This window comes from Scyliorhinus torazame, chromosome 15 (assembly GCF_047496885.1).
Source record: "Scyliorhinus torazame isolate Kashiwa2021f chromosome 15, sScyTor2.1, whole genome shotgun sequence".
NCBI lineage: Eukaryota > Metazoa > Chordata > Chondrichthyes > Carcharhiniformes > Scyliorhinidae > Scyliorhinus > Scyliorhinus torazame.
Window position 1 is genome coordinate 97,246,648 of NC_092721.1, and position 239,582 is coordinate 97,486,229.

Sequence of the window (239,582 nt, forward strand, 5' to 3'; positions counted from 1 at the left end):
TTGGACAATGTCACCATCTGCGGCCATGATCAGCAGGACCACGATGCCAACCTCCAGAGATTTCTCCAAACCGCCCGAATCCTTAACCTCACTTACAACAAGGAGAAATGCGTTTTCTGCACAACCAGACTACCCATCCTCGGCTACGTCGTGGACAACGGGGTTCTAGGACCCGACCCCGACCGTATGCGCCTGCAACTCTCCCTTCCCCGCTGCCCAAGGCCCTGAAAAGGTGCCTCGGGTTCTTTTCATATTACGCCCAGTGGGTCCCCAACTTTGCGGACAAAGCCCGCCCACTAATCAAGGCCACCATCTTCCCACTGGCGGCTAAGGCCCGCCAGGCATTCAGCTGCATCAAGGTGGATATCGCCAAAGCCGCTATGTGCGCGGTGGACGAGTCCGTCCCCTTCCAGGTGGAGAGCGACGCATCAGAGGTCGCCCTCGCCGCTACCCTCAATCAGATAAGCAGGCCAGTAGCGTTTTTTTCACAAACACTCACCACCTCCGAAATTCGACACTCCTCAGTCGAAAAGGAGGCCCAAGCCATCGTGGAAGCTGGGCGGCACTGGAGGCACTACCTCGCTGGTAGGAGGTTTACCCTCGTCACCGACCAATGATCAGTAGCCTTCATGTTCGATAATACACTACGGGGCAAGATCAAGAATGATAAGATCTTGAGATGGAGGATAGAAGTCTCCACCTAGAATTACGATATAGTATATCGTCCTGGGAAGCTCAACGAACCCCCACATGCCCTGTCCCACAGCACATGCGCCAGCGTGCAAGATGACCGACTACATGCTATCCACGATGACCTTCGCAACCCGGGGGTCACCCGGCTTCTCCACTACATCAGGGCCCGCAACCTGCCCTACTCCACTGAGGATGTCAGAGTCATGACCAGGGACTGCCAAATCTGCGCGGAGTGTAAGAGGCACTTCTATCGACCGGATAAGGCCCACCTGGTAAAGGCATCCCGGCCCTTTGAGCGCCTCAGTATCGATTTCAAAGGGCCCCTCCCCTCCAACAACCGCAACACATATTTCCTCAACATCATCGACGAGTTCTCCCGCTTCCCCTTTGCAATCCCTTGCCCCGACATGACCGCGGCCACCGTCATTAAAGCCCTACAGAGTGTCTTCAACCTGTTTTGTTTCCCCACGTACGTTCACAGTGACCGGGGCTCGTCATGCATGAGCGACGAACTGCGTCAGTACCTGCTCAGTAAGGGCATCGCCTCGAGCAGGACTACCAGTTATAACCCCAGGGGAAACGGGCAGGTGGAGAGGGAGAACGCGACGGTCTGGAAGACCATTCTCCTGGCCCTGTGGTCTAGGAATCTCCCAGTTCCCCACTGGCAGCAGGTCCTCCCTGACGCACTCCACTCTATTAGGTCCCTACTTTACACGGCCACAAACGAGACCCCCCATTTGTTTTCCCCAGGAAATCCACCTCAGGGCCTCGCTTCCGTCCTGGCTGAAGACACCGGGGCCCGTCCTGCTCCGCAAACACATCAGGACCCATAAGTCCGACCCCCTGGTTGAGAGGGTCCAGCTCCTACACTCCAACCCCCAGTACACATACATCGAACATCCCGACAGCCGACAGGATACGGTCTCCCTCCGGGACCTGGCACCCGCAGGTTCCACTACCACCGCCACCACATCTTACCCCGCCCAACCTACGCTGACCAGCGCCTCCACTCCTACATGGCACCCGCACCCCCTCCCGCCCGCCATTCCCCCTTCACCGACCCACAGGAATGAAGCCCCAGAAGACACAATCCCGAGTCCACGTCTGTGCCCGCACCGGCGACTTCACTACCGATGCAAGCACGGCTGAGTTTGACGCCCGGGCCAGCTGCGATACCAGAGCTTCGGCGATCATAGCGCACAATCCGTGCGCCAGACAGGCTGAACTTATGAACCCTTCACCCCCGCCGGACTTCATTTTTTTTAACAGGGGGTGAATGTATTGCTGTAACAATTCACCATGTACATATCTGTATTATGCTGTTGCCCATGTGGGCTCCACCTATGGACCATTGTAAGGTATTACCTATGATGTAGCATGTTGTGGCCTGTGTGGGCTCCGCCCCTGGCTCCACCCCTTGAGGGGAGGTAAAAGACCAGTCGCCCTGTAGGCGGCTCCCACGAACAGATCAGTTGCAGGCAGGCACTGTTCTAGTTGATTAAAGCCACAGTTTACTTCTACTCCTGGTTTCGTGTGAATTGATGGTCACATCAGGCTCTGTGGAAGGGTTTGCCCAGAATCTGAATGCGTGTAAAGTAAACAAACTAACAACATACATTGAAGTAAATAAATTTGATCTGATTGCCCTTGTGGAGATGTGGCTGCAGGATCACAAGGATTGTACCCTGAATATCGAGCAGTGTATGACACTCATGAAGAATAGGAAGCTAGGTAAAGGTGGAAGGGCAGCACTCTTAGTTAGGGATAGTATTGGTGTAATATTAGAAATGACCTTGTTAGGAGATCGGGATGTAGAATCAGTTTGGGTAGAGATGAGGAATAGTCAGGGGAAAAAAGTCAAATTTGAAGTGGTCTACAGGCCCCTAACAGTAACATCAATTAGGACAAAATATACAAGAAGAAATATTGATATTGTGATAAAGAGACAACAATAATCGTGGGTGATTTTAATTACATATGAATTGGAAAAATAAAGGTTGGCAGTCGCCTGGATGAAGAGCTCATGGAATGTTTTTGAGATAGTTTCTTAGAGCAGTACATCCTGGAACCAACCAGAGAGCAAGTTATATGAGACTTGGTATTGTGTAATGTGATTGTGTAATGTAAAATTAATTAAAGATCTCAGAGTAAGGCACCCCTAGATGGCAGCAGCCACAATTTGATTGAATTTCACATCCAATTTGAAAGAGGAAGAGTGGATCCTAAACTAATATTTAGACTAGTAGTGTTAAATAAAGGCGACTATGTGGACATGAACACTGAGTCAGCAGAAGTGAACTGGGATACCAGATTAGAGGACAGGTCAATAGTGAAGCAGTAGCAGGCATTTACGGGGATATTTCAGAATACTCAAATTAAGTATATTCCTACTATAAAGAAAATCTTTAAAGGGAGGATCTACCATTCAAAGTTAACTAAAGAAGTTAAGGAAAGTGGCAACCGAAGGGGAAAAAAACATAAAACTGCACAAGGATAAGTGGCGGCCAAATCATTGGACAGAATGGCAGAGAATAACTAAAAGGTTAATCATCAGAAAGAAAATAGAGTACGAGAGGAAGCTAGCAGGAAATATAAAAACGAAGAGCAAGAGTTTCTACAGGTATTTTTAAAAATATAGTGGTGAGTGTTGGTCGTCCAGAGAGTGACATTGAAGAGTTAACAGTAGATAATAAGGAAATAGCAAATAAAATGAACAGGTAAATTGCTACTGTCTTCTCTATACTAGATATATAAAAATATTCCAGTATTAGCTGTAAATCAAGAGGTAGAAGGAATCTTATCCTTTTTATGAGAGGAATTGAACATAAATTTAAGGATGTTATGCTTCAGTAATACAGAGCATTGGTGAGATCATGCCTGAATAGTGTGTGCAGATTTGGTCTTATTTCAGGAAGGATTTCATTCTTTTGAGGTGGTACAGAGGTTTACTGTATCGATACCTGGAATGAGCAGGTTGTTTTATGAGGAAAGATTGGGCAGACTGGACTTGTTTTCTCGAGTTTAGAAGAGTGAGCTGTGATTTGATTGAGGCATATAATATTCTGGCTGGTCTCAATAAGGTGGAAAAGATCCTCTTGTGGGTGAGTGCAGAATTAGGGGGACCTGTTTTAAAATTAAGGTTTGTCATTTTAGTAGAGATTAGAATGTTTTTTTCTCTCAGAGTGTAGTGTCACTCTAGAACATTGCCTCAGAAGACAGTGGTGGCCGGGTCATTATTTTTAAAACGGAGATACATATTCTTATTCAGCAAATGGGGAATGTGAAACACCAATGAATCAGCCATTTTATTGACGAATGGCTTAATTCTGTCTTATATATTCATATATCCAAAACAGAACAGTTGATGGCACCATTGACAACTTTTCTCACTATATTTTGCACTTCAGGTGAACAATGGTGTATTGACTCTATTGCTATTGGGTTTGAATCACGTCCGATATCATATGAACCGCAGAATTTGAGAATGTACTCCAAAACATGCAACACTGCCAGTGGCATTATCAGTGGTAGATGGAAGGTTGGGTGAGGAGACTTGGGCTGCTTGCCCTATACCCAATCCTGTTTTTACTTGGAGCTTCTGGTATCAGGTGTAAAACCTGCTCAGGAGAATAAGTAAATCAGCTTGAGTGTCCAAGCACTGCAGAACCTACAGCACCAGCAATGCTCACTCCCCTACTTCTGACAATGTTCAGCCCCCTCCCCTGGCTCCAATCTGCCGGTGTCGGGTCAGCACCGTCAGGGATTGCGGGAGATGAAGGAGGTGGGTGGACATTGTCTGAGCGAGAGGAGGGGGTGAGTATTGTCATTGAGGGACAGTTAAAAGGTATCAGGGTTAGCAGGTTAAAAAGTGTAAATCAATAAAGGCAGGCCCTAAAACGTAAAGTGCCTTCGGTCTGTGATAAGAAAAGGGGGCGTGACAGCACTGGAATTACACTCGCCAATTGGTCACACAACTCTTCGTCCCAGTATCTTCGCTGGAGCCGACACTTGGAAGGTACAAAAACTGGCCTAAAATGATAAATGAGCAAATTAATTAGCAGTCAGTATCGGATGCATCCTCCTCAATGCTGACTGGATGATCTGGGATTACTAACTGGCATTTCAAACATAGAAAATGTAATTTTCTGTGTAAAGTTTTCTGGGTAAAGCTTATGAACTCTGAAATGTTGTGTCAATACAAAATGTGCCTGAATTGCGGTGACCATTTCTGCTTCAATCACCAACTCTAAACAGTCTAAATCTTAGAATACAACTTTTTTTCCTGCTCTCGTTATAGATCACTGGCATTTAAACATGCAGCTTTCATCCACTCCGTTCTACTTACCCAGCAACTGGAAACAGCTTATTTCTAACAACAGGTAAAAACTGAAAATTCTAGTACTACCCGACAAGTTAGTCAGGCTGTACACGTGGAGAGAACAATCCGAATGACGCTTCAGGTGTGGATTCCTTTTCCTGACTTTTATATTTCATCCACTTGTCCATAAAAGTGCTGCTTTGTAGCCCTGAACACCAAAATTCCACTGCCCTACCACATCACCCAGCTTTCTCCCATTCGAATGGATAGTTTTCACTAAAACGTACCAACTCATTCAATTTGATCATCTGCTGCTTTTTTTTTTAAACACCCATTCCTCTATTATCAACATTCCCTCACAATTGATTCTGAATCAGAGAATTAGTTTATAGATCTTTTATTTTTGTACCGTCAAAATACTGGTCCCACTTGCTCTAGCCTTATATCAAAATTGTTGAGAAATGATCCCAGAACAGAACCCTTAATTCCTAATTTCTGGGTTGACAGTGGCTTGACCAGATGCTGTTGGAAATTCAGTGTTTAGTTAAGATTGATTCACAGCTAATCTCTGAAGTGGGGCACGTGAAACTGGACCTGGGCCCTCGGTAGGCCATATTCGGGGTGTCGGACCAGTCGGAGTTGGAAACGGGTGCGGAGGCGGATGTTGTAGCCTTCGCCTCATTGATCGCCCGAAGGCTGATCTTGTGAGGTGGAGATCAACCTCTTCACCCTGTGCCCTGGGGTGACCTGCTGGAATTCTTGACTCTTGGGAAGGTCAAATTTGAACTGAGGGGAAGGATGGTGGGGTTCTACAATTCATGGGCGTTATTCATTATGCACTTTCGAGAATTGGATTACATCGAACATTAGGAGGTTGCTGGGAGGGTTGCGGGGGGGGGGGGGGGGCACTGTATGTGTTAATGGTTACTATGGGTGATTCCGGATTCCTTTTTGTCATTTGTTTATGTTAACATGCGGGCTAATATTTGGGGGTTTGGTGGGAGGATGGGATCGTTGTTATTGATATGGGGATTGACATTGCATTCGTTACTGATTATTGTTTATTGTAGGGTGTACATTTGGGAGAAAATATGGAAAAGGAGGAGAATAAAAATATATTTTTTTAAAAGATTGATTCACAGCACAATAATAACATTTATTAGATTCACAAGTAGGCTTACACTAACACTCAATGTGCAGCTTGACTAACTTGTTGGGTATTCCCAGAATCTTCCGTTTTTACCTGTATTTAGAAATAGGCTGTTTCCAGTTTCTTTGGTGTTTAAATCAAATCAATAACAAATTAGAAAAAAACTCATCTATTTTACAAAACTCCTCTATATTTCACCTACATTTAAAATGGTAACATTTTTAGATTGTGCAGTAGTGTAACAGTTGTTATTTGTATTCTTTCCCCACTATTAGACTCATTCAATTAAATATTCTCAAACATTAATCAGAATCTGGAGTTTATCTCCACTAAATTAACATGGAATGTTCTGAAAACCATATTTTAGACACTAAATATAAATTCTACACTTTTAGAGAAGTAATTATCATTAATGAGTGTTTAAGCACAATGAAGTCTTAACATTAATTTTTCAGTTCCCCTTTTTAAACCAAATGTGGACTCATTTAAACCTAATATTATAAATTAAAGAAAAGCACATTGTTTGGTCACTATTTTAATTCACTGAAAATCAGCATTCTCTGTTTTTTGTAACCCACATGCCTGACCCCATCCTTCCTGCTGCTTCTCATTTCAACACGGCATCTTGCTGTCCTGCTCACATGTCTGTTCCTGCCTGCTGCAATGCTCCGGTGAAGCCCAATGCAAATTGGAGGAGCAACAATTCATCTTCCGACTGGGCATGTTACAGCCCTCAGGACACACATTGAGTTCAACAACTTTAGTCTGCAACTTTTCTCTACAATCTGGATCTTTTAAAAAAAAATCCAAAACATTTTTGTCCCAATGCAACCCCCTTTTCCCTCCCCCACTGGGGCATCTGTCACTTGTTCTTAAGTTTTTCTTTCAGAGCACTGACCTTCATTCTCCATTAAGAAGTCTTACAACACCAGATTAAAGTCCAACAGGTTTGTTTCAAACATTAGCTTTCAGAGCACTGCTCCTTCCTTAGGTGAATGAGCCTGAGGAAAGAGCAGTGCTCCAAAAGCTAGTGATTTGAAACAAACCTGTTGGACTTTAACCTGGTGTTGTAAGACTTCTTACTGTGCTCATCCCAGTCCAACACCGGCATCTCCACATCATTCTCCATTAACACATTCTATCTTACTTTATGCCACGATGAGCACCTTCTTGGCATTAATGTTTCCTCTGTCTTGTGACATACACATCTTTGTTGCAATCTCTCGTAGCTCCCACCAATCACTGACCTACTCCACTCCAGCTACTCCACCCTCTCTTACACAATAGCAGTGCTCCAAAGCTAGTGTTTGAAACAAACCTGTTGAACTTTGACCTGGTGTTGTAAGACTTCTTACTGTGCTCACCCCAGTCCATCACCGGCATCTCCACATCATGGCTCCCTCTCTTTAGCTCTGAAGGTGTCATATGAATTTGAAACATTACAACTCACTCTTCACAGTGGGCTAAATCGCTGGCTTTTAAAGCAGACCAAGGCAGGCCAGCAGCACGGTTCAATTCCCGTACCAGCCTCCCTGAACAGGCGCCGGAATGTGGCGACTAGGGGCTTTTCACAGTAACTTCATTTGAAGCCTACTAATGACAATAAGCGATTTTCATTTCATTTCATTTTCATATTTCATTTCATTTTCATTTCATTTCATTTCATTTTCCCTCTCAATAGACGCTGCTGAGGTTTTCCAGCATTTTCCCTCTTTGATTCTCTTAATTAGCTATTGTACAGTGCATACGAATTACTTTAACCAAGACACTTTCAATGTATTGTGATAAAAACACCGAAAATGTAAGAAAATGTACAAAAAACAAGTGATATGCTTAATGATTTACATACACTACATGAAAGAAGATAATATGGTTAATATTCCCTCTAAACTGTGTTAGTATGGCACATGGAAAAAGGTCTTGAGCAGTTTGTTGGATTTTACAGCCACTCATTGGCATGTTTTAAGACTGGGGGGGGGCTGGTAAAATGCAGCACGAGCTCGGCTTCACACGTTCTCACCCGTCCCATCCTTTTTTATGGGGGCGAAGGCCTACATTAAGCGTGTAGCCCAGTAGCTTTGACTGAGTCGGCTGGTATCAGGTAAGTAATGGAAACGTCTTTGGAGGTCCCCTGTGTGGTAGTACCAGGTATTGCAGTACCTAAGAGGTGGAGACCATTGGTCAGACCCAGGGGTCTACCATTGGCTGTTGTACATAGCTCCGCCCTGAGAGGCGGAGTATAAGAACCGGTGCCGTCCCAGCAGCCTTCACTTTCTGTATCGAAGCTGCTGGGGAAGAGTTCTAGCAGATTAAAGCCTTCAGTTATGGAATCACTTCGTCTTGAGAGTAATTGATTGCGCATCAATTTAATCTGCTACAACTTCAGTTGGAAGGATGGATCTCCGCATCAAACCGGAGTGCCTCCAGCTCAGTCCCCACGCGCATAACTCTGCTGCTATTTTTAAACACTGGCTGACGTGCTTTAAGGGCTACCTCGACACGGCCGTAGGCACCCCCATGGAAGGACAGAAGATGCATCTCCTGCGCTCGCGGGTCAGCCCTGGGAACTACCCCCTTATCGAGGAGGCGGAGAACTATGCCAGCGCTATCGAACTGCTGGAAGGACATCACATCCGCCCGGTAAACCAGGTCTACGCTCGTCACCTGCCTGCGACTAGGTGGCAAAGCCCCGAGGAAACATTGGAAGATTTCTACCGGGCGCTACTGGTGCTGGGCCGAAACTGTGGCTGCCCGCAAGTTTCGGGGAGCGAGCACACGGAACTTTTAATCAGGGATGCTTTCGTGGCAGGTATGACCTCCCCCAATATCCGCCGAAGGCTCCCAGAAAGGGACACTCTGGGACTTACAAAGGTACGGGCCCTGGCAGGGTCCATGGACGTTGCCTATAAAAACGCGCTGTCTTTTGCACGCGATCGCGCGGCGGCCCCCTGGGCTGCGTGGCACCCTGCAGCGGCAGCCCCTCAGACCTTCCCCCTGACCCCGCAAGCCTGCGCAGCGAGACGGCCCGCTAACGCCGCCGGACACCGCTGTTTCTTCTGCGGGCAGGCGAATCATCCCCGCCCGCGCTGCCCGGCCCGCACCAACACCTGCAAAGGGTGCGGCAAGAAGGGCCACTATGTCGGGGTCTACCAGGCCTGTGCCGTGGCAGCGGTCTACAGCGACTATGGACCGCCGCGGCAACCCTCCCTTCAGGCCCCGACCTGCCAGCGCTCACCGCCCCCCTACCCTACCGCCACGTGCGACCCACGGGCACGGCCATCTTGCCCCCCGGACCCCACGCTGGACGGGTGGGCGCCGCCATTTTGTCCATCGCCGACGCCATCTTCATCCTCGGACACCATGTGCGACCCATGGGTGACGCCATCTTGGATGGGGCCACAGGCCCCCAGCTCGGTCGACTACACGCTGCCCGATCAGAACTCGCAACTGCTTCATCTGGCCTCGGTAACACTGGACCAAAGTCGACCTCGGACACTCGCAACGGCTACAACGACGGTCCTCATCAACGGCCACGAGACGTCGTGCCTGATTGACTCTGGGAGCACGGAAAGCTTTGTTCACCCCGACACGGTAAGGCGCTGTTCACTTGTAACCCACCCTGTAAATCAAAGGATCTCCCAGGCCTCCGGGTCACACTCAGTGGAGATTCAGGGGTTCTGCCTAGCAAACCTCACTGTCCAACGTAGAAAATTCAACAATTTCCGCCTGTATGTCCTGCCGCACCTCTGCGCGGCTACCCTCCTGGGGCTGGATTTCCAATGCCATTTGCAAAGCCTGACTTTTAAATTTGGTGGCCCTAGACCTCCCCTTACTGTCTGCGGCCTCGCGACCCTTAAGGACGACCCGCCTTCCCTGTTTGCGAACCTCACCCCGGATTGCAAACCCGTCGCCACCAGGAACAGACGGTACAGTGCCCGGGACCGGACCTTCATCAGGTCTGAGGTCCAAAGGCTGCTGGGGGAAGGGGTCATCGAAGCGAGCAACAGTGCCTGGAGAGCTCAGGTAGTGGTGGTAAAGACCGGGAAGAAACATAGGATATTCATCGACTACAGCCAGACCATCAACAGGTTTACGCAGCTGGATGCGTACCCTCTTCCCCATATAGCCGACCTGGTAAACAGGATCGCACAATACAAGGTTTTCTCCACGGTGGACCTCAAGTCTGCCTACCACCAGCTACCCCTCCGCACTAGTGACCGCAAGTACACTGCCTTCGAAGCAGATGGGTGGCTCTATCAATTTTTAAGAGTTCCCTTTGGTGTCACTAATGGGGTCTCAGTCTTCCAGCGAGAGATGGACCGAATGGTTGACCGGTACAGCTTACGCGCAACGTTCCCGTATCTGGATAACGTCACCATCTGCGGCCATGACCAGCAGGACGGTAGCATTGTGGATAGCACAATTGCTTCACAGCTCCAGGGTCCCAGGTTCGATTCCGGCTTGGGTCACTGTCTGTGCGGAGTCTGCACGTCCTCCCCGTGTGTGCGTGGGTTTCCTCCGGGTGCTCCGGTTTCCTCCCACAGTCCAAAGATGTGCAGGTTAGGGGATTGGCCGTGATAAATTGCCCTTAGTGTCCAAAAATTGCCCTTAGTGTTGGGTGGGGTTGCTGGGTTGTGGGGATAGGGTGGGGGTGTTGACCTTGGGTGGGATGCTCTTTCCAGGAGCCGGTGCAGACTCGATGGGCCGAATGGCCTCCTTCTGCACTGTAAATTATATGATATGAGGACCACGACATCAACCTCCGCAAATTCCTCCAGACCGCGAAAATCCTTAATCTGACCTACAATAAGGATAAATGCGTGTTTAGCATCAACCGTCTAGCCATTCTAGGCTATGTAGTGCGAAGTGGAGTCATAGGCCCCGACCCTGAGCGCATGCTCCTCATGGAGCTCCCCCTCCCTCACTGCCCCAAGGTCCTGAAGCGCTGCCTAGGGTTCTTCAGCTATTATGCACAGTGGGTCCCCAATTACGCAGACAAAGCCCGACCCCTGATCCAGTCCACAACCTTCCCCCTGTCGACGGAGGCCCGCCAGGCCTTCAGCCGCATCAAAGCAGACATTGCAAGAGCCACGATGCGCGCCATCGATGAGTCCCTCCCCTTCCAGGTCGAGAGCGATGCGTCCGACGTGGCTCTGGCGGCCACCCTAAATCAAGCGGGCAGGCCGTGGCTTTCTTCTTCCGTACCCTCCATGCTTCTGAAATTCGCCACTCCTTGGTCGAAAAGGAGGCCCAGGCCATAGTAGAAGCTGTGCGACACTGGAGGCATTATCTGGCCGGCAGGAGATTCACTCTCCTCACGGACCAACGGTCGGTTGCCTTCATGTTAGATAATGCACAGCGGGGCAAGATTAAGAACGACAAGACCTTGCGGTGGAGGATAGAACTCTCCACCTTCAATTACAAGATCTTGTACCGTCCGGGGAAGCTAAACGAGCCTCCTGATGCCCTGTCCCACGGCACATGTGCCACCGTTCAAGTGGACCGCCTCCGATCCCTCCACGAGGACCTCTGCCACCCGGGGGTCACTCGCTTTTTCCATTTTATCAAGGCCCGCAACGTGCCCTACTCCATCGAGGAGGTCAGGACAGTCACCAGGGACAGACAAATCTGCGCGGAGTGCAAACCGCACTTCTACCGGCCAGAGAGGGCACACCTGATAAAGGCTTCCCGTCCCTTTGAACGCCTTAGCATGGACTTCAAAGGCCCCCTCCCCTCCACCGACCGCAACACGTACTTCCAGAACGTGATTGACGAATACTCCCGGTTCCCATTCGCCATCCCCTGCCCAGACATGACCACAACCACCGTCAACAAGGCCCTCCAGGGTATCTTTACACTGTTCGGTTTCCCCGCATATATACACAGTGATAGGGGGTCCTCCTTTATGAGCGACGAACTGCGTCAATTCCTGCTCAGCCTCGAGCAGGACGACAAGTTACAACCTCCGGGGAAACGGACAGGTAGAGAGGGAGAACGGAACGGTCTGGAAGACCGTCCTGCTGGCCCTACGGTCCAGGAATCTCCCAGTCTCCCGCTGGCAGGAAGTCCTCCCGGTGGCCCTCCACGCCATCCGGTCGCTGCTCTGTACAACCACAAACCAGACACCTCACGAACGTCTCCTTGTTTTCCCCAGGAAGTCCTCCTCCGGGACCTCGCTCCCAACCTGGCTAGCAACACCCGGACCCATCCTGCTTCAGAGACATGTGAGGGCGCACAAATCGGACCCGTTGGTCGAGAGGGTCCAGCTGCTGCACGCCAACCCCCAGTACGCCTACGTAGCGTTCCCTGACGGCCGGCAGGACACAGTCTCCCTTCGGGATCTGGCAACCACTGGAGCCCCATGCGCACCCGAACCATTGCCCCCACCCCCACAGCACCTAACTGGAGGGTCAGTACTCCCGCCGCACCTGCCTAGGCCCGACCACACACCGACGCCCCCTACAGGCGCTTTCCCCCCATCAACCTTTTGCCCCAACAGCGCCATGTAGGGGTGACGAAGCTGCCAGGGAGGACGACATCACGCTCCCGGAGTCGCAACCGCCGGGACCCCTATCAGAATCACCGCCGAGGCCCAGACGCTCCAGAAGGATGACCAGGCTACCCAATCGACTGATTGCTGCACTATGAACACTTTGTAATTACCCTCGACATCACGGCACCTCCATACCTGGTCATACCATGCGAAAGGCGACTATTAACGCTGGCCATCACCCCCGCCAGGCTCCTTTTTAACAGGGGGTGAGTGTGGTAGTACCAGGTATTACGGTACCTAAGAGGTGGATGACCATTGGTCAGACCCAGGAGTCTACCATTGGCTGTTGTACATAGCTCCGCCCTGAGAGGCGGAGTATAAGAACCGGTGCCGTCGCAGCAGCCGTCACTTTCTGTATCGAAGCTGCTGGGGAAGAGTTCTAGCAGATTAAAGCCTTCAGTTATGGAATCACTTCGTCTTGAGTGTAATTGATTGCGCATCACCCTGTATTAATTGCAGGCACCCCAGGGCATATTGCCCCATTAGCCCTCCTCCCCAACTCACGCACTGGAGCCTGCCAACCAGGCCCTGCCAATACCCCCAACTTACCTTCAGTCTACCTCCAGAGCCTCCTCTTCTTCTAGGACTGGCCTTTTCAGTTCCAGCAGTGGTCACCAATGGAAGCTCGTGCTGCTGGGACTGCACACCTAAAACATCTGCGCAGTCCAAAAATAAATTAGAAGACCTCAAAATGTGAATGAAATACCAATATTTAAAAATATGTAAATGATGTGGCTGGTGAATTACAAGAAGATGTTATGCATGAAGACTCTGAAGCTTTGAGTTGCAGAATTAGATACTAAATTTTAATACTGTGAAATATTAAAGAACTGTGTTAAAAGTCACATTGCTAAAAGAACCCAAAGTTCTTAGTAATTCTTACATTTAAGATAATAATCTTTATTATTGTCACAAGTAGGCTCACATCAGCACTGCAATGAATTACTGTGAAAATCCTGTGAAAAATTCCTAGTCACCACATTCTGGCGCCTGTTCGGGTACACGGAGGGAGAATTCAGAATGTCCAAATTACCTAACAGCACGTCTTTCGGGTTTGTGGGAGGAAACCGGAGCACCCGGAGGAAACCCACACAGACATGGGGAGAACGTGCAGACTCCGTACAGACAGTGACCCAAGCAGGAATCGAAACAGGAACCCTAGCGCTGTGAAGCAACAGTGCTCATTGTGCTACCGTGCCGCCCATGTATATGCTTTCATATTTATAAGTTCACTTGTATTTTACTTCACTGAATTCATTTAGTAGGTTATTTCATGGGATGCAAGTGTCACTGGCTAGGCCAGTACTTGTTGCCCATCCTGCTGGGGAGGTTTGGAGGGTTCTCAGGGTACAAACTTAATGTAAGGAAAAGCAAGGTTTTCCCAGTGAATGAGATGGAATGGCGGACAAATTTAGGGGGGATGCCATTCATGGCAGTGAGGGATAGGTTTAGGTATTTGAGGATTCAGGTAGCGAGGGAATGGACGGGGCTCCATAAGTGGAACTTAACAAAGCTGATGGAGGAAGCCAGGGAGGATCTTAAGAGGTGGGATACACTGCACGTAACGTTGGAGGGAAGGGTCCAAGTGGTGAAAATTAATATTCTGCCGAGATTCTTGTTTATTTTTCAGGTTCTCCTGATCTTTATACCAACGGCCGTTTTTCGGAAATTGGACGCGATCATTTTGGACTTTGTATGGGAGGGGAAGGTGCCGAGGGCCGAGAAACCCCTGCTACAGAGGAAGCAAGGGAAGTTGGTGTTGCTGAATCTGCTTCATTATTATTGGGCGGCAAATGTGGGTAAGGTGCGGTGATGGTGGGAAGCAGAAACGATAGAGTGGGTTCGGATGGAAGAGGAATCTTGTCAGGCGTCTAGTCTGAGGGCTGTGGTGACGGCAGCATTGCCAATGGCTCCGAGTAGGTATTCAGGGAGTCTGATGGTGCGGTCCTCGGTGAAGATATGGAATCAGTTTAGGAGGCATTTTAGGTGGAAGGTATGTCGGTGTTAATGTTGCTGTGCGAGAATCATGGGTTTGAGCCGCGGGGGCGGGGGGGGGGGGGGGGTGTGTATAGTGTACACAGGAGGTGGAGGGAAGTGGGGCTGGCCAAGGTGAGGGATCTGTATTTGGAGGAAGGGTTCGCCAGTCTGGAGGAGGTGTGGCTGCCATGGGGAAGTGATGATGTGGAGATGCCGGCGTTGGACTGGGGTGAGCACAGTACGAAGTCTTACAACACCAGGTTAAAGTCCAACAGGTTTGTTTCGATGTCACTAGCTTTCGGAGCGCTGCTCCTTCCTCAGGTGAATGAAGAGGTCTGTTCCAGAAACACATATATAGACAAATTCAAAGATGCCAAACAATGCTAGGAATGCGAGCATTAGCAGGTGATTAAATCTTTACAGATCCAGAGATGGGGTAACCCCAGGTTAAAGAGGTGTGAATTGTCTCAAGCCAGGACAGTTGGTAGGATTTCGCAGGCCAGATGGTGGGGGATGAATGTAATGTGACATGAATCCCAGGTCCCGGTTGAGGCCGCACTCATGTGTGCGGAACTTGGCTATAGGTTTCTGCTCGGCGATTCTGCGTTGTCACGGGTCCTGAAGGCCGCCTTGGAGAACGCTTACCCGGAGATCAGAGGCTGAATGCCCTTGACTGCTGAAGTGCCCTTGACTGGGAAGTGAGTTCAGGTATCTGCAGGTTAGGGACTTTGAAGGTCTGGGGGGGCGGGCGGGAGTTCTCTCGGTTGCCGGGATACACCCTGCTGGAGCGACTGCTGCTTCCGGGTGTGGAAGGGGAGGAAAGAATTGGGGATATGTAGAAGTGGCTGGGGGAGCAGGGAGGCGAGCGGGTGGTGAAGATCGAGGAGAAATGGGAAGGGAAGTTGGGAGGGGAGTTCAATTGGGGAGTATGGAGTGAGGCACTGCATAGGGCAAACGGGACCTCCTCCTGTGCAAGGATGATAGAGTTTAAGGTGGTGCACAGGGTGCATATGACTTGGGCTAGAATAAGTGGGCTCTTTCAGGGGGTAGCAGAAGTGTGTGACGGGTGTGGGTCAGCGAATCATGCGCGCATGTTTTAGGGTTTCAAAAAATTGGGAAGATTGTGGGCGGGAGTGTTTGTGGACTTAGCCATGATAGTGGAGGAGAAGATGGACCCGGACCCTTTGCTGGCAATATTTGGGGTTTCAGAAAAGCCGGAGCTCATGGAGATGAGGAAGGCTGATGGGGTGGGGGGGGGAGTGGGGGCTTGGAAGGTATTGTCAAAGAAGGTTTGGCCAGTTGATGCAGTGACTGTTGTACATGTTACACACTGCTGCTAATGTGTGCCGGTAGTGGAGGGAGTGAATATTCTAAGTTGGCACATGAGTTGCCAATCAAGTGGGCTGACATGTCTGGGATTGGGGTCAAGCTCCTTGAGGGCTTTTGGTGGGTGAATGAAAACATGAAATTGATAACAAACAATGACAGTTATTAGAATTGATGCTACTACTTTTTATAAACCGTTAACTTACTACTTGATTATTTTTTGGATACTTCTGGTGAATGTTCCATTTGGAGTTTGCACATTCTCCGTGTGTTTCCTCCGGTTTCCTCCCACAGTCCAAAGATGTGTAGGTTAGGTGGATTGGCCATGTAAACTTTTCCCAATGTATCCAAAGGTTAGGTGGGGTTACAGGGTAGGGCTGGGGATTGGGCCTAGGTAGGGTGCACTTTTGGAAGGTCGGTGCAGACTCAATGGGTTGAATGGCCTCCTTCTGCACAGTAGGGATTCTATGATTCATCAATAACTTCATAAACATTATCAGTGGTATCTCCATTTGGTATATGAACTGAACAGGGTTTTCCTATTGTTTCTGTATCTCTATTTAATCTCTAAAATCTCACTTGTGGACTGGAACATCTTGGGGCTGAAAAATTGACGACTGCAGGTTTTAATACAGATCTATCAAAAATAAAACATTCTAACCAGCATAGCTGTAGGGCGGATTATAGTATAAAACTGAAAAACAATGTGCAGATTGTGCTCAAATCTGAGCTCAGGCAGATCCATTCCTATTTCCTAAATGATTATTCATGTTAAGATGGTCTTACTATCACATCATTAACTCCTCATCCAACCTCTTAAAAGCATAAAACCAAATAAAATTACACTTCCACTAATGTCCCAGCAGACGCCTGCACTGTAAAGGATGCAACAGCAATCTGCTCTTTCACCTCTTGCCAGGCTTTGCGCTCATCTGCAGCATTTGCTATGTCAAACAACGCATCATAGATTCCTGGAAACGATTCTCCCGCATACTTATTATGAGCACTGGGAGCATAAATGACGTGCCTATGGGAGAAAAAGGAAATTAAAAATGTCAATGCCACATTTCCTTCAATGATATTAAACGTAATCATTCAAATACACGAGTCATGACTGGTTAATCCAGCCGCTTAGCAAAATTAATTTGTCAGGATAGACATTAACCTGATGAGAGGGCTTAATAAATTAGGCCCTTTTAAAATAAAATAACTGCTGTATCACGGAAATCCATTGTTGGAGTGGAAAGTTTCCAGGTTCACCACTCCCTCATGTAACAAAACCACGATGAAATTATTAGATTTTCCTCCTTTATGGAGTTTGGCGAGCTGTTGTGAGTGATTTGTTATGTTGTAGGTGTAACATAAGTGGCTTCCTTGTGGTGCACTTGACAAAGGAAGGTTCAGACGTGGAGATAACTTAAACACGTTTATTAAACTATTTACACTTCTATTACTCGGGTTTGACACTACTGTTAATCCTACTGTAGCTATCCAGACCGGCTAACCAGCTGCTGCAATCCACGTGGTGGGTGTAATATTGAATCAACCCTGTGTCTGTACTCACTGACTGTCTCCACTGGAAAGAGGCAGATCATGTGTGTGGTGTCCTTTATATATGGGTTGGTGTAATGCCCCCCTGTGGTTGTGTCACCTCCTTGTGTATCGTGAATGTCTATTGGTCGTGTCCTATCTACTTGATCTATTGGTTCAGTGTGTGTGTGTGTGTGATGTCACTGGTGCTCCATTTAGTGTCTAGCTAGCCTACATGCGTTTACATTGATGCACATCACCACATCCCCCTTTTTTTATATGTTACATATTTTCTGCACACTTTGAGAAAATTGAACAAAGAACAGGTAGACAAGGTAAGGTATATACAAGTCATGGGAACAGTGATTAAACAATAAGTCCAAATCATTTGTGTGAGTCCATAAACCATCAATCATCATGGTCAAATGTCTCTTTTGGTTATGAACGTCATCAACGTCCCTGTGCCACAGGAACCAAGAAGTGGTCAAATCACTTCGCTGTCTGATTTGGAGTCCCTTTCTTTTTTCGATGTTTGTGATGATGTTGTCGGATGGCATCTTGTGGCTGATAAGGTGTTGATGTTGAAGAGGTACCATCAACAGTATCATTCGAGGTCATGGATGTGCCATATGTGGAAGTTGGATAAGACTGTACATACTGGTTCTGGCCACGTGCTGTGCAGGAAGGTTTATCCTGCTTGTCGAACTGGAAACAGAATTGCTGCTCGCAGAAATACCTGGTGATGGTGTGAAACTAGAACCTTGCATCTGATAGGAATATGCCGTCTGGCCAGGCTGGGGTGCAGCAAATCCTGGGCTGTAACTAAGGCATCCAGTCTGTAGTGCAGATTGCGCTTGCGGTAGTCCTCCTTCGGTCTTGATTCCATTAGTGGGCAATCCGTACTGCTGGCCTGTTTGAGAATATGCTGCATAGACTGCTGGCTGCTGCATAGACTGCTGGCTGCTGCATGCCTAAATACTGGGTTTGTCCAGCATGAGCTGTCATTGGCTGCACTGCTGGTGTGGAAAAAATGTGTGGATATAGCTAGGTGAATATTGGTGTATTCCTCTTGGACTGTAGCCGCTGCTTGTTATTACTGACCCAGTGTAATTGTTAAGTGAACCATCTCCTGTCGTTGTGGCATCTGCTGTCACCCTGAGCGTGCCATCACTGAGGTTGCGCAACTCCCTGTCTGGAGTAAAGTCCGGCTTACGTGAATCAGAGTCGGCGTTTGGTTGCTCCCCATCTGGAGTCTGGTCTGTTTTAACTGAATCAGTGTTGGTTTGTTGATGCTCCCCGTCCGGAGTCTTAGCAGGTTCACTGGAGTCAGCTGAGATTTCTTGAAGCTGCACGTCTGGAGTCGGAACATGCAGGAATGCATTGACTTGTGGAGAGGTTCGAGCGAATGAGGGTAGAAGTATCATGGTGTCACCGGAGTCACCAGTGGTCTCACAGTGATTGTCGAGTGCCTCTGTACACACTAGCTGAGGTCTGTCACTTTGCACATCTTGCATGGGAAGTGGGATGCTGTCGTCACTCGTCTCACATGCCGTGGGTAGATCCTCAGTAGCTGCTTGTTGTTCAATTGGGTTGGGTAAATTGTCAGAGTCTTCATCTGATGGTGCAAACAATGTGGATGGACTGTCACTGTCTTGCTGTTGTCCTTCATTTAGGCTTGGATGGTCATCATCGCTTTGTTCTTCACTGTAGCATGATAGACCGTCATGGTCGTCCTGCTGTGCACTGGAGCGTGGTAGATTGTCATAGTCTTCTTGCTGTTTACTTGAGCATGGCAGACTTGCATCGTCTGCCGCTAGTTGGTCAGAGGAGGTTGCTAGACCCTCATGGTCTTGTTCCTGCAAGGACTGCGCTTTGGAGTCTTGTGTTGCTTCTATCGTGGAGGCTGTCCACAAGCTCACTGCGGAGGCTTGTGACACTGGAGTCACGTCTTGTTCGTGCAAGGACTGCGCTCTGGAGTCTTGCATTTCTTCTACCGTGGAGTCTGTCCATGAGCTCGCTGTGGAGTCATGTGACACTGGAGTCACTTCTTGTTCGTGCAAGGACTGCACTCTGGAGTCTTGCATGTCTTCTTTCGTAGAGTCGGGAACCCTGAGTGGTGCGTGGACCATGCCCTGTGTGGCAGCTCTCTGTGGGCTTGTACCGCTCTCTGTCTCTTGGTTTCAGGCTGCAGCATCATCCTGCACACACGGGTTGGGATGTCATATCTGCTGGGCTGAAGATCCTCCAGTCCAAAGAACGAATCCGCGTCTGCGTCGGGTTCAGTACGGGGGTCGCCAATGTGCAACACGTCTAGTTGCGGTTCGGATTTGATACTGGGGTAGCCTCCCAAGGTGAAAGGTTCATCCGAGTCATAATCTTCTAGGACCATATCATCACTGTTAGTGTCGGAGCTGGCATTGGGCTCGCGAGGTCCAGAGAAAATGTAAAGGTCAGTATCGAAGTATTCAAGGTCGGAATCATTGGTTTGGGCGTAGGTAACTGCTTGTTGCAGGGTTCTTCGGAGGTTAATTTCATTTCCTGGTTCAATTTGAGGCATTGTACTGTCATTCCAGGTGAAGGAAGGTTGTTTTACAGCTTTAAAAGATATTTTCTTTGATTTGGGACATTTCCCCTTTAAATGGGCGTGGTCCGGGACCTCTGACATCATGACGCAGGTGACATAGCGCGTAGGAAGCGATTGCGCAATAGCAGATCGTTGTTCCTTTACCGATGGTCGTTTTCTTGCGCAAACAGACATTCCCATTCTGCGTGCTTCTCGCGCAACTGCACAAGTGCAGTCCCTTTAGCAAGATGGCTGCCGATCAAAACTGCTCTCTGCTCCGGGATTTCAGCATCGTGGTGAGTACTGGCGCTTCTCTTACCTTTTATTGCTGGTTGGAGTGTGTTTTCCTCACAGTATTTGCTGAATTTGTCCAGGACTGCCTGGAAGTCGCTCCTGTTTTGCCCTTTGGAGAACTTGAATTTTTAAAAAGATTTCTTCTGCTCTGGCACCGCTGATGGTGAGGAGAAGCTCTGGTTTATCAGGATTGGCCATTCTTCTAGTTCAGCTGCCACCAGGAAGATTTCAAACATTTGCCGGAATGCCCGCCAGTTTTCACGGAGATCGCCGTAGCACTGGAGCTGCTGCGGAACACGGATCTCGAACATCTTGCCTGGGTATTATTGCTGGTTGTCACTGTACGCTGAGGTATGGCTATCTGGATTGAAACAGTTCAGTCCTGGTACCATGATTTGTTATGTTTTAGGTGTAACATAAGCGGCTTCCTTGTGGTGCACTTGACAAAGGAAGGTTCAGACGTGGAGATAACTTAAACACGTTTATTAAACTATTTACACTTCTATTACTCGGGTTCAACACTACTGCTAATCCTACTGTAGCTACCCAGACTGACTAACCAGTTGCTGCAATCCACGTGGTGGGTGTAATATTGAATCAACCCTGTGTCTGTACTCACTGACTGTCTCCACTGGAAAGAGGCAGATCATGTGTGTGGTGTCCTTTATATATGGGTTGGTGTAATGCCACCCTGTGGTCGTGTCACCTCCTTGTGTATCGTGAATGTCGATTGGTCGTGTCCTATCTACTTGATCTATTGGTTCAGTGTGTGTGTGTGATGTCACTGGTGCTCCATCTAGTGTCTAGCTAGCCTACATGTATTTACAGTGATACACATCACCACAGTGAGTGCATGACATCTCAATTTAGAAAGGTAGGTGGGAGCCTGAGGGTGGTGGTAACCAGTGCTGGTTGTCATTAGACTCCTAGCAAAATACAGACACAGTATTTTACTTCCGCAGCATTGTTTTCATCTTACTCTTCCCCACATATGAATCTTAGAGGCGGAAAACCATAGGCAGAACTTTTGGAAATTTTCATGCATGATATTTTCATAAACTTATTCAGGTTTCTTCATCTGATTATGTGGCAGTAATGCAGATCAGAATCGGGGTGGGGACTTTACGATTCAAAGGCAGCTTTGTTGATCTTGGCTTGTATGTTGGCCTGTGAACAGCAGTTGGTGGAGGGACTGTTACATGGCCTGTGATCACTGTTGTTCTGGGCCTGAAGGCAACACTTGTTGGCAAAATGCTGACCCTCATACTGCCTGTATTTCCCCAGTACCAATCATAGGCTCTCATTCTGATTGCCATTTGCTCCAACCATGATTGTTGTGGGGATGATTGTACTTCATGATACTCTCTTACGGAACCTGTTGGGAGATTTAAAATGAGATTCTGCCATTTCATTGAGCACAGAGCCTGTTGATTGCTGCAGTCGGGCTGAGGTTCAGCAGTGCTATCAGTTTATTGTATTCGCTCCATTGACAGCCGTTGCCTTTAGCTGTCAAGGCCTCATGCCTCTCCACCCCTCTTGCTGTCTTTAAAACAAACATTAAAACCCAAGTCTTTGACCAAGTTTGGATATCTCCTAAGGCTGCTTGGTATCCAATTTTGTTTGGCAATGCTTCTGCGAAGCACCTTGAGATGTTTTACTATATTTAAAGGTAGCAAGTAAATACAAGTTGTCATTGTTGTTCAGCATAGTTTAGTGCAGTTGTTGTTTCACTTGTAGGGGAGTGTAATTGGAATAAGTATCTTAAATATTGGGTTAGTTTCCTCCTGGTCAGTGACAGAGGTGTGAGGGATAGGGGGAAGCAGCATCTGTTCAGCTGCCATTTATTAATTTTTTTAAAGAGTGATGTTTGTTTGGAGTTTTTATGGCTCTTAATCAGGGGAAATGAATTTTATTTCAAATTGACCATTTGCTCACTGTAATTGAACAAAGCCATTTTACACTCGCATGGCTGAAGAAGCCATTTTGTACCCTGCGTTGACTACATGTATTAATCAAAGAACTATGTTAATAGTGATCTGTCATGAAACATGATTATAAAAGTAATGAATCTCGATTGAGTTATAATTAATGAGGTAGTTTTAACTAATTTATATTTGTATCCCTGTGTATAAGAAATAAGCTTTAGGCAAGTTGGTTTTGTGTTTCTGTATTGGAAAGGGTTAATGATTTCAGTTGGACTTAGATGCTTGTATGGTAATACGGCATGAAAGAAAACAGGGTTTAAAGAAAAACTAGGCTGTCGCTTAGCAACCAGGGGTCACCCTGGGACATAAAGAACTTTTGAGTTGGTTGTAAGTTAGAGCCAGAAATAGCTCACCACAAGGCAGGTAACCGTAGAAAGCAGATTTCCCAGAAGAACAAAGAGGGGTGTCATTCTATGATAGGCGATGTGAGCATGAGAGTGGCTGTGTTTTCATGAGCTCCAGCTCTGCTCGTCTTTTAACCTTTTAAAAAAATCTGTTTGCAATTTCTTTTGTGTCTTTTTTTGGCATACAAACAACGTCCCAAGATTTGTTGGTCAATATTTCAGCATTATTGAGCCGAGAGAAAATGCTTAAATCCTTTTCATTCATGGCGGCTGGAAGATATTGAGGTCGTCTCATTAGTGGCACAGGTATTTTTGGGGAGGATTTCCTCCCTCAGTTCTGATGGACAATGGCTGCTAGCGAATGTCTCAGCTCTGCGGAGCAGGACATCAAAGCCCAATTTCAAGTGTTGTGAGGCACTTGTATGGAGGATTTGGAGATGCACAAAGAGGTTCTTATAACTGAGAGGGCACTGTCTTTGGTGAATCGAGGGAGCACATTTAATCCTTAATCAAGGTGAGGGCCATCCAATCCCTGGCCCTATGTTGTCCTGTTCCTTATGTTGGTTGAGGAATTGGGTGTGGAGGAGCCCACCGGATCTTCCTCCGCAAGATAGAGCCTGGGTTGTTGGCCGTCTGGGTTCGGGTGAAACGGCACGTTGGATGCAACGAGGTTTTGTGCTTTGATCATCGGAATCTTTGGTTTCTGAAGAGTGTCATGAGAATGTCACTTTAAGAAATGGTTAGCTCGATTCCATAGAGGGACAAGGTAGGGATGCCCTCTGTCCCCATTACTGTTTGCACTGGCGATTGAGCCCCTGGCAATAGCATTGAGGGGTTCCAAGAAGTGGAGGGGAATACTTAGAGGAGGAGAAGAACACCGGGTATCTCTGTATGCGGATGATTTGTTGTTATATGTAGCGGACCCGGCGGAGGGGATGCCAGAGATAATGCGGACACTTCGGGAGTTTGGAGAATTCTCAGGATATAAACTGAACATGGGGAAAAGTGAGTTGTTTGTGGTGCATCCAGGGGAGCAGAGCAGAGAAATAGAGGACTTTCCGCTGAGGAAGGTAACAAGGGACTTTCGTTACTTGGGGATCCAGAGCGCCAAGAATTGGGGTACATTGCATAGGTTAAATTTAACGCGATTGGTGGAACAAATGGAGGAGGACTTCAAGAGATGGGACATGGTATCCTTGTCACTGGCAGGGAGGGTGCAGGCGGTTAAAATGGTAGTCCTCCCGAGGTTCCTCTTTGTTTCAGTGCCTCCCGGTGGTGATCACGAAGGCTTTTTTCAAAAGGATCGAAAAGAGTATCATGAGTTTTGTGTGGGCCGGGAAGACCCCGAGAGTGAGGAAGGGATTCTTACAGCGTAGTAGGGATAGGGGGGGGCTAGCATACCGAGCCTAAGTGAGTACTACCGGGCCGCCAATATCTCAATGGTGAGTAAGTGGATGGGAGAAGAGGAGGGAGCGGCGTGGAAGAGATTGGAGAGGGCGTCCTGTAGGGGGACTAGTCTACAAGCTATGGTGACGGCCCCATTGCCGTTCTCACCGAAGAAATACACCACAAGCCCGGTGGTGGTGGCGACTTTGAAAATTTGGGGACAGTGGAGACGGCATAGGGGAAAGACGGGAGCCTTGGTGGGGTCCCCGATAAGAAATAACCACAGGTTTGCCCCGGGGAGAATGGATGGGGGATTTGGAATATGGCAAAGAGCAGGAGTAACGCAACTGCAAGATCTGTTTGTAGATGGGAAGTTCGCAAGTCTGGGAGCGCTGACCGAGAAATATGGGTTGCCCCAAGGGAATGCATTCCGATATATGCAACTGAGGGCTTTTTGCGGGGGGGGGGGAAGGGGGGGGGGGAGGAACCAGAAGGAGTCTCAGGGTTATTAATATATATGTATAATGTGTATAGGTCGTTGCTATAAATAATTGTATATTGGACTGTTAAATCATATTTTTGGAGAGTGTTTATCTGAGACAAGGCAGTTGCCATTTAGTTTTAGTTTTCGTTTTTGTTATGTATTATTTATTCTTTGTTTATAAAACAGGTCATTGTTATTTATACTGTTATATTATTGTGTGAAGGATACACAATGTACTGTGATGGTTGACCAAAAATTTTCAATAAAATATTTTTTTTTTAAAAGAAATGGTTAGCTGTTCATGTTACTGCAGTGATGTCAGAGTGTTGGTGGAGCTGAGCTCTGGTTCTGCTTTTTAGTTTCATTTGAGAAAAGCTTGGGTGTGTCTGTCTTTTTGGTTTCGTTTTTCAGTGTGTTGCAGCTGAAGTCAGTAAAAGCAGCTGTACTGTTGATCTCTCTGCCATGAAGGACTATCTCTTAATCATTTGGTGAATTCAGAAGAATTATAAATGTTTTCAGTCTTGACTGTAAACTCTGATGTGCTTCTGTTTAAAGGTTTGTTAAGTCTTTTGGGTGTAAAAGGCCAGCATACAGGTTACTTAGTGTTGTATTCTTTGGGGGTTATCTTTGAATTAATGGTTGCTAAGATATTCACTGTTTGTTTTAAAAGGTTAACTTGAGTTCACAGAATAAACATTGTTTTGCTTTAAAAAATAACTTTTCCATTTCTGAAGTACCACACTTGTAGAGTGGGCCATGTGCTCCCCATTCCACAATCTATAATACGTTGTGGATCTGGTGAACGCCATGATACACTTTGGGGTTCTCTAAATCCTGGCCCATAACAAGAGTGCTTGCCGTCTTTGATCCTGCTTCATCTTTGATTTCTGCCTTCTACGTGCGCCAGTGGAGAAGTCTTTATCCTGATAACTGCCTCATATCTTCGTTATTATCCTGGACTTTACTCCCTGATAATTATGTTGTTGTCTGTTAATGTTGTCAACTTCTTTGTTTGCAGGGAAGTGAGTTATTTGAGTTCAATTTCCTACACCACTGGTTATCTTGATTTAATATTCATGATTCCTTGGGTGGAAGGTGAACCGAGCCGAGCGGGAGGAGAGATGGAAGGTTTGATTAGTCCTGTCCTCACTATGTTTGAGGAAGGTCCCCCCCCCCCCCCCCCCCCCCCCCCCCCGTGAGAGTTAATAATTTTTGGCTGCGCCTTTTTCTTTGTCAGAGTCAAGCAGACTCTGTATTATCCTGTTGAGCATTGGGGTTTGTTAGACTCCCCTTTATGGGCCGTTTCCCCTGAAATGGGTCTCCCTCTCTTACTGTTTTAACTGCTGTCGGGATTTTTGAGTGAGGATGGTCTGAATAAAGGTATTTGGTGGTAGGTGGTGTGTTGGTCCCTCCCAAGAGTGTTTTTTCCCCCTTCTCCTGTTAGGGTGTGGGTGTGTCTTGGATGGTTTGAGGAGGGAGGGGTGGTTGGCGTTGCATCCTGCAGCGGACTGAACCAGCTTAACTACGAGCTTCGGAGGGTGTCATGGGAGCCCTTGGAGCCAGTTCTCCGATCTTTCATTTTCCTTTGTGGTGGTACTGGGCTAGGCCAGGCTCAGCATTGTGGTCAGTATCTTGTTGCTTCTTGGACGGGGATACCACCCTTGCGGGTGTCATGGGGAGTCCAATGTGGGTAGGTCCACATCCAGAGAGGTGACGATTGAGAAAAAGTGTGAAGGTTGTGTCCAGTAATTATACTTATTCGTTTTCATCTTGGCATTTGAAAGAGGTCCACTTGGCAGTTGGTTGGTCGCTTCTCATATCGTTGTAAAAATATTTTAGGAAGTGGAGTGTGGGTCCAAGGGGTTAGTTGTGATGGTTCTTGCTCTTGCTGTTGGGGAGGGTTTAAACTAATGTGGCAGGGGGGTGGGAACCGATGCAGGAAGTCGGAGGGAAGTAAAACTGGGCCAGAAACAAAAGGCAGTAAGGGGGAAAGTGTAAGGCAGAGAAGCCACAGTCAAAAATCAAAAAGGGCCACAGTACAGGTTACAGTGACTGAGGAGAGCTCAGTGAATAGGCCCAGTAATACTAAAAGGAATAAAGCAGGAAGTAAAAACATAAATGAAAAGTGAAGCAGCAGGTCATTACATGAAGATATGGGTTCAACGATAAGTAAAATTAGGAGAAAAGTTAAACGGTAGAATAACTTGGGAGATGTTCAGATTCAAAACGGAGGTATAAAAGCCAACATAAGTGTACTTCACCTGAATGCTCGTAGTATTCGGAATAAGGTAAATGAGTTGATGGCGCAAATCATCGTGAATGACTGATTTAGTGGCCATTACTGAAATATGGTTAAAGGATGGTCACGACTGGGAGTTAAATATCCAAGGGTATCAAATTATTCAGGAGGACAGAGTGGATGGTAAGGGAGGTGGTGTAGCTCTGTTATTTAAGGATGACATCCGGGCAGTAGTGAGGGATGACATCGGTGCTATGGAGGATAAGGTTAAATCCACTTGGGTGGAAATCAGGAATAGTAAAGTGATAAAGTCACTGATAGTAGTCTATAGGCCATCAAATAGTAACATTATGGCGGGGCGGGCAATAAACAAAGAAATAACTGATGCATGTAGAAATGGTACGGCAGTCATCATGGGGGATTTTAATCTACATGTTGATTAGTTTAACCAGGTCAGTCAAGGCAGCCTTGAGGAGGAGTTTATAGAATATATCCACGATAGTTTCCTAGAACAGTATGTAATGGAACCTATGAGGGAACAAGCGATCCTGGATCTGGTCCTATATAATGAGACAGGATTGATTAATGATCTCATAGTTAGGGATCCTCTTGGAAGGAGCGATCACAATATGATGGAATTTAAAATACAGATGGAGGGTGAGAAGTTAAAATTAAACACCAGTGTTTTGTGCTTAACAAAGGAGATTACAATTGGATGAGAGAAGAGCTGGCTAAGGTAAACTGGGAGCAAAGACTTTATGGTGATACAGTTGAGGAACAGTGGAGAACCTTCCAAGTGATTTATCACAGAGCTCAGCAAACGTTTATACCAACAAAAAGGAAGGCCGGTAGAAAGAGGGAAAATCGACCATGGATATCTAAGGAAATAAGGGAAAGTATCAAATTGAAGGAAAAAGCATAGAAAATGGCAAAGATTAGCGGGAGACTAGAGGATTGGGAAATCTTTAGGGTGCAACAGAAAGCTACCAAAAAATCTATAAAGAAAAGTAAGATAGATCATGAGAGTAAACTTGCTCAGAATATAAAAACAGATAGTAAACGTTTCTACAAATATATAAAACAAAAAAAGAGTGTCTAAGGTAAATATTGGTCCTTTAGAGGATGAGAAGGGAGATTTAATAATGGGAGATGAGGAAATGGCTGAGTGTTTTTTGGGTCGGTCTTCACAGTGGAAGACACAAATAACATGCCAGTGACTGATGGAAATGAGGATATGACTCTTGGGGGTCGGTTTGCAGGATTGAAGGAGCTGGGAGCGAAGTATGGGCTGGAGCAGGGGGAAATATTTTGATACATGCAGGTTCGAGACTTTGCCAGAAAGGAGGTACAGAGCTTCCCAGTAGAGCAGGCTTCCACATTGCTGGAGGAGGTGCTGACGACAGGGGGACTGGAGAAAGGGGTAGTATCGGCGGTTTACGGGGCTATTTTGGAAGACGAGAAGGCACCGCTGGAAGGGATCAAGGCAAAGTGGGAGGAAGAGTTGGGTGAGGGTATGGAGGAGGGGTTCTGGTGTGAGGAGCTCTAGAAGGTGAACGCCTCCACCTCGTGGGCGAGGTTGTGGCTGATACAGCTGAAGGTGGTATATAGAGCACACCATACAAGGACGAGGATGAGCCGGCTCTTTGAGGAGGTAGAAGATGTGTGTGAACGTTGCGGGGGGGCCCCACAAAACACGTTCATATGTTTAGGCCCTGTCCAAAGCTAGAGGATTATTGGAAGGAGGTTTTTCGGGTAATCTCTAAAGTGATGCACGTGAAACTGGACCTGGGTCCTCGGGAGGCCATATTCGGGGTGTCGGACCAGCCAGGGCTGGAAATGGCGTGGAGGCAAATATTGAAGCCTTCGCCTCGCTGATCGCCCAAAGGCGGATTCTGTTAGGGTGGAGATCCACCCTGTGCCCTGGCGTGGCGAGGGGACCTGCTGGAATTCTTGACACTTGAGAAGGTCAAATTTGAACCGAGGGGAAGGATGGAGGGTTTCTACAATTCATGGGCGTTATTCATTATGCACTTTCGAGAATTGGATCACATCAAACATTAGGGGGCGGGGGGCTGGGAGGTTTGGGGGAGGGGGACTGTCTGTGTTAATGGTGACTATTGGTGATACCTGATTCCTTTATGTCATTTGTTTATGTTGACATGTGGGCTAATGTTTGGCGGTTTGATGGGAGGATGAGATCGTTGTTATTGATATGGGGATTGACATTGCATTCGTTACTGATTATTGTTTATTGTTGGGTGTAAATTTGGGAGACAATGTGAAAAAGGAAGAGAATAAAAATATTTTTTTTAAAAAGGAAATGAGGCCATGACAGGTGAGGACCTTGAGACGATTGTTATCACTAAGGAGGTAGTGATGGGCAAGCTAATGGGGCTAAAGATAGACAAGTCTCCTGACCCTGATGGAATGCATCCCAGAGTGCTAAAAGAGATGGCTACGGAAATTGCAAATGCACTAGTGACAATTTACCAAATTTCACTAGACTCTGGGATGGTCCCAATGAATTGGAAATTAGCAAACGTGACACCACTGTTTACAAAAGGAGGTAGGCAGAAAGTGAGTAATTATAGGCTTAACTTTAGGAAGATGCTGGAATCTATCATCAAGTAAGAAATAGCGAGGCATCTGGATGGAAATTGTCTCATTGGGCAGACGCAGCATGGATTCATAAAGGGTAGGTCGTGCCCAACTAATTTAGTGGAATTTTTTGAGGACATTACCAGTGCAATAGACAATGGGGAGCCAATGGATGTGGTATATCTGGATTTCCAGAAAGCTTTTGACAAGGTGCCACACAAAAGGTTGCTGCATAAGATAAAGATGCATGGCATTAAGGGGAAAATAGTAGCATAGCTAGAGGATTGGCTAATTAATAGAAAGCAAAGAGTGGGGATTAATGGGTGTTTCTCTGGTTGGCGATCATAGCTAGTGGTGTCCCTCAGGGATCAGTGTTGGGTCCACAATTGTTCACAATTTACATCGATGATTTGGAGTTGGGGACCAAGTGCAATGTGTCCAAGTTTGCAGACGACACTAAGATGAGTGGTAAAGCAAAAAGTGCAGAGGATACTGGAAGTCTGCAGAGGGATTTGGATAGTTTAAGTGAATGGGCTCGGATCTGGCAGATGGAATACAATGTTGACAAATGTGAAGTTATCCATTTTGGTAGGAATAACAGCAAAAGGGATTATTATTTAAATGTTAAAATATTAAACATACTGCTGTACAGAGGTACCTGGGTGTCCTAGTGCATGAGTCACAAAAAGTTAGTTTACAGGTGCAACAGGTGATTAAGAAGGCAAATGGAGTTTTGTCCTTTATTGCTAGAGGGATGGAGTGTAAGACTAGGGAGGTTTTCAAGATAAAGATAGACGGGGGGGAGGGGGGGGGTTGTGGTTGGCACTACCAGGGTGCTACTAGGCAGGATCCCATGCCCCTGACCACTCGGGGGTGACAATGGCCTCAAGAGCCCTCGAGCACGGCCATTACATTTGGTCATCAATTTCCGAGGCCACTGGTGATTGCGCCAGCTTCTCATTGTGCCAGCGAGTGGGTGATGATTTCCAGGATCTGATTTAAAACAGATCCTGTAGATTTACATGAAGCCTTAAATATGCTCATCCGGTTCACACACTCACTGGGTGTGAACCAGATTGCATCGCTGGCCTGAGGAGGGGAGAACCTCAAAATGGGTTCTGCCCGACACAAATTGCATTCTGGCCCTCTCGCGAGAGTCTTTGGCCATAATGTGTACCTACGTGAGCGGGGCGGAGATTCGTCCCTGTCGTGTGAAAGCTTGAATGCACGTGGCGATCCAAAGCAGAGGAATTGCAAATGGCAAGGTTGAAATCCTGGAGGTGGATTTTCAGCGATGGCATCTGAGAGAAAGCCTTGTGTGGGAGAATATTTCAAAGTGTGTTCTTCAAGAGGAGTTTGGAAACATGTGTGTGAAAACCAGAGTTCCTGTCAGACCCGTTGACTGATGGTGTGACAAGAATCTGGGGGGATTTAATGAGAAATCCACAAAAGTTGTTTTGGGAAGCAGCTGTCACCTGGCTTCAGAATGTGGTGTGTCTGGCCACATTTCATCAATTGGTTTCCGTGATCTGAGTACTTACTGAGAACATTAGAGTATAAAATAAGTTGTAACTTGTGTTATCAAGGTGGGGTGAAGGAGTATTGTATTATAGTCAATCTTTTCATGTTTAATAAATGTTTTATTCTTCTGTTAAAAGTTAATCGGCAGTCCTGTGTCCCTGTTCACCCGTGTCTCTAAACAAAAAATAAATGTTTGGATTTGTGGAGCCAGGTTCCAGTCAGGGTCCTGACTGTCCAGTGGTAACATCAGCTGGGACTGTAACAAAAAATCCGATGAATAAACCGAAAGAAATAACCCAGTTGTATTCCTGTTTTAGATTCTAAAGCTAGATGGTCTCAGGGGGGGAAGGTACAAGTGAAAGCCAACCAAATTTACCGAGCAACAGCAACGCTAAAGCCAATCATTAAACTAACAATGGCCTGACTCTGGCATGATACAATGATAATGATCATACATGGATTAACAAAGGGAGTTACGAAGAGGGTTTGTTGCTATCCAGATTTTGGAGACTCCCGAGTGCAAACCAGTGTTAATTTTCCCAGCCAGGATTGAAACCAGACCAGAGGCCTGAGAGGGTGCATCCTGTGACTTCCGCTTTCATGAAGTGTGCAACTGCCTGAAGCTTTAAAATAAGTTTGTTAGATATATCTTTTCAATAAATTTTTGAAAATTACCACACGAAGAGTCCTTGTTTTGCCGTTAAATCTCATTGAAACAAAAAGTAGATTTATTAAACTTACAATTGCTGGCAATTGAAATCAAAAGAGTAAATTGAGTTACATTTGTCATATTACTTATGAATTGACTATGGGCCCAATCGAACAACCTCGTCGCGCCCGACTCAGGACAGAACAAGGCCGTCAAATCTCGAGAAAGGCCTCTCGCAAGGTTTGCAACACTCGAGATGTCTCGCGAGATCTAACGACTTTAAAAGATGTTAAAAAAACTCTGCTCTTGGAAGCTTCTTTGTATCAAACCATCTTTTGTTTCACAGGCAGCCAGATGCTCCCATGGACTAGTGCAACTCACCCCCCTCTTCACCGCATTCGCCATCAGAGGACTGGGATGTCTCCATCAATTCCTCCTCTGACAGGGTTTCTCCTCTCGACAAGCTCAGGTTGTGTCACATACAGCAAACAATGATCTGAAGTGACACTCTTGCAGGTGCATATTGGAGAGTGCCACCTGATGTGTCCAGACATTTCAAATGCATTTTTAGCAGAGTGATGGCTCTGGTTAATCTTTGGCTATTATAATAGCCACGTTCAGGTTCAGTCTGTGGATTCCTTACATTATCATGGACGCATATTGCTGGGCGGATGAAGGCAAGAGGGGTGCCATGGACAGAATTTTACATTCCTCTCCCCTCCCCTGCCTAGGGGATGAGATGGCAAGTTGGAAAGGGGCATAATATTGGGCAATTCATCACCCGCCTTTAGGGGTATTTTATCTTCCAATGGAGAGGGGTCAGGCAGCCCACCTGGCTGTGGGTCAACTGAGGCCCTCTAGTGACCAATTTATGTCTACAAAAGGACCTCCTCCGAGGATTTTACCCACGGTGGTAGAGGCCAACACTTGGTCACCATGCTGCCAAGGTAAACCCATGCCCACAGACCCTCTGAAAGCTGTGAACCCCCACCTGGACTCTCCACACCAGACCTTGCATCCTGGTTCCAAAGCGAAGCACATTCCCCTCAGCCACACTGTAGTCCCAACAATGACTCCTGCTCCTGGTAGAGCTGCTGAGACATGGAGGCTGTTGGCCCTCTGACTGGACAGCAGCTCTCTGAGGCAGGACTTCCTCTTGGCGAGGGATGCCATCTCTAGCCAATTAAAGAATCATCATCCATTTAATGACTGCTGGATGAGCTGGCCAAGCAGAGATAAGTGCAGCACCGTCTTACTCTCTCCCTCCCCAGAGATAAGTGCACCCCTGATTTCTATATGAGGGGGTGGAACCACTGCCCCAACATACAATTCAGCTCCAGTTTTCTGGCAGTAGCCAAGAGGCTCTCCAGAATGATGCTGTGAAGTAACTAAGAGTGTGTCATTGATTCTAATCAATTCTCAGAGTGTAGCATAATGGACCTGGCAGTTATGACTTCATTCAGGTAGTTAAGGTGAGTGAATGCATCTGCACATCACATTTCACATCCACCACACCACCAGCCTCTCAAATTGCTCAATGCACCATACTCCTCCCATCACTCACTCAGCACCACACTCTGACCCTCAAGATTCACTCCTAACATCGTGACACACACCTTTAAACAATACTAGCCATGCACATAGTTCCAGCTATTCAAATTTGGCAAGTAACATCTAAATATCAAAATCAACGATTTCCGCCCCCCACTGTTGCATGAGTAGAGCAACCACAACAGGGGCGAGGATCTGAGGAGGACCAAGTTGTATGTGTTCCTCCAGAGTCTTGAAGGCAATGGTCCTTTGAAGAACGGGCAGAAGTACTATGGAGTAAGTGACTTTTACTGCATGGCAGTAAGCTGCTGTCTTACGCACCTTCTCCACTAATTCGCAAGATGGAATACTGAAAAGTTCCATGCAATGGAAACTGCTGATTTTGTCCCCTCTCCATACCCTTACCCCTGACCTTCCGCTTGTGCATTTGTGCTTTCAGATATCGAGTAATTGTCAGCTATTCAATCCCTCAAAGAGGCGGACAAGAGGTAAAATTGCCTTGGAGAAGAAGTGCTGTCACTCGACCTTTTTTTAAAATACATTTAGAGTACCCAATTATTGTTTTTCTAATTAAGGGGCAATTTAGCATGGCAAACCCACCTAACCTGAACATCTTTGGGTTGTGGGGGTGAAACCCATGCAGACACGCGGAGAATGTGCAAACTCCACATGGACAGTGACCCGGGGCCAAAATCGAACCCGGGTCCTCAGCGCCGTAGGCCCACTGTCACTCGACCTAATGCCCACAACCACCAGCTCAGATACCGGCAAAGCACAAATTTTAAAGGCTAGTTTGAAGCCAGAAAATATGCATGATGAGTCACTAGGCAAAAGTTAGGCTAGAGCCAGGGGGTTGGGGTCTAACTGCAACATGGCAAGGGCATCATGCCGAACTGGAACCCATCCTTCGATTGTGGAAGTGGAGTCCATAACCATGGCAGCTTGGCCAAACTGACCCAGAATGGAACAAATGTCTCAGCTGCCTTAGCTTGTGCTGCAGCACATCAACTGCATATTGACAAAATGGCACCCCTACCGCTTGTGGTACAGTCACACATATGACTTGGACCTCCTCAGAGTCATGTCTGTGCAGTCAATGGTGCTTTGTGCCATTGGGAGGCTTGGTAACCTGGCAAATCATATGCCCTTTTATCCTGGTCTCCCCTCTTCAGGGAAAAGATGACAAAGTCTTCTCTGAACGCCTCTGAGATACTTCTGAGCAACACGTTGCAATGTCACCAGCTGTAGCCTGGAAGGAACTTGCTGTGAAGAAATATTGATGATCTTCAATGATACTGAGAAAGCTGTCCTCGCTTTAGTTTCAGGCTCCAGATCTTCTTGAAGGAGCTGGCACAACTCTACCACCTCCTTAGTATGAAGAAGCCTCCCGAGGCATTGCCCCTGGTTCATCCCAGGTAGGCTTGGTGTTCCTGCAAGACGCACTCAAGGTTTATTCTTCCCCTTTCCCCTTAGAGAGGTCCTTCTCTCTGGCTCATCTTCTGCAGTCCTACTTATTTTATAAACAAGTGACACTGCAACTACTGCCCCTACACTTATCAAAGGCTTTGTTATTTCCTCAGCCTGTGGTCAGTAGAAACCTTCACATTCCTAGAGTCCTTATACCAACCTGGCCTGAGCACAAGTCAGTCAAAAGCACCCCAACTTGTTAAATGGCCCTTTAACTAGCCCAAAACAGGGCACTTTCTTCCTTACACTTGAGGTTCCGGAGTGAATAAAGAAGGCATTCTCTGAACATTTGTTGGCCAATTTTATTATTCCCTTGTTGTATCAGCTCATGTCATGTTCTCACTCTTTTAAGCTCTTTGGGCACACACGGGGGATGGATCTGTGAGCACCGCTTCAGTCGCATGATGTTGCATGGTCTGAATGGCAAGTGGCCGGAAGTGTCTCCAAATGAAGGCCCACTTGCACAGCACTACACAGTGGTGCTGTGTGATTGAATTTTGCGCGCTCTTTATCTCATCTTGGGAAGCAGAAAGTTTAGAATTCATAAATATACACAATTTAATGGTGGACGGGTTTCAAATTAATTACATAAAACATATAGCTGCAATTGTGCTTGGGTCTAGGTAGTTATTTCACATTCTTGTGCCCTTGTTTCACATATTTCAGTAATTCCCTCAGCAACACTGTAAGACTTACTGTGCGGAGAGTTTCCACTCACGTGAAACTGTAACAGAATCAAATAGCACATTTAAATTCTGCTGTAAACATTTGTTATTTTACTGCATAGCTAAATGATTGGCACATTGCTCGTCCATGACATTCCATTTAGTTCATTAACAACAGTTTGTAATTTTATTTAAAAGGAGGTGAATCGATAAAAGTTAAAATAACAAAGTAATTTCTCCCCGTGTCTGCGTGGGTTTCACCCCCACAACCCAAAGATGTGCAGGGTAGGTGGATTGGCCACGCTAAATTGCCCCTTAATTGGAAAAAAAAATAATTGGGTACTCTAAATTTTTTTTTTAAGTAATACAATCGTATAACCAAATTAAAAGAGGCGCAGGGAATATCTAGACAAAATAGGTTAAATTCAGCTTAGCAAATAAACCTATTTAGGAGCTAATTTACACAACAGAACATCATCTGATAAATGGAATTCAGGCAACGGTGGGATTACTACATTCTGACTATATCAACTCTTACCTATAGAAGGGTCGCCCAGGTAATCCCATCGGATGAATGAAGGATCGTTCCAGCAACATCAATTGGTCATTTACTATTCGTACAGCGAGAGCACTATAAAATACATTTACAAAAAGTGAGTGAAATTACAGATTTATAAGTTTCCAGATCGAGGATGGTTTCATTTGCCCAAAGGAAATTGCCAAAAAAGTTGCATTAGGAGATTATTCCCTTGGCCAAGCAAAGTGTTTCAACCAGATGGTAGCATAGCTGTAATGTCACTGGACTAATAATCCAGAGGCGCAGGCTAATGCCCTGGGGACATGGGCTCAAAGCCCACCATGACAGCTGGTGGAATTCAAATTCAATTAATTAAATCTGGAATTGAAAGTTTAGTAAAAATCTATCTGGTTCACTAATGCCCTTTAGAAAGAGAAATTGGTCATCCTTACCTGGTCTGGCCTACATGTGACTCCAGACTCACAGTAGTGTGGTTGACTTCAAATTGTCTTCTGAAGTGGCTAAGGGCCATTAGGTTCAAGGGCAATTAGGATTGGGCAACAAGTACTTGTCAGCGATGCGCACATCCCATGAAAGAATGAGATAGCACCTGTTGCTCGTTTTAGCCTTAGTTTACTTTATTCTTATTCTGTCACCTTTGCTCATGAGTCGCCAGGTATCATTCTGATACCGCCACGTGGTTCAAGACCGAGTAATGATTAATAATGCAACACACCGCTTAGTAAGAGTTAAATCAACGCTCATTTATTATATACAGCAATTAATACTTATACAATAATTCTACTTCTAGACTACTACCTACCACTAATGGCCAATACTTAACTTTGGAAATGGCCCACCAGGTCAGGGAAACGAATGGTCTTTCGAACTGGTTCTGAGCCTGCGGGATTCAAAGGATGGTACAATAGTCAGGAGCGCCTATCTGGTAGCGATCGCTGGAGTAACACTTAAGGTTTTCTTTGTCGAAGGGTCTCGAAGGTTGCGAGCAGGAAGAGAAGGGCCGAGTTGAACTGGGCCCCTATTCTTACAGTCCCCAGGGGCTTCCCGCCTCTCGGGGCGGACCTTGTTCCTGGTTCCATGTGATTGGACTTGGTCCCAATCACTTGGTTCGATATGCTCCAATACTGGAGCGATTCCTTGATCGGGGGGTGGTCGTTTACCTTTCTTTGTGTTAGCCCCTGCTGGCGCCGAAAGGTCTGGGTCGGCTTTCAATTGCTAATTTGTAGCAATTGTTCCCAGGGATGGCTGATTAATATGCAGATGGCTGGGTTGTTGTGATGTTGATGGCTGCAGGTATCGGTCTGGACTGACTTCCCCAGAGGCGAATACACTGTTTTACCTGCAGCTGTCCATTTGAGTCCTGTTGGCTGATTTTCCCATCAGCCTCTTCCGTTTGCCATTTTAAATCGGGGTTTGACCATTCTAATCGGGAGTCAGCCATTTTACATGGCTACATTCCCTCCTTGTGATCCTAACGCGAAGCGTGAAGGATCACATCACTTTGTTACTTTCCATTCCCTGACCGGGGGGGACACACCTCCTACATGGCCTCTGCTCTGACACTAGCTATGCACAAAAATTTTACCTAACAATTCTAAGGGTGCTATGTCAGACAGGGGCATGCATTACAAAATAACAAACTTGGAACCTCTAATTTATCCTTACTACACTACCCTCGCTAAACATTCCATTATTCTATCTTCCCTAATCATACAACAAAAAAATCACAACATTTCATATAATCTTTCCTGCCTTGGCAGTCAAGCTCAGGATCAGACATTTTTTTTTGTTCCTGAAAAGTTTTGTACATCTATTTATTTACAACAATAAACGCAAGTGAATGCACTTTATTATTTTATTATAGATCGCGGGGGTCGGGGGTCTGGTCGTAACCGAATATAGGGGATCTGATCCTATATACCGGGGTTCGAGCACGGTGCGCTCTCCTTCTCCATTTACGTGGGCGCATAGTCTGCACTACACAGCAGAGTATCGCCAACGCTAACAGTGCTTCGATCACGTAGGACAGGGAGTACCAGGTTATGAACCTGGCACACCAGGAAGATGCAGTGTCGCTGGTGACTGGGCTCTGGGTACTGCGGGGCAGTGAAACATTAACGGCAGGGAGGTTTGAAGTAATGGGGTTCGCGTTCCCGCGCAACCAAATGTCCACGAAAATCATGTTGAGCACGATGAAGAGGGTCCTCTTTCCTTTTCTTTCTGTGTGTTCTCTTGTATTTTCTCCGGTCCTGGAGCTTCTGGAGTTCTTTAAAAACAAGCATTGTATCTGTAACTATCTTGGGTTAATATCCGGTACGCGAGTGTGTCTGTCCTTTGGGGCCAATTATACCCTTATAATTGGTCACGATGTGTGACTCCCGTATTTTTTTTCAAAACCAAATTTTAGGACAAGGCACACTTCCCAATGACGGACCAGTGCTGATTTACCATCCAAATGTTCCAGGATGTAAATAGCAGATGGCAGCAACCTAAAGGTCGCCTAAACAAATAAAAACTTTTTGAAATGAAAAATGTCAAATGAGGTGCATATGGGCCACGACGGGTAAGATTTGGATGGAGTCCCCGGGTAGGACGGCTACCAATGCCGTATCTCCCCTACCTGAGCGTGTTTGACCAGCTGGGGGGTCCCCAGGCAGGGCGGGTCTCACGCCGTTTCTCCACTGCCTGAGCAACCGACAAGAACGGGCAAAAATGTAGTCGTTGTGGTGGGGCTGCCATAGCGATTCTATCCTTGAATCAGAAGAGCAGTTACGATCGGGCGTCTGATATCCGAAAAAGTATCAGCTGAAGTGTCTGTAGACAAGCTAGTTCCACTGAACAAGTGTGTGGTCTGTTGACCAGGTATCTGTAGATAAGTTGGTACCGCTGAACAAGCGGCTGGAAAAAAATTCTCCTGTCAGACGAACAACACGAAACAAACGTACGAACAACATAAAACATCCTGCAGGTTCCATCAGAATACGGGACATCGTAAATCACATTTGGGCTGGGGTGTAATTAGCATATGGAGGGAGTGCAGCGTGACCAAAGAAGAAATGAAGGAGGAGTGAAACAAAAATGAAGTGGCCTTGCTGAGGTAACGCTGCCATGAGAAGTGGTGGGTAAGCGCTCACAGTGTGCATGGGGCAGCTGGGACCTTGTAGCTGCTGTGGGTGGTGTTCTCTTTCATATCTGGGGGCTAGTCTAGCTGGTGGGGGTCTCCTGCAATCTCAGGCAAAGTGTCCTGGCTGCTCACAGTTGTAACATGACCCCTGGGGCACGTAAGGTGGAGCAGGCTCTCTGGTGCATTGTTCCCTTGGGTGTGGTTCCCTGGGTGGGGGGTCGGGGCTGTTGGTTTCTTTGCTGGTTCGGGGGGCATTTGTGGGCTTATCCCATTGCTGTTTCAGGGGGGCTTGACATTCTCGTGCGTAATGTCCTAATTGTCCGCAATTGTAACATTCCGGTGATTTCTGTGGGGGGCTGTTCCTTCCTTCGTTTACCCATGCGGGGTTCTGGTGCGTTTTAACTGGATGCATGTCTGCCTGCTCTTCCTCGGGTTCCCTAACTGCGGGTTTGTCTGCTTCTGCCTGCTGTTCTTCGGGATTTTTAACTGTGGGTTTGCTTTGTGCAAACTGCTCCCAGGCGCGGGACAATCTTTTAAAAATGCATTTCTCATTGTGGGCTTCCTCTGAGGGGTCATAATTTGTACAGGCTTTTTGTCCTGCCTCTGTGGCATGGGAGATAAGGGTGCGGGTCCATTTGGCCATACCGTCTTGGGACAAAAGGGCGCGTTCTAAATTACTGAAAACTGCTGTGAAATGAATCCACAGGCGTCTAGCAAACGCTGTGGGGTGTTCTGTCTTTTCCTGCCTGCACTTAATGAGGCCACCTACGGGGTCACCCCGGTTATGGCCGATCGCATCCAGGATCGCGGTATGCATTTCTGCAAGGGTGCCTCCTCCTACGTTCTGTGGGTCGGGAAGGGCTGCTGCTACCGACGGATCTAAACTTAAAACCATGAGCTTTACCTGCTCTCTCTCATCCAGGCCGTACATGTTCGCCTGATGTTTAACTGTGGCAAAGAAATGGTGGGGGTCTGCGGCGGGGAGGAACGGTGTGATCTTCTCGCACGCGTCCCGTAATTGGGTCACTGTTAAGGGGGTAGAATATAGATATTCTGCATCGTCCAGTGTGGATGTGCGGAGGGTGGTTACAGGGTTCATTGGAGCCTGAACTACCTGCTGTGTGAGGGGTTGGGGTGCTTTTCTCCGTTGGGGCTTTCCCTGCGCACATGTTCCCTGAACATATCTCTGCGCTGTTTCTTGCAACTCTTCCCAATCAGGGCCGTCTTCCTGGTCTAACTTTTCCCCAAAGGTTTCCTGAAATCCTTTCTGGACAGAAAGCAGTGATTGCAGGTCTGCAATCTGCTTCCGGCACTTTGCATGATCTATTGTGCTCTGTCTTTGTTCTGTGGTGGCAGCGTGGAGCGCTCTCAAGGCTGCCTTGAGATCACTACATTGTTTCTGTAGCATTTCCACCTGCTTTTCTGCTTCCTTCCTTACCAGGACTGCACGCTTCGTGTCCTGATAGGCCTTTTCGTATTGCGATTGGAAACTGTTTAAATGCGCCAGACAAGACTGGTGACCACGCTTGGCGTCAGCCACCTCTCCATCCTTTGCTGCCAATTTCCTCCTTAATTCTAAATTCTCTTTCTCAACTTCGCTTACATCGACTTTACTCATCCGATGTATGCCCTCTACTTCTTTGCGGAGCGCCTTGACGACCTCCTCTGTGCCTCGCAATTGTGCCAAACAGGACATGATTGCCATCGGCTTGCGAGCTTTCGCTAAGCTCTTTTTATGTATCTCACTCATGTTCTCCCACCAAGTATGCCCTATACTTCCGGGACCTGATTCGTCATTATCGCAGAAATCATTCCACCTGGGCCATCCTTTGCCCTTGAGATATTTCCGGATTTCCTCTTCCCAAATGGGACACTGTCCCACTTTAATGCTGCTGGTCGCTGCGACCGCAAATTCCTCAGGGTTCATGAGGCGCTGCATTGCCTGCATGGCCGTCTTTCCTATCCGCTTGCTTCGTTTAAATTTGGAACAGGGGGCTAAGGCGGTGTCGTAGATGCGGGTACGGCTTGCGCTAATTTCCGAAAATACAGACTTCCGACAGTTTTGACGCAACAAAAATCTATCAGTTTTACCTTATAGCCCTGTTAGTTGTTACGCATGCGTACACACACTTCTGAATTATGACTATTAATCAGAACTACTTGAACACATGTGGTTTTCTGTTTCCAATTGGATTCTAATTCAAAATTTCTTGGGTTCTCCCGGAGTGGTTTTCCACTTCTAGATCGGGTCCCGTCATGATGTCGCCAAAATGTTGCTCGTCTTAGCCTTAGTTTACTTTATTCTTATTCTGTCACCTTTGCTCATGAATCGCCAGGTATCTTTCTGATACCGCCACGTGGTTCAAGTCCGAGTAATGATTAATAATGCAACACACCGCTTAGTAAAAGTTAAATCAACGCTCATTTATTATATACAGCAATTAATACTTATACAATAATTCTACTTCTAGACTACTACCTATCACGAAAGGCCAATACTTAACTTTGGAAATGGCCCACCAGGTCAGGGAAACGAATGGTCTTTCGAATTGGTCCTGAGCCTGCGGGATTCAAAGGCTGGTACAAGTCGATAGCCAGGAGCGCCTATCTGGTAGCGATCGCTGGAGTAACACTTACGGTTTTCTTTGTCGAAGGGTCTCGAAGGTTGCGAGCAGGAAGAGAAGGGTCGAGTTGAACTTGGCCCCTATTCTTATAGTCCCCAGGGGCTTCCCGCCTCTCGGGGCGGACCTTGTACCTGGTTCCAAGTGATTGGACTTGGTCCCAATCACTTGGTTCGATATGCTCCAATACTGGAGCGATTCCTTGATCGGGGGGTGGTCAGTTACCATTCTTTGTGTTAGCCCCTTCTGGCACCGAAAGGCCTGGGTTGGCTTTCAATTGCTAATTTGTAGCAATTGTTCCCAGGGATGGCTGCTTAATATGCAGATGGCTGGGTTGTTGTGATGTTGATGGCTGCAGGTATCGGTCTGGACTGACTTCCCCAGAGGCGAATACACTTTTACCTGCAGCTGTCCGTTTGAGTCCTGTTGGCTGATTTTCCCGTGAGCCTCTTCCATTCGCCATTTTAAATCGGGGTTTGACCATTCTAATCTGGAGTCAGCCATTTTACATGGCTACACACCTCAAGAGTTCTCCTCTTGGATATTTGCAAGGAGTAACTGAAACCCAAACACTTCTATTACGGAACGTGTCTTTGTGACAGATCAAAAATAGAGATGCATGAAAGGAGGTATTTAGTTGCCTGTTGCAATGTCTCTTAAAGGCAAAAATACATCTTGAATTTTCTGGATGGAGAGGCTACTTTATCCTGCATGCAATACCTTTTTATTCTAAGGAAATGGCTCAGCGTCGACAGACATTAGGAGCTCAAATGACATATGCGTCAGGGAATGAATATTAAATAAGACCCTGCCGCAGGTGAATGTGTGTGTGTGTGGGGGGGGGGGGGGGGGGGAGGGAATTGATACCTGACACCATCCAAAGAAAATATCAACTGCCTGTTGATCCGACCATCAATGATTGCATGCAGTCCAAACTCTGCCAATAGCTAACTAATACTGACCATCCTTAGGAACACTTCAGTGATAACGTCACTGGGCAGATCTACTGTTCGTTTAGCATCTTTTTAGTGTTAAAACAGTTAAATAGGGACCAATGGGAGGAAATTACATTTCCCACTTAAGGATCTGGAATACAAAGGATTTTTCAAAAGAATCCATCATTGGTTATCATTGCTGCTTTCATTATTCTTTCAATTGGTGTCTTCATTATTCGTTCAATAGTCAAATATCATTGGCATTTACAGAGCCTGATTATATTCATATCATCAGGGAGGTGGTGGTGCAGTGGTTTTGGCACTGGACTAGAAATCCAGAAACCCAAGGTAATGTTCCAGGGACATGGGTTCGATAAAAAAATCTGGAATTAAAAGCCTAATAAGGGCCATGAAACTATTGCAGATTGTCATAAAAAAACATCTGGTTCACTAATATCCTTTTGGGAAAGAAATCTGCCTTCCTTACCTTGCCTGGCCTCCATGTCATTGTAGATCCACAGCAATGTGATTGGTACTTGAATGCCCTCTGAAATGGCCTAACAAGATACTCTGTCACTGCCATGTCTACAAAAAGGAAAGACCAGCTGGCATCGACCAAGGCACCAGAAATGACAACGGCAAACACAGCCCTGTCGATCCTACTAATATTTGGGTGCTTGTGCCAACATTAGGAGAGCTGTTGCACAGACTAGTCAAGCAGCAGCCTGACATAGTCATACTGACTGAATCATACCTTACAATGAAAGTCCTAGAAACCGCCATCAACATTCCTGGTTACGTCCTATCCCACAGGCAGGACAGGCCCATCCGAGGTGGAAGCACAGTGATATACAGTTGGGAGGGGGATACTCTGGGAGTCCTCAATATCGACTCCAGACCCCATGAGGTCTCATGGCATCAGGTCAAATATGGGCAAGAAACAACCTCATTCCACCCCCCCCCCCCCCCCCCCCCCAAGCTGATAAATCAGCATTCCTCCATACTGAACACCACTTGGAGGAAGCACCGAGGGTGGCATGGATGCAGAATGTATTCTGCACCCATGGGCTTCAATGTCCATCACCAAGAATGGTTCAGTAGCACCATGACTGACCAAGCTGGCTGAGTCCTAAAGGACATAGCTGCTAAACCTGATCTGCGGACATTGGTGACGGGAGCCAACAAGAGAAAATTACACTTGACCATCCTCACCAACCTACCTGCCATGGATCTGTCCAAGACAGAATCAGTCAGAGTAACCACTGCACAGCCTTTGTGGAGATGAAGCCTCATCTTCACATTGAAGATACCCTCCATCATGTGTGGCACTACCACATTGCTAAATAGGGCAGATTTCAAACAGATCTAGTGACTCAAGACTGGGCAACCAGGGAGTGCTCTGTGGACCATCAGCAATAGCAGAATTGTATTCACCCACTATCTGTAGCCTCATAGCTGGGTATATCCCCCATTCTACCATTGTTACCAAGACAGGGCGTCAACCTAGTTCAATGAAGAGGGCAGAGCAAGCCAGGAGCAGGACTACGTGTAAGTAAAATGAGGTGTCAACCTGATAAAGCTACAACACTGGACTACCTGTGTGCCAAACAGCAGAAGCAGCAAGTGATAGACAGAGCAAAGCAATCATATGGCCAATGGATCAGATCTAAGCTCTACAGTCCTGCCGTAGCCAGTCGTCAATGGTGGAGGATAATTAAACAGCTCGCTGAAGAAGGCAGCTCCATGAATGTCCCCATCCTCAATAATGGAGGAACACATTGCAGTTCATCATTGCAAAAGATTTTTTTTAAATAAATTTAGAGTACCCCATTCTTTTCTTTTCCAATTAAAGGGCAATTTAACGTGACCAATCTACCTAGCCTGCACATCTTTTGGTTGTGGAGGTGAGACCCACGCAGACACAGGGAGAATGTGCAAACTCCACACGGTCAGTGACCCAGAGCCGGGATTGAACCCAGGTCCCTGGCGCCGTGAGGCAGAGTGCTAACCACTGTGCCACTCTTCCATTGCAAAGGATAAAGCTGAATAATCTTCAGCAGAGGTGCTCAGTGGATGATCCATTCCCGCATCACAGATGCCTGTGTTTAGCCAATGGGATTCACTCCACATGATGTCAAGGAATAGTCGAATGCACTGCAAAGGCTATGCGCGATATTCCGACAATAGCACTGAAGGCGTGCTCCAGAACTTACTGTGCATCTAGCCAAGCTGTTCCAGTACAGCTATAACACTGGCATCTACCAAGCAATGTTGAAAATTGGCCAGGTATGTCCTGTCCACGCATAACAGAACAAATCCAACCCGACCTATCACCGCCCCATCAGTCTAGGCTCAATCATCAGTAAAGATTTGAAAGGGGTAATCAACAGTGTTGTCAAGCAGCATTTGCTTAGCAATAACCTGCTCACTGAACTCAGTTTGGATTCCGCCAGAGACACTCAGCCCCTGACTTCATTACAGCCTTGGTTCAAACATGGACAAAAGTGCTGAACTCCAGAGGTGAGATGAGAGTGACTGCCCTTGACATCAATGCAACATTTGATTGAGTATGGCATAAAGGAGCCACAGAAACACTGGCGTCAACGGGAATCAGGGGGAGATCTCTCCACTGGTTAGAGTCATACCTGGCACAAAGGAAGATGACTGTAGTTGATGGAGATCAGTCAGCTAAGGTACTGAGCATCACTGTAGGAGTTCCACAGTGTAGTGTCCTTGGTCCAACCATCTTCAGCTGCTTCATCAATGACCTTCCTTCCAATATAAGGTCCGAAGTGGGAATGTTTGCGCAACGTTCAACATGAGTTGCGCTTCCTCGAATACTGAAGAAATCAATGTCCAAATACAACAAAACATGTGCAATATCCAGACTTGGGCTGACAGAGTGGCAAGTGACATTTGCGCCACACAATTACCAGGCAATAACCATCTCCAGCAAGAGAGAATCTAACCATCACTCCTTGACATTCAATGGCATGCCCATCACGGAATCTCCCATTAACAACATCCTGGGGATTACCTTTGACCAGAAACTGATCTGGATGAACCATATAAATACAATGGCTACAATGGCAGGTGAGAAACTAGGAATCCTTCAGCGAGTAACTCATCTCCTGACTCCCCAAAGCCAGTCCACAATCCAAAAGGCACAAGTCAGGAGTGTGATGGAATACTTTCCCCTTGCCTGATTGAGTGCAGCTCCAACAGCACTCAAGAAGGTTGACATCATCCAGGACAAAGCAGCCTACTTAACTGGCTTCTCTTCCACAAACAGTAATCTCCTTCCACCACTGACACACAGTGGGGACAGGATATATCATCTACAAGATGCACTGCAGGAACTTACCAAGGCTCCTGATACAGCACCTTCCAAACCCATGACCACTAGAATCTAGAAGGACAAGGGTAGCAGATAGATGGGAACACCACCACCTGGAAGATCCCCTTCAAGCTTATCACCATCTTGACATGGAAATATATCACCGTTCCTTCAGTCACTGGTCAAAATTGTGGAACTCCCTCCCAAACAGCACCTACACCACGTGGACTGTGGTTCTAAAAGGCATCTCACCACCACCTTGTCAAGGGCAATTAGGGATGGACAATGAATGCTGGCCTAGCCAACCAAGCCCTATCCCATGAATGAATGTTTAAAGCCCAGATTTATTTGTTCCACCTGCATCGTATCTACGATTCAAATCATGCCAGTTGCCCAGTGGAGGTCTTGTAGTGCAATCGGAGTGTCCCTACCTCTGGTTCAGAGGCACCGGGTTCAAGTCCCAGCCCAAGATTTTCTGACCATGGAATGAGCACTCATGACCCAGTCCAGCCAGGAATGCTCCCATCACCTCCAAATTCCACAAAGGGGAAAAATAGTATGCATGAAGATATGCTAAAAAAATCAGTTGCCCATCATTGATTTATAGACATTCCAGCTGTTGTCCAGGTTACCACATGAGGAATCTAATCCAATTAGGCTTATTTACAATATGGGGCAGACATGTCTGCTTTATTAGCGAATAAAGGCATAAAGAAAGAGTGGGAGAGAAAAATACAACAGCAGGAAAGAGGGTGACGCTTGGTTTTCAATTTTACGGTCTTTCAGTAAATTTTATTACTCACTCTGTGATGTCAATCTTTTCCAGTTGTTTATGAAAATCAGTGGCAATGCGTGTAAAGTTATGTATAGCTGAAAACAGAGAGTCTGAAACACAAAAGCAGATTGTGGGAAAACCTTTAGACTTTTTAATGAAAGCGTTATATTATTTTTAACTTTTTCAGTACCGTTGCTCTCTTTATTTGGTTCTAAATATGGCGGTCAATATGGTTGCCTTCCTTAATTCTAATTAATTTGCTTTAGAGTCGGCAGGTATATTTTGATACCGCCACAAGGTTCAAACGCGAATACTGTTCAAAGAGCCTGTACACCAGTTAGTTAGTTCAAAGTCAATACTATTTATTTACACACACAGCAATATCTACTCATGCACGAAATACTACAGACTAAACTATCACTACTGCTAAAGCCTATACTTAGCTATGGGCGCCCACTCAGTCAGAGGAACAATGACCGTTGTTCGGATCTGAGGCTGCTGGGGTCGAAGGAGGGTACAGGAGAACAGCTAGGTCGTCCGTCTGGTAGCGAGGGTTGACCTTGGACTTACTTGCTACTGGTGCAGCTGGTGAACGGGTCTCTCCACTTTGAGAGCCGGGTCCAAGAGAGCGATTCTCTCTTGGGGCCTTCTTCTTCTATCCGAAGGGGGCTTCGCACGCTTTTGGGGGGGGCCTTTAACTTGGCCCCAATTAATTGGGCCGTATCTTGATCACTCGTATTGATCTTGACCAATAAAGGGGTGGGTGCTCTGATGGCTGGGCGTGTCCTAGGTGGCCGCTGGCCTGGCTTTCTTTGTGCTTTCGGTTTGGGGAGGTCTGGAGCCAGATCGGGTTACTTCAGTATCTCCCCTTGTTCCCAGAGATGGGCCCTCAATATGCTAATGGACCTACAGTTTCAGTCTCGTCTGGGAGCTGCGGTTCCAATACACGTACATGCTCTGTGCCTGCCTGCTTTCTTAGCATTGTCCATAGTTCCCTGCAATCTTTGCAAACATCCATTTTGTATTCTGGAAGTGGCCATCCCAGATGGCTCCAGTACCAATATTTAACAGGAACTTATGTAAATAGTTTCCCAGCATTAGGTGCTGTATGAGCTTACGGTCTCCATGTAACACTCCTTGTGCTGTGTTTCAATCCAACATAAGCACCCCAGATAGTACTCTCCCATTACTGAATGATACTGCGTGGACATTGTGAAATTTGTCAACTACTATGCTTCATAATATCATGAGTTAGTCTTTAGACTGCCTCTGCGAGGGTATGCAACAAACCTCCAGATAATTTACCACTGGTCCCAGGCATAATGCAGGAATAGAATCATAGATTCACTACAGTGCAGAAGGCGGCCATTTGGCCCATTGCGTCTGCACCGACCCTCTGAAGGAGAACTCTAACCAGGCTCCCGCCCTCTCCTTCCAACCCTGCAACCCCACTTAACCCGCACATCCCTGGACACTAAGGGGCAATTTAGCATGGTCAATCCACCTAACCTGCGCATCTTTGGATTGTGGGAGGAAACCGGAGCAACTGAAGGAAACCCCCACAGACACGGGAGAATGAGCAAATTCCACACAGCCAAGGTCAAAAATGAAACCAGGTCCCTAGCACCATGGGGCAACAGTGCCAACAACCGTGCAGTCCAAATAAATGCCATTTAAGCCATAAAATGACACTTAAATTCCTCTGAATTTTCAAGAGTATATATGAGTACCAAATTCACTTTATTCATTTATTCATTTAAACTTCACATGAACTAATTTCAGTGGCTCTCAGTATTGACATACAAATCACTTCTGAACTTTTCTTGTGAATATTATTTTCCACACTTCTTGCGAAGTGTGACCTTTTTACTGTGACCTGGTCTGACTAGAAAGCTGTTTCTGTCATGGTGTCCCGGACTTCATTCATTTCAACCATGTAATTGTTCATCTATATAGGACGAATGGAATTTAGTTCTGATTGCTGGAGATTCCCTGGAGAGTATATAATTTGAGACATTGTGCTTAGACTTAGGCAAGCAGGATATCTGATTGGGATAAAGATAATGAAATTAATGAGAGGAGCCAGATCTGTAACAGGCATTTTAGCTTTGAGTTTAAGAGTTTTAAGCTAAGCAGCAGCTTTTGCCAAGGTTGTCAAGTTAAGCAGTAGTCTGACACAGACAGTGCCAGGGTGGCAGTTCCAAGGTGCCCATGTTACAGTGGGAGGGCCAAGGGGTCACCCGGCAGTGTCCCTGAACTGGGAGTGCCCCCCTTGGTGCCGTTTCACCTGGTCCACATTTGTGTGGACCAGCACTGAACAGCGCCCAGCTGAGGACTCCCTGGGGAGGCCGGTAGATGCTGGATGAAATCTGCAAGAGCTGAGACACCAAACATGAGGCAAGGATAGGGCATGTGCAAACTTACTGGAAGGAGAGGTGCACAGAGGTTCCATTGCAGTGGTCTCAGATGAGGACTTCAATGGGGAACCAATAGAAGATGGATTATGCACAGCAAAAGGCATAGATGCCCTGTGTTCAATGTAAATAAGCTTAGAGGAGTCCAACAATAACTCAGCAAAGGCCTTTGTACTGAACTTGGAATTCATTATTTCTAGAATGGAAGTGGTGGCCAATTCTATTCACACACTTGTGGACCCAACCATAACAGTGTCTTGATAGGGATGTAACAGTTTCCAATGCTGTACACGTAGAAACCACACAACTTCGAAATGCTGCCTTGTAAACTCAGATTCCTGCTATTATGGCTGCTATTACAGTATGCAAAAGTGCTTGAGGGTGCCCCATCAGTTTAACAATCTGCTCTCCAACAGATTACCAGATGAGGCATTGCCCAGAGGATTGGCATCGGGTCCATGCAGCATATATCAGCAGTCCTTTCTCAGGGGCGACATAATGGCTAACACTGTTGCCTCACTGTGCCAGGGACCCAGGTGCAATTCTGGCCTTGGGTGACCGTGTGGATTTTGCACATTCTCCCCGTGTCTGCGTGGATTTCTTCTGGGTACTCCAGTTTCCTCCCACAGTCAAAGATGTGCAGGTTAGGTGGATTGGCCATGCTAAATTGTCGCTTAGTGTCTAGGGATGTTCAAAGTAGGCTATGGGTACAGGGCACAGTGGATTGGTGAATACTCTATGGGCTGAATGGCCTCCTTCTGCACTGTAGGGATTCTATGATTCTATGACTGCATTCTCCCTCCCACCACTGCCACTCCACCAATGTCCTTGCTGTTTTTAACCAGATCAGACTGGGTGTGGAAGGAAGGGAAATGAGTAAATAATTTAATTTCCTGTACTTCCCATTTCTTTCCTTTTATCTCTCTCCAAGAACATTGTTACGATTTGCCTTGTTCTCACCTTCCATCTTACCAAACTCCATATTGCTTAGGATTAGACCTCCATTTCTGCTACCTCCAGTCTGATGCCATTACCAAATGCACCTCCTCTTTTCAATAATAATAATCTTTCTTTGTGTCACAAGTAGGTTTAATTAACACTGCCATGAAGCTACTGTGAAAAGCCCCTAATCTCCACACGATGGCGCCTGTTTGGGTACACTGAGGGAGAAATCAGAATGTCCAATTCACCTAACTTGCACATCTTTCGGGTCTTGTGGGAAGAAACCGGAGCATCTGGAGGAAACCCGCGCAGACAAGCGGAGAACGTGGAGACTCCGCACAGACCCAAGCCGGGAATCGATCTCGGGTCCCTGGCACTGTGAAGCAACAGTGCTAACCACCGTGCTACCGTGCCGCCCTACCACTATTGGATGGCACCATTCTGTCCATGACATCTGTCCAACTTCTCAATCATCCCTGGTACCTCTATGGCATCTTCCCATGCAAACGCAGATTTGCAACACAAGCCCTTTTACTTCCTTCCCACCATCCAGGGCCCCAAGCATTCCTCCAGGGTGTAACAGAGATTTACTTGTACTTTTTAGATTTAGTTTGTTGTGTTTGCTGCTGACAGTACAGTTCTGTGTACACAGACTGGTTGACTGCTTTGCTGAATGCCAGCCGCCAAGTGTCAACCTGAGTTTCCTGTCACCTGATAAACAAAAGTTTGTGGAAAAACACCGCTTTACTGGATATATTTCATGCTGACTACAGCAACCCCACACGCTTCCATACATTTCAACACCCAGTCTCTGTGAGATACCAATGGAGCAAAGTTTCTGGAAGAGCTGAGAAATGTCCTGAATTTGATGATTTACTGTGTATGCATATTGCTGGAAATTACTGTCAGATTTACATTTTGTTCAAGGTGAGCACTGATAGCTACACTGTTAACATGACAACATGATCCAGACCGATCCTTAACTTCATCATAAAAGATCGTTGATCTCAAATGTTAACTTTGTCTCTCACAGATGCTACCTGATCTGCTCAATCTTTCTCGCATTTTCTGCTCTTAAGTTTATTTCTGATTTTTTTAAATGGGCTAAAGAGATATGGGGAACAGGTAAGGAGGTGGATTTGAGACCAGGAGAGATCATCCATGATCTGATTGAATGGCGGAGTAGGCTCGAAGGGCTGAATTGCCTCCTTCTGCTCCTAATTCCTATGTTACCTAGATTAAAATCCATTTGCCTTTTTGCAATCTATCTGCTTAGATAATTCAGATTTCAATTGTTTGCAAATGAATAATACAATAAATTATTACACTGTCCTTTCACCTCCAGATCTGAAGCTTTAATTTTGATAATCACACTGGGATGATAATCGCGCCTTCAAGTTTCATAGAATTTACAATGCAGAAGGAGGCCATTCGGCCCATCGAGTCTGCACCGGCTCTTGGAAAGAGCACCCTACTCAAGGTCAACACCGCCACCCTATCCCCATAACCCAGAAACCCCACCCAACACTAAGGGCAATTTTGGACACTAAGGGCAATTTATCATGGTCAATCCACCTAACCTGCACATCTTTGGACTGTGGGAGGAAACCAGAGCACCCGGAGGAAACCCATGCACACACGGGGAGGATGTGCAGACTCTGCACAGACAGTGACCCAAGCTGGAATCGAACCTGGGACCCTGGAGCTGTGAAGCAATTGTGCTATCCACAATGCTTCACAGTTGGTAGATTCTTAACAAGAACCAGCTCACATAACTCCCAGATTAGATCAATTATTAGTCTCAATTCTCATGCTGTTATGGTGGAGGAGTTCCCCTGCAGTTGCCTTTCAGACACAGCACATCCAACACCCAATGTATGCTATATTAATACTCAAAATAGTTTAAGCAGAAAAGGTCAAATGGATGAGAGAAATGTGGACGTATGTAGAACAGGAAAGTGCCCAGTCATATGCATGAGAATTCAATCACAACTGAAACATACTTACCAAAGGAAACCTGGTATTTGTTAAGCTGAAGTTGATGCTGCAAGGCCTGCTCGTAAATGACGTTTGCATAGTTGGTCAAAGCTTCAGCGTAATCTCTGCAGTCAAAAGGTATGATGATGGAGTCGACTATCTCATAAACCAATCCTCCTCGTACTTGAGCCACTGTAAGCATTTTCTTAAAAGATGGGTCATAAAACCATTCCACCATCTCAAATGTTTCGTAAGCACTGTGATATACTGGGTAACTGCTGAATTTGGCAGTGTTCTGGAACACACAAGGAATACATGAGACGGTTAACATTGTTAGACCATAAGACATAGGAGCAAAATTAGGCCATTCGGCCCATCGAGTCTGCTCCGCCATTCAATCGTGGCTAATACGTTTCTCATCCCTATTCCCCTGCCTTCTCCCATAACCCTTGATCCCCTTATTAATGAAGAACTATCTCTGTCTTAAAGACACTCAGTGATTTGGCCTCCACAGTCTTCTGCGGCAAGAGTTCCACAGATTCACCACCCTCTGGCTGAAGAAATTGCTCCTCATCTCAGTTTTAAAGGATCGTCCCTTCAGTCTGAGGCTTTGCCCTTGGGTTCTAGTTTTTCCTACTAGTGGAAACCTCTTCTCTATGCCTACTCTATCTAGGCCTCTCAGTATAGTGTAAATTTCAATAAGATCCCCCCCTCATCCTTCTAAACTCCAGACATAGGAACAGCTTCTTCCCCACAGCTACAAGACTCCTTAACGACTCCCCCTCGGACTGATCTGTTCCCTGTAAGAACACTATTCACAACACCCTATGTTGCTCTTGCTCATGTGTTTGTTTTGTTTGGCCCCTTGTTCCGCACTGTAACCAAACACTGTTTGTCGATGTACCATTTATCAATGTTCTCTGTTGATTATTCTCTGTCTACTATGTACATACTGTGTACGTTCCCTCGGCCGCAGAAAAATACTTTTCACTGTACTTCGGTACATGTGACAATAAATCAATCAAATCAATAAGTCCTCAACCGCTCCTCATATGGCAACCTTTTCATTTCAGGGATCATTCTTGTGAACCTCCTCTAGACCCTTTCCAAGGCCAACACAACCTTCCTGAGATACAGGGCCTAAGACTGCTCACAGTACTCCAAATGGGATCTGACCAAAGCCTTGTACAGCCTCAGAAGTACATCCCAGGTTGTGTATTCTAGCCCTCTTGACATGAATGCTAACATTGCATTTGCCTTTCTAACTGCCAACTGAACCTGCACGCTAGCCTTAAGACAATCTCGAACTAGGACTCCCAAGTCGCTTTGTGCTTCTGATTTCCTGAGCCTTTTCCCATTCAGAAAATAGTCTATGCCTCCGTTCTTTCCAACAAAATGCATCTCATACCTTTCCACATTGTATTCCACCTGCCACTTCTTAGTTCACTCTCCTAACTGTAGTGATCTGTACATCTGTACATACATCTGCACATACACCAGCACAGATGTAACAGCCACAGCATCACTAGAGGGCAGCATCAGAGACGGGTATAAAGGGTCGAGCCCATCCACCTCTTTCAGAAGCATAGGGCTAGGGAGCAGCAGCACACAGAGACAGCTCAGCATAGGCAGTTTATCTTAGCTTCACTGGTCATACCTCTTGACTGTATTATATCTAGTTAAGCTCTGGAAACAGAACAAACCTATTGAATAAAGTATCTGTGTTAACTGGAAGTCTACAATCTTTATTCAGACTTAGAGAATAACATAGGGTACCACGGGTGATTTCAGAAAGCTAGCGAGACACCAGCAAGAGAAGAAAAACTTAAACCGGATATTCGACTGTGGAAAACTTCGCATCAAATGGATCCTCGATGACTAACTGATTCGATGGAACTTGTTGGAACTCCATGGCAGCTGGAAACAACCGGTAATTTAAGTTATAACTGGAAAATGTTTGAACAGCTGTTCCAAATACTTATCACAGCTAATGATTTAAGCATGCCTCTAATGCAACAAAAATAGCACTACTACTCTCAACAGGAGGGCATGAAGCTAGAGAAATCTATAATTGCTTTAAGTACTTAGAAGGTGAAGACAACACCAAAATAGAAGTTGTACTCAAAACATTTGATGAACACTGTAACAGTCAGACTGCTGAGATGCTGGAAAGATTTAACAATTGTCATAAATGCCAGAGAAACGGAGGGCCCATCACTGATTTTATTACAAATCTCAAGTTAATACCACAAGGCTGTGATTATGCTGATTTCAGAGACACTATGATAATGCATCAATTCATTTCTGGACTATCTGATAAAAATTTGAGGGAAGAACTATCACAAAATAAGCATCTAACTCTAGAAACTGTTATACAAAAATGCCTTGCTTATGAACAAAAACAAAATCAATACTGTCAGTCTTTACAGACACAGAATCAGTGTCTACAAAAGAAAATCGGAAGAAACGGCGCCAAAACTTACCATGAGGCAGAGGCAGGATTGATGGAAGTTCTGAGCGGTAGCCATCTTGAGAAAGGAGCCGCACATGCGCAGTTGCGAAAAGAGTGCACAGTACAGGAAACTCGGAGTGCGCATGGGCAATCGAGTCCTACGCGTGATGTCACAAGCGTCATGACGTCAGTACCGTGAAGACCCCGACGATGAGTTCTTCGGATTGGGGAATCTTCAGCCCAGCATATATGACATCCCGACTCGTGGGTGCAGGATTATGCTGCGGCCTGACGCCAAGAAACAGAGAGTGGTCCACGCACCACGAAGGGTCTCAGCCTACACACAAGGTGATTTGTTCATTGAACATAAAGAGAACGATCACAACTCTGAAACAGAAAGCGATGATTTGTCCAACGAACAATACACACAATACTGCTCAGACATGGCTGAGTTATTTGGAGATCCTGATCACAGCATTAGCAACACGGTTGAAAAGCTCAATACGACTCTTCTCATGGTAGATGAATCCAATACCATGGTGCCATGGCAGATCGTTGGTACATTGGATGACAGCAATGCCCAAGGCGAAGACGACGCCACACAGAGAGCACAGAACGACTCCGTTGAGAGAGCACAGATCGACTCTACAGCGAGAACACTGCACAACTCCACAAAGAGAGCGATGACAGACTCCACAGAGAGCGCTGACAAACTCCACAGAGAGAGCGATGAAGGACTCCACAGAGAGAGCAATGAAGGACTCCACAAAGAGAGTGACGCAAGCCTCCACAGACAGCTCGGTGAAAGACTCAAAAATGGATGCAAGCAAACACTCCGTAGTGAACGCCGTCATGTACAAGACCCATGAAGATCTATCAAGCTTATTTGAGCCACCAGGAGAACACACTGAACGTCTACCCACTGTATGTGAGACAAGTGACGAAGAAAGCACAATTCCCATACAGGATGTGCAGGATCACAGCGAGACTGACGTATCTCAGCTCATCTGCACAGAAGCACTCAATAATCAGAGAACGGCCAACCAAGAGTCCAGAGAGCACGTCAATAGAAATCCTGAAGATTTTGACTCCAGAAGAGGAGCACCAAGAGTCCAAAGAGACCACGTCAATAGAAATCTTGAAGATTTTGACTCCAGAAAAGGAGCACCACAACCCACAACAAAATGAAATCGTGAAGATTTTGACTCCATAAAAGGAGCACAAAGAGATCACAGATGATTCAAATGAACCTGAAATGACTCCAAAAGAGGAGCACCAAGAAATCAATGATGATTCAAGTGAACCAGAAATGACTCTAGAAGAGGAGTACCAAGTAAGCAAAGAAGAGGAATCAAATTCACCACAAATGAATGATGTCACCAACATCAATGCAACATCAGATCATTCTCACAATTGTCAAGAAGAAATGCTCAATGTAGCAGATACCACAAAGAACACTGACACCAATAACTGTGACAATGACTCAAATCATCCACATGGCACACTCATTGAGCGCAACAAGAACAACAAAAAACGCTTGAAGCACAGCAGAAACGAGAACAAAAACAACATGCAGCGCAACAAGAACAACAAAAGCAACAAGAAGCATCCCAGAAACAACAAGCACGAAAAGAAAAAGAACAAGAATAAAAGCAAAAACAATGAAAACAGATTCAACAAGCGCGACAAAAAGAACAACAAGAACGACAAAAATAAGAACGCCAACGAAAACAACCAAGACAGAAAAGACAGAAACAACAACAATGAAACAACGACCTGTACAATATGGTACAACTCTGCACGTGAAGGACAATGCCACAGCACACTGCGAAACAATGACAGGACTACAAACATGCCATGGCATGATAAAGAATCTCACAAATTCACATCTGCTCCAGAACAAACAAGCAAAACAGCTTTCACAAACGATGACATACAGAATCAATACCACAAACACAGGAAAAAGTCGAGGTCAGACAACGGTGCGACACAGAATCGCTACCCGCAATCAAATGGAACAGGGGAAAAAGGTGTCCAAGTCATTAAACGACTCATCGGCAAGGCAGCCGAGTCACGTTCTAACATCAACCTAGCTCTGTTATCGTACCGAGCAGCCCCATTGAGCTCAGGGCTGTTGCCTGCGCAAATGCTCTTCAGCAGAGACGTCCGGACAACCCTACTGGCAAAGCAATTCCGAGACCCCGGCAGCGCACTGGTTCTCGACGACATGCTGGCACTATGCCTCAAACAAAAACTATACTACGATCAACATGCGATCCCACTCAAGCCACTGACAATAGGTGACACCATCAAAATCAGGGACCCAGAAGGCGGATGGTCTGAGTCAGCCACGGTGATCAGGCAGGAGGCATCGTGGTCCTACATTGTCAAATCGTCTGCGGGAGTACTTTTCCGCCGTAACCACCAGGATCTATTAGAGATTCGACCTACAACGCCAGTATTTCCCACACTGGACTTGACCGAGTCCATTTGTCCACAGGACGTTCCTCGCCACACAATGCCAGACAGTACTCTTGATGACATCAAGCCATCATCCCCACTACCACCGTTAAGACGCTCCAGCAGAAGCCGTATGGCACCCGACCGATAGATTTGTAACGACACTTCAACACACCCACACGACGAATATGAACATTTCTCACGATGGACTCACAACACTGTTAATTTTTTCTGTATTACTTTATTATTTTCGCAGTGTGCAGATTTGTTTATTCTCACCACTTGTTATGTACAGTTTTCTTGCGGCCAATCTATAAAACATTTCAAATCAAAAGGGGGGGGGGATGTAGTGATCTGTACATCTGTACATACACCAGGGACTGCAGCACAGATGTAACAGCCACATCATCACTAGAGGGCAGCATCAGAGATGGGTATAAAGGGTCGAGCCCAAGGCAGGATCCGCCTCTTTCAGAATCACAGGGCTAGGGAGCAGCAGCAGACAGACAGCTCAACATAGGCAGTTTACCTTAGCTTCACTGGTCATGCCTCTTGACTGTATTATATCTAGTTAAGCTCTGGAAACAGAACAAACCCTTTGTATAAAGTATTTATGTTAACTGGAAGTCTACAATCTTTATTCAGACCTAGAGAATAACATAGGTTTCACCCCCACAACCCAACACTGACCCCTGAGGCACGCCACTAGTCACTGGCTGCCATCCTGAAAAAGACCCCTTTATCTGCCTTCTGCCAGTCAGCCAATCCTCTATCCATACCAGGATCTTACCCTTAATACCATGGGTTCTTAACTTATAGAACAACCTCCCATACTGCACCTTGTCAAAGGCCTTCTTGAATCCAAATAGATCACATCCATTGGTTTTCCTTCGTCTAACCTCCTTGTTACCTCCTCAAAGAATTCTAACAAATTTGTCAGACATGACCTCCCCTTGACGAAGCCGTGCTGACTCAGTCCTATTTTATCATGCACTTCCAAGTATTCCTCAATCGCATCTTGAATAATGGACTCTAAAGTTTTGCCAATGACCAAGTCAGGCTAACCAGCTTATAATTTCCCATCTTCTGCCTCCCTCCCTTCTTAAACAGGGGTATTACATTAGCCATTTTTAAGTCCTCTGGGATACTCCCTGCCTCCAGTGATTCCTGAAGGATCATCACCAATGCCTCCAGTGTCCAGAGCTGTCTCCTTTTGAACCCTGGGGGTGTAGTCCATCTGGTCCAGGTGATTTATGCACCTTCAGACATTTCAGTTTCCCCATAGTCTTCTCCTTAGTGATAGACACTACATTCACCTCTGCCCTCTGATTCTACTAAAATTCTGGTATCCCACTGGTATCACTGACTGTAGTGAGAATCAGCTACAGATTAGAAGGAAACATCTCCTTTCAACTGATTTCTCTTTGTCAATTCACATTGTAAGATCCAAATGAAAAATAGAGCACCTTAATTTTTCAAATAAATACAGAAAACAGTCAACAGGTCAGGCTGCATAGAAACATAGGATATAGGAGGAAGCTACTCGGCCCTTGAAGCCTGATTCACCATTCATTATGATCATGGCTGATCATCCAACTTTAGCCTGTTCCCTGCCTTCCCGCTATATCCTTTGATTCCTTTCGCCCCAAGAGCTATATCTAATTTCTTCTTGAGAACATTAGCGAATTCCACAGACTAACCGCTCTCTGGATGAAGAAATTTACATGCTAATCTCTTATGTGGGACCTTGTCGTGAGCCTTCTGAAAAGTCTAAATAAATCACATCTACTGGCTCCCCTTCATCAACTCTACGAGTTACATACTCAAAACATTTCCGTAGATTTGTCAAACATGATTTTCCTTTTGCTAGTCCATGCTGACTCTTCGAATTCTGCCATTGTTTTCCAAGTCCTCTGCTTTAAATCTTTTACAATGGACTCTAGACGTTTTCCCATTATTGTCGTCAAGCTGACTGGTCTATAATTCTGTTTTCTCTCTACCTCCCTTTTTAAATAGTGGAGTTTTGTTAGCTATCCTCCAATCTATGGGAACTGTTCCAGAGTCGAGAGAATTTTTGAAGATGACCACCAATGCATCCACTATTTCTAGGATACTTCCTTCAGTACTCTGGGATGTAGATTACCAGGCTCGTGGGATTTATCAATCCCATCAATTTCCCCAACATCATTTTCCTACTACTATTGATCTCCTTCAGTTCCTCCCTCTCATTAAAGCCTGTGTTCCCAACATTTCTGGTATGTTATTTGTATTCTCCTTTGTGAAGACAAAACCAAAGTATATATTTAGATGGTCAGCCATTTCTTTGTTCTCCATTATAAATTCACCTGTTTCTGACTGTAAGGGACAACTATATTTCTCTTCACCAATCTTTTACTCTTCACGTACCTATAGAAAATTTTACATGGACTCTTGCACCCAACACAAGTACAAGGAGCTCATGGATTTCAACTAATCAGCTGTCAAACCTCCTCGAAAGCCGTACCCCCCAATCCCTCAACCCAACCCCAGCATAGCCCTGAATACATTTTTCTCCATCTTCCCTTCCATTAAGCCTTCCCCACGCTCATCTTGTCTGCAAGGCCAAACTTCTGCTCCCTCAACTTCATTCCCATCAACTTAATCGCACATGTCCCTTCCGGACTCTTGTCATCTGATATTGTTAATGGTTCTCCCTCCTGCAGCCTGAGGGGACAGTGAGAACAGCAGAGGGCTTGAGGGCTCAGTGAGGACAGCTGAGGGCCTGAGAAGACAGTGAGAACAGCAGAGGGCCTGAGACACAGTGAGGACAGCAGAGGGCCTGAGGGCACAGTGAGGACAGCAGAGGGCCTGAGGGGACAGTGAGGACAGCAGAGGGCCTGAGGGAACAGTGAGGACAGCAGAGGGCCTGAGGGCACAGTGGGGACAGCAGAGAGCCTGAGGGCACAGTGGGGACAGCAGAGAGCCTGAGGGCACAGTGAGGAGAGCAGAGGACCTGAGGGCACAGTGAGGACAGCATAGGACCTGAGGGCTCAGTGAGGACAGCTGAGGGCCTGAGAAGACAGTGAGGACAGCAGAGGGCCTGAGGACACAGTGAGGACAGCAGAGGGCCTGAGGGCACAGTGAGGACAGCAGAGGGCCTGAGGGGACAGTGAGGACAGCAGAGGGCCTGAGGGGACAGTGAGGACAGCAGAGGGCCTGAGGGCACAGTGGGGACAGCAGAGAGCCTGAGGGCACAGTGGGGACAGCAGAGAGCCTGAGGGCACAGTGAGGAGAGCAGAGGACCTGAGGGCACAGTGAGGACAGCATAGGACCTGAGGGCACAGTGAGGACAGCATAGGACCTGAGGGCACAGTGAGGACAGCATAGGACCTGAGGGCACAGTGGGGACAGCAGAGGGCCTGAGGGCACAGTGGGGACAGCAGAGAGCCTGAAGGCACAGTGAGGATAGGAGAGAGCTTGAGGGCTCAGTGAGGACAGCATAGGACCTGAGAGCACACTGAGGACAGCAGAGGGCCTGAGGGCACAGTGAGGATAGCAGAGGGCCTGAGGGCACAGTGAGGATAGCAGAGGGCCTGAGAATACAGTGTTGACAGTAGAGGGCATGAGGGCACAGTGAGGATAGCAGAGTGCCTGAGGGTAGAATGGGGACAGTAGAGGGCATGAGGGCACAGTGAGGACAGCAGAGGGCCTGAGGGCACAGTGAGGACAGCAGAGGGCCTGAGGGCACAGTAAGGACAGCATAGGGCCTGAGGGCACAGTGAGGACAGCAGAGGGCCTGAGGGCACAGTGAGGACTGCAGAGGGCCTGAGGGCACAGTGAGGACAGCAGAGGGTCTGAGGGCACAGTGAGGGCAGCAGAGGGCCTGAGGGCACAGTGAGGACAGCAGAGGGCCTGAGGACACAGTGAGGACAGCAGAGGGCCTGAGGGGACAGTGAGGACAGGGCTCAGTGAGGACAGCAGAGGGCCTGAGGACACAGTGAGGACAGCAGAGGGCCTGAGGGGAGAGGGCTCAGTGAGGACAGCAGAGGCCTGCGGACAGACTGAGGATAGCAGAGGGCCAGAGGAGACATTGAGCACAGCCGAGAGCCAGAGGGCACAGTGAGGACAGCAGAGGCCAAGGGCAGAGTGGGGACAGTATAAGGCCTGAGGAGACAGTGAGGACAGCAGAAGGCCAGCGGACAGACTGAGGACAGCCGAGGGCCAGAGGGTACAGTGAGGACAGCAGAGGCAATGGGCACAGTGAGGACAGCAGAGGCCAAGGGCACAGTGAGGACAGCAGAGGGCCTGAGGACACAGTGAGGACAGCAGAAGGCCAGAGGAGGCAGTGAGGACAGCCGAGGGCCTGAGGACACAGTGAGGACAGCAGAGGGCCTGAGGGGACAGTGAGGACAGGGCTCAGTGAGGACAGCAGATTGCCTGAGGGCGCAGTGAGGACAGCAGAGGGCCTGAGGACACAGTGAGGACAGCAGAGGGCCTGAGGGCACAGTGAGGACAGCAGAGAGCCTGAGGGCACAGTGGGGACAGCAGAGAGCCTGAGGGCACAGTGAGGAGAGCAGAGGACCTGAGGGCTCAGTGAGGACAGCAGATTGCCTGAGGGCGCAGTGAGGACAGCAGAGGGCCTGAGGACACAGTGAGGACAGCAGAGGGCCTGAGGGCACAGTGAGGACAGCAGAGGGCCTGAGGACACAGTGAGGACAGCAGAGGGCCTGAGGGGACAGTGAGGACAGCAGAGGGCCTGAGGGGACAGTGAGGACAGGGCTCAGTGAGGACAGCAGATTGCCTGCGGACAGACTGAGGATAGCAGAGGGCCAGAGGAGACATTGAGCACAGCCGAGAGCCAGAGGGCACAGTGAGGACAGCAGAGGCCTGAGAACACAGTGAGGACAGCAGAGGCCAAGGGCACATGGGGACAGGAGAGGGCCAGCGGACAGACTGAGGACAGCCGAGGGCCAGAAGGCACAGTGAGGACAGCAGAGGCCAAGGGCAGAGTGGGGACAGTATAAGGCCTGAGGAGACAGTGAGGACAGCAGAAGGCCAGCGGACAGACTGAGGACAGCCGAGGGCCTGAGGGCTCAGTGAGGATAGCAGAGGGCCTGAGGAGACAGTGAGGACAGCAGAAGGCCAGCGGACAGACTGAGGACAGCCGAGGGCCAGAGGGTACTGTGAGGACAGCAGAGGCCAAGGGCACAGTGAGGACAGCAGAGGGCCTGAGGACACAGTGAGGACAGCAGAAGGCCAGCGGACAGACTGAGGATAGCAGAAGGCCAGAGGAGGCAGTGAGGACAGCCGAGGGCCAGTGGGCACAGTGAGGACAGCAGAGGCCAAGGGCACAGCGGGGACAGTACAAGGCCTGAGGAGACAGTGAGGACAGCAGGGGGCCTGAGGGCACAATGAGGACAGCAGTGGGCCTGAGGACACAGTGAGGACAGCAGAGGGCCTGCGGACAGACTGAGGACAGCCGAGGGCCGGAGGGCACAGTGAGGACAGCAGAGGCGAAGGGCACAGTGAAGACAGTAGAGGACCCGAAGACACAGTGAGGACAGCAGAGGCCAAGGGCACAGTGAGGACAGCAGAGTACCTGAGGGCAGAATGGCAACACCAGAGGGCCTGTGGACCCAGTGAGGCTAACAGAGGGCCTGGGTGCACAGTGAGGACAGCAAGTATGGGTAACTGGCTTGAGCGTTATTACCTTTTGTTGCTGTGAGACTGTGGTTTAAATTAATGTCAGCAAAACTATAAACAGTTTTCATGTTAAAAGTAATTTAATTTAAACTAGATAATCGACATAATAAAACTAAATATAAAAAGCTTAATCAAACATGAAAAACAGTGAGGTAGTGATGGGTATGCAGATTTTGTCGTCGCTGTAGCATGTGGATGTTGGGGGAGTCAAAGAGATCCTGAGCAATCACATCTGTAGTGAGTTTTTGCAACTCATAGAACTTAGTAAGAACTGGCATCCGAGCAGAGATTGCAATGCATCAGGGAGTCTTATCTTTGATCGAGGCGTCAGTCCAATTCATTAACGTAGCTATTAGTTTGGACTTGGTCCCAGTCAGTGACAGAAGGATGCAACCTTGGGTAAGCTTGGTATGGTCATCTTGACTGGAGTGATGCAGGGGTTTCAGCCTTTGACCTTGTCTAACAGGTATGAGGTGCTTTCCACCTGTCGGATACAAGGGCAAACTAAACAGGGTACCATGGTACAAGCAGTAGTAGTTGGGAGCAAAAAGAAATGCAGCAGTGGTTGAGGATAGTATATTCAGAGGTATAGGTAGTGTTCTCTGCAGCCATGATTTGGAGTCCTTATGGTTGTGTTGCTTCCCCAGTGCCATGGTTAAGTATATTTTCACATTGCTTGAGAAGAACTTTGAGTGGAAGGGGGGAGGACGTGCTCCACGTAGAAACTAAGAATGAGGTTCTTAGTTCAAATTAATAAATAGAATCTTGAATGTAATAATCTCTGCATTATGACACATGTAAATTGACATTGGGTCAAACTGATTACAGAATTGAATGTCTGGCTGAAAGAGTAGTCTGGGAGTCAGGGATTTTGATTCATGGGCACTCGTACGAATGCTGGTGAAAGAGGGAGCTGTAATATTGGGACAGAATCCACTTAAGTCAGGTTAGAAACAGACTCCCAGTGAATCAAATAACGACCACTGGAGCCTGGCTCGAAATTGGAATGGGCCGTCTCTGTGGGTTAAAAGCAGAGAATAATAATAATAATCGTTATTGTCACAAGTAGGCTTACATTAACACTGCAATGAAGTTACTGTGATAAGTCCCTAGTTGCCACATTCCGGCGCCTGTTTGGGTGCACAGAGGGAGAATTCAGAATATCCAATTCACCTAACAGCACGTCTTTCGGGGCTTGTGGGAGGAAACCGGAGGAAACCCTCGCAGACACACGCACAGTGACCCAAGCAGGGAATCGAACCTGACAGAATACGAGAAATAAGAGGAACTTTTAACAAAGTAGATATAATACTCACAGAGGAATTTAATCTTCATACAGGTCAGACAAATGGGGCAGCACGGTAGCATTGTGGATAGCACAATTGCTTCACAGCTCCAGGGTCCCAGGTTCAATTCCGGCTTGGCTCACTGTCTGTGTGGAGTCTGCACAACCTCCCCGTGTGTGCGTGGGTTTCCTCCGGGTGCTCCGGTTTCCTCCCACAGTCCAAAGATGTGCAGGTTAGGTGGATTGGCCATGATAAATTGCCATTAGTAACCACAATTTCCCTTAATATTGGGTGGGGTCACTGGGTTATAGGGATAGGGTGGAGGTGTTGACCTTGGGTGGGGTGCTCTTTCCAAGAGCCGGTGCAGACTCGATGGGCCGAATGGCCTCCTTCTGCACTGTAAATTCTATGAAAATAAAATTGGCAAGAATGGTTTGGAGGACGAGTTCATGGATTGCATTTGAGACCATTTAGTAGAAAACCAACCAGGGTTGAAGCTATTTTAGATCTTCTCTGGTGTCGTGACTTAATTAGTAATGTAATAGTTAGGAAAACTCTCGGGAAGAATGATTATAATATGATAAATTTCATGTTGAGTTCAACAGTGACATACTTAATGCTGAATGGAGAGTCTCACACTTAAATGATGACAATTACGCAGGGATGAGGGAAAGTTTGATGATTGAGAATTTAGATTTAAAAATATAACGATAGAAGGAGGATCATTTAAAGAAGTAAGTCTTTATTGTCAATGAATATACATTCCATTCAGAAAGAAAAACTCCGTGGGACAAATAATCGACAAATGACTAATGAATAAGGTTAAGAATAGTATTAGATTAAAAGAGTAGAAGTGTAGAAAACTTGTGGATTAGGAAAGCGTTAGAAACCAGCAAAGGACCAAAAATTGATATATATTAATGGCTTAGATGAAGGAATCAGGTTTCCTGATTAAACAAAACTAAACAAGGCTGACATAAAGAGATCTTTAATTGAAAGGGAATCAAGAAGAGGATTGGGCAGCAAAGTGGAATTCAGGTTGAAAATTAGCTATGATTTTATTGAATGACTGGGTAGTTCAAGTAGCCTGCACCTGCTCCTATTTCTTAAATTCCAGGATAATTTGAAGTTAGACTGAGAACTTTTAAGGTCCGAAAGTGGTGGCATTAAGCCTATTTGTGAGTATTGTGATGTACAGCGAGCAATAGTACAGAAGATCTGTGCTCCAAAACTTGCCGCACCCCTAGGCAAGCTGTTCCAGTAAAGCTGCAATGTGGAAAATTGCTCAGGTATTCCTGTACACAAACCACTGGACAAATCCAACCAGTCAATTAGACTTATCAGTCTACTCTTGTTAATCAGCAAAGGGATGGAAGAGGTCATCAACAGTGCTCTCTAGCATCACTTGCTGAGCAATAACCTGCTCACTGACGCTGAGTTTGGGTTCCATCCGGGTCACTCTGATCCGGATGTCATTCCAGTTCAAATATGGACAAAAAGCTGAACTCCAGAGGTGAGGTACAAGTGATTGCCCTTAACATCAAGACAGCATTTGACAGAATGTGGCATCAAGGGGCCCGAGCAAAACTGGAGTCAATGGAATTAGGGGGGAAACCCTCTGCTGGTTGGACTCGTACCTAACACAAAGGAAGATGACTGTGGTGGTTGTGGAGGTCAATCACGTCAGTTCCAGGATATCACGACTGGAGTTTCTCAGGGTATTGGCCTCGTCCCAATCACCATCAGTTGCTTCTCCAAGACCTTCCTTCCATCATAAGATCAGAAGTGGGTCGTTCGTTGATGATGGCACCATTCGCGACTCTTCAGATACTGAAGCAGACCATGTCAATATCCATCAAAACCTGGGCAATGTCCAGGCTTGGGCTGACAAGTGAAAATAACATTCACGCCACAAGTGCCAGCCATCAACCCTTGGCATTCCATTACCATCACTGAATCCCATACTATCAATACCCTGGGAGTTACCACTGACTAAACACTAGTCCCCAAACCCTGCCTACCATCTAAAAGCCTCGAGTCAGGAATGCAATGGAATTCTCTCCCTTGCCTGGATATGTGCAGCTGCAACAACATTGAAGAAGCTTGATACTGTCCAGCAGAAAACAACCCTCTGGACTGGCATTATGAGATTCATAAATGTCAGAGAAAAAAATTATTCTATATCCATCTTAAATGGAAGATTCCTTATTTTGAAACTGTCCCCCTAGTTCTAACCTCTCCCAAAAGGGAAACATCCTTTCAGTATCCAGCCTGGCAAATCCCCACAGGATCTTGTATGTTTCAATAAGATCACCTCGTATTCTTCTAAACTCCAATGGATACAGGCCTACCCATTCCAACCTTTCCGGTTACCTCCCACAGGCATCAGTCGAGTGGACCCTCTGTGAACTACTTCTTTCTTTTTAAAAATATTTTTATTCGGGTATTTGCAAGTTTTTGTAATAATAATAACAGCGACATAAACATGGTACAATAAACATTTCCGCCCACATCACAATCTTCACACACCCCAACCATAAAACAACAGTCCGGCCCCCCCGCCTTTGCAATTCTGCGTCTGCTGACATTTTAATTTTCCCCAACAAAGTCGACGAACAGTTGCTACCTCCGGGTGAACCCTACCATTCACCCTCTTAAGGCAAACTTTATTTTCCTGAGACTGAGAAACCCAGCCATGTCACTAACCCAGGTCTCCACACTCGGGGGCTCCGAGTCCCTCCACATTAATAAGATCCGTCTCCGGGCTACCAGAGAGGCAAAGGCCAAGCCTTCGGCCTCTTTCGCCCCCTGAACTCCCTGCTCTTCCGACACTCCAAAGATCGCCACCTCCGGACTCGGCACCAGCCGTGTTTTGAGTACCGTGGACATTGCCTTAGCGAAACCCTGCCAAAACCCTCTGAACTTCGGGCATGCCCAAAACATGTGGACATGATTTGCTGGGCTTCCCGCGCACCTCACACACCTGTCCTCTACTCCAAAAAACTTGCTCATCCGGGCCACTGTCATGCGTGCCCGGTGGACTACCTTGAATTGTATCAGGCTAAGCCTGGCACATGATGAGGATGTATTAACCCTGCTTAGGGCATCCGCCCATGGACCCACCTCTATCTCTCCTCCTAGCTCGTCCTCCCACTTGTCCTTAAGCTCTTCCACTGGAGTTTCCTCCGCATCCAAAAGTTCCTGGTAAATATCTGATACCTTCCCCTCTCCCACCCAGGCACCGGAGACTACTCTGTCCTGTATCCCCCGTGGCAGCAGCAGCAGGAAGGCCGGAACCTGCCTTCTCAAGAAGTCTCGCACCTGCAAATACCTAAACCTATTCCCTGCTGGCAATTCAAATTTATCCTCCAAGGCTTTCAAGCTGGGGAAGCTCCCGTCTATAAATAGATCCCCTATCCTCCTAATTCCTGCCCTTTGCCATCTCTGGAACCCACAATCCAGCCTACCCGGTACAAACCGATGATTATTATAAATCGGGGTCCAAACCGATGCTTCCTCCACTCTCTTATATCTCCTCCACTGCCCCCAGATTCTCAGAGCCGCCACCATCACCGGACTTGTGGAGTATCGGGCCGGCGAGAACGGAAGAGCTGCCGATATCAGTGCTTCCAAACTTGTGTCTTTACATGACGCCGCCCCCATCCGCTCCCACACGACCATGTGAACTACTTCTAATGTATTTATATCCTTTCTTAAACAAGACCAGAACTGCTCACAGTACACCAGATGTGGACTCACCAATACCTCATATAACTGCAGCAAAACATCTCTACTTTTACATTCTACTCCCCTTGCAATAAACCACAACATTCAATTTTCCTTCCGAGACAGTTCCTGTACCTACATACCAACTTTTTTGTGATTCATGTACCAGGACACCCTGAATACTCTGTACCCAGAGTTCTGCAATCTCTCTCCATTTTAATAATGTGCTTACATTTTCCCACATTATACTCCCACCTTCCAATTTTATGCTCACTCACTTACACTATCTATGTCACTTCGCAGATTCCTGGTGTCTTCTTCACAACTTACTTTCCTACCTATCTTTGTACCACCAGCAAAATTAGCAACCATATTTTTGGTCCCTTCATCCAAGTAATTGATATAAATTGTAAAGAGCTGAGGCCCCACCACTGGTCCCTGTGACACTCCTTTCGTCACATCCTGTCAACACAAAAATGACCCATTTATCCCTACTCTCTGCTTCTTGTTAGCTAACCCAATCCTCTGCCCATGCTAATTTGTTACTCCCTACACTTTGAGCTCTTATATTGTGAAGATAAGCTCTTATACTGTGAAGTAACCACTGATATGTCACCTTATAAAATGCCTTCTAGAAATGTAAATACAGTGCATCCAAAGGTTCCCCTTTATCCACATTGCTTGCTTTTTTCCTCAAATAACTAATAAATTAGTCAAATATGATTTGCCTTTCATAAAGTCTTGATGGCTCTGCTTGATTGGGTTGATATTTACTAAGTGCCCTGCTTTAACCTCCTTAATAATAAATTCCAGCAATTTTTCTGTGACTGATGTTAAGCTAACTGGCCCGTAGTTTCCTGCTTTCTGTCTCCTACTTTCCTTGGAATTAAGAGTCACATTTGCTATCTTCCAATTAGATGAGAACTTTCCTGAGTCTAAGAAATTTCAGAAATATATGCAAACAAATCTTTGAAGGTAGCTGGTCAAATTGATAAGGAGGTTAAAAATGCACATGGAACCTTGGCTTTATAACTAGCAGCACGGTGGCACACTGGTTGCACTGCTGCCTCACACCGCCAGGGATTCTGGCCTTTGATGACTCTGGAGTTTGCACATTCTCCCCGTGTCTGCATGGGTTCCTATAGATTAACAATGCATCTCATCCTCTCCTTCTTAAATGGGAGGCTCCTTCATTTGAAACGGTGTCTCCTATTTCTAGTTCATCCCACAAGAGGAATATCATTTCATCATTCACCCTGCCAAGTCTCATGTTTCCATAAGATCGCCTCTAATTCTTCTAAACTCCAATTGACACAAACCCAACTTGTCCTCATAACACAACCCTGTCACCCCAGGAAATTTCTCTGCACTGCTCCCAATGCAATTGTATCCGTTCTAAAATGAGACAACCAAAACTGTACACAGTACTCCAGATGTGGTCTCGCCCTGTGCAATGGTAGCAAAACTCCCTACTTTCAGACTCCACTCCCCTTGCAATAAATGCCAACATTCCACTTGCCTTCCTAATCACTTGCTGTACTTGCATACTAAAGTTTGTGACTCTTGTACTAAGGCATCCAGATCCCTCTGTATCACAGAAATCTGCAATCTCTCTCCATTTAATGACTCCATTCCTGCCAAAGTAGACAAGTTCACATTTTCCCACATTATATTCCATCTGTCAAATTTTTGCCCTCTCACTTAACCTATCCATGTCCCTTTGCAGAGTCCTCACAACTTACTCTCCTACTCATCATTGGGTCATCAGCAAACTTAACGACTGTACATTCCGATCCTTCATCCAAGTCATTGATATATATTGTAAATAATGGCACTGATCCCTCTGACACTCCACTGGTGACATCTTGCCAATCTGAAAATGGTTAATTTCCTGTGAGTTAATAAATCCTCTATCTATCTGTCAGGGGCTGTTTAGCACAGGGCTAAATTGCTGGCTTTGAAAGCAGACCAAGGCAGGCCAGCAGCACGGTTCAATTCCTGTAACAGCCTCCCCGAACAGGCGCCGGAATGTGGCGACTAGGGGCTTTTCACAGTAACTTCATTTGAAGTTACAATAAGCGATTTTCATTTCATTTCATATCCTAATATGTTACCCCCTCCTACAGCATGATCTTTTGTTTTGTATAGTAATCTTTGAAGTGTTACCTTGTCAAATGCCTTTCGGAAATCCAAGTGCACCACATCTACAGGTTGCCTTTATCCACATTAGATGTTACTTCCTCAAAGAATGTCAATAAATTAGTCAAGCATGATTTCCCTTTCAGAAAACTATGTTGGCTCTGCCTGATTACATTAATATTTTTGTGAGAAGGAAAACAAAGTGATATTTCTCAAGCTAGCAGTGAGCTTAATTGAAATAGTTTTGGAGGCCAGAGGCAGAGACATGAAGTGAAGTGGAACAGAATTAAAATATCTACCAAACAGGAGCTTAGGGTTGTATTTCCGGGTGGGAGGGAGGAAAAGTGGTCACTCAATCTGTTTGTTCTCCTCAATGGAAAAAGGCACTTCTGTGATCAACAAATCTACTGTATTAGGTTGGAAGGAGTGAAAGTAAATGATGGTCTCACTGAAAATAATACTTGGGACCATCTATGTTGGGAAGGGAGATGCAACGCAAGGAACTGCGACATCTCCAGAGCTTGTACAGGGAGGTGACAGAGAAAGGAGAGCAGTTGTTCCGAGTGATTGAACAGTAGGCTTGGTATCACGGAAGACACTGTCCCTGCAGAAAGTTGAAAGAGGCAGGGGGAGGAAGATTATTTTGTTTAAGGATTATGTTGAAGTTGGCAGAAATGATGGAGAATGTTCCAAATGTGGAGACTGGTGGTTGGAAGGGGAGGGAAAGAGGGATCTAACTTCTGGAGGAAGAACAAGTGAATTGAACAAATTCCATCAATGACCAATTGCGCCACAGAATTAGATTATCTAGTCATTCAATTCCGTTTTTGGGTTATTTTTGGTTTAGGCTGTCTGTTGTTTTCTCGTAAAACAGTCCATGTGCTCCAGAAAGTAAGCCGCAGTGTGAAGCACTTGAGAAAGTTGAATATGATAACGCACCAAAGAATTGCATTTCATTCTTCCTTCAGTCATGCCTATCAACTTCAGGAGAAAGTTATTTGATCGCTCACCAACCCTACCCATCTGCCACACTGCCAGTTCACCCACCTGCCACACTAGCCACTTAGCTCATCCACTTATCCAGCCTACCACACAGCCCATTCACTCATTCATCCACTCACCCATTCATTAACATTCACACTGCACAGTTAAACCTACCTAATGTCAGCTAATGCAATAAAAAGGTGTCAAGAAGATTGGATAAAATAAAAATTAAGAATTGGATGAAAGAGAACTGATAAGTGTTTGGCTGCATTGAGAGCTTCTGATATGTGCATTAGCCTAGCAGCAGGGAAAACAGATGTTTACTTGAGTGAAGTGGAGAACAGTAGAGCACAGTACTGCAAGGGCTAAAATTGGAGAGCAGGCGTTCAAATGCAGAAGAATGCATGTCGCACTTACATACCTGACTTCTACAACTAGTTGTTTAGATAAGGCAAAAGGGATAAACCATATATTAGTGGCAGAGTTAGTCTTACACTGGAGGAGAACAACTAACGAGCGACCAAGACCCAGCTAGAAACAGATTTCCCAAAAACAAGTTTCTATGCTGAAAGCTGCTGTTTTGAACTCTAGGTTCTACGCTGAACTGGGAGAAGTGTTTCCCAAAATGAAGATACAGGTCATGTGTGGTAATTATTTGCTGTATTTGGCTCTTAGTGCTAAAACTTATGGGGTGTTGTTTTGGGAAAGGGTAATTCTTGGAATTTAGGAAAAGTAGATAGATCTGGAATGGAGTTCATTAATTAATCCACAGATACTGGAAATCTGAAATAGAAACAGAAAATGCTTGATGAACTCAGCAGGTCTGGCAGCATCTGTGGAGAGAAACAAAAGTTAATTATTGTAATTAATTGTAATTTTGTTCTATATTGTTGCCTCTCTTGTTACAGTTTACTAAACGTTATTTTATTTGAATGATTACAACAAGACTGGACCTTTCCTCTGGTTTTCATATCTTTCCTCATATTCTAGCAAATTGCAAACTAAACAATTAAGAACCCGCATTTTAAGTGACCCTCCTGGGTTTTGGGATACCATCACATTTAACGAGGTTCTTAAAAAAGACTTCTGCTTTGCTCTTCACTGCTTTCTGTGAGGATTTCTGTGCTGAGGGAGTTCTCCTGCATTGTGGATCAGATATCAGAGCCTTTTCAATGTATGCAGATATAAGTAGGTAGTTTTCTGTCTGATCAGCATCAGGCATAGGAGTTCAAATTCTGATCGCAAGTTTTTGGCCATTTGTTACATAATTTCTTTACCCTTGCTAATAGAATATTACCTCCAAGCAGCAATTAAGGCATAGTAAAGACAATATGAAATAAATTAATATATCAGTAAACATGGACCAAAATTCCAACAATCTACTTAGTGTACTTGTTGAATACACTCACCCTGTTTTTTGTATACCGTGCACGGCCAGATGTAATGCCAAGTCGCTGAAAATAAACTTCAAAATCACTGCCGGATCCCAGTTTTCTTATCCTAAATATATTAACAGACCAGAATAATTGTAACACTAAATTTAAAAAACCTTACAAGAACCTTACAAAGAAGCTGTTTCTTAATTTTAAATATGTATAATATGGAGTACATCTACTAGATTCTTCACATGCCCTGTGCCCTATCACACGTGTTGGCTTGAAACCGGTCAGCAAAATATTTGGAAGAGAACAAAGAACTGTCTATGTTTAAGATGAGCACAACATATGCAAAAACGTCTTGTTGGTAAGATTCTTAATTATACACATCATATGATCTTCTGAATAAGAACCTTTCTTTACATAACAGCAAATGCCACAAAGGTGAAACAGTGTTGGTAAAAGGTTTTAACTATCAAGTGTTTAATGTACCCTTTTGCTTATCGAGAAACAATAAACCAAAATGTCCTAATCGGACAGTTATACCTTTTAATGGTGTCTTGGATGTGCTTGTTAGGTGAATTGGACAGTCTGAATTCCCCCTCTGTGCACCCGAACAAGCGCTGGAGTGTGGCGACTAGGGGCTTTTCACAGTAACATTGCAGTGTTCATGTAAGCCTACTTGTGACAATAATAAAGATCAATAATAATAAAGTACGAAGTCTTACAACACCAGGTTAAAGTCCAACAGGTTTGTTTCGATGTCACTAGCTTTCGGAGTGCTGCTCCTTCCTCAGGTGAATGAAGAGGTCTGTTCCAGAAACACATATATAGACAGATTCAAAGATGCCAAACAATGCTTGGAATGCGAGCATTAGCAGGTGATTAAATCTTTACAGATCCAGGCTAATCACCTGCTAATGCTCGCATTCCAAGCATTGTTTGGCATCTTTGAATCTGTCTATATATGTGTTTCTGGAACAGACCTCTTCATTCACCTGAGGAAGGAGCAGCGCTCCGAAAGCTAGTGACATCGAAACAAACCTGTTGGACTTTAACCTGGTGTTGTCAGACTTCGTACTGTGCTCACCCCAGTCCAATGCCGGCATCTCCACATCAATAATAATAAAATCAGTGATAGGAAGTTGATTAAATCTCTACATTTGGTGAATGTGTGAAAACTACATTTGGTTAATTCATATACTCTTTGTAAAATAAACCAGATTGTTGGTTGGCAATTGGCCTCATTTGGCACAATTGCTTATAGATCCCCTTCCAAAAGATAGGAAAATTCATGTGGCAATGGTGTGAAATGAGCATATGCAGTACACATTAAGAAGGGTCTTCTTGTTTTGTTTTTATGCAACACCAATGCTGAGCTAGATATTGGTCAGTTCATTGGAGATATGGGGCATGATTTAACTAGAGTCCCGTTGTGGGTGGGTTTAGCGTGGTGTTCCCCTGCACTTGTAGCACCAGAAACCACCTCACTATTGAACAGGACTGTTAATTTTTCAGGCCTCTGTAGGAAAGGCCTGGTCAGGGCCGCACTTATCTTCATTTCCTTCACTGAGCTCTACCTGTCAGGGCAGGAAGTGATCAGGGCGTCATTTGATCTCTCGATCTCCCAACACTAGCCCCCCCCTATGTCCTCAAGCTCCACACTTCACCTCATAGGGGGAGGGCAACCCCCCGACCCGATATCCGTCATGGTAAAAATGCCACCTTGGCACACTGACAGTATCAGGCTGGCACCTGGGTGGACCTGCCAGGGTGCTCAGGTGGCATTCTGCCCAGAGACTGACCACCCGGGGTACTCCGATCGCCTGGGAGACCTCCCACCTAAATGCCATTCCAACTGGTCCCCTTTTCTGGAGTTCAGTGCTAAGTGGTGCCTGACTGGGGTCGTCTCGGTGAGGCAGTTATATCCCAGGGTGTGGTTAGCTCTTGCGGAGAGATGTCTAACTACACACTTAAATATGCAAATTTAGGTCCCACCCATTGTGAGGGGGATCCAGATTACGATATCTCGTGAGATGCCGTTAGATTAATTCAAGTGAGGACAGCATGGTGGCACAGTGGTTAGCACTGGGACTATGGTGCTGAAGACCCGGGTTCGAATCCTGGCTCTGGGTCTCTGTCCATGTGGAGTTTGCACATTCTCCCCATGTCTGCGTTGGTTTAGGGCAGCACGGTGGCGCAGTGGTAGCACTGCAGTCTCACGGCGCCGAGGTCCCAGGTTCGATCCCGGCTCTGGGTCACTGTCCGTGTGGAGTTTGCACATTGTCCCCGTGTTTGCGTGGGTTTCGCCCCCACAGCCCATAAATGTGCAAGGTAGGTGGATTGGCCACCCTAAATTGCCCCCTAATTGGAAAAAATTAATTGGTACTCTAAATTTATTTATTTTTTAATGAAAAAAAATGTCTGCGTGGGTTTCACCCCCACAATCCAAAAGATGTGCTAGTTAGGTGCATTAGCCACACCAAATTGCCCCTTTATTGGAAAAGAAAATTGGGCACCCTAAATTTATTTTTAAAATGATTAGTTTAAGTGCTGCTCCCGTTTGCTAGTGGGGAGTTGGCGAGCAAGGTCTCGGCAAATCAGCTGGCGGGACAGTCCTTTGCGGCGTAAAGCCCGTGGGGTCTCATTAAGTGGACCCATTAATGTTTGATACTGGTGACGGCCTTGCCGGGTCAACTGTTGGGAACCCCGTGGCAGTCCCAACTCACTACCAAATTTAGAAATGTTTCCGTTAAACGTTTGGCTGACCTGGGAGCTTCCTTGTAGCCTGTCCAAGGATCTTTCTCATACCAACTCTGGTAAAGGGATTTTCCCTCATAACCATCATCAGGACTAGGGATCTAGAAAGGAGGCAAAAACAATCAAATCATAATTTTCCACATTTTACTATTAGCCTACTTTAGCTACATGTCAATCCATAAATATTAATGTTTGTAAAATCCTTTGTTAAAGTAAGTGCTGATTTCCCCTCCAAGCCACACTCCATCCTGATTTGGAGCTATATCACCGTTCCTTCATTGCTGCTGGGTCAAGATGCTGGACTCCCTCCCTAACAGCACTGTGGGTGTAACTACACCACATGACCTGCAGCGGTCAACGGGGAGGCTCATCGCCACCATTTCAAAAGCAATTACAGATAGGGAACAAATGCTGGCCGAGCCAGCGGCATCCACAACCTGTGAAATTATTTTTAAAACTCTAATGGCTGAGAACTCTTTAGTCCGATAACAATGGAGGTCAGCAAGATACATCATAGAGTCATAGCCTACAGTGCAGAAGGAGGCCAGTCAGCCCATCGAGTCTGTAACGACCCTTCGAATGTCCACCCTTGCCCACTCCTCTTATTCCCGGAATCTCATAATCTAACCTGCACATCCCTAGACACTAAGGGGCAATTTATCATGGCCAATCCACCGAAATCGCACATCTTTGGATTGTGAGAAGAAACCGGAGCACCTAGAGAAACCCACGCAGACACAGGGAGAACGTACAAACTCCACACAGACAGTGACCCAAGACTGGAATTGAACCCGGATCCCTGGCACTGTGAGGCAGCAGTGCTAATCACAGTGCCACCGCACCGCCCTTCCTAGAATCTTTGGGGATTGGAGCTCTACTGGGTAGAAAGAGGAGGGTGATGACAGGCTGGAGGTTTGGGGGTGGGGGTGGGGGGGGGGGGGGGGGTGAGGACATGCAGGATTGTCTCACTTGCTTCTGCGCCTCCAACCCGGGTACGAGGGGTGTAAGTGGGGTGGGGGTGGGCGTTCAGGGTGCACAACGTTGTACTCGACCCACATAAGCACCGGGACACCCCCCTGGAGAGATGCCATGGCGTGGCTCCAACTGTCTCCTCACCCAGCATTAATGAAATGAAATGAAAATCGCTTATTGTCACAAGTAGGCTTCAATGAAGTTACTATGAAAAGCCCCAGTCGCCACATTCCAGCGCCTGTTTGGGGAGGCTGCTACGGGAATTGAACCGTGCTGCTGACCTGCTTTCAAAGCCAGCTATTTAGCCCAGTGTGCTAAACCAGCCCCTATATAGTCTATATCTGCATCTGCACACCCTGATGATACCCAGCTAATTGTGATGCTTTATCCAACACCGCCCCCCCCCCCCCCCCCCACCCCAGGACAAGACAGCTCACAACCAACGTGAGCGTATGAGAACCGGAGGGGGTTCTCCTGTGCTGCACCCCCTAAATGTTCACAAACAGAGGGCCCTGGACCTCGCTGGGGGATCCGCCACCCAGGAGGGCGCGACATGCCAGGTCGGAGGCGCAGAAGCAAGTGAGACAACCCTGCATGTCCTCGCCCCCCCCACCCCCACCACCCCCCCACCCCCACTCAGCCCGTCATCACCCCCCTCACTCTGGCCACTGCAGCCTCGATCCCCTCCCCCTCACACTCTGGCCACTGCACCCCCAATCTCCTCCCCCCTCACACTCTGGCCACTGCACCCTCGATCCCCTCCCCCCTCACACTCATGCCACAGCACCCTCAATCCCCTCCCCCCTCACACACTGGCCACTGCATCCTCAATCCCCTCCCCCTCACACACTGACCACTGCACCCTCGATCCCCTCCACCCTCAGACATGCCACTGCACCCTCGATCCCCTCCCCCCCTCACACACTGCCCCCACCACCACCATACACCCGGCCCAGCATGTCTAATGAACCCCGTTTCGTTGTGTTCCCAAGGGCCAGCCGCCGAACGTCCAGGGTCGTCTCGGCCAAGACACAGCCGACCATCTCCAACCTCAAGCGCACCCAGGGACGCACGCCAGAGGGTGGCAGTCAGTCGGACAGGAGGGCCATCCTCTCAGCATGGGACGCTGGACGGAGACGCACATACGATGGACAGAGACAATACTGAGGGCCACAGGACGGACAGTGACGATGACGCACAGAGAACGGCCACACAGTCCGCGGATTCACCTGAAGGGCAACACGACATGGCCCGCATGCACCTTGATCCGGGCCATGAGGGGGACCAGTACACACCAGACTTCCTAACGGATGATGACCTCGAGCTAGGGGCACTGCCGTCTGCCACACCATCCACCATCGCAGAGACACTCACCTCAGTTGGGCAGATAAGTGATGAGGCTCCCGGGTCACGGTCTGGTGCACACCACACAGCCGAGCCGGTACAGCAGGTGGAGTTTGGAGCAGCCGAGGGGCTGGACGGTCGGAGGGCAGCCCAGGCCCAGCAAACAGCTGCCACCCAGACGGTTCCCGGGTTCCTGGATGTACTTGACCCACCCGGACAACCGATGCATGTGGACACCGAGGGACTGAATAACGGGATGAGGGCCATCTTCCAGGACCTGGACACGCAGTTGAAGGAGTCCATTCGCATCCAGGAGCAGGGAGTGGTGCCGCTCATCGCGGCCAACCAGGCCGACACCGCACGGGTGGCATCCGCGGTGGAGGCAATGGATGAAACGGTTTCGGCCATGGGTCAGGTTCTGCAAGGCGTTGGGCTTCACCTGCACGCGTCATCCATGGCCCAGGAGAGGGCTGCCCTCTCACAGGTAGCCATGCGCCAGAGCCAACACGACATTGCCGCCGCTCTCCGGGCCCTGGCCGAGTCTCACCATGCCATGGCCTGGTCCCAGCAGGCGATGGCACAGTCCCAATAGTAGGTCGCGGAGAGCATAGACCGCCTGGCGCACGTGATGGATGGCGTAGCGCACTCACAGGTTGAGGTTGCACAGTCCCTGACAGGAATGTCGCACTCCCTGGACTCCGTCTCTGCGAACATTCGGACCGTGGTCGATACCGCTGCAGGCCTCCAGGACTGGCAGCGCCAGGTGTCGGTGGTGCGACGGGGCATGTCTCCGATTGCACCTCCATCCCACAGTGACGCCAGGGGGCCACTGGGCTTCCCGAGGGAGGAGGAGGTTCTGGGGCCTTCCCGGTAGCTCCATCAAGGGACGTCTCGGTACACCGGCCTCCCCCGTTTCATCCCTGGCGCATCAGGTGGGCAGCGGACAGGACAGGGTGGCACCACGCCACCCAGCACGCCCGCCGAGCAGCCTGGCCCATCGAAGTCGGGCCGCCACAGGAAATGCGTGCCGACGGGGAGCCATATCGCAGGGCGTGATTCTGAGCAGTTCGCCTCCACTCCTGCTGTACCATCTGGGAACACACCTAGACGTAGTGGTAGGGCCTGTAAGGCAAAGAAGTTAGAAACATAGTAAGTTGGCACGGGCGCAGGGCACAGTTTAGTTGTAGGGGGTAGGGCATCTGTATGTGAATGTCACAATTAAACTCACTGTTGCACTTATCTTGTAAGACTCTGTGCTATGTCCGGTGCCAGGGGGCTCGTGAGGGTGACCGAGTGGCGCTGGGGTTAACGAGCAGTTCAACGTCGATGCCAGATGTGCTGTCCCTTTCCCCCCTGTCTCCCAAAATCGGACACCGTAGCCCTCGGCACTCCGACGTCAGCTACCCCACACGGGCAAGTGATGAAATGTCCGTGATGAACGTTGTGACCACCGGAGTGCATGGTTCAGCTATAGCCATGAGTCAGACCTTGGCTGGCGAATCTGAGCTCATAGCTCATCGCAGAGCGGGCTGTCGTCATTCAACATGGCACTGATCACACCTGCTTACCCAATCATCACTGTTGTGCAATCCCGTAGTGCCGCAGTGGTAAGGTGATGTGGAATTGGTGCCGTGAACGCAGGGGAGGGGGTGCCGGGGTGGGTCCGGGGGGGGGGGGGGGGGGGGGGTCGTGCTGTGTGGTGCCGGTGCAAGTGGCAGTGTTCAGCGAGTCCCTCCCCCACGGTGCGTGAACCGTGCAGCCACCAACGCGTCGCGTGCCCGCTGTCCTCGGCGGTGCCGTCGTGCAGCCTCCTGGACGTAACCAGCGCCCGGGCAGTGTCTGTGTCCTGCGCCCCTCCCCCCACCCTGATGCACGCCATCCTCCTCTTCCTCCTCCTCCTCCCCTTCGTTTGCGTTAGCTCCGGTGCCGTCGGGTCCTCTCTCCGACTCCTCCACCAGGTCATCTCCCCTCTGCATGGCTATGTTATGCAGCGCACAGCAGACCACAACCATGCGACCGACCCTGTCGGGATGGTACTGCAGGGCCCCTCCGGATTGGTCCAGGCATCTGAAGCGCATCTTCAGCAGGCCGAAGCACCGCTCCACCACACCCCTGGTTGCTGCATGGGCCTCGTTGTATAGGCTCTCCGCGTTGGTCTGAGGCTTCCGTATTGGCGTCATCAGCCATGACCTCAACGGAGAGCCCTTGTCGACCAGCAACCAGCCACTCAGCCGGGGGGAGGGGGGCATCCATCGAACATTGCGGGGATGAACGACTGTGCCAGAATGTAAGCGTCATGCACACTCCCGGGGTACCTTGCACACACGTGCATGATCTTCATGTGGGGGTCGCACACCACCCGAATGTTCATGGAGTATGCGCCCTTCCTGTTCATGAACACTTCCCTGTTGTCTGCAGGCGGGCACATGGGGACGTGCACACCATCGATGACACCCTGGACCATCGGTATACCGGCCACCTTGGCGAATCCACGTGCCCGTGCTTCCTGCTGTTCTCGGGGAATTTAATGTACCTGTCCGCGATGGCATACAAGGCGTCAGTCCCAGCCCTGATGCACCTGTGGACCGATGCCTGTGAGATCCCGGATAGGTCCCTGCTCGGCGCCTGGAAGGAGCCGGTAGAGTAAAAGTTTAGGGCCACCGTCACCTTGACGGAGACTGGTATCGCATGTCCTCCACCCGTTCCAAGTGGCGCGAGGTGCGCCACGAGGTGGCATATATGTGCGACCATCTCCCTGCTGAACCGTAGTCTCCTCCTGCATGTAATGTCCGGTAGTGCCTCGAACGACATTCTGTCACGGTACACCCTCAGCCTTGCTGGACGCCTGTAGCGCCCTGGCACCACCATCAGTGGCTCCTCCTCCTCCTCCACCCCCCCCCCCCCCTCCCCCCAAGCACTTCAATATCAGTGCCCGCCTCCTGTGCATTCCTCGCCGTCCGGGGGTCAATGTTCCCCTCGGCATCTCCCTGGACATTCCGGGCCTGAGCGCCTGCGGCCTGCGCGGCGACGACGGGCCACTCCGCGGCCATCCCCTCTGCTGCAGCAGCAACCACTGCATCTGCAGCCGCTGTGGGCCGTCGCAGTCTACGCTGCCGGATGGCCACCTGCAGAGCTGCGGCTCCAACCACGGCAGTGAACATCGCTGTCTGGTTGGCAACATGGTGACCTGCAGGAGGGTGGTGGGGGGCAGAGAAACGACATGTTACACGGAGGCTCTTCCACACCTCGCCAGCCGGGTTGCATGGGATCCCTGTGTGTCCCGGTGGCCTCGTCGCGCTGCAGATATGCAGCCAGCCTAACACCTGGTCACTGTCTGCGTCCAACGGTCAGTTCACACCGTCCTCCTCACCAGTGTGCCACTCGCCTGTGCCCTTCAGCCACACGACAACCTGCGGCCGTGTCCTCGTCACCGGCCTGCCATATCAGGGCAGCTGACATGTGGGATCCGCGAATGGACGACATCCTCCACACTCTCCCTTACCCCCCTCCCACCTCCACTCCCTCCCTCACCCCATCCGACCTCTACTCCCTCCATCACCCCAACTCCCACCTCCACACTCTCCCTTACCCCCCTCTCACCTCCACTCCCTCCCTCACCCCATCCGACCTCTACTCCCTCCATCACCCCAACTCCCACCTCCACACTCTTCCTCCCCCCTCCCACCACCACACACTCCCTCCCCCTCCCACCTCCACTCTCCCTCACCCCCCTCCCACATCCACTCCCTCACTCACCCCCTCCACACTCTCCTTCCGCCCCCTCACACCTCCACACTCTCCCTCCCACCTCCACACTCTCCCTCCCCCTCCCACCTCCACACTCTCCCTCACAACCCATCCACCTCCACTCCCTCCCTCACCCCCTTCCCACCTCCACACTCTCCCTCTCCCCTCCCACCTCCACACTCTCCCTCACCCCCCCCAACTCCACTCCCTCCCTCACCCCCCCTCCCACCTCCACACTCTCCCTCACACCCCTCCCTCACCCCCCTCCCACCTCCACTCCCTCCCTCACCCCCCTCCCACCTCCACACTCTCCCTCACCCCCCCCTCCCACCCACCCACCCCCGTTGGCCGCAGCGTTCTCGGGGAAGCCGACCCGGTCTGCAGGAGCGCTGGAACAGTCCGCTCACCTCCTCACTGCTCAGCGTCAGCCAGCATGACTGGCTGCCGACTTTATTTACCAGGTGTGAATGGCGACGGCGTGAACTGGGGTCACGCTGTCGGGCCTTTGGCCCATCTGGGCCGGAGAATAGCGGGGGTAGCGGAGAATCGCCATATTGGGTGTCTCGGGCGATTCTCCGGCCTGCGCCGCGCAGAACTCGACGGGGCCGATCTCGCCGCTTGGATGAATCGCGGTAGGCCGTCGGACCGGCATCGCGTGGAAAATGGCGCGATCGGCGATTATCCCAACCGGCATGGCATCGGAGAATCGCACCCTATATGTTCAATAGCTAGTAGTGCAGATTGCCTCGAGGCCAAACAGAAATATCTACTGAACTAACACATGCATCTTCAACAAGAACAGAGGACCTTGAAAAAGCTCAGTAGGTCTGCCATCATCTATCAGGAGTGAAACAGAATCTGTTTCCCCCCCTGACAGCAGGTCTGGCAGCATCAATGAGTTTTTCCATCTTCCTCTGATCTTGTTTCAGATTCCAGCATCCACAGTATTTTGCTTATTTTACAAGCATCATCTAGTCTGTAATGAATGCAAGAATAAGTGCACTTTTGACCATATGACCTAAGCTATAAACTGTGAATCAGTTCTGTTAAATATAATGGAGAAACAGTGACAAAATAAGCACGGCAGGCTTCTTAATTGTAGTGTTTGAATATAAATGCTGTATTAAATAAAAAATGAAAGCATATTCTTTAGTGTTTCGATGAGACAATTGCTATAATTTGAATAAGGGCCTTTCAATCCGGATCAATCACTTTAAATCCAAAGGGTTGGCAAGTCTTCCACTTTCATTTGTGAGCTGTGCTATCAAGGATAATCAGATACACATAATATTATAAGGAATCATCTGCACAGAACATTGTTTTTGATGAAAGGGATTATTCTACACAAAAAGCCTACATTTGAAGGGCGCAAATGTAAAGTTGATCATAATCTAAAACTAGGCATCAACATTGGTATTTAAAGGGATTGGATTTGATTTAGAGTGAATGGGATATGGCATTCAGAAAGATGGTGATTGGAATATGCTCACATTTCAAACTCTCAGCATCAATCAACATTAGCTCACAATAAAGCAGTGGCCATATTTAAGCATTACCGTATGCATGGTAACAGCTGCCATTGCTGGATCTTGGATGCAGATTAACTCTTGTTGCACAGAAAATTTGATTAAGAGAGTGTATTTCGACATTCTGTCCAACTGTCACAGGCAGCCATTCTTTACTAGCCAATAGGTGATAAGGATGCATTTCATTGCATCACTTTTTAAAACATGTCCACGGTGCTAAAAGTTTTATTGGAACCATTTAACTACAACATGAATGCATGCATTGAAATTATGAAAAGCTTTAGACTATAATATAATTGCAAATTGCATTGGGAAATCCACATGTAATTTATTACGATCCAGAACCAGACCCCAACAGTTGCTAAGATAGCGGACAGAAACCCCAATATTTAATTTAATTTCTACGACTGTAAGGTAAGGATATTATGCTCCAGGAGTGATTTCACACACAAAAGGGATATATGGTATATCAAAACAAACTTTATTGCTGACACATGGTTAAAATAACTTGACCATTCAACAAAATAGCTTACAATTACTCAATAAACAATGCTTAACTGTGAAATTAAACACAAACTCCTAACTCCTATCTTTTTAGCTCCACTTAAGCAAAACCTGTCTCAGGTCAAAATCCACTTTTAAACACAATTAGCAGACACAAGATTACCTGTATACTTGAATAGAATAGAGTCCCTTCTAAAAGACTGATTGGAGAGAGAGAGAGAGAAATCCGGTCATGAAACAGCCTTCAGATACTTGTCTGTCTCAGACTCCTGTTTAACTTTCCAGCCTTTAGCTAGGAAGTTAGCTAAGAAGGACCTAAAGAGAGAGCTAAGGAGAGCCAGGAGGGGACATGAGAAGTCTTTGGCAGGTAGGATCAAGGATAACCCTAAAGCTTTCTATAGACATGTCAGGAATAAACGAATAACTAGGGTAAGAGTAGGGCCAGTCAAGGACAGTAGCGGGAAATTGTGCTTGGAGTCCGAGGAGATAGGAGAGGTGCTAAATGAATATTTTTCGTCAGTTTTCACACAGGAAAAAGACAATGTTGTCGAGGAGAGTACTGAGATTCAGGCTACTAGACTAGAAGGGCTTGAGGTTCATAAGGAGGAGGTGTTAGCAATTCTGGAAAGTGCGAAAATAGATACGTCCCCTGGGCCGGATGGGATTTATCCTCGGATTCTCTGGGAAGCTAGGGAAGAAATTGCTGAGCCTTTGGCTTTGATCTTTAAGTCACCTTTGTCTACAGGAATAGTGCCAGAAGACTGGAGGATAGCAAATGTTGTCCCCTTGTTCAAGAAGGGGAGTAGAGACAACCCCGGTAACTATAGACCAGTGAGCCTTACTTCTGTTGTAGGCAAAATCTTGGAAAGGTTTATAAGAGATAGGATGTATAATCATCTGGAAAGGAATAATTTGATTAGAGATAGTCAACTCGGTTTTGTGAAGGGTAGGTTGTGCCTCACAAACCTTATTGAGTTCTTTGAGAAGGTGACCAAACAGGTGGATGAGAGTAAAGCAGTTGATGTGGTGTATATGGATTTCAGTAAACCGTTTGATAAGGTTCCCCATGGTAGGCTACTGCAGAAAATACGGAGGCATGGGATTCAGAGTCATTTCGCAGTTTGGATCAGAAATTGGCTAGCTGGAAGAAGACAAAGGGTGGTGGTTGATGGAAAATGTTCAGACTGGAGTCCAGTTACTAGTGGTGTACCACAAGGATCTGTTTTGGGGCCACTGCTGTTTGTCATTTTTTTAAATGACCTGGAGGAGGGCGTAGAAGGATGGGTGAGTAAATTTGCAGATGACACTAAAGTCGGTGGAGTTGTGGACAGTGCGGAAGGATGTTACAAGTTACAGAGGGACATAGATAAGCTGCAGAGCTGGGCTGAGAGGTGGCAAATGGAGTTTAATGCAGAAAAGTGTGAGGTGATTCATTTTGGAAGGAATAACAGGAAGACAGAGTACTGGGCTAATGGTAAGATTCTTGGCAGTGTGGATGAGCAGAGAGATCTCGGTGTCCATGTACATAGATCCCTGAAAGTTGCCACCCAGGTTGAGAGGGTTGTTAAGAAGCCATACGGTGTGTTAGCTTTTATTGGTAGAGGGGCTGAGTTTCGGAGCCATGAGGTCATGTTGCAGCTGTACAAAACTCTGGTGCGGCCGCATTTGGAGTATTGCGTGCAATTCTGGTCGTCGCATTATAGGAAGGATGTGGAAGCATTGGAAAGGGTGCAGAGGAGATTTACCAGAATGTTGCCTGGTATGGAGGGAAGATCTTATGAGGAAAGGCTGAGGGACCTGAGGCTGTTTTCGTTAGAGAGAAGGTTAAGAGGTGACTTAATTGAGGCATACAAGATGATCAGAGGATTGGATAGGGTGGACAGTGAGAGCCTTTTTCCTCGGATGGTGATGTCTAGCACGAGGGGACATAGCTTTAAATTGAGGGGAGATAGATATAAGACAGATGTCAGAGGTAGGTTCTTTACTCAGAGAGTAGTAAGGGTGTGGAATGCCCTGCCTGCAACAGTAGTGGACTCGCCAACACTAAGGGCATTCAAATGGTCATTGGATAGACATATGGACGATAAGGGAATAGTGTAGATGGGCTTTAGAGTGGTTTCACAGGTCGGCGCAACATCGAGGGCCGAAGGGCCTGTACTGCGCTGTAATGTTCCTAGCTAACTTGTAACTCTCGAGCGCCTAACTGAACCTTCATGTCTCATCTTTACAAAAGCCTCCTTCTCCCTCTTGACAAGTGTTTCGACTGCTTTAGTAAACCACGGTTTGTCAAAAAGCTCCTGTCCTGTTCACAGGCAAATCTTTAACTGACTGTTTTTCCAGAAGCTGTTGGTCTGTTTAGAGTCAAATCTTAAACTGTTTTTTTCCCCAGAAGATGAAACTCAACACCTGACTGCTTCAGCCCCTGGTTCCTCCCATTAACTACATTATCTAATACCAAGGCTAAACACAATGGGCACGATTTAAAGGCCTTGTCACACCCGAATTGGTGACGTGATGAGGCTGTTGAATCTTGAGAGAGGCCTCTCATGAGATTCATGAGGCGGGAATCCCCATCAGGCCGCATCAGTTTTCTGACGTGCCCCCCTCGACAGCGGGATTCTCCGTCCCGCCAGCCGGCCAATGGAATTTCCCATTGTGGGCAGCCCCATGCCATCAGGAAATCCCCAGGTGTGGGTGTGCTGCCGGCGCAATGACGATTCCCGGCAGCGGATAATCCAACCCATGTCGTTTGAAACACCTTGTGAGATTTAATGAGGTCTTGCGAGATGTTAAGATTCAGATAAACATATTTAAATGAGCCATTAGGCTCATTTAAATAGGTCTGCACCGTATTATCCCGGGGCCCAGGAACGAACGGCCAGATACATGGAACAGGTGAAATGGCACCTGGGGGGGAAGGGGTCTCCCAGGCATTAGAGGCCCCTGAGCAGTCGGGCTCTGGGCAGCATTACACCCACACACACCTGCTGACACCAGTGCACCATGCCACTGCCAGTCTGGCACCTTAGCAGCGGCACCCAGACATCCTTACAGTGCCAGTATGCCCAGTTGGCACTGCCAAGGTGCCAGGTTGCCCATGCCAGGGGTTAGGCCCGGGAGTGCCTTGCCCAAAAGAGGTGGGGTGAAGGGGGGATTGAGTACCCCCTAAGAGGCAAGTTGGGTGCAGGGGGGCGGGGGGTTGGAATGCTACCCAGATCAACAAATACTCTTCCTGCACTAGTGAGCTGAGCTCGTCAGGAAATGAAGTAAGTGCAGCCTTAGTGGGGTGTTCTTCGCCAAAGCCAAACAAAATGGCAAAGTCCCGTTAAATAGCGGTGTCATTCTCAGCACTGCCGGGCCCAAATCGGGACTCTTTTGTTCTCTAATTTATTACTCCCCAGACACTAAATTCCATTAGCCCATACTTTTAAAATGAGTTAATTATTTATTTTGTTGCCAAAAAGCCTAGCTCTCTTTCAAACCAGGATTTAAAAAAAACATTACTGCAGCACACTAACCCAGGCTTTTAACCCTTACTGCATCAAATACACATAATACAATATATATGTGAAATTCCTGCAGTCATCACAAAATAAAGGAGTTACCTCAGCTACAATATTTTATGCATTCATGGGATGTGGGCATTGCTGGCTCGGCCAGCATTTACTGCTCATCCCTAATTACCCTTGAGAAGATGGTGGCAAAGCTACCTTCTTGAACATTGCAGTGCGCGTGGCGTGACTCAACAATGAAGAAGAAATGACAACATATTTCCAAGTCAGGACTGTGTGACAAGTGGTGGTGTCCCAATCCAATTCCTTTGACATGGTATCATAGAAGCCAGGGTGAGTAACTGCAGTGCATTTTGTAAATAGCAAACATCACAGCCACAGTAGTGCTAGTAGTGAAGGGAATGAATAAGCTGATGCGCAGGCACTGATCAAGCACCCTGCTTTGAACCAGATGGTGTCTAGCTTCTGGAGTGTTTTTTGTCATCTTTCATTTGAGGAAGGCCTGCTTCAGTATCTGAGGGGCCAAACACAGGGGCTGCATAGAAGCACAGTGGTTAGCACTGTGCCTCACAGCGCCAGGGATCGGGTTCAATTCCGGCCTTGGGTGACTGTGCAGAGTTTGCACTTTCGCTCCATGTCTGCATGGGTTTCCTTTGGGTGGTCCGGTTTCCTCCCACAGTCCAAAGATGTGCAGGTTAGGTGGATTGGTCATGCTAAATTGCCCCTTAGTGTCTAAGGGATGCGCAGGTTAGGTGGGGTTGTGGGGCTACAGGGATAGGGCAGGGCAGTGGGTCAAGGTAGAGTGCTCTTTCAGAGGGTCGGTGCAGACTCGATGGATTGAATGGCCTCCTTCTGCACTGTAGGGATTCTATGATCAGTAAACAACCCCATTTCTAATCTTATGATGGAGGGAAGGTTATCCCCAAACAATAAGTTTATCCCCAGATTCCCAGTGACTTCAATTTTACTTGTGCTTATTAATGCCATACTCTGTGAAACGCTGCCATGATGCACATAAGAGTCACTCTCTTCTAATCCACTATGACTATGCCAGGCTGTTATTGGGACGTCTCTCCAAATTTCAGCACAAGCCCCCAGATGGTGACTGGGCTGGGTGTGCGGCTGTCATACTCGCTGTTCATATCAATGCAGGATGGTCCAGCAGGATTTATTTTCCTTAAACATTTACAGCTGTTTGATACAAGTGAGTGGCTTGCTGGGCCATCCAATGGGCAATTAAGAGTCAAGTGAATTGCTGTGTGTCTGGAATCTGAAATAGTTTAAATTGGTTAAGGACAAGAGGTGTCCTTCCCTAAAGGACAGTGGTGAACCAGAGGGATTTTTATGGCAATCCAGTAGTTTCATGGTTGCTTGCTAGATACTAGCCATTTTTAAATTCCAGAGTTATCCCATTAATTAAATTGAAGTTCCCCAGTTGCCATAGCAGGATTTAAATTCAAGTATCTAGATCATTACCCCAGGCATCAGGGTTACTGATCAAGGAACTTACCCCAATGCCATGATTCCCAAATAATTAAGGGCTCCATAATTGACCTCAGAATCTGTTATCTCTTCCGGTTCCCACATGTTAGAAATAATCACACTTCAGACTCAAAATGCTGGAGCTTCCTCAAGTGTATTCCTCGCTGCTCTTTAGGTTGCTGGTAGACCCATAAACTTGTACATTGTTACTTGGCACCTGACAGCAGTGGAACAGTAAATGTGGTGCCATGGGATATATATTCACATAACAATTAGTTCCTTGTGCTTTACGAATAATATAACAAAATAGCAGAATATTTCAAGTAGGCCCAGGGTGGAATGAGGGGAAGTAAGGTGGGGTGAGGTGAGGGGTAAGGGTTGTATAAAGTCTCAGGCAAGCGGCCACTTAGAAGCAGTGACTGTAGAAAGGTTTTCATTTATTCTCCATATTATTTACACCCAGAAGGGTCTCCCACACCTGGCCCACACATGGGTTGGGGTATTTATGTCCCTCACAAAAGGGGGATAGCCCCGCCCCCTCATCTGGGTAAATCATACTCAGGTGAGGCCACAGGGACTCTGAGGGAGCAGATTCCTGGCCTCCTTTAGAGTTATAACAGGCTGGTAGATTGGGGAGCTAATTTCAGTCATTGTTTTATCTCATACAAATCACTATCCTGTAAATGCTGCTGCAACTGCATTGTTGTATAGGTTCAATAAAGTCAAAGCCTCACTCTGGTGTCCCAATATTAGTTGCCTTTCAGAATTCAAGTGTCAGAAGTTCATAAACGAAAAGTCTTCACCACTAATGTACTGAAGAGTGCCTACCATGAATACAATTCTCTCCCAAGTGGATTCAATGAATTTGGGTAGACGTTATAGCAAATGCATCTTCTCAAAATTGTATGGGTGGCCTGTGAATGTTTCCACGATAGAATCATCCAAGTTTAAAATATATGCGGGTGCCATTGCCAGCTCTTTGCTGGAGCAATCCAAAACTAATCTCACTATTCTGGTTCCTCTACCCAGCTCTTCATCTGCCTGTGTTTCAAATTATCATCCAATATTCCACTGAAGCTAACAATGATCTCCGACTCAGTAACTCCTTCTGACAAAGAATTCCATGACGCACAAGATATACAAAAAAAAAATTACTCCTCATCACTCTCTTCACTCAGTGACAAAATGGCTTTTCCTTATGGAATCCATCAAAACCCTTCAGAATTTTAACCACATTTCTATTCAATCTCTTCCTAGCCTTCCTGACTGAAGTAGAAATGGCCCCAGTAATCCAAGATAAAAGCAAATTACTGCGGATGCTGGAACTTGAAACAAAAACCGAAAATGCTGGACAATCTCAGCAGGTCTGACAGCATCTGGGAAGGGAGAAGGGAGAAGGGAGCTAATGGTTCGAGTCTGGATGACTCTTTGTCAGAAATTCAAGTCTTTCTTTGCAGTGACAGATTCTAATCCCTTGCATAACCTTAGTGAACCTCCATTAACTTCTCCAAAATCTGGTATCAAAACTGCATACAAAACTCCAACAATGTTCACAATTGCTTCTTTAGTCATCTACTGTCCATCTCTCTACTTATGAAAATGCAACATGCTGTTGATACTTTTCTGGACTTAATTTACCTGCACTCAAAATTTAGGAAATGCTATTTAAATATCAAGGTACACCTTCATCCAAACTCTTGCGTGTCTTTCTATCGAGTGGACAATCCAATTCCTCATTTTCTTCTAAAAATGTTATCTTATATTTAATTATTAAATATCCAGATGTGAGACCACATCACTGAGAAGATTTACAAGACTAACACCTGAAATGTGCGGGCTGTCTTATGAGGGCAGGTTGGACATGTTAGGCTTGTCCCCACCGTAGCTCAGAAGCGTAAGATGTGAAAGATACAAGATCCTGAGGGGTCTTAACGTGGATGTGGAAATGATGTGTCCTCTTGTGGGAGAATCTAGAACGAGGGGTCTCAGTTTAAAAATAAGGGGTTCCTCAGTTAAGGCAGAGATGAGGAGAACCTTTTTCTCTTAGAGGGTCGAAAGTCTCAGGAACTCTCTTCCTCAAAAAGCAGTGGAAGCAGAATCTTTAAATATCTTTAAGGTAGAGCTGCATAGATTCTTGATAAGCAAGGGGGTGAAAGGGTATCGGGAATGTGGGGTTGAAGTTACAATCACATCATGATTTTATTAAATGGAGGAGCAGGTTCAAGGGGCTTACTCCTGCTTCTAATTCTAATTAACGTATTACTACCTGTTTGTTGTCTTTTCCAGTCCTCTTTGATATTTGTCAAAACCATACTAGTGATGTGCTGTCAGCAAATTTGAAAATTGTTCTCCCGCTGTCCAATTAATTAATGCATTCTAGAACACTTTCACCTTCGTGTAAGCAGATTCTGTTTACCAGAACTATGCATTTCCTGCCTACTAACCAACATCTATACAACTTGTTGTATTTCCTCTGGTATAATTTTCTCCTTTTCAAAAAAAACCTGACTTCTGCTTCATGCCTCCTCGCGGTTATGCTTTGTGCTTTCTGGAGATCAGATATTCATTGTTAAGGAAAATGCAGTCATAATGACACATACTACTATTCTACAGGTAGTGCATCGGAGCATCAACAAGGTGCACCACCTACATATTTTATATCTTAGTAAACCAGTGGGCTGTCAAATTTGCTTCATACAATGCTCCAACTCCATAATTAACTAGCCATGCTACGGAACTCCACATAAGGTATTAGAATTACCAGAGAATTTCTACGGTGCAGAAGGAGACTATTTGGCCTATTGAGTCTGCACTGACCCTCCAAAAGGGTACCCTACTCAGGCCCACTCCCCGCAGCCTCAGCTAACTTTCACATCTTTGGACTGTGGGAGGCCACCGGATCACCCGGAGGAAACCCACGGAGAGAACATGCAAACGCCAGAGAGGCCGGAATTGAACCTGTGTTCCTGGTGCTGTGAGACAGCAATACTAACCACTATGCCACCATGCTGCCCTCATCTCAAAGTTTACTCCCCTAAATCCTTTTCTCATGGTGCAAAAATAAGATCTATTGTTATATAGAGCAGCCAGATCTCATGAAGATTAGACACTTGCTTCATGTCTGATCCAGAAAACCTCCTTTATCCAAGTCTAATAAATATGCTACAACTTCCTTCACCCTACAATATACTGATGGACACACAGTTTACATTTTCAACAGAAATATCTTCAGTGTCCATTGCTTCATTCAATAAATACATCAAATTACACTCGTGGAACTTTCAAAACAGTTACAGTTGAACAGCTTCCTTACCTTTTTAGTTAAGCTATAAACTAACTGGTAGAGCAAAGGGCTACAGTCAACTCTCAGTGTGTAATTACCTGAGGGAAAGACAAACGAGGACGAACAGAGAGAAATAGCAGAGTTAAAGTACAAAAATCACAAATAGCAGCCCATACTTATTCAGATAAAATAGTGGTCTTTCCAGAGTCAACAAAACATGTTGTTGAAATATGAACCCAAATTGTAGCAATATTAGATAATGAAACAATTCATATTCATTTGGAGTTAAAGAGCTGAAATGTCCAATAATTCCCGTGTGTACCTTTCGAAAACAGTTCAGAGTTAACATTTGACCTTGATTTTTACCACGGAAATTCGAAAAATTTTTCAAAATTTCATTGCAAATGTTAAATGTTATAATGCCAGGTGGTTTTACAATTACCAGAGCATCTTAGTTTCACTTCTGTGACTTTTGTCAAGAAGTTCTAGTTAGTAGAATATTGGAGAGTTGTAGAACCACCAACCACTCCCCCCCTCCCCCCCCCCCACCCCCCCCCACCCCCCACCCCCCACTCCCCTCCCCATGCTAGTGTACTTGGGGCAATATTCCAGACAGTAGCACAGTCCTTGACACAAAATAAATGCAATATGTGACATTTCCACACTAATATTCTAAGCAGACGTTTTTGATTGATAGAAGAAATAGGAGGAGGAGTAGGCCACTTGACCTCTTGGCTCAGCTTCACCATTCAACAAGATCATGGCCGATTGGACTGTGAACTTAACCCCATTTTCCTGTCTGCCACCACAATAATTTTGACACCCTTGCAAATCAGCAATCTGTCTGACAAAGCCTTGATACTACTCAATGACCCAGTCGCCTCTTTCGGACTTTTTTCCCTGACTTTGTTTGTACTTTTGAGCACTGGATCTGAAGGCATAGGCACTCAGGCACTGACTCCAGATATAGGTGTATGGAATTAAGAAGCAAGTGGGCAAACAAGGATAGTGTAGAAGCTGCTGCTGAGGACAATATGGCCGATGTCCGGACCCCGGTGCAGACAGCCCAGCCAACAACAGAGCATCTTCTGAAGGTGATCCAAGAGGGCTTGACCGCGCTGAAACAGGACAGTTTAGACCCAATCCAGAAATCAATCGAGCGCCTGGAGCACAGGCTGGGTGCCCAGGATCGGAAGATCCAGAAGCTGGAGAAGGCGCTGGAGGAGCAGGAGGATCACCAAACGGTGGTGGAGGTTGTGGTGTTGGGTGTTCTGACACACAGATGAGCCAACACAGTTGCATATGGTACAACGCTTCTTTATTTAAACTCACTATTTACAACTTGGTCTTTGCACTCTGCACGTGGGGGGCTCCCTGCTTGTGGTGTTTCAACAGCTCTTTCTTGTTTCCTTCTCCCCAGACCTACTGACCTCCAGGTGTCGTGCTCGTGCTTTTTATGTGGTTGGTGTTCTTGTCTGTGATTGGTTGTGGTGTTGTGTACTCTGATTTGCCTGTTAGTGTGTCCATCATGATGTGTGTGTTTGAATATCATGACATCCCCCCTTTTTACAAAGATATGTGCCTACGTGGTAATAAATATGATCGTGACGTGAGTGCATCTAAGAGTGTGTGTGTGTCGTGTGCAGCATGTGTCTATGACGGAACTATGTACATGGGGCGATGTCGAGTGCGTCACATGAATCCAGTTGTACCATAACATAACAGAAATGCGAACGAGAGAAGAAGAAAAAAAATTTGAACAGTTGTCCAGTCAGACGACATCTGGAACGATAAACAACAACAGGTTATCATGTAAAATTGTCCAACTTATTAAACATATGAACTGTATTATAAGTCCATTCTAATGGGTTTGCGACGAATTCGGGTTGACCGCCTTAAGGGTGGATCAAGAACCACCGGCTGCTGTGCAGGCATGGCCATGGGTGGCGATGGAAAGGGCGTGATGTGCGGCAGCTCCACAAAGTCATCCTCGGAAGCCTGTTGAGGATCTGGCGTGTTGTGTGGCTGTGAGCGTGGAAGTCGGCGAAGGGCGCGCCGATTGCGGCGACGCACGGAACCATCCGGCATGCGAACCAGGAACGAGCGGGGAGCCACTTGTCGGAGGACTTCGGCCGGTGCTGACCAGCCACCATACGGTTGATGGACGCGTACTTTGTCTCCGGAGGACAGGGGGGGCAGGTCCGTCGCTCGTGTGTCGTACCGACCTTTCTGGCGATCACGCTGCAGTTGCATGTTCCGAAGAACCGCCTCATGGTCTGTTGTCGGTGCCAGGACGGAAGGTACCGTCGTCCTGAGGGAGCGACCCATTAGTAGCTGCGCTGGCGAGAGGCCCGTGGATAACGGGGCCGATCGATAGGCCAGCAAGGCAAGGTTAAAGTCCGATCCGGCATCAGCCGCCTTGCACAGGAGCCGCTTTGCGATGTGGACACCCTTTTCAGCCTTCCCGTTCGATTGTGGATGCAGAGGGCTGGATGTCACATGAGTGAAACCATATGCTGCGGCAAAGGACGACCATTCACGGCTGGCAAAACAAGGTCCATTGTCTGACATGACAGTCCTTGGAATGCCATGGCGAGCAAACGTTTCCTTGCAGGCCCCAATGACTGCGGACGACGTCAGATCATGGAGAGGCATGACTTCCGGGTAGTTTGAGAAGTAGTCTATAATAACAATGTAATCTCTGCCGAGCACGTGAAATAGGTCAACACCCACCTTCGCCCAGGGGGACGTCACCATCTCGTGTGGTAGAAGTGTTTCCGGAGGTTGCGCTGGCTGAAACCTCTGACAGGTTGTGCAGTTGAGCACCATGTTGGCTATGTCTTCATTAATACCCGGCCAATATACCGCCTCCCGGGCCCTTCGTCTGCATTTTTCGACGCCCAAGTGGCCTTCGTGTAGTTGACGAAGAATCATCTGGCGCACACTGTGTGGAATGACGATCCTATGCGATTTCATAAGGACCCCGTCAATATTGGTGAGATCATCTCGCACATTATAAAACTGGGGGCACTGCCCTTTTAGCCACCCTTCCGTCATGTGGCGCATCACTCGCTGCAGCAGAGGGTCAGTCGCCGTCTCTGCGCGTATGTGGGCCAGACTAGGATCATCAGCTGGCATATTTGCTGCTGTCAGAGTCACGTGTGCCTCAATTTGACGCACGAACCCCTCCGCATCTGGTGGTGTGCTCACTGCTCGGGAAAGAGTGTCCGCCACTATGAGTTCCTTCCCCGGAGTGTAGATCAGTTCAAAATCGTACCTCCTGAGTTTAAGTAAGATGCGCTGGAGGCGAGGAGTCATGTCGTTCAGGTCTTTGTTAATGATGTTGACCAGGGGGCGGTGGTCAGTTTCGACCGTGAATCGTGGCAGGCCATACACATAGTCGTGGAACTTGTCCAGTCCAGTTAACAAGCCCAGGCATTCTTTTTCGATTTGCGCGTAGCGCTGTTCGGTAGGGGTCATGGCTCGTGAGGCATACGCAACCGGGGCCCATGATGACGTGCTGTCTTTTTGCAGGAGTACCGCTCCAATACCAGATTGGCTGGCGTCTGTTGAGATCTTTGTAGGGCGAGTCGTGTCAAAGAAGGCCAGCACTGGTGCCGTGACCAGTTTGTGCTTGAGCTCCTCCCATTCCCGCTGATGCGACTGGTGCCAGTTGAATTCCGTCGATTTTTTTACGAGATGGCGCATGTTTGTTGTATGAGAAGCCAGGTTGGGAATGAACTTCCCAAGGAAGTTGACCATGCCCAGGAATCTTAAGACAGCCTTCTTGTCAGCCGGTCGTGGCATGGCTGTGATGGCGCTAACCTTGTCTGCATCGGGACGGACCCCGGACCTTGAGATGTGGTCCCCGAGGAATTTCAGCTCCGTCTGGCCGAAAGCACACTTCGCACGGTTGAGACGCAGGCCATTTTGCCGTATGCGGGTGAAGACACGTCGAAGACGATGCATGTGTTCCTGCGGAGTGGTGGACCAAATGATGATATCGTCCACATATACACGTACCCCTTCGATGCCTTCCATCATCTGCTCCATAATGCGGTGGAATACTTCAGATGCCGAAATGATGCCGAATGGCATCCGGTTGTAGCAGAATCTGCCAAAAGGGGTGTTGAATGTGCATAGTCTTCGGCTGGCCGGGTCCAGTTTGATCTGCCAGAATCCTTTGGACGCATCCAATTTAGTGAATATGTTGGCTCGCGCCATCTCGCTGGTGAGGTCTTCTCGTTTCGGGATGGGATAGTGTTCCCGCATGATGTTGTTGTTCAGATCTTTTGGATCTATACATATACGGAGCTCGCCAGAGGGCTTCTTTACACAGACCATGGAGCTGACCCATGGCGTGGGCTCCGTGACCTTGGATAGGACCCCTTGGTCCTGAAGAATCTGCAGTTGTGCCTTGAGGCGGTCTTTGAGAGGCGCAGGAACCCTGCGAGGTGCGTGAACGACAGGGATGGCGTCCGGTCTGAGTCGAATCTTGTACGTGTGTGGCAATGTCCCCATGCCTTCAAAAACCTCCTGGTTGTGAGCGAGGAGGGAATGGAGATTCGCGTGGAACTCAGCATCCGGGAAGTCGGATATCTCATCTGGAGAGAGAGACATGATGCGCTGTACCAGGTGAAGGACCTTACACGCTTGTGCGCCCAGTAACGAGTCCTTTGATGAGCCCACAACTTCGAAGGGGAGTGTGGCCGTGTACCTCTTGTGAGTCACCTGTAGCTGGCAAGATCCTACGGACGGGATAACGTTCCCGTTATAGTCAACCATCTTAAGCCGGGATGGTGTGATGGGTGGTTTGACCTTCATGGCCTGGACTGCAGAGTAAGCAATCAGGTTGGCGGATGCGCCGGTGTCCAGACGGAAGGCGACGCGCGATCGGTTGACCGTCAGGGTGGCACACCACTCATCGTCTGGATTGATGGCATTGACCTTGTTGACATCAATGACGGCAACTCGGAAGTCATCCTGGTCATCTACATCAGTTAACTGGAAGTCTTGATGCGTGGGCTGGACGGTCCTGACTCGTGTGCGAGGTTGTCGAGGATGCGCCGGATCCATGGGTTGAGCCGCACGACAGCGGGCTGCGTAGTGGCCTATTATGGCACATCTGTTGCACTGTCGGTATTTTGCAGGACATTGCCCTTTTAAGTGTAGACCTCCACAATTGCTGCACGTCATGACGTCACGACGTTCGTTGCGCCACTGCGCATGCGCAGTGCGATCTTGCGGTGGGCGCGCCTGCGCAGTGCGTCCCTCGTTGTGGCCGTTATTTTTGGCGCGCACCTGCGCGGGAGACCGCGAAAAGCGCGGGAAGCGGCCGCTGTCGTCCGGGCCGTGGGGCGGGAAGAAATCGACGGCCTGGATGCGTTCAACGTCGTGGGCGGCCTGGCTTGCCGATTCGACGGCTGGGGACCCCCTCCGTGCCAACTCGGACGCCTGAAATCGGGCAAAACGGCAGGTAGCATTTTCATGGAGGACACAGGCTTCCACAGCAGACGCTAAGGTGAGGCTCTTTATTTTAAGAAGCTGCTGGCGTAGGCCACTAGAGGCAACGCCAAAAACAATCTGGTCCCTGATCATGGACTCTGTAGTGGTGCCGTAACCGCAGGACTGCGCTAGAATCCGGAGGTGCGTCAAAAAGGGTTGAAAAAGCTCCTCCTTACCTTGCAGGCGTTGCTGAAAGATGTATCTTTCGAAAGTTTCGTTTACTTCAGTTTGAAAGTGCTGGTCCAGTTTCAGGATGACCGTGTCATATTTGGCCTGGTTTTCGCCTTCTTCGAACACCAGTGAATGAAAGACATCGTTTGGGTGGGGGCCTGCGTAGAAGAGGAGCATTGCAATCTTCGAATCATCCGAGACATTCTGTTTTTCGGTGGCACGGATGTACAGGTCAAATCGCTGCCTGTAGAGCTTCCAGTTGGTGCCTAGGTTCCCCGTGACTTGCATCGGCTGCGGTTTGCCGGTGTGGTCCATGTCCAGAATGGCAGGTTGGTAGGCAGGTATCGATCCACTCCTGTACCATGTGGTGTTGGGTGTTCTGACACACAGATGAGCCAACACAGTTGCATATGGTACAACGCTTCTTTATTTAAACTCACTATTTACAACTTGGTCTTTGCACTCTGCACGTGGGGGGCTCCCTGCTTGTGGTGTTTCAACAGCTCTTTCTTGTTTCCTTCTCCCCAGACCTACTGACCTCCAGGTGTCGTGCTCGTGCTTTTTATGTGGTTGGTGTTCTTGTCTGTGATTGGTTGTGGTGTTGTGTACTCTGATTTGCCTGTTAGTGTGTCCATCATGATGTGTGTGTTTGAATATCATGACAGAGGTGGAGATGGAGAGGCTGAAAGACCAACAAAAAAGGCTTCTGGAAAAGGTGGAGGACCTGGAAAATAGGTCCCACCGGCAGAATTTAAGAATCGTTGGTCTCCCGGAGGGGACTGAGAGAGAGAATGCCGCAGCGTATGTGGCGGACATGTTCCAGGAGCTGTTGGGGAATGATGTCTTCCCTCGCGCGTTGGAGGTAGACATGGCGCACAGAGCACTGGCGAGGCAGCCGCGAGTGCCCCCCCCCCCCCCCCCCCCCCCCCCCCCCGCCCGATGGTGGTCAGGTTCCACAGTTCCTGGACAAAGAGCGGGTGCTACAGTGGGCCAAGCGCACGCGGAGCTGCAATTGAAACAATAGTGTCTTGCACATCTACCAGGACCTGAGCGTGGAGGTGGCCAGAAGGAGGGCAGGCTACAGGCAAGTCAAAGAGATTCTGTTTAAGAAGCAGGTGAAGTTTGGGCTGCAATACCCGGCACTCCTTTGGGTCACGCATGAGGGATGGCACCATTACTTTGAGGAACCCGAGGATGCGATGGACTTCGCCAGGAGAGAAGGGCTGGTGCCGATCTGAGGACTTTTGGACTTAAGTTAAAAAGTTACAAAACGATATTTACATGTTTTTCTTGTTTCTTGTTTTTTTTCTTCTGTATTCGAGTTTTCGTTGGAAAAGAGGGGAGGTAAGGTATTTGGTGCTGGGGGCTTTTTGTGTTCTGATCGGGGTGGTTGGAAGTGCCTATTACTTATTTTGTATTACTTGATTTGTACTAGCGTCGGGGTTTTCTTTGTTCCTTGTTTTTGTTTTCAGACCAATTGCTCGAGGATGGCTGGTTTGGGGAAGTGGTGTTGATGGGTGGGGGGGATGGGTACAAGGGAACAATAGGTGGGAGACTTGCTGGCGCTGGAGTCGAGAGTCACCAGGCTAGCTGGAAGAGCTGGTCTACGGAAGCCAGGTGGGGGGGTGTATATAGCTAGTTTATGGCAGGGGATAGGTTACAGGGTGTTGTTGCTAGGGGGGGAGAAGGGGGGTAGTTGATCTGCTGATGAGGGAGGGACTTGGGTTTGGTAACATGGGGGAGGTCGGAGGTAGGGACTGCCAGGAGGCGGGTCAGGGAAAGCGCGACACAGGGCTAGGGGCGGCCCCAAGGAAGGAGATGGTTGATCGCCGGGTGGGGGGGGGGGGGGCACGGTGCCCCCAACCAGGCTGATCACCTGGAACGTTAGAGGGTTACAGGGCAGGTAAAGAGGGCACGTGTGTTCGCGCATCTGAGGACGCTGAAGGCGGACGTAATAATGCTTCAGGAGACTCATCTGAAAGTAGCTGACCAGGTCAGATTAAGGAAGGGCTGGATTAGCCAGGTCTTCCACTCGGGGCTGGATACTAAAACAAGGAGGGTCGCGATTTTGCTTAACAAACGGGTGCAATTCGAGGTGGCTAGCACAATCTCGGATGGGGGAGGCAGATTTGTCATGGTGAGTGGCAAGCTCGAGGGAATGAGGGTAGTTTTGGTCAATGTAAATGCCCCAAATTGGGATGATGTGGATTTTATTAAGAGACTGCTGATAAAGATACCTGACCTGGACTCGCACAGGCTGATTATGGGAGGTGATTTTAACACAGTCCTTGACCCTGGCCTGGACCGGTCGTGTTCAAAAACGGGTAAGATGCAGGCAATGGCAAAGGAACTGAGGGGGTTTATGGAGCAAATCGGGGGGGCTCAATGGAGGCTAGAGGTAGTTTTGTTGGCGGATGAGGCGGTATGTGAGAGGGTGAGGAAATGTATGCAAAACTACCTGCAGGTCAATGACACAGGGGAAGTCTCAACTGCGGTGCTCTGGGAGGTGCTGAAGGCAGCGGTGAGAGGGGAGCTGATTTCGATTCGAGCACATAGGGACGGGATGGACAGGGCAGAAACGGACCGACTGGTGAAGGAGATTTTACAGATAGACAGGAGATATGCAGAGACCCCGGGGGCAGAGATTTTAAGTGAACGACGAAGGCTACAGACGGAGTTTGGGGTGTTGTCCACAGGTAAGGCAATAGAGCAGCTTAGGAAGGCAAGGGGCGCAATCTACGAGCATGGGGAGAAAGCCAGTAGAATGCTGGCACAACAATTGAGGAAGAGGGAGGCGGCCAGGGAAATAGGGAAGGTAGTCGACGGCGGGAGTGGGGGGGAAACTTGGTAGGGGATCCGGCAGGGCTGAACAAGGCATTCAGGGCCTTCTACAGTAAGCTTTATACCTCTGAACCCCCCGCGGGGCCGGAGGGAATAAGGCGCTTCCTGGATGGATTGACCTTCCCAAAAGTGGGTAGGGGGTTGGTAGACAGGCTAGGGGCCCCGATTAGGACCAAAGAAATATTTATGGGCTTGAGGGCCATACAATCGGGTAAAGCCCCGGGGCCGGATGGGTATCCGGTGGAGTTTTACAAAAAGTTCTCCGAAATAGTGGGGCCGGTGCTGGTTAGGGTTTTCATTGAAGCACGAGGCAGAGGGGTGCTACCCCCGATGATGTCACAGGCCGCCATCTCCCTGATATTGAAATGGGACAAAGACCCGGAGGTATGTGGGGCCTATAGGCCGATCTCTCTGCTCAATGCAGATGCAAAATTACTGGCCAAGCTCTTGGCTGCTGGGATTGAGGTCTGTGTGCCGGACGTTATTTGGAAGATCAAACTGGGTTCGTCAAGGGCAGGCAGCTGGTGGCCAACCTAAGAAGGCTGCTGAATGTGATCATGATGCCCCCGGAGAATAGGGAGGTAGAGCTAGTTGTGCCAATGGATGCCGAGAAGGCTTTCAACCGGGTCGAGTGGGACTATCTATGGGAGGTGTTGGGACGATTTGGGTGGGCTTTATCGACTGGGTCAGACTGTTGTACCAGGCTCCGGAGGCGTGTGTGAGGACGAATAGGACGACATCTGACTATTTTAGACTGTACCGAGGGACAAGGCAGGGGTGCCCCCTCTCCCCACTGCTGTTTGCGCTAGCAATAGAGCCGCTGGCAATTGCCCTGAGAGCTTCTAGGGATTGGAGGGGGCTGGTACTGGGGGGCGGGGTGGGGGGTGGGGAGACACAGAGTTTTGTTATACGCCGACGACCTGCTCTTATACATCACGGATCCAGTGGCTGGGATGGATGAAATCATGGGAATCTTGAGGGAATTCGGCCGGTTCTCGGGGTATAAACTGAACATGGCAAAAAGTGAGTTGTTTGTAGTCCAGGCGAGGGGCCAGGAGGGTAGGTTGAGGGGGCTGCCGTTCAGGTTAGTAGGGGACAGTTTTAGATTCTTAGGGATACAGGTGGCGCGGGACTGGGGCCGTCTGCACAAGTTGAACTTATCTCGGTTGGTGGAGCAAATGAGGGTCGCGTTCCGGAGGTGGGATGCGCTCCCATTGACACTAGCGGGGAGAGTGCAGACGGTTAAAATGACGATCCTCCCAAGATTCCTGTTTGTATTCCAGTGTCTCCCCATTTTCATTCCACGGTCCTTTTTTAAGAAGGTCAATAAAATGATTATGGGATTTGTGAGGGCGGGAAAGTCCCCGTGGGTGAGGAGATTGATGCTCGAGAGAAACCGAGGGGAAGGGGGGCTGGCGCTGCCAAACTTTAGTAACTACTACTGGGCGGCCAACATAGCTATGATAAGGAAGTGGATGGTGGGTGCGGGGTCGGTTTGGGGGCGGACGGAGGCCGCTTCATGCGGGGGCACCAGTTTGGCAGCCCTTGTTACGGCACCCCTGCCACTCCCGCCGGCACGGTACTCCACCAGCCCTATAGTGGTGGCGACTTTGCGGATCTGGGGCCAATGGAGAAGGCAAGTGGGGGAAGTGAGCGCATCAGTTTGGGCCCCAATTTGCAACAATCACCGGTTTGTCCCGGGGAATATGGATGGTGCGTTCCGAGCATGGCGGAGGGTTGGGATTGAGGATCTGTTCTTAGAAGGGAACTTCCCGAGCATGAGGTCGCTGGAGGAGAAATTTGGGCTGGCGAGAGGGAATGATTTCGGGTACTTGCAGGTGCGGGGCGTTCTACGCAGACAGATTCCATCCTTCCCACGCCTGCCACTTAGGGGGATCCAGGACAGGGTAGTGTCCAGTGGATGGGTGGGGGACGGGAGGGACTCGGATATATATAAAGAACTTATGGGAGCAGAGGAGACGCAGACCGAGGAGCTGAAGCTTAAGTGGGAAGAGGAGTTCGGAGGTGAGATAGAGGAGGGCGTATGGGCGAAGGCGTTGAGCAGGCGAGCAGGCTAAACGCGACCGCAACATGCGCCAGGCTCAGCCTGATCCAATTCAAGGCGCAGGAACGTGGCCCGGTGGGGGGGGGGGGGGGGGGGGGGGGGGTCCGGCCCGCCGATCAGTGGGCACCGATCACGGGCCAGACCCCATCGGAGGGTCCCCCCGGGGACGGAGCCCCCCTCCCCCCCCCACAAGCCGTCCCCCAACCCTTTGCGCAGAGTTCCCGCCGGCAGTGACCAGGGGTGAACGGCGCCGGCGGGATTGTGTCGTATATGCGCGGCCGCTCGGCCCATCCGGGCCGGATAACCGGCGGCCCCGCCGATTCCAGTGGCAAGGTAGGTGGTACCTTGGCGCTGCGTCAAACGCGCCAGCGCAAATGGCGCCGATTCTCCGCACCTCGGAGAATCGCGCACTGGTGTCGGGGCGTCGTGGCGCGGTTGATTCTCTGGCCCGGCGCGGGGCTCAGAGAATCGCCCCCATTAAGTTCGCTCTGAGAAGGTCACTGTTAGGGTTCGCCCGGTGGTGGCAACCATTTATCGACTTCTTCGCGGAAAATTAATCGTCAGCAGGGCAGGGGGCGGGGGGCGGGGAGGGGGAGTTAGGGTAACGTATATTAGGGGGTTAATTAGGCGGGTCCTTGTGGAATGGGAGCCGGTTTTTGCACTATGTTTATTGTTCTTTGCACACTGTTTGTACTGTTGCTGTTTAGTATGCCAAAAATACCTCAATAAAATTGTTTATTTAAAAAAAAACTGCCCCAGCCGCCTCCACTTTGCTGTTGCGCAGTGAACTCCGAAGATTAACACCCACCTGAGAGAAGAAATTCCTCCCCATCTCGGTCTTAAATGGGAAACCTCTGGGGCGGGATTCTCCCAGCTCTGCGCAGGGCCGGAGAATTCCCACAAACGGGCCATGCCGCCCCGACGCTGGCAGAGGAATCGGCGCCAATGGCACCTGCGTGGTTGGTGCGCCACCGGTCGCGGGCCGCCGCCGCCGTTTTAACCTGCTCTGGGCCAACGGGACCTCGGCGTGGAAGGGTTGGGTGGCGGCCTGTGGAAGGGGGGGGGGAGGGGTTGTCCGTTCCCAGGGGGAGCCTCCGATGTGGCCTGGCCTGCGATCGGGACCCACCGATCGGCAGGCCGGCCTCTGTGGCTGGGAGCCTCCTTTCCTACGCGCCGGCCCCTGTAGCCCTGCGCCATGTTACATCAGGGCCGGCGCGTTGAAGGAGGCCACAGCGCATGGGCGCCGGCGCCACTGCACATGTCCTCGTTGGCGCCGGCGCACCTGCGCATGCGCGGATCCCGTGGCGCAGTTCCCACCAGGATCTGCAGCTGGAGCGGCGCAAACCACTCCAGCACCGTGCTGGCCCCCTTTAGGGGCCAGAATTAGTCATGGGAGCGGCCCGTTCATGCCGTCGTAAAACATGACGGCTTTTACGAAAGCGTGGACATTCTGCCGTGGGATTGGAGAATCCCGCCCCTTATTTTGAAACTGTGCTCCCTAGCTCTGGACTCCCCCATGAGGGAAACCATCCTGTCACCACCTACCTTGCCGAATGCCTCTTCAGAATATTCTGTTTCAATAAAATAACCTCTCTTTCTTCAACTAAACTAAACTCCAACGAGTATCGACATAATCTGCTTAACTTTTCCTCATAAAATAACCCCTGCATCCCAGGAATCAACCCAATGAACCTTCCCTGAACTGCCTGCAATGCAAGTATATCCCCCTTAAGTAAAGAAGCTAAATCTGTACAGAGTACCCTAGTGCAGTCTCACCAAGCCCTAGATAGTTGTAGCAAGACCTCCCTACTTGTGTACTCCATCCCTCTTGCAATAAACATCAAGCTGCATGTTGAACCACATCCACGTCAACTCGTGTTCTTTTACAGAAATATAACTCTTGCAGTTATGTTCAGCTTGTAGAGGACAGTTACCCTAGCCAGGTTTTTCTGATAATCTGGAGGATGATCTTTGGTATGGAGTGAGTAATTTTCATCTATTTTCCTTATCTGCATTGCTTCAATGTAGGGATAATAGATGACAAGTTGGATATAAGCTTTATAAAGAGCTGGCATTTCTGTTAAGAAATTTGTTTGATCCTTGTTCCAATCTTCTCAGCACTTGGGATAATGCACTGAACTGGAAGCCTTCCATCTTGTACGGTTTGTGCCTTAATGGTGACCCTCTATTAAATATAGATCATAGATCATAGAATTTACAGTGAAGGAGGCCATTCGTTCTCCCAGTGTCTGCGCCGGCTCTTGGAAAGAGACCCTACTTAAGCCCATGCCTCCACCCTATCCCCGTAACCCAGTAACCCACCTTTTTGGAGACTAAGGCCAATTTATCATGGCCAATCCACCTAACCTGCACATCTTTGGACTGTGGGAGGAAATCGGAGCACCCGGAGGAAACCCACGCAGACACGGGGAGAACGAGCAGACTCCGCACAGACAGCGACTCAAGTCGGGAATCGAATCTGCAAACCCTGGAGCTGCGAAGCAACTGTGCTAACCACTTAGGAGCTCAACTCTGGAATGGTCATTCCTGCTGCACTTGCTGCAGAAGATGGTAGTGAGGTGAGAAGGTGCAGGATTCACTAGCCACTGTTTTCTCTGGGCTCTCTTTGCAGCCAGCTAAACTTTTTGTTTCTCCTAGTCTCTTTCAATGCCCTGCCACGCAGTTAGTGTACAGAGGGCCCAGTCATCAGCAACTGTCTCCCAGTCAGATAATACATCAACTTCTGTCTGTATCTTCCGTCTTGGAACAATTGGAGTATGTATGCTTCTCAATTTTCCCTGCTATAGGTTCTGACAAGATAGCAAGTGTCTGTTCTTCATGATTTTGAGGAAAATGAATTCCACTCATTGGATATTTTGTAAGCCAGACTCTAACTGAGGCTGACATAACACACACTCTATCAAAGACTCTCAAAATCTTGCAGCTACCGTTTTGATTTTGTCCCCAGTACTAAAATACTGTAAAATGTGTCCTTACCATTGAGCGGGGGTACTGCAAATGAATTATGCCTCAAAAGCCAAATTCCTGACCGGATCATTTCCATCACATTTGACACAACTGGAAATGATAATAGTTCTCCAGTTACAGAGGACTGACATGTACACAGGCATGGCATTCACTTTGATGAAAATGCTCAATTGTCGGTGATAAAAATTAAAATAGATGAAACAGGGAGCAGATAAATGCTCAGATATGGCTTTGAACATTGTTTCATTTTCTTCTCTGGATTTCCAAGCTTGACGGAGCTTCTACACGGATTTGTGAAAAAGGTGTCAGACACTATTATCAGCAAACTATCACTAGCAGAGTGGCATATGATTGACTGGTACACAGATTATAGATACTGTATACAAAAGAAAGATTGACAGGCACATTTTAAAATCTGGTCACCATTTCAAGGCAAAAAAATGTCAGAGAAAAGAAATCGGATTTTAAAAAATTAATGAACTTGCCCAATTGCTTTAGTTACCTTCTATGGATGTATCTGCATTGATATATGCCACTCCCCGTTCTTGAAGTAGCTTTGCATTGTCCTTAATGTAAAAATATAATATTATTATGTATTCCTTTATCGCATATATCTATATGTACATCCGGGTAACCTCAATGAATGGTAAGTTTACCGCGATCAGGTTGCGCCCAAGTCTTCATTGCTCTAGCGAAAACAATCCAAGCCTATCCAACCTCTCTTCATAACTTAAACGTTCCATCCCAGGGCAACATCCTGATGAATCGCATCCTTCCTATAATGTGTCAACCATTGTTGGTGAAAAAGGCAGATGGGACATTTGCCTTTATCAATCGAGGCATAGATTAGAAAAACAGGGAGTTGTATAGAAATTTGGTGAAATTATAGCTGGATTACGGTGTGCACAACTCCCTGTTTTTCTAATCTATGCCTCGATTGATAAAGGCAAATGTCCCATCTGCCTTTTTCACCACCCGGTTAACCTGCCCTTCTGCCTTCAGAAATCTACGGGCAAACATTCCCAAGGTCCCTTTGTTCCTCAGAACTTCTCAGTGTCAGGCCATTCATTGAATACTTCCTTGTCATATTACTCCTTCCAAAGTGTATCACCTCACAGTTTTCAGGATTAAATTCCATGTGCCACTTTTCTGCCCATTTGACCATCATGTCTACATCTTCCTGTAACCCAAGACACTCAACCTCACTGGATAAAAGCAAATTACTGCGAATGCTGGAATCTGAAACGAAAGAGAAAATGCTGGAAAATCTCAGCAAGTCTGGCAGCGTCTGTAGGGAGAGAAAAGAGCTAACGTTTCGAGTCCGATGACTCTTTGTGGAAAAGCGAGAGCAAGTGTCAGTGAGCATGTGCAATGTTGTTTGGATGATGTGCATACCATAGCTAAATAGCTAGAAATGTGTGGTGTGTAAGGTTGACAGCATGGTTAATTGTGTGAGGATGAGGTAGAGTATCTGAATGTGAGGCATGCAAACTGCTTGCTGATGGATGAGTGATGAGCTGTGACACTTAGTTGAGTGAGAGGTGATGTGTTGGGTGGGCTGGGTCGAGGTGAACTGCACTTGATGCAGTGGAGCGAGAGACAGACCTCCAACACTTGATAAAATGCAACACGATTTTATTCAACATCCAAACTATTATACATGTTCAACATATGCTGACTTGACTGGAGACCTGACACTAGCCTGACCAGACTAACTTAGCTACGACATGGTGTAGGCACTGGCTAGCTCACGAGCTCTGACTGTCAGAGGCTGGGTCCCGAGAGAGCGGGAAAACTGGTGTCCTCTGGCTTTATAGTGGTTGTGTCCTGTCTGGTGATTGGCTGCTCTGTTCTGTGTGCTTACTGGTCATCCTATGTGTCAATCACTGCCTGTCTGTACTCCACTGTATACATAGATGTATATTATGACAAGAGGTTCATGGTGTGATGGGTAGGAAATGTAATTTGAAGATGCATGATCTTTACCATTTGTGTGAGGTCATTGAACTTTTTCCAGCACTGCAGCTAGGTACTTGACTCTAGGAATTGACCTCTGTTCGCTCCTGCTCACATTGCCCCCAACAGGTGTACCTTGGGAGTTCCTCCTGGCACCCTGTGGAAATATCAACCTCCATCATGAAGACATCCAGGGTTACTTCTGCAAACCTGGAAGCCTTCTCTCTGGCCTGGTGCACCATTATCACACTTCTTCCTTCTATCAATGTCTACATGACACTGTTGCCGCAGGTGCTGTAGCCTGACGCACCGCCCCCTTAAGAGAGGCAGGGTGCCTTTAAGTGCAGGGTTCCCTGTATGTTAATGCTAGCCACCCACGTCGCTGAACCCCGTGCTGAGCATGTAGAAGCAGCAAGTGTACAAGGCTGAATACTGCAATCATGTTGTTGAGCAGCAGGCAGCACAATACTGTCTGCCTCAGTGGGACCAGAATGGGGGAATCGTGCATCAAGGCCCCAATGCCCAAAGAAGGAGCTCGACAATTTTTTCTCCCAATCCATTTTAATACATGAATCAGATTGCTTGGATTGTCTTACTCAAATATTATATATCAATCTTTTGCAGTATATGTTCAATTTTTAATGGACTTACTAATATTAAAAAAGCACAGATTTTCTAGCACAAAATAGAACTGTTAATTTGAAATCAAACCCAGTTGCAGTTAGATTAAAGTGCTTTTCTAGCCACGTTTCAATAATCCCAAAATAGCTTCAAATCCAACACTAATCTAGCAGACCTTAAATGAACAGCTGCAAACTAAATAATCAGAAAGGAAGATTGAGGTGTTAAGAGCATTGTGGATATTACTGCCTTTCCATTACTTAGAGGATCGAAATCTACACACAATAGGCATGCTCCTGGCTGTCAAATTTCAAACAACTTACCTCTGCCCACTCTGTGGAGCCCAACAAACCAAATTCTTCTGCATCCCAGCTGGCAAAAATTACGGTTCTTCTGGGCCTCCAACCTACATAGAATCAGATAGAAGCGACAAAAATAGTTTGCCTTTAAGGGTTTTTTCTGCCCTTAAACTCTCACCTGGCAGCACCAGTACAGATGTTGGGATTGAGCCACGAACAGGCTGCACAAAACCAACATCAAAACCTCACTTCCCACTATAAATAACAACAATCGGGGTAAATGCAGATAGAAGTTGCTTTTATTTTGTGGCAAAGGGGAACATTTATAAAACTTTGCTTTACCCCATTTAGAAACAACAATTTATCACTGCCCATTAGAAGCCAGGAATTCATATGCTGATATACACTTTACTGAAAAAAACACAATGGCCGGGATTCTCCGAGCCCGCGGCGGGTCAGAGAATCGTCGGTGGCACGGGAAATTCCCGCTACGCTGGGACCAGGCTCTCCGGTCAATGCAGCGTCGGTCGGAGGCCATTGAGTTCCGCCGAGTCCCGCTGGCATGGTTCCAACCTAGTACCACCCGGCGGGAGCTCGGACCCGCGGCCGATGTGGCCGTCCTGGTGGGGGGGGGGGGGGGGGAACAGACTCCGGAAGGGGCCTCCACGGCATCCAGACCCGCGATTGGGGGCTGGCTACTGATCGGCTGTTGCCCGTGATCTGGAGGAAGCCAATGAATCGCTGGGCCAGGAGGCCCGTTGACGCTGGCGTCCACCACTCCGGTGTTTACGCCGGCGTCAACACTTGGCCGGGATTTCGGAGAATTCCGGTCAATATATTTTGGATCATTGTTGCCATCCACTCCATAAACATTAGAACCAATTAGACAGTTCATGACATCAGCTAAATGGGTTATAATTAATGATTATGTGCAGTGATATAAATGAAACAGTTATGTCTATAGTTTATCATCATATTGGCTTTTTTAATTCTACTATGGTGCAGGATGTTTAAAAACTCTCCATTCATAGAAAGGTGTCCCAGTTTACTTTCATTCAAATGCTTCCAATATCCTTTGACAGCATTTTTATCACCTTGAAGGACAAGAGCAACAAATGCACGTGAACATCACCTGCAAGTTCCCTTCCAAGCCACACACTGGAATGATAGCGCCACTCTTTCACTGGTACTGAGTCAAAAACCTGGAACTTCCTTTCTAACAGCACTGTGGGTGTACCCACATCAGATAGGAGACTGCAACAGTTGAAAAAGATGGTTCACCATTATCTTCTCCTGAGGAATGGGCAATAAATGCTGGTCTTGCCCATGTGATGAGCTTGGTACTTGGCAGAGAGTGTATTTGTCCATTTTAATCCAAAGTGAAATCAAAGAGCAGGCTTGAAAGGAAGAAAATTATATTTCTTGGCTATTACATCGCTTCTGCGAAATTAGACTAAGACGGAGGTTGCTACAGGGTTGAAAGCTAGAAAAGCAAACTTAAGCTAATTGGAGTTATGTCAGGCTCCAGCCTGTTCTGTTGCAACAGGACACAGTTGCAGAACACAGAATTCATGTGAGGAGGAGCAAGAAAAATTCTCTATGAAAAGATAATTATCTGTTTGGCAATAAGAAGGAAAACAGACTTCCACAAACACTTGGGGAAATAATGTGTGAGCGAGCTGACAGACACTGGGCGGGATTCTCCCATCTGAAGGTAGAGTGTTGACGCCGTCGTAAAAACTGGAGAGTTTAAGGATGATGTCATCGGACTGCTCTGTGTAGCGATCCTCTGTCCTACGGGAGGCCAGCACGGCACTGGAGCGACCCATGGCACTCCAGTTGCCAATATCGCCGTCAAATGGGCGCCGCGGGTCTACGCATGCGCGCTGCGACCGGTGCGAATGTGCGCACGTGCACTGCGACCGACACGACTGCGCACAAGTGCGGTAGCCTCCTTCACCACGCGGCCCCGACTCAACATGGCGTAGGGCTACAGGGGCCGGTGCGGAGCACAAGAGGCCCCCACCACGAGAGGCCGGCCCGCCAATCGATCGGCCCCGATCGCAGGCCAGGCCACGGTGGAGGCAGCCCCCCGGGGTCGGACCCCCCACCAGGCCGCCCCAGACAGGATGGATGCCGAGGTCCCTCCGAGTAAGACCAGATGTGAACGGCAGCGGCGGGACTCGGGCTGTTTTGGGCAGCCACTCGGTCCATCCTGGGCAGAGAACCCCGACTGGCGCCCCACCGACCGTGCCGGTGCCAATGGCGCCGATTGTCCGCTCACCGGAGAATCGGCGTCGGAGCAGCGTCGCGCGATTCACGCCCGGCCCGGCGATTCTCCAACTCGGCATGGGCTGAGAGAATCCCGCCCATTGAATCCTAAAAACAATGTGAATAGCTCAGGCATGTCCAATTGCTGAGAGTTGTATCAAAGACCAGACCTTGAACCAGATATTGTTGGTTGACCAGATGAAAAAGAAGTGTAGAAAGCTGCATAGGTTTGCACTGTGTCAGTGTTAACTGCGTCCAGGGGCCTTGGATGGGCTTTGGCTGGTGGCAAATGCAACTTGAGGGCCAAATTGAGGGAGTGCAAATGTGAGACCATCTTACACAACTTTCGAACTGTATATATTTGCTACTTTTCAGTTTGATGGAACCTTTCCAGAATCCAGAAAATTTTAAAAAATGTACACCAACAGATCTATTCCCTCATTAGCCACCCTTTTAAGACCCTAGGGTAAAGTCCATCCGGACCTGGAGATGTGTGTCAGCCCACTCACAGCTGTATCACTTTGGTCAGTGTCATTTCCCTCGTGATTGCAATTTCAATTTCCTCTCTCACTTCCATCTCGTGATTTCTCGCTTTTACTTGAATATATTTTGTATCTTCTCTCGTGAAGTTATCAGCAAGATATGCTCATTTCATCCACCATTTCCTTATCTACTAGGAACTCCTCTTTGTCACTCTCTAGAGGACCAACAGTCACTTTACTTATGGTTTTACTTTCCAAATGCCTGTAGAAATTCTTGCCATCAACCTTTACATTTTGAACTAGTTTCCTCTCATACACTCATTTCTTCCTCATGATCAATCTTTTAGTCATTCTGCTGTTCTTTATAATCTGACCTTCTTTTCATCTATGCACAGCTATAAGCTTTTCCACAAGTTTGATGCTCTCCTTAATTTTTTTTGTTAACTACGAATGATGAGTCATTCCTTTAGAGTTTTTCTTTAGAGTACTCATTCTGAGTATTGTGAATGATCGCCGTTAATGTCGTCCCCTGCTTCACTATTGGTCTGTCCTCAGCCTAATATCTTAGTTCACCTCAGTTAGCTCAGCTTTCACACCCACTTGTTGCCATTACACAATTTTTAAAGCACTAGTCTTAGACCCACTCTTCTCCCTTTCAAACTGGATGTAAAATTTAATCATATTGTGGTCGCTGCCCTGGGGGTGTCTTTACTTGGAGATCATAAATTAACCCTGCCACATTACACAATGTATGTTATGGGCCAGGGTTTAGAGAACCCCAAAGTGTATCATGGAGTTCATCTGACCCACAACTTTAATAGATTGTGGTATGGGGAGCACACGGCCCACTCTACAGGTGTGGGACAGCAGAAATGGAAAAGTATTTTTTAAAACAAACCAATGTTTATTCTATGAACTCAAGTTAACCTTTTTAAAACATAGTGAACATCTTAACAACCATTAATTCAAATACAACCCCCAACGACTACAACACTAAGTAATCCTTTAAGCTTTCCTTTTAATATCCATAAGACTTAAAAACACCTTTTAACAGAAAAACATCAGGCTTAACTTCACTACTGAGAACAGTTACCACGTTGAAATCAGCAAATGGACATTCATAAGCTTGCAGAGATTCACACACATCCTGCTGTGATTGCAGCTTCTCCAAAACTAAAATGAAACCAAACCCACCCTGCAGCAAAAAGCCTAAAGCGAAAGTTATGGGGAACTTTAACTTTCCAAATATTGACTGGAAACGCTATAGTTCGAGTACTTTAGATGGGTCCGTTTTTGTCCAATGTGTGCAGGAGGATTTCCTGACACAGAATGTAGAGAGGCGAGGCCATATTGGATTTGGTACTGGGTAATGAACCAGGACAGGTGTTAGATTTGGAGGTCGGTGAGCACTTTTGTGATAGTGACCACAATTCGATTACGTTTACTTAAGTGATGGAAAGGGATAAGTATATACCGCAGGGCAAGAGTTATATCTTGGGGAAAGGCAATTATGATGCGATAAGGCAAGACTTAGGATGCATCGGATGGAGAGGAAAACTGCAGGGGATGGGCACAATGGAAATGTGGAGGTTGTTCAAGGATCAGCTACTGCATGTCCTTGATAAGTATGTACCTGTCAGGCAGGGAGGAAGTGGTCGAGCGAGGGAACTGTGGTTTACTAAAGCAGTCGAAACACTTGTCAAGAGTAAGAAGGAGGCTTATGTAAAGATGAGATATGAAGGTTCAGTTAGGGCGCTCGAGAGTTACAAGTTAGCTAGGAAGGACCTAAAGAGAGAGCTAAGAAGAGCCAGGAGGGGACATTAGAAGTCTTTGGCAGGTAGGATCAAGGACAACCCTAAAGCTTTCTATAGATATGTCAGGACTAAAAGAATGACTTCTTTTAGGGTAAGAGTAGGGCCAATCAAGGACAGTAGTGGGAAGTTGTGCGTGGAGTCCGAGGAGATAGGAGAGGTGCTAAATGAATATTTTTCGTCAGTATTCACACAGGAAAAAGACAATGTTGTCGAGGAGAATACTGAGATTCAGGCTACTAGACTAGAAGGGCTTGAGGTTCATAAGGAGGAGGTGTTAGCAATTCTGGAAAGTGTGAAAACAGATAGGTCCCTTGGGCCAGATGGGATTTATCCTCGGATTCTCTGGGAAGCTAGGGAGGAGATTGCTGAGCTTTTGGCTTTGATCTTTCAGTCATCTTTGTCTACAGGAGTAGTGCCAGAAGACTGGAGGATAGCAAATGTTGTCCCCTTGTTCAAGAAGGGGAGTAGAGACAACCCCGGTAACTATAGACCAGTGAGCCTTACTTCTGTTGTGGGCAAAGTCTTGGAAAGGTTTATAAGAGATAGGATGTACAATCATCTGGAAAGGAATAATTTGATTAGAATAGTCAACACGGTTTTGTGAAGGGTAGGTCGTGCCTCACAAACCTTATTGAGTTCTTTGAGAAGGTGACCAAACAGGTGGATGAGGGCAAAGCAGTTGATGTGGTGTATATGGATTTCAGTAAAGCATCTGATAGGCTACTGCAGAAAATATGGAGGCATGGGATTCAGGGTGATTTAGCAGTTTGGATCAGAAATTGGCTAGCTGGAAGAAGACAAAGGGTGGTGGTTGATGGGAAATGTTCAGACTGGAGTCCACTACTAGTGGTGTACCACAAGGATCTGTTTTGGGGCCACTGCTATTTGTCATTTTTATAAATGACCTGGAGGAGGGCGTAGAAGGATGGGTGAGTAAATTTGCAGATGACACTAAAGTCAGTGGAGTTGTGGACAGTGCGGAAGGATGTTACAAGTTACAGAGGGACATAGATAAGCTGCAGCGCTGGACTGAGAGGTGGCAAATGGAGTTTAATGCAGAAAAGTGTGAGCTGATTCATTTTGGAAGGAAAAACAGGAAGACAGAGTACTGGGCTAATGGTAAGATTCTTGGCAGTGTGGATGAGCAGAGAGATCTCGGTGTCCATGTACATAGATCGCTGAAAGTTGCCACCCAGGTTGAGAGGGTTGTTAAGAAGGCGTACGGTGTGTTAGCTTTTATTGGTAGAGCGATTGAGTTTCGGAGCCATGAGGTCATGTTGCAGATGTACAAAACTCTGGTGCGGTCGCATTTGGAGTATTGCTTGCATTTCTGGTCGCCACATTATAGGAAGGATGTGGAAGCATTGGAAAGGGTGCAGAGGAGATTTACCAGAATGTTGCCTGGTATGGAGGGAAGATCTTATGAGGGAAGGCTGAGGGACTTGAGGCTGTTTTTGTTAGAGAGAAGAAGGTTAAGAGGTGACTTAATTGCGGCACACAAGATGATCAGAGGATTCGATAGGGTGGACAGTGAGAGCCTTTTTCCTCGGATGGTGATGTCTAGCACGAGGGGACATAGCTTTAAATTGAGGGGAGATAGATATAGGACAGATGTCAGAGGTAGGTTCTTTACTCAGAGAGTAGTAAGGGCGTGGAATGCCCTGTCGGCAACAGTAGTGGACTCGCCAACACTAAGGGTATTCAAATGGTCATTGGATAGACATATGGATAATAAGGGAATAGTGTAGATGGGCTTTAGTGTGGTTTCACAGGTCGGCGCAACATCGAGGGCCGAAGGGCCTGTACAGCGCTGTAATGTTCTATGTTCCATGTTCTAAAGTAAAAAGCTGACCGACAGCCCAGCTCCACCCACTCTCTGACATCATTGCAGGAATAAACACCCATTTCTTAAAGGTACTCTCACTACAGATATTTATATACACACCCATTTATAAACACCCATTTCTTAAAGGTACTCTCACTACAGATATTTATATACACACCCATTTATAAACACTAATTTCTTAAAGATACTCTTACATGACACCTCCCCCACCCCCCCCCCTCCAAGAAAAACAAATAAACCATCAACTTCACGATGGTTTCATTTTTCACTTTTTCACTATTCTTTAAGAAATGCACACAGTAAATATACATTTTTGTTTCAAAAAACCAACAAACGCACACAGGAATAATAATATAGTCCATTTTTCTTTTTTGTTCTTCTTTCTCCAACTGGACCTGCTTCTGTTCATCACATTCGTGACAAAGCATCGGCTATCACATTTTCTCATCCTGCCACATGTACTATTTTTAAATGAAATGGCTGTAACATTAAACTCTAGTGAAACAGCCTTGCATTGTTATTCCGGAACCACTCCAAAAACATCAAAGGATTATGAACAGTATACATAATGGTGTCAGACGGATTGCTGGTCACATAAATGTGAAAATGTTGCAAAGCCAGCACCAAACACAAAGTCCCCTTCTCAATCATTGAATACTTTTTCTGGTGAGAATACAATTTCTTTGAAAAATAAACAATAGCCCGCTCTAGCCCTTCGTCGTCGTTTTGGAGAAGCACCGCACCTACGCCCACATCACTCGCATCAATAGCCACTTTGAATGGTTTGGTATAGTTTGGGATGGCTCACACAGGAGCAGTGGTTAACACAGCCTTCAGGCCGTCAAATGCCTGTTGACACTCCGCTGTCCACTGGAATGAATTTGTTTAGTTACCTTCTCAAATGAAATGAAAAAGGCTTCCATCTCCTTCTCGTCAAACCTTGGCAATGCTTGGACATATTTAAATAGATCCCAACCAAGCCTTCGACTATGATGCTCTTTCTCACTATCCTCATCACTATCCTCCAACTGTACGTTTCCCTTTATGTCTGCCAATTTTAACTGACTGTTATGTTTCATAGCCATTTTCTGAAGTTCAAACTCTTTCTCTTTTTCCCTTTCCTCTCTATCTCTTTCCTTTTCCTCGCTATCTCTTTCTTTGTTTCTTTCTTCGCTCTCCTTTTCTTTTTTTCTCATTGCATATTCAAGCTGCTTTAATTCTTTTTCATGTTCAAGTTGCTTAATCTGCAACTGGATCTTTGCCATTTCTAATGAGTCAGACTATATCTCAGGCAACTTTAAATGCGTATCCACCACCATAATTACCTCATCTTTTCGCATTTTGTCAGGTAATGTTAACTGCAATGTTTTTGCCAAATCTAAGAGTCTGCTTTTAGTCTCTGTCCGTAAGGTACTGCGTGTGACCGTCTCCACCCCCAAAAACTTCAGAGCATCTGAAATAGCCATTGTCCACAACACACTCCCTACTTAAACTAAAATACAACACCTGAAAAGCAACCACAATATGCTCACCCCTCACTGTCTTTAAATTCACTAAACCAATCCAATAGATAGACTTTTATCCCAGACGAGCCCCCAATTTGTTATGGGCCAGGGTTCAGAGAACCCCAAAGTGTATCATGGAGTTCACCTAACCCACAACTTTTAATAGATTGTGGGATGGGGAGCACACCGCCCACTCTACAAGTGTGATACAGCAGAAATGGAAAAGTATTTTTTAAAGCAAAACAATGTTATTCTATGAACTCAAGTTAACCTTTTTAAAACATAGTGAACATCTTAGCAACCATTAATTCAAATACAACCCCCAACGACTACAACACTAAGTAATCCTTTAAGCTTTCCTTTTAACATCCATAAGACTTAAAAACACCTTTTAACAGAAAAACATCAGGCTTAACTTCACTACTGAGAACAGTTACCACGTTGAAATCAGCAAATGGACAATCATAAGCTTAGAGATTCACACACATCCTGCTGTGATTGCAGCTTCTCCAAAACTAAAATGAAACCAAACCCACCCTGCAGCAAAAAGCCTAAAGCGAAAGTAAAAAGCTGACAGACAGCTCAGCTTCACCCACTCCCTGATATCACTGCAGTAATAAACACCCATTTCTGAAAGGTACTCTCACTACAGATATTTATATACACACCCATTTATAAACACCCATTTCTTAAAGGTACTCTCACATGACACGTAATTTGCTCTCTGGTTGGTTCAAGAAGGAGCTGCTCTGAGAATGTATTTCAAAAACATTCAAAAGCATTCTATGAACTCCTCATACAGGCTACTACCGCCAATTTATTTTTCCAATTTATATGTAGGTTTTAATTTGTACACTCTGGAGCCTTTCTGTCATGGAGAAAACCTTGGCCAAAAATACAGGGCAGCAGTTGGGATTGTTATTTCCTACTAACATGAAGATAACATTTAATTTAGCAGCTGTGTTGTATGAAACCCAAGGTTTACTTATTCTTTTTCTGATTAATAAATGTATTTGACAATTAAAGCATAAAAGGTAAGTCTATTGCAGTGTTATTCAGTCACCTTCTAAAGCCAAGGAAGCTCCATGTGAACTTTATATTCAATGTTCGGGACCGTGTCGCCGATGTGAATCTCACTCGATAGGAGTGTAAACTGGAAAATCAGATGCAGAAGTCAATGCCCCTGAATAACGGTGCTCCTGATTTTACAGTCACTGGAGCAGATTCAAACCAGTTAAAACAGAGTTAATGAAGCACTAGCCATCTCAAGTAAACATAGCTCACATTGACATGTCAGCTGCTGCCATTTCCAAAAAGCTGCACTGTTGGTGGCAAAAACACCAATTACTATTAGACACTGGCCTTTTAATATGAAAATTGGGGGTACTACGAGACACTTTGGACCCTGATTTTAGGACAGAATTAGGCTAATTAGTTTAACTGGCAGTAAACAGAAGAACTGCATAGGTTTAGTTTTTAAGTCATTATTGATCAGCTTGGTCACAGAATGAGATCCATTTGTTTCCAGATGGGTATAAATTCTGTCCCTGAGAATTATTTCCAATAATTTACCTACTACTGACGTGAGGCTCATCAGTCTGTAGTTTCCAGGATTACCCCTGCTATGTTTCTTAAACAGCGGTACCGTATTAGCTATTCTCCAGTCCTCTGGGACCTCACCTGTAGTTAATGAGGATACAAAGATGTCAGTCAAGGTCCAGCAATTTCCTCCCTTGCTTCCCTCAGTAATCTGGGGTAAAACCCATCCGGCCAGGAGACTTATCTACCTTAATGTATTTTAAAACACCCAATACCCTCTCCTTTTTGATGTCAACATGACCCAGACTGTTCACACACCCAACCCAAGAATCATCTTCCACAAAGTCCTTTTCTTTGGTAAACACTGATGCAAAGTACTCATTTAGTACCTCACCCATTTCCTCTGGCTCAACACATAGATTCCCCCCACTGTCCGTAAGTGGTCCAATCCTTTCTCCTTCCAGACTCTACACAATGTTTAGTACGTAACTCTCTACATCATACCATGGGAGGTACTGTTCTCCAGTTCCACATTAACCCAAACACCCTTATACTACACCCCTCCCCAACTCCTTAGACAAATATATTTACAGTCAAAAATTGAACTTTCATTTCCACTTGTTTCATAATTCTTCCCAAATATTTGTTTACTCTCTTATTTTTCAGATTAGACCAACTCATCTTTTCATTTAGCTCAGCAATTATCCTGGTGAGTTCTGTTGCCTTTGTCTCAGTTATCTGCTTTTAGAGTCAAGCTCTGCTCTTTCCAACTGTGCAGTTCATCTTCCATATTCTTCAAGTGTTCTAATCCCTGTGACCGACAATCCAGTGTTCCCCTCAGTTCTCCTTTTACATTGGCAAAGTCATCTTTAGTTCACTCTGAACAGCTTTTCTTTAGCAGAGCCTAATTCCCTTGTGCTATCCTTCAAGCTCGCATTCATTCCTTTGACTCTGATAGTTGTTTTTCAGACTCTTCACCCTCCTTTGTGAGAACTTTGACTTTCTCTTGCTCAACTTTTCATTGACATTCCAGGTTCTTGATTTTAATCTCAGCCATTTCATTTTGCGAACAACTCAATTGCTCTCAGTGTGTTGGAGGCAACCAATGGCTTTTATTCTCACACCTTGAGCTTCAGTATCAGATTTTCATTTTTTGACCTTCGTCTCATCTTCTTTTTCTCCATCTGCACCAGAGCTTTGACCTTGACATTCATTTTGGTTTTACTGTTAGCCATGTACCTCTTCACCAAATTCTCAACTTGTTTCAGTTCTGTAATTGTGCAGCTCATGGCTTCGTTACCTGCTCGCAGCTTGGAAAGCTGGGGCTTTTCCTCTCAATGCCTTCTCCCATGCAACTGGTTCTTCAGCTCTTCAGTCTATTTCTTGTACCTCTTTGCTTACTCCTGGAGTATTGAACATTGCTGAATCTTCTCTAACAGCTGGTTCTTCAGTTCCTTCCAATTATACTCCATCCCTTTAGCTATAAAGGGCAAAATTCCATTTGCCTTCCCTATTACCTGCATGCACTATTTCCGAGATTCATGCACGAGGGCACCCACCCTCTGCACCGGAGCACTCTGAAGTTTCTCGTCATTTAGATATCAAGTGGCCTTTCTATTTTTCCAACCAAAATGGATAACCTCACACTTAACCACGTTAAACTCCATCTGCCAAATGTTGGCCCACTCACTTAACCTATCCACGTGAATTTTGAAATGTTTTATTCCCTCATTGCAACTTACCATACCACCTATTTTAGTGTCATCTGCAAATTTGGCTATATCCCTACGGTCAAGTCATTTATATATTTGCAAATAATTGGGGCCCCAAGGACCAAATCCTGTGGCACCCCACTAGTTACATCTCACCAATTAGAAAAGGACCCATTTATTGTGACTCTCTGCCTTCTGTCAGTTAGCCAGTATTCAATCCAAGCAAATAATTTACCCCTACTCCCATGTGATCTTACCTTGTGTAATAACATTTTGTGTGGCACCTTATCAAATGCCTTCTGGAAGTCCAGATATGCTACACCTACAGGATCGCCATTATCCACTTGGCTTGTTACATCTTCGAAGCACAAAGATGTCTTTAGTAACCTTCCCAGTTTTTTAAAGTAAGTGTATTTATTAGGACTTTACATTTTAGAAATTAACTAGTTACAAAATAACCATACATAAAAAGGAAGAGAAAAAAGGAATCAACAACCAACCCACACCCCAAACCTCCAAGGCAGCCTCCTGAGGAGAGTCAGCCACCAGTCAATAAGGAGGATATCACACCTCCCTCCAGAGAAATAAAAACAGGGGACGGGATTCTCTGAGCCTCCGCGGCAAAATCGCGATTGGCGCGGGGCTAGAGAATGGGTGTTGACGCCGAAATCCAGCGTGATGCTGCTCCCGCGATTCTCCGGTCGCCGGAGAATCAACGCGAATCGCGCGCACGTAGTTTATGCGGCGCGGGTAGGTGGCCACTGACAGAGGCCACCGTGGCAATTCTGCGAGGACAACTGGCCGAGTTCCCGACGGTGTGGTTCTAACCATGTTTTGCCTGTCGTGAACGGCCGGTGGCAGCTGCGGACTCCATCCGCGGCTGCCCTAGTGGATGGCGGGGGTATCCTTCACCAGGGGGGGCAGGCAAGCAATCAGGCAGCACTGATCTGCATGCGCGCGATCTCAGGGGGGCCCTACATTTTTGGTGCCGCTCCGCTGGCTGTCTGCCACGTTGCAAGCGGCGGCCGCCACAGGCCGCTGACGTGCGCATGCACGGACTCCCAACCAGACTGCAGGGCCCGGTATCCGCAGCCAGAGCTGCGAGAAGCACTCCGGGACCCTGCTAGCCCCCTGCAAATTGGAGAATCACTCTGGACTTTCTGAAGGAAAGTCCATCGCTCAGCCTATCCTCAATTCTCCATGCACCTGGTGATAAAATCCAGCCTCTATGGGTCCCCCACAAAGGGGCCCTCTTTCCAATCCTCGGAGATAACTGGATACCAGCCAGGCCTGGCCAAGCCTAGCACCATCCATCATGAAAATTCAGGAAATTATGTCCCTAGGACCTTCCACAAAACCACAAAGCATACACGCTTCTGAGCTGCTATTTAGACTAGTTTAGACAGGCAGCATGATCGGCGCAGGCTTGGAGGGCCAAAGGGCCTGTTCCTGTGCTGTACTTTTCTTTGTTCTTTATTTCTTCTCTTTGGTTTTCCTGTGTAGGCTGGGTCTCTGCAGGCTCTCGAAAACCGACTAATTCGGCAGGAAACATTCAAACCAAGAAGCCTGGGCCAACAGGTGGATTTTTTAAATCAAGGAAATATACAGAAGATGATTTTTTTAAGCACTGTCATCATCTGCACAATGGAGTATTCTCTGCCTTTTTGCTATCAATCTTTTGTGAATTCCTTGATCATCAGGTCGGGCAATGAACCTACCTCCACAGGCCCCAGAGGAGTCCTTCAACCACCATGTCTGAAATGGAGATTTGTTTTTAAAAAGGTGAACTCCATTTGCATCTTCAAGTTAGGCACACTTCAGGTCAGGCTTCAGTTTCTTTAGATTTTTCATCCTTTGTGATTCTGCCTTCCTTCACAGAATCACAGAAGAGGCACAGAAAAAAAAGTATTTTCATACATCACATTTGCTTCTTTTGCAAATCATTTTAAATCTATGCCCTCTCATTCTCGATCCTTTTACAAGTAAGAATAGATTCTACCTATCGACTCTGTCCAGTCTCCCCATGATTTTAAACATCTCTGTGAAATCTTCTCTTGGCCATCTTCTCCCCAAGGAAACAGTCCCAACCTCTCCAAGCTATCCTCATAACTGAAGTTTCTCATCCCTGGAATTATTCTTTCGTAGAGTCATGGAATCCTTACAGTGCAGAAGGAGGCCATTCGGCCCATCGGGTCTGCACTGACCCTTGGAAAGAGTACCCTACTTAAGCCCATGCCTCCACCCTATCCCCATAACGCACTAACCCTACCTAAACTTTTGGACACTAAGGGGTAATTTAGCATGGCCAATCCACCTAACCTGCATAACTTTGGACTGCGGGAGGAAACTGAAGCACCCGGAGGAAACCAATGCAAACACGTAGCGAAAGTGCAAACTCCACACAGTCGCCCGAGGCTGGAATTGAATCGGAGTCCCTGAAGCTGAGAGACAGCAGTGCTAACCACTGTGCTCCTGGCCACCCAATTCTGTAAACTCTTCTGCACTCTCCAATGTGTTCACATTTTTCCTATATTGTGACCCCAAAACTGTACACCAGCTGAGATCTAACTGGTGTCCTGTATAAGTTCAGCATAACCTCCTTGCTCTATACGCTCCGATTAATAAATCCCAGGATACTACATGTTTTAATAATGTTTTGCCACCTGTTCTGCCACCTTCAATGATCTATGCGCATATATACGTAGGTCGCTCTGCTCCTGAATCTCTTTAAGACTTGTACCCCTTATTTGATTTTGTCTTTCCATTTTTTTCCTACTAAAATGCATCACCTCACACTTCTCTGCATTGAAATTTAGCTGCCACCATTTCCAGCTTCTCTGGGATTTTGGGGTCCATCCTTCACTCCCACCACATCATAAGGTTGTCTGTAATCTCGCGAAGCGGTCTGGAGACTTGTATGGTTGAACATAAACATTTTTGGGGAACCTATGTACATCTCCAAGTTACTGCTAGGCATGGGTGCTGTCTCCATGCTGGCTCTTTCCAGACTCAAGGCAAAGAAGCCATAGTAAAATGTCAAAAAGGGCGACAGTACAAGGTACAGTGACTGAGGGGAGCTCAGTGAATAGGTCCAGTAATACTGAAAGTTATAAAACGGGAAGTAAAAACATAAATCGAAAGCGACGCGGCAGGTTGTTACATGAAGATATGGGTTCAACGACAAGGAAAATTAGGAGATAAGTTAAGAGGAAAAATAACTTAGGAGAGGTTACAGATCAAGGTGTTAATATTCAAAACAGAGGTATAAAAGCAACAAAAGTGTACTTTACCTGAATGCTCGTAGTATTCGGAATAAGGTAAATAAGTTGATGGCGCAAATCATCGTGAATGACTATGATTTAGTGGCCATTACTGAAACATGGTTAAAGGATGGCCACGACTGGGAGTTAAATATTCAAGGGTATCAAACTATTCGGAATGACAGAGTGGATAGTACGGGAGGTGGTGTAGCTTTGTTATTTAAGGATGACATCCGGGCAATAGTAAGGGATAACATCGGTGTTATGGAGGATAAGGTTGAATCCATTTGGGTGGAAATCAGGAATAGTAAGGCGAAAAAGTCACTGATAGGAGTAGTCTATAGGCCACCAAATAGTAACATTATGGTGGGGCAGGCAATAAACAAAGAAATAACGGATGCATGTAGAAATGGTACAGCAGATATCATGGGGATTTTAATCTACATCTCGATTGATTTAACCAGGTCGGTCAAGGCAGCCTTGAGGAGGAGTTTATAGAATGTATCTGGATAGTTTCCTAGAACAGTATGTAATGGAACCTACAAGGGAACAAGCGGTCCTAGATCTGGTCCTGTGTAATGAGACAGGATTGATTAATGATCTCATAGGGATCCTCTCGGTAGGAGCGATCACAATATAGTGGAATTTAAAATGAGAAGATGAGAAGGTAAAATCAAATACTCGTGTTTTGTGCTTAAACAAAGGGGATTACAATGGGATGAGAGAAGAGCTAGCTAAGGTAGATTGGGAGCAAAGACTTTATGGTGAAACAGTTGAGGAACAGTGGAGAACCTTCCAAGTGATTTTTTAGTGCTCAGCAAAGGTTTATACCAACAAAAAGGAAGGACGGTAGAAAGAGGGAAAGTCGACCGTGGATATCTAAGGAAATAAGGGAGAGTATCAAATTGAAGGAAAAGGCATACAAAGTGGCAAAGATTAGTGGGAAACTAGAGGACTGGGAAATCTTTAGGGGGCAACAGAAAGCTACTAAAAAAGCTATAAAGAAGAGAAAGATAGATTATGAGAGTAAACTTGCTCAGAATATAAAAACAGATAGTAAAAGTTTCTACAAATACAGAAAACAAAAAAAGAGTGGCTCAGGTAAATATTGGTCCTTTAGAGGATGAGAAGGGAGATTTAATAATGGGAGATTAGGAAATGGCTGAGGAACTGAACAGGTTTTTTGGGTCGGCCTTCACAGTGGAAGACACAAATAACATGACAGTGACTGATGGAAATGAGGCAATGACAGGTGAGGACCTTGAGATGATTGTTATCACTAAGGAGGTAGTGATGGGCAAGCTAATGGGGCTAAAGGTAGACAGGTCTCCTGGCCCTGATGGAATGCATCCCAAAGTGTTAAAGAGATGGCTAGGGAAATTGCAAATGCACTAGTGATAATTTACCAAAATTCACTAGACTCTGGGGTGGTCCCGGCAGATTGGAAATTAGCAAACGTGACACCACTGTTTAAAAAAGGAGGTAGGCAGAAAACGGGTAATTATAGGCCAGTTAGCTTAACTTCGATAGTAGGGAAGATGCTGGAATCTATCATCAAGGAAGAAATAGCGAGGCATCTGGATGGAAATTGTCCCATTGGGCAGAAGCAGCATGGGTTCATAAAGGGCAGGTCATGCCTAAATAATTTAGTGGAATTTTTTGAGGACATTACCAGTGCGGTAGATAACGGGGAGCCAATGGATGTGGTACATCTGGATTTCCAGAAAGCCTTTGACAAGGTGCCACACAAAAGGTTGCTGCATAAGATAAAGATGCATGGCATTAAGGGTAAAGTAGTAGCATGGACAGTGATTGGTTAATTAATAGAAAGCAAAGAGTGGGGATTAATGGGTGTTTCTCTGGTTGGCAATCAGTAGCTAATGGTGTCCCTCAGGGATCAGTGTTGGGCCCACAATTGTTCACAATTTACATAGATGATTTGGAGTTGGGGACCAAGGGCAATGTGTCCAAGTTTGCAGACAACACTAAGACGAGTGGTAAAGCAAAAAGTGCAGAGGATACCGGAAGTCTGCAGAGGGATTTGGATCGGCTAAGTGAATGGGCTAGGGTCTGGCAGATGGAATACAATGTTGACAAATGTGAGGTTATCCATTTTAGTAGGAATAACAGAAAAAGGGATTATTATTTAAATGATAAAATATTAAAACATGCTGCTGTGCAGAGAGACCTGGGTGTGCTAGTGCATGAGTTGCAAAAATTTGGTTTAGAGGTGCAACAGGTGATTAAGAAAGCAAATGGAATTTTGTCCTTCGTTGCTAGAGGGATGGAGTTTAAGACTAGGGAGGTTATGCTGCAATTGTATAAGGTGTTAGTGAGGCCACATCTGGAGTATTGTGTTCAGTTTTGGTCTCCTTACCCGAGAAAGGACGTACTGGCGCTGGAGGGTGTGCAGAGGAGATTCACTAGGTTAATCCCAGAGCTGAAGGGGTTGGATTACGAGGAGAGGTTGAGTAGACTGGGACTGTACTCGTTGGAATTTTTAAGAATGAGGGGGGATCTTATAGAAACATATAAAATCATGAAGGGAATAGATAGGATAGATGTGGGCAGGTTGTTTCCACTGGCGGGTGAAAGCAGAACTAGGGGGCATAGCCTCAAAATAAGGGGAAGTAGATTTAGGACTGAGCTTAGGAGGAACTTCTTCACCCAAAGGGTTGTGAATCTATGGAATTCCTTGCCCAGTGAAGCAGTTGAGGCTCCTTCATTAAATGTTTTTAAGATAAAGATACATAGTTTTTTGAAGAATAAAGGGATTAAGGATTATGGTGTTCAGGCCAGAAAGTGGAGCTGAGTCCACAAAAGATCAGCCGTGATCTCATCGAATGGCAGAGCAGGCTCGAGGGGCCAGGTGGCCTACTCCTGCTCCTAGTTCTTATGTGCCTTTCTACATCATATCATGGGCGATGCTGTTCTTCATTCCCACATTAACCCTTACTGACGCAAACATGAAGCTCTCCCAGGACATACTTTGCTGTCAGCTAGACAGCCTCTGATCTACCCAATATTGTGCCAGCCTAACTTGAACAAGCTGCATCAGGATGCTTGTTTGGGACTGACAATTTGCTGGTTCTATTTAAAGAGGCCCAGTCCTTCAAGTGGCCTCTTCACTGGATGCTCGAAAGCTGGTATCTATCCCAGTGAAACTAATGACTAACAACGTGGTTGGATTTGGTGTGGTGACCTTTGTTTCAGATGATCAAATTTGCATTTTGTTGAGTGCACATCATAAAAGTATCCCAGAATTGATGCACTGCAGATATTTTTTTTAAATTGTTGAAAAATAAATACTGCACTTAGTTCTCAATTAAAAGAGAGCTGCTAAACTCAGAATGGCCTGCTAGGTAAACGCACCAAGCCAATCAGACAGTTCAATTCTAAGCTTGTGCTAAATTTGTGGACATCAACCATGATAGCAATTAGTCCCCGTGCCCCAGTGTTATTTTTTTTTGTTATTCGTTTCCTGGGATGTGAGCATCCCTGGCTGGGTGAGCATTTGTTACCCATCGCTAAGTGCCCTTATGAGGTGCTGACAGCTGCCTTCCTGAACTGCTGCAGTCCAAATGGTGTAGGAACACCCAGAATGCTGTCAAGGAGGGAATTCCAGGATTTTGAACCAACATAAGTGAAGGAATGAAAGAGGGTTGTGCATGAGCTCTTTCAAAAACTGTGAACTGTATGGAATCTGCCACAAAACTCCACTTTCAAGAAGACAGACAGAAGTTACATATCAAAGGGGACCGCTTGGAGAAAGAGAGGATGTGTACTGATAGGAAGAGTCCTGGTGAGCCAAGCAGAAAGATCTTGGTCAAAGATCACTCCGAAGAAATTTCTAATAATCTCAGATCGATCACCCAAGATAAAAATCACCGACAAAGCAAAATGGTAGATGCCTTAAATTGTGCTACATTCAGAGATTTTTTACCTTCCTTCATAAGTTTTGTAAAACTTCTCACAGCTTCATGTAAAACAACTGCTCCAGATGTTGGATCAATGCTGCCAAATCCCCACGCATCCCGATGCCCGCCAAATATAACATATCGATCTGTTACAGCAATAAAGACACATTTCTTTTTGACAAGAGCATATCCAACAATATCAAGTGGCAATCCCGTTTTTATTCTTTTCATATAAAAGGGTGTGATTTTTGTGTAGCTGTATTCATGCTGAAAGTGGCGACAATTTTCTCTTTGAAAGTTTTGTGCCAAATCTCTAGATGAAAAGTTACATAAAGTTCTCTGATTCTAGCCAATACGATACAAGTAATTAGATATTATTTAGCAGAGAAACTATTGTCTGAAGTGTATGCAACTTTTTATCTGATAAAAGATTTCAAGCACTGCAGAAACATGCAAGAAGTAAATTTAAATAATTTTAAATTCAGAAATGGTCTCACCTGGTTCCACTGCTCCTCGAATTTTACCAATCACATTGTAAATTCGTCTCACCTCATTTCTCGTGTGAACGTGCATTCTGACTTTTCTAAAATGTTAAATAATTCACTTAGTGTCCCAGTAAAAAAAAAAGCAATGTATTCAGGTTAACAACTCACAATATCCCATTTCACATTTCCATCACCGTTGAGCGTTCTGCCGATCAGCAAGGACAGTTGGGATAATCGAGCAGAACTTATTCCTGGGTAGGATCCCAGCAGCAGAGTTTCAGAAGAGATGACGTTTACAAAGGTGGAAGGTCAGCCTGAACAGATGTGGAATCATTGAATCCAGACGTGTCAAAGGGCACAGATGAAGTTGGAAACTCAGCATCGTGCTAGAAGACAGACGCCGACAATGTGAGTGGTCCAGCTCAGCTTGAGATAAAGACTGGCAACAGAGAAGAAAGACTGGCAGAAGAAAGAGTGGCAGGGAGCTTGTTTGGTTTGAAAATTATGGGCTAAATTTTAACCAGCCCAATAGAGCTAGGTGGGAGGGGGCAATAGGCATAATACTGCGGCATTCAACGTGAGGGGGGCAGCAAGGCTGGCAGGAGGATGTTGTGCTGGAACAAGGCAGGGTGGTAATTAAGACTGTTTAGCAGGCAATTAACAGTGTTTTTTCAAGGTTTTTCTCATTTTTAAGCAAGTGCATGGGAACGGCAGCACTTCAGAGCTTGACTCATTATAACCAGGAAGGAGCTGAGCAGGTGGTCAATGTTGCCTGCAGTCCAAAGCCATTGTGGGAAATAGAATGGCTTGGGAGGCATGGTGTAACTTAATGGAGCGCAGAGGTATCTGCCAAGAGTAGGGGCTAACTTGCCTAGCACAGTGGGTGCATTCAGCTTGAGCTCTGGTACCTATGGAGCAAGACAGGGGATGGGGAACATTGTTGTTTGGCCTGGAAATTTAAAGGTAACAATTTGCCATGTGCCTCATCCACCTCAGGTTTTGTGATTCACAGCAAGGAGGAGCATCAGAGAGGGCGTGAGCTCCAGGCGGGTGGGGGGGGGGAGGGGGGGGGGGGAGAGGCCTCCACGGTGGCCAGGACCGCGATCGGGGGTAAACGATTGCCGGGCACGCTAATTCCGGAGGGTCCTATGTTGCCCGCAGGCTGTGTGGAGACGGCCATGGCACGCATGCGCAGACCCGCGCTGGCCATGTAGGGCTGGCTTTCAGCGCCGGGGCAGCGCACAGCACTCCGGTGCCATTCTAGCCCCCCCCCCCCCCCGAGGACGGGGAGAATGACTGGGCCTGGAGTCCCGTTGACGCCGGCGACGCTCGTGCTGGTTTTGACGCCGGCGCCAACACTTGACCGGGATTTCAGAGAATCCCGGCCCAGATGTATCCAGCTACTGAGACACAGATGACGTTATCCAGCAAGGAGGGCTACCATGGGAGGCCTGACTTACTACAAAAATCACATCAGCAGCATCACTGTGGACTGCGCCTCTTCAACGGAGGCAGCCACCGAGCTGTGTGCTCTAATGGAGAAAGGATGTCCAGAGAACGGTGGGGGAGGCAATGTATAAGGGGGCAAAGGAGAGGAACGGAGGTACATTTTAGCACCCCTTGGTGCAGTCACATAACATTCGTTGTTGCCACCTTGTTTTCAGTTTTTATCAATTTTACATTCACAGCACTATCTACTGGTACAACAAGAGCAGTCACCATTTTTAGCAGAAAATAGATACCAGTTATATTATACATTTTCTGCTACATTGTAAGAATAAAGAATTGGCTACTGGCTTTGTTCAAAATTATTTTATATTGACAATCGATATTATTATGAAGTATAGCAATCAGAGATTTGGGGCACGACTCAACAGAAAAAAAATCTATGTCTAGTTTTAGCCGTGTTTAACGGAGTGTTCCTCGGTGGCTGCAGCATCAAGAAACACCCTGCTATTCAACAGCATTGTGTTCTTTATTTTGGCCTCAGGTAGGTTTTCTATACTGTGGCTGCACTGGAGTTAAAGGCTCCTCGCAGATCAAGGCGCCATTTTGACTGGCTATACCAATCGCCCCCCCCCCCCCCCCCCCATGTTCGACCGTCCCATTCCCCCCCCCCAACCTCAGGGAGACCACCAGGAACACCCCTCATGCCCCCTCCACTTGGTAAGATCCCCTGGGACCTAACCCTGGCAGTCCCAACCTGTCACCCAGGCACCGCCAAAGCTGGCACCCTGGTAGTGCACCTCCCAGCCTGGCAGGGTGGAACTGCCAGTGCCATGGTGCCACCTTGCCCTGTCCCCCACCACCCCCACCCCCCCGCGCCACTACAACTGGTTCACGTTTGGGGAAACCAGTACTAAATGGCACCCTGGCGATGTCTCCCAGCGGCGGCCGTTAAGTTCCGGGCGCCAGAAGAATCCCACAAATTAGCCTAATGGCTCATTTAAATATCTAGATCAGGATCACGCCCAGTGAGGGCAAGATCCAGATCACGACATCTCGCTGGATTTTGAAAAATCTCACGAGACATTTCGAGCATCGTAAATCTCACGAGTTGCATCTCGCGCGATTCAACGGCGTTGTCCCGACAGCAAGGCTGCTAAATCGCACACTTGGTGTACTCAAACCTGGATACAATACAGTGAAATAGACTAACTCAAGAGAGGACAAAACCGGATGTTATCAATTAGGTAAAAAAACAGGACTGTGAACTACCAGAAACTCAGACTCACCGTGAGGAATAGCTGTCTTTGAAGCCAGGTCCAATGTTGTAAGAAACATTCAGTCCTCCCTTCCATTCACTGGGGGCTGAAACACCTCCCATGTAACTGTCGAAGAGAGTAAGCAATTGCACCAAGATGAGAATCAACTGATTTTTACAATTATTCTTTGGACTAAAGCAAGTCCACTGCCATCCTGTGGAATCACAGAACAGCATGACATAAATGGAGGCCATTCAGCCCACCCAGTTTGGGATGGTCCTTTTGAAGAGCGAACCGGTTTGTTCCATTATCTTGCTCTTTCTCCAGATCTTTGACATTTGTTCACCTTATCCAATTTCCTGTTGGAGGAGACAACTGGATATGTATCCATCACACGCGTGTGCACACACACCCTTTCACACTCTAATGGTTGTCTTTAATTATTGCTGTGACTTGTTTTTGCTCAGCAAGTTGTTTCTTTTCATACGTCAGCTTTATTTTTTGAAATTCAGGTTTGAATTTGTGCAAGACTTTATCTTTCTGAACTTTGCTCATCACTGCCATCACTTTATTAAGTGAATAAGATACAGGAGCAGAATTAGGCCATTCGGCCCATCGAGTCTGCTCCGCCATTCTATTATGGCTGATATGTTCCTCATCTGTTACCTACAATGCTACAGGCCAAGAGCTGGATTGCCAAATCAGCCGGAGCATCTCTTCCCTTGAACACATGACCTAGGAGCAGGAGTAGGCAATTTAGACTCCCAAGCCTAACCACCTTCAATGTGATCATGGCTGATCCCGTTCTTTGCTTAACCTGCTTTGTTAACCTTTGGTACCACTTTCAAAGATTTCTGCACAAAACACCTCCAGGCCCCAGATTCTATTTACTTGGTGCAGTATTCCTTTGAGGAACTACATTTTAAATTTATCTCACACTCCAATAGTCTTCAAAGGGATAAGTTAATTTAGTTCATTTGGTTAACGAAAAGAAACACTTCCAGGTCCCTATACTCTTGCACCTCATTTATAATTGCACCCTTTACCTTTAAGTGTCTGTGGTGTTACTGTCTGTTGTAATTCCATGGGATTCAATTTTGCTCACAAGCCTATTCTGTGGCATTTAGTCAAATAACTTTTGAAAGTCCAAATACACAAAATTAATTGCATTTTCCTTATTCTACCTCTGTTATCTCACCAAAAAACGTAATCAAGTTCGTCAAACTCAATTGACATTAACAAATCTATGTTGGTTCTCCTTTCTTAGCCCATGTGGCTTTTCATTTTCCCCCAGGTTATTATTTCAAACAGCTTCACCCACCATCATTTAGGGCAGCACGGTAGCCTTGTGGATAGCACAATTGCTTCACAGCTCCAGGGTCCCAGGTTCGATTCCGGCTTGGGTCACTGTCTGTGTGGAGTCTGCACATCCTCCCCGTGTGTGCGTGCGTTTCCTCCGGGTGCTCCGGTTTCCTCCCACAGTCCAAAGATGTGCAGGTTAGGTGGATTGGCCATGATAAATTGCCCTTAGTGTCCAAAATTGCCATTAGTGTTGGGTGGGGTTACTGGGTTATGGGGCTAGGGTAGCGGTGTGGACCTCGGATAGGGTGCTCTTTCCAAGAGCCGGCGCAGACTCGATGGGCCGAATGGCCTCCTTCTGCACTGTAAATTCTATGAAATCACTGCTAAAACTGTCTGTCCCACAATTTCCAAGTTTATTTTTCTCTCCTTTTTTGAACGAAGATGTAACATTTGCAATCCTCTAGTCCTGAGGCACAACCTTGCTATCCGGTAATTCGCCACAGTACATCAGGGTCGAATGGCACCTCTCTCTGCTCAAGGCAGGTGTTTATATAGCTTGAGGGACCCCCACTCCACATCAAGTGTGGAGCAATGCAAAGCGACAGGCCTCCATGAGATACCACTGCTGGTTTAGGGATTGAACCCGGGCAATGACATCATTCTGCACCACATTCTAGCCATTTAACCCACCAGCTTCTAACTTTACTTCCCTCACAACCTAGATTGCACCCCATCCAGACTGGGTGACTTACCCACTTCAAGAATAGTTCTGCTTTCCGGTGTCCCTATTAATTGTTATGTCATCCAGAATTCTAATAGCCTTGCTGTTTACTGTAGCTTTGCCAAAGTAATTTTCCCTGTTAAGCACTGGTGCGAAGTATTCAGTAGTACCGCAGACATGTTTATTGCATCCACAGACAGATTTTGGTCTCCAGTTAGTCCTCTGTTCCTCTGACAATCCTTTTAATATTAGTATGCCTGTAGAAGACTTTTGCATTTCTTTTTTTACGTGTGCTGTGAATCTATTCAGTCCGTGTCTTTTTGGCCTTTTCATTTCCAATATCATTTCACTCTGTACTTTTATATTCAGAATGATTCTCCTTTATATTACCATGCTAACAAAGAACAAAAAACAATACAGCACAGGAACAGGCCCTTCGGCCCTCCAAGCCTGTACCGATCATGATACCACCCTTGGCCAAAACCCAAAAGAACAAAGAACAATCCAGCACAGGTACAGGCCCTCTACACCCCTTATTCTGCTTCATCTTACTCTGTAACTACTTTGTAATACAGGGGTCTCAGGTTTTGATTACCCTCTCTTTCATGCATTGGACATCTTTCAAGGCCTCAGAACATCCCAAGTATTTCACAACCAATTACGTTTCAAGTGTAGTCACTGTGTAAAGAAACGCAACTGCTTATTTGTACACTGCCAGTATATGGCGGTCAAGATACTTTAATCCTTTTCAAATTTCAATATTCCAGCCAGACCTTTATGGGCCTGGATGCAGGTAGGTTGGCAAGATGGAGTGGAAAGACATTGGGTGGTGTGGCCAATGTTAGCATCCAATTGGTTCTGTTTAATGGATGTTAAATACTCAGTACTTCAAGGTAATAAGATGTTGGGGGCTGATTTATTGTATATAAGGAAGAGTCAGCCAGCACTGGTTGTCTGGTATATTGAAGGGCAGAAGTTAACTCTGCAATGAACAATAAACATGATCAATCTAAGCATCCTTGTTTCTGTGTCTCCGGCACAAGCAGGCTCGGGAATTAGCAAACGTTGGTGGCAGAGGATGATTGCCTGAAAGTGAAGATTGGAAACTGAGCTTTACTTCCAAACAGAAGATTGGAATAGCAGTTGATTTTTTGAGAGAAAACTGTAATTGAGAGACTCTGAAGGAAGATGACTGTAACCAGGTGTAACATAGCAGAATGCGATTTTCCACGAATGTTTCATGAAACGGAACCCAAGGATCAATAGAAAAATTAGGTTGGAAATGAGTTACACCTCTACTGGAAAACAAGCAAGGAATAGCTTTGGTACTTTTGCTTCCAACCAGAAGCAAGTTTTGCCATAAAGTGTTCTTGGAACTAGGTACTCAGGAACTGAAAGTGGCAAAGGTTTGGTTGCCCTCTTAAAATTCATCAATAACATTTATTTGCAAGTTGACTTATGGAATGACTATGAGGGCCGGTCGGACTTAACAAATGCAGAAAAATGGATGATCTTTCCATTGAAGGCGATTAACCAACAATATATGAGATTGCAGCATTTTAACCTGGAAATTCCATTATCAGTACTGCCAATAAATGATTGCACTGTGCTGGGATATCAAACATGGGTAGACTCTTGCTTTTAACCAGAATTAGATTCAAAGAGAAAGAAACGCCTATGGATCAAGTGTGCAAAACTTTAAGAATAATTTTGGAAAAGCATTCATTTCCAGCCACTTTTATGGCACGGACTCAGCAGTAACACCAAAGATAGAAGATACAATGTTAGCAGCATTTCAGGACCATTCGAATATAGGGCCTAATCAGCTATGCAACAGAAGAATTACAGACAATAGGTATGAGGACAGAGACTCTTTTGGGAGACTGCGAAAATTGGGCAATTCTGGGAGTTGAGGTGGCATTTGGCATGAAAGGTGAGGACAATCCCGACCACTCAATCGTTTTAGTATCAGAAGCTTCAGTTTGGCAATCCTAGTCACAGATTCATTCAGTTGTGCAGTTCCATATAGTGGGCGTATGTTCACAGTATGTGGAGTGGACTGGCTAAAATATGACATGGATTCTTTCAGGAAAGACCAGAAAAAAAGGCAAAGAATATGATAGTTCTACTTGCTTCAAATTTGGTGATGGTAATATGTTCAAATCATTAAAAAGAAGGTAATTTCATGTAAAATAGCAGCGGTAAATCACTTTATCGTTGCTGATTTTGCATTGAATGAAATATCTTTTAAAGGACCCAAATTAAATCTGTGATGGAGTTCGATAAAGTCATTGGGCGGGATTCTCTCAGCCCAGGCCGGAGAATCGTCGGGAAGGGTATGAATCGTGCGATGGCGCCCCGACGATTCTCCGGAGAGCGGAGAATTAGCGCTAGCGCGGTCGGCGAGGCGCCGGTCAGAGGCCGCTCTACGTGGCCCCGCCAGCGATTCTCAGCCCAGTATGGGCCGAGCGGCCACACAAAAAAACCCGAGTCCCGCCAGCGCCGTTCACACCTGGTCTTACGCGGCAGGTCCTCGGCATGAATGCATCCGGGGGCTGCCTGGTGGGGGTGGGGGGCCCGACCCGAGGGGGCGGCCTCCGCTATAGCCTGGCCCGCGATCGGGGCCTACCGATCGGCGGGCCGGCCTCTCGGGCTAGGGGCCTCTTTTGTTCCACGCCGGCCCCTGTAGCCCTAGCCATGTTGCGTCAGGGCCGGTGCAGAGAAGGGAGTCACCACGCATGCGCGGCAATAGCACTGGTCCCACTGCACATGCGCAGACCCGCGGTGCCCATAGAACGCCGGGATCGGCAGCTGGAGCAGCATGGATCGCTCCAGTGCTGTGCTGGCCCCCTGTAGGGGTCAGAATCGCTGCTCCTGAGGCCATGTTGACACCGTCGAGAAAAGCGTTTACAATGGCGTCAACACTTAGCTTGAGGTACAGAGAATCCCGCCCTTGTCTTTGGAAAATCTATAGATTGGTAATTCAGACAGTTGGGACATTATGGCCTGGATTCTCTGATCCCGCGCCGGGTTGGAGAATCGCCGGGGGGGCGCGAGAATCGTGCCACGCCGCTCCGACGCCAGGTCACCGATTCCCTGGGCCGATTCTCCGCAATCGGGGCCTACCGATTGGCGGGCGGGCTAAATCCGGGGGGGGGGGGGGCTCTGTTCCTCCACGCCGGGCCCTTGTAGGGCTCCGTCATATTGCCCGGGGGGGTTCACGGAGACGGCAACCCACGCGCATGCGCGGACCCGCGCTGGCTGTGTCGCGTCGGCTTTTGAGCGCACAGCATTCCAGCGCCGTACTAGCCCCCTAGAAAGGGGTGAATACCTGGGCTGGAGGCCCATTGACGCCGGCGTTGCTCTCGCCAGTTTTGACGCTGGCCAACACTTGGCCGGGATTTCGGAGAACCCCGGCCTATGTATTCCTTGGCCCACCATATCTAGGCAGAACGCTAACGAATGGCAGCTGGGGATAAGAATTTAAGAAGCAAATTATTAGAAAACTACATTGACAATTTGTGCATCCCTCAGGATGAAGATTCTCTGAAAGGATGTGGGGGTACTGGTTGAGAAATGCTTAAACTTAGAATAACCTAATAACATAAGGTTATTCATGAAGGCCTGTCTTCTGATCCTTGCCCCTCGCCTGAGGCGTGAAGTGTTGGGTGCTCTGCCACACAGATGAACCAACACGGTTGTGAATGGTACAACGCAGTTTTATTTCAAACATCTATTTACACTGGTAAAATGTTTACTGAGGCTCGATCATGACCCTTGATTCTGTGGTGGATGTCTGAGTGGCCTGCACTGAGCTCTGTGGCCTGAGCCGTCTCCTGCTCGAGTGCCCAGGAAGTGTCGTGTTCCCTGTTTTGTACTGTGTATGCTCTTGCCTGTGATTGGCTGTCGTGTTGTGTGTGTTGATTGGTCCGTTGATCTGTCCATCAGTATGTATGTATGTATGTATGTGCTATGATGTTTACCTGAATATCATGACAAGGCGTAGTGATCCTCAGGTTAAATCACCACTAGACAGCTCTCCCCCTCAAAGGGGAAAGCAGCCTAGTCATCTGGGATTATGGCGACTTTACCTTTTACCTTTACTTAGACTTAAGTAGATATTTGTAAAAAGTATAAGAGAATGCTGTTGCAACCAGCAGCAAGTTATCTGTTGACGAGAGACTTTAATCAAATTGAAGTGATGGATCAGAAAGTAGGGGGATAAATAAATAAATATTTTTTTCTACATTTTTCAGATGCAAAAAAATGCTTTTGTGACTGATTTAGTACATCTTGCTGAAAAGTTTAGATTTAGACTGTCAATGGTAATTTATAGCATAGACAAAAAAGTATATCAATAAATAATGGAAAGATAAATGGGAGCACCAGCTTCAAATTCCTCGGAGTGCACATCTCCAAAAATCTGTCCTGGTCCACCCACGTCGATGCTACCACCAAGAAAGCACAATAGCGCCTATACTTCCTCAGGAAACTAAGGAAATTCAGCATGTCCCCATTAACTTTTACCAATTTTTACAGATGCACCATATAAAGCATCCTATCTGGCTGCGTCACAGCCTGGTATGGCAACTGCTCGGCCCAAGACCCCAAGAAACCACAGAGTCATGAACACCGCCCAGTCCATCACACGACCCTGCCTCCCATCCACTGACTCCATCTACACCTCCCGCTGCCTGGGGAAAGCGGGCAGCATAATCAAAGATCCCTCCCACCCTTACTCACTCTTCCAACTTCTTCCATCGGGCAGGAGATACAAAAGTCTGAGAACACGCACAAACGGACTCAAAAACAGTTTCTTCCCCACTGTTACCAGACTCCTAAACAACCCTCTTATGGACTGACCTGATTAACACTACACCCCTGTATGCTTCATCCGATGCCGGTGTGTTATGTAGTTACATTGTGTACCTTGTGTTGCCCTATTATGTATTTTCTTTTCTTTTATTTTCATGTACTTAATGATCTGCTCAGAAAAAAACACTTTTCACTGTATCTCGGTACATGAGACAATAAACAAAATTCAATACAAATCCATAATTGTCAAATGCTTTTGTATGCAAATAACACGCTTCAGATGGTTGGGGGTCCTTATCAATTAGCTTATGGCAGAAATCCAAAGATAGCTTCAATACCTTCAATAATGTGGGACCATCCCCTGCTTTGGAAGAGATTACCATTAGTTTAATTTTTGCAGAACATTTGAATGCCATGCATGCAGGAAGGAGAGCATTTTAAGGCGGAAGTTTCAGGGGGAAAATAATCAGAAGCGCTTCAACGTACCAAACCAGACAGATATTTTCAGCCTGGGAACATGGCGTGTTATAAAGAAAAGGGCAAAAAGAATGGAAAGGCAAAACTACAATCTTGCAGCACAGTAAACAAATTGAGTGTGTACATTCCACGTTGATGGAAACTGAACAAATGATAGAAACTGAAGATGCACCTAGCAGACATATATGCCAGACTTGTACGAACAACAGATTGTTGGAGATAACAGACCAATTGAGACCAAACCAAGTGATAGTGAAGATCAGGATCGAGCAATGTGTCTCAAAGATTAACTACCAAAAGTTGGAACGAGGGTGACACATGTGCCAGAAGGGGCTCATGAGTGGAGAGTGATTACCTTACAGGACAAGTAGTTCAGCAGGCCTGGATAATAATCCAAAGAGTGAGAGTTTGGCTGGTTCAAAGATTCAAAATCGTTTAAACAAAACTATAATGCATTTGCAGACAACTTACCGCAGTATCTCCTCCGCATCTTTATACCCTATTGGATGAACAGGAATCTTTGGAAGGCCAATGCCTTCATCCAATCTAAATGCATATTCTGAAGAGAAGAATGGAAAATGAAGTACATTACAAAAACATTTTCTTTGCAAAGAATTGATCCACATTGAGCTAATGTTGTGCAGCATGCTGTAAATATTCCTAAGAAATGGTGTGAAACATCTAAATGTGAACAGTATAAATACAGCATTCATTACTGTACCGTATTTTGAAGTGCTGAACAAGATACCTCAGACGGTAATCATTATCAAAGTGTCTACATCATTCATTCAAAGATATCATTGATAACACTCTTCAAGTGAACCATACAATTACCATTTTGCATAGATATAGACAAGCATACAAGGCTTTTGAAGATTTTCAATAGAGAAATTTTAAAATATTTGTTCTGAATAGGACCAATCAAAAGTCTAAATGACTCATTTTTCATTATCTTTACTGTTTCACACTAATTTTTGATGGCACTTAAGTCAGCCAATATAAAAATTAGATTTATAGGGTGCGATTCAACATCCTTCATGTTGGGGCAAGGCCGTTGACTCGCTGGAGAGGCCTGTCGCGAGATTCACGATGCTCGAAACGTGAGATTTAACAAGAGTCTTGCGAGATCCTGATGTGCATATTTAAATTAACCATTAGGCTCATTTAAATATGTGATCGCCGGATTCTCCCAGGGCCGGGATTTAGCAGCTGCGCCTGGGAAACCTCGCCAGGGCGACGTTTAGTACTGGTCCACACAAACGTGGACCAATTGGGACGGCACCTGAGGGGGGTCTCATCTCCCAAGCCATTGGAGACATCCAGGTGGTTGGGCATTGGGCAGGCTGTCAGCCTGGCACCTGGGCACTACCACATGGGCATCCTGGCTGCTCTGTCAGGCTGGTGGGGGACTGCCTGGGTGCCAAGTTGGCAGTTCCAAGGTGCCCATGCCCTGAAGAAGTGGGGTGAATGAGGCTCAAGGACTCCGGAAGAGAAGGTTGAGGGGGGGGGGGGGGCGGTCCGGACTGTTGAAGGGGTTGAAAGATCCGCCCTGATCCGCTTAACTTATCCCTTTGAAGACTATTGGTATTATGTGGAAAAATGTAAAATGGTCCATTTTGGTGGGATGAATAAATGATCTAAATGGTGAGAGATTGCACAGCTCAGAGATGCAGAGAGACCTGGATGTCCAAGAGCATGAATCACAAAGGCTAGCATGCAGGTACAGCAAGTAATCAGGAAAGCTAATAGATTATTATTGTTCACCATGAGGAGAATTGATTACAAAAGTAGGGAGGTTACGCTTCAGTTTTGCAGGGCATTGGTGAGACCACATCTGGAGTCTGGTATCCTTATTTAAGGAAAGATGTAAATGTGATAGAATCAGTTGAGAGAAGGTTTACAAGACTAATATCTTCAATGGGAGGGTTGCCTTATGAGGAAAGGGTGGATAGGCAAGTCTTATATTTACTAGAGTTTAGAAGAGTAAGAGGTGACTTGATTAAAACCTTTAAGATCCTGAACGGTCTTGACACAGTGGATGTGGAGAGGATGTTTTTGTGGGAAAATCTAGAACTGGGGTTACTGTTTAAAAATAAGGGGCTGCTCATGGGGGAGACAGTGGTATAGTGGTACTGTCACTGGATCAGTAATCCAGAGAGCCAGGGTAATGCTCTGGGGGGCTGGGTTCAAATCTCACCAGGGCAGCTGGTGAAATTCAATAAACAAATCTGGAATTAAATGTCTAATGATGACCACGAAACCCTTGTTGATTGTCATAAAAACCCATGTGGTTCACTAATGTACTGTTGGGAAGGAAACCTGCTTTCCTTACCTACATGTGACTCCAGATCCACAGCAATATGCATGGTTCTTGGGAAGGCCATAAATGCTGGCGCAGCAGCAACCCCACATCCCATGAATGCATTTTTAAAAATTTAAGTCAGAGATGAGGAGAACCTTTTCTCTCGGGGTCACGAACCTTTTCTCTCGGGGTCACGAACCTTTGGTACTTCTAAAAAGGCAGTGGAGGTAGTGTCTTTGAATGTTTTTAAGGCAGAATTAACCTGGCAGTTCTTAATTAAAAAGGTGAAAAGTAGCTCACTGGATGGCATTTAGAGAAGGTGGGACTCGTACGGGTGGGGGAGGCTTGGGGGATTTGACGGTCCCGAGTTGGAAGCCCTAACTGATTGTTGGTCTCTGTTCTTCTCCAATTTCTTACGGATATAACAATGTGGCTGGTTTCATCGGTCCCGCAGAGGCTGCCCTTATGGTGCTGGTGACAGCCCAAGTGGCCAAACGCTGGAGAAGGCGGCAGCAGCATCGATGCCGGCTGGAGGCCGCACCCTTTGTGCAGGGGGCTGCCGCTCACCCTGAAGACCCAGCCACCCATCAGGCTGATGAGGAACTCAGAGGGGGATGCCAGGGATGGCATAAGGTGTACAGGCGTTGTTAGATGATGGACGTATGTGCCACAGGAGACAGTGCAGCACCTGTGCCACATCCTCACAGACTTGGCACCGCATGGAGGAGGAGGAGGCCACTTGTTCCAGTGGCTGTGAAGGACACCGCAGCCCTGAACTTCTATGCACCTCGTTTATTGCAGGGCTCAAGCAGGGATTTGTGCGACATTTCACAAGTTACAGCCCAAAAGAGCATCCATGAGGTCACGGATGCCCTGCACACCCAGGCATCAGGCTTTATCAACTTTGAGCTGGACAAAGCCCATGAAGATACCTCGGCTGCAGGATTCTCTGCCATCGCCAGGTTGCCCCAGGTCCAGGGGGTAATTGATCGAATGCACGTTGCCATGCCCACAAAGGGGCATCAGAGAGTGCACTTCATTAACAGGAAAGGGTTCAACTCCCTGAAGTCCACTCGTGTACAACCACCATATCATGCATGTGTGCGCACGCTTCCCAGGGAGCACGCATGACAGCTACATTCTGGGACACTTGGAGATTCCCGGCATCTTCTAGGACCACCCCAGGAGGACGGGTTGGCTCTTGGACGATAAGTGGTACCTGCTGTCGTCCTGGCTGATGATGCCAGTGCAGAGACTCCATATAACGAGGCCCATGTTTACATCCGTGCTGTCATTGAGCGCTGCACTGCTCAAAATGCAGTCCCGATGCCTGAACACGCTGGAGGAGGAGGAGGACTATGACATGCGGCCTCATCTGAGGAGGCGGAACAGGAGGAGATGAAGGATGAGTTCAGGGAGGATCTGCAGGAGGAACCAAAGGATGCAGGACAGGTGGCGGCAGCAAAGGTGCGGCATGCCTGGAGGACCAGGGAGGCCCTCTATCTCACCTGATTTTCATAGGACAAGGCTTTGTCTGTCAGCTCACCCCCTCCACTCACAATCCCTCTTTCCCCCAATCTCCCCTCCCCCATTCCCCTCCTTCCGACCCAATCCCTCCTCCATCTAGGTGTCCCCCCAGGATACATATCAGAGGTGGAGGAAGCCTGCTGCCTTCCGTCCCTTGTTGCCTTTGAAGCGCTTGGCGGTCGTTCTCTGGAGGGACTGGAGCCGGAGACCCTGCGGACTTACCGGTGTCACAGGGGTCGCTGTGCCACCCTTTGCTGCCTGCTGACCATGAAATGTGGCGGTATCATGAGGGGGGGGTGGAGGGCGGTTTCGGACGAACTGGAGACCGCCATCGTGTTTTTGGTGGCAGGGCCCGCGTTGGTGTCCAGCATGACCTTCTCCCTGACAGTGCCCACAGGGCTCTGGGGTTTCCCACAGGATGGAGGGACAGCTGGAGTCAGCTCCAGTGGTCTCAGAATCATCTGGTTCTGCCAGTCCTGGCAGCTCCCCATTGTCTGTACCATGGTGATGGTCCTCAGATGATTGGGTCATGCTCTGCAGTGCAATGTTCCCCTGCACCTGGGACATGTCCCTCAACAACTGGGACATGATGTTGAGGCCGTCAGCCATGGTTGTCACAGAGTGAGCCATGCCTTAGGCACCACACTCAAACCATGGACATCATGCTCCAGGTTTTCCATTGTGATTGGCATCCTAGCAGCATTGGCTTCAGTGCCACGCATTGTCAGCATCATCCCCAGCGCTCGTAGCCTTTGGGATTCCTCCAATCAGCTATGCACTCACTGGAATGTTGCTGACATCCTCTTCTGAATGTCACTGCTGTGTTCTATCATCTGCATCAGCTCTGGGAGAACCATGTCCAGAGGCTCAGCATCTGCTGGCACCCAGCTGAGTCCTGGGATCCAGCAGACCTCTGACTGCTGTCTCACTTAGATGTTCCTGCTCCACCTGATTTGTCTCACCAGATTGTGCCCTGATGCCTGTCCACTAATGTCATCCACCAAGGTGCGTATTTATGCGCTGGTGCAGGGTGCGGGTGATAGCTATGACGCATCAATGGTGCTCTCCTCCGAGACAGTCTCTAGGTTTGTTGGGGGGGGGGCCAATACCGGATGGACCCAGCCCCATCAGATAGACATTTTGCGAGACAGGTGGTCAGCGAGAGGGAAGGAGCATTTTGTCTGACATGAATAACTCACTTGAGAAAAGTTATCTGGGTGAAGGGGCAGTGGATCCTCACCTCTCTGGCGCAGGCCAACCTCGCTGTAAGAGACTGCTCTCTCCTCGGACATCCCCGCAATTTCCAGGGCCCGTTCCTCAGAGGAGATGAGAAGTCGAATCTCTGGTACTCTCGGTGAAAGTCACAGGTCTTCGTCCGACATTGGACGATCATGTTGCCCACATTGACAGCCGCTGCCACTGCCTCCCAGGTGGCCCTGCTGTTGATACTCCAGTCCCCTAAAGGGAACAGGATATCCTGTCTCGCATCGATGGCATCAGGAAGACTTGCATCGATGGCATCAGAGAGTGTTTGTTCGTGGTGAGTCGCTGAGGCTCGGGTCAGGCGAATCAGGTGACGAGACAGCCAGTAACTACGAGAATCTCGTGGGGGCTCATTTTTGGCACTAAGTGCCATTAAGTACAGGCCACGATCTCACCAATCTGGCTGTTGAGAAACACCCTGCCAATCGTGTTCAAAATGACATTTTGAAAAGTTCCCATCTCCCAAGCAGAGAATTTAGCCCCTTATTTACTGGTGCACACGTTTTCTACACTCTGCCTCTTCCTGTCACACCTGAGGTATCACTACCTGCATCACTACCCTGCACTGTTGCCTTGTCCTTTCTGTATAACTTTCCAACTCTCCCCGCCCCCACCCACCTTTAATTAGTTTAAAGCCTTCACTATAGCCTTAGTTATAGAGTTCATCAGTACGTTGGTCCAAACACATTTCAAGTGAAGGTATGCAAGTGCTACAGCTCCTTCTTTCCCCAGTACTTGTGCCAATGGACCATAAATCAAAAACCCATTTCTCCTACAACAATGTTTGAGCTCAGCATTCAACTCTTTGATCATGTTTACTTCATTATAGCCTTGGTCCGAACATGGACAAAAAGAGATGACCTCAAGTGAGTGTTTGGAATGTTCCTCTCTTGGCATCATGGCAGCATTTGACGAAGTGTGGTCCCTCATACAATTGAAGTCAATGGGAACTGGGTGAACACTGTCCACTGGTTGGAGGTGTACCTAACACAAAAGAAGATGTTGTGGTTGCTGAAGATCAATCATCTCAGTACTAGGACAACGCTGAATGACTGCACCAGAATAGTACCCTGGGTTGGCCACCAACCCAGCATCATCAGGCAGTTTGCCGATGTGCACAATCTTCATTTAGGGACAGTGGTTCACCAGTTTTCAGGTAAAGTCCTGTGAGGGAGGTTGCCGGAGGTCTAATAGTGATTAGGGAAGGAATGCGATCACCAGGACAGACCCTTCAATAATCTTCTCCATGGAGGTGAAGCCAAGAGGAGCAAGAAAACAGTTGGAGACTGTTGTGAGAGGCTGTGGTTTTGGCTCGATACACTGAATGGTCCTCTTACAAGTACTTACCCCGAGTGATTTCATTTCGAGATTTAAACCCCATAATCATGATAGGGTCAAATCCCACTTTTAAACAAAGTTGATCATTTCCATTACAAGCTCAAATTCATTTTATGAACATGGTTCAAGGTTTTATGAGTGCCCCTGTTTTTTCAGGTTAACAGAACCTTCATAATTATAAGGAAATCAAAGTTTGAGTGCTATTTCATATTAATTTCAGTTGGAAGAATCCATCCAGGCAACTTCCAGTCTTTACTGTGCACCATTTGGTCTTCATTGCAGCAAATATCTATCCAAGGTTAACGGCAGCTAGTTAAAATAAAACTCATTTCCCATTAATACAGAGTTTTTGCAGCTGCAACGAAGAAAATACATTAGTCTGAAAATAAATTGATTAATTCAAAATAAGTTCCCATATTGCACCAAAGCATTTGCTTTACTTATATTGACAAAGAATATGGTTAAAAGTTTGAACATTTTCATGGTGAAAGCAGTAACAGTGACAAAGGCGATTTTATGTTTAGACCAGGTAAAATCTGCTCCTAAAAGAGCAGTTATTACCTTACTCAAGAACATTCATATTTGCTACAGTACATACCATTAGCTGGGAAGCCTGGGGTTAGAGGATCCCCAGCTCCATCCAGGTTTAAAATGTTTCCACGTTGGACACCGCTCCCAGGGAGATTCCAACCATCTGGATACGGGTGCACTCCTGGTGCACAGTAATCAGCAGGGTCTGAGAAAAAGATGAGTCCTTGAGCACCAGCATTCATTGCATTCTTAACCTGGTGAACAGAAGGAAGATATAATTCAGCCAAACTGAGAAGACAAGTTATGCTTTAAAAAATGCTTTATCTGTACAACCACAAACAGTTGAGACACATTTACACGATAGAAGTAATCTACAAAATTATTCTCACACTCATAAAGAGGTGTCCTTAACGTCCCAATACTCTTGTCATTCAATATCGACTTTGGGAATTGTTCCACTGCCAACCCCGCTTGATCAGAATTTTTGGGAAATGGAACTAGCTGTGGCAGAACAACATCTAAACTCCAACTAGGACAGCAACCAGACTGGAAAATCCCATGTGAGCTGGTATTTTTGGAATATCCTGGAATCCTTTGCTCCAGATATTCACAAATTCTGTCCATTTGGAGCTGCACTCATCACACTTCTGACTTCTGTCTTGTGAGTGATGGGCAAACTTCGGGTAACCAGGAGGTGAGTTACTCGCACAAAATTCCCAGTCTCTGAGCTGTTCTTGCAGTCACAGTATTTATATGGTTCAGTTTCAGGTTTAGTTCAGTTTCTTGTCAATGGTAAATCCCAGCATGTTGACAGTGGGGGATTCAGTGTCAAGGGGAGATAGTTAAATTCTCCCTTGTTGGAGATGGTCGTTGCCTGGCACGTGTTACTTGCCACTTATCAGCATAAGCCTAAATGTTGTCCAGGCCTTGCAGCATAAAGCCACAGTATATCTTCCTTCACAGCAAGCATGAGTACACCACTTAGTGGTGTGCCTATCTTTTAACTGGAATGAGTAAAGTAGCAAAATAAAATGTCCTTTACATGTAGGACATAAAACATCTGCTATATTTCATCATGTGTTCGTACTGACTTTGTAAAATGTTGGAGTTGCTCAATAAAACTGGAGTGGAGACTTCCAGAGGATTCTTTCTTTAGTCCTGTATGCTACTTGTGCTTTCTGAACCATCATTACACTACAGCCAGATTGCATTCAATATTTAATAGAGTTTTTCCACATTTTATACACAGTTCTCAGGGGCTCTGAAGTTGCTCCATAACCCCATGACAGTTTATATTTAAAACTGCAAATTTTAATTAAACCAGCTTTTCTCCCTCAAAACAAATTCTTTTCTCATTTAATTTTTTTTTTTTTAATTTAGAGTATCCAATAATTTTTTCCCAATTAAGGGGCAATTTAGCGTGGCCGATCCACCTAACCTGCACATCTGTGGGTTGTGGGAGTCGACCCACTCAGACACAGGGAGAATGTGCAAACTCCACACGGACGGTGACCTGGTGCTGGGATCAAACCCGGGTCCTTGGCGCTGTGAGACAGTAGTGCTAACCACTGCGCCACCATGCTGCCCCCCTCTCAAAACAAAGTAAACTCTGTTATTCGCTGATTATCGTATTGCTGTAGAAAAATGCATAATGCGTCAAATAAATGTAACCAATACATATGTACCTTGTTTCCTCGAAAGATTTTCCCATATCTGGCAATCATAATTTTTCCACTGCAATTGATACCCAGTTTCCGTTCCAACTGGAAGAAATCCTCAATCCGAGCATAGTTAACATAGATTAAATCTCCCTGCACATAAACGTAACAACACCGTACTTGATATCAACAACCTCAATGACAAGAACACAATTAAATAGATTACACAGAAAATCCTTAATGATAAGTGAAAATCAGTAGGTAAAATGATCAACATTTAACTAGCTTTGAATTCAAAGTAAAATTCAGATATGAAATTTAGTTATAAGTAATGTTCTAAATTTAGATAACTAAGGACAAATTGGAGCAATTGCAAAACACATTGCGCAATGAAAACCAGCAGCAAAAAGAAAATCACATAAGGGATAGAGTTTATTCAAAATTTATCGGCAACTGCATATTCAAGATCTTGTGTGGTAACTAAAGCCACCTCCACTGATAAAACAAATAAACTTCATATATGGTCACATTGATATAGGGCAAGAAGCCAATGATGTGCCATCTTTCAAGTTAAGGAAGCAGGTCACTGTAACAAACGACATAAAGGGTGACCAGATTTACAAAAGTCAAAACTGCGGCTCAGTGAAAAGCCTTGGGAAAGTGGGGCACCGCCATAATTAACATGTTGGCAAAGGTCATCTGGAGGGGCAATCGAAGGTAGGGAATATGTAATCTCCAGGAATGTGTCCAGTCAGACTTGATAGCCCTATAAAGACAACCAATTTTTGGGGAGCAGTTATGCACCACCGACATTTTCTTTACATTTCCGCCTCATTGTCTTAAAGAACTGAACCAAGGCTTCATTTGTCAGAAATTCCCAATCTCCTCGATTCCACTCTAACTTTACTGTGCAATTCACAATGGAAAGACCAACCTCCATTTAAAAGTCTTATTTATTTTCATTTGCACACTGGATTCTACCAATAGACGCTTCCAGCAGGACAGATTTTGAGCAGCACACATAGCTCAAGTGTGGGAGGTTCTGTTTGCAGCCAGAGTCACATACAGGAAAGCACGTGATCTAGCAATGAACTTGCCTGCCACCTTCCTCAGCGTTGATTGGTGGTTTGCCAATGGGCGCAGTTTGACTACCTCCAAGTGCGATTTGTTGTTGGCAGACACCACTGTCAATTTTTTGTCAACCAACAGCTGATTCCCTCCTGGCTCTGATACTACTAAGAAAGATTTCTGTGCATTGAGGAGCATCCAGTGTAGCAGCTTAATGGTCAGTGAGTGGGCGGCATTCCAATTTAAAGAATGCAGAACTGCGGGAGAACGTTTTATGGATAGTAAATGGAACTCAAGGGTCGGGTTAAAGAGGTGGTCAGAGAAGCTGAAAAGCTTGACATTTGAGCAATCTGGAGAAAACGGTTAGGCCAATTGGACGTCAATGAAAAACCAGGACTGTCCCATCAGAACTAGGATGCCTGGTCACCCAAACCATATAGCATGTTCAGAAAATAAACTGCCTTAAAGCAAGAAAATTCAGGTGAAGGAGACTTTCACACAGTTGTGACCAAGAACCTGTTATTAATATAAAATCAAACACCATCAAGTATCACAATGATATTAAATTGTGACTGAGTGAAATCTATCAACAACTTCACCAGCTAACCATAGAAACATTGAACTGTTCAAAGAATTGTTAAAAAAAACAAGAAAAGTCACTGATCAAAAAATGGTTGCCATAAGTCATCTGAGGTCTGATACAGTAAGTTGACCATTTATCTGAAACGTTTCTATACAAATTGGACTGCAGACCTGTTGCATTGAATTTCACACCTGGGGGATGGCAAGGTCCATTTCAAAACAGGGACTCTCTTAAAGGAAGGTATTAAAATTAAAGTGCTGGACTTCAATCAACTGTCATTCTTTAATCAAGACAATGGTGTCATGTGAGAGTACCTTTAAGAAATGGGTGTTTATAAATGGGTGTGTATATAAATATCTGTAGTGAGAGTACCTTTAAGAAATGGGTGTTTATTACTGCAGTGATGTCAGAGAGTGGGTGGAGCTGGACTGTCAGCTTTTACTTTCGTTTTAGGCTGTTTGCTGCAGGGTGTGTTTTAGTTTCGTTTTCAGAGCTGGATAGCTGCTGTCACAGACAGAAGGTATATGAGTCTCTCTCTCTGTAATCTAAAGACTGTAAATCGATCCTTTGGTGATTTAAAACTAATAACTGCTCTCGGTAGTGACTTTAACATGATGTGCTTCTGTTTAAAGGTTGTTTTTTTAAAAATGTCTTACGGATGTTAAAAGGACAGCTTAAGGATTACTTAGTGTTGTATTCTTTGGGGATTATATTTGAATTGATGGTTGCTAAGATGGTCACTGTATGTTTTAAAAAGGTTAACTTGAGTTCATAGAATAAACATTGTTTTGCTTTAAGAAATACGTTTCCATTTCTGCTGTACCACACCTGTAGAGTGGGCCATGTGCTCCCCATACCACAATCTATTAAATGTTGTGGGTCCGATGAACTCCATGATACACTTTGGGGTTCTCTAAACCCTGGCCCACAACAATGGGAACTGCTAACCAGCCAGGTATTCATCAGGCATTCAAGATCTTGTGTGGAGGATGAAATAACAGCACCTCCTGTTGATCTTATCTTGAAATATATCAAAGATTTAGAGATGAAAATATCAAAAAATGGAACTACATGGTCTGCAACAATCACTTCAAGAAACGCTAATCAAATTCCTCCCTGGGAATATACAGACAGATGTTTTAAAATCTGGTTCTGCCAAGCAGAATCAGGAGGAGGAAAAAGAACCATCACAGTCATTTAAAATACACCGCAGGAAGAGGGCAGCAAAGATTTTCCTCTCTCTCTTGGAAACTAGAAGGATATCATTAACAAAATGCAGATTAGACCTGAACCAAGTCAGCTCCAAATTTCGATAGGAAACCAACTAATTTCAAACAGCCGCAACGCAACGTTCAATGATCAAAGTCTCAAGGACAAGCAAAGGACTGAACTTTATACTCGTTTAACTTTTTATTGGACTATAACTTTCTTACTTCTGATATCTGTATGTGTGGTGTTGCGTCTTCACTAATGTTTCCTCGGGTTTCAACTGATAAACTCTTTCTTTACTCAAGAAAACCTGGTTTGATTGGCTCTTTATTAAAAATAAATACATTTGAATTGGAAAAGGCTTTTATAGGGAAAATAAAATTTGAAACTTTTGTTGTGACCAACTGAATGGGCTCAATAGAAGGGAAACCTACTCACTCCTCCTCACCTCGTCATAACACCACGAGAATCAATAAGGATAGCAAAATGGCTCCTTACAGGTGTTGACTTGCAAACTACACACGTGCACAGTCAGATCTCATAGCAACTAATGAGTCTCGACTACTAACGTCAAATTACACAAAAACGTACTTGCCAGTGCTCTGAAGAATAGTTCTCTCTTTCAAAACTCCAGATTTTGTCCACTGAAATGTTTCAATTAACTACTTTCAAATAAACTAAAGGGGCCAGAATTATCCTATGCTGCCAGTGCAAAGATTTGTCGCAGGCAAGGGCAGAGAGTATTCCCAATGGTGAGAAATGAGATGGAAATCTGTAGTCCCATGCTTCATGGCTGGCGAGGTGGAGAATATGCCAGGATGAAAAAGATTGGTCTTCCAACAGTGAAAAGTGATGGCTGGAATTTTTGGTCCTAATTATCACGGTAGATTATCATGGTGGACTGCCCTTCCTTGCCTTTCCCACTAAATCTCGTCGGGAATCGAATTTACATGTTCATGGCATTTCTTCCATTTCACCAGTGGGAATTTACACCTGTCCAATTTACAACCAGACAATCCTGGCTTGCTCACATCGAGACAGTTAAGAGAAGTTCAAGAGAAATCACTGGAGCACTGAGGGAATCCCATAACCTCAGGTATGATGCACATCGAGGAGGCATCCAGGGTGGAGAAGACACTGGGGTTGGGGGAGGTGTGTTGGTGACTCGGAAACATGGGGAGTGTTCATGATCAGGTTCATGATCAGTAAGGATTAGTGCGGGGGTGGAGGGCAGGGGTGGTAGTGTGCAGGGGGAGACAGAACCAGCCTCAGTCTCCCTGGGTGGGGGATATTGGGCACAGCCAATAACATAAGCAGCAATAAGAAAAACCCAGAAGACCTCCGTAAAGTGAAAGATTCATTTATTTACAAAGGACAAAGTTGCAATAAGTATTTTTAACGATTGTACAGCGTGCCAGCAGTGTTGACTTACTACACCTTAATTTTTCTTACCTGATCACTACATGTAAGTACTTCCATGACATATCATCAGCAGAAATGAAGGCAGCGTGCTGACTACTATGTACTCTTATCTATGATAGCTTTGGTGGGCGTCCTCTGGAGGCCGATGTCTGAAGGGTCCTGGCCTGCTTTGGGCCTCCTGCTCTGGGGCAGGTGCACCCTCTCGGACTCAGCGGGTGGAGCGGAAGGGGTAATAGCCAATTGGGACTTGGAAATGCATGAATGAACACCCTTGGAGTATCTTGGGTGGATGCCCCAGGGGTATCCGCCTGGCGCTCCTCAAAGAGTCAGGGAGGGCCCTCGGATATAATAAGGGAGGAGAAAGGGTACCTGCAGGAAGGTCGAGGTGCCCTATCCCCTTCTCGACTAACTCCAAGTGAGGGGTTTGAACAAGTACTGTCCACTAACCTCGATAAGTGTAGCTCAACACCACAGGACGAAGCAGGCTTGATTGGCACCCCATCCAGCACCAGTTCCTCAGGGTAGTATACTAGGCCTGATCATCCTCAGCTACTTCATCAATGACCTCCCTTCTATCACAAGGTCAGAAGTGGGGATGTTACCAGGTGACTGAAAAATGTTCAGCACCATTCGTGACTCCTCAGATAATGAAGTAGTCCATGTACAAATGCAGCAAGATCTGGACAGTATCCAGGCTTGGGCTGGCAAGTTACCTTTGTGCCACATAAGTACCAGGCACTGACTATCTCCTGCAAGAGAGGATCTAATCATCGTCCCTGACATTCAATGGCATTACCATTGTTGAGTGCCCGCATCCTGGGAGTTACCACTGATCAGAAACTGAACTAGACCAGGAATATTAATGCTGTGGTTACCAGAGGTAAAAGGATAGGAGTACTATGGCAAGTAACTCATCTCCTGACCCCCCCTCCCACCACTACTGCACAAAGCCTATCCACCATCTACAAGGCACAAGTCAGGAATACTCTCCACTTGCCTGGAATGAGTGCAGCTCCAAGAGCACTCAAGAAGCTCGACACCATCCAGGACAAAGCACCCGCTTGGTTGCTCCCCCTTCCACCAACATTCAATCCCTCCACCACCGACAAACAGTGGCAGCCATGTGTACCATCTACAAGATGCACTGCAGTAACTCGCCAAGTTTCCTTAGGCAGCACCTTCCAAACCCAAGACCACTACCATCTAGAAGGACAAGAGCAGCAGATACCTGGCAACCCCACCACCTGGAGATTCCCATCCAAGTCACTCATCAACCTGACTTGGAAATATATTGCCATTCCTTCACTGTTGCCGGGTCAAAAACCTGGAACTCCGTCCCTAACAGCACTGGAGGTGTACCTACACCTCAGTGATTACAGTGGTCCAAGAAGGCAACTCACCACCACCTTCTGAAGGGCAATTGTGGATGGGCAATAAATACTGGCCTCACCAGCAACACCCACATCCCGTAAATGAATAAAAAAATTAATAAACATTCAGTCCCTCCACCACTGACTCTCAGTGGCAACTGTGTGTGCTATATGAAAGATTCACTGCTGCAAATTCCGAAGCCTACTTTGGAAGTCCCCTCTAAATCTGCAAGCTCCAGCAGCTAGAAGATGAAGGTCAGTAGGTACATGGGGCCGGATTCTCTGATCCTGAGGCTAAGTTGACGCCGTCGGAAACGCCGTCGCGATTCCCGCACATGCGCGGTGTCTCCCTTGTCCGCCCCGGACCTGACCCAACCTGGCGCTGGGGTACAGGTGCCGGCGTGGAAGAAAGGAGGCCGGGAGACAGGGATGCCGGCCTGCCGAGTGGTGAGTCCCGATCGCGGGCCAGGCCACAGCGGAGGCGCCCTCCCTGCCCCAGGGTTTGACCCCCCTTCCCTCCCACAGGCCGCACCCGGAAATGCCGAGGTCCCCCCGACTCAGAGCATGTTAGAACGGCGCCGGCGGGACTCGGGTTTTTATTTTATATTTTTTACAGATTCGCTGGGAGGCCCCATAGAGCGGCTCCCGACCGGTGCCGCGCCAACCACGACGGCCACAATGGCGCCGACTCTCCGCTCTGCGGAGAATCGCGTCCCGGCATCGTGGCGTGGCACAATTCGCGAGGCCCCACAGCGATTCTCCGACCTGGCGCGAGGTCGGAGAATCCCGCCCATGGAGACAGCAACATCTGCAACTTGCCCTCTACTCCACAGGCTCCCACCTGTGAACACACCATGAACTGTGTGCATGCATAATTAGCTGATCAGCTCACAATTGCACATAATGGCTTCCACGCTCATTGGTGAGGAACATTCCCGGTTTCCATTTCCGCCAAGGAACTTATGCCGGGATGGGAAAATTCCAGCCATAGTGTTTAGGTATTTTTTGTGCCTATCTCACTGAAAACACAGCGCAGGTGACATTGTCTGGGATTCTCCGACCCCCCCGCCGGGTCGGAGAATCGCCGGGGAGGGGGCGCAGGAATCGCGGCATGCCACCCGACGCCGGCTCGCCGGTTCTCAGGCGCCCATTTTCAGGCGCCCGCGGGATCGCCGCAGCGCCGGTCAGGAGCTGTTGAAAGCGCCCCCCCCCGCCAGCGATTCTCCGGGCCTCGAACCCGTCGAGTTTGGTCGAATCCCACTGGCATGGGTTATGTATGGTCCCATCCGGCGGGACCTCGGAGTTCTGTCTGCGGGGGCCGCCCTGGTGGGGGGCAGGGTGATCCGACCCCGGGGGAGGCCTCCACGGTGGCATGGTCCGCGATCGGGGCCTACCGACTGGCAGGCGGGCTAGTTCCGTGTGGGTCTTTTGTTCCTCCACGCCGGCCCTTGCAGGGCTCCACCATATTGCCCGGGGCCGGCGTGGAGACGGGAACCCACACACATGCGCAAACTTGCGCCGGCGGATTTGCGCCGGCTTCCGGGCGCCGGAGCTGCGGACACCACTCGGGCACCGTACTAGCCCCCTAGGAAGGGGTGGATACCTGCCAGTTGAGGCCCGTTGACGCCGGAATGGCTCGCGCCACTTTTCACGCAGGCCTCAGAACCTGGCCGCAGGATTGGAGAATCCCTGCCATTATTTCCCATCTCAGTCAAGGAACCGAGGGGTGAATTACAACTGTTGCTTACATTTCTTGCCTGTAAAAAAAATGGCTAACCAGCGAATATCAGGTGGACACTAAGAGCTGCCTGAGGTGATTTTCAGGTTTGTCTGCAAATGCACTGGAGAGGACTGCTGCTTAAATATGCCTATTGGGGTCCTACAGAGGCAGCTCAAAAAATCAGATTAGGGGAAATTGGAGTGAGGCTTGGAGGTGCCTTGCCCTTTTTAATAATATCTTGCAGCTTGACATGGTCATGTAGTCTCTCCCAGATTTACAGACCCCCAACCAGCAGGTCAGACTTCCCACTCACTGAATGCTTAGCAGCTCTGTCAAAATATGGGGACCCAAACCTGAAAATATTTTGAGTCTCTTGACACTGATATCAAGACACTAGTCTGGATGCTTCACCCATTTCAGTTAAAAAAAACTCCCAATGTTGATTCTCCTTTAAACCACACTGCACAATGGGGAATGCAGGTATTGTGTGCTTTTCAAATTACTGACCAGTAATTACCTTTCTGCTTTGGATTATGCCCTTTGCCTCACGTTTAAGAACCCATATGTAGAATTCAGATTGCATTACTTGTAGCATGTCCAACAAACCCAAATAGCCACCTGGGGGTGCACTGCCAGCCCTGGCAGGTTCTACACCCTGTACCACTGTTGAAGAGTGTGTTCAATCAAGCATCCTCTGCATGCAGCTGAAATGGTGCCACCCTGACATCACACAGTCCTATTAGCCCATTTTCCAAATGTTTCCAAACAGAGCCATTCAATTAATTTGTTTGTCGCTCATCAAAAATTAAGTGCTCAGTTGGAAGAAGGGCCCAGTGCTTACGTTATTTAAAGGGCCTGGCACTGAAATTGCTTATGAGGTCATTTTGAATAATTGTTATTGCTAAGTATGTGAACTCCAGAATGTACTGGCAATGTTGCAGTGTGTTTTTGGTTTTAATAGACCGCTGCTGCACCCTCACAGAGGGCAGAGGATTTGGTGACCTGCTGCAAAAGGCTGCAGCAAGTATCAAGGCTTGATGCACTATCAATTACGACGAGATGAGAGTAGAATGTAATCGAGGCTTTATTACACAGAGATGTGTGGCCTCCTACAGCAGCTTACGAAATGGCTGTTCGGAGAGCACACACATTTATACTCCGCCTCCTGGGCAGAGCCAACAGGCAAGGATCTACCCCCATACCTGTAGTACAGGGGCCTTACCATAATACCCATATATACAATATAATACAACAGTGGTGACTACCACAAGGCTGCAATTGCAGTGTCTCTGGATTTGCACCAAAACAGGTAGATGGCGCCAAGGCTCAGTGGGAAAGCTCTGCTTGATGCCCTTTGACAAGATGAAGCCACACTTTTCTGTGCTTCTTAACAATGAAAGGAGGCTATCTGACAATGCACCCAGCCTCTGGATGTGCATGGCCATAAGCTTCCTCCTGTTTGCTCTCCTGTAGGACTGCATGGCAACACAGAGGTTAACACTGTTGCTTCACAGCGCCAGGGTCCCAGGTTCGATTCCCGGCTTGGGTCACTGTCTGAGCGGAGTCTGCACGTTCTCCCCATGTCTGCGTGGGTTTCCTCCGGGTGCTCCGGTTTCCTCTCACAAGTGCCGAAAGACGTGCTTGTTAGGCGAATTGGACATTCTGAATTCTTCCTCTGTGACCCCGAACAGGCGCCGGAATGTGGCGACTAGGGGCTTTTCACAGTAACTTCATTGCAGTGTTAATGTAAGCCTACTTGTGACTATAATAAAGATTGTTAGATTATTATTAAAGCTTCTCATCTGAATCTCCTGCAATCTCATCCCCTGTTGATCTGGCAAATGAACAATCCTTTGTTCCCTTCGAGGCTGCAACCCACTCACATCTGGTGACTCATCACGTGCAGATCCGAATTCTACACTAGTCTCCAGTGTCAGTATTGGAGCTAGTGGGCAGCAAGGTAGCACAGTGGGTTATGCTGTTGCTTCACAGCTCCAGGGTCCCAGGTTCGATTCCCGGCTTGGGTCACTGTCTGTGCGGAGTCTGCACATTCTCCCGTGTCTGCGTGGGTTTCCTCCGGGTGCTCCGGTTTCCTCTCACAAGTGCCGAAAGACGTGCTTGTTAGGCAAATTGGACATTCTGAATTCTCCCTCTGTGTACCCGAACAGGCGCCGGAATGTGGCGACTAGGGGCTGTTCACAGTAACGTCATTGCAGTGTTAATGTAAGCCTACTTGTGACAATAAATATTATTATTATAGTGGCCACGAGCGTAAGTGGTGGATTTCTTCATCAGTTCCTTTCTGTTCTTCTCTCTTCCTCCTTCTTCTCCAGCTGTTGTGGCTAGGCAGGCAGCTCACCCATGCCAGGTAGGATGAGGTTGTGCTGAGAATTGAGAAGGGTCACCAGGCTGGAGCATTCCAACATCCTCATTGGTTCTCAGCAATGCGAGATACCATGGGCTACATTCCAGTTGGCCCTATGATTTGAAGACCCATCTCCTTGTTATGGCTCAGGAGATCCAGGTGTTCGTGTCCTCTATTGGTTCTGCTCTGCTCCTCTCTATTGTGAGTCACTTTCACCTGCAAGAGAGGGGGAAGAATGTCAATATGATTGTGCAGCACTTTTTGGGTGATGTGCCTGCCACAGCTCGGGCAGTACGCCGCGCTGCCTAGGACCTACAATTACAGCAGATATATTCAGCAGCAGCCTCCTGCAATCCATTGCCGATTCCCTTAGTAGAGATGAAATGCCTTGAATAACAGCAGGCTGACCGCATCAAGATATTTTGCACACTTTCCGGCACCCTTTTGACCACAGAGGCAGCCAGTAACGTGACAGATGCTTATCCCTATTCTCCTATCAGATGGTAGCACAAGGTTTGCATGCTGCCTACCTTCACCTCAACAGGCACAAGCAGGCCACAAAGCAAGAGCCAATCCAATAAATGCTTCGCCAATTTTTAGCTCTCACTAAACTAAAAGAATAAACACTTGATGTGGTGATGTATAATAAAGTAAGCGTTGCTGCTGTCTTCATTCCCAGAGGCTACAAGATACTGCAGCTCCTCAGCTTTCATAAAAGTCAAAGAATTTACAGTGCAGAAGGAGGCCATTCGGCCCATCGAGTCTGCACTGGCCCTTACAAAGAGCACCCCATTCAAGCACACGTATCTACCCTATCTCCGTAACCCAGTAACCCTCACTTAACCTTTTTGAACACGAAGGGCAATTTATCATGGCCAATCCACCTAACCCACACATCTTTGGACTGTGGGAGGAAACCGGAACACCCGGAGGAAACCCACACAGACACAGGGAGAACGTGCAGACTCCGCACAGACAGTGACCCAAGCCAGGAATCGATCCTGGGACTCTGGAGCTGTGAAGCAATTGTGCTAACCACAACACAAAAAAAACACATTTTTTTTGATAAAAACTAACGCTGGGGGAGGAGAACCATAACTGACCTGGGGTTGGAGTAGCTTTTCAGCTCAGCAATGCAGACCAAAAATGTCATTATTATCTAAACTTTATTTTTTTCTAAATCAAGAATAAACAGCAGCCAGAAGATGAAGCTGCAGAATTTGACTTTAATAACACAAATACATGCGTTCCATTGCTTTAAAATCAGTCCTCTTGTAAAAATAAAAGAAATTTCACTTCATCAATCACCTCAAACAGTTTAATATAAACACAGCATCAACATTTTTCCTAAGCTCTTCAAAATAACGATGTAGGATATTGAAGGAAGTGAGAATGGAAATTGAAGGCTGGCCATAATCTTTCAATCTTCTCTGGACTCAGGGGAGATGCCAGAGTAATGGAGAATTGTAAATGTTCCGACCTTGTTCAAAAAGGGTGTAAGGATAGCCCCAGCAAATACAGGCCAGTTAGTTTAACACCAGTAGTGGACAAACTTCAAGAAACAATTATCTGGGATAAAATTCGTAGTCACATGGATAAATCCAGGTTGATGAGGAAGAGCCAACATGATTCTATAAAGGGGGAATCATGGATTTCTTTGAGGCGGTAACAGAAAGGGCTGATGAGGTTAATGCTGTTGATGTGGTGGACTGGATACAGTACCACACAGCCAATGAGTGAAAAACGTTATAGCTCTGGGAATAAAATGAGCAGTAGCAACATGGAATACAAAATTGGTAGGTATTGGGACCCTTACTTTTCCTGGTGTATATTAATGATCTAGATCTCGGTGTGCAGGGGATCGTTTCAAACTTTCAAGCCGATACAAAATTTGGAAGTATCGTAAACAGTAAAGAGGACAGTATAGAACTTCAAAAGGACTTAAGACAACTGGCCGAATGGCCTCCTTCTGCACTGTAAATTCTATGATAATCTATGATTAATCTAGGACAAAGGTTCGAAAAAAACTTGGTGGAGTAGGCAGATCGGTAGCAGATGATGGTCAATATGGAAAAGTCTGAGGTGATACATTTTGGTAGGAAAAACATGGAGAGATATTGAGCACGATTCTCAGGAAATATTTCTAAGTGTGGTAGCGAGTGGGAATTGCCGCGAGCTTCTCGGCGCTCAGCCCGGCAAGACTGGCAATTCGACGTTAATTGGTCGACTTAATGAGGACTCATGGGCTTCTCGCCGCAAATGAAGGCTCGTCAGCTGATTCGTCGGCACCGCACCTCCCCGCTAACAAGGTTGAGCAACACTTAAGCTGCACTTGCTCAGCCAACCCAAGCCAGCTCGCAACCTTCAATGATCTATGCACATATACACCCAAGACCCTCTGCTCCTGCACTCCTTTAAGAATTTTACCACTTGGGGCAGCACGGTGATTCAGTGGTTAGCACTGCTGCCTCACGACACCGAGGACCTGGGTTTGATGTCGGCCTCAGGTCACTGTCGGTGTGGAGTTTGTAAATTCTCCCCGTGTCTTTGTGGGTCTCACCCCCACAATCCAAAGATGTGCAGGGTTGATGGATTGGCCACGCTAAATTGTCCCTTAATTGGGAAAAATGGAACTGGTACACTAAATATAAAAAAATAATAATTTTGCCATTTATTTTACAATGGGCGTGATTCGCCAGCCTCGTTACACTCTAGCTCAAGTGAAACAAGGCCGCTGAATAGCGGGCGAGATCAAAAACGAGAACTGTGCCAGGCGTCAAACAGTTTGCGATGCAACTGGCCTGCTCCCATAGACAAAATCGGGATTCACTGTAGCATGGCGAGAAACCAATTATCACCACTTAAGCCCTATTTCCATACAATTAACGAGAGCCACCCTATATCCAACACCCTCCCGTCATTCAGCAGCCTCCCCAGCATGTATTCCTTTTGAAATACATGAACCTGGGAATGTGAAGAGAGCAGTTAATAAAGCATATAGTATTCTGGATTTTGGATTTGTTTATTGTCACGTGTACCGAGGTACAGTGAAAAGTATTTTTCTATGAGCAGCTCAACAGATCATTAAGTACATGAGAAGAAAAGGGAATAAAAGAAAATACTTAATCGGGCAACACAACATATACAACATAACTACATAAGCACTAGCATCGGATGAAGCATACAGGGTGTAGTGTTAATGAAATCAGTCCACAAGAGGGTCATTTAGGAGTCTGGTGACAGCGGGGAAGCAGCTGTTTTTGAGTCTGTTCGTGCGTGTTTTCAGACTTCTGTATCTCCTGCCCGATGGAAGAAGTTGGAAGAGTGAGTAAGCCGGGTGGGAGGGATCTTTGATTATACTGCTCGCTTTTCCCAGGCAGCGGGAGGTGTAGATGGAGTCAATGGATGGGAGGCAGGTTCGTGTGATGGACTGGGCGGTGTTCACGACTCTCTGAAGTTTCTTGCGGTCCTGGGCCGAGCAGTTGCCATACCAGGCTGTGATGCAGCCTGATAGGATGCTTTCTATGGTGCATCTGTAAAAGTTGGTAAGAGTCAATGTGGACATGCCGAATTTCCTTAGTTTCCTGAGGAAGTATAGGCGCTGTTGTGCTTTCTTGGTGGTAGCGTCGACGTGGGTGGACCAGGACAGATTTTTGGAGATGTGCACCCCTAGGAATTTGAAACTGCAACCATCTCCACCTCGGCCCCGTTGATGCTGACAGGGGTGTGTACAGTACTTTGCTTCCTGAAGTCAATTACCAGCTCTTTAGTTTTGCTGGCATTGAGGGAGAGATTGTTGTCGCTACACCACTCCACTATGTTCTCTATCTTCCTCCTGTATTCGGACTCATCGTTATTCGAGATCCGGCCCACTATGGTCGTATCGTCAGCAAACTTGTAGATGGAGTTGGAACCAAGTTTTGCCACGCAGTTGTGTGTGTACAGAGAGTAGAGTAGGGGGCTAAGTACGCAGCCTTGCGGGGCACCGGTGTTGAGGACTATTGTGGAGGAGGTGTTGTTGTTCATTCTTACTGATTGTGGTCTGTTGGTCAGAAAATCGAGAATCCAGTTGCAGAGTGGGGAGCCAATTCCTAGGTTTTGGAGCTTTGATATGAGCTTGGCTGGGATTATGGTGTTGAAGGCGGAGCTGTAGTCAATAAATAGGAGTCGAATGTAGGAGTCCTTGTTTTCAAGATGCACTCGGGATGAGTGTAGGGCCAGGGAAATGGTGTCTGATGTGGACCGGTTGCAGCGGTATGCGAATTGCAGTGGATCAAGGCGTTCTGGGAGTATGGAGGTGATGCGCTTCATGATCAACCTCTCGAAGCACTTCATTACGACTGAAGTCAGGGCCACTGGTCGGTAGTCATTGAGGCACGTTGCCTGGTTCTTCTTTGGTACCGGTATGATGGTGGTCTTCTTGAATCAGGTGGGGACCTCGGAGTGGAGTCGGGACAAGTTAAAGATGTCCGTGAATACCTCTGCCAGCTGGTCCGCGTAGGCTCTGAGTGCACAACTAGGGATCCCGTCTGGGCCCGTCGCCTTCCGAGGGTTCACTTTCAGGAAGGCCAATCTGACTTCGGAAGCTGTGATGGTGGGTATGGGTGAATTATGGGCTGCTGAGGCACTTGCCAGCGGATTGTTGGTTGCCTGCTCGAACCGGGCATAGAATGCATTGAGTTCATCGGGGAGGGGTGTGCTGCTGCCAGAGATACTGTTCGGCTTCGCAGCCCGTTATGTTGTTTAGTCCTTGCCACAACCGCCAGGCTGGGGGTTAGCTATATTTGGGATAGCGGAAGAGCCGTGAGTGCAGGAGGCGAAAGAGGCCGATATTTTGGCCTTTGCGTCCCTGGTAGGATCTTACTTATGTGGAAGGAAGCGAAACCCCCCCGGCGTGGAGGCCTGGATAAACAATATGGCAGGGTTCATAAAACTGGAACAAATGAAATTTGCGTTGAGAGGATCGGCTCAGGGGTTCTCCAGGCGGTGGCAACCGTTCCTTGACTATCTCGCGGAACGTTAAGGGAAAATAGATCGTCAGCGGCAGCATCCCATAGGGGGGGGGGGGGGGGCACTATATATTTTTTTTTGTTACTTTGTTAGTTCACTATTTTATTTAAATAATGTTACTTATTAGCTATTGTGTTATTTTTTATGTTGATTTGTAAAGTGGAAAAATTGTGTTTGAAAACTTTAATAAAATATATTTTTTTAAAAAAGAGATACCAGAAAGCATTGATTTCATCCCATCATTATTATTGTAACTATTTTTATTGAAATTTACATTTTTACACTATAGCGGCGAAGACTGAAATGGTTATTATTTACAATTTACATGCTGTTCCTTTATGGCAACCATCCCCCCTCCCCCCCATCCCCTTTTCTACAGCCTCTGGGCTCTATCTTAGACACTTTCCTTTGTCGTAGCTGGTCTGTCATTTGTTTTGCTCTTGTAGCTTTGTGGGGGGCCCTCTGGCCCCATGTCGGTCTCTCTCCAGGTTCCCTCCTAGCGTTTTCTTGGGTCTCCCTCCCGTTGCCCCTCCTTCCCCATTCCTGTCCACTTTCTGTGACCCTGTTGGTTCCCATGTGACCCCCCCCCAAACCACCTTTCTATTCACTGTTGGCTTCAAACAGGTCCTGGAACAGGTTGATGAATTGCCCCCACGCTTTGCGGAAGCCATCGTCCAATCCTTTGATGGTGTATTTGATCTTCTCCAGATGGAGAAATTCCGATAGGTCTGCCAGCCAGTTTGCAGCTGTGGGCGGTGCTGCTGATTTCATCCCATCATGAGTAAGCACCAACAGTGGTGAAATAAGAGCAAGCAGTAATGATAGTTGGGGATTAAGTGGCTGCCGCTCAAATCTGTTTTTTTCCCCATCAAGTTCACATATATTTGTAACCAATACCCTTTTAACTCTCAAATATGTACGTCTGGAATTCAAACTGTCTTCTTTCACAAGTTCAGTTTGCTTGATCTCCATTCACTGGGCAGCTGGAGAAAGTGTCAGGAATCTGTCTTTTATGTTAATAGGATGCAACTTGATGTCCTTTCCCTCAATAACTATTGACACACGGGTAAGCATTTCCATGGGTAAATGTGAATTTCAAAGATCGTAGCACATCTACAAATTCTTAAACTCATCCTTTGGCAGCCAAAAGAGTCCATGACTGACTTTTGATTTGGCCCATGACAATACTGGTCATGAATTTGCTGAAACCTGTGCCTTAGCAATCACATCTCCACGTGTACACATTATAAGAGTGACTGATGCCATTGTGTGAAGCACAACATAATTTTGCTGAATTTACAAAGCTCCACATGAATACCTGATGAAAAGGTTGAACGGCTAATTATCATCGTCCCACCAATTAAAATCCTAATAACATAGGAACAGGGCTGGATCATTTATCCCTTCAAGTTTGCTCTACCGTTCAATGGGATCATGGCTGATCTGCAGCTCAATCCATTTATCTGCCTTAGCTCCTTGGTGAGATTGGGTTGCTGAATTAACAGCACAGTGACCTCACAGCCTTGCATCATTACAGAACAGCACTGAACAAATCCAATCATTCAGCAGGCTGCCAGAGGACAGGTGTTCTTCCATGAACCTCATTGAAATTATAATCTCAATTAGGAGCAAAATAAAAGTGCTCTGACAGTCAGGCATTTTCTGCCTTTCCTCTGACTGATATTACTACTTTTATTTTACTATTTATTGATCTTATGCAATAAGCATGTGTTGCATCTGACAGTGAAAAATGGCTCAGGATCACATCCAGTTTGAGAGACATCTCTCTGCTTCTGGGCCCCTTTTTAATGCCAATGTATCTACCCAAAACAAATTTCCGTATGGATAATAATGAATTACGGTCGCCTCCAGAATGTTTTATTTTATTATTTTTTAATTTTAATTTAGGGGCAATTTTAGCCTGCCCAATCCACCTACCCTGCACATTTTTGGGTTTGGGAGGGGGGGTGGGTGGGGGGGGGTGCCATGCAGACATGGTGAAATGTGTAAACTCTACACGGAGAGTGACCCAGGGCCAGGATCGAACCCGTGATGCAGCAGTGCTAACCATTGCGTTACCGTGCCACCCTAGGCGGCAAAATGTTGACGGCAGGGGAATTCAGCGATCGTAATGCCACAGAAAATCAAGGAGAGACAGTTAAGATTTACTCTTGTTTGGGGATTGTCATTGCTGGACACTCATTTGGCACGAATCTTAGTCGCCACTTTATCAGCCGTTACCCAGGTCTTGCTGCAGGTGAACACAGACAAAAATCAGCATGCAGGTACAGCAAGCAATTAAGAAGGAAAACAGAATTTTGCTCCTTATTTCAAATGAAAATGAAATGAAACGAAAATCATTTATTTTCACAAGTAGGCTTCAAATGAAGTTACTGTGAAAAGTCCCTAGTCGCCACATTCCGATGCCTGTTCGGGGAGGCTGGTATGGGAATTGAACCGTGCTGCTGGCATGCCTTGGGCTATTTTAGCCCTGTGCTAAACCAGCCCCAACAAGGCGAATAACATTAGGGAAGTCTTGCTACAATGGCACAGGGCATTGGTGAGAGCACACTAGAGCATTGTGCGTAGATTTGGTCACCTTACTTAAGGAAGGGCATACTTGCATTGAAGGCAGTTCATAGACGATTCACTAGGCTGATTCCGCAGATGAAGGGCTGTCTTACAAGGAAAGGTGGAGTCCACAATCAATGGAGTTCAGAACAATGAGAGGTTATCTTATTGAAACATACAAGATTCTGAGGGCCCTTGATAGGTTAAATAATGAGTGGATGTTTTCCTGAGTTGCATCTGACAATGAAAAATGGCTCAGGATCACATCCAGTTTGAGAGACATCTTTCTGCTTCTGGGCCCCTTTTTAATGCCAATGTATCTACTTATTCTGTTTCATTATTAATCCATCAATCAAACTAAACCCAATATAGACATTCAGCCCATACATATTTCTCCACATTATCACATCAGAGCCATTGTAGAAATCTAGAACCTGTGGGTAGTTTCAAAATACGCAGTCTCCCATTTAATTTGAAAGAGAAATTTCTTCTGTCAGATGGCCATATGTCTTTAGAATTCTCTTCCATACAGAGAAGTGGTGCCTCGATCATTGAATATTCAACTCAAGGTTTTTGATTGACCAAGGCAGTGGGATCAATTGCCCCAAAGCGAGAAAGTAGAGTTCAGGGCAAATCAGATCATATCAACCATGATTCCCCGCTGGGTCACTGTCTGTGAGGAGTCTGCATGTCGTCCCAGTGTCTGCGTGGGTTTGCTCCGGATGCTCCAGTTTCCTCCCACAGCCCAAAGACGTGCTGTTAGGTGAATTGGCCATGATAAATTGCCCCTAGTGTCCAAAATGGTTAGGAGGGGTTGTTGGGTTACAGGGATGGGGTGGAAGTGAGGGCTTAAGTGGGCCGGTGCAGACTCGATGGGCCGAATGGCCTTCTTCTGCACTGTATGTTCTATGATCATATTGTCCAACTGATAACCCCTAATTACTGCTAGATTTCTTCACAGGCCTGTGCTCCAGAACCAGCCACACCCCAATCAAAATTTAAGTTAATGGAAATTGAGGAAAATTGTACACTGGTTGGAGTCATACCTATCACAAAGACGATGGTTGTGGTTGTAGGAGCCCAGTCATCTCAGTCTTTTAACCAACCTGTTCCAGTGCAGCTATAGCATCGGTATCTACCAAGTGCGATGAACGGAGGATTTTAGGAATAATGGCTTCGAAATATTGGGACATTAAGGGTTGAAAGCCTGGGGTTATATAATGTGTTTGATAGTGCAATAGTGTATGCAATAGTGTGTTTATAGTGTGTTTGATAGTGCAATGGTCATGTTTTTAAAAAGGATTTTGTTTTACAGGGCCTGGGTGCTTTTAGGAACCAGAAGGGGAAACTGACCAGAGGAATGTTTTCAGTCTGTGCTAATGCAGTGATGTTTGACTGGGAAAGTCGCTGTAGAGTTAATGTGCTTTCAGTCACAGAATTAATTTGTTTTTAAGCTTGGGCCAATGATGTATTTGCTGAGTGGAGTCAAGGGTAGCAGAGACATTTTTGAAAAGCTTTGGACAGGAGTTGAAGTCTGATCTGTCTGATACGGAGTTCACATTTCTGTCACAGTACGATAGCTAGAAAAAGAGTAATAAAATATAAGGCAGATCAGTCTTGCCTGAGGACAAGGTAGAAGCTGAAACACACCAGATGAACTAGCTTTTTGAAGATATTCAGGCAAAGAACTAGGGGTTCTAACATTAGCCAAATCTGTTCTGTATGTTTTGTTTCTTGTTGTTTAATGTGGAATTAAGTAATAGTGTTTAAGGGGTAATTGGAATCTGTTCTTTCCATTGTGAAGTTGAAAGTTTAATAATGAATTCCTAATAAAGTTTTGTTTTAAAAATCACTCCTGGAATGAATCATTCTTTCCGCACAGTCTTACAAATAAGCTAAAATATTGGGAGTTTGGTCCAGTACCCAACCACTGTTAGGGCTTGATCTGGGATTATAATACAAGCAATGTGGAAAGTTGCCCAGATATGTCCTGTCCACAAAAAACAGCACAAAGCCAATCTGGCCAATTATCACCCCAACAGTCTTTACTCAATCATTAGCAAAGTGATGCAAGTTGTCATCAACACAGCCATCAAGGTGCTGGGGCTGGTTTAGCTCACTGGGCTAATCGCTGGCTTTTAAAGCAGACCAAGGCAGGCCAGCAGCACGGTTCAATTCCCTTACCAGCCTCCCCGAACAGGCGCCGGAATGTGGCGACTAGGGGCTTTTCACAGTAACTTCATTGAAGCCTACTCGTGATAATAAGCGGTTTTCATTCATTTCATTCAAGTATGACTATTAGAGCAATGTGATGAGAAATTCTCCCTTTAACATGGTCAAACGCATTTCTCTAACTTTGTGGTCTTCTACTAACTCGGTGATTGAAGATAAACATTACTTAATAATTGATTTATGTCCAATTTAAATATTTTATTGTAACAATATTAAGATCCAAGGTTGCATTTTTTATATTTTCCTGAACAATTAATATTTATTATAAGAAGAAGAGCTAGGAGCAGGAGTAGTCCATTTGGCCCTTTGAGCCTGCTCCGCCATTCAATGAAATCATGGCTGATCTTTTGTGGACTCAGCTCCTCTTTCCCACCCGAACACCATAACTCTTTATGCCTTTATTCTTCAAAAAACTATCGTTATCTTGAAAACATTTATTGAAGGAGCCTCAACTGCTTCACTGGGCAGGGAATTCCATAGATTCACAACCCTTTGGGTGAAGAAGTTCCTCCTAAGCTCAGTACTAAATCTACTTCCCCTTATTTTGAGGCTATAATCTGGCTGAAATAGTGCAGAAGGAGGCCATTCAGCCCATCGAGTCTGCAATGACCCTCCGAAAGAGCACCCTACCTAGGCCCATGCCCCCACTCTATCCCGGTAACCCCAACTAACCTTTTTGACACTAAGGGGCAATTTAGCATGGCCAATCAACCTAACCTGCACAACTTTAGACTGTGGGAGGAAACCGCAGCACCCGGAGGAAATCTATGCAAACACGGGGAGAATGTGCAGACTCCACACAGACAGTCACCCAAGGTTGGAATCGAACCCGGATCCCGGGCTCTGTGAGGCAGCAGTTCCACTGTGCCACCCTACTCCACCATAATTGTTCAGTACTGCTGTCAAGATGTGTGATAAATTATGAATACAGCAATTGAGAGGCCTTTAAATAATGGCCTTTGTGATAGGAATCGTACAATTATCAATGGAATGGTACATAACATTCTAACTGATTAAGCAGATTGCCCAAAATTGACAACTGTCCAGGCATGGGTCCATGTAAAGCGCTTTCTCTCAATATTTGGAATATACCTCCACTACACAGACTGCATTAAATTATGAATTTAAGGCACTGGAAAACAAGTTTTCCATGTGTCGATGGTAAATGTAATGGGTTTACAAGAGATAAATAGGGAGATCTGGATGGCAAGCAGAATGAGGAAGTAATCAGTAACAGCCTTCTTGGAACGAAGACCCAAAGTGCAGAGGTCACGCAAATGGTGGCATCAAAATGGTGGCAACGGGTAAATGAGTTTGTACAAAGGCTGATATTGAGAGAGAGTTCTTTAGAGCAGTCAATTCAGAGAGGAGTAGCGAACAGAGAGAAGGAAAAAGGTTTGCATGAGATTTGAAGGGGATGATGTTAAATGCCAAGGACTTTATCTTAAAGCTATGAGGAATGTGAGGTGTATGAAACAGCGGCTTCGGTGCAACTGGAGGATGAGGGCAGGCATCAAGGTGGCTTCAAGAATGACCATATGGGGAGGAAAATAGAAGAGAAGAGGTGTCACATATCTGTACTGCCAAGATAAATTAACAAACTAAGTTGGTATTTCCCAAGTTGCCTCAAATTGCCTTTCATTGCTTAATATCATCTCTAATTTAGAAAACGTTTGCATTGAGTTTCTGAATCGGTGCTATTAGTAGAAATTAGAAACATTTGGGGTTCCAAAACGGTTCTCTGGGGTTTCCTGTCTTTTCCTATTCATCCCCAGAATATATTCACTCTGGAATCCCATCACTTTAACTTAACCAATAATCTTTCACACAAAACCTTGTCACAAGCTTTTTATGAATTAGGATACAACTTATCTGGGTTTTTTTACGCAGTCCACTGAACCGTAAATTTTAAGATTAATTTCATATGCTAATAGCCACACTTTGCAGATGAAGCTAGTAACTGACACAAAATTATGGCACAAATCTTTGAATATCCAGTGTGGCGAAATCTGGACTTAAGTCTGGATGTGCATCAGGAAACCACGTGAATGCCTCTTGCACTGAATTGTGCCAGGGCCTTAGGTGAGATACACACTACTTACCCAGATACTTACCTGAGAACATTATAAATTTTCATCTCCGGGATAACTCCATGGTTAGGTACAGAGGAGCAGGAGCAGGCTATTCAGCCTGTTGTGCCTTCAATGCTATCGTGGTTTATCAGACGCATCAATGCCTTTTACATAGGAACATACGAATTAGGAGCAGAGTAGGCAATTCAGCCCTTCGAGCCTGCTCCGCCATTCAATCATGGCTGATCTCTTCCTGGTCTCAAATCCACCTCCCTGTTCCCATGTCCCTTTAACCCATTTTTAAAAATCAAAAATATATTTATCTCCTTCTTGAAACCATTTAATATCTCAGATTCCACCATACTATGGAGCAGCGAGTCCCACAAATTCACCACCCTCTGTGAGAAGTAGTTCCTCCTCATCTCAGTTCTACATCTTTTTTTCTGTTAAATTTAGAGTACCCAATTATTTCCTTCCAATTAAGGGGCAATTTAGTGTGACTAATCCACCTAACCTTCACATCTTTTGGTTGTGGGGGTGAGACCCATGCCAGCCAGAGAAGGACCCATTTATCCCGACCCTCTACTTTCTGTCAGCCAGTCAATCCTCAATCCAATCAAGTACTCTACTCCCAATCCCATGCGATCTCACCTTCTGGATCAGTCTTTTATGCGGCGCCTTGTCAAATGCCTTCTGGAAGTCTCGATATACCACATGCACAGGTTCCTCATTATCCACCTTGATGGTTACGTCCTCAAGGAACTCAAGCAAGTTTGTTAAGTGTGACTTACCCTTCATAAAACCATGCTGACAATGGTTGATTGAGCTTTGTCTTTCCAAATGTTCAGTCATCTCCGCTTTAATGATTGCTTCCAGCAACTTCCCCACCATAGAGGTCAAGCTAACCAGTCTATATTTTCCTGCTTTTGGTCTATCTCCCTTTTTGAATAGGGGCATCACATTAGTGTGTTTCCAATCCACCGGGACCCTTCCAGAATCCAGGGCATTTTGAAATATTATAACCATTTCATCCATCATCTCTGCTGCCGCCCTTAATACCCTAGGGTGCAGGCCATCAGGTCCCAGAGACTCATCTGCCTTAAATCCCAATAGTATGTCTCCCTGGTGATGGTTATTGCACCAAGTTCCTCTGCATTAACTGTACTTTTTGAAAATTTTTGTTATTTTCTATTGTGAAAACAGAGGCTAAATATTGATTCAGTACCTCTGCCATCTGTGTTTCCCATTATTACCTCACCAGTATCGCCGTCTAAAAGGTCAACATTTATTTTAGCTATTCTTTTCCTTTTTATACTTATAGAAGCTTTTGATATCAGTGTTTAAGTTTGCTGCTAGTTTCTTTTTGTAGATCAACTGAGTTTGTTTGATTTTATTGTTAGTAGCCTTTTGCTGAACGTTTTAAAGTTCTCCCAATCCTCCAGATTGCCACTAGGTTTTGCAGTATGGTATGCCCTAGATTTTACCTTTATGTCTTCCTTGACTTCCTTTTTTTTAAGCCATAAAACATTTTTCTCCCTTTTACAATTCCTCTTCCTCTCAGGAATATACTTTCATTGGGAGGTATTTAATTTCTCCCTGAACATCTGCCATTGTTCTTCAACTGTTCTGCGCTCAATTATTTGTGCACAGTCTACTTGGGCCAATTTTCTCCTCAGGCGTGTATAACTACCTCTGCCCAACGCTCTAGTATGGCATTCTGTCTTCTTTCGCTCAATCGGAACTTGAAATTCTAGCATGCTGTGATCACTCCTTTCAAGAGGATCCTGAACGGCAAGACTATTTATCATCCCTTCTTTGTTACATAATACTAAATCACCTGCTCCCTGGTTGGCTCCACAGCATGTTGCTCTAAGAAATAATCCCTCATAGTCTATGAAATGCCCATAATCCTTTATATTATTGTTAATCTGGAATCTATCAATCTCTACCTTAAACATACTCAATGACTGAGCTTCCACACCCCTCTGGGGTGAGAATTTCAAAGATTCATAAACCCTCTATGTAAAGACATTTTGCCTCATCTCGGTCCTAAGTGGATTGCACCCTCCGCCCCCTCCCCCCCACCCTTGAAATTGTGGCCCCCTGGTTCTAGGCTCCCCAGCCAAGGATACAACTTGTATACATCTAGTCTGTCTATTCCTATTTTGTAGGTTTCAATAAGATCACCTCCCATTCTTTGAAGCTCTAGAGAATACAGGCCCAGATTGCCTAATCTCTCTTCATAAAACAGTCCTTCAACGCCGGAACAAGTCTGGTGAAACTTGGTTGCACTCCTTCTATCGCAATAATATTCTTCGAGGTAAGACCAACTAGGGGCTTTTCACAGTAACTTCATACTTGTGACAATAAGAGATTATTATTATTAAAACTGCAAACAGTATTCCAAGTGCAGTCTAACCGAGTTTCAATACAATTGAAGCAAGGCTCCATTGCTCTTGTACTCAAAACCCGCTTGTAACAAGGCAATCACATTAGCCTGCCTACTAGCTTGCTGCACCTGCATGTTAATCTTCAGTGACTTTTGGACAAGCACACCCAGGTCCCTTGGTTCATCTACACTTTTGAATTTCTTACAATTTAGGAAATACTCTGCACTTCTGTTCCTTCTACCAAAGTGGATTATCTCACATTTTCCACATTATATTCCATCCGTCATGTACGCACACTCAAACAAACTCAAATCCCCATCCTCCAAACACAGCCCTCGTAGCCCCAACCACTGCACTGACCCAAACAGAGTCGTCCACCCAGAGTGCCCATCCAAACTGTTGCCGAACCAACCTCCTCCCAACTTCCACACAACCGAGCCCAACCAACCTGAACCCAGTTATACTCCTGGCTCAACCAGACTATCCACTCCAACCTGACCTGTCTGCGGTCTGTGACTGGACTATCCACATACTGTCCCCACCTCCTACCGACCAGACTACCCCTCCGACCTGACCCAACTGCTACCTGACCTGACCCAGCTAACACAGACCCGACTTCTACCCAATGCAGAGACAGCCACATTGGGAGCAATGAATACAGTGGACCAAATTGGAGGAGGTGCAAGTGAAAGTTTGCTTCACCGGAAAAGAATCATTGGGCCCTTGGACAGTAGGTGAGTGGAGGTAAAGGGGTAGGTGTTGCGCCTTCTGCATTTGAATGGGAAGGTGCCCTGGGAAGGGGATGAAGGGTTGGGGGCGATGGAGGAGTGAACCAGGTTGTCACAGAGGGAGTGGTCACTGCAGAATGTTGACGTATTGCTCAAACAAACATGCACCTCCAAAACAAACTTGTTTATATTGAGATATGAAAAGCTGACTTGTTAAATTGAGTTTAGAGCAGTTATTTTCATACTATTTCCAAAGAGTAGTGATATCATTACATTGTCAGGGATGAGGAGACAGTTTGAATCCTGTACATTAAGATACTGTTTATCACATGTTCCATTCTTCTACCATTAGCTCTGTGGTTGGGTAAAGTGGCAATTTTTGGGGAAAGGATAGCAGTAACAGAATTTTAACTTTTATGGGGTACCTAAAAGATTTCCAACCCGACTAGTTTTTAAATCATTTGATTACAGCATAATGGGGGAGAAATTCATTTGCGCAAGCAGTGCTATGCAGATATATCATGATACCCCAGGAGAAACACACACAGTGATCTTCACTGATATCCTTATAGATGTTAGCTAGAAGCTGCACTATAGAAATTAATTTCTTCCCTCATGTTTCCACGGTTAGATAAGCTTACCACTGGTATGCCTGCTGGAGAATAGGCATTGTAGGGTGGTACTAGGTCCTCTACATTTTCATATCCAGGAGGTAATGGTTCATAGAAAGATGTATTGAAGATCTAAAATAAAAAGTAAAGAATGTTGATTTTATATTTATAGGTTAACTCACATTGCTTAGTTAGTTTTGGTCTGGCTCCTGTTACTCTCAGACCTGATACTCATAACATTGCGCATCTGGCATATGATTATAGCACACCCCACCCCTCCAAAAATGCATCAGTTCAGGTTTAAGTTTTAAAATATCAAATCTGGCCCAAACCCATCTCGCAGCACCCTGCCTCCCAAAATCCATTTCTGGATTTAACAGAGGTGCACTAGGTAACGGTAGCCAACTTGTTCCCAACCAGTGGGTTACCCCAAACAGGCTGACTTCTGGGCAAGGACCTAATCAAAAGGAATATGCATATTGTCCAGTCAAAATATTGTAGCACACAGGTAGTAAAATTACTTTTTATAAGTTAGGAGCTAGAAAGTTTTTGTTTTTTTAAATGGCTACACCTCAGGTGTTCTTGTGGAATGGATTGTGTTATTGGGTTATGAATGATCTGTTGCCCTGGGCAGCACGGTGCCGAAGTGGTTAGCACTGCTGCCTCATGGTGCTGAGGACCCGGGTTCAATTGTGGCCCCGGATCACTGTCCGTGTGGAGTTTGCACATTCTCCCCATGTCTGCGTGTGTCTCACCCCATGCCAAAAACATGTGCAGGGTAGGTGGTCTGACCACGCAAAATTATAATTGGAAAACTTGAAAAATGAATGATCTATTGTGACTACATAATCACATGGAATGGTTATTCCCTATTGGAGGTTACCATTGAGTCTGCTTGCACTAGCCTATAAGGCAGTGGATTCCAGCTCACACCATGTTATGAAAAAGAAAAAATCATTTCCTGCTCCTACCCACTTCTATTAATTATCTTCAAAGCAGAAACTATTTTATTTGCAAAACCTTGTCTGGATTCATAGCACTGCATTAATTATTTTAGTAGATTGCATTCCTTAAAGATAACATGCCTCTATTCCTGCACTTTTTAAATTCGGATGTATAAATAATTTTTTTTTTAAATGATTGTTAGGAAAACAAAGGTAGTTTGAAGGAATTTATATTTGTATTGTTAAACATCAGAAAAAATTTATTTTTTAAGTAAGTTACGTTAATGTTGCTGTGCCTGTAAAGGGTAAAACCGATAGTTAGATTCGTGCTGGACAAAGGAATTTGTATGTGTGGGGATTGGTTTCAATTCCAATGGAGATTGTATTGTGCTTAGAGAGAGTTATGCATCAAAAATAAATAGTAGTAGCAGTGGTTGCTTAGCAGCTAGAACATAGAACCTTCAGTGCAGAAGGCCATTCGGCCCATCACATCTGCACCGGCTCTTGGAAAGAGCACCCTAGTGAAGACAGCGCCTCCACCCGATCCCCGTAACCCCACCTAACCTTTGTGGACACTAAGGGCAATTTATCATGGTCAATCCACCTAACCTGCACATCTTTGAACTGTGGGAGGATACCGGAGTCCCTGGAGGAAACCCACGCAGACACGGGGAGAACGTTCAGACTCCGTACAGACAGTGACTCAAGCTGGGAATCGAACGTGGGACCCTGGAGCTGTGAAGCAACTGTGCTGACCACTGTGCTACCATGCTACCCCAGCTGGAGGCCCTTCGGTTAAAAAAAAGGCATTTAAGTTTTAGCGGAATTTGTTGGCAGCTGGAGAGAGATAGTGAGAGAGAAGGCAGCTGTCACAGTTCTGCTGGAAACAGTTGGTCAAGAAGGCTAGAGTGGTCACCTCTCTCTCAGCTTTTCTAGAAGAAAAGCCATATTATGGAATAATTGTGAAGAAACCAAGTGCAGAGATCTGAAGAGCTGCTAGTTAAGGAATCTAGAGACATGAATAGAAATTTCCAAGAAGCCTGAGACTAAAGGTACTAGAACAGACAACTGTTCAGTCAAGATAGACAAAGCTGAGAAGGCAGCTGAGATGCCCGAAACGTATCTGAAGGGATTTTCAGGTTTGTGAGATTTTACTACAGTCTGTGGAATGGGAGTGGAAATAACTATGGAAATCAGTGGCTGGATCTCAGAATTTGTGTAAAAGCAGTTAAGACAAAGAAAACCTAAAAGGAGGTGGTGCAAAATCCTGGACTGGATTCACTGTTGAACTGAAGCTTGGCTTAAAGCTAGTCATTTGTAAAACCTGCAATGGGTTTCAGAATTTAAACCCCTGGACCCCCAAACAACGCACTTATTCGGAGTCGCCGAACACCTCCCTCCCCCCAGCACCCCACGACACATCAGCAGGGTACCCCTGGCCCGATCCCCAGTGTGGGCAAAATGCCAGCTTAGCACCTTAGCACTGCCAGCCTGGCATTGCCCTTGCCTGGGCCATGTGGGCACCCTGGTGGCACTGCCAGGATACCAGACTGGCAGTGCCCACGTGGAACCAGCAGTGCCAGGGTACCACCCTGGCAGATCACCCAGGGGCCGTCAATCGCCTGGGAAACCCCCAATTGCCGTTCCGCATGGTCCCCATTTGTGGTGACCAGTGCTAAATGGCGCCAGGCTGGGGTCTCCTAGGCGAGGCCAATAGATTCCGGGTGGCCCTTTGATCCAGCGGCAGCATAGCTATGCGAGAGTTTAAGCTCTTTTAGCTATTAGAATCTGGGTCCCGTCCATTGTGCACAGGATCCAGATCGTAACATCTCACGAGATCTCTTTAGATCTCGCGAGGCATAACGACCATCGGGAACCCTGGTAGAAGCCTCTCCCATTCTCACCGAAGTATCTATATTTTCGACAGGAGCTTGGGTCATAACTTAGGTCTGAAAACCCAGTTACTCCCAACTGCCATTCAACATCAAAGAACCATGAGAGAGGACCCCCATCCAGACCTGCAACGACAAATGTAAACAAGTGATTTGTTTCTTATTATTTCATTAATTACCCAAGCTTGTGAGTCATCAATAAAATCCATCTTTTCTTGTGTAAACGTGGCTGTGTCTTTGAGGGAGTAAGTGTTACATTGCATCTTTATTGTTATGTGAACAAACATTCATTTTTCTTCTGAGTAAAACTTACTCGGAAGCCAGTTTATGGCTCAAGTTTAGAATCACAATACGCAAAGGGTACAAAACACTTGCTCCGAAATATACAGCTTGCTGCAAACAACTGAGCGGTGAGGTAAAAACAGAAAAGTTATCCCACTCCCTAATAATGCACAAGCGGGAGAGTGGACACCTCAAGATGGAAGCAGCCTCTCAGTAAGTTTGAAATCTTACAACTCGCAGCTGCCAGACCGTCCTCATGGGCTTGCTGGTTTATTGGATGAACATAAACGATATACAGATATGTAAGACTATACTCAATCTGAGCCAAGAGCATTTTCAACTCCTAGTTGTGTCTCTCGCACATCAAGTGGGCTGTTTCTCCAGTCCCACACGACTCCTTTCAACCCTCAGCACCCAAAGACTACTGGCTCAAATGGCTACCTGCTGCTTGTGCTAACAGTCTCACGACAATCCAAACTCTTGGAAACTGCCCCGATGTAGGACACGCTGGCAAATTACAGGTATACCTGCCTCTGGTTATTCCTTCAGGGCCATTTAAAAATTCGACCACATGCATTTACCCACAAACTTAATCTGCAATTGCTTCTTTTCATTTCATTTTTTTTTTTAATCCCCAGGATCCACACTGCCTTCTCTATTTAAAACCAACACATTTTACTTGGGAATCAGAGAAGGATTTATTGTAAATTAGAAATAAATTATTGCTGCTGTAGTTTCATAGGCATAGGAATGCTGAAGGCGGACTTCCGGTGGCAGCTATGAAGGATTAGGTTTCATATTTGGTGGCTCCCGCTCGGGTCGGACCTTTTTTCCCCGATTTTTTGTCGGATTTGACTGAGGCTGCAGCGGGGGAAAGCACGGCGGACGACCGGGGTCCTGGCTCGACGACCCAGCGGTCGACGGAGTAGCTGATGCAGTTCATACAGGAGGGCTTCGCCAAGCAGAAATAGGAATGCTTGGACCCGATTAAGGAATCGATTGCTCGGCTGGAACATAGACTGGATGCTCAAGATCGGGTGATCCAGAAAGTGGAGAAGGCACTGACTGAGCAGGAGGAACACCAAACAGCAATAGAGTTGGAGGTGGGGATGCTGAGAGGCCAACAGAAAAGGCTCCAGGAGAAGGTGGAGGATCTAGAGACTAGGTCCTGCTGGCAGAACTTGAGAATCGTTGGTCTCCCAGAGGGGTCCGAAGGAGCGGGTGCAGGGGCTTATATAGCGGGCATGTTCGAGAAGTTACTGGGGGATGGGATGCTCTCCCGACCCTTGGAGGTGGACAGGGCACACAGAGCGCTCGCGAGGAAGCCACGTTTAGGTCCCCCTCCCGCCCCCCCCCCCCACCCCCCCGCCCCCCGAGGGCGATGGTGGTGAGATTCCACAGGTACCTGGACAAGGGGTGTATTTTACGGTGGGCCAGGCAGACACGGAGCTGTAAGTGGGAGAACAGCATCCTGCGTATATACCGAGAAGAGCAGGGTTCAACCAAATTAAGTCGACCCTTTTCAAGAAGCAGGTGAAGTTTGGACTGCTGTATCCGGCCCGTCTTTGGGTCACTTATGAGCAACAACATTTCTACTTTGAGTCACCCGAGGAAGCGATGGACTTCGCCAGAAGGAAAGGGCTGGCAGTGGGCTGAGGTGTTTGAACTTTGCTGCAGTGTTCATGTTAAAAACGTTTGTGTTTTTGGACTTTATCTGTAATACCTTCTGTATTGATTCTGGGGCTGCCACATATTTGTGTGAGTTTTAAAGTTTGCATTTGTACTGATGGGGGATGGGGGTGTGAATTTTAGATGTGGTGTTTTTTGATTTTTTTTTGTGCTTCTTTCGGTCAATTGGGCTGGGATTGTTTTCTTTTGCATATGTGTCCCCGAGCCAGGGGGGGGAATGACAATAGGTGGTTAAACGCCTGGCGCCATGGTCGGGGCGACCAAGGCTAGTTGGACGGGTTGGCTCACGGAAGCGCAGTGAGGGGTAAGCAGATGTTATGCTTGTTGAAGGGGGCAGTTTGCATAGTGCTGTTATTGGGGGGGGGGGGGGGGGGGGAGGGGAGGGGGAACTGTTCTGCTGATGGGGGAGCGACTTTTGCTGGGGGACAAGAGGGAGGTCGGGGACAGAGACTGCCTGGGGACGGGCCTAGGAATGCGTGGGGCGCAAGCTGGAGACTGGCCCAAGAACGGTGATGGCTGATCGGCGGGGTGGAGTGGGGGGGTGGCAAGAAGCCCCCTCCTAACCAGGCTGATCACATGGAAAGTTAGTGGGCTAAATGGGCTGCTTTAGAGGGCACGCATGTTCATGCATTTGAGGGGTTTGAAGGCAGACGTGGCAATGTTACAGGAGACGCACCTTAGGGTAACCGATCAGGTTAGATTAAGGAAGAGATGGGTCGGACAGGTTTTTCCACTCACTATGACTAGAGGGGTCGCGATGCTGATTAATAAGCAAGTGCCATTCGAGGTGGGAAGAATAGTTGCTGATGTGGGAGGCCTTTAACATCATGGCTAGTGGGAAGCTGGAAGGGCTGCCGGTGGTGTTTGTGAATGTGTACGCACCAAATTGGGATGATTGGAGTTCATAAGGAGGATGTTAGGAAAGATCCCGGATCTGGATTCGGATAAGTTGGTCATGGGGGGGGGAACTTCAACACAGTCATTGACCCAAGGATAGACCGATCGAGCTCACGGACTGGCAGGGGTTTATGGAGCAGATGGGGGCGGGTGGACCCATGGAGATATGGGCGGCCGAGAGTGAAGGAGTTCTCCTTTTACTCACATGTGCATAAAGTGTACTCCCGGATCAATTTTTTATCTTGAGCCGGGCTTTGATGACGGGGGTAGTGGACACTGAGTATTCAGCGATCACGGTCTCGGATCATGCCCCACACTGAGTGGACCTACAAGTGAGCAAGGGGGTGGCCAACACCCGCATTGGAGATTGGTTGTCAGACTATTAGCAGATGAGGAGGTGTGTGGGCGGATGAGGAAATGTATCCAGAACTATCTGGAAGTTAATGATACGGGGGAAGTCTCGGCTCCAATGGTCTGGGAGGCGCTGAAGACGGTGGTTACAGGGGAGCTGATCTCGATACGGGCCCACAGGGAGAAGGTAGACAGAGCAGAGATGGATCGACTGATAAGGGAAATACTTCAGGTCAACAGGAAATATGCAAAGACCCCAGAGGCAGGGCTTTTAAGGGAACGACAGAGGCTACAGGTATAGTTTGGCTTGTTAACTACAGGGAAGGCGGTGGAGCAGCTGAGGAAGGCGAGGGGGGCGATATATGAATATGGAGAGAAGGCCAACAGAATGCTTGCGCAGCAGCTCAGAAAGAGGGAGGCAGCCAGGGAGATTGGGAAGGTAAGGGACAGGGATGGGAACCTGGTTGGAGATTCAGCAGGGGTTAATAAGGCATTTAAGGAGTTTTATAGCAGGCTGTATGAGTCGGAACCCCCAGCTGGGCCGGAGGGGTTGAGGCAATTCTTAGGATGGCTGATGCTCTCGAAGGTGGACGAAGGGTTGCTAGAAGGGCTGGGGGCCCCGATCGGGATGGAAGAAATAGCAGAACGACATGCAAGCGGGTACAGCCCCGGGACCGGACGGGTACCCAGTGGAGTTTTATTAAAAGTTTTCTGGGATACTGGGGTCGCTGCTGATGAGGACATTTAATGAGGCAAGGGAGAGGGGGAGCTTCCCCCGACGACATCACAGGCCATGATATCACTGATCTTGAAGCGGGATAAGGACCCGGTGCTATGCGGGTCCTATAGACGTTATTAAATATAGACGCCAAACTGTTGGCCAAAATCTTGTCCTCTAGGATCGAAGACTGCGTTCTGGACATGATTGGGGAGGACCAGATGGGATTCGTTATGGACAGGCAGTTGGCGGCCAACGTTAGAAGGCTGCTGAATGTGATCATGATGCCCCCAGAGCGTAGGGACGTAGACGTAGTAGTTGCAATGGACGCAGAGAAGGCATTTGAACTGGTGGAATGGACCTATCTGTGGGAGGTGCTGGGGCGGTTTGTGATGGGACGGGGTTTCATTGACTGGGTCAGGCTGCTGTATCAGGTGCCCGTGGCCAGTGTACGGACAAACAGGTTGACATTGGGCTATTTTAGGCTACACCGTGGACGAGGCAGGGATGCGGCTTCTCCCCACTGCTGTTACTGCTGGCCATAGAACTGCTGGCAATTGCGCTGAGAGCCTCAAGGGGCTGGTTGGGGGGGATAGTGGAACACAGAGTCTCGGTATATGCAGATGACCTGCTCTTATATGTTTCAGACCCACTAGAGGGGATGGAAGACATTATGAGGATTCTGGGGGAAATTGGCCGGTTTTGGGGTTATAAATTGGACATGGGGTATAGTGAGATGTTCGCGATCCAGTCAAGGGGGCAGGAGAGGCGAATGGGGGAGTTGCCATTTAGAGTGGTAGGGGGAAGCTTTCGGTACCTAGGCATCCAGGTGGCACGGGAATGGGAACGGCTACATAAATTAAATTTGACCCGACTAGTAGACCAAATGAAGGAAGATTTCCGAAGGTGGGACGCGCTCCCGCTATCACTGGCTGTGAGGGTACAGACAATGAAAATGACGGTCCTCCCGAGTATCCTGTTTGCAGTGCAGTGTCTCCCCATCTTTATTCCATGAACCTTCTTTAAACGGGTCAACAAGGTGATCTCTGGTTTTGTATGGGCGGGTAAGACCCCACGAGTGGCGCTGTTGAACTTTAGTAATTATTATTCAGCGGAAAATATAGCCATTATTCGGAAGTGGGTGATGGGGGGGCCGATATGGGAGCGAGTAGAGGCGGCATCATGTAAGGGCACAAGTTTGGGGGCATTGGTAATGGCGCCTCTGCCGTTCCCGCCGGCACGGTACTCCACCGCCCCCGTGGTGGTGACGACCCGGAGAGTCTGGGGACAATGGAGGAAACATGTTGGAGCAGAGGGAGCATCAGTTTGGTCTCCAATCCGCAATAACCATCGGTTTGCCCCGGGTGGGGGCGCTAGATGGAGGGTTCTGGAAATGGCAAAGAGCAGGGATCGAGAGGATGGGAGATCTGTTTATAGAGTGGAGCTTCCCCAGCCTGAGGGAGTTGGAGGGGAAATTTGAACTGACGGGTGGAAATGAGTTTAGGTACCTACAGGCGCAGGACGTCCTACGCAGGCAGGTCTCAACCTTCCCGCTCCTACCACCAAGGGGGATACAGGACAGGGTAATTTCCAGAATGTGGGTGGGAGAAGGCAGAGTTTTGGACATTTACAAAGAATTCATGGGGTCAGAGGAAACGCAGACTGAGGATCTGAGTGAGGAGGAGAGATAGAGGATGGTCTCTGAGCGGATGCGTTGAGGAGAGTCCACAACGCGTCTACAACATGTGCCAGGCTCAGCCTGATACAGTTTAAGGTTTTTCACCGGGCTCACATGACAGTGGCCCGAATGAGCAGGTTCTTTGGGGGAGAAGATAGGTGCGCAAGGTGTGCGCGAGGGCCAGCGAACCATGTTCATATGTTCTGGGCATGTCCGAAGCTTAGGGGATTCTGGCAGGGGTTTGCAGATGTCATGTCCAAGGTATTAAAAACAAGGGTGGCACCAAGTCCAGATTTACGGAGTTTTGGAAGATCCGGGAATCCAGGAGGAGAGAGGCAGACATTCTGACCTTTGCCTCCCTGGTAGCCCGGAGACGGATATTATGAGCTTGGAAGGACTCAAAGCCCCCGAAGTCGGAGACCTGGCTAACTGACATGGCTAGCTTTCTCTGTCTGGAGAAAATCAAGTTCGCCCTGAGAGGGTCAATGTTAGGGTTTATCCGGAGGTGGCAACCGTTCGTCGACTTCTTTGGGGAAAAGGGGGGGAGGGGGAGTTTAGTTTAGATTAGGGTGTTAGAAAAGGTTGGACCTGTGAGGGAGGAAGACGGCCTTTGCACTATGTTTATATTTGTATGTACACGGTTTCTTCTGTTACTGTTATAAAATCATAAATACCTTAATAAAATGTTTATTTAAAAAAAGGAATGCTGGAGGCACACTTCAAACCTGAAGGCAGCACTTGACGAATTAACAATTTCTTTTGCTTTACAGCTTGGATCAGAAAATGTCAAATAATTGTCCTTTGATCTACACTGCCTCTTATGTAAATAGTACCTTCTAATGCCGTCCTGATCTGCTGTTCCTCCCATTCATATTCAAAGAATATGGTGGCTGCTGCTACAGCTCAATAAATAGCTGCAAGACTGACTCTGATATTTCAGTAAAGCTTAAAGGATTTGTGGCAAAGTTTTATAATATACAAAATTGCTCTTGACTGCTGGTTAACATGAGTAAGACACTTCTTAAAATCTACCTCCTTGACAAAGCTTTCAATCATCTGCCCTAATTACTCTGCCTGTGGCTTGGTCTCAAACATTGTTTTGTGAAGTGCCTTGGGAAGTTTTACTACGTTCAGTGTACTTTTTAAAAACACAATTTGTTGCATATGTAATTCTTAGTATTTCCTCACATTGGTGCCAACTTAAGAAGATAAGAAATAGCAGCAGGAGTAGGCCATTTGGTCTGTCAGGCCATCTTTAACATTCAATATGATAATAGCTGATCATCTAGCTCAATTCCACCTTCCATTTCTGTAGAATCCGCTTAAGCAGCACACATTGACCAGGCAGGTAGAAATCAAGAATATTTATTTATGACATTACAATCTCCACTCCCCGAAGGGTCTCCCCATCCGACCTGCTCCCCAGTCAGGATTTTATACTGAGGGTGTGATCCCCAGTTCAGGTGGAAACCCCACCCCCTCGTTAATAGGGGAGCTCATATTCAGAGGAAGTCACCTGAAATCTAATTGTCCTGATCTTGAGGGTTTCCCCCTGGTAGTTACTGCCTTGTACCCCTTCTCAAATTCCTCCTCACCCTCATCCTGCTGCCCAATATGATTTGCAAGCCATAGATGAGGTGATCTTGGGCCTCATGCGGTCCTCCCAACTTCGCCACACTTTCACTGTAATCCTTCCCTCCTGATTTTATGCTTCCAAGTACACAAGAACTCTGCTGGACCAGCCACAGCATGCCTAGGAGGAAGAGAAAGAGACTGCATCTCCACAACAATGATAAGAAAGCACAATCACCTGATCTCATACTGGCAACAACCAGTTCAAATAATGGCACTATGTGGTTAGTATAGAGTCAGGATCATCATGTGCTGAGTCACCAGGCACAAGCAAGCTGCAACCAGGACGAGGAGATTTGACAGTTTGTGATAACGCACCAATGGCTAAGGTTGCAGATGAGTTCTGCTACCTCAGATGGGTTCAAGGTAGGTGAGGTCCCAGGGCTCTGACAACTTTCATCCCAGAATTCTGAAGTTTTCTTGATATATTTGCTACCTTCCAATCTCAAAAGAACCATTTTAAAATCTAGGGACTTCGGGACAGTCAAAATCAATGCACCAGTACCTTGGGCAACCACCTCTTATAAAAGGCCCAGAACTTGCAGCACGAGCTCAGATAATTCTAAAAGCCTTCTAATCTACAAGCTTACTCCTTCTTTTTGAAAACATTGAGTCTCTGCCTTTCACCTCGGCCCGATGTCCAAAATTCATCACCTTTGGGATCATAGATTGCACTAGATTTTGGATTTTCCCAGTTTATGGATTACCCAAAATTAGGATGGAGGCGATCAGATCCTTTCTGTTATCACATAACTTTATCTAAAGGAATGCAATACTGAGACCAGGGGCAAAATTCTCCTACCCGCCCCGCCACATTTCTGCTCCGACCGGCCGGCGGGAGTCTCCGTAACACCGGCCGGTCAATGGGGTTTCCCATTGTGGGGCAGCCCCACGCCCTCGGGAAACCCCCGGGCGCCGGCAAAACGGAGACTCCCGCCGGCGGAGAATGACGCCCTAGATCTGGAATTCATAAAGCAGCACTACCGGATGTCCCTTGCTGCTCAGTAGAATCGCACTCCTGCTCCTATGATCTGTTCAATGGGATTTCATAGAATCATAGAATGTACACTGCAGAAGGAGGCCATTCGGTCCATCGAGTCTGCACCGGCCGTGGAAAGAGCACCCCACCTAAACCCACACTTCCAACCTATCCCTGTAACCCAGTAACCCCATTTAATTCCTTTGGACTCCAAGGCAATTTACCATGGTCAATCCACCTAACCTGCACATCTTTGGACTGTGGGAAGAAACCGGAGCAGCCGGAGGAAACCGACACAGACACGGGGAGAACGTGCAGACTCCGCACAGACAGTGACCCAAGCCGGGAATCGAACCTGGGACCCTGGAGCTGTGAAGCAACTGTGCTAACCACTGTGCTATCTTGCTGCCCATTTATTTTAGTGAAAATAAATACAGGTAGGTCCCAGTTTTCTTGGGAGGAATTAGTTAATCAAGTTCTGATTACAGGGGGGGGGAATTTACAAACATTACCGAATAAGCCTGCTAATACTTTATTATACTTGAAATTGAACATGTAATGCAGCTCTGTCACTTGGACTCAAACACAAGTGACCCGGGACTGAAGACAACTCTCATGGATTCCATCCTCTGGGATTAGCCAGAGAATGCCCTCTGCATTCCCCGCGCTCTCGGTTTCTGGAGTGGCGGTCAGACATCCAGGGAGAACGATGTCCAGTTTTCAGACAATTCTGGTTTTTGGACAGTTAGATTTTGGATTATATACCTGTGCTACTTTTCTTGTTAACTATGATTTGCCCATTTTTCCACAGAGCATTTTATTCCTCTGGGCAGCTTGCATGAAACACTGGGGAAGCAAGATTAATGAGCAGAACAGACATATCATCAGACTTGACATTACCAACCGGTCCTGTTTATCGAAGACATACTTAACACACAAAAATCAAGCCTGTAAACAAAACACAATGTAGAGTTTTCTTGGTCCTTTTCAAACATGACATCCTTACTTAAATATATTATTTTCTCTCTATACTGGTCCCTCTTCTCATTCCCTTATATTTCTGATTACGTGGAGTTTGAATTTAAAAAGTGAGATTTATTTCCACTGTAACTACCCTAGTGGAAGTGACCTTTATTAATCCCATGGGGGCAACTTGCTTTGTGCCACACACCAAGCACTTTTAAATAGTGGCGTACCAGACACAATTGCAATCTGAAAACATGGAAAACCGCAAGTAGATCCACAATAATATACAAACATTACGGATGCCGAAATCTGAAACAACAGAAAATGCTGGAAAAACTCATTAGGTCTGGCAGCAGTGCGGGGAAGGTGGCGAGGACACTGCTACAGAGGCAGAGGCTACAGAGGCAGGGAGCCCAGTGGTGCAGTCCACAATGAAGATATGGAATCAGGTGAGGAGGCATTTTAGGGTGAAAGGATGTCGGTGCTAACGCCGCTGTGCGGGAATCATGGGTTTGAGCCAGGGTGGATGGATCGTGTATATAGGAGGTGGAGGGAAGTGGGGCTGGTCAAGGTGAGGGACCTGTATTTGGAGGAAGGGTTCACCAGTCTGGAGGAGCTAAGAGAGAGGGTAGAGTTGCCAAGGGGGAGTGAGTTCAGGTATCTGCAGGCTAGGGACTTTGCGTGAAAGGTCTGGAGGGGGTTCCCTAGATTGCCAGGATACACCCTGCTGGAGCGACTGTTGCTTCCGGTTGTGGAAGGGGAGGGAAGAATTAGGGATATATACAAGTGGCTGGGGGAGCAGGGAGGCGAGCAGGGGTGAAGATCAAGGCGAAATGGGAAGGGGAGATCAATTGGGGAGTATGGAGTGAGGCACTGTGTAGGGTAAACGGGACCTCCTCTTGTGCAAGGATAAGCCTGATACAGTTTAAGGTGGTGCACAGGGTGCATATGACTCGGGCGAGAATGAATGGGTTCTTTCAGGGGGTAGCAGATGAGTGTGAGAGGTGTGGACGAAGGCCAACGAATCATGCGCACATGTTTTGGGGTTGCAAAAATTGGGAAGATTCTGGGCGGGAGTGTTTGCGGTCTTAGCCAGGATAGTGGAGGAGGTGGTGGACCCAGACCCTTTGGTAGCAATAGATTTCAGAGAAGCCGGAGCTCATGGAGAGGAGGAAGGCCGATGTCGTGGACTTCGCCTCTCTGATTGCTTGGCGGCGCATTTTGCTGGAGTGGCGGTCGGTATTGCCACCAGGGGTAGCGGCTTGGTTGGGTGACCCTGTTCGACTTCCTGTGATTAGAGAAGATAAAGTATGAGTTAAGGGGCTCTACAGGGGGGGGTTTGAGGAAATGTGGGGGATGTTTGTGACTGTATTTGAGGGGCAGTTTGTCATGGGGGAGGGAGGGGGTGAAAAAGGGGAAAAATCTGTACAGACTGTATAGTTGATTGTTGGGAAGCATGTTTCCCGGGGTGTTTATTCGCTGTAACCTGTTTTGATACATGTTTGTAATAAAATACATTTTTTTTTAAAAACAGGTCTGGCAGCATCTGTGGAGAGCGAAAACAGCGTTTTTTTTAAATTTAAACAATTATTTTGTTTCTAATTCAGGGGCAATTTAGTGCGACCAATCCACCTACCCTGCACATCTTTGGGTTGTGGGCGTGAAACCCACGCAGACACAGGGAGAATGTGCAAACTCCACACGGACAGTGGCCCAGGGCCTGGATTCGAACCCGAGTCCTCAGCACCGTAGTCCCAGTGCTAACCACTGCGCCACCGTGCTGCCCTGAAAACAGAGTCTGTATGACTTCTTCAGAGCGGAAGAGAGTGAGAAATGTGTTGGATTAAATACTGTAAAAGAGGGGGTGGAACAACAAGAACAATGGGTAGGTCACGAGGCAGAGAAAGTGTTAATGGCAGGAGAAGGTGCTACTCGATGCATAAAAGCAAGTTATCAGATTGCATTAATGGGAGAATAAAGTAAGTGCTCAGTGAAAGCTAAACTTAATGGTCTGGTGGGAGAGGGGGTTTGCATTGGGGAAGAAAATGTATAGACTTGAGGCTGATTTTTCACAAAAGATGTGAACAAATAGGAAATGTTAAAGTTTTTTAAAATAAAAACAGCAAATTATTCCTAAAATAGATTGCTGATACATCTGAAGATCCACTTTCAATAAAACTAATTAGATAGATGAACTAGCACTGCTCTTAGCAACCAAGGTCATTGAAATAATGAGCAGCAAGGATAGAGAAAGGCTTATGGATGGCTGCAAGGATTTTGAAGTGAATGAAAGAGGGATGTACAGTGCCAAAGAAGCCGCTGAAATTAGTGGTACTGACTTAATGGAAGTTTGAATGTAATTTGTGAATGTAGAACTTGGACAGTGACAAGAAAATCTTGGAAATAGTTGAATTATTCTATGGAATAAAAGAAAGAATTGTGTATAACTTCCAAATTAACAAAAATGCAGATGGACCGAAGTAAAAACTAAAATGAAATGCAAGATTTTTCACTTTACCGAATATCCATTCTCATCAATGATAGATATGTAATTAGGATTGCTTTTGTTTGGATAAGACAACAGGACATCATAGTGAACCAATTCAACTGAATAGAGTCCCCAGCTCTTCCATTGCTTTTGAATCTGTTGGGCCAACTGGCGATTTTGTTCGGTCCCAGCTAAATGAGGAAACAGTGTCCAATTCCTGAGTGAAATAAAATTAAGACTCATAAGTAATTGAAAGAGGAGGTGAGAAAAGGAAAAAAACAATTAAATATAGGGAATGGTTTAGCATTTGCAAAAAATAAAACAAATTGACTAAAGGTTCATGATTTCACTAAAATCTAGCTCCACATAAAATGTCTTGTACAGGCTAACATCTCAAATGAGCACACTACTCCAGGTGAAAGCATTTGTGTTAGTCCACCGCTATTAATGATCTGACATTATATTAAACAAGGATGTAATGAACAAGTTAACTTCCTCCTTGTACTGTCATCCTATGTGTGTTGTACTGAAGCATTCATTCCAGAGAGGACCAAAGATACTGCAATCAATTTTGAGTTGTATATTTATTACGTTTCAGTTATATAATAAACATCTGATTTTAAAAAGCCAACTCGTAAAGGTTGATTTAGACAACCAGGTTTAAAGTGTACTTGTTCCTATTAGCTGAAAATAAGTAGGAACATCCACAATTAAACGTTAAGCTTATTGAAAAGTAGCACAGTAATATTGGCATTTGTGCTTGAATTTACCAGAAAATGTTATTATTGAAATGCATGACATGGAGATTCTGATCAATTCAGTTGGTTTCTTCACCACAATTCTCCTGATATCAGAATAACTGACACAAAAGGTCATAGGATTTTAAGCACAAATTGCATGTATAGCAATGAGAGCTATTGATCTTTTGTACGCGTTTTAAAATATGTATTCGGAGCATGTCCCTGCCACAAAACTGTCCACATCCTCCAAGACAATTTAATCACGAATGGAAGTTTCCATTAATTGTGCTTGTTGGCACACCTTCAAGGCAGCTCCAGAAAGATAACATCCTTTTCAGCAGGGAGGCCGGTGGTTCCAAGGGGAAATATCTAAACAAATTGGTCCCAGGATGTTGACATTTTTCCGACAGCTCCTGAAAGCTGGCAAACCTACCCTACACAAACAGGTCCCCAACCCTCTCTAAACCCTCCCCCAACCCCCACCCCCAACCCTGACCTAAATGTCGAGTCTAAGCCCGCTAGCACAAAGAGATGATTACTGCAGATAGGGGCCAATAATGTCATGGAGCTAAATTTAAAATAATGTCTGAACTGCTTCCAGATTCTCAGGGGGGACACCATTACCAGATTTGTGAAGCCATGTTTACAGCAAGCGTGAAGCCTCCACGCAGCTGGATTGTTTCATCCAGTTTCATCAGCAGCACTCCTGGCGCAGCCCATTCCATAAACCTTGCAGATCATACTACCCCAACACCTTGTAAGCGTTGCAGTTCTGCATCCACTTTTGGAAATAGTGCAGATGGGACAGGTCATTCCCGGAAGTATCGGGGCTGAGCAGCAGGATCGACACAGATGTGGGTTCTGGCACCCTTTACGCTGCCCAGATCATCTCGAAAAAACTCTAGACAATTATTCATAGAACATAGAAAATACAGCACAGAACAGGCCCTTCGGCCCACGATGTTGTGCCGAACCTTTGTCCTAGATTAATCATAGATTATCATTGAATTTACAGTGCAGAAGGAGGCCACTCGGCCCCTTGAGTCTGCACCGGCTCTTGGAAAGAGCACCATACCCAAACTCAACACCTCCACCCAACACCAAGGGCAATTTGGACATTAAGGGCAATTTATCATTGGCCAATTCACCTAACCCGCACATCTTTGGACTGTGGGAGGAAACCGGAGCACCCGGAGGAAACCCACGCAGACACGGGGAGGACGTGCAGACTCCGCACAGACAATGACCCAAGCCGGAATCGAACCTGGGACCATGGAGCTGTGAAGCAATTGCGCTATCCACAATGCTACCGTGCTGCCCTTAAGAACAAATAAATCTACACTATATCATTTTACCGTCATCCATGTATCTGTCCAATAGCTGCTTGAAGGTCCCTAATCTTTCCGACTCAACTACTTCCACAGGCAGTGCATTCCATGCCCCCACTACTCTCTGGGTAAAGAACCTACCTCTGATATCCCTCCTATATCTTCCACCTTTCACCTTAAATTTATGTCCCCTTGTAATGGTGTGTTCCACCCGGGGAAAAAGTCTCTGACTGTCTACTCTATCTATTCCCCTGATCATCTTATAAACCTCTATCAAGTCGCCCCTCATCCTTCTCCGCTCTCATGAGAAAAGGCCTAACACCCTCAACCTTTCCTCGCAAGACCTACTCTCCATTCCAGGCAACATCCTGGTAAATCTTCTTTGCACTTTTTCCAGAGCTTCCACATCCTTCCTAAAATGAGGCGACCAGAACTGTACACAGTACTCCAAATGTGGCCTTACCAAAGTTTTGTACAGCTGCTTCATCACCTCACGGCTCTTAAATTCAATCCCTCTGTTAATGAACGCGAGCACACCATATGCCTTCTTCACAGCTCTATCCACTTGAGTGGCAACTTTCAAAGATGTATGAACATAGACCCCAAGATCTCTCTGCTCCTCCACATTGCCAAGAACTCTACCGTTAACCCTATATTCCGCATTCATATTTGTCCTTCCAAAATGGACAACCTCACACTTTTCAGGGTTAAACTCCATCTGCCACTTCTCAGCCCAGCTCTGCATCCTATCTATGTCTCTTTGCAGCCGACAACAGCCCTCCTTACTATCCACAACTCCACCAATCTTCGTATCGTCTGCAAATTTACTGACCCACCCTTCAACTCCCTCATCCAAGTCATTAATGAAAATCACAAACAGCATATCATTCAGATTTCCAATCGCATTCGGAAGATCTGCTGCCAATCGAATCTTAAGATTCTTAGCCAGTCTCTCCCTCGTAAATTTGAACCTGGACCATGTACGACCATCACCACCAAATGCCTGCTGTACATACGTCACTGGTGTCATGGTGGTCCCCAGGATTTTTAATGGTTCCCCCCTTTATGTGGCCAATCTTGCCTTGATATCCATCAAAGTTAGTGGCCTGATTTCCATACAAAGGCATTGAAATGTGCAGGCAACTCTAACGGAGACCACACCCCAGTGACCATCTCCACTGGATGGCCATTGACCTGTAGGGCAATGCAGATTGGTGCAACGGTTGGAGCCGAAACTCAGTTTCATAACATCAAGCTGGTATCCTAGAACAAGAACAGGCATAATAGAGCTCCTCTTCTGGGTCGACCATGTGTAAGGGGCTTGTTTAGCACAGTGGGCTAAACAGCTGGCTTATAAAGCAGAACGAGGCCAGCAGCGTTGGTTCAATTCCCATACCAGCCTACCCAAACAGGCGCCCCTAGGCGACTGGGGGCTTTTCACAGTAACTTTATTTGAAGCCTACCTGTGACAATAAGCGATTTTCAATTTTTCATTTCAAGTGACCCCGGTCGGTGCCGCGGACGGCGTCTCCTGTGCCGAGACGAACGATTCTGATTCCCCCAAGTCCTTTGACCACAAAGTTAGCTACGAGGCTAGCACACACCATTGTCCTCGGGTGAAGGATCCCTCCAGGCAGTGGCAGTGCCCGAGGTACGTGATCTTCCCCAAACTCACCTTGTAAGAAATCTGCCCATACCAGCACTGTCCCATGACCTAGGAGACATCTGAAAAGGGCAACCCAAACTATGCAGTCCACAATCAACAGTTCCCTGCAGTACCTGTATAGTCTTCCACGCATTTTCTCATGAGAAAGCTCAATGGCTCATCATAAATCCAGCATAGTTTCCGCTAATAGCTTCCGTTGAGTGGCCAAATTATTGATACTACACACAAGTCTATCCAGTAACATTTCTGAGAGGGATGGCTCAAACTCGCAATTAACAAGTTAAACCCTCAAAACGAGTTAAAAAGTGAACAACTGGCTCACAAGGGAAGCGTGTCGCTGTGTTAAAATGGTACCTTTGCAAATTCACCGAAGGCTTTGGATCGTAGTGGTCCGAAACCATTGCCACAAGTTCATCGAACAACCTGGAATCGGGTGCTGCCAGAAATGTCAAACTTTTTATGATCTCAAAGGTCCAGGCCCCGCAAGAGGTCAGAAGGTGAACTTTATTTGTTGGTCGTCCCCCAATATACCATTTATTTGAAATTGGTACTGGATGTGTTCTGAATACTGATTCCAATCTTCCAGCCCAGCATCAAAGGCATCCAATTTACCGAACAATGGCATTCCAAATGATATGACGTACCATGCTCACAACGAATCTCCAGCGATTAGGCGAATTGACAGCTGAATGTGAGACTTCCTTAAATCCTCATCAGCAACATAATAATTCAGAAGGAATCTGTCATTAACTAAGATGCATTTACTATATTTACAAGTTCATGCTTAACATAGCATCTCACTCCCAGTACAGACCTCGCTGACAGGATAAGGCTCACCAGGCCCCAAGTTGGGCCTGCTTTTATTCTACTCATAACAAGCCCCAAGCATTTGGCCGGCACCCCCCCCCCCTCCCTCCCCAAAAGCGGTTGCCAGCCACCCCCTACCTGGCAGCTCTTACTTCCACGAGTCCCAAGGGGGAGGATTAATAATGGTTTCTCCCGCGGTCATTGTAGGGATTATAACACCTTCACTTATGTTCCCTCTTGCCTGCTGCTCCTCTCAACTTGGAAGGCCCCTGATTGCCACCCCCCCACCCCCATCTTAGAGAATCTGTTCATCATCCTTAATTGGACAGAGAACCTGTAAAACTGTGTTGCCAGCCCAAGAGGTCAAATACTGATCATGTATATATTCATGATATTAAATTTGATCACAGTACGAAGTCTTACAACACCAGGTTAAAGTCCAACAGGTTTGTTTCGATGTCACTAGCTTTCGGAGCGCTGCTCCTTCCTCAGGTGAATGCAGAGGTCTATTCCAGAAACACATATATAGACAAATTCAAAGATGCCAGACAATGCTTGGAATGCAAGCATTAGCAGGTGATTAAATCTTTACAGATCCAGAGATGGGGTAACCCCATCTCTGGATCTGTAAAGATTTAATCACCTGCTAATGCTCGCATTCCAAGCATTGTTTGGCATCTTTGAATTTGTCTATATATGTGTTTCTGGAACAGACCTCTTCATTCACCTGAGGAAGGAGCAGCGCTCCGAAAGCTAGTGACATCGAAACAAACCTGTTGGACTTTAACCTGGTGTTGTAAGACTTCGTACTTTACTATACGTGGCATGGATGTTTGAGAAGTTATTGGGTGAAGGGGCATTTGCTCGGCCCCTGGAGGTGGACCGGGCGCACAGTGCACTGATGAGTAAGCTGCAAGGGAACGAGCCACCGAGGGTGATGGTGATACGTCTGCACCGGTTCCTGGATAAGGAAGGGATTTTGAGGTGTGCCAAGCAGATGAGGCACTGTACTTGGGAAGGCAGTGAGCTGTGCGTTATCAGGACCTGGGTGCAGAGCTAGCCAAAAGGAGAGCGAGCTACAACAAGGTGAAGACGGCACTCTTTAAGAAGGGGGTGAAGTTTGACATGGTATACCCACGCACTTGTGGGTAACATTTGAAGGCCGGGAACTCTACTTTGGGTTGCCAGACGAGGTGATGGAATTAGTTAGAGACAATGGACTGGCAGGAGAAGGAGGACATCGAACTTTGGAGTTGGTGTCCCTGTTTTGTATTTTTGTGGCTTGTATGAACCGCTTTTGCACTGGTCTGTTCTGGGTTTGTTTTGTTCTTGATGGGGGATGGTGGGTTGTTCCTTTCTTTGTGTTTGATGGGGATTGTAAAGTTTTCACTGGGAGGATGGTTGCGGGGGGGGGGGGGGGGGGGGGGGTAATGCTTGGCGCCATGGGCGGGGGCTACCAGGCTAGCTGGGTGGGCTAGCTCATGGAAGCACAGTGAGGGGAGGCAAGCAGGTGGTTAGTGTGTTGATGGGGGTTGGGGTTGTTATTTTGTTATTGAATGGGGGGGGGAATCTGCTGACAGGGGAGGGGCATGGCGAGGGTCGATGACGGTGGGCGCCGGAGGGCGTGCATGAGGAGGTGCAGGATGCGGGCTGGAGGCTAGCCCAGAAGGGGGGTGTTGGGTGGGGTGTATCCTGACCAGGCTGATCACATGGAACGGGAGGGCATTGAATGGGCCGGTCAAGGGGGCCCATGTGTTCACACATTTGAAAGGCTTAAAGGCTAACGTGGTAATGATACAGGAGACACGCCTGAGGGTGGCGGATCAGCGGGTGGCATTTGAAGTGGGAAGTACAGTGGCGGACTCGGGGGTGGGGGGTGTAGATGTGTTATGGCGGACAGGAAGCTGGAGGGGATGCCAGTGGTACTGGTGAACATTTATGTTCCAAACTTGGACGACGTAGAGTTCATGAGTCGGGTATTGGGGAAGATCCCTGATCTGGACTCACATCGGCTGAGTATGAGGGGGAATTTAATACGGTAATAGATCCAAGGCTGGATTGGTCGAGTTCAAGGACGGGGAGGGTATCGGCGGCAGCGAAGGAACTAATGGGGTTTAGGGGGGGGGGGCAGCATCCGCACTAGAGGTTAGTTGTAGGGCTGTTATCGGAGGAGGAAGTGTGTATGCGGGTCAGGGAGGCCATTAGGAGTTATGGAGAGGTAAACGATACGGGGGGAGTTACAACAGCTACAGTATGGGAGGCGTTGAAGGCAGTGGTGAGAGGGAAGTTTTTATCAATACAGGCACACAGGGAGAAGGCGGAGTGGGCAGGTTAGTGAAGGAGATTCTCCAGGTGGATAGGACGTACTCGGAGGCTCCAGAGCAGGGTTGTTGAAGGAGCGGCAGAAGCTCCAGATGGAGTTTGGGTTCCTATCTACAGGAAAGGCAGTGGAGCAGTTGAGAAAGGTGCAGGGAGCGGTGTTCAAATATTGGCAGAAAGCTAGTAGGATTCTAGCTAAGGAAACGGGAGGCGGTAAGGGAGATTGGGAAAGTGTCGGACAGAGGAGGGAAGACGATCTTGGACCAGGTGGGGGTGAACGGGGTGTTTAGAGACTTTTACTGCAGGTTATATGAGTCAGAACCCCCAGCTGGGGTGGAGGGGGTGACGCGGTTTTTGGAGGGATTGGAGTTTCCAAGGATGGAACAAGTCCAGAGGTGGCGATTGTTGGTGTGTATGAAGACCTGGGAATCCAGGGGGCGAGACAGGCTGATGTTTTGGCCTTTGCCTCCCTGGTAGCCCAGAGACGGATCTTATTGCCGTGGTGGGACTCGGAGCTCCCAAAATCAGCAGATATGGGTTAGCGACATGATGGGGTTTCTCAGGCTTGAGAAGATCAAGTTCGCCCTGAGATGATCGATGCTAGGGTTCGCCCAGAGGTGGCAGATGTTTATTGACTTCTTTGGAGAAAATTAAGCTGTCAGCAAAGGTGGGGGAGGGGTAAATGGAAAGAGGGAGGCGTGGCTGGTTGGTCGAGGTGAGAAATAGTTAGTGGGAAAGGGGATTGGGGAATTGTGCATGTAAGCCATGTTGGCTGGGTTGTTGGTTGGATGGATGCTATTTGCTTTGTTGTTTTTCCTCTTGAAAATTGTTAAAATTATATATGCCTTAATAAAAATATATTTTTTAAAAATAATGATTTTCATTCAGATATATTCACTTTCTACTTGAATCTTGAAGCTTATTGCATTTTGATCTTGACTCCTTAGATTCTCTTACTTTTAATGCCTCTATCTATTTCATTTGATAATATTTCTGACCTTGTTAGCCTATTCACACTGCTGGAGGAAAATGTCCTTTGCACATTTTAGGATTTCCATTCATTTTCCCCCATGAACTCCCTCTATGTTCTAATTGATTTGTGAATAATTAAAACTTTTCAAAATAATGAAAATTTTGTACTTCTCTCTCTAAACAGATTTCCTCACCCATTTCCTGCTCAAAATTTGGAGATTTCCAATTTATACCACAACCATAACAAGTACTTTTGTTAAAATAGTTTTTGAGTTCCAATTATTTTAACTGGCTGCACATCCTTCTCGTCCAATTCAACTCTTTCAAGAACATGTACTATTTTGCCAATATTGGAATTTACCTCCTTTCTTATAGCAGGACTGAGTACAGTACCGCCCACATAGTAATGTAAGAGAACATGACCCACACTCTGGGGTCAGCCTCATGTTGAACAGAGCCATGTGCATAAGCAAGCATGGAAACAGCTCCTGGGTTGAACACTTTACTGTACATATCTACAAAGGTCTTGCAGCTAATAAACACAATTAAGCTAGACCAACTGAATGGAATCCAATACCCTATAATACAACATGATAGCAGAATATGGAAAAACCCCAAACCCCACAAGAAATATAGCGAGCAACTAAAATCCAAGTACAAGCAAACATAGAGACAGATTCTAGCTTGAACCATTTACTGTATACATGTACATAGTTATACAGTGAAACTACTTAACAATGACTTTGTTGAGACCTATCAAACATTATCCAACATACCAAAACAGAACTCATCCAAATGCTGCTGCCTGTACCCTAATTTTCATCTAGTCATGTTCATCATGTATCCACTGACCTATGTTGGTCCCCAATCTAGCAAAGTCTGTTATAAAATTCACATTCTTGTATTAAAGCTCACCAAACTCTCGGTGCAGCTCCACTCTTGACCTCTTGTACATCTGTGATTCAAATTGCTGCACTATTGACAGTGATGGCCGAGGCCTGTTGCTCTATTTAGCCTTAGTCTATTGGCTCTGATTACGCCACCTTTGCTCACGAGTCGCCAGGTATCTTTATGATACCGCCACATGGTTCAAGTTCAGGTTATGATTAATAATACAGCACACCGCTTAGTAAGGATTAAAACGGTCATCTATTATATACAACAAGCAATATTAATACCCTAATACTACTTTCTATATAATAAACCTATCACTACTGGCCAATACTTAACTTAGGAAGAGCCCACCAGGTCAGGGAAACGAATGGCTTGTCCAATCAGATCTGGCCCGCGGGATACAAAAGGCTGCTACAGGTCGGTGGCTAGGTGTCTCTGCCGGATAGCGATCGCTGGATTCAAACTTACTATTGCCGGTTGCTGTTCTTGCGAAGGTCTCGAGCAGGCGAAGAGGAAAGAGAGAGATCTGAACTTGGCCCCTCACTTTTATAGGGCCCAGGGGCTTCCCGCCTCCCGGGGTGGCCCTTGACCCTGAGTCCCAAGTGATTGGATCTGTCCCCAATCTCTGGGGTCGATGTGTCCAATGGTGAGGCGATTCCTCGATCGGGGGGTGGTCGCTCACCTGTCTTTGTTTCGGCCACTGCAGGCGCCGACAGGTCTGGCCCGGTATTCAATTGCTAATATGTTGCAATTGTTCCCGCCTTTCGATCCTAACGCGAAGTGTGAAGGATCACATAAATTTTGTCCTCTTCGTTCCCTGACCGGGGGGGGGGGGGCCGTGGGGGGGGGGGGGGGGGGGGGGGGGGGGGGGCTGGCGGGTACCTCCTACATGGCCACTACTCTGACCCTAGCGATGCACAAAAATTTACCAAAACAATTCTTGAGGGCGCTATGTCAGGCAGGTGCATGTATCTAGAAAAAAATAAACTGGGAACCTCTAATTTTACCTAAACAATTCTTCAAGCATTATACAGTCTTGTCTCTCTAAACATACAATAACAATCAAACATTTAATATATTCTTTCCTGGCTTGGCAGTCAAGCTCAGGATCATACATTTCCATACATTTTCTTTTTATTTACAGGAAAAACCGCCAGTGCATGTTTTATTATTCATATGTCGCGGGGGTCTGGGGTCTGGTCATAGCCAAATATCGGGGTTCGGATCCGATAGACCGGGTTTCGAGCGCGGTACGCTCTCCTTTTCCACTTGCGGAGGCGCATGGTCTGTACTGCACAACTGAGTATAGCCAATGCCAACAGTGCCTCAATGGTGTACGATAAGGAGTGCCAAGTTATGAACTTGGCACACCAGGATAATGCAGCGTGGTTGGTGACTGGGCCCTCGGTACTACTGGGCTGTGAAGTGTTGACAGTAAAGGGGTTTGGAGTGATGGGGTCCGCGTCCCGCGCAACCAAAAGTTCATCAAAAGAGTGTTGAGCACGATGAAAGGAGTCCTCATGGCTGTCTTCTTTCCTTCCTTTTCCTGTGTTCGCTGGTTTTCTCCGGACTTGGAGCTTCTGGAGTTCTGTAAGACAAGCGTAGTGTGTGTGAATACTTTGGTTTAATATCTGGTGTGTTAGTGTGTCTGTCCTTCTTGGGGCCAATTAAACCCTTATAATTGGTCACTATGTGGGACTCTCCCCCCATTTCTTTTTTTCCAAAACAAATGTTTGGACACGGCACACTTCCCAATGGTGGACCAGTGCTAGGTTTATCATCCAAATGTTCCAGGATGTAAATAGCATGTGGCAGCAACCCAAAGGTTGCCTAAATAAAATAAACTGTTTTTGAAAGAAAAGTTCGAATGAGGTGCGTGTGGGCCGCGACGGGTAAGACTTGGGTGGAGTCCCCGGGTAGGACGGCTACCAATACCGTATCTTCCCTACCCGAGTGTTTTTGACCAACGGGGGGGTCCCCAGGCAGGGCGGGTCTCACGCCGTTTCTCCACTGCCTAAGCGACCAAAGAACGGACAAAAATGTAGTCATCATGGTGGGGTTACTGTTCTGATTCTACCATCAAATCGGAAGAGTAGCTACGATCGGGCGTCTGGTCTGGTGACCACGTATCAGCTGAAAAGCTAGTTCCTCTGAATGGGCGTCTGGTCTGGTGACCAGGTATCTGTGGACAAGTTGGTACCGCTGAACAAGCGTCTGGCTTGTCCAATTGGAAAAGAGATAAAAAGTTCAGGTGAATGGGTGTGGGGCGGTGAGAACATTCTCCTGTAGGACAAACAACATTTAACAAACAGACAGACAACATAAAACATTCTGCAGGTTCCATCAGAATACGGGACATCGTAAATCACATTTGGGCTGGGGTGTAACTAGCATATGGAGGGAGTGCAGCGTGACTGAAGAGAGGAAGGATGAGTGAAACAAAAATGAAGTGGCCTTGCTGAGGTAACGCTGCCATGAGAAGTGGTGGGTAAGCGCTCACAGTTTGCATGGGGCAGCTGGGACCTTGTAGCTGCTGTGGGTGGTGTTCTCTTTCATATCTGGGGGCTAGTCTAGCTGGTGGGGGTCTCCTGCAATCTCGGGCGAAGTGTCCTGGCTGCTCACAGTTGTAACATGACCCCTGGGGCACATAAGGTGGAGCAGGCTCTCTGGTGCATTGTTCCCTTGGGTATGGTTCCCTGGGTGGGGGGGGTCGGGGCTGTTGGTTTCTTTGCTGGTTCGGGGGGCATTTGTGGGCTTATCCCGTTGCTGTTTCAGGGGGGCTTGACATTCTCGTGCGTAATGTCCTAATTGTCCGCAATTGTAACATTCCGGAGATTTCTGTGGGGGGCTGTTCCTTCCTTCGTTTACCCATGCGGGGTTCTGGTGCGTTTTAACTGGATGCATGTCTGCCTGCTCTTCCTCGGGTTCCCTAACTGCGGGTTTGTCTGCTTCTGCCTGCTGTTCTTCGGGTTTCCTAACTGTGGGTTTACTTTGTGCAGACTGCTCCCAGGCGCGGGACAATCTTTTTAAAACCCATTTCTCATTGTGGGCTTCCTCTGAGGGGTCATAATTTGTACAGGCTTTTTGTCCTGCTTCTGTGGCATGGGAGATAAGGGTGCGGGTCTATTTGGCCATATTGTCTGCGGACAAATGGGCACGGTCTACATTTCCGAAAACGACTTCGAAGTGAATCCACAAGCGTCCTGCGAACGCTGTGGGGTGGTCAGACTTTTTCTGTCTGCACTTATTTAGACCGTCTACGGGGTCGCCCCGGTTGTACCCGATCGCATCCAGGATCGCGGTATGCATTTCTGCAAGGGTGCCTCCTCCTACATTCTGTGGGTCGGGAAGGGCTGCTGCGACCGATGGGTCTAAGCTGAGGACCGTGAGCTTTACCTGCTCTTTCTCATCCAGGCCGTACATGGTCGCCTGGTGTTTGACGGTGGCAAATAAATGGTGTGGGTCTGAAGCGGGGAGGAACGGTGTGATTTTGGCACACGCGTCCCGTAATTGGGTCACTGTGAGGGGGGTGGAATATAAGACCTCCGCCTCGTCTGCTGTGGCGGTGCGGTGGGTTGTTACAGGGTCCATGGGAGCCTGTATTATCTGTTGTGTGGGGGTGCTTTCCTCCTTTGGGGTTTTCCCTGCGCACATGCTCCCTGAACATATCTCTGCGCTGTCTCTTGCAATTCTTCCCAATCAGGGCCGTCTTCCTGGTCTAAACTTTCCCCAAAGGTTTCTTGAAATCCCTTTTGGACAGAAAGCAGTGCTTTCAAGTCTGCAATCTGCTTTCGGCACTTTGCATGGTCCAAAGTACTCTGCCTTTGTTCCATGGTTGTGGCGTGGACGCTCTCAAGGCTGCCTTGAGATCACTGCGTTGTTTCTGGAGCGTCTCTAACTGGTTTTCTGTTTCTTTCTTTACCAGGACTGCACGCTGCAGGTCCTGATAAGCCTTTTCATATTGTGACTGGAAACTACTCAAGTGCGCCAGACAAGATTGGTGACCCCGTTTGGCATCAGCCACCTCTTCGTCTTTTGCTGCTAATTTCCCTTTTAACTCCAGGTTCTCTTTCTCAATTTTGCATACATCGATTTTACTCATCCGATGTATGCCTTCTATTTCCTTGCGGAGTGTCCTGACGACCTCCTCGGTGCCTCGCAATTGTGCCAGACAGGACACAATTGCCATCGGCTTGCGCGCTTTTGCTAAACTCTTTTTGTGGATCTCACTCAGGTTCTCCCACCAAGTATGCCCTATACTTCCAGGACCTGAGTCGTCATTATTGCAGAAATCCTTCCACATGGGCCATCCTTTGCCCTGCAGAATTTTGCGGATTTCCACTTCCCAAACGGGACACTGTCCCGCTCCTACACTGCTGACTGGTGCGACAGCAAAATCTTCGGGGTTCATGAGGCGCTACATCGCTTGCATTGCCTGCATGGCTCTCTCTTATCTGCTCGTTACGTTCGAAGTTGGAACAGGGGGCTAAGGTGGTGTGGTAGATGCGGGTACGGCGTGCGCTAATTTCCGAAATACCAACTGCCGACAGTTTTGACGCAACAAAAAATCTATCAGTTTTGCCTTATAACCCTGTTAGTTATGCATGCATATACACACTTCCGAATTGTGAATTATTAACCAGAACCGCTTGAACACTTGTGGTTTTTTTTGTTTTGTTTCCGATTGGATTCTAATTCAAATGTTGGGGTTCTCCCGGAGTGGTTTTCCACTTCTAAGTCGGGTCCTGGCGAAGTCGCCAATTATGTTGCTCTTTTTAGCCTTAGTCTATTGGCTCTGATTACGTCACCTTTGCTCACGAGTCGCCAGGTATCTTTGATACCGCCACGTGGTTCAAGTTCAGGTTATGATTAATAATACAGCACACCGCTTAGTAAGGATTAAAACAACGGTCATTTATTATATACAACAAGCAATATTAATACCCTAATACTACTTTCTATATAATAAACCTATCACTACTGGCCAATACTTAACTTAGGAAGAGCCCACCAGGTCAGGGAAACTAATGGCTTGTCCAATCAGATCTGGCCCGCGGGATTCAAAAGGCTGCTACAAGTCGGTGGCTAGGTGTCTCTGCCGGTTAGCGATCGCTGGATTCAAACTTACTGTTGCCGGTTGCTGTTCTTGCGAAGGTCTCGAGCAGGCGAAGAGGAGAGAGAGAGAGAGAGAGATCTGAACTTGGCCCCTCACTTTTATAGGGCCCAGGGGCTTCCCGCCTCCCGGGGAGGCCCTTGACCCGGAGTCCCAAATGATTGGATCTATCCCCAATCTCTGGGGTCGATGTGTCCAATGGTGAGGCGATTCCTCGATCGGGGGGTGGTCGCTCACCTGTCTTTGTTTCGGCCACTGCAGGCGCTGACAGGTCTGGCCCGGTATTCAATTGCTAATATGTTGCAATTGTTCCCAGGGATAGCCGATTTAACTGTGGATGTCTGAATAGATGGGCTGCAAACAGTCCTGAATGCAACTGCAAATACCTGGGTTGATGGGCTGTTGATAGCCCTGAGTATCGATCTGGGCCAACTTCCCCAGAGCCGAATATGCAACACTGTCTGCAGCTGCCTGCTTGTGTCTTCTTAGCTGCTTTTCCCAGCAGTCTTTCGGGTTAGCCATTTTAAAAGGGTTTTGGCCAGATTAATCAGAACGCAGCCATTTTACGTGGCTACAGGCCCGAAGCTTTGGAATTCCCTCCCTTAACCTCTTCACTGCCAAGCTTTTGGGCATCTCTCCTAATGTCTTCCTATGTGAATTGTTGTTCAACTTGGTTGATAATCGCTCCTCTGAACTGTTTCCTACATTGTAGGCTGTTGCAGGCACAGTCAACAGAGTGACTAGCTTCTCCAACACTTGCTCCAAAAGCTCATTCTGCCTCCATGTTGAATTGTCTCCTTTTCCTACTTAGCTTTGTGATTTTGAGCTTGAGGAACAAGGGTTGGTAGCACTTCCCAAAAATGCGCTTACCTGAGTCAACACTTAAACAGCTTGGAACTTCCACATCGTGCAAGAATGATGTATCACTGTTCCTACCTGTGCCACTATTTTTTAAAACTAAGATCAATTTAGCAAACTCAAAACAAAAGTGCCTAAAGTGCATAATTGGTTGTAGGAAGTATTTTGTTGTGTCTGATAGGAGTGTTGCATTATTGAAAGTTATTTCTTTAATTAAAATTCACCTTCTCACTAAATTTCCATTTAGAAGTCCTTACTCTCAATCTGCTTCCACTTCACTGCATCTGTGACCTTCTCTTGCATCAGTCCATCTTAATATACTTTCCAGAATCCAACTAGTTTCAGCTAGTTTGGCAGCGTTCACACTAATCTAATTAAAAATTACACAGTGGCCTACATATAATTGACTGACAGTTATGGATGGCATGGTAGCACAGTGGTTAGCACTGTTGCTTCACAGTGCCAGGGACCCGGGTTCGATTCCCGGCTTGGGTCATTGTCTGTCCAGAGTCTGCTCGTTCTGTCTGCGTGGGTTTCCTCCGGGTGCTCCGCTTTTCTCCCACAGGTACCGAAACACGTGCTTATTAGGTGAACTGGACATTCTGAATTCTTCTTCCGTGTACCCAAACAGGTGCCGGAGTGCGGCGACTAGGGGATTTTCACAGTAACTTCATTGCAGTGTTAATGTAAGCCTGCTTGTGATACTGATAAAGATTATTAATAATAACTGCCAAGTGATTTGCAGTTACACAAGCAAAAACTGCGCCTTCAGTTCCATTACTTCTGTATTATTTACTGTTACACAAGGGAGATTGGACCCCGATGTAGCAGACAATTTAGTGGTTTAGACACTTTAGACAATTTAGACAGAGAGGAAAAGAAAAGCCTGCTAGCACAGATTCAGAGTGATACGCCCACACCTGGCTCAGTTACATTGTCCCAGTCAGACTTAAACTTGTTCGTGGGAATACACAGGATGCTCCAGATCCAGTATTCTTCGGGACACTCCTGGCTTGCCAGCTATTAGCCCATTACCAAGTCTGATGGCCTCTTTGTCCGTCAATGGGAGATTAGTTGCATATCTATAGCATGGCTCTGTTCTTTTGTATAAATGGGAGGAGGAAGTCAAACAACCAAGATAATGCTGATGCGTTCAAGCCAGAACTCTGCTCACCAGGCCCCACGCTTTTCCCTCATTGGCGGGTTTGTGCGTTCCTGCACGATAGGCCCCCAACCAGTCGCATGGACTGCGAGGGAATGCTGCTAAAGGGGCCATGTTACCACAGAATGGTAGAGCAGGTTCACCCTGCAGTATGGTCTACTCCTTTTCCTAAATCTTATTTTCAACACTCGGTTTGCTGACTTTCGGTGGTGGCCATGGAGTGAGCAGTTGTACTTTTGCTGGCTCCCGCTAAAGGCGGTATTTTTTTGTCTTTTCCCTGCCGGTAGGCTAAGTATTTGATGGCACAAGCTGCCGGAGTGCCTGGGGAAGGTTTACTCCTCTGGTGTGGCTGGTAGATGGATCCATGAACTATCTGTGTGGGCAACAATCTGCAATAGCCATAGATTTGTGCCAGTGAGAGATTTTGGGGTGGTGGCAAGCAGGGATTGAGCGATTTGGTGATCTGTTTATCGGGGGGAAATCTGCAAAGTTGGAGGACCTGGTGGAAGAATACAAGCTGTCCAGAGGGATCTATTTCAGGTACCTGCAGGTCTGAGATTTTAAAAAGAGAGAGGTGCCTTCCTTTCCTGGGCTGCTGCTCCTGGGGTTGCAGGATACGGTGCTGTCACAGGAGGAGATAGGGGAGGGAAGATGTCAGAGGTCTACAAGGAGTTGATGGACTGGGATGGCGCCCTGGTGAAGGACATAAAGCACAAGTGGGAGGAGGAGCTGGATGGGGATGTGGAGGCCAGGACATGGACAGAGGCCCTGTGGAGGGTGGATGCGTCCTCGTAGTGTGAGAGGCTAAACCTCATTCAGTTTAAAATAGTCCACAGGGCACATATGACGGTAACGTGGAGTAGGTTTTTTGAGGGGATAGAGGTTAGGGGCGGCGGTGCACAGGGAGGTCCGCGGATCATGTCCAATATGCTCTGGCATGTCCGAAGCTGAACGGGTTCTGGCAGGGGGGGTCACAGACGTAAAGTCCAAGGTCCTGGGCGTGAAGGTGGCCCCGGGTCCAGAGGTGGGCGTGAAGGTGGCCCCGAGTCCAGAGGTGGCGATATTCGGGGTGTCGGAAGACCTGGGAGTGCAGGGGGTGAGAGAGGCCGATGTTTTAGCCTTTGCCTCCCTGATAGCCCGGAGACGGATCTTGCTTGGGTGGAGGGACTCGGAGCCGTTGAAAGCGGGGGGGTGGGTGAGCGACCTGGCAGAAATCCTGAGGCTGGAGAAGGACAAGTTCGTCCTGAGGGGGCCGGTCAGTGGGTTGACCCGGAGGTGGAAGCGGTTTATTTGATTTCTTTAAGGAGGATTGAGGGGTCAGCAAAGGGGTGCAAGGGCGTTAAAATGGGGATGGCGGGATAGTAGAACAGGGTGATATTGTGGAAGCGGGGTGGGGGGGGGGGGGGGGGTGAGTGGATGCTGGTTATTTTTCATGTTGTATGATTTTTCTTCAATTTTTGTTTATTCGAAAATGCCTGAATAAAGTATTTTAAAAAACAATCGGTTGGACTTGCCTAACCATAGGGGATGCGTTAAAAAAAAAATGGAGAAAAACTTGCAGTTATATGGTGCTTTCCACAAGCTCTGGGTGTCCCAAAACATTGTAAAGCTAAAACAAATGTAGCAACTGTTGACGATAACATTGCAGCCAATTTGCACATAAGGTCCCACAAACAGCAAGGTGATAGCGACCAGGTGATCTGTCCAGTTGGTTGTGGGAGAAATATTGACCAGGGCGTTGAGGACAGCTCCCTTGGTTTGCTTTGAATAGCACCACAGATCTCATGGCCACGCGGGAGGGCAGAGGGAGGTGGACCTGCACAGGACTATCAAATAATCCCTGGAGTTGGGAACCAAAAAGTACAGACACATTATCATAAGGATTAATTCATTTTAAATTAAAGCATTGACTGAAGAAAAATACCAGTTCCGGACTGCTGACCCCTCTCCCCCCTTTTCCTTCGCACTTTATTAAGTTGCTGAAGTTGAAACTTGGCTTAAATCGCGCAAAATGTAAAACGTGTTTCATTGTCCAGACTGGGCGTCAGGGCCGGGAAAGGTGCAGCACACCACATGAAGAGTTGCTTCTCTTACCGCAGATATAATCTGATATTTTCAGCTTGCATTTCCTTCAGCAGCTTGCTCCCAATTGTGAGAGATTTCATTGGGAATTTGTCCACACCGGGCCGCCCAAACCATCCTTCAATAAATAGAAAAATGTCAGATTTCAAAATCATTCGCTTTTGGAGCCAGTCCAAGCCGGGGTTTAATAAATTAACTGTTAAGCGGTACCTAGTTATGAATAAGAACTTGCAGATCACCCGATACAAATGGCAATAAATGTTTCATATCTGTTGGCGCGAGGCCAATCCTCGGGCTCTTTTATTTCAAATCGGACTGCCTTTCTGGAGAGAGTTGCCGCGAAGGAAACATCAGCACATCTGGCGCAGTTAATACTCACCGATCAGAAATCCTAACAAAAAGACAGTGGTTAATGTCAACAATATACGCGCCCACTTGCACCAATTGACATTCGACCTCATTTGCAGTTCGTGCTGTTTCTGGTTCAACCCGTCCCGTATCTTGGACCGAAAAGTCTGAACTAAACTTTGATCAATAGCTGGGAGCAATTCCCTGCCCCGCCTGCGAAGGTCTGCGAGAGTACAGCAAAGTCTTGTGATTTCAAACTTTAACCCAATGGCTCACGTTTGGTTTTTATTCAGAAAAATTGCAACCACCCAGCTAACGAAAGTAAAAGATTGGACACCTAACCTTTTGCCCCTTCTGTATAATTTGATCCACTCAGTGGTTCGGCTGGTCTCAGCCACCTTGGTGTGACAATATGTATATTGTATGGTAACTAAAGGGTTAACAATTTAATGTGAATGCTTCCAACCACTAGATGGTGATAAGAGCATACACGTAGATCACACGTGATACCCTTGATTCTGGGAGAAGGTGTCTAAACAGGTTGGAGAGTAGTCGTGTTTTCAGAAGGTTTGTAGATAGTCATAGTTTAGTTTAGCTGTAGTCATGTAAGTTAGTTTTAATCTAGTTGTGTTAATAAATTAGCTTTGTTAAAATACATTGCTTGATGTTCTTTGTAAGACACTACACTTCAAAGCCATCCTCATCCACAAAGCAAAGAACATCACGTAATAATAATCTTTTTTATCGTCACATGTAGGCTTACATTAACATTGCAATGAAGTTACTGTGAAAAGCCCCTAGACGCCACACTCCAGCGCCTGTTCGGGTACACCGAGGGAGAATTCAGAATGTCCAATTAACCTAACAGTACATCTTCCGGGACTTGTGTGAGGAAACCGGAGCAGCCGGAGGAAACCCAAGCAGACACAGGGAGAACGTGCAGACTCCACACAGACAGTGATCCAAGCTGGGAATCAAACCTGTGACCCAGGAGCTGTGAAGCAACAGTGCTAACCACTGTGCTGCTGTGCCACATGATACCAGGAGTGGAAATAGTAAGTTACCAGTTCTGCTTAGTTCAGCTTAGAAAGGTTCAGTACGTGAAGAGAAGTTTTTTTTTAAATCTCCATGAAACAAAACATTTTAAAAATTCCACCAGGCTCTGACTGCATCGATGAAGTCGAAGAACTTCCCAGTTGAAGTGAGATAGAAGGTCTGAAGACTCCACGGTAATTTTGTACTTTGGGTAAAGTAGACGTTAATTGGCGCAATTTCAAACAGCAGTTCGAATTGCATATCTCTGCCCTCGACCTAGAAGCGGCTAGCGACCAGCAAATAATTTTTTTTTTTTAAATTTAGAGTACCCAATTCATTTTTTCCAATTAAGGAGCAATTTAGCGTGGCCAATCCACCTAGCCTGCACATCTTTGGGTTGTGGGGGCGAAACTCACGCAGACATGGGGAGAATGTGCAAACTCCACACGGACAGTGACCCAGAGCCGGGATCGCGCCTGGGACCTCGGTGCCGTGAGACTGCAGTGCTACCACTGCGCCACCGTGCTGCCCTAAACCCACGCAGACATGGGGAGAATGTGCAAACTCCACACGGACAGTGACTCAGAGCCGGGATCGAACCTGGGACCTCAGCGCCGTGAGGCAGCAGGGCTAACCCACTGCGCCACCGTGTTGCCTGGGACCAGCAAATAATAGCATTGTTTCTAACAGTGGCTGGTTCGCAAGCCATTGAAATTTTCAACTCATTACAATTTGAGAATGAGGCAGATAAGAAGAGGTACAATAAAGTTATTGAAAAATTCAACAAGCACTGTCAGTTAGACCCAAAATCACAGAGGAGAGATCCCTCCATTTTGTAGCTGTCTGCAAACAGCAGGACTGTGTGAAGAACTGAAGATGGGTCACTCTGTGATTAGGTAGAGAGGGCCAGAGACACAAACAGGCCAGGATCTCAGTGCTGTATCTGCTGGAGAGAGCTTCTACAGGGAGACACTGCAGGACAAAGCAGTGCTGGTGTGAGCTGTTTGCAGAACTCCAGGTCCACTAGTGAACGGCCAACAAAGAAAAAACTGAAATCGGTAACAAAGCAGTATAAAAATGATTTCTTGAGGTGTGGCATTGCTAATTGCGCCAATGCAAATCAGAATGCAAAATCCATGTGTGTTATTTGCAGGGAAGAACTGGTAAATGAAAGTTTTAAACCCTCAAAACTTCAAAGGCATTTGAAGACTAAACATGGCGATTTCAGGGACAAACCTGTTGATTTTTTTCAAAGGATGCAGCGAGAACTTAAATCATCAGCTGAAGTTCTTAGCAGAAATGTAACATTGAGGGACAAAGCAGGCTCACCTGTCACATTAAAGGTAAGAAATAACAGTGGGTCGCGAAGGTTGGCCAGAGTGGATCCCGAAAGTTGGCCAGTTGGTAAAAGTGGGTCCGGGAAAAAAAGTTTGAAAAGTACTGTTCTAGGTGTAAGAGGTCCAGGGTTTGGAAGGTGCTGCTGAAGGAGTGTTACTGAATTACTTCAGTGCATCTTGCATGTGACGTATATTGATGCCAGTATATGACAGTGTTAGATGGAGTGAATGTTTAAGATGATGGGCCAGGAGCCCATCAAGTGGGCTGCATTGTCCAGGATGGTGTAGAATTTCTTAAATGTTGTTCAAACTGCACTCAGGCAAGTGGAGAGTGTTCCATCACACTCCTTTTTTCAAAAAATTTAGATTACCCAATTATTCATTTTTTTCCCAATTAAATGGCAATTTAGTGTGCCCAATCCACCTACCCTGCACATCTTTGGGTGTGGGGGCAAAACCCAGCAGTCCTCAGCTCCTCAGTCCCAGTGCTAAACACTGCGCCACATGCCGCTCCTGTTCCATCACACCTGACATGTGTCTTGTAGATGGTGGATAAGCTTGGGAGTCAGGGGGTGAATTCTCGCCACAGGATTCATCGCCTCTGACCTGCTCTTGTAGCTACCTGGCTAGTCCAGTTCAATTTCTAGTCAATGGCATCCTGCACAATATTGATAGTGGGGGATTCAGCAATGGTAATGCCATTGAATGTCAAGGGGCGATAGTTAAATCCTCTTTTGTTGGAGATTGTCATTGCTTGCCATTTGTGCAGTGCGAATGTTACATGCCACCAGTCAGGTTTTGGGGAGTCAGGAGGGGGGATACTTCCCTCATAATTCCCAGGCTCTGACCTACTCTTTTTAAAATTATTTTTTTATAATAATCTTTATTAGTGTCACAAGTAGGCTTACATTAACACTGCAATGAGGTCACTGTGAAAAGCCCCTAGTTGCCACACTTCGGCGCCTGTTCGGGTACACTGAGGGAGAATTCATAAGTCCAATTCACCTAACAAACACCTCTTTCGGAACTTGTGGGAGGAAACCGGACCTCCCGGAGGAAAGCCACGTGGACACGGGGAGAGCGTGCTGACTCCGCACAGACAAGGACTCAAGCCGGGAATGGAACCCGGCTTACGGGATATGTGTGGCACTGATAAGGCCAACACTTATTGCCCATCCCTTGTTGCCCTTCAGAATGAGCAGCTTTCTTGACCTTCTGCAATCCATTACATGTAGGTATACCCACAGTGCTGTTAGGGAGGAATTCCAAGATTTTGACTCAGTGACAGTGAAGGAATGGCGGTATATTTCCAAGTCACGATGACGAGTGAGTTGGAGGAGAACCTCCATGTGGTGGGGTTCCCAGGTACCTGCTGCCCTTATCCTTCTAGATGGTGGTGGTCGTGGGTTTGGAAGGTGCTGCCTAAGGAACCATGGTGAGTTCCTATAGTGCATCTTGTAGATGGTACACACGGCTGCCACTGTTCATTGGTGTGGAGGGATTTAATGTTTGTGGAAGGGATAGCAATCGAGTGGGTTGCTTTGTACTGGATGCTATTCAGCTTCTTAAGTTGAAGCTGCACTCATCCAGGCAAGTGGAGAATATTCCATCACACTCTTGACTTGTGCCTTGTAGGTGGCGGACGGACTTTGGGGAGTCAGGGAGTTAGTTACTCACTGCAGGATTCCTAGCCTTTGACCTGCTCTTGTAGCCATTGTACTTTTATGACTAGTCCACTTCAGTTTCTAGTCAGTGGTTAATAGTGGGGCATTCAGCGGTAGTAATGCCATTCAGTGCCACACAATGTCATGGGGTGATGGTTAGATCCTCTCTTGTTGGACATGGTCATTGCCTTGCACTCATGTGGTGCAAATGTAACCTGCAACTTGTCAGCCGAAGCCTGGATATTGTCCAGGTCTTGCTGCATTTGGACATGGACTACTTCAGTATCAGAGATATGGAGATGCCGGCATTGGACTGGGGTGGGCACAGTATGAAGTCTCATCTGCGCTCCGAAAGCTAGTGATTCGAAACAAACCTGTTGGACTTTAACTCAGTATCTGAGGAGTGGTGAATGGTGCTGAATATTGTGCAGTCTTCTGTGAACATCCGTACTTCTGACCTTATGATGAGAAGGAAGGTCATAGATGAAGCAGCTGGCCAAGTTATAACTATCCAGCTATTCTAAGAGTCTGGGGAGTCTCTCTTCAAAAATTGTATCTCCCCACATTCAGAAAATATGAGAGGTGGGTTCTGATACTGCATGCTGAAGACTACAAGAGACATAATTTACCAATTTAATTAAAATGTTTATTACAGAACCATTTAACATGCAATACATCTTAAAGTGGATAAATGCATTACAATGTCAATGACTATAAAAGATAAAAAACATAGTCTTTTTTCGAACAGTATTCAATAAAATTTTCAAAATAATGTCATCACTAATATCAATTTAAGAATACCTATCCATATTCAAAGTAATGTTTTACCTGAATTCTCGAGTAAACTAGTTATTGGGGCTGTTGGATAGATAAACTGTTTGCTTTACGGTGTCCAACTCCTCGACAACTGGAGAAACATTGAAGGGGTTTTCTGACTGCCCTTCCTGATGTTCTGAAAGGAAACTGGAACATTTATACCTTTGCACCAGATTACATCATTCTTTAGCAGTGATGGATTTTACCTTTTCGATTATCTCTTTGTCTCAGAGGTGTCCTTATTCTGCAGGAAAGGATGTCCCGAAGCGTGGTACATTGGCGAGACCATGCAGACGCTGCGACAACGAATGAACGGACATCGCGCAACAATCACCAGGCAGGAATGTTCCCTTCCAGTCGGGGAACACTTCAGCAGTCAAGGGCATTCAGCCTCTGATCTCCGGGTAAGCGTTCTCCAAGGCGGCCTTCAGGACCCGCGACAACGCAGAATCGCCAAGCAGAAACTTATAGCCAAGTTCCGCACACATGAGTGCGGCCTCAACCGGGACCTGGGATTCATGTCACATTACATTCATTCCCCACCATCTGGCCTGCAAAATCCTACCAACTGTCCTGGCTTGACACAATTCACACCTCTTTAACCTGGGGTTACCCCATCTCTGGATCTGTAAAGATTTAATCACCTGCTAATGCTCGCATTCCAAACATTGTCTGGCATCTTTGAATTTGTCTATATATGTGTTTCTGGAACAGACCTCTTCATTCACCTGAGGAAGGAGCAGCGCTCCGAAAGCTAGTGACATCGAAACAAACCTGTTGGACTTTAACCTGGTGTTGTAAGACTTTGTACTGTCCTTATTCTCTGTTCTTTAAATGTTAAAATAGTTTTATTATTCACACTGAGTCAGATCTATGGTCATAACGCTCTAAAATATGCCTTTAATATCTTTCCTGTTTACCTCCAATTGTTTCTATTTCTTTAGAAGTTATTTTAAACGTTTTCTAGAAGAATAGATTTTTAAAGTCTGCTCTTCTAATTTGCTGAGGTAAGTTTTAAGAGTGTCGTCCGAATAGATAATGAGAGACAATGCCACCAAAATGCTTTTGAAGTTCCTTTGAAATTACTTTAAAGCCTTTTCTTGAATTTATTTAGTGTGAAGAGAACGTTAAAGACCCTGGTGTTACTTTATGCATGGCACAGACAAGATCTGTTTAACATCTGTTGAAACCAAAGCTGACAGCAAATGCTGGCCATGTGTATGGTTTAAAGCTTCAAGGGAAAAATGGCTGTACTTGAATATGTGTCCACTTTCTCAATTAAAACTAATATATTAAATACATATGACTTCTACCTATTTATTCATAATTTGCTTCACGGGTTCAGAGCTGACACGCAATATAGCAGATTGAATTTCTGATCAGTCCGAAGAAAACTCAAGTAATGTGTTAGCCCAGTATTTTTCAAACTTTTTTGCTCAGGCGCATTTTTAGCAACCGGCCATCCTTCGGGACACACACCGGCTGACCTTCATGACCCACATGGCCCGAACTTCACGACCCACCATTTTCGCTGATCTTTAATGTGAACCTGCTTGAGCCTCACAATCTCACTTGCTTTGTCATTCAATGTTACATTTCTGTGAAGGACTTCAGCTGAAGATTTAAGATCTCACTGCATCTGTTGAAAAAACGAGGTTTGTCCTCGAATTCGCCATTGGCTTTGAAGTTTTGAGGGTTTTAATCTTTCATTTGCCAGTATGTCCCTGCATATAACACACACAAACTTTGCATCCTAATTTACATTGGAACAATTAATAAACCCATACCTCAAGAAACTATCTTTCTACTGCTTTGTTCCTGTTTTCAGATTCTTCTTAATGGGTTATTCACCAAACCCTGGAGCTCATACCAGCACTGCTGGCAGCTACACAGTGGAGGAATCTGTCTTGCGCCCAGAGCCCATGACATCAGTCACAACCTGCTTGCTGTTGCTGCTCCAGGCGGGAAGACTATATTGATTTTTTTTTTTAAATCAGCTCCTGGGACAGCGCGCTGACTTCAGGAAGAGGTGGGCTCCCCACTGGGCTTCAGGTCTGTGCACTGCTGAGGGGCACACATGCGCGAGATGGCTGGCATTCTGAAAGGCAGTCACGGCCATTGGGCACTACTTCCCACAATCGGTAACGCCGTGACCGATAGCCCCATGACCCGCCCGTGACTCACCCGCAGGTCGGGACCCTGACTTCGAAAATGACTGCACTAGCCTGATCTAGGAAAGCCCCAGTTTGAGCCAAACATTCTTGTCACATAACTTCACTTACATTGGCAACACACACCCTCTCTGCCGAGCTGTTTGTATTGATGGTGAGACATGCAAGAATTGGCAAGAGTAGCCTTTAGCAGACTTTGAACAGTAATCTGGGAATGAAAGAATTCTGTCTACCAAACTAGGGCAGCATTCCTGTCCACTCTGCTCTCTGCATACCAAACTTGGACAGTATACCAGTGTCATGTCAAGAAGCTCAACCACTTTCACTTGAGCTGCCTTTGGAAGCTTCAAAGCTGGAATTTTCCAGCAGTTCTCACCGGCGGGATCATCTGGTCCCGTCGATGGCGAACCCCCGCCATGGGTTTCCCGGCAGACAGTGGTGCATAAAACGGGAAACCCCATTGACAGAGACAGGATCAGAAGATCGCGCCACTGGCCAATGGCGGCTTGCCTCCCTCCGTCTCAGAACACTCTGTGGGGCGAGGAAAATCCCACCAGATATGGCAAGACACTGAGGTGCTGATTGACTTGGTATGCCAAGCATCCACAGAACATTGAGACAGTCACAAATTAGTTGGGTTGGTCACATAGCCAGTATGAACAAAGAACAAAGAAATGTACAGCACAGGAACAGGCCCTTCGGCCCTCCAAGCCCGTGCCAACCATGCTGCCCGACTAAACTACAATCTTCTACACTTCCTGGGTCCGTATCCCTCTATTCCCATCCTATTCATGTATTTGTCAAGATGCCCCTAACGTCACTGCTTCCACCACCTCCTCCGGTAGCAAGTTCCAGGCACCCACTACCCTCTGTGTAAAAAAACTTGCCTCGTACATCTATTCTAAACCTTGCCCCACTCACCTTTAACCTATGCCCCCTAGTAATTGACCCCTCTACCCTGGGGTAAAGTCTCTGACTATCCACTCTGTCTATGCCCCTCATAATTTTGTAGACCTCGATCAGGTCTCCCCTCAACCTCCGTCGTTCCAGTGAGAACAAACCGAGTTTATTCAATCGCTCCTCATAGCTAATGCCCTCCATACCAGGCAACATTCTGGTAAATCTCTTCTGCACCCTCTCTAAAGCCTCCACATCCTTCTGGTAGTGTGGCGACCAGAATTGAACACTATACTCCAAGTGTAGCCTAACTAAGGTTCTATACAGCGACTTCCGGGTGCGGCTATGCAGAGCTAGGTCGCATATTCGGCAGCCCCCGCTTGGAACGGACTTTTGGGCTCTTTTACAGGGCCCCCACGGCATTTGTTTGACATTTCCCGGTATGGGAAGAAGACTGCAGCATTCCCCTGACGGTGTCCCCCAGGAATGTTGTGTCTTTTGGCTGCCAGACCCGGCAGAAACAGTGAAGGATTTGGCTTGAGCTGCAGCACTAGATGAGGGTCTCTTCCAGCATGCAGGCGGGGGAAGGGCAAGCTTAAAGCTGCAATCTGACTTGACTCTATCAAAGGTGAATTCTAGCAGCAGAGGGAACAACTGTGAAAGGATCTACCAAGGCCATTGAAGAGGCGGGGACGAGGCTTCTGGTGGCGGCCATGGAGGAGTAGGTCACGCATTCGGCAGCTCCCGTCTGGAACCGACTCTCAGACCTTTTTCAGAAGTTTCCATAGACTTTTTGGGGCAGACTGGTGAAGCAAACACTGCCAACTTCTATGAAACGGACCAGAAGTGTAACGGGCCAAAGGAGCGGCACTGGAGCAACGGGAGAAGCGAGGGAAAGAAAACAAAATGGCGGCGGCCAGGGACAAAGGGGAGCTGCAGGAGTTCATCAAGCGCTGCTTCGAGGAGCAGCACGAGGAGATGCGCAAAGAGATGTTGGCGCCTATGCTTTCGGCAATTGAAGGACTTGGGATCACGCAGAAGGCCCATGAAGCTAAGATCCAGGAGGTACAGAAAAGAGTCAGTCAGAACGAGGACGAGCTCGTGGGCTTGGCGGTGAGAGTGGAGCAGAACGAGGCGCTACACAAGAGGTGGGCGGGAAGACTCGAAGACCTGGAGAACAGGTCGAGGAGAAAGAATCTGCGAATCCTGGGTCTCCCTGAGGGAGTGGAGGGGGCCGATGCTCGAGACGATGATGGGCACGAAGGCCCCTTCGAGGCCGCTGGAGTTGGACGGGGCACATCGGGTGCTGGCGAAGAAGCCCCAGGCAAATGAGCCGCCAAGGGCGATGGTGGTGAGGTTCCACCGGTTCACGGACAGAGAGTGGGTCCTGAGATGGGCCAAGAAGGAGCGGAGCAGTAAGTGGGACAATGCAGAGATCCGAATATACCCGGACTGGAGCACGGAGGTTGCAAAGCGGAGAGCGGGTTTCAAGCGGGTCAAAGCGGCGTTGTACCGGAAAGAAGTGAAATTCGGAATGCTGCAGCCAGCGCGACTGTGGGTCACATACAAGGGCCAACACTATTACTTTGAAACGCCTGAGGAGGCGTGGACCTTTGTACAAGCCAAAAAGTTGGACTCTAACTGAGGGTTTGTGAGGGTGGGGGGGATGTTTTGGGGTTTGATGTGTGATGGTTGTTGTATATAGGGGGTCAATCACGCGCAGGAAATGTTACATGGGCTGGGGGAGAGAGACAAGGCTGCGACAGAAGCTGCGCCAGAGGGGGCGGAGCGGGCTTTGGAAAGCGCGGGTTTTTTTCCCGCACGCGGGAAGAAAGGCGGGAAGGGGAACAAAGGAATGCATATGGATTGGGAGACTCCCACGCGAGGAGGTCAATGGGACGGCGGGGGAAGCCGGGGTCAGCAGGCGTCAGCTGACTTATGGGAGTGACATGGGGGAGCAAAAAAGCTAGACAGGGGTCTAGCGGGGGGGGGAGAGGAGGGGGGGGGAAGGGGGGGAAAGGGTTGCTGCTGCACTGGCCGAAAGGGAATGGGACACAGAAGAGGTGGTCGGGACGGGGGTCCCCCCTCTGGGGGACTGGAGGGTGAGGGAGGCGTGGACATGGGACTGGCCCAGAAAAGGAGATGGCGAGTCAGCGGGGTGTGGGTGGGGGTGAGAGCCCCTCCAATCCGGCTGATAACGTGGAACGTGAGGGGCCTGAATGGGCCGGTGAAGAGGGCTCGAGTGTTCGCGCATTTAAAGGGACAGAAGGCGGACATGCTCCAAGAGACATATCTGAAGGTGGCGGACCAGGTCAGGTTAAGAAAGGGATGGGTAGGACAGGTATTCCACTCGGGACTGGACGCGAAGAATAGAGGGGTGGCAAATTGGTGGGAAAGCGGGTGTCATTTGAGGCCAAGACTATTGTAGCGGACAATGGAGGGCGATATGTAATGGTGAGCGGTAGGCTGCAAGGGACGTGGGTGGTGTTGGTAAACATATATGCTCCGAACTGGGATGATGCAGGATTCATGAAGCGCATGTTGGGGCGCATTCCGGACCTGGAGGTAGGAGGCCTGATAATGGGAGGGGACTTCAATACAGTGTTGGATCCAGCACTGGACCGCTCCAGATCAAGGACTGGAAAGAGGCCGGGTACTTAGGGGGTTTATGGATCAGATGGGGGGAGTGGACCCATGGCGTTTTGCAAGGCCGCAGGCCAGGGAATTTTCTTTCTTCTCCCATGTACACAAAGCCTACTCCCGGATAGATTTCTTTATTCTGGGTAGGGCGCTCATCCCGAGGGTGGAGGGGATGGAGTATTCGGCTATAGCCGTTTCGGACCATGCTCCGCACTGGGTGGAACTGGAGCTGGGAGAGGAGAGGGACCAACGCCCGTTGTGGCGGCTGGATCTGGGACTGCTGGTGGACGAGATGGTGTGTGGGAAGGTGAGGGGGTGTATCGAAAGGTACTTGGAGGCCAACGACAACGGGGAGGTGCGGGTGGGAGTGGTATGGGAGGCGTTGAAGGCGGTGATCAGGGGAGAGCTAATTTCCATTTGGGCTCATAGGGAGAAGACAGAGGGAATGGAAAGGGAGAGGTTGATGGGGGAGATTTTGAGAGTGGACAGGAGATACGCAGAGGCCCCGGAGGAAAGGTTACTTGGGGAAAGACGACGGCTCCAGACGGAGTTTGACCTGTTGACCACAGGGAACGCGGAGGCACAGTGGAGGAAAGCGCAGGGGGCTACATACAAGTATGGGGAAAAGGCTAGTCGGATGCTGGCACACCAGCTCCATAAGAGGATGGCAGCGAGGGAAATAGGGGGAGTCAAAGATGGAAGGGGAGCCACGGTTCGGAGCGCGACGAAAATAAACGAGGTATTCAAGGCCTTTTATGAAGAGCTGTACAGATCCCAGCCCCCAGCGGGGGAAGAGGGGATGAGACGATTCCTAGATCAGCTGAGATTCCCGAGGGTGGAGGAGCAAGAGGTGGCTGGTTTGGGGGCACCAATTGGGTTGGAGGAGCTGAGCAAGGGTTTGGGGAGCATGCAGGCGGGGAAGGCCCCGGGAACGGACGGATTCCCGGTGGAGTTCTACAGGAAGTACGCAGACCTGTTGGCCCCTCTACTGGTGAGGACCTTTAATGAGGCAAGAGAGGAGGGAACCCTGCCCCCGACAATGTCGGAAGCGACAATTTCTTTGATCCTAAAGCGGGACAAGGACCCACTGCAATGTGGATCGTACAGGCCGATCTCGCTCCTCAATGTGGATGCAAAGTTGCTGGCAAAAGTGCTGGCCACGAGGATCGAGGACTGTGTCCCGGGGGTAATCCACGAGGACCAGACGGGATTTGTAAAGGGCAGGCAACTAAACACTAATGTGCGGCGGCTCTTAAACGTGATAATGATGCCATCGGAGGAGGGAGAGGCGGAGATATTGGCAGCTATGGACGCGGAGTAGGAGTACCTCTGGGAGGTGCTGCGTAGGTTTGGGTTCGGGGTAGGGTTTATCAATTGGGTTCAGCTCCTTTACAGAGCCCCGATGGCGAGTGTAGTGATGAACCGGCGGAGGTCGGAGTACTTTCGGCTGTACCAAGGAACGAGGCAGGGGTGCCCCCTGTCCCCCCTGTTGTTCGCATTGGCGATCGAACCATTGGCCATGTCATTGAGGGAGTCTAATAAATGGAGGGGGGTGGTCCGAGGGGGAGAAGAGCATCGGGTGTCGCTATATGCGGATGACCTGTTGCTGTACGTGGCGGATCCAATGGAGGGGATGGTGGAGGTCATGCAGACTCTAAGGGAGTTTGGGGAGTTTTCGGGCTATAAGCTCAATGTAGGGAAGAGTGAGCTCTTTGTATTACAGGCGGGGGACCAAGAAAGAGGGATAGGGGACCTACCGCTGAGGAGGGCGGAGGGGAGCTTTCGGTATCTGGGGAACCAGATAGCCAGGAGTTGGGGGACCCTACATGAACTGAATCTGATGAGGTTGGTGGAGCAAATGGAGGAGGATTTCAAAAGATGGGACATGTTACCGCTCTCGCTGGCGGGTAGAGTGCAGTCGGTCAAAATGGTGGTCCTTCCGAGGTTTCTGTTTGTGTTTCAGTGCCTTCCCATCGTGATCACTAAGGCCTTTTTTAAGAGAGTAGGCAGGAGTATTATGGGGTTTGTGTGGGCAAATAAGACCCCGAGAGTAAGGAGAGGGTTCCTGGAACGCAGTAGGGACCGAGGAGGGTTGGCGCTGCCAAACCTGGGGAGTTACTACTGGGCAGCAAATGTGGCGATGATCCGCAAGTGGGTTATGGAGGGAGAGGGGGCGGCATGGAAGAGGATGGAGATGGCGTCCTGTAAAGGAACGAGTCTGGGGGCGTTGGTGACGGCACCGCTGCCGCTCTCGCCGATAAAGTACACCACGAGCCTGGTGGTGGCGGCAACGCTAAGGATCTGGGGCCAGTGGAGACGGCACCGGGGTGCAATGGGAGCATCGGTGTGGTCCCCGATCAGGGGTAACCACCGGTTTGTCCCGGGGAAGACGGACGGGGGGTTCCAGAGCTGGCATCGGACGGGGAAGAATGGGGGACCTGTTCATCGACGGGACGTTTGCGAGCCTAGGGGCACTGGAGGAGAAGTTCGAGTTACCCCCGGGAAATGCCTTTAGATATATGCAGGTGAGGGCTTTTGTGAGGCGACAGGTGAGGGAATTCCCGTTGCTCCCGGCACAAGAAGTTCAAGATAGGGTGATCTCGGGTGTATGGGTCGGGGAAGGCAAGGTGTCGGAAATACAACAGGAGTTGAAAGAAGAGGGGGAAGCGCTGGTAGAAGAGTTGAAGGGTAAATGGGGGGGGGGGGGTTGGCGGGGACGTCCTGGGTGGGGGGGGGAGGGGGGGGAAAGGGGGGACTGCCTGGGAGGGTGGATGAGCAAGAGATAATATGAAGGGTTGGGGAAACTGGCACTTACGGGTGAGGGCCAGTGTACAAAGCTGTGTAAATATATCATTTAGCCATGTATATATCTTGCTCTGCGCGATTTCTCGTTTTTTCTTTTGTTACAAGGGGGGGGTTATTGTTTGTAAGGGATAAAAATTGTGTTAAAAAACTTAAATAAATATATATATATATTTTTTAAAGGTTCTATACAGCTGCAACATGATTTGCCAATTCTTATACTCAATGCCCCGGCCAATGAAGGCAAGCATGCTGTATGCCTTCTTGACTACCTTCTCCACCTGTGTTGCCCCTTTCAGTGACCTGTGGACCTGTACACCTAGATCTCTCTGACTTTCAATACTCTTGAGGGTTCTACCATTCACTGTATATTGCCTACCTGCATTAGACATTCCAAAATGCATTACCTCACATTTGTCCGGATTAAACTCCATCTGCCATCTCTCCGCCCAAGTCTCCAAACAATCTAAATCCTGCTGTATCCTCTGACAGTCCTCATCGCTATCCGCAATTCCACCATCCTTTGTGTCGTCTGCAAACTTACTAATCAGACCAGTTACATTTTCCTCCAAATCATTTATATATACTACAAACAGCAAAGGTCCCAGCACTGATCCCTGCGGAACACCACTGGTCACAGCCCTCCAATTAGAAAAGCATCCTTCCATTGCTACTCTCTGCCTTCTATGACCTAGCCTGTTCTGTATCCACCTTGCCAGCTCACCCCTGATCCCGTGTGACTTCACCTTTTGTACTAGTCTACCATGAGGGACCTTGTCAAAGGCCTTACTGAAGTCCATATAGACAACATCCACTGCCCTACCTGCATCAATCATCTTTGTGACCTGCTCGAAAAACTCTATCAAGTTAGTGAGACACGACCTCCTCTTCACAAAACCATGCTGCCTCTCACTAATACGTCCATTTGCTTCCAAAAGGGAATATATCCTGTCTCGAAGAATTCTCTCCAGTAATTCCCCTACCACTGACGTAAGGCTCACCGGCCTGTAGTTCCCTGGATTATCCTTGCTACCCTTCTTAAACAGAGGAACAACATTGGCTATTCTCCAGTCCTCCGGGACATCACCTGAAGATAGTTAGGATCCAAAGATTTCTGTCAAGGTCTCAGCAATTTCCTCTCTAGCCTCCTTCAGTATTCTGGGGTAGATCACATCAGGCCCTGGGAACTTATCTACCTTAATATTTTTCAAGACGCCCAACACCTCATCTTTTTGGATCTCAATGTGACCCAGGCTATCTACACACCCTTCTCCAGACTCAACATCTACCAATTCCTTCTCTTTGGTGAATACTGATGCAAAGTATTCATTTAGTACCTCGCCCATTTCCTCTGGCTCCACACATAGATTCCCTTGCCTATCCTTCAGTGGGCCAACCCTTTCCTTGGCTACCCTCTTGCTTTTTATGTACGTGTAAAAAGCCTTGGGATTTTCCTTAACCCTATTTGCCAATTACTTTTCGTGACCCCTTCTAGCCCTCCTGACTCCTTGCTTAAGTTCCTTCCTACTTTCCTTATATTCCAAACAGGCTTCGTCTGTTCCCAGCCTTTTAGCCCTGACAGATGCCTCCTTTTTCTTTTTGACAAGGCCTACAATATCTCTCGTTATCCAAGGTTCCCGAAAATTGCCTTATTTATCCTTCTTCCTCACAGGAACATGCCGGTCCTGAATTCCTTTCAACTGACACTTGAAAGCCTCCCATATGTCAGATGTTGATTTGCCCTCAAACATCCGCCCCCAATCTAGGTTCTTCAGTTCCCGCCTCATATTGTTATAATTAGCCTTCCTCCAATTTAGCACATTCACCCTAGGACCACTCTTATGCTTGTCCACCAGCACTTTAAAACTTACTGAATTGTGGTCACTGTTCCCGAAATGCTCCCCTATTGAAACCTCTACCACCTGGCCGGGCTCATTCCCCAATACCAGGTCCTGTACCGCCCCTTCTCTAGTTGGACTGTCTACATTTTGTTTTAAGAAGCCCTCCTGGATGCTCCTTACAAACTCTGCCCCTGGCACTAAGTGAGTCCCAGTCAATATTGGGGAAGTTGAAGTCTCCCATCACCACAACCCTGTGGTTTTTACTCTTTTCCAAAATCTGTCTCCCTATCTGCTCCTCTATCTCCCGCTGGCTGTTGGGAGGCCTGTAGTAAACCCCCAACATTGTGACTGCACCCTTCTTATTCCTGATCTCTACCTATATAGCCTCACTGCCCTCTGAGGTGTCCTCCCGTAGTACAGCTGTGATATCCTCCCTAACCAGTAGCGCAACTCCGCCACCCCTTTTACATCCCCCTCTATCCCGCCTGAAACATCTAAATCCTGGAACGTTTAGCTGCCGATCCTGCCCTTCCCTCAACCAGGTCTCTGTAATGGCAACAACATCATAGTTCCAAGTACTAATCCAAGCTCTAAGTTCATCTGCCTTACCCATAATACTTCTTGCATTAAAACATATGCACTTCAGGCCACCAGACCCGCTGTGTTCAGCAACTTCTCCCTGTCTGCTCTGCCTGAGAGCCACACTGTCCCTATTCCCTAGTTCTCCCTCAATGCTCTCACCTTCTGACCTATTTCTCCCGTGCCCACGCCCCTGCCATACTAGTTTAAACCCTCCCGTGTGACACTAGCAAACCTCGCGGCCAGGATATTTATGCCTCTCCAGTTTAGATGCAACCCGTCCTTCTTATATAGGTCACACCTGCCCCGGAAGAGCTCCCAGTGGTCCAGATAACGGAAACCCTCCCTCCTACACCAGCTGTTTAGCCACGTGTTTAGCTGCTCTATCTTTCTATTTATAGCCTCACTGGCACGTGGCACAGGAAGTAATCCCGAGATTACAACCCTAGAGGTCCTGTCTTTTAACTTTCTGCCTAGCTCCCTGAACTCCTGCTGCAGGACCTCATGCCCCTTCCTGCCTATGTCGTTAGTACCAATATGTACAATGACCTCTGCCTGTTTGCCCTCCCCCTTCAGGATGCCCTCTACCTGTTCAGAGCCATCCTGGACCCTGGCACCAGGGAGGCAACATACAACATACCATCCTGAAGCTCACTTACCAAAGCAAATCTTTGATGGAGAGATGGAATCTGGGGTATACTCAAATAGTGGTTAAAGAAAGGACCACAAGGACACTCTAAAGGCTTCACTTAGGAGTTCACTTAGGAGTTTTAATATCAGATTTTGAGTCCTGGGAACTCATCTGGAATCACTGCACCTGGAGCACTCAAATAAAAATGGTGTCGCCTCTTTCAGAGCTAGAGAAATAAGGAGAGGAAATCCCAATCTTCAGAGATAACATTTCATTTATACTGCTAGATTAGCTCCCATTGTTCAACGGTCACAGCCAGAAAGTTCCTTTTGCTCAGGGTTACAGGTAGTCATAGCTTCAGCCTTTAAAAATTTTTTTTCCCGTTTTTAATATTTTAGGAAGTAGCTATGTTGATATATAACATATGTATTTCATAACAATATAATGTGAGGTCTTAGCTCCGGGATAGTTGCAGGTACAGCCTTTATCAAATGTTGCTGCAGCTGTGTCATAGATCAGTAATTTCTAAGCTTCATCAATATCAACATCAGCATTTACTGGTAAGCATTTAGCAAGCAGCAATTGCTTGAGTGCCATTATGAAATGCTGATACAATAAGTCCTCAAAAAAACATGAAACATTATGCCCGGTAAGTTGAAATACATTATCGATTTAGGAATTTAGCAGTGTAAATGAAATTTAAATTTATTTTGAAAGTGAAAATATTCGTGCTTTCAATATCTCCTGCTCACTGCCAATCCTGCTTCCCGCTCATCCCAGATCCCACTCTCTGAGCCTCCAGGTCATATGGATCCTTTATCCTTCACTGACCCTCTAATTCACAGCTTCTACCTCGCCCTAACCCATCCTTTTACTGGTGACCCTCCAATTTGCAGCCTCTGCTGCTGTGACTTACCTTCTCGCTGATCCTTGCTGTCACCGAACCTCCCTCCTCCAAAACTCTTCCACTCACTGCTTTCTCCTCCCTGAAACTATTCCTCTTCCGGCTCCAGATGTGATCCGAAGCTGGACCTCGAGGCTTTTGAACGTGAGTACACGAAAGGTGCAGAAATGCTAAACTGGGGCTGTCATAATTGATGCCTTCCATCTCTCGTCTCAGGGACTCGGGTTCAATTCCCAGCTTGGGTCACTGTGTGCGGAGTCTGCACATTCTCCCCTTGTCTGCGTGGGTGTTATAACCAGCCTGCTTACCATTGGCTGGGGACTAATGGCAATCCCACAATCCTTTGGGAGTATGAGCGTCCCCAATGAGGGGGGCGGAGAAATCATTAGCAGATTCCCTGCATAAATAAAGCTGACCAGTTTGGAACCGGCTAGAGGAGAGTGAGCAGCAAGGAGTTGCTGCTGCTGTTGTATATATGTTATTGTAAATAAATGTTATTTCTTTTCTATCCTTCAACTCGTGCTGGATTCTTTGTGGCCCTCACAAAACTGGCGATGAGGGTTAAAGTAAATAGCTGTCTAGACAGCTGAAGCCACCTCCCTGGATTTTTTTGGATACAGGTTGGAAGTTGTTTTCTATTACACCATACCTCTGTACGGACGTTTGGATGTTTTTGACACTGCGCTGGAAAGCTGGAACCAGTACGCACAACGGATGTGTTACTATTTCTGGGCAAACAACATCACCGGAAACAAACGCCAGGTGGTCATATTGCTCACCGCCTGCGGACCGCATACGTTTGGGGTGATTAGGAGCCTTACGTACCCAGCTGCGCCAGACACCAAAACGTTTCATGAACTTGTGAACTTAGTGGGGCGACATTTAACCCAACCCTGACCACGATAGTCCAGCGTTACCTGTTTAATACTGTTGCGAGGACCCCAGGAGAATCCCTTGCCGATTTTCTATCTAGGGTACGCAGGATTGCGGAGTACTGTGACTATGGTGAGACCTTGTCAGAAATGTTCTGCGACCGTTTGGTTTGCGGTATTAACAATGCGGCCACCCAGAGAAAGTTGTTAGCTGAACCAACATTGACTTTTCAGCAGGCCATTCAAAAAGTATTGTCCCGAGAGAGCGCAGAACGGGGAGTGCAGGAGCTACAGGGAATGGAGGTGCATGCATTGGGGCGCATCCCCTTCCATCTGAAAGCGTCCTCCCGCACCCCTGTGGTACCTTGGGTGAGGCGACGTCCGGATCGATGCCAGTGGCCGTCGGACATTCCTCCCCAAAGGGAGCCTTCTCCAGAACCAATGGATGAGGAGCCAAGTCCATGTCAGACTTGTGGGCGCCGACCCCGTCGCGGACGCAGGTCCTGGGGGCACCAGAGACGCCGTCGTTCCGACAGAAACTGGGGCCACCCCAGGGGCCGTACCTTCCATTTAGATGAACCTGCAACGACTACTCCCGAGGACGTTGAGATGGAGGATGACTGCCTGCAGCTGCATTGTGTGGCAGCTCCCCATGTGGACCCCATTAAGGTGATAGTATGGGTCAATGGTCACCCGCTTGAGATAGAGTTGGACACTGGCGCAGCGGTCTCCATGATCGCCCAGAGGACATTCGACCGCATCAAACAGGGTATACAGACCCTTAAAATAACCAACACACAGGCCAGGTTGGCCACCTATACGGGAGAACCATTGGACATTGCAAGAACTATGATGACCCTGTTGTTTATGGACGCCAGGAGGGGCATTTCCCACTTATCGTGGTGCGCGGCCATGGGCCCAGCCTGTTGGGTCGGGTCTGGTTGCGCCATTTGCGGTTGCAGTGGCAGCACATCCTCCAAACAGTTTCTGGAGGGTTGACTGAGGTGCTAGGACGGTACCCAGATGTATTCCAGCCCAGTTTGGGGAAAAGAAAAGGGGCCATAGCCCGTATCCAAATCAAACCAAGAGCCACGCCGCGCTATTTCCGGGCGCGCCCGGTGCCTTACGCCTTGCTTGAGAAGGTAGAATGGGAGCTCACTCGTTTGGAGACTTTGGGTATTATCAGGCCCGTCCGTTTCGCTGACTGGGCAGCACCAATTGTACCTGTAATGAAGCCAGATGCCACAGTTTGCTTGTGCGGCGACTATAAACTTACAGTGAATACGGCTTCCCGGCTCGACCGATATCCAATGCCTCGCATAAAGGATCTCTATGCGAAGCTTGCAGGCGGACTCTCATTCACGAAATTAGATCTGAGTCTCGCCTACCTACAGTTAGAGCTGGACCCTGCCTCCCGGCCATATAGAACATAGAACATAGAAAATACAGCACAGAACAGGCCCTTCGGCCCACGATGTTGTGCCGAACCTTTGTCCTAGATTAATCATAGATTATCATTGAATTTACAGTGCAGAAGGAGGCCATTCGGCCCTTTGAGTCTGCACCATCTCTTGGAAAGAGCACCCTACCCAAACTCAACACCTCCACCCAACACCAAGGGCAATTTGGACATTAAGGGCAATTTATCATCTTTGGACTGTGGGAGGAAACCGGAGCACCCGGAGGAAACCCACGCAGACACGGGGAGGACGTGCAGACTCCGCACAGACAATGACCCAAGCCGGAATCGAACCTGGGACCATGGAGCTGTGAAGCAATTGTGCTATCCACAATACTACCGTGCTGCCCTTAAGAACAAATAAATCTACACTATATCATTTCCCCGTAATCCATGTACCTATCCAATAGCTGCTTGAAGGTCCCTAATCTTTCCGACTCAACTACTTCCACAGGCAGTGCATTCCATGCCCCTGCTACTCTCTGGGTAAAGAACCTACCTCTGATACCCCTCCTATATCTTCCACCTTTCACCTTAAATTTATGTCCCCTTGTAATGGTGTATTCCACCCGGGGAAAAAGTCTCTGACTGTCTACTCTATCTATTCCCCTGATCATCTTATAAACCTCTATCAAGTCGCCCCTCATCCTTCTCCGCTGTAACAATTAATACACACCGGGGCCTGTATGAATATACACGGTTGCCCTTTGGGGTATACTCTGCCTGCACTATCTTTCAATGCGTCATGGAGGGCATTTTGAGAGGTTTACTGCATGTCGCTGTCTACTTAGACAACGTTTTGATTACAGGGACGTCGGAGCAGGAACATTTGGAAAATTTGGAGGCTGTCCTTAGGCGCTTTTCAGAGGCTGGAGTCCGTTTACGTCGCACAAAGTGCGTCTTTCAGGCAAAGGAAGTAGTCTACCTGGGTTATCGGGTGGACCGCGAAGGTTTGCACCCCGTTGCAGAGAAGGTGCGCGCAATTCAACAGGCCCTTGCCCCGACTGACCCTTCGCATCTTTGTTCTTTTCTCGTCCTCGTAAACTATTCCGGGAAGTTCCTCCCCAATCTGGCAACTACACTGGCCCCTTTGCACCTTCTGCTAAAGACGAATCACACCTGGGTTTGGGGTCAGCCGCAAGAAACCGCTTTCCGGCGGGTAAAATAATAATTGTCGTCGTCTGGGTTACTTACCCACTATGATCCTGGAAAGCCTTTGCTCATCACATGTGATGCATCCCCGTATGGTATTGGGGCCGTCCTGTCCCACAAGATGGAGAACGTGGCCGAGCGGCCGATAGCTTTCGCCTCCCACACATTGACTGCAGCGGAAAAGAAATACGCGCGGATCGAGAAGGAGGGCCTGCCGGTGGTCTTTGCGGTGAAACGCTTCCACCAGTACGTGTATGGCCGCGACTTCTCTATCGTGACTGATCATAAGTCTCTGCTAGGACTTTTCCGAGAGGATAGGCCAATACCGCCCATTGCTTCCGCACGGATCCAGCGCTGGGCTTTGTTGCTCGCTGCATACGAGTATTCTCTGGAGCACAAACCAGGAACCTAGATAGCAAATGCCGACGCACTGAGCCGATTGCCTTTATCGACCGGCCACATGTCGACCCCCACGACCGGTGAGGTGGTTGCAACCCTAAATTTAATGGACACCTTGCCTGTCACAGCATCACAGATCCGTGAGTGGACCCAGACAGAGCCATTCCTGTCAAAGATTCGACACATAGTCCTGTATGGTGGGCAGCATAGACATCTCCCAGGCGAGTTGCGGGCATTTTCTTCCAAGCTGTCAGAATTCAGCGTGGAAGACAGTATCCTCTTGTGGGGGACGGGTGTGATTGTCCCGGAAAAAGGCCAGGAGCTGATACTAAGAGACTTGCACAATGGGCATCCGGGTGTGACCAAAATGAAAATGTTGGCCCGGAGTTATGTCTGGTGGCCAGGCCTCAACACTGACATTGAGAAGGTGGCCCAAAACTGCGCCATTTGCCAGGAGCATCAGAAGCTTCCGCCGACCGCGCCCCTACATCACTGGGAATGGCCAGGGCGGCCTTGGGCGTGCTTGCATGCGGATTTCGCAGGCCCTTTTCAAGGATCCATGTTCCTTCTATTAATTGATGCCCAGTCTAAATGGTTAGAGGTGCATAAGATGGTAGGTACAACGTCCTGCGCAACAATTGAGAAGATGCGTTTGTCTTTCAGTACGCATGGCCTCGCCAAGGTGCTGGTCACGGACAACAGCACTCCTTCACAAGTGAGGAGTTTGCGAGGTTCATGAAGATGAACGGCATACGCCATATCCGCACTGCCCCTTACCACCCAGCTTCAAATGGGTTGGCGGAGCGCGCAGTGCAGGCATTCAAACAAGGCCTAAAGAAGCAGTCTTCCGGATCGATGGACACGAGATTGGCTTGTTTTTTGTTTTCATATAGGACCACCTCACATGCGGCGACTGGGGTAGCTCCCGCGGAACTCCTAATGGGCCGGAGACTTCGCACCCACCTTATCATGGTTTTCCCGGACATTGGCGCAAACGTACGGCGCATACAAGAACGGCAGGGGCATGTGGTGCGATTCTCCACTCCCACGCCGGTTGGGAGAATCGCCTGGGCCGCCAAAATTTCCGGGGACGCCGGTCCGACACTCTCCCACGATTCTCCCAAGCGGTGGGAATGGCCCGGTCGAGTTTCGCGGGCCGCAGGCTGGAGAATCGCCAGAGACACCGAAAATGGCGATTGTCCGGCACCCCCGCTATTCTGAGGCCCGGATGGGCCGAGCGGCCAGGCCAAAATGGCGTGTTCCCCCCGGCGCCGTCCACACCTGGTCACTGCAGTCGTGGACGGAGCATGAACACTGGGGGGGGCGGCCTGTGGGGGGGGGGTGGCGAGGGGGGATCCTGCACCGGGCTTCACCTGGAATGTGGGGTGGCCCGCGATCGGTGCCCACCGATCGTCGGGCCGTCCTCTCTAAAGGAGGAAATCCTTCCTTCCGCGGCCCCGCAAGATCCGTCCCCCATCTTCTTGCGGGGCGGACGTAGAGAGGACGGCAACCACGCATGCGCGGGTTGGCGCCGGCCAACCCGCGCATGCGCGGATGACGTCCGTTATGCGGCGCCGGCCGCGTCATCTATGCGCCGCCGCTTTTACGCGGGTGACAAGGCCTGGCGCGTGTAGATGACGCGGCCCCGATACTGGCCCATTGTCAGGGCCTGAATCGGTCGGGACCAGGGCCGTTCCGCGCCGTCGTGAACCTCGCGTTGTTCACGACGGCACGGCCACTTCGGCGTGGGAGTGAGAATCCCGCCCATGGTTTTTCTCGGCATCGGCCGATTCGGCAGTTTGTGCCCGGTGACCCAGTGTTCGTTCGGAATTTTGCTGGTGGTGCCCAGTGGGTCCCTGGTGTAATCTTTCGCAAAACGGCCCTATCTCTTACCAGGTGCAAGCCCAGGGTCGTCTCCAGCACAAGCATGTAGACCACGTTTGGTCCAGAAGACCATCCCTTCCAAAGATACCCCGCCCCCGGAGATCATTTCTACAGCCACAGAGACCAGACACAGTGGAGAGTATTCCTCACAATCTTCCTCTGGTGCCGCACTCAAAGCCTGCGCAGGTCGTTGCAGAACCACGCGGAGATGGAGACGCCGAGATGACGGGGGCAGCGGACTCCGACTCCGAGATGGAGACACAGGACGCCTCAGAGGGGAAACCTCGGGCCCACGGGCTGTGGATGTACAATCATTACGCCGTTCATCACAGAAGCGCCGGTCACTGTCTCGTTACACGCCGCCCGATCCATCGCCTCGTGCAAATGGTGTCCAGCCAGCGGCAAAACGAGTCCAACGCCCTCCTTCACCAGGGTCTTCGGTGGATTCCTTGGACTTTGGGGGAAGGGATGTTATAACCTGCCTGCTTACCATTGGCTGGGGACTAATGGCAATCCCACAATCCTTTGGGAGTATGGGCTTCCCAATGAGGGGGGGGGGGGGGGGGGGGGGGCGGAGAAATCATTAGCAGATTCCCTGCATAAATAAAGCTGGCCAGTTTGGAACCGGCTAGAGGAGAGTGAGCAGCAAGGAGTTGCTGCTGCTGTTGTGTATATATATGTTATTGTAAATAAATGTTATTTCTTTTCTGTCCTTCAACTCGTGCTGGATTCTACGTGGCCCTCACAAAGGTGTGTTTCCTCCGGGTGCTCCGGTTTCCTCCCACAAGTCCCGAAAGACATGCTTGTTAGCTGAATTGGACATTTTGAAGTCTCCCTCAGTATACCCGAACAGGCACCGTAGTGTGGCGACTAGGGGGTTTTCACAGTAGCTTTCTTGCAGTGTTAATGTAAGCCTACTTGTGACACTAATAAAGATTATTATTTCAGAAGCCTTGGTCACAGTGAGGATTCAGGAGAGAAAAGTGGTAAGCAGGAGAGTCAGGGAGTGGAAGGTTTAGTGAGTGCAATGATTAGTGAGATGACAAGTTAAGAAGTAGTAGAGGCCACAAGTTCAAGGGTTGGCAGCAAGAGAAAGGGCCGGGAGAAGGAGAGGCTGATTTAAAATGGCACCTATCAGGTCATGTGGCCTATGTCCAACTGGCAGGAAACAACATGAATCCCATGACCCTGAACAAGAAGACAAGCCTCCCTAACTGACTGATGTTAAAGTGAGACATTGTTAAACGAAGCAGTTAAATGGAGACGTGCTGACAAACATGTAGCCAATGTTGCAGTTTGTACCGTGGTATGTATGGGTATGGAAAATATTGGCTAGATTGTGTTTTCTGGTGATAGAACAAAGAACAATACAGCACAGGAACAGGCCCTTCGGCCCTCCAAGCCTATACCGGTCATGATACCACCCTTGGCCAAAACCCTCAGCACTTCATTATGCCGTATCCCTCTATACCCATCCTATCCATGTGTTTTTTCAAGATGCCTTTTCAACGGCGTTAATGTATCTGCTTCCACAACCTCCCTTGTCCACGCGTTCCAGGCACTCACCACCCTCTGTGTAAAAAAAATTGCCTCGCACATCTGCTCTAAACTTTACCCCATGGCCTTAAAGTTATGCCCCCTGGTGACTGACCCCTCCACCCTGGGAAAGAGTGCCTGCCCATCCACTCTATCCATACCCCTCATAATCTTGTAGACTGCTATCAGGTCACCCTTCAGCCTCCACTGTTCTAATGAAAACAGTCTGAGTCTATTCAGCCTCTCCACATAGCTAACACAAACCATTCCAGGCAACATCCTGGTAAACCTCCTCTGCACCCTCTCCAAAGCCTCCACATCCTTCTGGTAATGTGGCAACCAGAATTATGCATAATATTCCAAGTGCGGCCTTACCAAGGTTCTATACAACTGCAGCATGACTTGTCAGTTTTTATACTTGATGCCCCATGTAATGAAGGCAAGCATTCCGTATGCTTTGTGTTGCCACTTTCAAAGATCTGTGGACCTGTACGCCCAGTCCTCTCTGATTTTCTATATTCCCAAGAATTTTACCATTTACGGTATATTTCCCCTCTATGTTGGACCAACCAAAATGCATTACCTCACATTTGTTTGGACTAAAATCCATTTGCCATTTCTCTGCCCAAGTCTGCAACCTATCTATGTCCTGCTGTATCCTCTGACAATCCTCAATACTATCTGCCACTCCACCAACCTTGGTGTCATCCGTGAACTTACTAATCAGACCAGCTACATTTTCCTCCAAATTGTTTATGTGCACTACAAGCAACAGAGGCCCCAGCACAGATCCCTGTGGTACACCACTAGTCGCAACATTCCACTCAGAAAAACACGTCTACTGCTACCCTTTGCCTTCTATGACCGAGCCAGTTCTGTATCCACCTTGCCACCTCATCTCTGATCCAGTGTGACTTCACCTTTTGTACCAGTCTGCCATGAGACCCTTGTCAAATACTTTACTGAAGTCCATGTAACCAATATCCACTGCCCTACTCTCATCAATCATCTTTGTCACGTCCTCAAAAAACTCGACCAAGTTGGTGAGGCATGACCTCCCCTTAACAAACCATGCTGTCTATCGATAATGAGTCTATTTGTTTCCAAATGGGCATAAATCCTGTCCCTGAGAATTCTCTCCAATAATTTACCTGCTACCGACATGAGGATAACTGGCTTATTGTTTCCTGGATTATCTCTGCTACCTTTCTTAAACAGTGATACAACATTAGCTATTCTCCAGTCCTCTGGGATCTCACTTCAGTCAATGAGGATACAAAGATGTCAGTTAGGGCCCCAGCAATTACCTCACTTACTTCCCTCAGTATTCTGGGGTTAATCCCATCCAGCTCAGGAGACTTATCTACCTTAATGTCTTTTAAAACATCCAATACCTCCTCCTTTTCGATGTCAACATAACCCAGACTGTCCACACACCCAACCCAAAAATCATCTTCCACAAAGTCCTTTTCTTTGGTGAACACGATGCAAAGTACTCATTTAGTACCTCGCCCATTTCCTCTGCCTCAACGCATAGATTCCCCGCACTGTCCTTATGTGGTCCAATCCTTTCCCTGGCCACCCTCTTGTTTTTTTACATATCAATAAAAAGCTTTGGGATTCACCTTAGTCCTACTTGCCAAGGACTTTTCATGGCCCCTTCTAGCCCTCCTAATTTCCCTTTTAAGTACCTTCCTACTTTCTTTATACTCAAGGGTTTCGACTGTCCCCACCCTTCTAGACCGTACAAAAGCCTCCTTTTTCCTGTTGACAAGGTTCACAATATCCCTCGTTATACAAGGCTCCCTAAACTCCCATACTTATCCTTCGTTCTCTCAGAAACGTTATTTTCCAGAATCCTAATCAACTGTCGCTTGAAAGAGTTTCACACGGACTTCCGGGTGCGGCGATGACCAGCTAAGTCGCACGTTTCGGCAGCTCCCGGTGGAACGGACTTTTGGGCTCTTAATAAGAGCCCCAACGGCAATTTTAACGGCTAAAAGCACTGTGCGGTAAACCAGAAGGGAATCCCCCCTGGATACGGATGGAAAAAGGAGAGGAAAGTGGCCGGATTGCGGTGGATCCTTTAGAGCAGCGGCAAGGAAGGCAAGCAAAAACCAAGATGGCGTCGGAAGGTGGCAGTTTAATATGGGGCCCTGAACAACACGAGTTTTTGAAAAGCTGCGTGGAAGAGCTTAAAAAGGAGATGAAGAAGGAGCTGTTGGCCCCGATATTACAGGCGATCGAAGGGCTAAAGGATGAGCAAAAGACTCAGGAGCGGGAGCTTCGGGTCGTGAAGGCAAAGGCTGCCGAGAACGAGGACGATATACAGGGCCTGGTGGTGAAGACGGAGATGCACGAGGCACACCATAAACGATGTGTGGAAAGATTGGAGGTGCTGGAGAATAACGCGAGGAGGAATAATTTTAGGATTCTTGGTCTTCCTGAAGGTGCAGAAGGAGCAGACGTCGGGGCATATGTGAGCACGATGCTGCACTCGTTAATGGGAGCGGAGGCCCCGGCGGGTCCGCTGGAGGTGGAGGGAGCATACCGAGTGATGGCGCGAGGACCGAGAGCAGGAGAAATTCCTAGAGCCATAGTGGTGAGATTCCTCCGTTTTAAGGATAGAGAGATGGTCCTTAGATGGGCAAAGAAAACTCGGAGCAGTAGGTGGGAGAACGCGGTGATCCGCGTATATCAAGACTGGAGTGCGGAGGTGGCGAGAAGGAGGGCGAGATTTAATCGGGCCAAGGCGGTGCTTCATAAAAAGAAGATAAAATTTGGAATGCTGCAACCGGCAAGACTGTGGGTCACATATCAAGGGAGGCACCACTACTTTGAGACGGCGGATGAGGCGTGGACTTTTATTGTGGAAGAAAAACTGGAATAAGCGGGTTACTAAAAAAGAACGTTTGAAACAAAGTGGTGGGGCGAGTATGGGGGGGCGAAGAGAGGGGAAAAAGGGGGGGAAAAAGGGGGGGAAAGATGAGTTTTAGGTTATTAATCCTGCGATGCGGTAACTTTTCTCTCTTCCACAGGTGGTGGTGGAGGGAGGAAGGGAGGTGGAGGAGATGGGGCGTTGGCCATGGGGGGTGGGGCCAAAAGGGAAGCGCGGTCTTTGTTCCCGCGCTATGATAATCATGGCGGGAATAGGGAAGCAGGAAGGAGGGGGCGTCGCACGGTGCGAGCCGAGGTCACGGGGGGAAGCCGAGGTCGGCCAGAGTTTGCTGACTTCTGGGAGCAACATGGGGGGTGTAACTACGCTAGTGGGGGATCTAGCGGGGGGGGGGGGGGTGGGAGGGGGGAGTTACTGGGTTGCTGCTGCTGGGGAAAGGGGGGAGCCGGAATGGGGTGGGGTGGGCGGGGCGGCGCCGCCTGGGGGGGACACAGCTGCGTGGGAACCGGGTGAGGAGCTGGAAAAAGGGGATGGCTAATCGACAAGGGGGGGGGGGTAAAAAGCCCCCCAACCCGGTTGATCACGTGGAATGTGAGAGGGCTGAACGCGCCGATAAAGAGGGCACGAGTACTCGCACACCTTAAGAAACTTAAGGCAGACGTGGTTATGTTACAAGAGACGCACTTGAATCTTATAGACCAGGTTAGACTACGCAAAGGATAGGTGGGGCAGGTGTTTCATTCGGGGCTAGATGCGAAAAACAGGGGGGTGGCTATACTAGTGGGGAAGCGGGTTATGTTTGAGGCAAAGACCATAGTGGCGGATAGCGGGGGCAGATACGTGATGGTGAGTGGCAAATTACAGGGGGAGGCGGTGGTCTTGGTAAACGTATATGCCCCGAACTGGGATGATGCCAATTTTATGAGGCGCATGCTAGGACGCATCCCGGACCTAGAGGTGGGAAAGTTGGTAATGGGGGGAGATTTTAATACGGTGCTGGAGCCAGGGCTGGACAGGTCGAGATCCAGGACTGGAAGGAGGCCGGCTGCAGCCAAGGTGCTTAAAGATTTTATGGAGCAGATGGGAGGAGTAGACCCGTGGAGATTTAGCAGACCTAGGAGTAAGGAGTTTTCGTTTTTCCCCTATGTCCACAAAGTTTATTCGCGAATAGACTTTTTTGTTTTGGGAAGGGCGTTGATCCCGAAGGTGAGGGGGACGGAGTATACGGCTATAGCCATTTCGGATCACGCTCCACATTGGGTAGACTTGGAGATAGGAGAGGAAACAGAAGGGCGCCCACCCTGGAGAATGGACATGGGACTAATGGCAGATGAAGGGGTATGTCTAAGGGTGAGGGGGTGCATTGAAAAATACTTGGAACTCAATGATAACGGGGAGGTTCAGGTGGGAGTGGTCTGGGAGGCGCTGAAGGCAGTGGTTAGAGGGGAGCTGATATCAATAAGGGCACATAAAGGAAAGCAGGAGAGTAGGGAACGGGAGCGGTTGCTGCAAGAACTTCTGAGGGTGGACAGGCAATATGCGGAGGCACCGGAGGAGGGACTGTACAGGGAAAGGCAAAGGTTACACGTAGAATTTGACTTGCTGACAACGGGTACTGCAGAAGCACAGTGGAGGAAGGCACAGGGTGTGCAGTATGAGTATGGGGAGAAGGCGAGCAGGTTGCTGGCCCATCAATTGAGGAAAAGGGGAGCAGCGAGGGAAATAGGGGGAGTGAGGGATGAGGAAGGAGAGATAGAGCGGGGAGCGGAGAGAGTGAATGGAGTGTTCAAGGCATTCTATAAAAGATTATACGAAGCTCGGCCCCCGGATGGGAAGGAGAGAATGATGTGCTTCCTGGACCGGCTGGAATTTCCTAAGGTGGAGGAGCAGGAGAGGGTGGGACTGGGAGCACAGATCGAGATAGAGGAAGTAGTGAAAGGAATTAGGAGTATGCAGGCGGGGAAGGCTCCGGGACCGGATGGATTTCCAGTCGGATTTTTTAGGAAATATGTGGACTTGCTTGCCCCGATACTGATGAGAACCTTTAATGAGGCGAAGGAAAGGGGACAGCTGCCCCCGACTATGTCGGAGGCAACGATATCGCTTGTCCTAAAGAAGGAAAAAGACCCGCTGCAATGCGGGTCCTATAGACCTATTTCCCTCCTAAATGTAGACGCTAAGATTCTGGCCAAGGTAATGGCAATGTGGATAGAGGATTGTGTCCCGGGGGTAGTCCATGAGGACCAAACTGGGTTTGTGAAGGGGAGACAGCTGAATACGAATATACGGAGGCTGCTAGGGGTAATGATGATGCCCCCACCAGAGGGGGAAGCGGAGATAGTGGTGGCGATGGATGCCGAGAAAGCATTTGATAGAGTGGAGTGGGATTATTTGTGGGAGGTGTTGAGGAGATTTGGCTTTGGAGATTAATATATTAGATGGGTACAGCTGCTGTATAGAGCCCCGATGGCGAGCGTGGTCACGAATGGAAGGGGGTCTGCGTATTTTCGGCTCCATAGAGGGACGAGGCAGGGATGTCCTCTGTCCCCATTATTGTTTGCACTGGCGATTGAGCCCCTGGCAATAGCATTGAGGGGTTCCAGGAAGTGGAGGGGAGTACTCAGGGGAGGAGAGGAACACCGGGTATCTCTTTACGCGGACGATTTATTGGTGTATGTGGCGGACCCGGCGGAGGGGATGCCAGAGGTAATGCGGATACTTGGGGAGTTTGGAGAATTTTCAGGATATAAGCTGAACATGGGGAAAAGTGAGCTGTTTGTGGTGCATCCAGGGGAGCAGAGCAGAGAAATAGAGGACTTACCGCTGAGGAAGGTAACAAGGGACTTTCGCTACTTGGGGATCCAGATAGCCAAGAATTGGGGTACATTGCATAGGTTAAACTTAACGCGGTTGGTGGAACAGATGGAGGAGGACTTCAAGAGATGGGACATGGTATCCCTGTCACTGGCAGGGAGGGTACAAGCGGTTAAAATGGTGGTCCTCCCGAGATTCCTCTTTGTGTTTCAGTGCCTCCCGGTGGTGATCACGAAGGCTTTTTTCAAAAGGATTGAGAAGAGTATCATGAGTTTTGTGTGGGCCGGGAAGACCCCGAGAGTGAGGAAGGGATTTTTGCAGCGTAGTAGGGATAGGGGGGGGGGGGCTGGCGCTACCGAGCCTGAGTGAGTACCACTGGGCCGCCAACATCTCAATGGTATGTAAGTGGATGGGAGAAGAGGAGGGAGCGGCGTGGAAGAGATTGGAGAGGGCGTCCTGCAGGGGGACTAGCCTACAAGCTATGATGACGGCGCCGTTGCCGTTCTCACCGAAGAAATACACCACAAGCCCGGTGGTGGTGGCTACTCTGAAAATTTTGGGACAGTGGAGACGGCATAGGGGAAAGACGGGAGCCTCGGTGTGGTCCCCGATAAGAAATAATCATAGATTTGCTCCGGGGAGAATGGATGGGGGATTTGGAACATGGCAAAGAGCAGGAGTAACACAATTGAGAGATCTGTTTGTAGATGGGACGTTTGCAAGTCTGGGAGCGCTGACCGAAAAATATGGGTTGCCCCAGGGGAATGCATTCCGGTATATGCAACTGAGGGCTTTTGCAAGGCAACAGGTGAGGGAATTCCCACAGCTCCCGACGCAGGAGGTGCAGGACAGAGTGATCTCAAAGACATGGGTGGGGGACGGTAAGGTATCAGACATATATAGGGAAATGAGGGACGAGGGGGAGATTATGGTAGATGAGCTGAAAGGGAAATGGGAAGAAGAGCTGGGGGATGAGATTGAGGAGGGGCTGTGGGCTGATGCCCTAAGTAGGGTAAACTCATCGTCCTCATGTGCCAGGCTAAGCCTGATACAATTTAAGGTGTTACACAGGGCGCATATGACTGGAGCACGGCTCAGTAAATTTTTTGGAGTAGAGGCTAGGTGTGCGAGATGCTCGAGAAGCCCAGCGAATCACACCCACATGTTCTGGTCATGTCCGGCACTACAGGGGTTTTGGGTGGGGGTGACAAAGGTGCTTTCGAAGGTGGTGGGGGTCCAGGTCGAACCAAGCTGGGGGTTGGCTATATTCGGGGTTGCAGAAGAGCCGGGAATGCAGGAGGCGAAAGAGGCTGATGTTTTGGCCTTTGCGTCCCTAGTAGCCCGACGCAGGATACTGTTGATGTGGAAGGAAGCCAAGCCCCTGGGTGTGGAGACTTGGATAAATGATATGGCAGGGTTTATAAAGCTGGAACGGATTAAGTTCGTCCTAAGGGGATCGGCTCAAGGGTTCACCAGGCGGTGGCAACCGTTCGTCGAATACCTCACAGAAAGATAGAGGGAATGGAAAAGAAGAAGACAGCAGCAGCAACCGGGGGGGGGGGTGGTGGGTGGGGGGTGGGGGGGGGAGGGGGGGGGGAGAGGGGGGGGGGAACCAGAGGGATTCTCAGGGATGTTAATATATAAGTATATAAGTATAATATGTATCGGTTGTTGTTATAGATAATTGTATATTGGACTGTTAAAACATATTTTTGGAGAATATTTATCTGGGACAAGGCAGTTGCCATTTAGTTTTGTTTTTGTTTTTGTTTATATATTATTTATTTCTTGTTTATAAAACTGGCCATTGTTATTTATATTGTGATATTACTGTGTAAAGGATACACAATGTACTGTGATGGTTGGCCAAAAATTTTCAATAAAATATCTTTAAAAAAAAAAGAAAGAGTTTCACACGCCCGATGTTCATTTACTATCCAACAGCTGCATCCAATCCAAATTCTTCAATTCTGTCTAATGTTATCATAATTTGCCTTTCCCCAGTTCAGCGCCTTAACGCGAGGGTTACCCTCATCCCTGTCCAAAAGTATCCTAAAACATAAGGAATTGTGGTCACTACTCCCAAAATGTTTTCCATCTGAAATCTCAACCACCTGTCCAGACTCATTCCCCAATACCAGGTCCAGAACTTCCCCCTCCCTAGTTCGACTATCTACGTATTGCAACAAGAAGCCTTCCTGGATATGCCTTACAAACTCTGCCCATCCAAGCCCCTAGCACTAAGTGAGTCCCAGTTAATATAAGGGAAGTTAAAATCTACAACAACCCTGTTACTCTTGTAGCTATCCAAAATCTCTCTACCTATCTGCTCCTCTATCTCTCGCTGGCAGTTGGGGGGGGGGGGCTGTAATAAACTCCCAACATTGTGATTGCCCCTTTCTGTTCCTGAGCTCTAACCAGATTGCCTCATTGTATGAGCCCTCCGAGGTGTTCTCCCGCAGTACAGCTATAATATTCTCCTTAACCAGTAATGTTACTCCCCCACCTCTTTTACATCCCCTCTATCTCTCCTGAAGCATACATATCTTTCAACTTTCAGCTGCCAATCCTGCCCTTCCTTTAACTATGTTTCTGTGATAGCCACTTCAAGGTTCCAAGTACTAATTGTGGGTAAACCACTGTATTCTTATATTAAGGGTTTTCTACGGTAGAACCTGCGCTACAGGGTTCACCTGGGCCCCTGCATGCTAGCTCCACCCAGGAGCCGGGTTATAAATATGCGTGGCCTTCAGCTCGCAGCCATTTTGTCAGCTGCTGTGGGAGGCCACACATCAGATACTAATAAAGCCTCAGTTTGAATTCAACTTCGTCTCCAGCCAAATTGATCGTGCCTCAATTTATTAGTATCTGATTCAGAAGATGGACCTCTGGATTAAACCAGATCGCCTGCAGCTGGATCCACACGCAAGCGACGCCAAAAAGGACTTTCGGCACTGGCGAGCTTGATTTGAAGCGTATATCGGGGCTGTTTAGCACAGGGGCTAAATCGCTGGCTTTGAAAGCAGACCAAGGCAGGCCAGCAGCACGGTTCGATTCCCGTAACAGCCTCCCCGAACAGGCGCCGGAATGTGGCGACTAGGGGCTTTTCACAGTAACTTCATTTGAAGCCTACTTGTGACAATAAGCGATTTTCATTTCATTTCATCAACGTGGCGCCGCGCCTGTTCCAGAGGCTCAGAAGATTCAAATCTTGTACTCCAGACTCAGCTCTAAAATCTTCCCGCTGATCCAGGATGCGCCCAATACGCTGATGCTATGACTCGACTCAAAGAAAATTATGAGCAGAAGACGAACACGATCTTCGCCAGACACGCAGACTCGCAACGCGTACTCAACTACCTGGTGAGTCCAATCGAGGACTTCTGGAGGGCCCTGATCCCACTAGTTCGGGACTGTGACTGCCAGGATGTTACAGCTAAGGAGCACTCAGATCTCCTTATGAGGGACGCTTTTGTAACTGGGATTGGGTCCCGGTGTTATCAGGCAGCGGCTCCTAGAAGGGGCCTCACGCGCGACCTCGCAGAGACTAAAACACTAGCGCTTTCCATGACCGTCGCCATGCGCAATGTACAGTCCTACGCCCCCAACCGCGCGGCCCACTCCTCCTACGCTTCATGGGCCCCACAGGCTTACCCACCCAATACGCCTGCGCTACGCACCAGACAGTAATCTCCGGGGGGGCCCCGATGCTATTTTTGCAGCCAACAAAGACACCCCCGCCAATGCTGCCCGGCCCGCGGCTGCCCTTTGTAAGGCCTGCGGGAAGAAGGGCCACTACGCAGCGTGTGTGCCAGGCCCGCTGCAGTGGCAGCGGTCGCCCCCACCCCCGCCGGTCATGGACAATGGGTGCCGCTATCCTCCCCTCCTCCCCAGGCCATGTGCGAGCAATGGGCGCCGCCATCTTCTCCCCCGCACAACACGTGCGTTTCATTGGGCGCCGCCATCTTGCTCCACCTCCGCAACGTGCGTTCCATGGGCGCCGACATTTTTGTGATCCCCAGGACCTCCGGGCACCGCCATCTTGTCCACCCCACAGCACATGGAGACCAACGGCACTTCAGGACCCCGACTCAGCGGCCGCCTCACTACCCGACGATCAACCACAGACTCGCATCCATGGCAATCGACCAGTCCCGACCACACACGTTGACCAACACATCCACCAGCGTGAAAGTCAACGTCCACGTGACCTCTGCCTACTGGACTCCGGGAGCACCGAGGAGGTTCGTTACATCCAAATACGGTTAAGGCGCTGCTCCCTTACGGTACACCCTACCAATCAAAGTATCTCCCTGGCCTCCAGATCCTATCGGGGTAGCGATCCAGGGGTACTGCGCGGTCATGCTCACAGTCCAAGGCGTAAAGTTCCACGGTTTTCGCCTCTATGTCCTCCCTAACTTCTGCACTTGTCCTCGGCCTGGAATTTCAGTGCAACCTCCAGAGCCTGACCCTTAAATTCGGTGGACCCTTACCACCCCTCACTGTGTGCGGCCTCACGACCCTAAAGGTCGATCCTCCTTCCCTCTTTGCCAATCTAACTCCAGATTGCAAACCCGTTGCCACCAGGAGCAGGATGGTACAGCACCCAGGATAAGTCCTTCATCAGGTCTGAGGTCCAGCGGTAGCTTCAGGAGGGAGTCATCGAGGCCAGCAACAGCCCCTGGAGAGGTCAAGTGGTTAGTGGTTAAGTCTGGGGAGAAAACCCGAATGGACGTGGACTACAGCCAGACCATCAACAGGTACACGCAGCTCGACGCGTACCCCGGCCCACACATATCTGACATGGTTAACCAGATTGCACAGTACCGGGGTCTTCTCAACGGTGGACCTGAAATCCGCTTACCACCAGCTCCCCACCCGTACATCGGACCGGCCATACACCGCCTTTTGAGGTAGACGGCCGGCTATATCACTTCCTTGGGGTCCCCTTCGGCGTCACCAATGGGGTTTCGGTCTTCCAAAGGGAAATGGACCAAATGGTCGACCGGTACGGATTTGCGGGCCACGTTTCCGTACCTAGACAATGTGACCATCTGCGGACATGATCAGCAGGACCACGACGCCAACCTCGCTAAATTTCTCCGCACTGCCACTCTCCTCAACCTCACGTATAACAAGAAGTGTGTATTCGTACAAACCGCTTAGCCATCCTCGGCCTACGTGGTCCAGAATGGAGTATCGCCCTGGCAAACTCAACGAGCCCCCAGACGCCCTAGCCCGAGGTACATGTGCCAGCGCACAGGTAGGCCGACTCCGGGCCCTGCACGACAGCCTTTGTCACCCAGTGGGTCACTCGGTTGTTCTACTTCATTTTTTAAAAAAATATATTTTATTGAATTTTTTTTCCCTGAGCAACATTTTTCCCGCTTACAAAACAAGCGAAACGATAACAGTAACAAAACAGAAATTCTAAACTTTTTAATAATAATAATAATAATAATAATATACAAGTAACAAAACCTCGTACTCTATTGACCTATACTCAACTGAGCCTCCTCCCCCCCTCCTCCCCCCCCTCCCCCCTGGGTTGCTGCTGCTGGTCATCCGTCTTCCCTCTAACGTTCCCCTAGGTAGTCGAGAAATGGCTGCCACCGCCTGGTGAACCCTTGAGCCGATCCTCTGAGGGCAAACTTTATCTGCTCCAGTTTAATAAACCCACCATATTGTTTACCCAGGCCTCCAGTCCGGGGGGTTTCGCCTCCTTCCACATGAGTAGGATCCTGCGCCGGCTACGAGGGACACAAAGGCCACGACATCGGCCTCTTTCGCCTCCTGCACTCCCGGCTCTTCCGCAACTCCAAATAGAGCTAACCCCCAGCCTGGTTTGACCCGGGCCTTCACCACCTGCGAAATCACTCCCGTCACTCCCTTCCAATACCCTTCCAGTGCCGGGCACGCCCAAACATATGTGCGTGGTTTGCCGGGCTCCCGCCACACCTCCCACATTTGTCCTCCACTCCAAAGAACCT

At 47.4% G+C, this 239,582-nt stretch overlaps 1 protein-coding gene across 4 annotated transcripts; it reads right to left on the reverse strand.

Annotated features, from left to right (window-relative positions):
• Positions 1-13,498: 13,498 nt before the first annotated feature.
• naalad2 (N-acetylated alpha-linked acidic dipeptidase 2) lies at positions 13,499-203,473 on the reverse strand. 4 transcript variants are annotated; one of them, XM_072476459.1, is made up of 19 exons: positions 203,295-203,473; positions 202,928-203,033; positions 185,005-185,191; positions 170,489-170,590; positions 145,135-145,260; positions 143,517-143,703; positions 136,960-137,047; positions 129,204-129,299; positions 126,481-126,566; positions 126,010-126,129; positions 107,662-107,744; positions 105,264-105,327; positions 91,222-91,289; positions 74,831-74,922; positions 72,095-72,185; positions 51,987-52,251; positions 46,652-46,733; positions 35,832-35,924; positions 13,499-17,044 (listed from the first exon to the last, which is right to left on the reverse strand). In XM_072476459.1, exons 1-19 carry the CDS (start codon positions 203,374-203,376, stop codon positions 16,858-16,860), a joined length of 2,205 nt encoding a protein of 734 aa, XP_072332560.1. In that variant the 5' UTR covers positions 203,377-203,473; the 3' UTR covers positions 13,499-16,857. The 4 variants fall into 4 exon arrangements, with proteins under 4 accessions (XP_072332560.1, XP_072332562.1, XP_072332561.1 ...); XM_072476460.1 differs by lacking the exon at positions 13,499-17,044 and adding an exon at positions 31,667-34,591; XM_072476462.1 differs by lacking the exon at positions 13,499-17,044 and adding an exon at positions 34,607-35,352.
• Positions 203,474-239,582: the final 36,109 nt, after the last annotated feature.

Excerpts from the sequence above, each read along its gene's own strand:
- naalad2 (XM_072476459.1), bottom strand. The coding sequence starts at position 203,376 with ATGAGGTCGAATGTCAATTGGTGCAAGTGGGCGCGTATATTGTTGACA. Across the intron at positions 91,290-105,263 it reads TGCAGATACATCCATAGAAG|GTAATTACACACTGAGAGTT; the intron begins GTAACTAAAGCA and ends TCTTTCCCTCAG. Across the intron at positions 46,734-51,986 it reads CAAATACCAGGTTTCCTTTG|ACTCTCTGTTTTCAGCTATA; the intron begins GTAAGTATGTTT and ends TTTGTGTTTCAG.